The sequence below is a fragment of the Schistocerca gregaria genome, chromosome 3, assembly GCF_023897955.1.
Source record: "Schistocerca gregaria isolate iqSchGreg1 chromosome 3, iqSchGreg1.2, whole genome shotgun sequence".
Classification (NCBI taxonomy): domain Eukaryota; kingdom Metazoa; phylum Arthropoda; class Insecta; order Orthoptera; family Acrididae; genus Schistocerca; species Schistocerca gregaria.
This window is the reverse complement of record NC_064922.1, coordinates 838,558,460-838,846,817: the sequence shown is the minus strand read 5'-3', so window position 1 is coordinate 838,846,817 and position 288,358 is coordinate 838,558,460. Positions and strand designations below refer to the sequence as shown.

General features: G+C 40.1%; 4 protein-coding genes across 13 annotated transcripts in view; 2 read left to right on the top strand and 2 right to left on the bottom strand.

Annotated features, from left to right (window-relative positions):
• Positions 1 to 45,632, top strand: part of LOC126354698 (bolA-like protein 3) — a 79,695-nt gene extending 34,063 nt beyond the window's left edge. Inside the window, exons 3-4 of one of the 5 annotated variants that reach the window (XM_050004516.1) lie at positions 15,618 to 15,706; positions 45,419 to 45,632. In XM_050004516.1, coding sequence (XP_049860473.1) covers positions 15,618 to 15,706; positions 45,419 to 45,481 — 152 coding nt within the window. In that variant the 3' untranslated portion in view covers positions 45,482 to 45,632. Of the gene's footprint in view, positions 1 to 15,617; positions 15,707 to 15,787; positions 16,002 to 45,248; positions 45,338 to 45,418 lie in introns of those variants that run through there. The other 4 variants (XM_050004512.1, XM_050004511.1, XM_050004515.1 and 1 more) reach the window with 4 other exon arrangements.
• Positions 45,633 to 70,138: 24,506 nt separating this feature from the next.
• LOC126354695 (keratin-associated protein 19-2-like) lies at positions 70,139 to 111,295 on the bottom strand. The gene is made up of 2 exons (XM_050004509.1): positions 111,201 to 111,295; positions 70,139 to 70,584 (listed from the first exon to the last, which is right to left on the bottom strand). The coding sequence occupies exons 1-2, from the start codon at positions 111,210 to 111,212 to the stop codon at positions 70,204 to 70,206; spliced, it is 393 nt and encodes a 130-aa protein (XP_049860466.1). The 5' UTR covers positions 111,213 to 111,295; the 3' UTR covers positions 70,139 to 70,203.
• A 45,497-nt stretch (positions 111,296 to 156,792) lies between these two features.
• LOC126354693 (kelch-like protein 28) lies at positions 156,793 to 286,489 on the bottom strand. Of its 6 annotated transcripts, none has more exons than XM_050004504.1 (10): positions 286,351 to 286,489; positions 228,690 to 228,856; positions 219,573 to 219,687; positions 211,792 to 212,094; positions 209,448 to 209,717; positions 194,163 to 194,346; positions 191,696 to 191,874; positions 168,972 to 169,083; positions 166,960 to 167,146; positions 156,793 to 158,811 (listed from the first exon to the last, which is right to left on the bottom strand). In XM_050004504.1, the coding sequence occupies exons 2-10, from the start codon at positions 228,854 to 228,856 to the stop codon at positions 158,559 to 158,561; spliced, it is 1,770 nt and encodes a 589-aa protein (XP_049860461.1). In that variant the 5' UTR covers positions 286,351 to 286,489; the 3' UTR covers positions 156,793 to 158,558. The 6 variants fall into 6 exon arrangements, with proteins under 6 accessions (XP_049860461.1, XP_049860458.1, XP_049860463.1 ...); XM_050004501.1 differs by lacking the exon at positions 286,351 to 286,489 and adding an exon at positions 285,984 to 286,338; XM_050004506.1 differs by lacking the exon at positions 286,351 to 286,489 and adding an exon at positions 286,199 to 286,338.
• Positions 286,490 to 286,631: 142 nt separating this feature from the next.
• Positions 286,632 to 288,052, top strand: LOC126354694 (renalase-like). Its single transcript, XM_050004508.1, has one exon. It carries the CDS (start codon positions 286,632 to 286,634, stop codon positions 287,685 to 287,687), a length of 1,056 nt encoding a protein of 351 aa, XP_049860465.1. The 3' UTR covers positions 287,688 to 288,052.
• Positions 288,053 to 288,358: the final 306 nt, after the last annotated feature.

Below are 288,358 nucleotides of genomic sequence, written 5' to 3'. Positions count from 1 at the left end.
GATACTTGCCATATCAAAGGCATGAACTACTTCCTTCACCATCATTCAACCATCCCCACCCGATTACCACCTATGTCCGTACTTGTGACTACTGACACCAACTCCATACACAGCAAAATTTGGCCTTTGTGCCATTGGACGCTAACCTCCGAACACCTTACTAACTCCAGGCACACCTGTCCTTCCATATACACCTGACTATGTTCTTATCCATAACTGTACTTCCACTTTGGGGGAAGATATAAAAAAAATATCCATGACACAGCCATGGGTACCTTCCTGTTCCTAACCTCCTTTCTTCCTTTGCCCATTCCAGCTGACACAGCCCCTCACCCCAGATGAGCTGCAGTGCCAAAACAATTTGGTTGTCTACCACAATGTAGCCATGTACATGCATGTGTGTTCTGTTATATCTGAAGAAGGAGTCATCTCAAAACTCTGTTAACATTTTTGTGCTTATCAACAGCTCAAAGTATCTGATATATAGTAAGTTGTTACTTTTACTCATTACACTGTTAATGTTCCATCAAGGTCTTTTAGCTACCATAGGTGTACTTTTCCCGTTACACATTTGTCTTAAGTTTTCATATTTGCTGCCGTGATTACTTGTCTTATTCATCATTCTCCCTAAGTTCATGCTAAAAAATATTGCATGCTCAGGTTTCAATCAGCTTAGGACAACCACGAGACAAATTTCATATTGATTCATTTGTTTCCATTTTTATTTCATTTAAAAAGCTAAATATCAGAGCACTTGGTGTTAACTTCGGGAATTAATGCAATTTTGATTTAAGTAAGTTTAGATAACTAATTTGTTTACACATATCCACAAGTATTCATACAACTTTAACAGTCCACCAATGTAGAGAGACCCATATATCTGTGTAATTATTTATAATAATACTGTCACGAGTGTCAAATGTGCTTACTTAGTTTGTGATTCGTATGTGGGGATTGTGAATCACAGTTTTACTGGGACAACTCTAGAGGGACACAGGTGATTCCCATTGAGGCTCTTCCATGGATATGTATGTTATGAGTAAAAGACAGGAAGATTGCAGTATGTGAGGTGAAAGTTTGGCAGAGATCAATGGCGTGAAAATTGATAAGTGCAGTTGGGGAAAAGGGGGAAGATGTAATAGGACAGTAGTAGTTTAGATGGTTGTTACTATTGAGTTCAAGAACAGATATAACCTTTTATCTGTTGGAACGGAAGGTGTCGCATTCAGCTGTAGAAGATAGTAAAGTGGAGCAGACCATTAATAAGAATTTGAGACGTATGCCATAAACTGAAAAGGTTAGAAAAAGAAATTACTTGCTGTTACCTAGCAGTCATGGGAGGGGTTCAGGTCAACAGCTGCACAGACAAAAAAAAATCAGTTCCAGGTCACAATGTAGTGGGCAGTTAGTAGCACTGATTAAGGATTTCAGTCAAGAGGACAGGTACTGAAAGTCGGGGAGCATGCAACAGGATGGTCAAGAATAAGAGAATACAATATCAGGAATGATTTGAATAATTTAGGTGCACCAACATCATACACAAATGTGGGCTTTGTTGAGGTTCTGCAGTGCAATGACTAATTCTGGATGGACAGTGCTGTCTGATGAGTTAACAAGGAACTGACCAGGTTGCATTCGATGAGGCTCACACCGATGCTGTGCCAGTTGCTGCTGTTAGAAGATGGGATACACACAACAACCTGCACTTTACAATAGGTGTAAGTACAGATACCAGAACTGATAGCTGGAAATGAAAAGGGAGGGGGGGTGTCAATAACTCCTTTGATTACATATGTGATGGAAGGCATTTTCTAAGTTAAGCTCCTCATTCATAGTGCTTTGAAAGTGATTCAAATAAATGAAGTTGCATGAAACAGAAACTTATTTGAATAAGCCTAAGTTTATGAACCTCTTAACTGTTTATTCAGTGCAGATTGTCACTGATGTGTTACATCTGCCTGACTGTCTTGTAGGTAAAGGAATTAACGTGTTAAACGTAGATGACTATGAATTAGCAGCTTATTTCTGTGAGTTATAATTAGCAGCCTATTTATATGAAGAGAGGATGATAATCCTGTGTGCTAAAAGTAACATCAACAACAGTTCTGTTGAAACAGATAGTTCCTGTGTTGGTCATCAGTTGGCAGGCTGTTCTTGTGAATTGATGTCACTGGAACCAGTCTTTTTCTTAATTATTACAATGCTGTGATCTCCACTGGAAAACTCTAAAATTCTTAGAAATTTTAAGTGATTATCATGCCACCTAGCAGATAAAGGAAATTAAATGATAATACTAATTTTCTGAAAGATTCAGATGAAATAAATGATTTGGAAATGTTACTTAACACTTACAACATGAGTTCCATTGTTAATTTTCCCCATCCGATTTGAAAAGGAAAACATTACACCAATAGGTTATAATTATGGAGGTGAACAATTTTGATGAACAGACAAAAAATATTTTAAGACAGCCTTACAGCAAGCCAACTGGAAGATCTATATAGTTTGTCAGATGCCAATATCAAATTTAATGTATGTGTATCTTGGTTTCTGTGGTACCAATAAGACACACAAAAAACATGGATTATGAAATAAATCTTTATAGAATGTACAAGGGAAAGAAAATTGTTTGAAATGGTTACAACAAACAGACATAATAAGACTGATGACACATTATAAGAAATTCTGTGCTGTCTTAAGGAAAGTGGTCAAAAATCTAAAACCTCAAACTTCTCCATTTAGTCATAAATTAATAATTCTGATACTAAAACTAAATATAAATGGTGCAATGGGACACCCTCCTCTGACATTACCTTTTTTCCTATAGAAATAACCAATAACATTTATACTATCGATTCTTGTATAGGTGAACATTCTAAGCTGTTTTAACTGAATGAACTTCATATTATTTTGTATATGATGTGTTATGTTTCAGGCTAAAATATATAAAAAGAAATCAGTCTGTAAGTACTCTGTACATACAGTTAAAATTACTCTTCTTTTAGAAATATTTGAAATTCTGTCATATTAAAATTCATATTATTAATTGCACAATCTAACACTAATTATTAAATTTATTTCTGGCTTCTTTTACAAAATAATGATATATTTTATTGAAGCTTCTTCTTTGGTCAAGAAAGTTTGTAAACTCTTTTGCTTTGCAAACTCTTTGGAATATTGTGTATACCGTAGATTGTTAGGGAGTATTGGGCATGCCACTGATGGAAGTAGATGAATTTATAATCTTGTCAACAACAATGTAAATTTAGGTTCTGAAAAAGGAGCTTGTGAAGTCAGAGTGATATAGAAGAATGGGATCAAACAAAAGCAATATACAGACAAATCTTCATTAGTTATTCAATTATCAGGAACCTACAACATTAAATCAAAATTACAGCCACAAGAATGCACACCTAGACACAAAAAGTTGAGCCAAAAACAACAAATAGCGAGATACTGAAGATAAGTAAAAAGTTTTTCTTTTGTACATCTTATGCCTCTCTAAGCTTTTGAAAATAATGAAGAGACTAAGACAGAGAATTTTAATAGTGATATGTGGGAGGGTAAGATTACAATGCATAATGTGTAAAAGAGAAATGAGGAGGTCAGTTAAGGAATGTGAGTACTTTATTACTAAATAAAACAGCCAAATAAGTGATTGCAGCCAGCTAGATGATGTATTTAATAATCACTTTCTAGAAGCAGCTCAGAAGATTGACCTGAACAGTACAAGGAATAAAGCAATAGAGTACCTGCTAGAAGCAATACCACATACATACAGGCAAACTGCAAATACCCCACGCTCTGTTTAATAAATTAAGAATGTAATTAATTTTCCAGAACAAAGAAACACACTTATGCAGTCGATAAAATCTCAAGTTGCATATCAAATTCAATCAAATATGCAATTCATCACTACCACATGGGACATTTCCAGACAGACTAAAATATGCTATCATCAAACCCGTTTCCAAGAAAGGAAGTAAGACTGATATTAACAATTAGAGACCAGTGTAACTAATTAGTTGCTTCTCAAAACTAATGGAAAGAATTATATGTACATGAAAGACACACCACTCTCGAGTTAAGATACTTGCTCAATCTGGATTTCAAAAGGTTCTCTCCAGAGAATATGCTATTTTTCACATCACAAATCAGATTACATCAAATTTAAATGAGCAAATATTGCCATCTGGTGTTTTCTGAGGTTTTATTAAAAACATCTACTTGTGCAGTTCACAGTTTTCTGCTAGAGAAGCTCAAATATTGTGGTACCAGATGTCTAACTAAAAGGATGCAGAGTGTTGCATTAAGAAACTCAGGGACTTGGCCTGTACACAATAAACCGAAATCTTTTGCAGATTGGAACTACGCAAAATGCTTTCACTGAAGCTACTATCGTCATAGATCCAGCAGCAGGTGTACCCTGTATACCAAATGGTCCAAGAAACTTCACTTTCAGTCAAGGTTTCATTGGCTATAACAATAAACAAGATTCAAGTTTTCGCAGGGGGCAGGGGGGCAGTGAGAAATGAATATAGAGAGGGGGAAGAAGGAGAGTGACATAGAGAGCAGGGAGGAGGAGGAGGAGATCAGGGTTTGTATCCAATTACCATACATATTTAGCAATTGCAAAGCACTGTGAGGTTCATTAGGGCTGTATGTAAATAACCTGCATGTGCTGTATCAAAGGAATCACAAATAGTTCCGTAGCGGCTCCGGTATAGCTGTGGAGAAACAAGGGTGAAACGTAACAGTGTAATTGGGGGTTTGTAGATGGTTTGAGACACGTGTGGCATGGGAAGCTCCAGACAAATCATTGATGAATATACAACAGTTCTTAATTATTTTCTTCAGCTTTGATAGTCATTCAGATGCACTCTCATCTCTGGCACAGTCTGGCATAATATTTTGGCATTGTAGCAGAAGGCAAGATAGACACGGTGTGTGGTTAACACCAGGTGCTGGAAACATGGCTCACTGTACTTGGGATGCCAGGGTCAACAGCAGTGGCAACACATGACATGTGGCTCTCTGTGGCATGAGTAGCTGCCAGTGTCAATAGGCATTGTGCTAGTCTGCAGTACTGCCCAGAGTGTGAATCTGAACTGATGGCTAGAGGTCAGCGATGATGCCAAGCAGTCCCGTAGAGGGGGCAGCAGAGTTTCGAATACCAGGTCACGAGCAGTCAGGCAGAGGTCCATGAATCACGGCCTATCAGTGCCAGAGGCAATGGAGACATATTTGTAGTGCAGACTTCAAGGCCACAGTTGACACAGACTGGGCACACCTACATTGCCCAGCTGGTCGAATGGTGACAAGCTGGTTCGGGTGGGTTTAAATACACCTGCTTTGTGGTAGTAGCTGTGTTTTTATGTCGTATCAAACAATTTGGAACAGGGTGATGACTAGTGTGGATGTTGTAACTGGCAGTAAGTTCAACTGTACTGAAGGCTGGCCCAGTCATAAGCAGGTGGAAGTCTGATGAGATGGAGTCAGTTGCTTCTGATCATTGTGCAGTTCAGCAACCAGCACCAGCACCAGCTGGCCGCGGCCGAGGCCGAGGCCGAGGCTGATTATAATTCTGGGCTCTGTCCTCTGCTCCAAATACTTTTTCAGTTTTATTCCCTTACAGCTCTTCTCCAACAATGCTTGTACTGTTATCAAGACTAATGAGGAAATTTCAGCACTTGAAAATGTAAAAAATATTTTCTTTAATATTAAAAACTGTTTCTCTTTAAATGAACAGTCGCTGAATTTATATAAAACACAGTACAGTGCAATTCAGTACTGCATGAAGCCTGATGGCACCATCATAAATAATACATGAGGGTAAATCCATAAGTGAAACTAGAATATTCGTAAGTCTTAGGTAAATGTGTTGATAAGTACTTGGACTGGATATCAAAAATTACACATCTTATTAAATGTCTAAGTGCTAAAACTTTTATGTTATGTATAATACAAGATTTTGGAAATGAAAATGTCACAAAATTGACTGACTTTTTGTTTTTTTATTCATTAACTTCTTATGGTACCACATTGTGAGGGTACTTAGTTGCCAACGAAATAAGGCTTTGTTGCACACTCGCATGTGATAAGGATCTTATATGTTTACTAGTGTAGGACCCTTTACGTAGTCCTCTAAACAATTGGGTGTAGTTGCAACAGCCTTAATCTTATGAAGTTAATTGTCAACAATGAATCACAGTGCAAAAACGCAGTGACGTTCATAAATACAGTACTAAAAGAAGAAATAACTTAACATTGTCCATCACTCAGCCTTTGTGTGGCACAGAAATAAGTGATAAATTAAACCATTAAAAGTCTTTGAGCACTTATTATTATTATTATTATTATTATTATTATTATTATTATTATTATTATTATTATTTATATCTTTTCTTTGATCTCCTTGTGACTTCATGACAATTTTAGTAACTTTTCACCTTTTGCTATTGTCGACTCTCTCAGATTTCATCTTGTTTCCCCCTTTGGCATCTGTTTGATCCTTCTCATTATTTTTGTGAATTTTTTTCAGACCTAATTCTATGTTATTTACGTAATTTTTCGCATTTTTCTACCACCATGAAGTGTTGCTACTTCCATCTGTGTCAATATGGAAAAGTTCCCTTATCCCTAGCCAGCACCCAGTCCCACATACTTTCTCTTCATTGTTGCTTGGCTCATGGAATCCCCCCTAATGGCCTTACCATCTCTCCATCCACAAAATTGTCCCACTATGCAGTCCCACATTCCTGGAACCATATAACAAACACTGAAACTCTTGCTCTCCAGGAACTAGAGCAAAATGCACACCACCACCTCAAAAAGCTCTCCAGCTTGCTCACTTCCTACTCTAGCCTTGGAGTACCACTGTCCACCACCTCTACAACAACCGCCATGCCTCCTCCACGTCTCCTCATAGCTGACAAACCCTGTCTCACAGACCTACTACATTTACTCTACCCTCCAAAACTCCCTCCCACCACCAACCAGATTCCAGAACCTAAACAGACCCAAAACATGGTCATGACCCTTTCCTCCAGAATCCTTAGCCCCACAGAAATATCAGTCCTTTCCAAAGGCCTCACCTTTTTCACCACTCCCAAGTTCAGTCCTGCAGGACTTGTTAAAGACCTTCTCTCCTTCACCCATATCATACAATGGAAACACTTTTCTGCCACCAAACGTACCAATCAGGCTTAACCAAAGACTAATGTTGAACCCTGCCTAACTCAGTTCACTCCTCCAACCAACTGTTATCCACCCCCCACTGCCCCCAAATCACCCCCTGTTAACTTGCTCAAATTTCTTAATCTCGACCCTTCCCTCATCATCATTCCCCAAATCCCTCAACATGCAAACTAACCTTACATCAGCGGAAAAAAACCACAGCCCACCATCTAAAAATTGATCCTGACCTAATCCTACCTGATCCAACAGTGTTGTTTTGAACCACAAGGATTACCTGGCAGAAGGACTCCACCAGCTGTCAGAATCATCCACTTACAAACCTTGCGCAGTGAACCCATTACAGAAATACAGCAGGATCTCCAGTTACTCCTCAAATCCTTAGGCCCATCTCAGAACCTCTCCCCGGAGTCCATCTCTCTGCTCATCCCTACCATTCCCCACTCTTTTACCTTCTACATGCTTCCTAAAGTCCATAAACCCAACCACCCATGTTGCCCCATTGTGGCCAATTACTGTGCCCTCACTGAGAGAATATCTGCTCTTGTAAACCAGCACCTTCAGTCTATTACCCTCAACCTACCTTCCTACATAAAAGATACCAACCTTTTCCTCCACCGACTCTCCACAGTTCCTGGCCGTTTACCACACCATGCCCTGCTCATCACTATTGATGCCACTTCCCTTTACACTAACATCCATAATGGCCATGGCCTTACCACTATTGAGCACTACCATTCCCAACACCCAACAGATTTGAAACCAACAACCTCCTTCCTAGTTACCATGACCAACTGTATCTTCACCCACAATTACTTTTCCTTTGAAGGCATTACCTACAAACAAATCTGAGGTACAGCTGTGGGCACCCACATGGCACCATCCTATACCAACCTATTCATTGGCCATCTAGAGGGATTCTCCCTATACACTCAGAATTCTAAACTCCTCACCTGGTTCAGCCCCATTGATGACATCTTCATGATCTGGATCGAGGGTATGGACACTCTATCTACATTCCTACAGAACCTCAACAACTTCTCCCCCATTTGCTTCACCTGGTCCTACTCATATCAACAAGCCAACTTCCTAGATGTTGACTTCCACCTCAAAGATGTCTACATCAGTACCTTCATCCATATTAAACCTACTAACCACCAACAATATCTCCACTTCGATAGCTGCCACCAGTTCCACACCAAAAAGTCCCTTCCGTACTGCCTAGCCACCCATGGTTGTCGCATCTGCAGTGACCTCTGTGGCCGGACAGTGGGACTATGGAAGGTGGTTGGAGACTGGAAATATATCGAGGGTCTCACTGGAGACTTCACAGACCATAATTACCCTTCCAACCTTGTACAAAAACAAATCTCCCATGCCTTATCTTTCCAGTCTCCCACCACCTCCCAGAGTCCCACTGTCTGGCTGCAGAGTAGCATTCCCCTCATAACTCAGTCCCACCCAGGACTAGAGCAACTGAATTACATTCTCCACCAGGATTTCGACCACCTCTTCATGCCCTGAAATGAGAAATGTCTTGCTCATTATCCTTCCCACCCCTTCCACAGTGGTATTTCGCCATCTACTGAACCTACACAATATACTCGTCCATCCCTACACAACCCTTGCACCCAAACCCTTATACCATGGCTCATACCATAGATGCAAGAACTGTCCCATACATCTTCCTATCACCAACTACTCCAGTCCGGTCACAATCATCACCTATCCCATCAAAGGCAGGGCTACCTGTGAAACCAGTCATGTCATCTACAAGCTAAGCTGCAACCAGTGTGCTACATTCTATATGAGCAAGCTGTCTGTCCGCATGATGGCCTCCAACAAACTGTGGCCAAGAAACAACTGGACTACCCTGTTGCTGAGGATGCTGCCAAACATGACCCAACTGGACCGCCCTGTTGCTGAGCATGCTGCCAAACATGACATCCTTCATTTCAATGACTGCTTTATAGCCTGTGCTGTATGGATCCTTACCCCCAAAACCAGCTTTTCTGCATGGAAATCTGTCCCTGCAATATATCCTACATTCGTGTAACCCTTGTGGCCTCAGCCTTCACTAGTCTTTGTCCTCATCCATCCAGCTTTCCTGTTCCCATTCCAGCACTATATAGACCTCATTCCACCATCACACCCAGTCTTTTTACATCTCTCCTTTTCCACTACCCCCTCCCCCTCCCCACTTGTGCCTTGCCTCCTGCCTAACCTCCCGACAGCACATAGCTTCCCTACACTCTCTCCACCCTTATCCTGCTATACCTCTCCCTCCCCGCCTCAGCTTCCTCCTCACCCCCACCCAGTCATCACTCCCATCATGCACTGGTGCTGCTGCTGCATCCTGGCCGTCCCATTGTAGCAGGCTTCAAAGCCTCAACAGAACGTATCTCAGCTCTAGTAGACCAACACCTCCAACCTATCACCCACAGACTCCCATCCTACATCAAAGACACAAACCACTTCCTAGAATGCCTCAAATCCATTCCCACTTCTCTCCCACCTGAAACCTTTCTTGTCACCATAGATGCTACATCCATTTACACATCCCACATACCCATGGTCTCTGTGCCCTTGAGCACTACCTCGCCCAACACCCACCCAAAGATCTTCCAAAAACCTCGTTCCGTATCACACTTACCAACTTCATCCTTACCCATAATTACTTCACTTTTGAAGGCCAGACCTACAAACAAATCAGGGGAACGTCCATGGGAACCAGGAGGGCTCCGGCCTATGCCAACCTCTTCATGGGCCGCATGGAGGAGGCTTTCCTGAAGACCCAACAGCTGCTTCCCCTGGCCTGGTATAGGTTTATAGATGACATCTGTGTGGTCTGGACTCATGGTGAAGAAACACTCCTTAATTTTCTCCATAACCTCAACTCCTTTTCAAATCTGAATTTCACCTGGTCCTTCTCCAAAACCCAAGCCACCTTCCTGGATGTTGACCTTCATCTTGTTGAAGCTCACATCCACACCTCTTTCCACATCAAACCCACAAACAAACAACAGTACCTTCACTTTGATAGCTGCCATCCATTCCACATCAAACTCTCCCTTCCCTACAGCCTAGGTATTCGTGCCAAACGTATCTGCTCCAGTGACGAATCCCTCAACAATAACCTGACCAGTGCTTTCCTCTCCCGCAACTATCCTGCAGACCTTGTCCACAAACAGATCTCCCGAGCAATACATTCCTGTTAAACCACCTCACTCCCATTTACTCTTCAGCCTTCTCCTCTTTCCCTTTCCTCTTTAGCCATTTACGCATCTTTTCATCCTACATAGTTGTGTTTATCTTTATACTATATACCTCTTTACTTCTGTATGCATCCTCTTTGGTTTTAAGCTGGCACAGTACTTACAGTAGAATATCTTTGGCTTCCCTCTGACAACCATGCCTCCATCCTTGCTATCCTCCCAGTTTTCCTTTCCCTGTTGCTTCATAACCTGGGTTGTGAGTAACTGAATCCACTTTCCCTTCTTCCCTCTCTTTCCCCTTTCTCCTCCCTGATGAAGAAACATTTGTTCCGAAAGCTAGGAACGTAAATTTTCGGTTCTGTTTTTTGGCTGTGCTGAGCTGAGGTAAGTACTGGCCAGCACCTCTATCTCTTTGTTAGTTTTTGTTTCGCATCTTTATATGAGATTTTCCATTAATCATTTACACATAGGTATTCGTATGACTTGGCCAACCAACAGTGACACATTGATGTTATTGTTATAGGGTACTACATTTTTGTTTTTGTTTTGTAAAGTGCGCAGTTTTACATTTTTGAACATTTAGAGCAAGTTTCCAGTCTTTGCACCACTTTGAAATCCTATCAAGATCTGACTGGATATTTATGAAGTTTCTTTCACATGTTACTTCATTATAGGTATCTGCAAAAAGTTTGAGATTACTGTTAATATTGTGTGCATGGTCATTAATATACAACAGGAACAGCAAGGGTCCCAACACACTTCCCTGGGAACACCTGAAGTTACTTGTACATCTTATGGTGACTCTCCAGCCAAGATAACAAGCTGCATCCTCTCTATGGTCATTCCATTCAGGTCCTCAGTCCAGTCCCAAATTTCACTCGATACTCCAATTAAACGTACTTTTGACAGTAAGTTTTGGCATGGTAGTAAGTCAAATATGTATCGTAAATCATGAAATAGTGCACGTACCTGACTGCTTTGATCCAAAGCTTTCAGTATGTCATGAGAGAAAAGTGTGAGTTGGTTTCCACATGATCATTGTTTTCATAAGCCATCCTTCTTGACATGCAGGAGGTCATTCCATTCAAGATACATAATTATGTTTGAGTCCAGAATATGTTCTAAGACTCTACAACAAATCGATGTTAAGGATATTAGATGGTTTTTTTTTTTTTGTGAATCACTCGTGCTAGCCTTTGTGCAGACAGGTTTGACCTGTGCTTATTTCCAAGAACTGGGCACAGTTTTTTGTTTGAAGGCTGTATGATAGATTATAGTTAGAAAAGGGGCTAACTCGGTCACAAATTCAGCTAGAATCTGATAGGGATTCCATTGAGCCTTGGAGCTTTGTTAAATTTTAACAGTTTCAGCTGTTTCTCAACACCACTGACACTTCTACTTACTTCACTCGTCTATTCAGTAGTACAAAGATTAAATTTGGGTAATTCTCCTGGGTTTTCCTTTGTAAAGTTACATTTGAAAATGGAGTTAAGCCTTTAGCTTCTGTTTTGCTGCCTTCAGTTTCAGTTCCTGTCTCATTCATTAGGACTGGGCCCTTAACTTTGGTGCCGCCAACGGCCTGTGCATACAATCAGAATGTCTTTGGGTTGTGTGAAAGATCATTTAACAATATTCTGCTACAGCAGTCCCTGAAGGCCTCACACATAGCTCTCTTGACAGCCAAACGTGTTTCATTCAGCATCTCTATCTATAGCCCTATGGTTTTACATCTTTTATGCAGGAGTTTCTGTTTCTTTAGAAGTTTATTTACAGTGATTGTATACTATGGAGGGTCCCTCCTGTTATGAACACTTCTGTTTGGTACATATCTATAAGACTTGGTAAACTATTCCTTTAAACTTGAGCCATAGTTCCTCTAAATGCTCCTGTCCTGTGCTGAAAGTTTGTTTCCTCATTGAGATATGACACTGCTGATTTTTTTATCTAGTTTATTGAACATAGATATCTTTCTGCTTCTTTTAATTACCCTTTGAACTTTGCTAACGGGTTACTGGTACCAGTTTGAATGTGAACATCCTCAAAGAGGTCATGTTGCCATTAGATCCAATATATTTCCATCATGAGTGGGGTTCCTATCTATCTGTTCTAGGTAGTTGTGGGATGTTTCGCAGGATATCTTATAGAACGCACTATTAACAAAACTGTAATTTTCTCATTTGTTGTTAGATGATTAAAGTCTCCACCAATCATTACAATATAATTGGGGAACTTGCGTACATGTGAACTGATATTTTCTCTAAAGGTTTTGGCTTCATCAGGAGGTGAGCATAGTGCACAATAGAAGGATCTCATTATTATTTTATTCCCATCCCTGATACTTAAGTCTTGTCCAAACGATCTCAGGTGCAGCTTCAATTTCTGTCTCAGGAGATTTGAGTTTTTTTGTCCACTGTGGCAAATACACCACCTACATTTCCCATTTGCCTAGCCTTTCAAAATACATATAAGTTTTCCCCAAAAATCTCACTGACATCAATTTCAGGTTTCAACCAGCTTTCTGTACCTAGTATTACATGAGCTTCACTGCTTTTCAGGAGTGCTTCAGACCATGGCACTTTTTTGTGATTGCTTCGTCAGTTAACCATAAGGATTTTAATAATCTCAACTCTGGTAGCCATTTATGCCAGTCGTACACTGACACTTCTAGGTTTCCTGGAGGTGTTGTTATCTGGATTGGATGGAAAGTCACCTAATCTAACAAACCCTTGTGTGCACCGCACACATACTCAGCTTCAGATGTGTAGTCCACACCTGACCCATTTAGGGAAACCCTACAGTTCTGACACCTATGGCCCAAGTTCGGGAAGTCACAGCCTGGCTTGTTACAGACCCTTTGAAGCCTCTGGTTCAGTCCTTCCACTCAACTCAGAACCAAGGGACCACAATCAGTTCTGGAGACAAGGCTGCAAACTGTGAGCTTCTTTGGAACACCACGCGCAAGGCTGGTCTTCTCAGCCTGATTTACCAGTGACTAGAATGACCTCAGAGCCCAGACAACAGGCATCATCTGTTCCAACGTGTGCCACAATTTGAAGTTGGGTGCACCGTGTTCTCTCAATGGGCGCTGGAATAGCCTCTTTAACATGTAGTTCCCCAGGCATACATGCTGAGTGCATGTAGTGTCCATTCCTATCCCTTGCTGCCATATCCCTAAGGGGTTCCATCATTTGCCTAACATTTTGCATTTGCCTCCTCTTATTTTGTTGTTAAAATAATCTCGACGTGATTCACATGGGTTAGCTCCTGCAATGCACCTTAAGGTTTTCTTGTGCTATTTCAATACAGAATATCCCCATAATAGTGTCCCATAACTCTGGTGGGAATGGAAGAATTCAAAATATGCATATAATAGTTCTTTACTGACATTGCTTCTCAGCTTGTGCTGCAGATAGATGATACATGCTATCTGCCACATAATTTCCCTGTGTGGGTACTCAGCTGAGCTTTTGGTCTGCATGAAATCCTAATAATTTTACTGTTTTGTTATTATGACTGAGAGCATTCAGACTGAATAACATGTCTTCAGTTTTACTGTCATTCTTCTACAGCATACTTGCCTCACACCGAGTAGTGCATCTCTGCATTGCTACTGCTATGCTATGTTGTGCACTTTCAAAGTTGGTATCACACAGGATGAGTTTTGTGTCATCTGCATATAGCAGAACTGATCCCCCAGGCATATCCTTTACAACTGGAAGACATTCTGACTTTTGATTACTTGGTTTAACTACCTACCATTTTCTGTTTTCTAAGCAAGACTGCATTACATATAGAGCATTCTTTCTTAGTCTGTAGCAGAGAATATTGTGGGAGACCATGTCGAAAGGTTTTCCGAGATGTAACTGTGTTGCACTGATAATATACTATGCTCAAAATAATTGTATATTTTTGCTATCATGCTCTCAGGTGCTTTGACTGTAGAAAGCCTGGATCTGAAACCATGCTATGAGGTGCTAAGTATATCATTAGAGTCAAAATATTGACTCATCTGTTTATGCATGAAATATTTTATTATTTTTTATATTATGGGTCTAAGTGATATATATTGGTAATTATTTGGGGGGGGGGATGCTATATCTCCTTTCTTATGTGTCAGTTTAACTACTGATATTTTTGAACATTCAAGATAAATACCTGCATTTACAATTTTTGTCCTAGAGCAAGCTTGATCCTTCATTTGCAGAACCATTTCAACACATATTTCAAGCTAACATCTCTTTCTACTTTGGATTCTCTGTCTCCACAGGCCTTCCATCCTTTCTTGTCTAATTCCCATGAACCTAAAGCAGTTTTCATGTCTTAAGCTGAACTACAATCTTCAACACTTTGTTCATGTGTGCATCTGCTGCACATTGCTTATTTTACATGGTACATAATTTTCTTTCTTCATCCTACTATGAAGACAATTACTCATAATTCATAATATATCGGGCAGAATACTTGGCAGATCGAGATGTGTCAGAATCCTGCAGGTGCACATTCATGTTCAGTTTCCACATTCCTTGTGAAAATGTATGACACACTGTACGTGGTCCATGTCTAGATTCAAAAGACTGAAAATTCATGTTAACAACATAGGCCTCAGTGGTTTCACTCTGTTAATAAATGTTATTCTTTTGTAAGTAAAATTGTAGTCAGGCAAATACTATGCAAAGAATACCCAGTATTAATGTGTGCCTTGGCTCATTCCACGCCAATGCTTTTTTATGATGGGATCTACAGTACGAGTTGGCATAAGATGATCCCTGACAGCTAGTATCGCTGTTACCAGCTTTCAGTTCTGTAGCGCCAATGGCTGCCAAACAAGAACAATGGTTTTCTATTTGGTTATGTCAGAACTATAGTTTTGCCATACAGAAATTTACAAAATTGCATTACATGATTGGTTGAGGTTGGCACATGAAGCTGCCATGCCCAGCCCAGTGCAATGTCACGGGTCTTCTTATGCTGACACTTGACTGTACAGAATATAATGAATAAGTGAAATGAATGAATGAAATTGTATTCTTGTTTAGAGGTTCAGTTCATGAAACAGGTAACCAAAGATCAGAGATGTTTAATACAATGATCAGCAGTTGGTTTATGGTGCAAAGCAATAAATTTTTAATGAGAGTGAGAACCCTAAGAAGAAAGAAAAAAGAAATAAAAAAATGGCAATGTATAGCTTTTGTGTTATCTGTGTTTCAGGTGGTTGTGGAGCAATGTTTGAAATTTCTGTTGAGGCTCCAGAGTTTAAAGGCCTTAATACCGTCAAACAGCATCGCTTAGTAAACAATGTAAGTTTACAATTACAAAGACTCTCTACATGATAGCATCTGAATACAGGATTGGTGTTAATGTACTGTTATGTTTTCTAGGCCCTCAAAGAACAAATTAAGGAAATGCATGGATTGAGAATTCATACTTCAGTCCCATCTTAGTGAGTGCAAAGCAAATGTATGAGAAATGGGACTGCAATATTTTGACTGCAGCGGATGTTTTATCTGTGATTTTGTTGTTGTTGATAGGTTGTGTAATTGGATGTTTTATCCTACCATTGTTATGTAAATAAAGTTATTATCACACTTTTTAGTTATTTGTATTGTATTATTGTGTGCTGTTAGATTAGAAATTCATCATTTAAATCACATCTGGTCTTATCAGTAGTTGAAATGCAATGCTGAATCCATCTGTGATTAATACATATTACAGACTTTATTTCTTGCATAGTTTCATTGCTAAAAACAAAATAATTCCTGTTAAAGGTTAAATAGTGGTTGCCCCGTTGCTGTAAAGTTTGTCAAAAATTAAAATCTGTCAACATGTCAGAGTTCACCAGTTTGCCTTAGATGCTATTTTGAAATTATTCTTTCCTTGCCATCCTGCCTGGTAAAGTGCCTCTTGACCCTGGGCTCATGGTGACTTTAGTGTAACTCTCCTCATTTCCTAACATAGACAGTCCTTTCCCTTCTTCCTTCTCCATCAACCTTTCAGCCTGGAGGAGGAGCTGCTGGCTCCGAAAGCTTGCACATTTTCATAATATTTGTATGTTTTCTCCAATATAATAGAAAGAAACTTCCACATGGGAAAAATATATTAAAAACAAAGAATCCAAGACTTAGCAAGCGGGAAAGCGCCGGTAGACAGGCACAATAAAATAACACACACACACACACACACACACACACACACACACACACACACACACACACACACACTTTCTAGCTTTCGCAACCAACGGCTGCTTCTTCAGGAAAGAGGGAAGGAGAGGGAAAGACGAAAGGATGTGGGTTTTAAGGGAGAGGGTAACGAGTCATTCCAATCCCGGGAGCGGAAAGACTTACCTTAGGGGGAAAAAAGGATAGGTATACACGCACGCACACACACACACACACACATATATATATATATATATATATATATATATATATATATATATATATATATATATATATATATATATATATATACCAAGCGGGAAAGCGCCGGCAGACAGGCACATGAACAAAACACACAAACACACACACAGAATTCGAGCTTTCGCAACTGGCAGTTGCTTCGTCAGGAAGGAAGGAAGGAGAGGGAAAAATGAAAGGGTGTGGGTTTTAAGGGAGAGGGTAAGGAGTCATTCCAATCCCGGGAGCGGAAAGACTTCCCTTAGGGGAAAAAAAGGACAGGTGTACACTCGCGCACACACACACACATATCCATCCGCACATACACAGACACAAGGGAAGTCTTTCCGCTCCCGGGATTGGAATGACTCCTTACCCTCTCCCTTAAAACCCACACCCTTTCATTTTTCCCTCTCCTTCCTTCCTTCCTGACGAAGCAACTGCCAGTTGCGAAAGCTCGAATTCTGTGTGTGTGTTTGTGTGTTTTGTTCATGTGCCTGTCTGCCGGCGCTTTCCCGCTTGGTAAGTCTTGGAATCTTTCCCATGTGGAAGTTTCTTTCTGTTTTATATATATATATATATATATATATATATATATATATATATATATATATATATATATATATATATATATATATATCAAAAGCACTCACCAAACGGTTGCAGAGAAATGTAATGTTATATAACTGGCTTATATAATTGGATTCATAAAAATACCTATGAACTAAGCAGCGACAGGAGAAATACAGAGTGATTATAATTAACTTTCAAACCACTGTAGAAATAACACCACTGGTCAGAATGATGTCAAATTGTAGCGGAATATTATCGGAGAAGGGGGAAAATGTATGGCAGAAGAAAAATAAATAGTTACAAAATGTAGCAATAGATAGCACTGTAAGCATCATAATTTAATAGTGGTCAACTACAAATGACACATGAATCATACAGCAGTGTCTAAGGTGTACGTTTGACATTAAACAAACTGTACTACTCAGTATGCATGGGTGTACAGGTGTGATACTGTTAGTTACATAAGCCCATCCGCCACAGTAGGGTCATATCACATTGGATGGGAAAAGTTGGTGTTTACTGTTCTGGGGCCAAAAACTGCATAAAAAGCATCACTCACATCGGTTTTTAATTGTCCTGAGACCAAAAGCCTCATAAAAAGTATCAATCAAAATCAAACTGGTTTATTAATTTCCGTCTGACTGGCGCTAAACATGTTCAATATGCTGTCCACCGTTTTCTGCAACAAGTTGGAATTGAGAAACAGCATTTTCCACAACTGATTGATGTGTTTCCGGGATCACGTTCAGAATGTGTTGGACAATGCTTGCCTTCAATGCAGCTAAGTTTGCAATCAGAACACTGAACACATCTTTCAGATAGCCCCACAGCCAGAAGTCACACGGATTAAGATCAGGTGATTGGGACGGCCAGGCTGTAGGGAATTGGCAGCTGATAATTCTAGCATTTCCAAAATGGTGCTTCAGCAGCTGCTTAACTGGATTTGCAATGTGTGGAGGTGTGCCATCTTGCATAAAAATGATCCCATCCAGGCTGTTGGAGAGCTGGAATGACATTGTTGTGAAAAAGACACTCATAGCGCTTACCAGTGATGGTACAGGTAACAGGACTGGAAGCACCTCTCTCTTCAAAATAGTATTGTCATATGATAAATGATGCTGTAAACCCGCACCACACAGTGACATTTTCAGGATGAAGTGGTACTGGTTGATTTGCTTGTGGATTTTCCATTGCCCATATTCAACAATTCTGTGTATTGAAATATCCTGTCAGATGGGAGTGGGCTTCGTCTATCCACAAAATCTTCATGGCCAATCATTGTCCACTTCCATGCGAGCAAGAAATTCTAAAGCAAAGGTCTCTTTTGCTGGCAGGTCAACAGGAAGCAACTCGTGTACGTGGGTTATTTTGAATGGATAGCAAAGAAGGATGTTTTGTAGCATTTTACGCACCGTGCTCACGGGTATGTCCAATGTTTGGGCAATTCTCCGCGCACTACACGTTTGCACACCACCACTCGTCTCCTGCATTGCTGTGACCACTGCTTCCTCTGTATCAATTCGTTTCCTCCCTCTATCAGGCTGCACACCGAAAGAACTCGTCTTCTGGAATTTCTGAATCATTTTCTCCAGACCCATGGCAGTCATCAGGCCATTGCCTTTTTTCAAACCCTTCAGTGTCCAGAACTATTGCAGAGTGATGTGTGCACAGTCACCATTCTTGTAGTACAGCTTTACAAGCAGAGCACAATCCTGCATTGAGACAGTCATGATGAACATTGCGGGCACGAAAGGAGGAAAAGCCGGTACACAGTTTGTTTATACCAACTTCGATGGGTCGTGCGCATGACAGGTGTTTTTGTTTACATATTCTGACACACACAGCGCCACCTATTGATCAATTTTCACACTATTTTTTATCTTCTGCCATACATTTTCCCCCTAATATTCTGTTGCAATTTGACATCATTCTGATCAGTGGTGTTATTTCTATAGTGTTTTGAAATTTAAACTTTAATTATAATCACCCTGTATAATTGAATAGAGGAAAAAAATCTACTTACCAAGAGGCAGCAGCAGAAAACACGCAGAAAGGTGAAGGAAATGTGCAAGCTTTGGAGCCATTGGTACCTTTTTCTGGCAGAAGGGTCGTAGCGGAAGGAAGAGGGATGAAGGAAAAGGACTGGTGAGGAAATGGGGAGAGTTTCAGGAAGTCACCCCAAACCCTATGTCAGGGGAGACTTACCAGACAGGATGAAAAGGAAAGACTTCCTAAAATCATGCTGTGAAATGAGGTTCATTCTGTTTGACAGAATGGCACCACATCCCCCACCCCAGTCTGCAATATCCTGCTCAGACCCTGTGCTCTTTGTGTGTCCATTTTCCTACCCTGTGGCTTCTACCCCTGTGACCATTCCCACTGAAAGACTTGCTCTATATACCCTAATATCATCACCTACACCAGCCCTGTAATTGGCATAACATATATTACCAAATGGAGAGCCACCTTCTACCAGCCTCTTGCATTGATATGACTACCACGAAGTTATCAGTTAGGATGAGTGGGTGTAGACAGAGATTGTTTGTTGGCAACGCACAATATCTTATTGCAGAGTATTCTGTAAAATGTGACAGTCGTAACCTCTGTGCCCCGTTCACCACATGTACCATCTGGATTCTACTCTCGGACACCAGTTTCTCAGTACTAAGCAGGTGGGAACTGGCATTACAACACGTCCTTGGTCCTCACCACCCATCAGGCCTTAATTCATTTTAATTTATTTCTTCTCTGCAGTCCCTAATATCAATGTTTCCTTCTCACCCCATCGAGTAAGTCTCCCTTGACCTAGGTTCTGGGTGACTTTTCCATAACTCCCCATTTCCACAACCTCGCCAGTCCTTTTCCGTCATCTCCTTCTTAGCCTTTCAACCCTACTGCCAGAAGAAGGAGCCACTGGCTCCAAAAGCTTGCACATGGTTTCTTCCTTCTGCCACTTGGTGAATAGATTTTGTTTATTTACCCAGTTATATTTACAAAAATTGATTATTTTTGTTCAGTTACATTCTGTGATGCAATTGTGATATTTAGTCAAGTCAGAACTGACGACTGGATAATGAAAAGAGGTCTATCATACACACGATTCAAAGTGTTCAATTCATGTCTATGTTCTTTGCTTTTCTTATGTACTTAATTTTAAGTAGAGCTCATATTTCACAATTATAAAAGCAAAGAAACCACAACAGTAAAATATTACATGATTCAAATTCAGTACTGTAATATTTACCAGCTGTACACATACGCTGACCAGCCTGAACATCATGACCATCACCCTACTGTCAATATAAACCCATCCAGGTGATAGCAGCATCACATGGCGAGGAGTGACTGCTAGTCACCCATAGTGCATGTGACCGTATGTAGAGTGGGGAAGGCACTTGATCTGAGTTTCACCTACCAAGGCCTCGTTGCTTCCATGCCAAGGTGCGATGTGGCTATTATCCGTGCCAAAGGTATACATACTGGCTGTTAGGTAGATGGTCATATAATGTCCTGGCTGATCAGTGTACAATGATTGGGTTTAAATCTGGCAAGTTGTGGGGCTAGCACATCAATTGATTGTGATGGGCCTGAGGCTTGAGACGAGCATTTCGGAAACTGCATGTCTTGCGGGTGTTCGAGTAGTGCTGTGGTGATTGTTTTCAACACATGGAAAAACTAAGGGATTGGGTGGCCACCCATCATTATGGATGTCGAATGTCGTCGGCTGGGCAAACTGGTAAAACAAGACAGGTGGTGAACTGTGGTGGAACCGACATCAGACTAATGCTGGGCAGAGTACAAGTATGTCTGAACACACAGTGCACCAAACACTCCAAACAGTGGCCACCACAGCCAATGAATCATGCATGTGTCAATGTTAACACCACAAATTGGCAACTACAAATGAAATGGGCACATGACCATCGGCACTTTACATTGGTGCAGTGGTAGTGTTGCATAGCCTGATGAATACCAATACCTTCTTTATCATGGTGATGAGAGGACACACATCTGTCGTCTTCCTGGGGAACAGCTCTTTGTCACCTGTACTGCAAGACAGAGAGAAACTGGTGGCGGCTCCATTATGCTCTAGGGAACATTCACATGCGTGTCCATGGGTCCAGTGGAGCTCTTGCAAGGCTCTATGATGGCCAAGGTACCTCGCACACAGGTAGCAGACCATGTACACCCCTTCATGACTACCATGTTTCCGGAGAGCTATGGCATTTTTCTACAAGGTAATGCACCATGCCACAAGGCCAGAAGTGTGTTGGAGTGGTTCAATGTACGCAATGGTGAGTTCCAATTGGTGTGCTGGCCCCACAACTCACTAGATCTGAATGCAATCGAACACCTCTTGGATTTGAAAGAATGTGGTGTCAGAGCTCATTGTCCCCTCCCTAGAATTAGGTGACTTGTGTGTGCAGAAGTGGTGCCATCTCTTTGCAGCAACCTACCAAGACCTCATTGCTTCAGTGCCATGATGCACTGTGGCTGTTATCCATGCCAAAGGTTGGACATACTGGCTATTAGGTAGGTGGCCATATAATGTTCTGGCTGATCAGTGTACAATGATTCAAGTTAGTGGCAAGAGATCAGGAGATGAACATTACTTCAGAGAGGGCAAGTGCAGCAGTAGTTGGAGGGAGCTGTGGTGTTTGTTTGCATTAAGTTTCACAGCTGTTACGAATTTGTTGAAGATTAAAACCATGGGTCTGCCAGAGCTGTAACATATTTGCTAAAAATTAAAATTTATTGAAACACATTTCCATGTTCTTAAATGTACATTTACAAGGTCGGTTAGAAAAGTATCTGGTCTTTGGCCGAGGGAAGAAACTTCCATACCTGGAGTTTTGGACACCTTATCACCCTCAAAGTTGGTGGTTACAACCTCAGAAAAAATGCTGTGCAAAAGTGACAGTAGTGCTGGTATGCTCTCTAACAAGGGAACCTTATGGTCTCATAAATTCATTTTGGAAAAAGACTTTGTAGGTTAATAGTATACCTCAAGTGTGTCCACCCATAAAAGTTGCAAAGTGCAGCAACTAGTAGATACTGAGAAAAAGGGTGTAAAGTTTTATGCACAACTCATACATTGATCAATTCATATGCTATGGCAGCATAGCAAAATGGCTGTCCCAGTAGTGGGCTCACTTGCCGTGTGAGCAATCTAGGTTCAATCCTTCTATCAGATAACATTTTACTTTTTTTTAATTGTTGCAGAAATAATAACAGTTTTTAAATAAAGATAATGACTGTTACTATTGTCACTAAAATTTTATTACTAATTTTATGGTATTAAAAGCACTGGGGAGGTCAAAAATATTTTTGTAAATTTGAGGAACCAGTTTCTACATGTAAGAGTAGAGTATAGCTGTTATCCTATCATACATAAAAATGTGCAGACAGGAAATGTCAAGACCCCCGCAGAACTAATTGACTAATGGTCTTTACCTACTTAAGTACGATGTATGCAGTTGTCCCCACCCTTATTCCTCTAGAAACTCAAACTGTGTCAGTTCATTCTTGACTTTTGCAGAAATTCGGATGGACAAGCAAAGTCTGAATTATATGTTGAAATCTTTCAGGATGACAAGAATTCACTGACATGTATAATTAATGAGATTCCTCCAAAATGTACTCCTCTGGTTCAACATGGTGACATCTATATTTATGGACAGGTTATTTGCTCTGAATCTTCTGTATGGTGTGCTTTACAACTGTTGTGGGTGGACACCCTTCAGATAAGCTATTAGCCTGTGAAGTCTTATCCCGAACTGAATTTTCAAGACTGTAAGGCTCTCTTGTTAGACAAAAGAAGTCATGCACCATGAAGGAATGATCCAAATTCAGTAGATAAGATCTATTTGTGCAGACACATGATGCCAATTTTAGAAAAAACTGAATATTTTTTCAGTAGAAAGAACTTCACAAATTGAGCAAGCCAATAATGCTTTGCTCCACCTCTGGCCCTTATGCATGCAGTTATTGTGCTTGGCACTGATTGATAGAGTTGTTAGATGTCCTGAGGAAGGGACATCGTACCAAATTCTGTCCAATTGGAACATGAATTGTCAAAATCCCAAGATAATTGGAGGGCCCTGTCCACAATGCTCCAAACATTCTAAAATGGGGAGAGATCCAGCAACTTTGCTTACCATGAATGGAAACAAAATGGGGTATAGAATATCATTGATATGGCTACTGTGCTGTAAGGGTGCCACAAATGACACCCAGAAGGGTCCTTCTAGGAAATAAATTGGCAACCCAGACCATCACTCGCAGTTGTTGGACTCTATGGTAGGCAACAAGTTGGTATCTCACATCCGTACAGATGTCTCCAGACAGGTCTTTGCTGGTCATTGGCATTCAGTTTGAGGTGGGACTCATCACTGAAGAAAATTCTACTCCAGTCAATGAGATTCCAGGACAAAAAAAAAAGCCTGGAGATGCTTCGGACAGCAGAGGAATACAATCCTGACTATCGCCCAACAGCCAGGAGTGATGGTCGGAGGTGCCACTTCTTTTCTTAACCGGACCACTTTGTTTTTTCGGATGACTCGAGACAGTTTGGTACTGGGGTGCAAGACTCGCACGTCTCTCGCAGTTGACTGATGTATTGTGTGCAGCCGATCCTCTTCTCTGGATAATCAGCTACGTCGATCACCCAAAAGCTGCTTCTCTGAAGACTATAGCAGGTCCAGGAATTTATTAAGCTACTTCTCTATTCTTGAAATAATTTGTATACTCGTGGAACAATTTTAGCTCGTTCATGGTATATTTTCAACTCTCAACACAAAGCAACATTTACTCCTTTTCACATATGTAAGTAAACTCTGGCACGTCAACTGGTGTCTTTAAATATCAGACTCTATAAAACACAAGTATAATATCATATGTTGTAACAATCCAATAATTTATGGACATCACATGTGTCCTGCCTCATGCAGAGCTAAGATATGAAGTAAGATAAGTCTCTAGTCTCAAGCGAGTCCATTACATGAATGTGCATAGAAATTATAATCACCACAGACACCATCACATTAAAGATTACCACATAATTATTCACTGTCGTCAGTGACTCACCCTTCTTACAGTCTTCTAATAACAAACTTTGACCTGCACATAGAAACAGGTGGATCGGTAGAAACGTTCTCACTCTCCCGCACTCATACCTAAAATTGGTGTTCGAGATGGTGGAAGGCCAAGTGTTTCTAGAATTTACACCGAAATTCTTGAGGCACTACATATCCCTCCCCTTATCTCGAACATGCAATATTTTATACATGTCATTATGTACAATAATCTTACACAAGATAATTCTTTACTTCTAACAGTACATCTTTTTCTACTAATAATCGTGCGTATTTTTTACCACAATTATGAAGCGCGAACCTTTCAATCCATGTTGGAATTAGCTCTTTTCAATCTCCAAAAATTTGTGAGTACCAAATTTTTGTTTTCTATTCCTCTTCCAGTCATAAATTACAGGTGTACATAACTCATGAATACTCTATGACTTTTTCTTACTTTCTTTACTACTTTGTTTTCTGTTCCTCTTCCAATCGTAAATTACAGGTGCGCATAACTCATGAATACTCTACTACTTTGTTCTTACTTCCCGTACTACTTTTCCTAAGTATGCACTTATTCATTACTTATTGCAATCTGGAGGGCCTCTGGGTAGAATAAAAGTGTTATCTTCTTGGATATTTGTAAATCTGAAATGTAGTAAGGCTATTGATGCATGGAATTCAAACTTAACAGACTATTTCATTTAAATGTGTGACTTCTGTCACAATACTGCCCTTTTTCCCTTAAGGAACAGTACCTATATCTTACATGGGTTGACCCTAGGAGTACCCTTTCTCATTCTGTTTTGGTAGGTATGCCCCTTTCTTATTCCTATGGTACAGGCCCTTCTTGGTGCCCCTGTCTATGCAGTATAGGTCAGCCTTTCATAGGTCTGCCTATCCGCCCTTTTTCTCATCCAGTAAATGTCGAGTACGCCCTCCGTATCCTTCTTGAGTAGGCCTCCTGGTTCATTGCCCCAGCACACATCTTTATGTATACTATTCTTAAATATTCTCTGGTAAATTTACAAATATACTTTACACCTTAACTCCACTTTCCAATACTTTCTCTAATACCCTAGAGTCCTCTTTCACTCCTCACTCCTGCTATATAGACAGATATCGTGCCCACACATAGTAGATGCTATGTAATATAATGATGCAGAACTGTCACTTATCAACAATGTAATATGTGCGTCTACTCAGATGTACATGTATCTTTATTCCCCTACATCCCTTGGTGATTCTGACACCACTTCAGGTGTCTAATTCTTAATTCTCCTGTTTGTGTTTAAGTGTATATTTGTGTGTATGTAGATGTGTGTTTGTGTACCCTGTTTCTTCGGTCTGTTTATTGAAGTAAGTTGAAGGTTATTGGAAACCACAGAAAATAAGGACTTCATCGATAGAAGTATATGCTTATAAAAATAGAAAATTATACACTTAAATCAAATAGTTGTTAAGCTAATCACTTTACACTATATTTTATACACACATAAAATATTCTCTTCAGTTTACGGCATCTAGATTTCCCTCTGCTTGAATAGTACCATGATATTATCTTTATACTAGTACTATATTCTTTTCATTTCACTCCCTGTTTATAAATCACTGTTTATCCATGATTCTCTTAAATAGTTCTCAATCTTGTAGTTATATCCAGTTTCCTAATTACTAACATTATAGGATAGTTTAAGAATTGAGGAAGAGAATACAAACCAGTCGAAGAATTGAAGGGAATTCAGTGCAGGAAAACTAAATTTGAAGAAACACCGAAAACAGCTAGGGATCCGATGGTTGTCACTCCGCCCGTTAACACAGAACATTAACATCCTTGGGATGCAGATATCACTCCGCCCAGGTCCCATGGCTCTGGTATTAACCTCCCTTGAGCAAAAAACCAGTACTTCTCATTAAATCCTGTACAAAAGTCTCCCCAATACAAAACAATCACCACTTTGCTAGGAAACACGACTTTAGGTAAAGTTATTATATGTTATAATCTGTCATGGACAAGTTTGAATTCTTCGCACAAGTTGTCTTTAACATTGCTATTATCATTAGGTTTGGAAAAAGCAACAATTGAAATGTTTCTGAAGATTATACTCTCAGTAACTTCTCAATCTTAAATGAGTTCAAAAAGTTCCGCCAGACTACTTGCATTTATCATGTCAAAGTTGGCTACTTTTTCCCTGACATTCCGTCCCACATAGTTTACTCACGAATTGACAACTTGGTACTAACAGCTCGCATACTAACACCTGGAATTTTTGATTGAATAATCAATATTACTCCCTTAGTTCGATCTGTGCTCTCTTTCAAAGTACTCATTTTCTGTCTTACAAAATTTAATTTAATATTGCATACATTTTCACTAGATTCTAATTTTTCATTAAGATTGGGTTCTTTATTATTACATACGGTGTCAAATTCAGTTTCCAAAGCAATCATGCCTTCGCATCGATTATTAGACTCTTTGCTTTGAGCGTCTACTTTGATTTTGACAAACCTATATTTGACGTTCAATTTTTTAGAATTTCATTCTGAGTCTCTAATTTAGAACTCAGTGAGTTTATCATAAGACTCTGGGCTTTGAAGTAAGCTTCTAATTTATCATCTAAAGTTTTGATCAAATTCACTAACTCAGACCAGTCAGGCCCTTCTTTAGTAATTCTCATAGCCATGGCTGGTTCTGATGTCTCTCCAACTTGTTGTATACTGTCCATGCTTCCATAGACTTTAGCTCTTGTGAGCATCTAATACTAATTTCAATTACACAATAAAAGTGTGATACTACTTACTAGAGTAGTAATGTTTTTATTTCACGCTCACCCGGCATAGAGTTCTAGATGCATTGGTGAGCGGACGTGTAATCGCCGGTGGAGCCAAATGTTGGTTTCAGCATCACGGTCGACGAGCAGTTGCGGAGTCAACACCAATGAGCAGCAGATGGTGCAGTCGGTGTCGGTGGCTGGTTACTGCATCAGTGTCGGTGCCATGTACATGTGTGAAAACTGCTTACTCTCCACACCCAATCTTCTTAGTCGAAAAGTTGAGGTCTTCTCTCCAGTTTTCTCTGCTATTACTTTCTCACGTCTTTTACTGCGTTGCACTTACAACTTTCTTCCATTGGTTTATTAGACTCAATACTATTACTGGAAACAGTTCTCGTATCTTATTAGGCCTGGTTGCTATGGCAGCACCTAATATCTTCTTTCCTGCACTTGTACCTAAAATATCTAGTGTTCAAGATGGTGGAAGGCCAAGTGTTTCTAGCATTTACACCGAATTTCTTGAGGCACTATAGCGGTACCCTTAGAGCATAGCAGTAGGTCGATATTCTACATTCTTCCATGGGAAGCCATTCAGGGCTCACATTTTGGCAAGATAACACCTCCCCCCCCCCCCCCACCTATCCACCCACCAGCCCCCCCCCCCCCTCCAATACCCAATACATGGCAGAGTTTCTGCTGCTTACCTTCGTGCTTCCCAAACTGTGCCTTGGCCCTCAAGGCCACTGGATCCCTACTGAATTGAGAAAGTTTGTAGCATTATTGGCTGGGTCCTCCAACCATCTCCGAATTTTGACGATTTAATGAGCCAGTTGAAGAAAATTTTGCACAATATCCCTGAAAAAGATGTCCAACAACTCTTATCAATCGGTGCCAAGCCAAATAACTGCTTGTATAAGGGCCAGATGTAGCCCAATGTGTTATTTATAAGCTCACTTTCTGAAGCTCTTTCTCGTGAATAAATCATCCAAGTTTTCTCAAGTTGGAATCATTGTTTGTTTGTACATGTAAATCAGATGTTCCAAATTGTGTCACTGTCTGTGCCAGAACATTGTCTTCATAGCCAGTGGTTCATGTGAGCAGAGATGAAACTCAGGGAGAGTCAATTACAGGCCGTATTGTGGGTGATCAGACACTTTCCATTGAAAACGCTGCAGGAGCATCTTCATTGCTCCTGCAGAATGTGGCTGAGAATTGACATGTTGAAGGAAACGCATGACAGCTATGTTACGTGGGCTGCATGGCATCAGGCAAAATCTTACACTGGGCCCTCATACTTGTGTCCCATTAGGCTAATACCTTCTAGGTGCTTTTTTCCCTCTCTCCCCACAGAATGCATCATATGTTTGCTTTCATAGGTGGCCCTGTCTCTGATAAAATAGGGTAGGATATCCCTGCAATGGAACTGGAGTAGGATGTGCTCAATTGGTGTATCAGGCAAGTCTTGTACCTGGGCATTCCACAGGTATATGACCCATGTGGTTTGGAAATAGATGTGGCATAAAAATGGGCTATGATGTTTTTTAGATGATCGGAGAGCAGAATCCCATTCTTGGGACAAGTGGTAATGATTGTGAATAGGATAATCCTCATTTCTGGGTATGATGATAAGTAGTAGACATCCTGGTGAAGTATATGGATAACTTTTGTTTTCAGATGGTTTGTGGGGGTAGCTGGTGAATTAGGGACATGTATTGATATGGCATGGGAAATTTGCTTGCAGTCTAGGTTTGATGAATAATGGCTGTCTATCCGCAAATGGAAAGACTACATGGGTGGAGCCACTGTAGTGGTGGAAGTCTATGTCCAGGAAGGTGGCACACTGGGCTGATGTGGTCCAGTTAAAATTAATGGGAGAGAAGGTGTTGAGTCTATGAAGGAAAGAGGAGGATATTGGTGTTTTTTGGGTCCTTGTACCATTGTGTGTATTTTAGGCCCAGCTAACCTGCTTAAGGATAACCGCACCGGTAAGCAGTACCGGGATCACCTTAGCCAAGTTAATTTTGGGTAGCCCAATTGTTGAGTTACCCCTGGGTTGGTGTTTGAGGTGGGAAGGGGGGGGGGGGGGGGGAGGGGGAGGTTGAGCTGTGTGCGCCTCCCGTTCATGCCGTTTGTTCTTTGGCATTTGGTCACATCGAGTGGTGTCTTGTTTCTTCCTTAGAGCTAGATCATGAAGCTGTCTTCAATGAACCTGTGCCAGATAAATTATTTGGGATTTTGAGTGGCTGGGGAGGTTTCCTCCAGATGGCCCATAAACGGGTTGGTGTAGGAAGGTGCCCATATCCTTGCCTTGGATTTGTTTGCATGTCTTTCCATAAAAACTAGTAGTAATTGGGAAAATGCTGGTCCTTTTTTTCCTCACATGTATAGGGAATGAGTTTGTGGATTTGGATACTTGCCATATCAAAGGCATGAACTACTTCCTTCACCATCATTCAACCATCCCCACCCGATTACCACCTATGTCCGTACTTGTGACTACTGACACCAACTCCATACACAGCAAAATTTGGCCTTTGTGCCATTGGACGCTAACCTCCGAACACCTTACTAACTCCAGGCACACCTGTCCTTCCATATACACCTGACTATGTTCTTATCCATAACTGTACTTCCACTTTGGGGGAAGATATAAAAAAAATATCCATGACACAGCCATGGGTACCTTCCTGTTCCTAACCTCCTTTCTTCCTTTGCCCATTCCAGCTGACACAGCCCCTCACCCCAGATGAGCTGCAGTGCCAAAACAATTTGGTTGTCTACCACAATGTAGCCATGTACATGCATGTGTGTTCTGTTATATCTGAAGAAGGAGTCATCTCAAAACTCTGTTAACATTTTTGTGCTTATCAACAGCTCAAAGTATCTGATATATAGTAAGTTGTTACTTTTACTCATTACACTGTTAATGTTCCATCAAGGTCTTTTAGCTACCATAGGTGTACTTTTCCCGTTACACATTTGTCTTAAGTTTTCATATTTGCTGCCGTGATTACTTGTCTTATTCATCATTCTCCCTAAGTTCATGCTAAAAAATATTGCATGCTCAGGTTTCAATCAGCTTAGGACAACCACGAGACAAATTTCATATTGATTCATTTGTTTCCATTTTTATTTCATTTAAAAAGCTAAATATCAGAGCACTTGGTGTTAACTTCGGGAATTAATGCAATTTTGATTTAAGTAAGTTTAGATAACTAATTTGTTTACACATATCCACAAGTATTCATACAACTTTAACAGTCCACCAATGTAGAGAGACCCATATATCTGTGTAATTATTTATAATAATACTGTCACGAGTGTCAAATGTGCTTACTTAGTTTGTGATTCGTATGTGGGGATTGTGAATCACAGTTTTACTGGGACAACTCTAGAGGGACACAGGTGATTCCCATTGAGGCTCTTCCATGGATATGTATGTTATGAGTAAAAGACAGGAAGATTGCAGTATGTGAGGTGAAAGTTTGGCAGAGATCAATGGCGTGAAAATTGATAAGTGCAGTTGGGGAAAAGGGGGAAGATGTAATAGGACAGTAGTAGTTTAGATGGTTGTTACTATTGAGTTCAAGAACAGATATAACCTTTTATCTGTTGGAACGGAAGGTGTCGCATTCAGCTGTAGAAGATAGTAAAGTGGAGCAGACCATTAATAAGAATTTGAGACGTATGCCATAAACTGAAAAGGTTAGAAAAAGAAATTACTTGCTGTTACCTAGCAGTCATGGGAGGGGTTCAGGTCAACAGCTGCACAGACAAAAAAAAATCAGTTCCAGGTCACAATGTAGTGGGCAGTTAGTAGCACTGATTAAGGATTTCAGTCAAGAGGACAGGTACTGAAAGTCGGGGAGCATGCAACAGGATGGTCAAGAATAAGAGAATACAATATCAGGAATGATTTGAATAATTTAGGTGCACCAACATCATACACAAATGTGGGCTTTGTTGAGGTTCTGCAGTGCAATGACTAATTCTGGATGGACAGTGCTGTCTGATGAGTTAACAAGGAACTGACCAGGTTGCATTCGATGAGGCTCACACCGATGCTGTGCCAGTTGCTGCTGTTAGAAGATGGGATACACACAACAACCTGCACTTTACAATAGGTGTAAGTACAGATACCAGAACTGATAGCTGGAAATGAAAAGGGAGGGGGGGTGTCAATAACTCCTTTGATTACATATGTGATGGAAGGCATTTTCTAAGTTAAGCTCCTCATTCATAGTGCTTTGAAAGTGATTCAAATAAATGAAGTTGCATGAAACAGAAACTTATTTGAATAAGCCTAAGTTTATGAACCTCTTAACTGTTTATTCAGTGCAGATTGTCACTGATGTGTTACATCTGCCTGACTGTCTTGTAGGTAAAGGAATTAACGTGTTAAACGTAGATGACTATGAATTAGCAGCTTATTTCTGTGAGTTATAATTAGCAGCCTATTTATATGAAGAGAGGATGATAATCCTGTGTGCTAAAAGTAACATCAACAACAGTTCTGTTGAAACAGATAGTTCCTGTGTTGGTCATCAGTTGGCAGGCTGTTCTTGTGAATTGATGTCACTGGAACCAGTCTTTTTCTTAATTATTACAATGCTGTGATCTCCACTGGAAAACTCTAAAATTCTTAGAAATTTTAAGTGATTATCATGCCACCTAGCAGATAAAGGAAATTAAATGATAATACTAATTTTCTGAAAGATTCAGATGAAATAAATGATTTGGAAATGTTACTTAACACTTACAACATGAGTTCCATTGTTAATTTTCCCCATCCGATTTGAAAAGGAAAACATTACACCAATAGGTTATAATTATGGAGGTGAACAATTTTGATGAACAGACAAAAAATATTTTAAGACAGCCTTACAGCAAGCCAACTGGAAGATCTATATAGTTTGTCAGATGCCAATATCAAATTTAATGTATGTGTATCTTGGTTTCTGTGGTACCAATAAGACACACAAAAAACATGGATTATGAAATAAATCTTTATAGAATGTACAAGGGAAAGAAAATTGTTTGAAATGGTTACAACAAACAGACATAATAAGACTGATGACACATTATAAGAAATTCTGTGCTGTCTTAAGGAAAGTGGTCAAAAATCTAAAACCTCAAACTTCTCCATTTAGTCATAAATTAATAATTCTGATACTAAAACTAAATATAAATGGTGCAATGGGACACCCTCCTCTGACATTACCTTTTTTCCTATAGAAATAACCAATAACATTTATACTATCGATTCTTGTATAGGTGAACATTCTAAGCTGTTTTAACTGAATGAACTTCATATTATTTTGTATATGATGTGTTATGTTTCAGGCTAAAATATATAAAAAGAAATCAGTCTGTAAGTACTCTGTACATACAGTTAAAATTACTCTTCTTTTAGAAATATTTGAAATTCTGTCATATTAAAATTCATATTATTAATTGCACAATCTAACACTAATTATTAAATTTATTTCTGGCTTCTTTTACAAAATAATGATATATTTTATTGAAGCTTCTTCTTTGGTCAAGAAAGTTTGTAAACTCTTTTGCTTTGCAAACTCTTTGGAATATTGTGTATACCGTAGATTGTTAGGGAGTATTGGGCATGCCACTGATGGAAGTAGATGAATTTATAATCTTGTCAACAACAATGTAAATTTAGGTTCTGAAAAAGGAGCTTGTGAAGTCAGAGTGATATAGAAGAATGGGATCAAACAAAAGCAATATACAGACAAATCTTCATTAGTTATTCAATTATCAGGAACCTACAACATTAAATCAAAATTACAGCCACAAGAATGCACACCTAGACACAAAAAGTTGAGCCAAAAACAACAAATAGCGAGATACTGAAGATAAGTAAAAAGTTTTTCTTTTGTACATCTTATGCCTCTCTAAGCTTTTGAAAATAATGAAGAGACTAAGACAGAGAATTTTAATAGTGATATGTGGGAGGGTAAGATTACAATGCATAATGTGTAAAAGAGAAATGAGGAGGTCAGTTAAGGAATGTGAGTACTTTATTACTAAATAAAACAGCCAAATAAGTGATTGCAGCCAGCTAGATGATGTATTTAATAATCACTTTCTAGAAGCAGCTCAGAAGATTGACCTGAACAGTACAAGGAATAAAGCAATAGAGTACCTGCTAGAAGCAATACCACATACATACAGGCAAACTGCAAATACCCCACGCTCTGTTTAATAAATTAAGAATGTAATTAATTTTCCAGAACAAAGAAACACACTTATGCAGTCGATAAAATCTCAAGTTGCATATCAAATTCAATCAAATATGCAATTCATCACTACCACATGGGACATTTCCAGACAGACTAAAATATGCTATCATCAAACCCGTTTCCAAGAAAGGAAGTAAGACTGATATTAACAATTAGAGACCAGTGTAACTAATTAGTTGCTTCTCAAAACTAATGGAAAGAATTATATGTACATGAAAGACACACCACTCTCGAGTTAAGATACTTGCTCAATCTGGATTTCAAAAGGTTCTCTCCAGAGAATATGCTATTTTTCACATCACAAATCAGATTACATCAAATTTAAATGAGCAAATATTGCCATCTGGTGTTTTCTGAGGTTTTATTAAAAACATCTACTTGTGCAGTTCACAGTTTTCTGCTAGAGAAGCTCAAATATTGTGGTACCAGATGTCTAACTAAAAGGATGCAGAGTGTTGCATTAAGAAACTCAGGGACTTGGCCTGTACACAATAAACCGAAATCTTTTGCAGATTGGAACTACGCAAAATGCTTTCACTGAAGCTACTATCGTCATAGATCCAGCAGCAGGTGTACCCTGTATACCAAATGGTCCAAGAAACTTCACTTTCAGTCAAGGTTTCATTGGCTATAACAATAAACAAGATTCAAGTTTTCGCAGGGGGCAGGGGGGCAGTGAGAAATGAATATAGAGAGGGGGAAGAAGGAGAGTGACATAGAGAGCAGGGAGGAGGAGGAGGAGATCAGGGTTTGTATCCAATTACCATACATATTTAGCAATTGCAAAGCACTGTGAGGTTCATTAGGGCTGTATGTAAATAACCTGCATGTGCTGTATCAAAGGAATCACAAATAGTTCCGTAGCGGCTCCGGTATAGCTGTGGAGAAACAAGGGTGAAACGTAACAGTGTAATTGGGGGTTTGTAGATGGTTTGAGACACGTGTGGCATGGGAAGCTCCAGACAAATCATTGATGAATATACAACAGTTCTTAATTATTTTCTTCAGCTTTGATAGTCATTCAGATGCACTCTCATCTCTGGCACAGTCTGGCATAATATTTTGGCATTGTAGCAGAAGGCAAGATAGACACGGTGTGTGGTTAACACCAGGTGCTGGAAACATGGCTCACTGTACTTGGGATGCCAGGGTCAACAGCAGTGGCAACACATGACATGTGGCTCTCTGTGGCATGAGTAGCTGCCAGTGTCAATAGGCATTGTGCTAGTCTGCAGTACTGCCCAGAGTGTGAATCTGAACTGATGGCTAGAGGTCAGCGATGATGCCAAGCAGTCCCGTAGAGGGGGCAGCAGAGTTTCGAATACCAGGTCACGAGCAGTCAGGCAGAGGTCCATGAATCACGGCCTATCAGTGCCAGAGGCAATGGAGACATATTTGTAGTGCAGACTTCAAGGCCACAGTTGACACAGACTGGGCACACCTACATTGCCCAGCTGGTCGAATGGTGACAAGCTGGTTCGGGTGGGTTTAAATACACCTGCTTTGTGGTAGTAGCTGTGTTTTTATGTCGTATCAAACAATTTGGAACAGGGTGATGACTAGTGTGGATGTTGTAACTGGCAGTAAGTTCAACTGTACTGAAGGCTGGCCCAGTCATAAGCAGGTGGAAGTCTGATGAGATGGAGTCAGTTGCTTCTGATCATTGTGCAGTTCAGCAACCAGCACCAGCACCAGCTGGCCGCGGCCGAGGCCGAGGCCGAGGCTGATTATAATTCTGGGCTCTGTCCTCTGCTCCAAATACTTTTTCAGTTTTATTCCCTTACAGCTCTTCTCCAACAATGCTTGTACTGTTATCAAGACTAATGAGGAAATTTCAGCACTTGAAAATGTAAAAAATATTTTCTTTAATATTAAAAACTGTTTCTCTTTAAATGAACAGTCGCTGAATTTATATAAAACACAGTACAGTGCAATTCAGTACTGCATGAAGCCTGATGGCACCATCATAAATAATACATGAGGGTAAATCCATAAGTGAAACTAGAATATTCGTAAGTCTTAGGTAAATGTGTTGATAAGTACTTGGACTGGATATCAAAAATTACACATCTTATTAAATGTCTAAGTGCTAAAACTTTTATGTTATGTATAATACAAGATTTTGGAAATGAAAATGTCACAAAATTGACTGACTTTTTGTTTTTTTATTCATTAACTTCTTATGGTACCACATTGTGAGGGTACTTAGTTGCCAACGAAATAAGGCTTTGTTGCACACTCGCATGTGATAAGGATCTTATATGTTTACTAGTGTAGGACCCTTTACGTAGTCCTCTAAACAATTGGGTGTAGTTGCAACAGCCTTAATCTTATGAAGTTAATTGTCAACAATGAATCACAGTGCAAAAACGCAGTGACGTTCATAAATACAGTACTAAAAGAAGAAATAACTTAACATTGTCCATCACTCAGCCTTTGTGTGGCACAGAAATAAGTGATAAATTAAACCATTAAAAGTCTTTGAGCACTTATTATTATTATTATTATTATTATTATTATTATTATTATTATTATTATTATTATTATATCTTTTCTTTGATCTCCTTGTGACTTCATGACAATTTTAGTAACTTTTCACCTTTTGCTATTGTCGACTCTCTCAGATTTCATCTTGTTTCCCCCTTTGGCATCTGTTTGATCCTTCTCATTATTTTTGTGAATTTTTTTCAGACCTAATTCTATGTTATTTACGTAATTTTTCGCATTTTTCTACCACCATGAAGTGTTGCTACTTCCATCTGTGTCAATATGGAAAAGTTCCCTTATCCCTAGCCAGCACCCAGTCCCACATACTTTCTCTTCATTGTTGCTTGGCTCATGGAATCCCCCCTAATGGCCTTACCATCTCTCCATCCACAAAATTGTCCCACTATGCAGTCCCACATTCCTGGAACCATATAACAAACACTGAAACTCTTGCTCTCCAGGAACTAGAGCAAAATGCACACCACCACCTCAAAAAGCTCTCCAGCTTGCTCACTTCCTACTCTAGCCTTGGAGTACCACTGTCCACCACCTCTACAACAACCGCCATGCCTCCTCCACGTCTCCTCATAGCTGACAAACCCTGTCTCACAGACCTACTACATTTACTCTACCCTCCAAAACTCCCTCCCACCACCAACCAGATTCCAGAACCTAAACAGACCCAAAACATGGTCATGACCCTTTCCTCCAGAATCCTTAGCCCCACAGAAATATCAGTCCTTTCCAAAGGCCTCACCTTTTTCACCACTCCCAAGTTCAGTCCTGCAGGACTTGTTAAAGACCTTCTCTCCTTCACCCATATCATACAATGGAAACACTTTTCTGCCACCAAACGTACCAATCAGGCTTAACCAAAGACTAATGTTGAACCCTGCCTAACTCAGTTCACTCCTCCAACCAACTGTTATCCACCCCCCACTGCCCCCAAATCACCCCCTGTTAACTTGCTCAAATTTCTTAATCTCGACCCTTCCCTCATCATCATTCCCCAAATCCCTCAACATGCAAACTAACCTTACATCAGCGGAAAAAAACCACAGCCCACCATCTAAAAATTGATCCTGACCTAATCCTACCTGATCCAACAGTGTTGTTTTGAACCACAAGGATTACCTGGCAGAAGGACTCCACCAGCTGTCAGAATCATCCACTTACAAACCTTGCGCAGTGAACCCATTACAGAAATACAGCAGGATCTCCAGTTACTCCTCAAATCCTTAGGCCCATCTCAGAACCTCTCCCCGGAGTCCATCTCTCTGCTCATCCCTACCATTCCCCACTCTTTTACCTTCTACATGCTTCCTAAAGTCCATAAACCCAACCACCCATGTTGCCCCATTGTGGCCAATTACTGTGCCCTCACTGAGAGAATATCTGCTCTTGTAAACCAGCACCTTCAGTCTATTACCCTCAACCTACCTTCCTACATAAAAGATACCAACCTTTTCCTCCACCGACTCTCCACAGTTCCTGGCCGTTTACCACACCATGCCCTGCTCATCACTATTGATGCCACTTCCCTTTACACTAACATCCATAATGGCCATGGCCTTACCACTATTGAGCACTACCATTCCCAACACCCAACAGATTTGAAACCAACAACCTCCTTCCTAGTTACCATGACCAACTGTATCTTCACCCACAATTACTTTTCCTTTGAAGGCATTACCTACAAACAAATCTGAGGTACAGCTGTGGGCACCCACATGGCACCATCCTATACCAACCTATTCATTGGCCATCTAGAGGGATTCTCCCTATACACTCAGAATTCTAAACTCCTCACCTGGTTCAGCCCCATTGATGACATCTTCATGATCTGGATCGAGGGTATGGACACTCTATCTACATTCCTACAGAACCTCAACAACTTCTCCCCCATTTGCTTCACCTGGTCCTACTCATATCAACAAGCCAACTTCCTAGATGTTGACTTCCACCTCAAAGATGTCTACATCAGTACCTTCATCCATATTAAACCTACTAACCACCAACAATATCTCCACTTCGATAGCTGCCACCAGTTCCACACCAAAAAGTCCCTTCCGTACTGCCTAGCCACCCATGGTTGTCGCATCTGCAGTGACCTCTGTGGCCGGACAGTGGGACTATGGAAGGTGGTTGGAGACTGGAAATATATCGAGGGTCTCACTGGAGACTTCACAGACCATAATTACCCTTCCAACCTTGTACAAAAACAAATCTCCCATGCCTTATCTTTCCAGTCTCCCACCACCTCCCAGAGTCCCACTGTCTGGCTGCAGAGTAGCATTCCCCTCATAACTCAGTCCCACCCAGGACTAGAGCAACTGAATTACATTCTCCACCAGGATTTCGACCACCTCTTCATGCCCTGAAATGAGAAATGTCTTGCTCATTATCCTTCCCACCCCTTCCACAGTGGTATTTCGCCATCTACTGAACCTACACAATATACTCGTCCATCCCTACACAACCCTTGCACCCAAACCCTTATACCATGGCTCATACCATAGATGCAAGAACTGTCCCATACATCTTCCTATCACCAACTACTCCAGTCCGGTCACAATCATCACCTATCCCATCAAAGGCAGGGCTACCTGTGAAACCAGTCATGTCATCTACAAGCTAAGCTGCAACCAGTGTGCTACATTCTATATGAGCAAGCTGTCTGTCCGCATGATGGCCTCCAACAAACTGTGGCCAAGAAACAACTGGACTACCCTGTTGCTGAGGATGCTGCCAAACATGACCCAACTGGACCGCCCTGTTGCTGAGCATGCTGCCAAACATGACATCCTTCATTTCAATGACTGCTTTATAGCCTGTGCTGTATGGATCCTTACCCCCAAAACCAGCTTTTCTGCATGGAAATCTGTCCCTGCAATATATCCTACATTCGTGTAACCCTTGTGGCCTCAGCCTTCACTAGTCTTTGTCCTCATCCATCCAGCTTTCCTGTTCCCATTCCAGCACTATATAGACCTCATTCCACCATCACACCCAGTCTTTTTACATCTCTCCTTTTCCACTACCCCCTCCCCCTCCCCACTTGTGCCTTGCCTCCTGCCTAACCTCCCGACAGCACATAGCTTCCCTACACTCTCTCCACCCTTATCCTGCTATACCTCTCCCTCCCCGCCTCAGCTTCCTCCTCACCCCCACCCAGTCATCACTCCCATCATGCACTGGTGCTGCTGCTGCATCCTGGCCGTCCCATTGTAGCAGGCTTCAAAGCCTCAACAGAACGTATCTCAGCTCTAGTAGACCAACACCTCCAACCTATCACCCACAGACTCCCATCCTACATCAAAGACACAAACCACTTCCTAGAATGCCTCAAATCCATTCCCACTTCTCTCCCACCTGAAACCTTTCTTGTCACCATAGATGCTACATCCATTTACACATCCCACATACCCATGGTCTCTGTGCCCTTGAGCACTACCTCGCCCAACACCCACCCAAAGATCTTCCAAAAACCTCGTTCCGTATCACACTTACCAACTTCATCCTTACCCATAATTACTTCACTTTTGAAGGCCAGACCTACAAACAAATCAGGGGAACGTCCATGGGAACCAGGAGGGCTCCGGCCTATGCCAACCTCTTCATGGGCCGCATGGAGGAGGCTTTCCTGAAGACCCAACAGCTGCTTCCCCTGGCCTGGTATAGGTTTATAGATGACATCTGTGTGGTCTGGACTCATGGTGAAGAAACACTCCTTAATTTTCTCCATAACCTCAACTCCTTTTCAAATCTGAATTTCACCTGGTCCTTCTCCAAAACCCAAGCCACCTTCCTGGATGTTGACCTTCATCTTGTTGAAGCTCACATCCACACCTCTTTCCACATCAAACCCACAAACAAACAACAGTACCTTCACTTTGATAGCTGCCATCCATTCCACATCAAACTCTCCCTTCCCTACAGCCTAGGTATTCGTGCCAAACGTATCTGCTCCAGTGACGAATCCCTCAACAATAACCTGACCAGTGCTTTCCTCTCCCGCAACTATCCTGCAGACCTTGTCCACAAACAGATCTCCCGAGCAATACATTCCTGTTAAACCACCTCACTCCCATTTACTCTTCAGCCTTCTCCTCTTTCCCTTTCCTCTTTAGCCATTTACGCATCTTTTCGTCCTACATAGTTGTGTTTATCTTTATACTATATACCTCTTTACTTCTGTATGCATCCTCTTTGGTTTTAAGCTGGCACAGTACTTACAGTAGAATATCTTTGGCTTCCCTCTGACAACCATGCCTCCATCCTTGCTATCCTCCCAGTTTTCCTTTCCCTGTTGCTTCATAACCTGGGTTGTGAGTAACTGAATCCACTTTCCCTTCTTCCCTCTCTTTCCCCTTTCTCCTCCCTGATGAAGAAACATTTGTTCCGAAAGCTAGGAACGTAAATTTTCGGTTCTGTTTTTTGGCTGTGCTGAGCTGAGGTAAGTACTGGCCAGCACCTCTATCTCTTTGTTAGTTTTTGTTTCGCATCTTTATATGAGATTTTCCATTAATCATTTACACATAGGTATTCGTATGACTTGGCCAACCAACAGTGACACATTGATGTTATTGTTATAGGGTACTACATTTTTGTTTTTGTTTTGTAAAGTGCGCAGTTTTACATTTTTGAACATTTAGAGCAAGTTTCCAGTCTTTGCACCACTTTGAAATCCTATCAAGATCTGACTGGATATTTATGAAGTTTCTTTCACATGTTTCTTCATTATAGGTATCTGCAAAAAGTTTGAGATTACTGTTAATATTGTGTGCATGGTCATTAATATACAACAGGAACAGCAAGGGTCCCAACACACTTCCCTGGGAACACCTGAAGTTACTTGTACATCTTATGGTGACTCTCCAGCCAAGATAACAAGCTGCATCCTCTCTATGGTCATTCCATTCAGGTCCTCAGTCCAGTCCCAAATTTCACTCGATACTCCAATTAAACGTACTTTTGACAGTAAGTTTTGGCATGGTAGTAAGTCAAATATGTATCGTAAATCATGAAATAGTGCACGTACCTGACTGCTTTGATCCAAAGCTTTCAGTATGTCATGAGAGAAAAGTGTGAGTTGGTTTCCACATGATCATTGTTTTCATAAGCCATCCTTCTTGACATGCAGGAGGTCATTCCATTCAAGATACATAATTATGTTTGAGTCCAGAATATGTTCTAAGACTCTACAACAAATCGATGTTAAGGATATTAGATGGTTTTTTTTTTTTTGTGAATCACTCGTGCTAGCCTTTGTGCAGACAGGTTTGACCTGTGCTTATTTCCAAGAACTGGGCACAGTTTTTTGTTTGAAGGCTGTATGATAGATTATAGTTAGAAAAGGGGCTAACTCGGTCACAAATTCAGCTAGAATCTGATAGGGATTCCATTGAGCCTTGGAGCTTTGTTAAATTTTAACAGTTTCAGCTGTTTCTCAACACCACTGACACTTCTACTTACTTCACTCGTCTATTCAGTAGTACAAAGATTAAATTTGGGTAATTCTCCTGGGTTTTCCTTTGTAAAGTTACATTTGAAAATGGAGTTAAGCCTTTAGCTTCTGTTTTGCTGCCTTCAGTTTCAGTTCCTGTCTCATTCATTAGGACTGGGCCCTTAACTTTGGTGCCGCCAACGGCCTGTGCATACAATCAGAATGTCTTTGGGTTGTGTGAAAGATCATTTAACAATATTCTGCTACAGCAGTCCCTGAAGGCCTCACACATAGCTCTCTTGACAGCCAAACGTGTTTCATTCAGCATCTCTATCTATAGCCCTATGGTTTTACATCTTTTATGCAGGAGTTTCTGTTTCTTTAGAAGTTTATTTACAGTGATTGTATACTATGGAGGGTCCCTCCTGTTATGAACACTTCTGTTTGGTACATATCTATAAGACTTGGTAAACTATTCCTTTAAACTTGAGCCATAGTTCCTCTAAATGCTCCTGTCCTGTGCTGAAAGTTTGTTTCCTCATTGAGATATGACACTGCTGATTTTTTTATCTAGTTTATTGAACATAGATATCTTTCTGCTTCTTTTAATTACCCTTTGAACTTTGCTAACGGGTTACTGGTACCAGTTTGAATGTGAACATCCTCAAAGAGGTCATGTTGCCATTAGATCCAATATATTTCCATCATGAGTGGGGTTCCTATCTATCTGTTCTAGGTAGTTGTGGGATGTTTCGCAGGATATCTTATAGAACGCACTATTAACAAAACTGTAATTTTCTCATTTGTTGTTAGATGATTAAAGTCTCCACCAATCATTACAATATAATTGGGGAACTTGCGTACATGTGAACTGATATTTTCTCTAAAGGTTTTGGCTTCATCAGGAGGTGAGCATAGTGCACAATAGAAGGATCTCATTATTATTTTATTCCCATCCCTGATACTTAAGTCTTGTCCAAACGATCTCAGGTGCAGCTTCAATTTCTGTCTCAGGAGATTTGAGTTTTTTTGTCCACTGTGGCAAATACACCACCTACATTTCCCATTTGCCTAGCCTTTCAAAATACATATAAGTTTTCCCCAAAAATCTCACTGACATCAATTTCAGGTTTCAACCAGCTTTCTGTACCTAGTATTACATGAGCTTCACTGCTTTTCAGGAGTGCTTCAGACCATGGCACTTTTTTGTGATTGCTTCGTCAGTTAACCATAAGGATTTTAATAATCTCAACTCTGGTAGCCATTTATGCCAGTCGTACACTGACACTTCTAGGTTTCCTGGAGGTGTTGTTATCTGGATTGGATGGAAAGTCACCTAATCTAACAAACCCTTGTGTGCACCGCACACATACTCAGCTTCAGATGTGTAGTCCACACCTGACCCATTTAGGGAAACCCTACAGTTCTGACACCTATGGCCCAAGTTCGGGAAGTCACAGCCTGGCTTGTTACAGACCCTTTGAAGCCTCTGGTTCAGTCCTTCCACTCAACTCAGAACCAAGGGACCACAATCAGTTCTGGAGACAAGGCTGCAAACTGTGAGCTTCTTTGGAACACCACGCGCAAGGCTGGTCTTCTCAGCCTGATTTACCAGTGACTAGAATGACCTCAGAGCCCAGACAACAGGCATCATCTGTTCCAACGTGTGCCACAATTTGAAGTTGGGTGCACCGTGTTCTCTCAATGGGCGCTGGAATAGCCTCTTTAACATGTAGTTCCCCAGGCATACATGCTGAGTGCATGTAGTGTCCATTCCTATCCCTTGCTGCCATATCCCTAAGGGGTTCCATCATTTGCCTAACATTTTGCATTTGCCTCCTCTTATTTTGTTGTTAAAATAATCTCGACGTGATTCACATGGGTTAGCTCCTGCAATGCACCTTAAGGTTTTCTTGTGCTATTTCAATACAGAATATCCCCATAATAGTGTCCCATAACTCTGGTGGGAATGGAAGAATTCAAAATATGCATATAATAGTTCTTTACTGACATTGCTTCTCAGCTTGTGCTGCAGATAGATGATACATGCTATCTGCCACATAATTTCCCTGTGTGGGTACTCAGCTGAGCTTTTGGTCTGCATGAAATCCTAATAATTTTACTGTTTTGTTATTATGACTGAGAGCATTCAGACTGAATAACATGTCTTCAGTTTTACTGTCATTCTTCTACAGCATACTTGCCTCACACCGAGTAGTGCATCTCTGCATTGCTACTGCTATGCTATGTTGTGCACTTTCAAAGTTGGTATCACACAGGATGAGTTTTGTGTCATCTGCATATAGCAGAACTGATCCCCCAGGCATATCCTTTACAACTGGAAGACATTCTGACTTTTGATTACTTGGTTTAACTACCTACCATTTTCTGTTTTCTAAGCAAGACTGCATTACATATAGAGCATTCTTTCTTAGTCTGTAGCAGAGAATATTGTGGGAGACCATGTCGAAAGGTTTTCCGAGATGTAACTGTGTTGCACTGATAATATACTATGCTCAAAATAATTGTATATTTTTGCTATCATGCTCTCAGGTGCTTTGACTGTAGAAAGCCTGGATCTGAAACCATGCTATGAGGTGCTAAGTATATCATTAGAGTCAAAATATTGACTCATCTGTTTATGCATGAAATATTTTATTATTTTTTATATTATGGGTCTAAGTGATATATATTGGTAATTATTTGGGGGGGGGGATGCTATATCTCCTTTCTTATGTGTCAGTTTAACTACTGATATTTTTGAACATTCAAGATAAATACCTGCATTTACAATTTTTGTCCTAGAGCAAGCTTGATCCTTCATTTGCAGAACCATTTCAACACATATTTCAAGCTAACATCTCTTTCTACTTTGGATTCTCTGTCTCCACAGGCCTTCCATCCTTTCTTGTCTAATTCCCATGAACCTAAAGCAGTTTTCATGTCTTAAGCTGAACTACAATCTTCAACACTTTGTTCATGTGTGCATCTGCTGCACATTGCTTATTTTACATGGTACATAATTTTCTTTCTTCATCCTACTATGAAGACAATTACTCATAATTCATAATATATCGGGCAGAATACTTGGCAGATCGAGATGTGTCAGAATCCTGCAGGTGCACATTCATGTTCAGTTTCCACATTCCTTGTGAAAATGTATGACACACTGTACGTGGTCCATGTCTAGATTCAAAAGACTGAAAATTCATGTTAACAACATAGGCCTCAGTGGTTTCACTCTGTTAATAAATGTTATTCTTTTGTAAGTAAAATTGTAGTCAGGCAAATACTATGCAAAGAATACCCAGTATTAATGTGTGCCTTGGCTCATTCCACGCCAATGCTTTTTTATGATGGGATCTACAGTACGAGTTGGCATAAGATGATCCCTGACAGCTAGTATCGCTGTTACCAGCTTTCAGTTCTGTAGCGCCAATGGCTGCCAAACAAGAACAATGGTTTTCTATTTGGTTATGTCAGAACTATAGTTTTGCCATACAGAAATTTACAAAATTGCATTACATGATTGGTTGAGGTTGGCACATGAAGCTGCCATGCCCAGCCCAGTGCAATGTCACGGGTCTTCTTATGCTGACACTTGACTGTACAGAATATAATGAATAAGTGAAATGAATGAATGAAATTGTATTCTTGTTTAGAGGTTCAGTTCATGAAACAGGTAACCAAAGATCAGAGATGTTTAATACAATGATCAGCAGTTGGTTTATGGTGCAAAGCAATAAATTTTTAATGAGAGTGAGAACCCTAAGAAGAAAGAAAAAAGAAATAAAAAAATGGCAATGTATAGCTTTTGTGTTATCTGTGTTTCAGGTGGTTGTGGAGCAATGTTTGAAATTTCTGTTGAGGCTCCAGAGTTTAAAGGCCTTAATACCGTCAAACAGCATCGCTTAGTAAACAATGTAAGTTTACAATTACAAAGACTCTCTACATGATAGCATCTGAATACAGGATTGGTGTTAATGTACTGTTATGTTTTCTAGGCCCTCAAAGAACAAATTAAGGAAATGCATGGATTGAGAATTCATACTTCAGTCCCATCTTAGTGAGTGCAAAGCAAATGTATGAGAAATGGGACTGCAATATTTTGACTGCAGCGGATGTTTTATCTGTGATTTTGTTGTTGTTGATAGGTTGTGTAATTGGATGTTTTATCCTACCATTGTTATGTAAATAAAGTTATTATCACACTTTTTAGTTATTTGTATTGTATTATTGTGTGCTGTTAGATTAGAAATTCATCATTTAAATCACATCTGGTCTTATCAGTAGTTGAAATGCAATGCTGAATCCATCTGTGATTAATACATATTACAGACTTTATTTCTTGCATAGTTTCATTGCTAAAAACAAAATAATTCCTGTTAAAGGTTAAATAGTGGTTGCCCCGTTGCTGTAAAGTTTGTCAAAAATTAAAATCTGTCAACATGTCAGAGTTCACCAGTTTGCCTTAGATGCTATTTTGAAATTATTCTTTCCTTGCCATCCTGCCTGGTAAAGTGCCTCTTGACCCTGGGCTCATGGTGACTTTAGTGTAACTCTCCTCATTTCCTAACATAGACAGTCCTTTCCCTTCTTCCTTCTCCATCAACCTTTCAGCCTGGAGGAGGAGCTGCTGGCTCCGAAAGCTTGCACATTTTCATAATATTTGTATGTTTTCTCCAATATAATAGAAAGAAACTTCCACATGGGAAAAATATATTAAAAACAAAGAATCCAAGACTTAGCAAGCGGGAAAGCGCCGGTAGACAGGCACAATAAAATAACACACACACACACACACACACACACACACACACACACACACACACACACACACACACACACACACTTTCTAGCTTTCGCAACCAACGGCTGCTTCTTCAGGAAAGAGGGAAGGAGAGGGAAAGACGAAAGGATGTGGGTTTTAAGGGAGAGGGTAACGAGTCATTCCAATCCCGGGAGCGGAAAGACTTACCTTAGGGGGAAAAAAGGATAGGTATACACGCACGCACACACACACACACACACACACACACACATATATATATATATATATATATATATATATATATATATATATATATATATATATATATATATATATATATATATATATATATACCAAGCGGGAAAGCGCCGGCAGACAGGCACATGAACAAAACACACAAACACACACACAGAATTCGAGCTTTCGCAACTGGCAGTTGCTTCGTCAGGAAGGAAGGAAGGAGAGGGAAAAATGAAAGGGTGTGGGTTTTAAGGGAGAGGGTAAGGAGTCATTCCAATCCCGGGAGCGGAAAGACTTCCCTTAGGGGAAAAAAAGGACAGGTGTACACTCGCGCACACACACACACATATCCATCCGCACATACACAGACACAAGGGAAGTCTTTCCGCTCCCGGGATTGGAATGACTCCTTACCCTCTCCCTTAAAACCCACACCCTTTCATTTTTCCCTCTCCTTCCTTCCTTCCTGACGAAGCAACTGCCAGTTGCGAAAGCTCGAATTCTGTGTGTGTGTTTGTGTGTTTTGTTCATGTGCCTGTCTGCCGGCGCTTTCCCGCTTGGTAAGTCTTGGAATCTTTCCCATGTGGAAGTTTCTTTCTGTTTTATATATATATATATATATATATATATATATATATATATATATATACATACAAAACTGGAGAGACTAAACAAAAGCACTCACCAAACGGTTGCAGAGAAATGTAATGTTATATAACTGGCTTATATAATTGGATTCATAAAAATACCTATGAACTAAGCAGCGACAGGAGAAATACAGAGTGATTATAATTAACTTTCAAACCACTGTAGAAATAACACCACTGGTCAGAATGATGTCAAATTGTAGCGGAATATTATCGGAGAAGGGGGAAAATGTATGGCAGAAGAAAAATAAATAGTTACAAAATGTAGCAATAGATAGCACTGTAAGCATCATAATTTAATAGTGGTCAACTACAAATGACACATGAATCATACAGCAGTGTCTAAGGTGTACGTTTGACATTAAACAAACTGTACTACTCAGTATGCATGGGTGTACAGGTGTGATACTGTTAGTTACATAAGCCCATCCGCCACAGTAGGATCATATCACATTGGATGGGAAAAGTTGGTGTTTACTGTTCTGGGGCCAAAAACTGCATAAAAAGCATCACTCACATCGGTTTTTAATTGTCCTGAGACCAAAAGCCTCATAAAAAGTATCAATCAAAATCAAACTGGTTTATTAATTTCCGTCTGACTGGCGCTAAACATGTTCAATATGCTGTCCACCGTTTTCTGCAACAAGTTGGAATTGAGAAACAGCATTTTCCACAACTGATTGATGTGTTTCCGGGATCACGTTCAGAATGTGTTGGACAATGCTTGCCTTCAATGCAGCTAAGTTTGCAATCAGAACACTGAACACATCTTTCAGATAGCCCCACAGCCAGAAGTCACACGGATTAAGATCAGGTGATTGGGACGGCCAGGCTGTAGGGAATTGGCAGCTGATAATTCTAGCATTTCCAAAATGGTGCTTCAGCAGCTGCTTAACTGGATTTGCAATGTGTGGAGGTGTGCCATCTTGCATAAAAATGATCCCATCCAGGCTGTTGGAGAGCTGGAATGACATTGTTGTGAAAAAGACACTCATAGCGCTTACCAGTGATGGTACAGGTAACAGGACTGGAAGCACCTCTCTCTTCAAAATAGTATTGTCATATGATAAATGATGCTGTAAACCCGCACCACACAGTGACATTTTCAGGATGAAGTGGTACTGGTTGATTTGCTTGTGGATTTTCCACTGCCCATATTCAACAATTCTGTGTATTGAAATATCCTGTCAGATGGGAGTGGGCTTCGTCTATCCACAAAATCTTCATGGCCAATCATTGTCCACTTCCATGCGAGCAAGAAATTCTAAAGCAAAGGTCTCTTTTGCTGGCAGGTCAACAGGAAGCAACTCGTGTACGTGGGTTATTTTGAATGGATAGCAAAGAAGGATGTTTTGTAGCATTTTACGCACCGTGCTCACGGGTATGTCCAATGTTTGGGCAATTCTCCGCGCACTACACGTTTGCACACCACCACTCGTCTCCTGCATTGCTGTGACCACTGCTTCCTCTGTATCAATTCGTTTCCTCCCTCTATCAGGCTGCACACCGAAAGAACTCGTCTTCTGGAATTTCTGAATCATTTTCTCCAGACCCATGGCAGTCATCAGGCCATTGCCTTTTTTCAAACCCTTCAGTGTCCAGAACTATTGCAGAGTGATGTGTGCACAGTCACCATTCTTGTAGTACAGCTTTACAAGCAGAGCACAATCCTGCATTGAGACAGTCATGATGAACATTGCGGGCACGAAAGGAGGAAAAGCCGGTACACAGTTTGTTTATACCAACTTCGATGGGTCGTGCGCATGACAGGTGTTTTTGTTTACATATTCTGACACACACAGCGCCACCTATTGATCAATTTTCACACTATTTTTTATCTTCTGCCATACATTTTCCCCCTAATATTCTGTTGCAATTTGACATCATTCTGATCAGTGGTGTTATTTCTATAGTGTTTTGAAATTTAAACTTTAATTATAATCACCCTGTATAATTGAATAGAGGAAAAAAATCTACTTACCAAGAGGCAGCAGCAGAAAACACGCAGAAAGGTGAAGGAAATGTGCAAGCTTTGGAGCCATTGGTACCTTTTTCTGGCAGAAGGGTCGTAGCGGAAGGAAGAGGGATGAAGGAAAAGGACTGGTGAGGAAATGGGGAGAGTTTCAGGAAGTCACCCCAAACCCTATGTCAGGGGAGACTTACCAGACAGGATGAAAAGGAAAGACTTCCTAAAATCATGCTGTGAAATGAGGTTCATTCTGTTTGACAGAATGGCACCACATCCCCCACCCCAGTCTGCAATATCCTGCTCAGACCCTGTGCTCTTTGTGTGTCCATTTTCCTACCCTGTGGCTTCTACCCCTGTGACCATTCCCACTGAAAGACTTGCTCTATATACCCTAATACCATCACCTACACCAGCCCTGTAATTGGCATAACATATATTACCAAATGGAGAGCCACCTTCTACCAGCCTCTTGCATTGATATGACTACCACGAAGTTATCAGTTAGGATGAGTGGGTGTAGACAGAGATTGTTTGTTGGCAACGCACAATATCTTATTGCAGAGTATTCTGTAAAATGTGACAGTCGTAACCTCTGTGCCCCGTTCACCACATGTACCATCTGGATTCTACTCTCGGACACCAGTTTCTCAGTACTAAGCAGGTGGGAACTGGCATTACAACACGTCCTTGGTCCTCACCACCCATCAGGCCTTAATTCATTTTAATTTCTTTCTTCTCTGCAGTCCCTAATATCAATGTTTCCTTCTCACCCCATCGAGTAAGTCTCCCTTGACCTAGGTTCTGGGTGACTTTTCCATAACTCCCCATTTCCACAACCTCGCCAGTCCTTTTCCGTCATCTCCTTCTTAGCCTTTCAACCCTACTGCCAGAAGAAGGAGCCACTGGCTCCAAAAGCTTGCACATGGTTTCTTCCTTCTGCCACTTGGTGAATAGATTTTGTTTATTTACCCAGTTATATTTACAAAAATTGATTATTTTTGTTCAGTTACATTCTGTGATGCAATTGTGATATTTAGTCAAGTCAGAACTGACGACTGGATAATGAAAAGAGGTCTATCATACACACGATTCAAAGTGTTCAATTCATGTCTATGTTCTTTGCTTTTCTTATGTACTTAATTTTAAGTAGAGCTCATATTTCACAATTATAAAAGCAAAGAAACCACAACAGTAAAATATTACATGATTCAAATTCAGTACTGTAATATTTACCAGCTGTACACATACGCTGACCAGCCTGAACATCATGACCATCACCCTACTGTCAATATAAACCCATCCAGGTGATAGCAGCATCACATGGCGAGGAGTGACTGCTAGTCACCCATAGTGCATGTGACCGTATGTAGAGTGGGGAAGGCACTTGATCTGAGTTTCACCTACCAAGGCCTCGTTGCTTCCATGCCAAGGTGCGATGTGGCTATTATCCGTGCCAAAGGTATACATACTGGCTGTTAGGTAGATGGTCATATAATGTCCTGGCTGATCAGTGTACAATGATTGGGTTTAAATCTGGCAAGTTGTGGGGCTAGCACATCAATTGATTGTGATGGGCCTGAGGCTTGAGACGAGCATTTCGGAAACTGCATGTCTTGCGGGTGTTCGAGTAGTGCTGTGGTGATTGTTTTCAACACATGGAAAAACTAAGGGATTGGGTGGCCACCCATCATTATGGATGTCGAATGTCGTCGGCTGGGCAAACTGGTAAAACAAGACAGGTGGTGAACTGTGGTGGAACCGACATCAGACTAATGCTGGGCAGAGTACAAGTATGTCTGAACACACAGTGCACCAAACACTCCAAACAGTGGCCACCACAGCCAATGAATCATGCATGTGTCAATGTTAACACCACAAATTGGCAACTACAAATGAAATGGGCACATGACCATCGGCACTTTACATTGGTGCAGTGGTAGTGTTGCATAGCCTGATGAATACCAATACCTTCTTTATCATGGTGATGAGAGGACACACATCTGTCGTCTTCCTGGGGAACAGCTCTTTGTCACCTGTACTGCAAGACAGAGAGAAACTGGTGGCGGCTCCATTATGCTCTAGGGAACATTCACATGCGTGTCCATGGGTCCAGTGGAGCTCTTGCAAGGCTCTATGATGGCCAAGGTACCTCGCACACAGGTAGCAGACCATGTACACCCCTTCATGACTACCATGTTTCCGGAGAGCTATGGCATTTTTCTACAAGGTAATGCACCATGCCACAAGGCCAGAAGTGTGTTGGAGTGGTTCAATGTACGCAATGGTGAGTTCCAATTGGTGTGCTGGCCCCACAACTCACTAGATCTGAATGCAATCGAACACCTCTTGGATTTGAAAGAATGTGGTGTCAGAGCTCATTGTCCCCTCCCTAGAATTAGGTGACTTGTGTGTGCAGAAGTGGTGCCATCTCTTTGCAGCAACCTACCAAGACCTCATTGCTTCAGTGCCATGATGCACTGTGGCTGTTATCCATGCCAAAGGTTGGACATACTGGCTATTAGGTAGGTGGCCATATAATGTTCTGGCTGATCAGTGTACAATGATTCAAGTTAGTGGCAAGAGATCAGGAGATGAACATTACTTCAGAGAGGGCAAGTGCAGCAGTAGTTGGAGGGAGCTGTGGTGTTTGTTTGCATTAAGTTTCACAGCTGTTACGAATTTGTTGAAGATTAAAACCATGGGTCTGCCAGAGCTGTAACATATTTGCTAAAAATTAAAATTTATTGAAACACATTTCCATGTTCTTAAATGTACATTTACAAGGTCGGTTAGAAAAGTATCTGGTCTTTGGCTGAGGGAAGAAACTTCCATACCTGGAGTTTTGGACACCTTATCACCCTCAAAGTTGGTGGTTACAACCTCAGAAAAAATGCTGTGCAAAAGTGACAGTAGTGCTGGTATGCTCTCTAACAAGGGAACCTTATGGTCTCATAAATTCATTTTGGAAAAAGACTTTGTAGGTTAATAGTATACCTCAAGTGTGTCCACCCATAAAAGTTGCAAAGTGCAGCAACTAGTAGATACTGAGAAAAAGGGTGTAAAGTTTTATGCACAACTCATACATTGATCAATTCATATGCTATGGCAGCATAGCAAAATGGCTGTCCCAGTAGTGGGCTCACTTGCCGTGTGAGCAATCTAGGTTCAATCCTTCTATCAGATAACATTTTACTTTTTTTAAATTGTTGCAGAAATAATAACAGTTTTTAAATAAAGATAATGACTGTTACTATTGTCACTAAAATTTTATTACTAATTTTATGGTATTAAAAGCACTGGGGAGGTCAAAAATATTTTTGTAAATTTGAGGAACCAGTTTCTACATGTAAGAGTAGAGTATAGCTGTTATCCTATCATACATAAAAATGTGCAGACAGGAAATGTCAAGACCCCCGCAGAACTAATTGACTAATGGTCTTTACCTACTTAAGTACGATGTATGCAGTTGTCCCCACCCTTATTCCTCTAGAAACTCAAACTGTGTCAGTTCATTCTTGACTTTTGCAGAAATTCGGATGGACAAGCAAAGTCTGAATTATATGTTGAAATCTTTCAGGATGACAAGAATTCACTGACATGTATAATTAATGAGATTCCTCCAAAATGTACTCCTCTGGTTCAACATGGTGACATCTATATTTATGGACAGGTTATTTGCTCTGAATCTTCTGTATGGTGTGCTTTACAACTGTTGTGGGTGGACACCCTTCAGATAAGCTATTAGCCTGTGAAGTCTTATCCCGAACTGAATTTTCAAGACTGTAAGGCTCTCTTGTTAGACAAAAGAAGTCATGCACCATGAAGGAATGATCCAAATTCAGTAGATAAGATCTATTTGTGCAGACACATGATGCCAATTTTAGAAAAAACTGAATATTTTTTCAGTAGAAAGAACTTCACAAATTGAGCAAGCCAATAATGCTTTGCTCCACCTCTGGCCCTTATGCATGCAGTTATTGTGCTTGGCACTGATTGATAGAGTTGTTAGATGTCCTGAGGAAGGGACATCGTACCAAATTCTGTCCAATTGGAACATGAATTGTCAAAATCCCAAGATAATTGGAGGGCTCTGTCCACAATGCTCCAAACATTCTAAAATGGGGAGAGATCCAGCAACTTTGCTTACCATGAATGGAAACAAAATGGGGTATAGAATATCATTGATATGGCTACTGTGCTGTAAGGGTGCCACAAATGACACCCAGAAGGGTCCTTCTAGGAAATAAATTGGCAACCCAGACCATCACTCGCAGTTGTTGGACTCTATGGTAGGCAACAAGTTGGTATCTCACATCCGTACAGATGTCTCCAGACAGGTCTTTGCTGGTCATTGGCATTCAGTTTGAGGTGGGACTCATCACTGAAGAAAATTCTACTCCAGTCAATGAGATTCCAGGACAAAAAAAAAAGCCTGGAGATGCTTCGGACAGCAGAGGAATACAATCCTGACTATCGCCCAACAGCCAGGAGTGATGGTCGGAGGTGCCACTTCTTTTCTTAACCGGACCACTTTGTTTTTTCGGATGACTCGAGACAGTTTGGTACTGGGGTGCAAGACTCGCACGTCTCTCGCAGTTGACTGATGTATTGTGTGCAGCCGATCCTCTTCTCTGGATAATCAGCTACGTCGATCACCCAAAAGCTGCTTCTCTGAAGACTATAGCAGGTCCAGGAATTTATTAAGCTACTTCTCTATTCTTGAAATAATTTGTATACTCGTGGAACAATTTTAGCTCGTTCATGGTATATTTTCAACTCTCAACACAAAGCAACATTTACTCCTTTTCACATATGTAAGTAAACTCTGGCACGTCAACTGGTGTCTTTAAATATCAGACTCTATAAAACACAAGTATAATATCATATGTTGTAACAATCCAATAATTTATGGACATCACATGTGTCCTGCCTCATGCAGAGCTAAGATATGAAGTAAGATAAGTCTCTAGTCTCAAGCGAGTCCATTACATGAATGTGCATAGAAATTATAATCACCACAGACACCATCACATTAAAGATTACCACATAATTATTCACTGTCGTCAGTGACTCACCCTTCTTACAGTCTTCTAATAACAAACTTTGACCTGCACATAGAAACAGGTGGATCGGTAGAAACGTTCTCACTCTCCCGCACTCATACCTAAAATTGGTGTTCGAGATGGTGGAAGGCCAAGTGTTTCTAGAATTTACACCGAAATTCTTGAGGCACTACATATCCCTCCCCTTATCTCGAACATGCAATATTTTATACATGTCATTATGTACAATAATCTTACACAAGATAATTCTTTACTTCTAACAGTACATCTTTTTCTACTAATAATCGTGCGTATTTTTTACCACAATTATGAAGCGCGAACCTTTCAATCCATGTTGGAATTAGCTCTTTTCAATCTCCAAAAATTTGTGAGTACCAAATTTTTGTTTTCTATTCCTCTTCCAGTCATAAATTACAGGTGTACATAACTCATGAATACTCTATGACTTTTTCTTACTTTCTTTACTACTTTGTTTTCTGTTCCTCTTCCAATCGTAAATTACAGGTGCGCATAACTCATGAATACTCTACTACTTTGTTCTTACTTCCCGTACTACTTTTCCTAAGTATGCACTTATTCATTACTTATTGCAATCTGGAGGGCCTCTGGGTAGAATAAAAGTGTTATCTTCTTGGATATTTGTAAATCTGAAATGTAGTAAGGCTATTGATGCATGGAATTCAAACTTAACAGACTATTTCATTTAAATGTGTGACTTCTGTCACAATACTGCCCTTTTTCCCTTAAGGAACAGTACCTATATCTTACATGGGTTGACCCTAGGAGTACCCTTTCTCATTCTGTTTTGGTAGGTATGCCCCTTTCTTATTCCTATGGTACAGGCCCTTCTTGGTGCCCCTGTCTATGCAGTATAGGTCAGCCTTTCATAGGTCTGCCTATCCGCCCTTTTTCTCATCCAGTAAATGTCGAGTACGCCCTCCGTATCCTTCTTGAGTAGGCCTCCTGGTTCATTGCCCCAGCACACATCTTTATGTATACTATTCTTAAATATTCTCTGGTAAATTTACAAATATACTTTACACCTTAACTCCACTTTCCAATACTTTCTCTAATACCCTAGAGTCCTCTTTCACTCCTCACTCCTGCTATATAGACAGATATCGTGCCCACACATAGTAGATGCTATGTAATATAATGATGCAGAACTGTCACTTATCAACAATGTAATATGTGCGTCTACTCAGATGTACATGTATCTTTATTCCCCTACATCCCTTGGTGATTCTGACACCACTTCAGGTGTCTAATTCTTAATTCTCCTGTTTGTGTTTAAGTGTATATTTGTGTGTATGTAGATGTGTGTTTGTGTACCCTGTTTCTTCGGTCTGTTTATTGAAGTAAGTTGAAGGTTATTGGAAACCACAGAAAATAAGGACTTCATCGATAGAAGTATATGCTTATAAAAATAGAAAATTATACACTTAAATCAAATAGTTGTTAAGCTAATCACTTTACACTATATTTTATACACACATAAAATATTCTCTTCAGTTTACGGCATCTAGATTTCCCTCTGCTTGAATAGTACCATGATATTATCTTTATACTAGTACTATATTCTTTTCATTTCACTCCCTGTTTATAAATCACTGTTTATCCATGATTCTCTTAAATAGTTCTCAATCTTGTAGTTATATCCAGTTTCCTAATTACTAACATTATAGGATAGTTTAAGAATTGAGGAAGAGAATACAAACCAGTCGAAGAATTGAAGGGAATTCAGTGCAGGAAAACTAAATTTGAAGAAACACCGAAAACAGCTAGGGATCCGATGGTTGTCACTCCGCCCGTTAACACAGAACATTAACATCCTTGGGATGCAGATATCACTCCGCCCAGGTCCCATGGCTCTGGTATTAACCTCCCTTGAGCAAAAAACCAGTACTTCTCATTAAATCCTGTACAAAAGTCTCCCCAATACAAAACAATCACCACTTTGCTAGGAAACACGACTTTAGGTAAAGTTATTATATGTTATAATCTGTCATGGACAAGTTTGAATTCTTCGCACAAGTTGTCTTTAACATTGCTATTATCATTAGGTTTGGAAAAAGCAACAATTGAAATGTTTCTGAAGATTATACTCTCAGTAACTTCTCAATCTTAAATGAGTTCAAAAAGTTCCGCCAGACTACTTGCATTTATCATGTCAAAGTTGGCTACTTTTTCCCTGACATTCCGTCCCACATAGTTTACTCACGAATTGACAACTTGGTACTAACAGCTCGCATACTAACACCTGGAATTTTTGATTGAATAATCAATATTACTCCCTTAGTTCGATCTGTGCTCTCTTTCAAAGTACTCATTTTCTGTCTTACAAAATTTAATTTAATATTGCATACATTTTCACTAGATTCTAATTTTTCATTAAGATTGGGTTCTTTATTATTACATACGGTGTCAAATTCAGTTTCCAAAGCAATCATGCCTTCGCATCGATTATTAGACTCTTTGCTTTGAGCGTCTACTTTGATTTTGACAAACCTATATTTGACGTTCAATTTTTTAGAATTTCATTCTGAGTCTCTAATTTAGAACTCAGTGAGTTTATCATAAGACTCTGGGCTTTGAAGTAAGCTTCTAATTTATCATCTAAAGTTTTGATCAAATTCACTAACTCAGACCAGTCAGGCCCTTCTTTAGTAATTCTCATAGCCATGGCTGGTTCTGATGTCTCTCCAACTTGTTGTATACTGTCCATGCTTCCATAGACTTTAGCTCTTGTGAGCATCTAATACTAATTTCAATTACACAATAAAAGTGTGATACTACTTACTAGAGTAGTAATGTTTTTATTTCACGCTCACCCGGCATAGAGTTCTAGATGCATTGGTGAGCGGACGTGTAATCGCCGGTGGAGCCAAATGTTGGTTTCAGCATCACGGTCGACGAGCAGTTGCGGAGTCAACACCAATGAGCAGCAGATGGTGCAGTCGGTGTCGGTGGCTGGTTACTGCATCAGTGTCGGTGCCATGTACATGTGTGAAAACTGCTTACTCTCCACACCCAATCTTCTTAGTCGAAAAGTTGAGGTCTTCTCTCCAGTTTTCTCTGCTATTACTTTCTCACGTCTTTTACTGCGTTGCACTTACAACTTTCTTCCATTGGTTTATTAGACTCAATACTATTACTGGAAACAGTTCTCGTATCTTATTAGGCCTGGTTGCTATGGCAGCACCTAATATCTTCTTTCCTGCACTTGTACCTAAAATATCTAGTGTTCAAGATGGTGGAAGGCCAAGTGTTTCTAGCATTTACATCGAATTTCTTGAGGCACTATAGCGGTACCCTTAGAGCATAGCAGTAGGTCGATATTCTACATTCTTCCATGGGAAGCCATTCAGGGCTCACATTTTGGCAAGATAACACCTCCCCCCCCCCCCCACCTATCCACCCACCAGCCCCCCCCCCCCCCCTCCAATACCCAATACATGGCAGAGTTTCTGCTGCTTACCTTCGTGCTTCCCAAACTGTGCCTTGGCCCTCAAGGCCACTGGATCCCTACTGAATTGAGAAAGTTTGTAGCATTATTGGCTGGGTCCTCCAACCATCTCCGAATTTTGACGATTTAATGAGCCAGTTGAAGAAAATTTTGCACAATATCCCTGAAAAAGATGTCCAACAACTCTTATCAATCGGTGCCAAGCCAAATAACTGCTTGTATAAGGGCCAGATGTAGCCCAATGTGTTATTTATAAGCTCAGTTTCTGAAGCTCTTTCTCGTGAATAAATCATCCAAGTTTTCTCAAGTTGGAATCATTGTTTGTTTGTACATGTAAATCAGATGTTCCAAATTGTGTCACTGTCTGTGCCAGAACATTGTCTTCATAGCCAGTGGTTCATGTGAGCAGAGATGAAACTCAGGGAGAGTCAATTACAGGCCGTATTGTGGGTGATCAGACACTTTCCATTGAAAACGCTGCAGGAGCATCTTCATTGCTCCTGCAGAATGTGGCTGAGAATTGACATGTTGAAGGAAACGCATGACAGCTATGTTACGTGGGCTGCATGGCATCAGGCAAAATCTTACACTGGGCCCTCATACTTGTGTCCCATTAGGCTAATACCTTCTAGGTGCTTTTTTCCCTCTCTCCCCACAGAATGCATCATATGTTTGCTTTCATAGGTGGCCCTGTCTCTGATAAAATAGGGTAGGATATCCCTGCAATGGAACTGGAGTAGGATGTGCTCAATTGGTGTATCAGGCAAGTCTTGTACCTGGGCATTCCACAGGTATATGACCCATGTGGTTTGGAAATAGATGTGGCATAAAAATGGGCTATGATGTTTTTTAGATGATCGGAGAGCAGAATCCCATTCTTGGGACAAGTGGTAATGATTGTGAATAGGATAATCCTCATTTCTGGGTATGATGATAAGTAGTAGACATCCTGGTGAAGTATATGGATAACTTTTGTTTTCAGATGGTTTGTGGGGGTAGCTGGTGAATTAGGGACATGTATTGATATGGCATGGGAAATTTGCTTGCAGTCTAGGTTTGATGAATAATGGCTGTCTATCCGCAAATGGAAAGACTACATGGGTGGAGCCACTGTAGTGGTGGAAGTCTATGTCCAGGAAGGTGGCACACTGGGCTGATGTGGTCCAGTTAAAATTAATGGGAGAGAAGGTGTTGAGTCTATGAAGGAAAGAGGAGGATATTGGTGTTTTTTGGGTCCTTGTACCATTGTGTGTATTTTAGGCCCAGCTAACCTGCTTAAGGATAACCACACCGGTAAGCAGTACCGGGATCACCTTAGCCAAGTTAATTTTGGGTAGCCCAATTGTTGAGTTACCCCTGGGTTGGTGTTTGAGGTGGGAAGGGGGGGGGGGGGAGGGGGAGGTTGAGCTGTGTGCGCCTCCCGTTCATGCCGTTTGTTCTTTGGCATTTGGTCACATCGAGTGGTGTCTTGTTTCTTCCTTAGAGCTAGATCATGAAGCTGTCTTCAATGAACCTGTGCCAGATAAATTATTTGGGATTTTGAGTGGCTGGGGAGGTTTCCTCCAGATGGCCCATAAACGGGTTGGTGTAGGAAGGTGCCCATATCCTTGCCTTGGATTTGTTTGCATGTCTTTCCATAAAAACTAGTAGTAATTGGGGAAATGCTGGTCCTTTTTTTCCTCACATGTATAGGGAATGAGTTTGTGGATTTGGATACTTGCCATATCAAAGGCATGAACTACTTCCTTCACCATCATTCAACCATCCCCACCCGATTACCACCTATGTCCGTACTTGTGACTACTGACACCAACTCCATACACAGCAAAATTTGGCCTTTGTGCCATTGGACGCTAACCTCCGAACACCTTACTAACTCCAGGCACACCTGTCCTTCCATATACACCTGACTATGTTCTTATCCATAACTGTACTTCCACTTTGGGGGAAGATATAAAAAAAATATCCATGACACAGCCATGGGTACCTTCCTGTTCCTAACCTCCTTTCTTCCTTTGCCCATTCCAGCTGACACAGCCCCTCACCCCAGATGAGCTGCAGTGCCAAAACAATTTGGTTGTCTACCACAATGTAGCCATGTACATGCATGTGTGTTCTGTTATATCTGAAGAAGGAGTCATCTCAAAACTCTGTTAACATTTTTGTGCTTATCAACAGCTCAAAGTATCTGATATATAGTAAGTTGTTACTTTTACTCATTACACTGTTAATGTTCCATCAAGGTCTTTTAGCTACCATAGGTGTACTTTTCCCGTTACACATTTGTCTTAAGTTTTCATATTTGCTGCCGTGATTACTTGTCTTATTCATCATTCTCCCTAAGTTCATGCTAAAAAATATTGCATGCTCAGGTTTCAATCAGCTTAGGACAACCACGAGACAAATTTCATATTGATTCATTTGTTTCCATTTTTATTTCATTTAAAAAGCTAAATATCAGAGCACTTGGTGTTAACTTCGGGAATTAATGCAATTTTGATTTAAGTAAGTTTAGATAACTAATTTGTTTACACATATCCACAAGTATTCATACAACTTTAACAGTCCACCAATGTAGAGAGACCCATATATCTGTGTAATTATTTATAATAATACTGTCACGAGTGTCAAATGTGCTTACTTAGTTTGTGATTCGTATGTGGGGATTGTGAATCACAGTTTTACTGGGACAACTCTAGAGGGACACAGGTGATTCCCATTGAGGCTCTTCCATGGATATGTATGTTATGAGTAAAAGACAGGAAGATTGCAGTATGTGAGGTGAAAGTTTGGCAGAGATCAATGGCGTGAAAATTGATAAGTGCAGTTGGGGAAAAGGGGGAAGATGTAATAGGACAGTAGTAGTTTGGATGGTTGTTACTATTGAGTTCAAGAACAGATATAACCTTTTATCTGTTGGAACGGAAGGTGTCGCATTCAGCTGTAGAAGATAGTAAAGTGGAGCAGACCATTAATAAGAATTTGAGACGTATGCCATAAACTGAAAAGGTTAGAAAAAGAAATTACTTGCTGTTACCTAGCAGTCATGGGAGGGGTTCAGGTCAACAGCTGCACAGACAAAAAAAAATCAGTTCCAGGTCACAATGTAGTGGGCAGTTAGTAGCACTGATTAAGGATTTCAGTCAAGAGGACAGGTACTGAAAGTCGGGGAGCATGCAACAGGATGGTCAAGAATAAGAGAATACAATATCAGGAATGATTTGAATAATTTAGGTGCACCAACATCATACACAAATGTGGGCTTTGTTGAGGTTCTGCAGTGCAATGACTAATTCTGGATGGACAGTGCTGTCTGATGAGTTAACAAGGAACTGACCAGGTTGCATTCGATGAGGCTCACACCGATGCTGTGCCAGTTGCTGCTGTTAGAAGATGGGATACACACAACAACCTGCACTTTACAATAGGTGTAAGTACAGATACCAGAACTGATAGCTGGAAATGAAAAGGGAGGGGGGGTGTCAATAACTCCTTTGATTACATATGTGATGGAAGGCATTTTCTAAGTTAAGCTCCTCATTCATAGTGCTTTGAAAGTGATTCAAATAAATGAAGTTGCATGAAACAGAAACTTATTTGAATAAGCCTAAGTTTATGAACCTCTTAACTGTTTATTCAGTGCAGATTGTCACTGATGTGTTACATCTGCCTGACTGTCTTGTAGGTAAAGGAATTAACGTGTTAAACGTAGATGACTATGAATTAGCAGCTTATTTCTGTGAGTTATAATTAGCAGCCTATTTATATGAAGAGAGGATGATAATCCTGTGTGCTAAAAGTAACATCAACAACAGTTCTGTTGAAACAGATAGTTCCTGTGTTGGTCATCAGTTGGCAGGCTGTTCTTGTGAATTGATGTCACTGGAACCAGTCTTTTTCTTAATTATTACAATGCTGTGATCTCCACTGGAAAACTCTAAAATTCTTAGAAATTTTAAGTGATTATCATGCCACCTAGCAGATAAAGGAAATTAAATGATAATACTAATTTTCTGAAAGATTCAGATGAAATAAATGATTTGGAAATGTTACTTAACACTTACAACATGAGTTCCATTGTTAATTTTCCCCATCCGATTTGAAAAGGAAAACATTACACCAATAGGTTATAATTATGGAGGTGAACAATTTTGATGAACAGACAAAAAATATTTTAAGACAGCCTTACAGCAAGCCAACTGGAAGATCTATATAGTTTGTCAGATGCCAATATCAAATTTAATGTATATGTATCTTGGTTTCTGTGGTACCAATAAGACACACAAAAAACATGGATTATGAAATAAATCTTTATAGAATGTACAAGGGAAAGAAAATTGTTTGAAATGGTTACAACAAACAGACATAATAAGACTGATGACACATTATAAGAAATTCTGTGCTGTCTTAAGGAAAGTGGTCAAAAATCTAAAACCTCAAACTTCTCCATTTAGTCATAAATTAATAATTCTGATACTAAAACTAAATATAAATGGTGCAATGGGACACCCTCCTCTGACATTACCTTTTTTCCTATAGAAATAACCAATAACATTTATACTATCGATTCTTGTATAGGTGAACATTCTAAGCTGTTTTAACTGAATGAACTTCATATTATTTTGTATATGATGTGTTATGTTTCAGGCTAAAATATATAAAAAGAAATCAGTCTGTAAGTACTCTGTACATACAGTTAAAATTACTCTTCTTTTAGAAATATTTGAAATTCTGTCATATTAAAATTCATATTATTAATTGCACAATCTAACACTAATTATTAAATTTATTTCTGGCTTCTTTTACAAAATAATGATATATTTTATTGAAGCTTCTTCTTTGGTCAAGAAAGTTTGTAAACTCTTTTGCTTTGCAAACTCTTTGGAATATTGTGTATACCGTAGATTGTTAGGGAGTATTGGGCATGCCACTGATGGAAGTAGATGAATTTATAATCTTGTCAACAACAATGTAAATTTAGGTTCTGAAAAAGGAGCTTGTGAAGTCAGAGTGATATAGAAGAATGGGATCAAACAAAAGCAATATACAGACAAATCTTCATTAGTTATTCAATTATCAGGAACCTACAACATTAAATCAAAATTACAGCCACAAGAATGCACACCTAGACACAAAAAGTTGAGCCAACAACAACAAATAGCGAGATACTGAAGATAAGTAAAAAGTTTTTCTTTTGTACATCTTATGCCTCTCTAAGCTTTTGAAAATAATGAAGAGACTAAGACAGAGAATTTTAATAGTGATATGTGGGAGGGTAAGATTACAATGCATAATGTGTAAAAGAGAAATGAGGAGGTCAGTTAAGGAATGTGAGTACTTTATTACTAAATAAAACAGCCAAATAAGTGATTGCAGCCAGCTAGATGATGTATTTAATAATCACTTTCTAGAAGCAGCTCAGAAGATTGACCTGAACAGTACAAGGAATAAAGCAATAGAGTACCTGTTAGAAGCAATACCACATACATACAGGCAAACTGCAAATACCCCACGCTCTGTTTAATAAATTAAGAATGTAATTAATTTTCCAGAACAAAGAAACACACTTATGCAGTCGATAAAATCTCAAGTTGCATATCAAATTCAATCAAATATGCAATTCATCACTACCACATGGGACATTTCCAGACAGACTAAAATATGCTATCATCAAACCCGTTTCCAAGAAAGGAAGTAAGACTGATATTAACAATTAGAGACCAGTGTAACTAATTAGTTGCTTCTCAAAACTAATGGAAAGAATTATATGTACATGAAAGACACACCACTCTCGAGTTAAGATACTTGCTCAATCTGGATTTCAAAAGGTTCTCTCCAGAGAATATGCTATTTTTCACATCACAAATCAGATTACATCAAATTTAAATGAGCAAATATTGCCATCTGGTGTTTTCTGAGGTTTTATTAAAAACATCTACTTGTGCAGTTCACAGTTTTCTGCTAGAGAAGCTCAAATATTGTGGTACCAGATGTCTAACTAAAAGGATGCAGAGTGTTGCATTAAGAAACTCAGGGACTTGGCCTGTACACAATAAACCGAAATCTTTTGCAGATTGGAACTACGCAAAATGCTTTCACTGAAGCTACTATCGTCATAGATCCAGCAGCAGGTGTACCCTGTATACCAAATGGTCCAAGAAACTTCACTTTCAGTCAAGGTTTCATTGGCTATAACAATAAACAAGATTCAAGTTTTCGCAGGGGGCAGGGGGGCAGTGAGAAATGAATATAGAGAGGGGGAAGAAGGAGAGTGACATAGAGAGCAGGGAGGAGGAGGAGGAGATCAGGGTTTGTATCCAATTACCATACATATTTAGCAATTGCAAAGCACTGTGAGGTTCATTAGGGCTGTATGTAAATAACCTGCATGTGCTGTATCAAAGGAATCACAAATAGTTCCGTAGCGGCTCCGGTATAGCTGTGGAGAAACAAGGGTGAAACGTAACAGTGTAATTGGGGGTTTGTAGATGGTTTGAGACACGTGTGGCATGGGAAGCTCCAGACAAATCATTGATGAATATACAACAGTTCTTAATTATTTTCTTCAGCTTTGATAGTCATTCAGATGCACTCTCATCTCTGGCACAGTCTGGCATAATATTTTGGCATTGTAGCAGAAGGCAAGATAGACACGGTGTGTGGTTAACACCAGGTGCTGGAAACATGGCTCACTGTACTTGGGATGCCAGGGTCAACAGCAGTGGCAACACATGACATGTGGCTCTCTGTGGCATGAGTAGCTGCCAGTGTCAATAGGCATTGTGCTAGTCTGCAGTACTGCCCAGAGTGTGAATCTGAACTGATGGCTAGAGGTCAGCGATGATGCCAAGCAGTCCCGTAGAGGGGGCAGCAGAGTTTCGAATACCAGGTCACGAGCAGTCAGGCAGAGGTCCATGAATCACGGCCTATCAGTGCCAGAGGCAATGGAGACATATTTGTAGTGCAGACTTCAAGGCCACAGTTGACACAGACTGGGCACACCTACATTGCCCAGCTGGTCGAATGGTGACAAGCTGGTTCGGGTGGGTTTAAATACACCTGCTTTGTGGTAGTAGCTGTGTTTTTATGTCGTATCAAACAATTTGGAACAGGGTGATGACTAGTGTGGATGTTGTAACTGGCAGTAAGTTCAACTGTACTGAAGGCTGGCCCAGTCATAAGCAGGTGGAAGTCTGATGAGATGGAGTCAGTTGCTTCTGATCATTGTGCAGTTCAGCAACCAGCACCAGCACCAGCTGGCCGCGGCCGAGGCCGAGGCCGAGGCTGATTATAATTCTGGGCTCTGTCCTCTGCTCCAAATACTTTTTCAGTTTTATTCCCTTACAGCTCTTCTCCAACAATGCTTGTACTGTTATCAAGACTAATGAGGAAATTTCAGCACTTGAAAATGTAAAAAATATTTTCTTTAATATTAAAAACTGTTTCTCTTTAAATGAACAGTCGCTGAATTTATATAAAACACAGTACAGTGCAATTCAGTACTGCATGAAGCCTGATGGCACCATCATAAATAATACATGAGGGTAAATCCATAAGTGAAACTAGAATATTCGTAAGTCTTAGGTAAATGTGTTGATAAGTACTTGGACTGGATATCAAAAATTACACATCTTATTAAATGTCTAAGTGCTAAAACTTTTATGTTATGTATAATACAAGATTTTGGAAATGAAAATGTCACAAAATTGACTGACTTTTTGTTTTTTTATTCATTAACTTCTTATGGTACCACATTGTGAGGGTACTTAGTTGCCAACGAAATAAGGCTTTGTTGCACACTCGCATGTGATAAGGATCTTATATGTTTACTAGTGTAGGACCCTTTACGTAGTCCTCTAAACAATTGGGTGTAGTTGCAACAGCCTTAATCTTATGAAGTTAATTGTCAACAATGAATCACAGTGCAAAAACGCAGTGACGTTCATAAATACAGTACTAAAAGAAGAAATAACTTAACATTGTCCATCACTCAGCCTTTGTGTGGCACAGAAATAAGTGATAAATTAAACCATTAAAAGTCTTTGAGCACTTATTATTATTATTATTATTATTATTATTATTATTATTATTATTATTATTTATATCTTTTCTTTGATCTCCTTGTGACTTCATGACAATTTTAGTAACTTTTCACCTTTTGCTATTGTCGACTCTCTCAGATTTCATCTTGTTTCCCCCTTTGGCATCTGTTTGATCCTTCTCATTATTTTTGTGAATTTTTTTCAGACCTAATTCTATGTTATTTACGTAATTTTTCGCATTTTTCTACCACCATGAAGTGTTGCTACTTCCATCTGTGTCAATATGGAAAAGTTTCCTTATCCCTAGCCAGCACCCAGTCCCACATACTTTCTCTTCATTGTTGCTTGGCTCATGGAATCCCCCCTAATGGCCTTACCATCTCTCCATCCACAAAATTGTCCCACTATGCAGTCCCACATTCCTGGAACCATATAACAAACACTGAAACTCTTGCTCTCCAGGAACTAGAGCAAAATGCACACCACCACCTCAAAAAGCTCTCCAGCTTGCTCACTTCCTACTCTAGCCTTGGAGTACCACTGTCCACCACCTCTACAACAACCGCCATGCCTCCTCCACGTCTCCTCATAGCTGACAAACCCTGTCTCACAGACCTACTACATTTACTCTACCCTCCAAAACTCCCTCCCACCACCAACCAGATTCCAGAACCTAAACAGACCCAAAACATGGTCATGACCCTTTCCTCCAGAATCCTTAGCCCCACAGAAATATCAGTCCTTTCCAAAGGCCTCACCTTTTTCACCACTCCCAAGTTCAGTCCTGCAGGACTTGTTAAAGACCTTCTCTCCTTCACCCATATCATACAATGGAAACACTTTTCTGCCACCAAACGTACCAATCAGGCTTAACCAAAGACTAATGTTGAACCCTGCCTAACTCAGTTCACTCCTCCAACCAACTGTTATCCACCCCCCACTGCCCCCAAATCACCCCCTGTTAACTTGCTCAAATTTCTTAATCTCGACCCTTCCCTCATCATCATTCCCCAAATCCCTCAACATGCAAACTAACCTTACATCAGCGGAAAAAAACCACAGCCCACCATCTAAAAATTGATCCTGACCTAATCCTACCTGATCCAACAGTGTTGTTTTGAACCACAAGGATTACCTGGCAGAAGGACTCCACCAGCTGTCAGAATCATCCACTTACAAACCTTGCGCAGTGAACCCATTACAGAAATACAGCAGGATCTCCAGTTACTCCTCAAATCCTTAGGCCCATCTCAGAACCTCTCCCCGGAGTCCATCTCTCTGCTCATCCCTACCATTCCCCACTCTTTTACCTTCTACATGCTTCCTAAAGTCCATAAACCCAACCACCCATGTTGCCCCATTGTGGCCAATTACTGTGCCCTCACTGAGAGAATATCTGCTCTTGTAAACCAGCACCTTCAGTCTATTACCCTCAACCTACCTTCCTACATAAAAGATACCAACCTTTTCCTCCACCGACTCTCCACAGTTCCTGGCCGTTTACCACACCATGCCCTGCTCATCACTATTGATGCCACTTCCCTTTACACTAACATCCATAATGGCCATGGCCTTACCACTATTGAGCACTACCATTCCCAACACCCAACAGATTTGAAACCAACAACCTCCTTCCTAGTTACCATGACCAACTGTATCTTCACCCACAATTACTTTTCCTTTGAAGGCATTACCTACAAACAAATCTGAGGTACAGCTGTGGGCACCCACATGGCACCATCCTATACCAACCTATTCATTGGCCATCTAGAGGGATTCTCCCTATACACTCAGAATTCTAAACTCCTCACCTGGTTCAGCCCCATTGATGACATCTTCATGATCTGGATCGAGGGTATGGACACTCTATCTACATTCCTACAGAACCTCAACAACTTCTCCCCCATTTGCTTCACCTGGTCCTACTCATATCAACAAGCCAACTTCCTAGATGTTGACTTCCACCTCAAAGATGTCTACATCAGTACCTTCATCCATATTAAACCTACTAACCACCAACAATATCTCCACTTCGATAGCTGCCACCAGTTCCACACCAAAAAGTCCCTTCCGTACTGCCTAGCCACCCATGGTTGTCGCATCTGCAGTGACCTCTGTGGCCGGACAGTGGGACTATGGAAGGTGGTTGGAGACTGGAAATATATCGAGGGTCTCACTGGAGACTTCACAGACCATAATTACCCTTCCAACCTTGTACAAAAACAAATCTCCCATGCCTTATCTTTCCAGTCTCCCACCACCTCCCAGAGTCCCACTGTCTGGCTGCAGAGTAGCATTCCCCTCATAACTCAGTCCCACCCAGGACTAGAGCAACTGAATTACATTCTCCACCAGGATTTCGACCACCTCTTCATGCCCTGAAATGAGAAATGTCTTGCTCATTATCCTTCCCACCCCTTCCACAGTGGTATTTCGCCATCTACTGAACCTACACAATATACTCGTCCATCCCTACACAACCCTTGCACCCAAACCCTTATACCATGGCTCATACCATAGATGCAAGAACTGTCCCATACATCTTCCTATCACCAACTACTCCAGTCCGGTCACAATCATCACCTATCCCATCAAAGGCAGGGCTACCTGTGAAACCAGTCATGTCATCTACAAGCTAAGCTGCAACCAGTGTGCTACATTCTATATGAGCAAGCTGTCTGTCCGCATGATGGCCTCCAACAAACTGTGGCCAAGAAACAACTGGACTACCCTGTTGCTGAGGATGCTGCCAAACATGACCCAACTGGACCGCCCTGTTGCTGAGCATGCTGCCAAACATGACATCCTTCATTTCAATGACTGCTTTATAGCCTGTGCTGTATGGATCCTTACCCCCAAAACCAGCTTTTCTGCATGGAAATCTGTCCCTGCAATATATCCTACATTCGTGTAACCCTTGTGGCCTCAGCCTTCACTAGTCTTTGTCCTCATCCATCCAGCTTTCCTGTTCCCATTCCAGCACTATATAGACCTCATTCCACCATCACACCCAGTCTTTTTACATCTCTCCTTTTCCACTACCCCCTCCCCCTCCCCACTTGTGCCTTGCCTCCTGCCTAACCTCCCGACAGCACATAGCTTCCCTACACTCTCTCCACCCTTATCCTGCTATACCTCTCCCTCCCCGCCTCAGCTTCCTCCTCACCCCCACCCAGTCATCACTCCCATCATGCACTGGTGCTGCTGCTCACAGTGTGGCTACAATTGCCTGAGACTGCAGTCATGTATGGGTGAGTTGCGTTTACATTACTGTGTGTATGTTTGTGTCTGTCGCCTATTTTTTACGAAGGCTTTATGGGCCGAAAGCTTTATTTGTGACAGTCTTTTTGTTGTGCCTATCTGTGACTCAGCATCTCCTCTATATGGTTAGTGGCAACTTTTGTTTTCATAATGTTGTTTGAACATTTACAATTTGATATAACAAATTTAATAGATATTGAAATTAGCTTGAGACACAAACTGAAGTCATATCTCTCTGATAACTCGTCATACTCCACAAAAGAATTTCTGAATGTAAAATAATACATTTATGAGTGTGTGTGTGTGTGTGGGGGGGGGGGGGGGGCAGGAGAGTGGGAGGGGGGGGAGGGAGGGTGCTTCATACCTGTTTCTTCACACACTTTCTTCCCCCAACTGACTTTTCTGCCACATCCAGTATATCCTAGTCATCATCCTGATGTATTGTTTTCTTCCACTTATGCTCTGTTTTTATGAGAAAAGTTTTCAGTGTTTTGGATTCCTGGAAAACTGACAAGACTGGCGAAAATCGTAGTGGTAGGTCAATAATTGCGGAAATAGCTTTCATTTGCTTGAGATAAACTGATTTTGAGTAATTCCTCTCCAACTTGAGTGAGTGTACATAAAAATAATGGGTATCCATGGTTGCATAGTTTTTGTGAAGCACATACTATCCTCACATCTTTAAAAAATGACATCATTATGTCTGCAAAATAATTTATAGAATAAAGTACTAAGCATCCTTTACAAAAGCATTTGATGTTAATTTAATTTTGAAGTTCGAAGTCTGTCTACATATATGAAAATATAACAGCACCTCTTCATATAACCCAAACAGCTGAAGCAAATAACATAAAAAGTCTTTTTATTAAGCACTCTAATTTCCCTATTTTGAAAAACAGATTTACGGACATTTTTTTCTGTTGTAGCCACTGAATTTGAGAAAGTTGTGCTAAAATTTTTATTGCCTGGAAAATGAAATATTGTGTAGTGATTGGTTTTTATGTTATTTAAATATACAGTTTAAATTGAGCCCTCCTCCCCCCACCCCCAGTTGACATGCTCTGTATATCTGACAAGGAACAGTGGTGGGAAGCAAGTTGTAGTACATCTGAGTGGGAAGTTGTGAGTTTCCAGTTTATTACTGCCATAAAATACTTTTAAATACTTGAGATGGCATGCAGTTGTGCGTGGATGTGCACACATGCACAGTGTAAGAGATACAACGCTGTAAATGGTGTACATGTCAGTTATAAGAGATTATCATATATTTATTGCTTTTGTCATCTTTATTGAAAAAATGATGAAACTTGTACAGCATTTGTTTCATTGATCATCCTAACCAGCCATTGTAACTGCCATAATTAATATAGCCAGGCCATCCCCCATATGTGCCATAACCATTATAGCCACCAAAACCTCCCCAGCCTCCGAGTCCTCCATAGCCGTCTAAACCTCCAGTTCCACTATTGGAACCCCATCCTCCTCCATAGGAACCCCAGTTCCCGAGGCCGCTACTGCTCCAACCATAGCCTCGTCTGAAGAAGAGGGGTGGGTGGATGTAACCATTCCAGCCCCTGAAGCCAATATAATGTGTTTCCGCTGGAGTGAGCTCCTTTCCTTGGTCATTTGTGCCAGGAACCACTACAGTTGTTGCAGTGGGAACAGGGGCCGAAAGTGCAGCTTTTAAGATCATGGCGCAGAACACAAACAGCTGAAACACATAAAACAAGCTTTTTAAATGTCTGTATAAATCTGTTGCACAAAATAATAACAACGGTGAAAAAAATTTGAAATGAAATAGTTTTTGTCACTAATTTCATAATAGATAGAAAGGAGAACAATAGTAAAATCTATATAATTGGGAACATAAAAATTAAGATTAGTAGGTAGACAGGTGTTCTTCATGTCATGCTCTGCGACAGCAAAAATGAAATGAACAGAACACAAACTAAAAAGAAAAATAATAATTTAAAAGCTAAAACTGATGCACGTACTGTAGTACTTGAATTACTGTCTGGCAGGGAAATAATTACCATTCTTAAAATGTAATTAGTTGCATCAATGATAGAGTGGTTTCATTTCATATTGCTATACAAGTTTTTGTGACAAACCTTTTTTTCTCTAATTACCATGAAGTTCAGACATACAGAAATGTTGCATACACAATGGTGCAGTGACTTGTATTTTATCTCGCTTGGTTCCTGGAAACTAGGGGAAGGTAAGCTGGCTGAGAACTCAGGTATTTTTAAAAAATTCGGGCATTAAATGTGAGGGTTGTACCGCAAATGAGGTTCCCATATTTTTTACAAATAGAAGACTTTCAACTACTCTCTATTTTTCTGACACTCTTTTGAAGACGGTGCTCCAGCTTTTGTATTCCTAAGTCAAAGAAGCTTCCCGCCAACCTGTTGAGGAAGCATGTGACCTCTGACTTCATCGTCGCTCTTGAAGTGTTTGCCACCTAAGCGTTCCTTTAGCTTGGGGAAGAGGTGATAATTGCATTGGGTTAAGTCCGGGCTGTACGGGGGATGGGGCATAACAGTTCACCCAAATTTCTTCAAAAGCTCCTGTGTTTGACAAGCGTAGTGGAGTCGAGCGTTGTCATGAAGAAGCACTACTCCCTCTCTGTCATCCTTTCCAGTGATTGCTCAACAGAGTTTGGTCAATGTTTCACAATATCTGTCCGAGTTTATTGTCATCCCAGGTTGCATGAATTCGATGAGGGGTACCCTTTTATGATCCCAAAACACACTCGCCATGACCTTTCCTGCCGACTGCATTTATTTTAATTTCTTTGTTGGCAGTGAACTGGAGTAACACCCCCGACAAGATTGTTTGTTTCTGGGGGTGTAATGAAACACTCACGTTTCATCTCACATGATGACAGAGTCCAACAACTTCTCCTTGTTGCCTCCCCCCTCACTCTGTTGAAGAAACTTGTGAGCACAGTCAAGACGTTGCATTCTGTGTTCATCAATCAGCATACGGGGGACCCAGCGAGCACACACCTTGCGATAACCCAATGTTTCTGTTAAAGTTTTTTCCATTGTGCTGTGGGAAGCTTCAGGAATGCATTCAAAAAGTTCACAGACAGTGACCCTCCGATCTTTGATCAGTTCACTGTTGATCTGAAACTGGCAGTCTTCCACTCTATTGTTCATTGTGAACACCAAAAGCCATGCACCATTTGCGGATGTGCTGAATGGACATGCAATCTTTACCATAAACCTCAGTCAGTTGCTGATGAATCTCCATGGGCAGTAACTTCCTTGCCTGGAGAAACTGGAGTAGAGCTCGAACCTTGCACTTGGCGGGAGCAGCAGTCAATACTTCCATCTCTGAGGGCTACCAAGACAACACTGAGCAACATAGCAAATCGCAGACGGGCGGGCTCGAGAGCGGGGGAACCACCTGCGCACGGCACTGTTGTCTGATTTAGCCTAGCACTTTCCCTCAAGGCTGTAGCTCATTGAGAACCTTACTTTTGGTACAACCCTTGCATATGCAGCCTAAAATAGCATGTAGGATAGTCTACCAACAGAGCATGTAAGAATACTGCAATAAAAATATTGCATGCCTTGCTCCTGCCAAACATTACAGATGGAAAAAAATATTCTGTTTCACTTTTGAGGTCCAGTATTTCAAACATTACTAGCGTCGTGAAAGAAATATGAGCTCTGTCACCAGCTGATTCCTATCCTATCTTAGGTTATTGTTCCAGGAGATATCAAATTATCTGTTTCTAAATTGATGACCAATTGTATCCTATTTAACATCCGAGTTTACATAAAAGTAAAAGACATATGTAAATATATAAAGTGTTGTAGTAATGATGAATCTAGGATGGAAGTAACAAATAAGACCACCAAGTTTCAGTTGGTTGATGAGCTCAGTACACAATTACTTGTTTATCTTTTGCATGCTTTTGCAGTATCAACCTCAGTATAAAATAGATTTATATCATGTAATATACAGGTTTCCTCCCATGTTTCCTTTTTTAACTTTTGAGAAATTATACTGACAGACATTATACTCTTGATGTGTCCTACATGAACACTCTGCTGACACATTTTCATTATAGTAGAATCAAACTCCACCTGAAGGGTTTCTGTAAATTTATTTATTTGCTTTCCATGTCCAGAATACAACACATTAAATCTATTCTAAGTCATCTGTATAAAGTATAAATATGTTTTGGCCAATAATCAACTATACAGATGGCCTTGTCATTAGCAAGCTGCAAATCTAGCAGTGTATAACTTGTGCAGAGGTTTGGGGACTTCAGTAGGTGGTCATCGAAGTAGCTCCGTCTGCCACAGTTATGCTTTCGATTTAAGACCTTAGTCCTCAGAGTGTTGAGAGCCTTCCATGGCTGTGAAGGATTTGTTACTTCCAGCCATAAGGTCTTCCTTCAGCTGTAGGATAGGATTTGATGTTGCCTCCTTGCATAGATGATATTGATTGGCTCTGATGTCCAAAGGAAGCTCTCTCTTTAACAAAGCCACCTGGTCTGTTGTTGGTACCCATGTAAAGATTCATGATTATGTCATCTGTTTCTTCCTCTCTTGCCGCCGAATACTGTGGGGAGCTATCCCTGTCAGAGTGTGGATCTTCTTCGTTGGCGTGGGCCTCAGACATCCTGATATGATACAGGATGACTCATTTATTGCCACATCACTGTGTTTCAAGTGGGCCGAATTCTTCCACAAAGGCATGATATAGTCAGCTGTTGACAAACTGAGTGCAACTGCAATTATATTTCAAATGTCTACTTAAATTTTGAATTTGTTAAATATGGAGTGCCCCAAGGATCAGTGCTGGGACCACTACTTTTCATTTTCTGTGTCAATGATATGCCCAAACTAGTAGGTATGATATAGCTGTCGTGTATGATGATACTTGAATTATTGTAAGCAGTGTTTTAACATATGACTTACAGAAGCAAGCTTCTCTAAATATGGAAAATGGAAACAATTATTTCAGAGGAAGTAATCTTTTTAGAAACGTAAATAAAACCCCTAATGCAAATACATGCAAGCAAAACACCTAACTACAACAGTATTACTGTCAAGCTTGGCGATCTGGATCTAAAAGAGACACAAAATTATAAATTTCTGGGTGTGATAGTGGATAAGTACTTGACATGGGAAAAGCATATAAATAATATTTGTCATAAAATGAGTTCAAGTATATTTCTAATGAGAAAAATGTCTGGGATCAATAAGAAACAACCACTGCTAACAATGTACTGTGGGCTAGTTCATTCACAAGTTTCATATAGTATTTTGGTATTCCTCAGGAATAAAACCAGGGAACTAAATATACTGATACTAGCATCACTATACACACATTAAATAATTATTTATGTAGAAAGTAACCATGATACATTGTTAAACAGAGATATCCACAGATATACAAAAGAAAGAAAACTAAAATGTCACTTGCTCAAAACTTCTCCATACAGCGTTAAAGATTCCCTTGAAGCAAAAAAATAATGTAATGTTTCATATGTTACTTTGCAGATATGTAAGAAAAACTTTCAAAAAGCATAAAGTGATTTTAATTTCTGGTAATTATGTATGTATATCAACATTTTATATGCTTTTATTTTAGATGCTATTTTTGGAGAAGTCAGTCATTTTACTGATATATGCATGTTGTTATGTATTTTTGAAACTTGTAATTTTTCAGATTTCATGTAAACTAGTCTAATACCATTGTGCAGAATGGTCACTGGACGCAAATGAATAAATGAAAAATCTCATCTCCCAGTTCTTCTGTGAAAAACCTCCAAAATACCTTCTTGAAGTGAACCACTTTTTAAATGGGATATTATCTGGACATACCACAGCTTTTATGGTCTATGTTGTGTTGTTAGTGGTGCGTCCGCTATCAACTTAACTGACTGCAGAGCCATCTGTTCTATTACAGGCATGTTGTCAGGGTTGTGTCCACATTCTCATCATCTACTAATGAAAGAGGCTGGTAATTTGGTATTATGTATAAGCTTGCGTCCAGATATCTCTGCCCATCATTTGACTTCTTCTGGTTGAAATCGGTATCTTGGTAGCCCCATGTTGAGCTGTGACTGTTGAAATATCTGATTATGAACTTGACTGACTGATTTTGAAAGTTATTTTGTTCTCTGGACCCAAAATATCTCGAAGTGGCTTGTAGATGGAGATCACTGCACATGCTTCAATTCAATTGTTAAAATTTCTATATTATCTATATGCATCATCATCACTGATTGAACCATAAGACTGGGCTTTGTGAATATTGCACTCCCGTATTTTTCATAAGGTCTTTCTGAAGCTAATGTCATGCCTTTGGTTTTTGCTCTTTGGCTAGTAGGTCATCTTTGGCTTTCATGCAAAATTAAAATATTGCATCTGCATTTGCTGCACATGGCAGAGAGGGAAAGGTCTTTATTTGCAAAAATGAACGTTCAGTGTTAACTGAAATCATTTTTAAGGCTGGTTCAGAAAAGGACCTTTAGTCACAGTCATATTTCTCTGTGGTATACTGGTTTTAGAAGGATGAGCCGGCTGCATGCTTTTTCCAGCGATGGCTGATGTTTGTTCGATCTAGCAGGTTCCTTCTTTCTCCTCTAAATGATTTTTATACAATTGTTAGAAAGCTGTAACTAAGCAAAAATGCCTCACATCACGTACTCCAACTTTGTTGGTAATCAGTCACACCCATAAAAAAAGTTTGGAATTGCTTTACAGAGTTTCATCATGGTCATGCTTCCATGCAAGGAAGTATGCAATTAGAGTTTATTGTGAAGCAGTGACATATATTTTACTCCATCAAGTATTGCTTTTACACTACCAGACAAAAAAAGTGAATCCCCCAGAAGGGAAAGAGGGAACAGAGTGAAACTTAATGATTTGGCAGGTATGTGATATTATTTCAGTTATTACAAAATCAAGTTAGATTTACAAAGTACTTGTCAGTACACTCATCAGTATGACATTGCACCCTCTGTGGCCAGGATGCACTTATTTGGACAGGAAGGACATCATAAAGTCAGTGTGTCATCTCCTGAGGAAAGCTGGTCCACAGTTGTTGAAACTCGTCCTTGATATCCTGCTACAGATACTGGATCATAGTTAAAGTTCAGAGCTGGTCCCACACATTCAATTGGTGATCACATCATGCAGATATTCCATATGGAGACATGCCATGTGTAGACAAGCATTGTCCAACTGAAAAATGGCACCACAATGCTGTCACTTGAGAGGTAACACGTGAGTATGTAGGATGTGCATAATATACTGCTCAAAGTACCCTCAGTCACTAACAGCTGTGACCTGAAATCACATCCAATTCCCCCCCCCCCCCCCCCCCCCAATCAAGATGCCAGGATATCACTGCAGTGTCTCTCTACAACATTGAAAGAATAGGACCTCTCGATATTCACGAACAATTTTCATCCAGTATAGTGAAAAACAACAATTCAGTGCTGAACGCAATATGATACCGTTCATTAGCAGACTACACTGCCCAGTTGTGGTACCACACCAAACATAGCTGTTTGTGTTGTGGTTTTAATGGCAGCCTATGCACTGGATAATAGTTCCCCAGTCCAGCTGCTGCTATTCTCTAACCAGTGGTGCAGAATGACACAAAATGTTACAGGGAGTCCGTTACTTGTTCTCAGATGACAGGCGCAGATATGAAGGGGCTATGATGTGACTACTGCACAATATGATGAACCTCCCTTGGGGTGGTCAGATGTGGTCAATTGGAACTTTGAAGATGAGTACGCCTGTTCTCATATTCCCATGCACTACAAACCTGGATGCTGCACAGTTTGACCAGCTGACCAAATAGAGACCTTCAATGAGACCCCTTTCAAATTCTTTCACATGCTGACAACAATATTTTGCACAAGTACATGGCATCACTGTGTCCTTCAAAGTGGCCACTTGACAAATGACACTCTTCACTCTCATTATATACTATAACAGGCATGGTAACAACACTAAACATCATCAACACTGTGGCGACCATTCTACCTGTCACGGAGAATTGCAACTCTAACCATTTACGTGCATGACAATTATGTGTATGCAAATGAAGTTACATTGACATCCAACCAGGTGTTCTGGGTGGTTCAACATCGCTGACATGCAGTTTAGCCTCACAAACAGAAGCAGAGCCTATCAAAAATCTGGTCAAACCATCAATATCTTTTCTTCCCTTACTACATACAGATGTTTTTTGATAGCATTCATTCCATACAAAAGACTTGAGACAGTGATAAAATGAACCATTCACCAGAGCAGCCTGTGAGACATTCACCCTTGGCTTCCAAGTGGCTGCCTGTAAAACCAGCTATCCCTGAACAAGCTGAGTAACTAACTCAGTAGAGATGACGATGACCTTGAGACCTTCAGATCTCCACCCCCGTTTTCCCACATGACTTTACACCTCACCTTCAAAGTAACAACATGAGTTTAATAATGGGTTCCAATGCTTTTCAGAATATTTGTTCCATAACAACATTATTGCGTACATGAAGCACTTTAAATACGTTCAGACCAAAATAGTTTACATATTTGTAGAATGGCAGAATACCACTTTCGGAATGATGGGGAAGATCTTCTACATTTCAAGGCATGGTGAAAGGTAATGAAAGGCGTGGCAAAGAATGCACTCATTGTATGTTATTCAGAAGAATGTTAGTGAGCTGTTCCAGGCACAGAAATATTGCGTAGTAAGGGGTTACGTGTTTTATGAATATAAGTAATGTTTTTATTTCTCCATAGTGCACACTTGATCATATTTTCCTTTGTACTGAACATTTGCCATCCAATACAGTGTACTGGAGTCTATCAGTCAAAAATTCTTCAAGGCGTTCACATATTTGGTAAATTATTGTCATATTTTTGTTATGAGTCAACAATATGATAAAATACCAAATGCCACGTGCAGATTTAGTAAGATATATTCCTGTTTGCCCCCATCCATTGTTTCCAAGATATAGTCATACGCATGAAAAGGGAAATAAAATTTCCATGAAAATGATGATAGCTGCCATTGGTTGATTCTTTGAGAGCATGGAATTTTTCTCATGCATTTTAACTACCTTAAAGTTCTGAATCTATGCCAGGATATTTGAGTAGATGGATGTTAGGAATGTATGTCTGTAGTTTCATATTTTTGTTCATTTACGCATCTTACAAAGAAGCATGAAGTGCACTCTTTTCAATTACATTGGACTTTTTGTTGGGCGAAAGTTCTCAATAGGTATGAATCTTGCAGAACGGCACCTTCTTCACTTCGGTATTTTCAATATTCATCATTGCTTTTTTGAGCACCACCCATTTTAAACTTGCACAGCTGCAAGACAGTAGGTTCGGATGTATGACTAAGCAGCACAAGCCACCACTTGGGGCACCAAGCTGAAAGGGGTGCCTAAGTGCAGGACTGCATACACTAAGTATAATAATCAGCAGTGAAAACTGACGAAGATGAAATTGCACAAGGAAAAAGGGGCTGGAGGGAAGTAGGAGCAAATGATAGGTCACTTCTGTGGAGAAATGTTCGCAAAATGGTACTGAAGACAGTGGTACTACAGTGAGACTCTTGTGTGCATGATTGGGCTTTTGACTGAAGAGTTCTGTACATCTGCTGTGTGTTTATTCTGACACCGGACTGATCCACAAATGATTGGAAGCGAGATTTTGAACTGTTCATCATCTGTAAAAGGGACCAGAGATCGCCATGATTTTCAGAATTCTGAATTGCTTGTACTGTACTTGAGTGAGGAGAGGAAAGTGATGCCTGTGGTCATGTCCCAGGAACTGTTTTAGAATTAGCCAAAAGTAGTTTAGGTAAACTAAAGAAAATTTAATTCAGGGTGGTTGGGCAACTTTCAAAACCCACTCCTCACAAGTATAAGTCCAACTTACATAATAGATGATTCTAAGTATCAAAATACAATATTTGACAAGTGGCAAACAGGCTAGTATTTTGCTTAATAGATAACAATGGTAGCTTTGATCATAAAATGCAGGCTTTCATGGCCATTATTTGTATATGAAGGGCACAGAAAAAAGAACAGAACCAATTTTTAGGTGGGCAGAGCTTTTGTAGTACTGCTTTTTGCTACTAGGAGCACATAGAGGAAATATTCCAGAGTCCATCTGCCAAGTGATGTCGCTGAAAAAGGTCAGGACTAGTTTTGGCAGAGTTTATTGTTACAACTGTTATGTGTGATTGTCATATTTGCAATGGCTTATTTTTGTGAACAGCATGTGACAGTGAAATTCTGATTTTTTACTCAAAAAAGAGGCGTATAAACTCTTGAAGTGGTAAAAATGGCATACATGGATGATGCTATGGGGAAAACTCATTGCTTGAATGATTTTCCCATTTCAAAAATGGTGAAATGTCAATTTCTTTTATTTCCTCCAATGATTATAAAACTTGTGGTCCTTAGACTACTGGATGTGGTCAGCAATGACCATCTTCTGATCTTTCATGATCGTTGCTGACCAAAAGTGGTAATCTCAACAACCAAAAGTTTTGTGATCATTGACGGCAATAAAAGAAATTCATTCTACACTTCCTGGATCACTGTTTTAATCCGCGACCATGTCGCAACTTGTGAAATGTCAGTTGATGACAAACCTCATTCTGATCGTTCTCCCATGGCCTGCACACATGAAAGTGTTGAAAACATTTGTGCAAAGGTCACAAAAAACTGATGACAGACCGTTGAAGAAATTGTGGAGCTATCAAGAGTGACTTGGAATTTAGTGCAGCGAATTGTGACAGAAGATTTGGGAATGAAAAGGGTGGCTGCCAACATCATGCCATGAGTGTTGAGTGCTGAACAAAAATAGGTCTTAAGGAAGCATACTGTGCTTTGAAGGAAGTGTCCTGAAATTATCCAAACATTATTTCAAAAATTATCACACATGACAAAACTTGGTGCTATGCTTACAATCCAGTTTCAAAACAACAATCAAGCCAGTGGAAGACTTCAAGTTTGCCTCACAGCAAGAAAGCTCATCAGGTGAATTCAAACACTGAGACAATGCTGATTTGTTTTTTGAATGTGAGACAAGTCATCCATTCAGAGTTTGTTCCACAGACTGGTTTTTTCATCAAGATAATGCTCCTGCTCACAATTCTCGGTGAAAAATGGTATGATCCCTGTTCCTCACCCTCCCTACTCACCCGACCTTGCACTGTGCAACTATTTTTTTTGTTTCCTAGAATGAAAAGATGTTGCTGAGGTGAAGAAAAAATGATGGAGGCACTGTCAAGCACCAAAAAGATGAATTTAAGCAATGTTTTTAAAAATGGAATAAAAGATTAGACAAGTGTAATTAGACAAGTGTATTAGTGCAAGTGGAGAGTAGCTTGAAAAGGACTGAAGGTTTTGGTTAAAATATGAGTAAAGAATATAAAAAAAAATTGGTTTCCTTTGGGTATCCCCTCGTATAAAGATCCATAAACTAAACTGACCAAGGCTGAGTAGCTTTCTTACCTATCTAGATATTGAAACATCTCAAGGTTTTTTATGGAATTGTCACTCTTTAACTACATGGTAGAGCTCTTGAAGGAAGCAATAATGTGTTAAACACTTGTAAAAGTTTATAACCAAACATTTATTTGAAAATGGGTGGGAAATATGTTACATTTGAAGTACTAGTGCAATGCTGTGGCTCAGTGTAGTTTCTGCCCAATTATTGTATGTGTATGTGACAGTACAAGCGAAATTATTGTCAACCACTTCATGCAGCACTTTGTGTGCCTCTGTTATGTCCAATTGTAATCATTAACACACAAGAGTGTACCCAGGAAATGAGTTAGAGGGGCTGGAATGGATAATCAATGATGAAACAGTGTTGCGATATCACAGCAAATAATTCAGGGTACACTTGCTATTAGTCAGTATCCATTATGTCTTCTGCCTTTTCTCAGATTGATACTGAAATGATACATCTGTCCATTTGGTTGAGCAGGATGGGAGTTCAGATTTCAAAGATATTGTTTTATAGAGGGGGGTTCAGTCCTGCCCACTTTTTTTTGCCATCGACCCTCAGTCTGTTTCAATATAGCCTGCCTCTAATCCCTCTCCTGTGCCAGCCTCTTCATCTCAGAGTAGCCCTTGCAACTAATTTCCTTGGTTATTTTTTTGATATAATCCAATCCCTGTCTTCCCATATAGTTTTTTCCCCTCTGGATCTTCTATAAGTACAATGGAAGTTATTCCATAATATCTTAACACAAGTCCTGTTGTAGTGTCCGTTTTGCTTGTGAGCGTTGTCCATATGTTTCTCTCTTCTTATCCTATCAGTTCACCTAATTTTCAATAGCTTTGTGTAGTACCACATCTCAAGCACTTCATTCTCTTCTTTTCCAGTTTTCCTCACAATCCATTGTGCGCTGCCATACAATGCTATGGTCTAAATGTACATTCTCAGAATTTTTTCCTCAAATTCAGGCCAAAGTTTGATATACTATTTTTGGCCTGTAACATCCTCCTTGCCTATGCAGGTCTGCTTTTTATGTCCTCCTTGTTTCACCTGTTATTTTGCTTCCAAGGTGGCAGGAGCGCACTCCCTAGTTCTGAATCGCTAAAAGTTTCAAGTTGTGAGAAAACTTCTGGCTGTTAATCTTTTGTTTGCCACACTGCCAACGTTGACAGCACACGAAGTCCTTTACTAGACACATTAATGGCTATGACAAAGCTCAGGGAATATTTAAGGTGCAATGCAACTCAAGCCACTGCTTGGGGTGCCAAACTGTCAGAGGCACTACATCTGTAAGATTTCTTTACAGGACATATCACAGTTAGTAGCAGCCACTTGCAACACCAAACCTGCAGAGCAGCAAGTTGTATTTAGCTCTTTATGTGTTTTCTTAGTAGCTTAATTCTTAAATTCCATGTGTGTTTTGTATTTAAGAGATTAATCTTACATTTAGTAACTATAAACAGTAGCACAGTAATCATTCATTCATTTATTTGTTTTGAAGAGCCAACATCTGTTCATTTCAGTCCAGTCAGCTAACAACTGTCATCTGCTACACACCTGGAGAGCAGCTATTCTATTTTTTCTCAAAAGTGTTAGGATGGATAGGGTGTGTGCATTCTGTTGGCAAATGCAGGAGGAGCTGGCCACAGTGGTGGAGAATCTGGTACATCACATGGAACACCTCAAGTGTCGCTTGTTTTGCCCACAGGCTCTGCTGCCGAGACACCTTCCAGTGGACTCAATGCAGTGGGTATGTCCTCACTACAGTGTGAATGGCAGGTGGTAATGCATTCGTTTAACTCAGGGCAGAGGACCAATGTGCAGTGGACAGGTGGTCGCTCTTTCAGCAGGCACATGGGGGGAGGGATTTTCTAGTTAATGAGATCACCAATGTTAGGCATGTTATGGAGCCGCTTTGGGAAATAGCATTCAGGACCGGAAAGATGCCTATATGCACTAGGTATGTCTGCTGAGGGGCTGATCCAAGATGTGGAGGAGGCCTTGTCTGTGGGTACTGAGCATGCAGGGTGCAGTCATCTGGAAGTTTTGGCTTACATTGGCACCAATGATATCTGTCACTTGGGTTCTCAGGCCATTTGGGCAGCTGGCAGAAGTGATGAAGATTACTGGCCATGTGCGTGGACTGCAACCAGAGCTCACACTTTGCAGCATTGTTCCCTGAGTTGATCAGGATCCTTTGGTTTGGAGTTAAGTGGACGGCTTTGTCAACTCTGTGATGGTCTTGGCTGCAGATTTATCGACCTGCGTTGTTGGGTGGAGAGCCGTATGACAAGTCAGAGGTGAACTACACAAAGGAAGTAGGCCTATGTACTCTGCTAGCAGAGTACATGTGGTGTGCACATGGGTCTTTTTTAAGGGGTACTCACACGTTCAGTATTTACTGACAATAATACTGCTAACAACATAATGTCAAACCCTCAATATATCTTATAAAAATCTTCAATACATCTTATATCTGATTAAAAGTAGTTGTCACTTGACGTTTGCGTTGCGAAGTTGCGGCGTTGTCACGTCAAGCACTGGCTGGAGGAAGCCGCCTCAGCGCATCGCTACCCCCGGCGATAGAAAATCGTTTTAAAGCCTGTATCTTCTACAAAAAGCAAGTAAATATTTCAAATCCACACATGATGTATATCTCTACAGTGTCTCTTAATCTGTCAAATATCTATTCTTAATTTTAATTAGGACAAGAGTTACGTTAATTTGTTTGAAACCATTTAAATTCTCGATTTCGCAAACAGTTTCTAACTTATCACGTCATTCCTGAAAAACTATTGGTGTCACAGCAAAATATTTTTTTTTCCAATAATGCAGAGAATCCTTAAACGTTTTCGTAGTGCATTACGTTTCCTGTATACAAATTTCTGAAAACAGCGGTTTAAAGCAACCCTTATCAGTACTGAACTCGAAACAAGTATGACGTTTAAAATCTCTATCTCCTATAAATATTATGTAAATATTTTGAAATTTACGTACAGTATCGGTCTCAGTGGTATCTATAAGCATAGCAAATATCTTTTCTTAATTTTAATTAGGACCGTTGTTACATTAACTATTGAAGTGTGAGAAATTTTCGCGTCCGGAAAAGTTTTCTTCTTTAGGTTGCAAACCTCGAAAACTATTACACACATTGAATAACATCTTGGTGTATATACAAAATGAAATAGAATTAAAATTCAGTCTAACTTACCGTAAGGAGATGACTAGAGCTGGCCAAACAGTATTTCTTAGTCTCACAAGAAGAATAAGAATCAAACAAAATAAATTCACAAACACAATATTTAATGGCAGTAAGTACACTACACACTAATCAGACAATGCAGAAACACCACTTAATGCAGAGTCAGTGGAACTATCCGTGTCGCTGCTCGTATTGACAGGTATAATCAAGTCTTCGACACTTTGTTGTAGGATACCTTCTTTGTTCCATGCGTCCTGTGTCACTCCTTTCACGTGATGCACTACCTTCTGCCAGTCTTCCGATGTCACAATTTCAACTGCCCCCTTCAAAAGGCGTTCCACTTCGATTAATGTGAATTTCTTATTTTCTGTACAGCAATGTGCCGTTTCACCTGGGCCCAAATCAGCTCTATTGCTTTGAAATGGCAATGGTAAGGAGGCAATCTGGGTACCCGTATTTTTTTGCTACTTCATCCACAATGTAAATCGGGTTCTTTGGCTTGTGTTGCGATACAAGTTCTAATAATTCTGCCCTTGTCAAATTACTGTCGAACTGTACCATATGTTTCTGTTACCAGCTAACAATGTCGTTTTTCCTCGTTGCCTTTGTGGGTGCTTTATCTTGTATTACTGAGTGATAAGGAGCATTATCCATAACAATGATAGAGTATTTTGTTAAGTTCTGGAGCACACAGTCTTCAAACCGTTTCACGAAAGTATTGTGATTCATCTCTTCGTGGTAGTTGGACGTCTTATTTGAACTGAATAGCAGCAGACAATTTGGAATGAAACCTTTTGCATTTACGGCATGTGCTACAATTATCCTTTTTCCTCTGCCGATCGGAGCTGCCATACTACCGATAATGGTACCGTCTGTCCAGCCTTTTTTTAAACTGTGTCCTGGATTGCACGTTAACAACATGGGGAAAAAACTGCTCGTCGGAAAAATCGAAGAAATTATCACCAAGAGGCATCAAACACTCAAAAGCAAAATCATCCTGGATTGGCCCCCCAAATATTCGAAGGAAACAACGCCAGCAAAACCTCACTCACCAACATCAACAACAAAAGAAGGAACTAGGTGCCTCCAATATCCAGGCACAGTGAATGCAGTAACAGCTCTACTAATTGCAGACCCAACTCTATCACCAGCAGCAATATTATCAACAGTAAGAGCAACAGCTGAACAACTACCAGGGGAGCCAGACACAGAAGAAAATTCTGCTGCAGATGATAATAGAAGAATATACGCAGTCGGGAAAAGTAAAGCAGTACTTTCAGCACACCTGAATGATTTTTTATTGACAAGGTAAAGGTAAGTGATCAATTAAATATGCCAAAGCCTAACAAACCCTTAAATTTCATGCTGATTCATCAAAATGTCCAATCATTGCTAAACAAATTAAGTGAAGTTGAAATTTTATGTACTGATGAGCTAAACAACGTTTCTGTAGTGTGTACAGGGTGCGTTCCGAAAGTAATGCAATTATTTTTTTTAAAGTAATTTATTGAACAGATTTGCACAAACACTTAAAATTCTTCAAAGTACTGTCCTTGGGCCTCTACATATTTTTTCCAGCGACTCTGCCATGACCGGTACGCGCCCTGGAAGGCGTCTTCTGGGACCTCTCGCAAGGTCTTCGTCACGGCGGATTGGATCTCGTCTATGGACGAAAAACGGGTTCCTTTCAGGGCTGACTTAATCCTAGGAAACAAAAAGAAGTCATCTGGGGCGAGGTCAGGACTATAGGGGGGGAGGGGGGGGTGGCAGCGTTGGCTCCTGGTGTTTGGCCAGGAACTCGCGGACTCGTAGCGCGTTGTGGCAAGGCGCGTTGTCGTGATGGAGTTGCCAGGTAGCGGAGATGTCCTTTCTCGTCCTGACGACCCTTTTGCAGAGTCTTTCCAGCACATCCACGTAGTAGGCAGCGTTAACTGCCTGTCCTTGAGGAACAAACTCCTTATGGACCACTCCTTTGCTGTCGAAAAAGACAATGAGCATTGTTTTCACTTTTGATTTGCTCATTCTTGCCTTTTTGGGCTTAAAGGCCTTTAACCACCTCGAAACTTGTGAGTAGGACAGAGCAGAGTCCCCGCAAGCCTCACGAATCATTTTGTTAGTCTCCTCAAAAGATTTGTTCAGTTTAGCACAAAACTTAATCGCGTAACGTTGCTCGATCCCATTTTTTCCGTGACACAGTCGGCGCGCAGAGGTTTACAATAACAGACGTCCTGCCGCTTCCACAGCTCGGAGAGCACTGAAACCGGTTTCGCGGCAAAGCTTAGCGTCCCCCCCACCTACTCCATGTGGCCCGCTCCCACACCGACTACTAGGAGCGGCGCGGGAAATTCAATTGCATTACTTTCGGAACGTACCCTGTATAACTGAACACTGGCTGCCTAAAGATGCAATGTCAGTCACAAAACTTGCAGACTTCAATCTTTCTTCATCATTTTGTAGAATTACATCCAGTCATGGAGGGTCATGTATATTTGTTAAAAGTGGCATTGATTATTTCAACATAAAACCCATTGAACTGTTAGCTGAAGAGAAAATTTTTGAAGTATCCGCAGTTGAACTATCTGCATTAAAATTAATAATCATCTGTGTATATAGGAGCCCTGATGGGAACTTAAATGATTTCTGTCACCAACTAGAAGCAGCTTTAAATACTATAAAAAACTTCAAGAAAACAATGATCGTATGTGGAGATTTTAATATAGATTTTCAAGACATCTCAAAAGACCAGCAAAGCTTGATGACCCTACTGGAAACATATAACATAAAAACCACCATTGTCTCTCCTACAAAAGTTACACCAACAACTAGTACAACAATTGATCAGATATTAATAAACACAAATGTAAATAAAAATTTCTGTGCCGGAAATCTTAATACTGGCTTCAGTGATCACTGTGCACAGTTTATTGCTTTGCACACCCCAAGTGAAACAATTGAGAAAGAGGAACTTGTAAAAGAAGCAAGGAAATTCACTAACAAACAAATAAACCTTTTTGTACTGAGACTAAGTGAAGAAACTTGGTATGAAGTGTATACTTGTGAAAATACTAACAAAAAGTTTGAAAAATTCATGGAAATCTTCATGTCATACTTTGAAGCTGCATTTCCATTAAAAAAGCAAAAATGTCAACCTAACTTCAAAAAGAACAAATGGATTACAACAGGTATTAGAATATCTTGTGCAGAGAAAAGAAGATTACACACTATAGCAAAGACACAGAACATGCCTCCTGAATTTCATTTGTACCTATATAATTACAAGAGGATCCTAAAAAATGTTGTAAGAAAAGCTAAAACAATGGCAAATGACAAATACATTGAAAATTCAAAAAACAAATATAAAGCTATATGGGAAGTTATAAAAAATCAAACAAGTGAAACTAAACAATATAAAAATATGAACTTATGTTATGAAGGACAAATGATTTCTAGCCCAACAGAAACTGCAGGGACCTTCAACAAATATTTTGCAAACATAAGTGAACAGTTGGTGAGTGGACTGGAAGAAAACAACAAAATATCACCTCCATCATGCAATAGTGTGAGAAATGTGTCTACATCTTTGTTCCTTTCACCCACAAATTCTGAAGAAATTTTATCAGTTATAAAAACCTTGAAAACAGGGTACTCGCGTAGAATTGATGAAATACCAGATGCAATTATTAAAAAATGCTGTCTTGCCTTAGCTGAACCCTTGACACATTTGTGCAACAGCTCACTGGCATCAGGAACCTTCCCCTCACGCTTGAAAACAGCAAAGCTGAAATCACTGTTCAAAAAAGGAAATCCTGGATGTGTTTCAAATTATAGACCAATAGTCCTACTGCCTGTATTTTCTAAAATTTTAGAAAAAGTTTTTTTATAAGATATTGTCTGATTTCCTAAATAAAAATCTTCTTCACAACATGGCTTCAGGAAACGCTATTCGACTGAAAGTGCAATATTTGAATTTCTTAATGAAATCTATGCTAAACTGGATGCAAGTGAGTTTGTGACAGGCATATGTCTTGATTTATCTAAAGCTTTTGATGTCATTGACCATAATGCCCTACTGCAGAAGCTTGACCAGGTAGGAATTAGAGGTATATCCAATGAGTGGCTCAAGACATACCTATGTGGTCGCAAACAGGTGGTTGAAGTGCAATATACTGACCATAACAAAATCAGCTACTCGTATTCAGGATATGAAAATGTGAAATATGGTGTCCCTCAAGGATCAGTATTAGGACCCATTCTGTTTCTCCTCTATGTCAATGATCTTATGTACAACAAGTATTGCCAAACTACCCTCCAATTTGCAGATGATACAAGCTTCCTTATTAGTGGTAACACAGAAGAAAAACTAAAAGACTCCGCTATACAAACAATGAACAGCGTAGAACAGTGGTTCAGCTACAACAAGCTAATTATAAACAAAGAAAAGACAGTAGCACTGAACTTCTATAATGTAAAAGGAAGACACCACCCAAACATAGAAATAGAACTTAGGGACAGAGTTCTTGAAAGTGTTAACAGCACTAAATTTCTGGGACTCTGGCTCCAGAACAACAGAAAATGGGAGGTACATATTGAATATTTGCAAAGAAAACTAAGCAAAACCTGTTACATGATACGGATCTTAAAAACTTGTTGCAGCAAAGCCAGCCTGTTAAATGTATACTACTCCTATGTGCATTCTGTAATTAAATATGGGGCAATACAACAACAAATATTAAACTTTTCAGGATGCAAAAGAGAATACTAAGAATTATTGAAGGGGTAAACAATACGAAATCGTGCAGACCCATATTCAAAAAACTGTCAGTTCTTCCTTGAATTTTTATCTACGAAACATCAGTTTTCATCAAACAATATATTGACAGACACGCAGATATCTTATTAAAAAATGAAGATATACATGCACACAATACAAGGCAAAAATCTGACCTTCATGTGAAACAGGTGAGAACATCATTGTGCCAAAAAGGCACACTACATACTGGGATAAAGATTTTCAATAATCTACCTAAACATATTAAATCAATAGGTAAACTCTGTAGTTGTAAGGCTGAAGTAAAGGCATATTTAATTGATCATTGCTTTTACAGTCTGACAGAATATATAAAAGCCAAACAACAAAAATAAAGATGCATTATTAATATTCTACTTTGTATGTTGCCTGTGATGTTTGTTGTATTTAAGAATCTGTGCTAAATTACCTGACTATCTAGTCCTTAGCATTGCAATACAAACTGTATTTTTATCTGGTAAATACCTAACCATATCCAATATCCTGTGATGTTTGTTGTATTTAAGAATCTGTGCTAAATTACCTGACTATCTAGTCCTTAGCATTGCAATACAAACTGTATTTTTATCTTGTAAATACCTAATCATGTCCAATATCCTTGTATATATTCTATACATATAGGATTTGAAGGACTAAATAAATATATAAATAAATAAATTCACCCATGTTTCATCAAGCCAAACGATATCATCAAAATTTGTCCCCACTAATTCTCTAAGAAAGGGGCATCGCCAGGCTGCAATGTCTTGGCGTTCCATTAGTAACTTTCTGCCAGAGTTGGATTTATAGCGGAATCCTAACATTTTCACGGCTCATAACAAAGACGATTTACTACCCTGAAACAGGTCAGGTTCTGTGAGGGTAGCATGTAGTTTTTTGAGTGTTGTATACTCCTTCCTAGAATAAAATGTGTATATTTGACGACGAATGGCATCTTCCTGAAAAGAGTCAAGTTTTGTGACCCTCTTCTCTACTCGCCCCTTTTTCTCAGGTGTCTCCAATTTAGATGATTCACTTGAGCCATCTTTCGTGAATTTCTCCTTGCAGATTCTTATTACTGATCGTTCGCTAACTTGCAGAGCAGCTGCAGTTCGCTCCACCACGTTATCCAAAGGAACGAGAGGCCCTCCTGCATCCCTCTCTCTCTCTCTCTCAAAATACTCCCTTAAGGAACAAACGAATCACGCGCCAGACTGCGTATAACGACGCCATGTCCGCCACTTTTTGGGGGTTTCTGAGGAGTGTGCAGCCTCGGCCTCCCTCTCTTGCGACTGCTTTCATCAGACGCCGTAAACACGCGAAGCTACAAGTCTTTTAAATCTCTCACCCGCACGTCTACAACGGCTCGCTGAGGACTGGGTGACTGGCACAATGCCTTAGTCAACTCAGCAGAGCGAAGTGGCAACGCAGTGGCAGCCGACAGTGCCAGCTGCCATTGGTTTGTTGGTGGCGGGAGCCCTGCAGCCCCATGCCTGTCATGTGACAACTCCTTTAAATCAGACTACAGAGACCTTCACACCATCAACAAGTTCGCCGTTATTTTCAGTTACCAATACGATTTCGTGAAGACAACATGTCAAACGACAAGAAAGTGTGCCATCTTTACATTAGCATTGGCCTGCCAAAACATAATGAAATAGATGAAATGGGTTCTTGAGTGGTTAAAGAACAGGAATGACTTTTCACACGTTAATCTGTTGGTAGAAATCCAGACCAATAACCCAAAAGATTTCGTAAACTATACGAAAAATTACATTTGATGTTATGGGACAAAATCGGAAAACAAGCTCACTGGCTTTCCAGCACTTTGGTGTGTGAATGTCTGACGTTCTGACACCTGAGAATTTGGTATCCTCCGCTTTTTTCAGCTCCATTACAGATATTGCAAGGGATAAATGTCCTGGGTGTTGTGTGATGTCCTTAGGTTAGTTAGGTTTAAGTAGTTCTAAGTTCTAGGGGACTGATGACCTTAGATGTTAAGTCCCATAGTGCTCAGAGCCATTTGAACCATTTTTTGATAAATGTCTAATAACTGCTGATACCCATCAAGGATTTTGCTCCTGTTCATGTAATGTGGTGACCTTTGATTTCAAAGATAAGAATTACTCTTGTAACATTCAATAATCTACAACATTAATTGTGTGTTCATTCCTCTACCTAACTTTCAGTATGGACTCTAGACTGATTGGAAGTGCAAATGTAAACAATAGTTCTGTGATACACACTAGCACCCTGCGGCTGTTTTGCAAAACACGGTAAACATCTCAACAGCAGATAATGTCAAACCAGAGAATTTTTTGGGCCCATCAACACTGCTCTGTCAATGTTTTCGGTATTGATAATACGTCAATACTCACACTCAGACGGTGAATTTATTGGTACATGGTCAATATACTGTCTATAGCACTGAACGGGTTAGTGCCCCTTTAGGTTAGCCGGTAATGTGAGGTACCCCGATGAACACTCACCAGTCGACATGCAGAGAGCGGAACCCGCCCAGGTTCAGAAAAAAGACACTTCGAACGTCAAAATTTTATCAGTAAACTGTCGAAGTATTCATAATAAAGTTCCCAAATTTACTTCTCTCCGGAAAGTTCTCACGCTCAAACTATTCTTGGAACTACGTGCAAAACTCTGAGATATTTAGCGAATCGTGAAACGTATATCGAAAAGACATCAGAGGCCGTAGGAGGGGGACTTTTCATTGCAATTGACAAAAATATTGTCTCTTTGAGGTCGAAGTTGAGCGTGACAAAGAATTTGTCTGGTTGCATAACAGGTGTAGATGAAACTGAGTTAGTTGTTGGGTGTTTTTACTGGCCACCCGATTCCACTGTGGCAGTTCTAGAGTCATTCACAGAAAGTCTACGGTCAATAGCGCGTAAATACCTAGAGCATGCAATACTAGTTGGAGGCGACACTCGCCAATCGGTTCAGAGCAAGGGAAGACAAACGGCGTTGAGAATAAAGACACTTCGACTGTCACAATTTTATCAGTAAACTGTATAAGTATTCGTAACAAAGTTCCTGAATTTGCTGTCCTCCAGGAAATTTGATGTGCTCAAATTATTCTTGGGACCGAGAGCTGGCTGAATCCCGAAGTAGGAAGCTCTGAAAAATTTAGCGAGGCATCAGAAAGATAGGCTAGAAGCCATAGAAAGGGGATTCTTCATTTCAGTAGACAAAATGAGGCCGATTTTGAGCGTGACTTAAAGTTACCTGGACGAGTGTAATAGGTCTAGATGAAATCAAGTTAATTGTTGGATGTTTTTACCGGCCACCCAATTCCACCATGACAGTTCTAGATTAGATTAGATTAGATTAGATTAATACTTGTTCCACAGATCATGAATACGACACTTCGTAATGATGTGGAACGTGTCAGGTTAATAAAAGATGTCTGTACAAGAAATTACATTACACAAAATATTGCATGACACTAATGATTAAGTTTTTTTTTACTTAGTTTATATCTAAAAATTCAGCCAATGAGTAGAAGGAGTTGTCATCTAGAAATTCTTTTAATTTATTTTTAAATGTTAGTTGGCTATCTGTCAGGCTTTTGATGCTGTTTGGTAGGTGCCCAAAGACTTTTGTGGCAGCATAATTTACCCCTTTCTGTGCCAAAGTCAGATTTAACCCTGCATAGTGAAGATCATCCTTTCTCCTGGTGTTATAGGTATGCACACTGCTATTACTTTTGAATTGGGTTGGATTATTATCAACAAATTTCATAAGGGAATATATATACTGTGAGGTTACTGTGAGGATCCCTAGATCCTTAAATAGATGTCTGCAGGATGACCGTGGGTGGGCTCCAGCAATTATTCTGATTACACATTTTTGTGCAATGAATACTTTTCTACTCAACGATGAATTACCCCAGAATATGATGCCATACGAAAGCAGTGAATGAAAGTAGGCATAGTAAGCTAATTTACTGAGATTCTTATCACCAAAATTTGCAATAACCCTAATAGCATATGTAGCTGAACTCTGACATTTCAGCAGACCATCAATGTGTTGCTTCCAGTTTAACCTCTCATCAATGGACACACCTAAAAATTTTGAAAATTCTACCTTAGCTACAGACTTCTGTTCAAATTCTATATTTATTACTGGAGTTGTGCCATTTACTGTACGGAACTGTATATACTGTGTTTTATCAAAATTTAAAGAGAGTCCGTTTGCTGAGAACCACTTAATAATTTTGTGAAAAACGTCATTTACAATTACATCACTTAGTTCTTGGTTTTTGGATGTTATTACTATACTTGTATCATCAGCAAAAAGAACTAACTTTGCATCTTCATCAATGTGGAATGGTAAGTCATTAATGTATATCAAGAACAGTAAAGGACCTAAGACCGAACCCTGTGGGACCCCGTGCTTGATAGCAGCCCAGTTTGAGGAATCAGCTGTTGTTTTAACATTACACGAACCACTTATTTCAACTTTCTGCATTCTTCCAGTTAAGTATGAATTAAACCATTTGTGCACTGCCCCACTTAAACCATAATGATAGTCATTCAAAGTGTCTAGGCTCAGTAGCGCGGAAATACTGAGATCATGCAATATTAGTTATAGCGACTTAAACCTACTGAGTATAGACTAGGATATCCATGAATTCACTGCAGGAGGTAAGTTACAAACAGACAGTCTTGCGAAGTAGTTTTGAACAAGTTTTCTGAAAACTGTCTTGAGCAGCTACTTCGACAGCTTACATGCAATGGAAATATTTGAGAGCTTGTAACTACAAACAGTCCCATCTTATTGACCGTCTCAGTATAGAGACAGGGATTGGTGATCATGATGTCATCATAGTGGTTATGGTTACTGAAGTTAATAACTCAATCATGACGGTTAGAAAAGTATTTTTCTAGAAAGAGCAAATAACGAGTTGCTAGCACCCACTTCGACAGTGAGTGGAGATCATTTACTTCCACAAAGATGGATGTAGAGAAGTTACGGGCAAAGTTAAAACGGATCAAAACTCACGTTCTGGAGGAGTATGTGTTGGGTAATTGGATTGAGGACGGAAAAGACCCTCCGTTATTTAAATCCTGAGGAAGCAAAGACTCATTATGTTTACATGCGACACATCTTCCGGAAGACGAAATCAGAATTTTCGCTGTCGTGGTTACACGTTAAGACCTGAAACGGATTTGCTAGCCCAGTTAAGTATGGCGTCTGGAAAACAGCTGATCCAGTTTCTGATTCAGTCAATACAATCGTTATTTCTCTTCACTTAAATGTTACAGGTAGACAACATCGTGCTCAGTCTAATATTTCTGCTTCTACTTCACTGTACAGTAAGTCTATATTAATCAAATATTCTGAAAGTAAGACGCAACTTGACAATCCAAGTACATTTCCAAATGTTTGCGTGTCCATGATGGAGAAAATCGATTGTGGAATTGGAAAACCGACAACTAGAAGCGGATTTCAGAATCGATTTTGAAGTTTTTATATGACCAATCGGAAGCGGTATTGGGAAATTGGTTTACGAAATCCGGTTTTGGGTGCCCCATGTAAACAGGGTGACTGTTGCACTCTCAGTACAAAAGTGGACGTGCAACTGAGGACAGACAAAATTTAGTAGAGCTTCATGCGTCTGTAAAAAGATCGATGCGTGAAGCAAACAACAACTACCACAACTAAGCAAGTCGAAGGCTCCTATCCAGTCACTCTTTGAACAATCTGGTGTGGCAATAGCAGGTGGCAAAAGGAAAGATGGAGCCTTAAATTTCGCGTTTAAGTAATCTATCAAGCAGGAGGACCATCAGACATACACCTGAATGGAGAACATAGTAATAGGCATCCCTGATGTAGAGAAGCAGCTAGAAGAGCTGAAAACAAATAAGTCACCAATTCTGAATGGAGTCCCAGTTTGGCCCCTTACTTAGATTGCATGCATGTATCACATATCTCTTGACTAGACAAAAGGGCAGATGAAGCCTGCATGTAAGAAGGGTAAAAGAACTGACCCACAAGAGTACAGGGCAATTCTTAACATCAGTTTGCTGCAGAATTTTTGAAGATATTCTCACTTTGAATCTAATAAAATTCCTTGAGAAAGAAAAGCTCCTGTCCACAAATCAGCATGGTCTTAGAAAGCATCACTCGTGTGAAACTCAGCTTTCCCTTTTCTCACATTATATACTGTGAGCTATGGATGAAAGGCAACAGGCAGATTCCATATTCCGAAAAGCGTTTGACAAAGTGCCCAACTGCAGACTGTTAACAAAGGTACAAGCAATGGAATAGGTTCACAGGTATGTAAGTATCAGAACCAAGCATGTTGTCCTTGAGGACGAGTGTGTGTGTGTGTGTGTGTGTGTGTGTGTGTGTGTGTGTGTGTGTGTGTGTGTCTATATGATCTGACAGAGAGGATGAGCTGCAATCTGTGGTTTTTTGCTGATGATGTTGTGGTGTACAGGAAGGTGTCGTTGAATGCCAGTAGGAGGATACAAGATGACTTAGACAATATTTCTTATCGATGTAATGAATGAATTATTCAAATGGCTCTGAGCACTATGGGGCTTAACATCTGAGGTCTTTAGCCCCTAGAACGTAGAACTACTTAAACCTAACTAACCTAAGGACATCACACACATCCATGCCCGAGCAGGAATCGAAACTGCGATCGTAGTGGGTGCGTGGTTCCAGACTGAAGCGCCTATAACCACTCGGCCACACCAGCTGGCAGTGTAATCAATGGCAGCTAGTTCTAAACTTAGAAAAAAGTTGAGTTAATGCATATGAATAGAAAACAATTCCTGTAATGCTCGAATACGGCATTAGCAGTGTGATACTTGACACCATCAGGCCGCTCAATGTCTAGGCGTAACGTTGCAAAGCGATATGAAATGGAACGAGCATGTAAGGATTGTAGTGGTGGAAGGCGAATTGTCACCTTCAGTTTACTGGGAGAGTTTAGGAAACTGTGATTCACTTGTGAAGGAGAGCGCATACAGAACATTAGTGTGATTCATTCTTGAGTACTGCTCGAGTGTTTGGGATCTACACAAGGTCGAATTAAAGATATGTTACTGGTAGTTTCAGTCATCATGGTAGTATTACACAGATGCGTCAGGAACTTAAATGGAAATCCCTGGAGGGAAGGCAGTTCTTTCCGAGGGACGCTGTTGAGAACATTCAGAGAACTGGCATTTGAAGCTGACTGTAGAATGATCCTGCTGCTGCCAATGTAAATTTTGCGTAAAGACCGCGAATATAATATAAGGAAATTAGGGCTTATACGGAGGCAGGTAGATAGTAGTTTTTCCTTGCTCTGTCTGCGAATGTAACAGGAAGAGAAGTGACTAGTAATGGTGCAACGTACCCTCCGCCATACACAGTGCAGTGGCTAGCTGAGTGTGTATGTAGATGTTGATGTAGATAAGTCGCTTGTGTGTAAAAATGTTCTCGAATCGGCGCTGACAAATCTATACAGTATTGTTATTGTAGTCTACATCCATTCTCTGCAAAGCACTGTGATGTGCGTGGCAGAGGGTGCGTGCCATTGTACCAGCTATTAGGGCTTTCCTATATTCCGTTCATGTATGGAGCACGGGAAGAATGATTGTTTAAATGCCTCGGTGCCAGCTACACTTAATCTAACCTCTTCTTCACAATACCTGTAGGAGTGATATGTAGGGGTTGTAGTATATTCCTAGAGTTTCATTAAAACGCGGTTTTTGAAACTTCCTAAGTAAGCTTTTTGGGGATAGTTTACATCTGTCTTCAAGAGTCTGCCACTTCAGTTCTTTCAACATCTTTGTGGTCCTCTCCCACAGGTCAAATAAACCTGTGACCAGTCGTCCCTCTATACGTTCAATATTCGCTGTTTGTCCTATTTGGTACAGGTCGCACACAGCTGAGCAGTATTCTAGGATGGTTCGCACGCGTGGTTTGTAAGCAATCTCCTTTGCAGACTGCTTCCAGTTCCCTAGTATCCTACCAACAAACCGAACTTCGCTGCTTACTTTATCCACGACAGAGTCTATGTGTTGTCCCATTTCATATTAGTATAAGTGTTACTCCTGGGTATTTCTATGAGTTTACCGATTCCAACTGTGACTCAGTGATATTATAATCATAGTTAACTACGTTTTGTCGTTTTGTAAAGTGCACAATTTGTGGACCTTTAAGACAAGTAGCCAATCTTTGCATCACTTTGACATCTTACCTAGGTCTGTCTGAATATTTGTTCACCTTGTTTCAGACTGCACTCCATTATAGATAACAGCAGCATCTACAAAAAGTCTGAGGGCACTATTAATATTGTCCGCGAGGTCATTGATATGTAAGATAAACACCAAGGAACCCAGCACACTTCCGTGAGGTACAGCCAAAGTTACTTCTACATCTGTCGGTAACTTTCTATCCGAAATAACTTGCTTGTCCCCCTACCAAAAAATTCCTCAGTGCCATCAATTTCACTAATTACCACATACGATCATACTTTTGATAAAAAGCATGCATGTGGTGCTGAGTCAACGCTTTTCAGAACTAAAGAAATACTGCATTACCTGATTGCCTTGATCCAGGGCTTTCGTTATGGCATGTGATAAAAGCTTGATTTGAGTGTAACAAGAGCGATGTTTTCGACATCCGTGCCGGTTGTCATGGAGGAGGTCGTTCTGTTCAGGATACATCATGTTTGAGTTCAGAATGTGTTCTAAAATCTTACAACAAATCAGTGTCAAGGATGATAGACGGTAGTCTTGTGGATCATTCCTGTTACCCTTGTAGGTGGGGATGATCTGCGCCTTTTTCCCGCTTCTGGGCACAGTTTCTCCTTCGTGGGATCTGCGATGATAGATTATAGTTTACAGGGTGACTAACTCTATATCTACACATACACCTAAATACATACTACAGAAGCCATCGTTTGGTGCTAGGCAGAGAGTACCTTGTACCATTTCTAGTCATTTCCTTTTCTGTTCCACTCTCAAATAGACTGTGGGCAAAACGATTGTCTGTGTGCCTCCTTAAGAGCCCTAATTACTCTTCTCTTGTCTTTGTGGTGCTTTTGTGAAATGTGTGTTGGCGGCAGTATTATCGTTCTGCAGTCAGCCTCAAATGTTGGTTCTCTAAATTTTCTCAACAGTGTTTCACAATAAGAACGTCGTCTTTGCTCCAGAAATTCCCACCTGAGTTCACGAAGCATCTCTGTAATACTGGCGTGTTGATCAAACCTACTGGTTGATGTCTTCTTATAGTAGTATCTGGTGTGGATCCCAAACAATCGAGTAGTACTCAAGGATGGGTCGTACTCGTGTTCGACACACTGTCTCTTTTATAGATGAACTACACTTTTCAAAAATTCTTCCAATAAACTGAAGTTGACCACTCCACTTCCTACTTCTGCCCTTACATGCTCAAATCGCTTCGCAACATTACGCCTAGATATTTAATCAATTAAGCAGCATACCACCAACACTGTATTTGAATATCACAGGATTGTGTTTCCTACTACATTAGTGTAAGCTGCCATTCATCATACCATCTAGAAATTTTGTCTCAGTCATCCTGTGTCCTCCTACGATGGCTCAGTGAGGACAGCTTCCCATACACCTACACCACACCACATCAGCGAACAGCTGCAGATTGCTGCTTACCCTGTCCGTCAAATCATTTATATACAGAGAATAAGAATGGTCGTAACACACTTCTCTCGGGCTCTCCTGACAGTACCCTTGTCTCTGATGAACACTCACTGTCAAGGATAATGTACTGATTCTAACTCGGCAACAAATTGGATATAAAATCTGACGAAGATTACATCGGTCCCTGGGGCTTCATTCAGTTTCAACGATTTCATCTACATCTACATCATTCTCCGCAAGCCACCTTATGGTGTGTGGCGGAGTGTACTTTCGATACCACTATCTGATCCCTCCCATCACTTTTCAACTCACGAACAGTGCGTGGAAAAATGATTGTTGGCAAGCCTCTGAATTGGCTCTAATTTCTCGAATTTTCTGTTCGTGGTCAATATGCAAAGATGTACGTGAGGGGAAGTTCGACACCTCCTGAAGTGCTGTCCCCAAATTTCAGTAGTAAATCTCTCCATGATGCACAACACCTCTATGGAACGTCTGCCAGCGAATTTTTTTAGCTCTCCGTAATGCTTTCTCGCTAGCTAAGGGATCCCGTGACTAAACACACCGCTCTTCCTTGGATCTTCGCTATCTCCTCTATCAGTCCTACCTGATATGGATCCCAGATAGATGAACAGCACTCAAGAATCTGGCGATCAAGCGCCTTATAAGCCACTTCTTTCGTGGATGAGTTACATTTCCTTAAGACCTGAGTCTGGTGTCTGCTTCTCCCACTATCTGTTTTATGTGATCATTCCACTTAAGATCGCTCTGTATTGATACGCCCAGATATTTTATGGCAGATGCTGTCTCCAGCTGTTTGTCATCATTAGTGTAGCTGTACAGTAGTGAATTTTGTTTTCTATGCATGCGCAGTATGCTGCATTTATTTACGTTCAGTTTCAACTGCCAGAGCCTGCACCATTTATCAATCCTCTGCAGGCCGTTCTGCAAATTCTTACTATCTTTGCTACTTTGGTATAGACAACTGCACCATCTGTAAACAGACTTAAACAGCATCTAACACTTTCTATTAGATCATTTATATATTGTTGTACTCCGGATATTACCTTAACATCTGTCGATTTTGTTACTTTAAGAGCGACTTGTCGGGTTCTATCTGCAAGGAACTCTTGAATCCAATAGCAAGTCTGTTCCTATACTCCGCAAGCTCGTATTTTTTTCATTAAACGGCAATGCGGGACGGTGTCAAATGCCTCACTGAGATCAAGGAACACGGCATCAACCTGAACGCCGTTGTCCACTGTGCTTTGGATCTCATGGAGGAACAGAGTGAGCTGAGTTTCGCAGGATCTCTGTTTGCGGAATCCATGTTGATTTTTAGAGAGGAGATGTTCATTATCCAAAAACGTTTAATTCTTGAGCATAGAACATGTTCCATAATTCTACAACAAATTGACATCAACGATATAGGTCTATAATTGTGTGGATCTCTCTTACGGCCTTTCTTAAAGATGGGAATGACCTGCGCTTTTTTCCATTCATTAGGTATCTTTAGTTGCTCAAGCGATCTACGATAAATTATGCTAGAAGGAGAGCAAGTTCTTTCGCATAATCTTTAAAGAATCTTATAGTTATCTCATCTGGTCCTGACGCCTTTCCACTACTAAGCGATTGTAGCTGCTAATTCCGCGATCGGTTATCTCAATACCTGTCATTTCGACGTTCGCATGTCGATTGAAAGGAGGGACAGTGTTACGATCTTCCACGGCGAAACAACTTTGGAAGACCGAATTCAGTATTTCGGCTTTCTCTCTGTTATCTACCGTTCCGGTGCCAGTGTGGTCGGTGAGAGAATGGAGAGATGATTTTGACCCACGTACTGATTTTACATACGACCAAAATCTCTTAGGGTTTTTACTCAGGTCGGTTGACAACGTCTTACTTTCGAAATCATTGAATGCTTCTCTCATCGCTCTCCGCACTCGCATTTTCGCTTCGTTCAGCTTTTGTTTGTCAGCTAGGTTTTTACTTCTCTGGAATCTGAGATGAAGTGCTCTTTGTTTTCGTAGCGCTTTTCTAACACTGCTATTAAACAATGGTGGATCTTTCCCATCCCTTAAAACCTTACTCGGAACATACTTGTCTATGGCATATTTTTTTCCATTTCTTCTCCACATCATCGTCCTCATAACCGAATATTTGATTTGACGCTGACTGCTGAGATATTACGAAATTTTTTATCCTGTCACCCTTGCTGAGCAAATATATCTTCCTACCTTTCTTAAAATTCCTTGTGCGATCCGTCGTCATAGATGCTGTCACAGTCTTATAACCACTGATACCTTCCTCTTCGTGAAGTGATTCGATAAGTTCAGGTCTGTTTGTTGCCAGGAGGTCTAAGACGTCACCCTCATGAGTTGGTTCTCTAACTATCTGCTCAAGGCAATTTCCGGACAAAACATCCAGAACAGTGCCACACAAATCCCCGTCTCTGGCACCATTTTTGATGGTATAACACTCCCATTCTATACCTGGCAAGTTGAAGTCACCTCCAATTACAAAGGCATGATCAGGAAAATTACTAATGATATTATGCAAGTTCTGTCTGAAGCGCCCTACAACTATAGATTCTGACCCAGGTGGTCTATAAAAGCATCCGATCACCACTTTTGACCGTTCTTTGATACTCAATTTCACCCAGATTAAGTCACATTCGGAATCCATGATAACCTCGCTAGATTTTATCGATTTTTTTACTGCAATAAACACGCCGACACCATTGGCAACCAACCTATCCTTACGATAAACATTTCAATCAGAACTTAGGATTTCGTTGTCATTGACGTCTGGTTTCAACCAGCTTTGTGTTCGGAATAGTATCTGTGCATTATAATCTTCAGTAAGCGATACTAATTCTGGGACCTGTCCTTGGATGCTCTTGTAGTTTACTAAAATCACATTAATCTTTTCTGTCTCTGATCAGCGAGGACCAAGATTCTCTGAGGTCGCTGTGGCTGATTTAACAGACAAATAGTCTTTGACCCCGAGAGATGAGTTCTCTAACCTAAAAAAGCCCAATGTGCACGCCACACGTTCTCCGCTACCCTATTAGCCGCTTCTTGCGTGTAGTGCACGCCAGACCTACTAAGGGGAACCCTGCAATTCTGCACCCTATTGCGGATGTCGAAAAATTCGCATCCGATACCGTCGCAGAGTCGTCTGAGCCTCTGGTTTAGACCCTCCACTCTGCTCCAAACCAGAGGAAAGCGATCAACTCTGGGTATGATGCTACAAATAGATAGCTTAGCCTGTACTCCAGTACGTTGCCTTCAACAAATCAGCCAGCCACCGAAAGGAGCCGAGGATGGCCTCAGAACCCAAGCGGCAGGCGTCATTCGTGCCGCCATGTGGCACTACATGCAGCCAGTTGTACCCAGTGCGCTCGATAGCCGCCGGCAGGGCCTCCTCCACATCACGGATGAGACCTCCTGGCAAACATACCGAATTCACTCTGGAATTCTTTCCCACCTTGCTGCCATCTGCCTGATGGGCTCCATCACCCTCCTAACATTGGAGCTCCAAATGACAAGCATACCCACCCTCTCTACTTCTCTGGACTGGACAGGGAAATCGACCGCCGGCCGACAGGAGAGGCATCCCCTGCTGGCTCAGAGTTATCATCAACATAGAGGAGAACCTCGTACCTGTTGCTAGGACGTAGGTAGCAAACCGCACGGCCTGCTCCCTCTTTCTCCTTCTGCCCCATGACACGCAAACCCACCACTGTCTGCCACCCACTCTGGAGAATAAAGTTGTTCCTTAGCGCCATTGACACTAATATCTGTTTCGCTCACGTTTTCAATGGTAGGAGAATTGAGTTGGGGCAGTATTCTTGGGTTTTGCTTTGTAAAGAACGTTTGAAAAGGCAGTTAAGCCGGCCGGTGTGGCCGAGCGGTTCTAGGCGCTTCGCCGGCCGCGGTGGTCTCGCGGTTCTAGGAGCGCAGTCCGGAACAGTGCGACTGCTACGGTCGCAGGTTCGAATCCTGCCTCGGGCATGGATGTGTGTGATGTCCTTAGGTTAGTTAGGTTTGAGTAGTTCTCAGTTCTAGGGGACTGATGACCACAGCAGTTGAGTCCCGTAGAGCTCTGAGCCATTTGAACCATTTTTTTTTCTAGGCGCTTCAGTCTGGAACCGCGTGACCGCAACGGTAGCAGGTTCGAATCCTGCCTCGGGCATGGATGTGTGTGATGTCTTTAGGTTAGTTAGGTTTAACTAGTTCTCAGTTCTAGGGGACTGATGACCACAGCAGTTGAGTCTCATAGTACTCAGAGCCAAAAGACAGTTAAGCATTTCTGATTCTGTTTTGCTACTCTCAATTTTAGTTCCTGTACCGTCCTTGAGTGACTGTGACTAACTTTGGTACCAGCCTTTACATACAATCAGAATGTCTTCGTGTTTTACTATAGATCTTTCGACAGTAGTCTGCTGTGGCAGTCGTTGAAGGTTTGCACGCATTGCCCTCTTGACAGCCAAACGCATTTTATTCGTCATATCGCTATCTATAGCACTATGCTTTGTTTTATGTCCACCATGCAGTATTTTCTCTTTATTTAAAACTTTCTTTATCATGGAGGATCCCTCTCATCATGATCTGTTCCACTGTGTAAATATCTATCCAGTGCATGGCCAACTGTTCTTTCAAACTTGAGTTCATCTGCATGCTCGTGTTCTGATTTAAAGGTTTCAAATTCCTCGTCGGGATATGACACTGCTGCTTCTTTGTCTGGTTTGCTGAACATATAAATATTTCTATTTATTTTAGTTGCCCTTCGTACTGTGCAACCGCGGAAGTGAGAGGTTATAGCATCACGCTTCTGACGTCAGTGTTAACGTGGTACAGCAGTAAGGAATTATCAGATGGGCGTCCAGGGCTGATATTTATTTTAGTTGCTCTTCGTACTGTGCAACCGCGGGAGTGAGAGGTTATAGCATCACGCTTCTGACGTCAGTGTTAACGTGGTACAGCAGTAAGGAATTATCAGATGGGCGTCCAGGGCTGATGTTGCATGAGAGAGCAGGAGATTGGATCAAATCAAGATAATACATTTCAGTGTACAGGCCGCAAGGGCGCGCCTAAGGTGGAAGTTACAAGGTGTAGGCCAGTCTGGTAGGTCGAACAAACTAAATGAAGTGGGCCACAGGAGGGGAAGCGGTTCATGTTAAGTTCTGTTGGTGGCCGTCATGGGACGCAGAGCCACACGCATAATCTGCCTCCCAAACATGCTGTTGCCAAACACCAATAGCGTGAATTTGCTAGCAGAAGGCTGAGGGCGTCTCTAACCAGCAGCAATTGGACGGAACTGCCTTGGTTCTGAAAGGCAGGCAACTTGTGTCACATAGGAACAGCCGAAGTTATCTGGGAGAAAACTTGTAAAAATTTGACTGTGGCCTGTGAAATAAAATTTTTACACCAATTCTCTAAAATATGCCTTAAGTGGCTGCCACCTTGTACATTACTTCGTTATTCATTGTTGCTATAACTGCCTCGTGGCCACTGGGATCAGTTCCGATGTGGACATCCTCAAAGGGGTCAGGTGTGTAAGGTTTATAAATTGTGATATCTATCATTATAAACCTTACAGTACTACAGCCACAGTGCTCAAAATGTCAGTTTTCGACAGCATAGCGATGTGCGGTATATTTGTTGACATTAGATGTAATATATTACCATCATGAGTGGGGTTCCGAACTATCTGAGCTAGAGAAGGCATTTAGTAATGTTCCACAGCATGTCTCGTCACGTTCACCACCAGCAAAACTGTAATTGTCCCAGAAGACTCCCATGATGGTTAAAATATAATCAGGGAATGAAAGTACAAGAGAAATGAAATTTTCTCTAAATTTTTCAGTTACATCAGGAGGTGAGTCTGGTGGTCGATAGAAAGATCCAGTTACAATTTTATTTCCACCCTTCAGACTGAGTCTTGCCCAAACAAGCTCGCAACCAGCTTCAGTTCCTATCTCGGTGGATATGTCTACTGTAATATATACATTACCTCCGTTTCCCATTAGCATGTCCTTTCGGTATACACTTAAACCTTCACCTAGAATCTCGCCACTGTCAATTTCGATTTTAACCAGCTTTCTTTACTTCCTGTTAGTACTTTTGAGCCTCATTGCTTTTTAGGAGCGCTTCAGTTCTAGCACTTTGTTGCGAGTGCTTCGGCAGTTGACCATTGACATATTAACAGTCTCATCTGTGGGCGGCGTTTCTTTAGATATTACACTATAATTCGGGGTTTTCTATAGCTATTGTTATCTGGACTGGGTGGAGAGTCGGTTATCGGTTAACTGCTTGCTTTTGAGAACTGACATTTAGAATCACAAAACTAAGCAGAATGACGTCCTTCATAATCGAACTCAGAGTATAATTAACCACGTTTTATTGCACTATAAAATGAATTTTTTACTGTTAATTTATTTCGTGCCTTCATCTTGTTTGGTCGAACGTCTGACACGGAGTTTTTTTAGGGAGTCGTCCACTGTGGGTTGTTGTTGTTGTTGTTGTTGTTTTTGTCTTCAGTCCTGAGACTGGTTTGATGCAGCTCTCAATGCTACTCTATCCTGTGCAAGCTTCTTCATCTCCCAGTACCTACTGCAACCTACATCCTTCTGAATCTGCTTAGTGTATTCATCTCCTGGTCTCCCTCTACGATTTTTACCCTCCACGGTGCCCTCCAATGCTAAATTTGTGATGCCTTGATGCCTCATAAAATGTCCTACTAACCGATCCCTTCTTCTAGTCAAGTTGTGCCACAAACTTCTCTTCTCCCCAATCCTATTCAATACCTCCTCATTAGTTACGTGATCTATCCACCTTATCTTCAGCATTCTTCTGTAGCACCACATTTCGAAAGCTTCTGTTCTCTTCTTGTCCAAACTAGTTATCGTCCATGTTTCACTTCCATACATGGCTACACTCCAAACAAATACTTTCAGAAACAACTTCCTTATACATAAATCTATATTCGATGTTAACAAATTTCTCTTCTTCAGAAACGCTTTCCTGGCCATTGCCAGTCTACATTTTACATCCTCTCTACTTCGACCATCATCAGTTATTTTACTTCCTAAATAGCAAAACTCATTTACTACTTTAAGTGTCTCATTTCCTAATCTAATTCCCTCAGCATCACCCGATTTAATTTGACTACATTCCATTATCCTCGTTTTGCTTTTGTTGATGTTCATCTTATATCCTCCTTTCAAGACACTGTCCATTCCGTTCAACTGCTCTTCCAAGTCCTTTGCCGTCTCTGACAGAATTACAATGTCATCGGCGAACCTCAAAGTTTTTACTTCTTCTCCATGAATTTTAATACCTACTCCAATTTTTTCTTTTGTTTCCTTTACTGCTTGCTCAATATACAGTTTGAATAACATCGGCGAGAGGCTACAACCCTGTCTCACTCCTTTCCCAACCACTGCTTCCCTTTCATGTCCCTCGACTCTAATAACTGCCATCTGGTTTCTGTACAAATTGTAAATAGCCTTTCGCTCCCTGTATTTTACCCCTGCCACTTTCAGAATTTGAAAGAGAGTATTCCAGTCAACATTGTCAAAAGCTTTCTCTAAGTCTACAAATGCTAGAAACGTAGGTTTGCCTTTTCTTAATCTTTCTTCTAAGGTTAAGTCGTAAGGTCAGTATTGCCTCACGTGTTCCAACATTTCTACGGAATCCAAACTGATCCTCCCCGAGGTCCGCATCTACCAGTTTTTCCATTCGTCTGTAAAGAATTCGCGTTGGTATTTTGCAGCTGTGACTTATTAAACTGATAATTCGGTAATTTTCACATCTGTCAGCACCTGCTTTCTTTGGGATTGGAATTATTATATTCTTCTTGAAGTCTGAGGGTATTTCGCCTGTCTCATACATCTTTAAGAAACGTAAAAAAATATTTATTTTATGTAATATTAAGTTAAAAATCAATATGAAGTTTGTCACATACTGAGGTCTATGGTCCTAATAAACGTAAGTTGTAAGTCAATGCAGTCAAAAGATACGATAGTTATGTCACATATTTTGACACTCGTAAATAAACTCATCAAAACCTATAGGGTACTTCCCCTTGCCATTGTTATTGTGATCTTCAGTCCTGAGACTGGTTTGATGCAGCTCTCCATGCTACTCTACCCTGTGCAAGCGTCTTGCCACAGAATCATGAAATTTGCCAAGAAAAAAGGTTTCACAGTACAAGTAAAGGGAAAATCTGAAATTGTTAATCTCAAAAAAAGCGTTTCTCCTGCCATTTGTTACACGACTTGGAAAAAATAAAAACTCTCGAATATCTAGGATCCATGATCGATATATTGTCAGTATCAGCGTCGATAACAGGCAAAAATCATCGAGATTCTCGATTCCCAGGATGGATGAACTGTCTGTATACGTAGTTCAAATTATATGGAACTCTCGGTGCGCGAATCCTACTCGCTCCTGGCTTATGAATGATTGTTCAATGTTAAAAATTCCTATGGGTTTTCAGAAAGCACACACATTCATTAACGTACAAGCTAGGAAATGTCATTATTTTAAATTCTTTAAATATTTCCCCGCGTGGCGCTATGCAGAATACCTTTCATTTTTCTTTCATCCCACCTTTGAAGTTTGAAAGTTTGTTTTGCCATACCTATATTTCCTCAGAATATCACACCATATCTGAACGAGTTGTTCATACAAGCAAAATAGGCACACAACAATGATTCAGTACGACAACAGTTCAGAAGCATTCTTAGCACATAGCATTTACATAGTTTTTTATTCAAACTTCTCCCAGCTCATTCACCGACCCAATTCCCAGAAATTTTGTGTATGAAGCTTGAGCAACAACATAGTTCCCTAACTCAGCATTTATGCTGCTTCTATCTTCATTTCTATTATTACTGAAATTCATCCGTACCGTTTTTTCCTTATTCATGACTAAAGAGTCATACCTAAAATTTTCGTTCCTCATTTATTGTCTTACAGGCATTCCGCTGTAGATCACCTTCAGTGCATTCTTTGATAAAAATGCTTTTGTCGTCGGCAAACATAACTGTGTGTGCGCCCCTCAGATGTTTTGGGAAATCATTTATATGCACCAGGAAGAACAGTACGCCTAAAACGAATTATTAGACACCGCCTTGTAAGCTGTTGTAAACACTGCATGATGCCTTTTGGTAGCGTGTGAACATAACTGTATAATAAAGAAATTTTGTCAGGGACTCTTTTTTTCACATTTTTACGAGCTGTGGGGCACCTTCTTAAAGTAGTAAGTTGAGAAATGGAATGAAAACAATACTAGCTGCAAAGGCTATTTCTGTTACTGTATATTCTGTATACAAGGGCGAAGAAAAACAACCTGCTCATATCATCTGAGCTGGCTAAGGGATGCTGAATAGAGCTAACGTTTTCCGGCAACAGTTAGGTCGGAAATCTACCTTTGGGGAGCTATGGCCATAAAGCGACAATCAGTCAGCTACGAGCACATGTTCGTGCGTGCAATTAAACTGACTCGACCCGACTTATACCTGTTATGATGATGAGCGCAGTTACTAGTTAAATTAGCCGAAGATAATAGCTTGAGCTGAACAATCAAAGCTAGGCGAACTTTGGATTCCTATCTGTGGCTGGTTACGTTTGACAAGAATTTTCTGTGATGTTAAGGCAACTAAGTAAAAGTATCATAATGCTGCTAATGTGTTAAGTTATTAAGTTTTGCGACAGGAACAGCATGGAGTAAGATAGCCGACATTTGGTAATGTAAGATGTAATGTTTTCAATAATGAAATTTAAAGACCACATTAATTTTTGCTAATATATAGAAAGCACGAATGAACTTTTATTTTAACAAGTACAGCAAATCAATAACTTTCAACTATGACAATGGTGAAAAAGAAAACGGAAATTCACTTTTAAACACTCTGTTTTCACAAGTCAGATTTTTAACAGCAAATGCTCAAAATTCGTGCCTCCACCATCGCTACAAAGTTGGAATCGTCGAAGAAATGACTGGTGCATCCTGTATAAAAATTCATGACAGGTATGTACCCAGTAGAACAGCACATGACGGGAGAGATCCTCCGTGGTATACAGTGACTGTCAAGAGAAACTATCGAAACAAGAATACTGCGATCGGGTATCGAGCAAAGCATAGGCTATACATAGAGAGATGCTGAATGAAACACGTTTGGTAGTCAAGAGAGCAATGCGTGAAGCCTTCAATCACTACGTAGCAGAATATTGTCGAAAGATCTTTCACAAAACCCAAAGAAATTCTGCTCGTATGCAAAGGCTGTTACTGGCACCAAAGTTAGTGTCTCTCGTGGACAAGAAAGAAACTGAAATTGAGATTGGCAAAGCAAAAACAGAAATGATTAAATGTGTTTTCAACTGTTCATTTAGAAAGGAAAACCCACAAGTATTTCCCCAATTTAATCGTCGTACCACTGGATAGACGACATAAATACGGTGGTATTGAAAAACAGTTGAAATCGTTAAAACTGAACAAAGTCCAGGGCCCGATTTAATCCTATTAGACTGTATACCGAATTTGTAGCTGAGGTAGTCCTTCGAAGAAAAACATGTGCCCAGCAGCTAGAAGAAAGCACATGTCACTCCTGTCTACAAGAAGGATAGTAGAAGTGATTCACAGAACTACCGTCGAATACCCCTGACTTCCATTTCTTGTAGAATCTTAGAACATAGTATGAGCTCAAATATAATGAGGTATCTCGAGCAAAAAGACCTCCTCATGCCAACCAGCAAGGGTTTCGAAAATACAGTTCGTGTTTAGTCCACTCGCATTTTTCTTACATGACATACCGAAAGCCATGGATCATGTTGGTCAGATAGATGCAGTATTTCTCAGTTTCCGAAAAGCGTTCGACACACTACCACACCTACGCTTATTATCAAAAGTACGAACAGACGAAATTTGTGACTGGGCTGAGTATTTCATGGTGGGGAGGATGCAGCATGTCATCTTGGGTGGAGAGTCGTCAAAAGGTGTACTAGGAACTTCGGGTGTGTCACAGTAAAGTGTAGTGGGTCCCTTGCTGTGCACCTAGTATAACCTTGCGAACAACGTTAATAGAAACCTCAGACTTTCTGCAGACGACACAGTTGCCTACAATAAGTTCAGTCTGAACGATGCTCCACAAATATTCAGACCTTGATAAGACTTTTAAGATTGGCAACAAATTGTGAACTTCACAATACGAAAAAAACCTAGGATCCTATGAATACAACAGTGATCCACAGTTGGAATAGGTAACATACAAATACCATGGTGTATCACATGGTAGGGATACGGAATGGAGCGATCACATAGGCTCAGTCGTGAGTAAAGCAGGTTGCATACTTCGGTTTATTGGCAGAATACTAGGAATATGCAGTCAATTTACAAAGGCGATTGCTTATAGATCACAAGTGCGCCCCGTCATCGAATTTCGCCCGCGTTTGTGAGATCGTACCAAATAGCACTAACGGGGGATGTTGAACGTATACAGAGAAGGGCAGCACGAATGGTCACAGATTTGTATGATCCGCAGGAGAGTGAATAAAGAACAGAAGATGTAAACTATTCTGAGAAAGCTTTTGTTATGACCATCCTTGTGGCTGGAGGTCTCGGGGACTAAGACCGTACACTATTGAAACAAATGAAACGCCTACAGCCGTCCTTAAGATGTCATTTATTGTGTAGCTCCAAGTTTCGGTGCTTCAATGTGCCATCTTCAGGTCTTAGTTGATGCTAAAAGGGTTATCACGTTCCATATCTAAGATGCAACAGTGGCCAACATAACCGGTTAACGCAGACAACATGTAACTATGATGTCGTCTCCACAATCATCAACTGTCAAGTCCTGAGAAAGTTCACTAAGAAAGTTTCGAGAACCGGCTTTAAATGCTGAGCCTAGGAATATACTAATATACTATAACCCTCTAGGTATAGCTCGCATAGGGCTATGAGGACAAAATTAGATTATCAGACTAATTACAGCACGCCCAGAGACATTTATACACCCATCCTTCCTGCTCTCCTTTTGTGAATGGAACGGCAAAAAGCACTAATAATTGGCATAATGTAACGTACCCTCTGCCATGTCCCTGACAGTGGTTCGAGAGTGTAGATGATTTTCGCTGCCTCAAACACATTCATTTACCAGACAAACTTCTGCGCGCTCGCGATCTTGCTGTTGTTTTACTGCCGTGGGGCAACAACGATGCATTTCCGAGCTGTGGTTACCGGGTATCTGGAAAATTATGCTTGATTCGACTTCCCATGTACTGCCATTACTTTATTATGAGGTTGTTTTGATGCGAAAACGTCTATTCACTCATCGATCAAACATTGTTGTGTTCCAAAATACCGCTAGGTTTGAATCGCTACTAGACTAACAATGCCTAAACAGTGTTTCACACACCCCCTGTCCTCAACGAATAAATCATTCTGTACGTGTTTTTCGCGCACTACTTGTTTTGCCCGTTCCGTCATCGCACCAATGCAGGCGCATGCGCGCGGGTGTTACTAATTAGCCTCTTGTGATGTTGTAAACTGATGGAATGTGAAAACGTTTCCACCCAAGACATTGATTCAAGTCCCATTGTGAAGAGTTTGCGGAGAGTTTGAATATCGGTATTAAATTGAAAATTATGAAATAATGCAAAATGTCTTCTATCGTAGCTCGTAATATCTTAAGAATTATTGAAAAAATTTAAAAAAAACGTAAGCGCGCGTCGAAAGGAATGCAAAAGGCTAAGAAGTCCAGCGACGAGCGAACGCGAGAGCTATGTTAGTGTCGAAAATGGAATGAAAAAAAAAACGTCGCAAAACAGTTACGTAGCTGGACCCATCGGACATACATTGGCTAGCGACTTTCTAAACTTGTAATTTATCTTTTCTGTAACCATTATAGTAGACTGTTTAATCATTCCATTAATGAGATGGACAATTTAATTACATATTAATACGAAACATTATTTATGATTTCATCGCTAGGTTTTCACGAAAAATCTACGCTGTTGACCCGAACTACACTTACAAAAATTTTTTCTCCACCTTGTGTCCCACCGGACTGTGTACCACAGGACAAAATTTCGCTCTGACGTCTGCAAATATTCGAAAAGGAGCTTACATTTCGTATCACACCGTAGGAAGCCGTTATGTTTGACAGATAACTGATGTGTAAGTGTGCTTGTTACTCACTGTGACGTCCATGCTTGCTGTTGAATTTGTCCGGGACCGCTGGACTTATGCGTAGGTCGCCGACATCCGTGCACTTATATACACCCGACGACAGCAGCGAGTTCAACCACCTCGAGCCTGGAAGGTCAAGGACGAAGACAGAGTGGGCAAGGCTTCATTCCGGAAGCCGCCCGATGCTTATGAGTGGCCCTCCTTGGTCCCTCCATCACTTCAATTCTCGTTTATCTCCTTTCAACATTTACATATTTTAGAGCTACGCCTCAGCTCTCTACGCAAAGAAGCATAATCTGTTGTCACTCTTACCACTTAATGTTGGAAATGTTGTGAGGGCAGTTAGGCCGGATGCACATTCAGCGGAATTTTTTTTCTGCTGCGGAGAATTGACTATCACTGCTCACGGAAATCTAGCGTTTACACACGTAGCGGTAAAATCTCTGTCGTCTTAGTACAAGTCAGTCGATTATTGCCAGTGTACTTTCACCATCAAACCACTTCTCATAATTTAACTTTGTTATTCAAATTATTTATTGCTTTTAAGCGCCCAGTGTTGTTTGAAATGAACAGGGAGCAAATTCAAAGTTTATTGTTATTACGTCGACGATTGAAAAGGAAAAGAAAAGAAATCGACTAGTTTCTGTTTATCCAATTAATGAAATAAGAGGAGAGACTAGAGCTTTCTGCACTGTTTGATGGGGTGGGACAGGATGACACGCAGTTCTTCAATTACATCAGAATGTTGGCGATTTCCTTTGAGAGACTCCATGGGCGGTTGGAAAACCATTCAGAATGAAAATGCCAAAATGAGCAATATTATTCAGCCTGTAGGAATGCTGGCAGTAACGCTGAGCTAAGCACGGCATTATTTACAGACTAGTTTTAAAGGTAGCCTAAATGTATTTACAGTTAGTGCAGAGTGTGTATTTGACAGTGTCTGTATAGTTGGATGCAAATGTGCTTCACACCTGCATATCTGAAGCACATTTGCATCCGACTATACAGATACTGTCAAATAAAGACACTGCACTAATTGTATTTCATGTCAAAGTAATCCAAACTGACGACACAAGTATTCTCCCTCAAAGGCGGTAATCACACGAATGGTACGCGAGCGAGCCCTATTGGACGTAGACACTATGACATACGGAAGTCTGGCTGAGTCTGGGAGATGTGTACGGACAGCTGAAGTGGTTAAGACGACCGCACGCGATAAACGGTGATTCCGAGTTCGAGTCTCAGTCCTGCTCAAATTTTCATGAGTCTATAATAAACTATTCAGCTGATGATATATCGTACTGGCAGTTTGCGAATACATTTCATTCGGACTGATGACCTCACAAGTTGCTCAGAGCCATTTGAACATTTCATTCGTAACAGTATTTATTGATACAGTTCTGCAAAAACATAGAAAATGTATAGTACCAGGTTAAGTCAAATATTATTCGCAAAATAGCTATAAAATTTTACTGTAATCAAATGCGAAACTTACAAGAACATCATTTTTCGACATAATCTCCTTTGCATTTCTGTGCACTTGGTTCATCGTTATACAAGCTTCCTGATGCCCTCATAAAAGAAGGTTCTCGGTTGAGCTGCGAGCCAGGAATGCACCGCTTCTGTGAAAGCTTCGTCTGAGGCAAAATCTACGGCCCCTTAATGCCTGTTTGAATGCACCAAACAAGTGATAGTCAGAAGGGGCAATATCAAGACTATATGGAGGATGAACCAGTACTTCAGATTTGAGTTTCTGGAGCGTTTCAGCAGTGTGGGCAGCAGTATGCGGACGGGCATCGTCGTGCAACAACACAACACCTTTTGACACCAATCCTCGGCGTTTGCTTCGGATTGCAGGCTTTAGCCTGGCAGTAAGCATTTCACTGTAACGTACACTGTTTATTGTTGTGCTCCTTTCCCCATAATGTTCCAGTACTGGATCTCATGCGTCCCAGAAAACCGTAAGCATCAGTTTTCCTGTGGAAGGTTGGGTCTTGAACATTTTCTTGCACGCCGAATTTGGATGTTTCCATTCCATAGTCTGCCGTTTACCGGCTCGTAGTGATGGATCCATGTTTCGTCACCAGTAATGATCCTGTCTAAGAAGTTGTCCCCTTCGGTACCATGGCGATCCAAATGTTTTTTGCAGATGTCCAACCGCGTTTGTTTATGCAACTGTGTGAGTTGTTTTGGGACCCATCTTGCACAAACTTTATGAAAGACAAGTCTGTTGTGGATGATTTCTAGGCAGAACCGTGACTAATTTGAAGACGGTGTGCCACTTCGTCAATAGTTAATCGTCTGTCGAAGAGAATCGTTTCACGTGAACGTTCGGAATTTTTCAATCCATTCGTAGACACTCCGTTGTAGCAAAACACTGTTCCCGTACTGTACCGAACGTCTTCGATGAATTTCGGTCCCTGATACGCCCCCCGACCACAAAAAACGGATCACTGAACGTTGCTCTTCTTTGGTGCAAATAGACAGCGGAGCACCCATGATTAACAGCACGGCAGCGATAACGAAACTAATCTAGCAGTTTGAAAATTGCAAAGATATAACAACAAATAAACAAATCATCCGTCATCAACGTAAAACGACAGTACTACTAAAATAAACAAAAACTATAACTAAATTGCGTGTAATAATTGACTTACTCACGTAGACGATGTAAATTATAAAATTATGTTCATTGTGATAGATGAATTGTAAGAATTTCCTGAAGCGCTTCTTTCACAGTGTTCCTTGTCTACATACTCAGCAAACTTTTTTTAGTATCCAGATGTTGTAGTTTTTTTTCATTCAGTCCTTCATGTGTTCAGAGAGTGAACTGCCAGTTCAGTTAGGGCAAAAACTGGGTGGGTCTCAAAGTGGGAGGCTGTGAGGGATGTAAATTTAGAATGTTGAATGTTGGACGAGTTTGTCTTTGTTGGGATGCGCGAGTAAACAGTGTATTTTGAGCTGGGACTGAGGGGCTCGTAGATGGGGTGTAAGGTGGGAGATGTGGAGGTAGTGAATAGTACGAAGTCATAAGAGCTGTGAAACGTTGTTGAGGTGACTGTGAACAGGTCTGTGTTTGGGGATAACACGGCATTGATTGGCTCTGTTACTGGAGCTGAGAAACGCATTGTGTAGTGTAGCCAACAGTACATAGTGAAGAGGTGGAACCTTTCGATTCTTAATACTGGAAATGACTCAGTGAACCTCCACTTGAAATTGAAGCCATTCATTAGTATTAAAACACTGCATGAGGCAGCAGACGGTGGTAGAGGGACATTTTGGAGATTGGTATCCTAGCTTCTGTTTTTCTTTTTTATACCTTTAAAATCCTTAAATTTACTGCGTCTATTTTCTTGTATTTCCTTCTTAGGTGAGTGTTGGAATGAGTTTCGCAGGCGGACTTCAAACGTTTCTGATAGCGTCTTGGTCTTTGAATATGTCGAGGGTTTCATCCCACAATGTCTGCATCTTTTTACACTTATGAAGGCACAACTAACACAGAACAAAACAGCTCTCGGCGGTAGAAAAACTGCTACGTGTAAAAACGTTCATTTGCTCGCACATCAGCCACTACTTGGGTTGTGACGGTGTCACTATTGTCGGAGCCAGTGGCAGAGGGCGGTAGCATAGTTACTGTCGAGGGCAAATTCATTGCTCGCTTTTTCCGTTTTATGTGCAAGCTCTAATGAATTTCAGTCCAGTAGTACTAAAAATGCAGCGACGGGGCACATGTAGCGGATAAATCCGCCGTGTATGCAATCGTCCATTGAGGAGGACAACTTACGTCAGTAGATGTCATCCGATTCTTCCCGAAAGTAACTGCGTACTACCTTGTACGGGCTACAGCAGAGCTGGCCAAACGCTACACATAACGTAAAAGAATTTGTGAACAGTGCAAAGCAACAGACCTCATTTCATTTGAAAGTAGCGGATGCCCCAAGCAATAACAGGTAATGTTGGTGTAGTTGGAATTATTAGTCTGGAATATGTTTAATTTTTCTTTGTCTGTGACGCTAAATAAGCACTGAGGCTGACGAACGGTTTAAAATGCAATGGTCAATTAAAATTGCGCGATGGCGGTGTGTGTAACAAGGCGACATCTCCGACGCAGTCATAGGCACGCAAAGGAAACAGTAAATGTCCGATTTGTTTCATGTTTGATGTTGGTCACATGTTGTCTAGAACTGGATGAGAACAGTAAAGCCGGACTGATTTGTCTGTAATCCATTTATTGGTGATCTATCTGCACAAAAATTACATTAAAGGAAATATTTTATTAAACTTGAGAGCACCAAAATTATACAGGACTTGGATTTTCTGAAAAGCCAGCTTCGCAGTTCACATCGTGATAACGAAAGATAAGAATTTCAGAGCATTTTTCTATATCGTCACAAATTACTGTGAAGTGCGTGGCAAATGTAATTTTCCATTGACCTACATGTTAAGAACTTCTTTTAGTTTCACGCTTTGGTGGAGCGCAGGAACAATGACTGCTTAAGCACTTTTATGTGCGTCGTAATTAAGGTATGGCCACACGATGCCTCTTTCGTCGTGAGCAATGGCAGACGCACGGGATAATAGGCCACGCACAAAAATTTGTGGAAAAAACGCTTGTACGCACGGATGTTCTCGTGTCCACGGGTTGCCTCCCTGTGCAAGCAGTCTGCTGTGGATCCCCTTCTTTGCGTGGAAGCTTGTGCTGCGTTTATTGTGACGAAATAGCGACAGAAAAAGAAAACGCACAAACAACAGTAGGTACAGAAGCACCTAAATAAAGAAGGTAAGAAAAATACAAGCTGATAACATTTTGTATGCAAATTTCAGAAGGTCACAGCGAGATTTTAGACTTTCTACATGAGAAACTGCAGCGATAAGTCTGACAATATTTCGTTAGCTACTAACCGGCGACTTATGTGCTATTTTGAACTATTTATTTGGCATCTCAGAACAAAGCATTTCAGTGATTATTCCTGAAAAATGAGAAATACTTAAGGGACGTTCGTAGTAATTATGTGCAGTTTAATTAACTTGCAATGCATTATTTGTATTTTATGCGAAAGTTGTTTACAAAACTTAAATCATGAAGGATATATGTAGATTAAACTTTTCGGACTCGACGAAGGTGTGAATCTAATAGACGCCAAAATCCACAAGATTAGATTAGATTAGATTAGATTAATACTTGTTCCATAGATCATGAATACGACACTTCGTAATGATGTGGAACGTGTCAGGTTAATGAAAGATGTCTGTACAAGGTATTACATTACACAAAATATTGCATGACACTAATGCTTAAGTTATTTTTTTCCCCTCCCTTAATTTATATCTACAAATTCAGCCAATGAGTAGAAGGAGTTGTCATCTAGAAATTCTTTTAATTTATTTTTAAATGTTGGTTGACTATCTGTCAGGCTTTTGATGCTGTTTGGTAGCACTTAAAGTAGTAAAGGAGTATTGCTATTTGGGAAGCAAAATAACTGATGATGGTCGAAGTAGAGAGGATATAAAATGTGGCAACATAATTTACCCCCTTCTGTGCAAAGTCAGATTTAACCCTGCATCATCTTTTCTCCTGGTGTTACAGCTATGCACACTGCTATTACTCTTGAACTGGGCTAGATTATTAACAACAAATTTCATAAGTGAATATATATAATGTGAGGTTACTGTGAGGATCCCTAGATTCTTAAATAGATGTCTGCAGGATGACCGTGGGTGGACTCAAGCAATTATTCTGATTACACGTTTTTGAGCAATGAATACTTTTCTACTCAACGATGAATTACCCCAGAATATGATACCACACGAAAGCAATGAATGAAAGTAGGCATAGTAAGCTAATTTACTGAGATTCTTATCACCAAAATTTGCAATAACCCTAATAGCATAGGTAGCCGAACTCAGACGTTTCAGCAGACCATCAATGTGTTGCTTCCAGTTTAACCTCTCATCAATGGACACACCTAAAAATTTTGAAAATTCTACCTTAGCTACAGACTTCTGTTCAAATTCTATATTTATTACTGGAGTTGTGCCATTTACTGTACAGAACTGGATATACTGTGTTTTATCAAAATTTAAGGAGAGTCCGTTTGCTGAGAACCACTTAATAATTTTGTGAAAAACATCATTTACAATTACATCACTTAGTTCTTGGTTTTTGGATGTTATTGCTATACTTGTATCATCAGCAACAAGAACTAACTTTGCATCTTCGTCAATATGGAATGGTAAGTCATTAATGTATACCAAGAACAGTAAAGGACCTAAGACCGAACCCTGTGGGACCCCATACTTGATAGCCCCCCAGTTTGAGGAATCAGCTGTTGTATTAACATTACATGAATCACTTATTTCAACTTTCTGCATTCTTCCAGTTAAGTATGAATTAAACCATTTGTGCACTGTCCCCTTCAAACCTTAATGATTTAGCTTATCTAAAAGAATTCCATGATTCACACAGTCAAAGGCCTTTGAGAGATCACAAAAAACACCAATGGGTGATGTCCAGTTATTCAGAGCATTTAATATTTGATCAGTGAAAGAATGGAACTAATGTCATTCATTCGTCATAGGATAAATATTCGTCCACAGTTCTCATCCTGTTGTTGTTGCTGTCGTCGCTATGGTCTTCAGTCCAAGTTTGATATGGTTTTCCATGCTATTCTATCTGTGCGAGTCTCTTCATCTCCGAGTTACTACTGCAACCTACGAGGGTCGTTCAGTAAGTAAGGCCCCACATTTTTTATAAAAAAAAGCCATTAATATACATAGACAAACGTCCTTGTTGGTGCTTCACATTTGATGTTTGTTCTGTGCCCCGGTGAAGTTTCGACCCGCTCTGGCATATGGCAGAGCCGTAATATAGCGTCAAAATGGCGTCTACCAGCGGTTCACGTCACAAGCAGCGTGCTGTTACAGAATCCTTGTGTGCACAAAAAGAACCGTGGTGAACATCTATAAACGTTTGTGAGCAATGTATGGCGATGCTGCAGTTGACAGGAGTACAGTTGGGCGATGGGTAAGGAAAGTTACGGCCTCAGTAAGTGCAGAAACAGAGATCCATTTTCAGCCACGCACGGGACGTCCTGTCACAGCCACTGCTCCACACATGCTGAATCGTGCGGATGCCATTATTCGTGCCGACTGGCGCATCACAGCTCGAGAATAATGATTGGCTCTACAGTTGTCAGTCAGCATTGGAAGTGTGTCTGCAGTGATCGAGACTCTCGAATATTCAAAGAGGTGTTCACGATGGGTTCCGCGAATGCTTACAGCGAACCACAAGATTCAAAGAAAGGCCATTTCATCTGAATTGTTGGAGCTTAAAGATTCTCTGTGGGGAACACACTTTGAAGATGAAGAGAGTGCCAGTCCTGCAGTGAAAACACGTCTATGCCTACAGGACAAGAGCTTTTACCAGCAGGAAATACATGCTCTTCCACAACTTTGGCGTATGGTCATAGAAAGTGATGGAGAGTACATGGGAAAATAGGACATGGACGAGACATGTTGATGTATGATGTCACCAAATTCTGACTCTTAACAATAAATATGTTATGAGAAAAAAATTGGGGGAATTACCTACTGATTACTGTATTCATCTTTTGGTCTCCCTCTACGACTTTAACCCACCACACTCCCTCCAGTGCTCCTGGTGCTCCCTTGTTGCCTCAGAACATGTCTTACCAACAGATCCCTTCTTCTAGTCAAATTCTGCCACAAATTCCTCTTCTCCCCAATTCTATTTAGTACCCGTCTAATCTTCATCATTCTTCTGTAGCACCAAATTTTAAAAGGCTCTGTTCTCTTCTTATCTAAACTGTTTATAGTCCATGTTTCACTTTTATACAAACGTCCTTGTTGGTGCTTCACATTTGATGTTTCTTCTGTGCCCCGGTGAAGTTTCGAGACGTTCTGGCAGATGGGAGAGCCGTAATATAGCGTCAAAATGGCGTCTACCAGCGGTTCAAGTTACAAGCAGCGTGCTAATAGTTTCATAAAAGACTTCCTGACAGTTAAATCAATTTTTTTTTGTCATCAGTCTACTGACTGGTTTGATGCGGCCCGCCACGAATTCCTTTCCTGTGCTAACATCTTCATCTCAGAGTATCACTTGCAACCTACGTCCTCAATTATTTGCTTTGCTTGCTTAAATCTATACGCAATGTTAACAAATTTCTCTTCTTCAGAAACACTTCTCTTGCTATCGCCAGTCTACATTTTATATCCTCTTTAGCTCGACCATCACCAGTTATTTTCCTGCCAAGTAGCAAAACTCATCTACAACTTTAAGTGTCTCATTTCCCATTGTAATTCACACTGCATCACCTGATTTTATTCTACTACATTCCATTACCCTAGTCGTGCTTTTATTGATGTTCGTATTATATCCTCCTTTCAAGACCCTGACCATTTCGTTCACCTGCTCTTCCAAGTCCTCCGCTGTGTCTGACAGAATTACAATGTCATCGGCAAACCTCAAAGTTTTTATTTCTTCTCCCAGAACTTTAATTCCTACTCCAAATTTTTCTTTTGTTCCCTTTACTGCTTACTCGACATACAGATAGAATAACAATTGGGGATAGGCCGTAACTCTGTCTCTCTCCCTTCTCAACCATTACTTCCCTTTCCTGCCATTCGACGCTTATAAGTGCCACCTGGTTTCCATACAAATTGTAAATAGCCTTTCGCTCCCTTTATTTGACCCCTGCCACCTTTAGAATTTGAAAGAGAGTACGCCAATCAACATTGTCAAAAGCTTTCTCTAAGTATACAAATGCTACAAACGTTGGTTTGCCCTTCCTGAACCTATCTCCCACACCTATAGGTCCTATAGATGTATAAACACTGAAACTGTGTCTGCCTTTAACGACTATTTGTCACAGATAGATTGGGAGCCAGTGTACAGCACATCAGATGTTAATGATAAATTTAACCTTTTTTTAAATGAATTTATATCTGTATTTGAAATGGCTTTCCCAAAAAAAACTGTCAGAAAGAACAATGAGGTTTCTTCCAGTAAACCATGGATTACTGGAGGTATAAAAATTTCTTACAGGACTAAGAGGGAGTTACATGCCTCACTAAGAGTATCAAATGATCCCCTTGAAAGGTCTCATTATAAGTTATATTGCAAAATTTTAAAAAGGGTGATAAACAAATCCAAGAGCCTGTATATTAAGTCTGAAATTGATAAATCTGAGAACAAAATAAAAGCAGTTTGGAATGTTATAAAGAGAGAGTGTGGCAAGAGTAACAAGAATGTTAATACCACAGAGATAAGCTATAAGGATGAGGTTATTCATAATCCTGTAACAGTTTCCAACATATTCAACAATCACTTCATAACTGCAGCAGAACAAGTAGGTTGTAACGGTTCCTTAAATGCTGCTACCCATTTATTACACAGAGCTAACCCTAACACGTATGACCCAATTTGTATTGCCCCAGTTACTATTACTGAAGTTAAAAATACCATCAAGGCCTTAAAAAATAAAAATTCCACTGGTATTGACAACATTTCACCAAAAATACTGAAGCATTGTAGTGACCACATATGTCAAGTCCTGTGTCACATTTTTAATGAGTCTATCCAGCAAGGTGTTGTCCCAGAGAGATTAAAGCTTGCCGTTGTGAAACCACTTTTCAAGAAGGGTGACAAAACTAATTTATCTAACTACCGTCCAATATCACTACTAAGTAGTTTCTCAAAAGTATTAGAGAAACTAATGTATACAAGAATTGTAGAACATCTTAACAGCCACAACATACTCAACAGAAACCAGTTTGGTTTCCAAAAAGGTAGATCAACTGTGCAGGCTATTTTTTCTCTCACAAATGAAATTTTAGAGTCAATAAATAATAAAATGTCACCTATTGGAATTTTTTGTGTAAGGCCTTTGACTGTGTGGACCACAACATTCTCTTACATAAGGCTAATTTTTATGGCTTGCGAGGTAGCATTGGTAGATGGATAGAATCATATCTGCAAAACAGAAAACAGAAGGTGATAATTAATGGTGCCAATGATAGTCCCATTTCTTCTGATTGGGGCACATTAAAGTGTGGTGTGCCTCAGGGGTCCATCCTAGGACCTTTGCTTTTCCTTATCTTCATCAATGATCTCCCACTTTGCACAGACACCGAGTGTAAATTTACTCTTTTTGCCGATGACACCACTATTCTGCTTGAAAGTCGAACTAACAGTGACCTAGAAAATAAATGTAATGCTGTACTCGTTGACATCCTACACTGGTTTAAGTGCAACAGACTAACTCTAAACATTCAGAAAACTCAGTATATGCAATTTCACACATCTCAACAAGAAAATGAAGTATGCCACTTAAACTGTGGTAACCAAAATATACTACACTGTGAATCATCTAAGTTCTTGGGCATTCTAATTGATGGCAAGCTGAACTGGTCTGAGCATATCTTAGACCTACATAGAAGGCTCAGTGTGGCAACTTATGCTCTGCGTGTAATCACCCCCATTGGTGATGAGGACGCTACTAAAGCTGCCTACTTTGGTTATTTTCATTCTATCATGTCGTATGGCATAATATTTTGGGGCAACAAGCCTTTAGCCAAAAAAATATTTACTGCACAGAAGAGAGCTGTTAGAATCATGAGTGGTGTTCATCCAAGATATTCTTGCAGAAGTCTGTTTCATAAGTTACAAATATTAACACTTACCTCTCAATTCATATTTTCTTTGATGATTTTTGTTTCTAACAACCTATCTCTTTTTAAAACTAATAGTGAATGTCATGATCATAATACTAGGTCTAAAAATGATCTACACAGGGATCTGAAACATTTAAGTCTTGTTCAGAAAGGTGTTCATTATTCAGCCACAAAAATTTTCAACTCCCTTCCATCAGGTATTAAAGATCACATTAATGTCTTACCTACTTTTAAATGTAAATTGAGAGAATACCTAATGGTAAATTCCTTCTATTCTCTTGATGAGTATATACAGATAAAGCAATGATTTTTTATACTGATAAAAATTTGTTTGCTATAGATCACATTAACTGTTTAATTTGGAAAATGTACTATATTTCCTTTTTAGGTATTGTTTTATATTACTTGAGCTATACCTTTGATTTGATTTTAACCTACAAACTTATTCATAATCTTATGGTACATTTTTGTCATTTTATATATGTGTATTATTTGTTTAATTTGGAAAATGTACTATATTTCCTTTTTAGGTATTGTTTTATATTACTTGAGCTATACCTTTCATTTGATTTTAACCTACAAACTTATTCATAATCTTATGGTACATTTTTGTCATTTTATATATGTGTATTATATCTGTTGTATGTAATCATGACTCATTCCACATCCTTGTGATTTATCACAATACGGATTAATGGAATACGAAATAAATAAATAAATAAATAAAATAAAATAAAATAGAAGCCGTAGGGTTAGTATTGCCTCGCATGTTCCTACATTGCTCAGAATCCAAACCGATCTTCCCCGAGATTCGCTTCTGCTAGTTTTTCCATTCGTCTGTAAAGAAGTTGTGGCAGTATTTTGCAACTGTGACTTCTTAAACTAATAGTTCGGTAATTTTCACAACTGTCAACACTTGCTTTCTTTGGAGTTGGTGTTATTATTTTCTTCTTTAAGTCCGAGGTTATTCCACCTGTCTCATACATTTTGCTCACCAGACGGAAGAGTTTTGTCATGGCTGTCTCTCCCAAGATTATCAGTGGTTGTAACGGGATGTAGTGTATTCCCGGAGCCTTGTTTCGAGTTAGGTCTTTTAGTGCTCTGTAAAATTCTTCACTCAGTATCATACCTCCCATCTCATCTTCATCTACGTCCTCTTCCATTTCCATAGCATTCCCCTTGTAATGGTCGCCTAGTCGTAGATATTGCTATAATCGCACTATTTAACTCCCATTTACGGAGCTTGTTTGCACTTCATGTTAGGTTGGTGCCATTAAAATGCAATGTGGTAATCGCTGCTGCTTGCTGGATCGCTGCTGTATCTCGATGCTGATGCTGGCTCTAAATCTGGTTGTCTAGGGGTAAAAAGATGAGGTCCCGTTTTCTGATGTGCTTTTGATGATAAATAACGAGCGAAGCCAACAAATATTTAAACTTCAATTATTTATTACTCTGGTGGCCATCTTAGTTCCACTGTCCACCAAAGACAATGACACAACGCAAAGTAGTACTTCTTTTATATGTTCTTTGCATTGTTTATCCACCTCGAACAATAACACACAAACACACTTTACCAAAGTGACATTCCGACTGCGTCCCCAACCCTTCTTGCTGCTTGTATTTATAACCTTGTCAAAGAACTACTAAAAAGAGATATGGTTTATAAGTCACATGTACATCTGTTATCATAATTTGTGCAGAAAAGTTATTCATTTCCATCGAGTGACATAATTTAACATGTTATTAAAATGACAGACAGATTTGTTGACTTGACAGAATAATTCTTTGGTACAAAAAGACCGTTTTTTAGATGTTTGTCAATTGACTACTCTAATTTGCATGAATAAGTAAATAACATGAATTATTAAGAATTACATTGGTTTTCGTCTAAAATAGGAGAGTTTATATGAATACTGAGTAAAAACGTTCCTAGTGAACAAATAGGTTTCCCTGGGTGATTTTTATTTAGGGGGATCCAAAATACGTGAGTTGGCCACTATTATTCGTACTTCTTATTAATTATTTAAGACGAACTTAGTGTTTTTACATGATGACATTTGCTGTATCAGTAATCAATTGATATTAACTTTTGTGTGGGCCAGTTATTCAGTATAATTTAATGGGTTGACTGTTTATGGAGACATATTATGCAATCATTGTTAACATACCCAATAACTTTTCTATAATTATAAATACTCGTTAAACTGGTTGAATTTGGAGGGTATGGCATGCTTCGGTAAAGTAAAGCCTTCAATAGGTTCCGTTACACCCTCTAGTGTAACTAACTACTCAGTTAAACGTGACTCACAGGTCCATTATATGCTCCTACCCAGAGCGGAATGTTCCGAATTCCTTCTTGAGGTACACCGTTACTGCAAATTAAACCATCTACTGAACACATAAATCTTCTAAATCTTTTTGGGTTGCCTTTTTTGTTTTTGAGTCATCAGTATTCTGAATGGTTTGATGCAGCCCACCCCGAATTCCTCTCCTCATCTCAGAGTATCACCTGCATGCAACTTATGATCTCAGTTATTTGTTGGATGTACACCAATCTCTGTTTTCCTCTACAATTTTTACCCCCTACAGCTACCTCTAGTGCCATGAAGTCATTCGCTGATGTCTTAACAGATGTCCTGCCGTCCTGTACCTTCCCATTGTCAGTGTTTTCCGCATTTTCCTTTTCTCACCGTTTCTTCGCAGAACCTCCTCGTTCCTTCCCTTGTCGACAATCGTGGTCAGCACCACATCTCAAATGCTTCGATTTCCTTCTGCTCTGGTTTTCCCACAGCCTTTGTTTCATTGCCGTACAAGATATGCTCTAAATGTACTTTCTCAGAAATTTCTTCCTCAAATTAAGGCCTGTGTTTGATACTAGCAAATTTCTCTTGGCCTGGAATGCCCTTTTTGCCGGTGGTAGTCTGCTTTTGATGTCTTCGTTGCTCCGTCTATCATTGGTTATTTTGATGCCCGTGTACGAGAATCCATTAACTCTATTTACTTCGTGACCGTCAATCCTGATGTTAAATTCCTAGCCGTTCTCATTACACTGTTCATTATACACAGCAGATCATGTAATTCTGCTTCATTTTATAAATTGCAGTCGTTTCAAGGAAAATGCCTTTTTTGCATGGTTCACATCGAAATTTTTATTTTTAATTATGTACCCAGACGCATTTCGCCTTTTTTACAAAGCATCTTCAGTGGGTGTCCTGTAATATTACATGATTTGTCCATTTTTACACGTAGATTGTGGTTTCACATCAAGGTTACAGATTTAAAAACAGTTCCTTAAATTTTTTAATAAAATGGAAAGGTACTTACAGGTAACTTCTAATTCACTGCATATACATCTACTGCGAAAATGTCCACTACAAGAAACGTGTCTTCTTCACTTTCACTGAGGATAGCATTGTCATCAGTGAATCGTATCATTGACATCCAATCACCTTAAATTTTAATTCAATTCCTGAACCTTTCTTTTATTTCCAGCATTGCTTCTTCGTTGTACAGATTGTACAGTAGTTACGAAAGGCTACATCCCTGTTTACAACAATCGTAATCCGAGCACTGCGTTCTTCGTCTTTCACCCTTATTATTCCCTCTTGGCTCCATCTCTCCATATAACTTACGTTTATTTTCCTCGGACCTTCAAACATCTTGCACCATTTTACATTGTCGAACGCTTTTTCCATGTCGACAAATCCTATGGACATGTCTTGATTTTTCTGTAGTCTTGCTTCGAGTGTCAACTGCAACGTCAGAATTACCTTCCCTAAAGCCTGGAATTCGAGTGTAGGAAAAGGGAGAGAAGGAAACGTAGTGGGTGGATACGGATTGGGGCTAAGAAATGAAAGAGGAAGCCGTCGGGTAGAATTTTGCACAGAGCACAACTTAATCATAGCTAACACTTGGTTTAAGAATCATGAAAGAAGGTTGTATTCATGGAAGAACCCTGGAGATACTAAAAGGTACCAGATAGATTATATAATGGTAAGACAGAGATTTAGGAACCAGGTTTTAAATTGTAAGACATTTCCAGGGGCAGATGTGGACTCTAATCACAATCTATTGGTTATGACCTGCAGATTAAAACTGAAGAAACTGCAAAAAGGTGGGAATTTAAGGAGATGATACCTGGATAAACTGAAAGAACCAGAGGTTGTACAGAGTTTCAGGGAGAGCATAAGGGAACAATTGACAGTAATGGGGGAATGAAATACAGTAGAAGAAGTATGGGTAGCTTTAATGGATGAAGTAGTGAAGGCAGCAGAGGATCAAGTAGGTAAAAAGACGAGGGCTAGTAGAAATCCTTGGCTAACAGAAGAGATATTGAGTTTAATTGATGAAAGGAGAAAATATAAAAGTACAATAAATGAAGCAGGCAAAAAGGAATACAAACGTCTCAAAAATGAGATCGATAGGAAGTACAGAATGGCTAAGCAGGGATGGCTAATGTAAAGATGTAGAGGCTTATCTCACTAGGTGTAAGATAGATACTGCCTACAGGAAAATTAAAGAGACCTTTGGAGATAAGAGAACCACTTGTATGAACATCAAGAGCTCAGATGGAAACCCAGTTCTAAGCAAAGAAGGGAAAGCAGAAAGGTGGAAGGAGTAAATAGAGGGTCTATACAAGGACGATGTACCTGAGGACAATATTATGGAAATGGAAGAGGATGTAGATAAGATGAAATGGGAGATACGGTACTGCGTGAAGAGTTTGATAGAACACTGAAAGACCTGAGGCGAAACAAGGCCCCCAAAGTAGACAACATTCCATTGGAACTACTGACGGCCTTGGGAGAGCCAGTCCTGACAAAACTGTACCATCTGGTGACCAAGAGACAGGCGAAATACCCACAGACTTCAAGAAGAATATAATAATTCCAATCCCAAAGAAAGCAGGTGTTGACAGATGTGAAAATTACCGAACAATCAGTTTATTAAGCCACAGCTGCAAAATACTAACACGAATTCTTTACAGACGAATGGAAAAACTAGTAGAAGCCTACCTCGGGGAAGATCAGTTTGGATTCCGTAGCAATACTGGAACACGTGAGGCAATACTGACCTTACGACTTATCTTAGAAGAAAGATTAAGGAAAGGCAAACCTACGTTTCTAGCATTTGTTGACTTAGAGAAAGCTTTTGACAGTGTTGACTGGAATACTCTCTTTCAAATTCTAAAGGTGGCAGGGGTAAAATACAGGGAGCGAAAGGCTATTTGCAATTTGTACATAAACCAGATGGCAGTTATTAGAGTCGAGGGACATGAAAGGGAAGGAGTGGTTGGGAAGGGAGTAAGACAGGGTTGTAGCCTCTCCCCGATGTTGTTCAATCTGTATATTGAGCAAGCAGTAAAGGAAACAAAAGAAAAATTTGGAGTAGGTATTAAAATTCATGGAGTAGAAGTAAAAACTTTGAGGTTCGCCGATGACATTGTAATTCTGTCAGAGACGGCAAAGGACTTGGAAGAGCAGTTGAACGGAATGGACAGTGTCTTGAAAGGAAGATATAAGATGAACATCAACAAAAGCAAAACGAGGATAATGGAATGTAGTCAAATTAAATCAGGTGATGTTGAGGGAATTAGATTAGGAAATGAGACACTTAAAGTAGTAAATGAGTTTTGCTATTTAGGAAGTAAAATAACTGATGATGGTCGAAGTAGAGAGGATATAAAATGTAGACTGGCAATCGCAAGGAAAGCGTTTCTGAAGAAGAGAAATTTGTTAACATCGAGTATAGATTTAAGTGTCAGGAAGTCTTTTCTGAAAGTATTTGTATGGAGTGTAACCATGTATGGAAGTGAAACATGGACGATAAATAGTTTGGACAAGAAGAGAATAGAAGCTTTCGAAATTTGGTGCTACAGAAGAATGCTGAAGATTAGATGGGTATATAGCATAACTAATGAGGAAGTATTGAATAGGATTGAGGAGAAGAGAAGTTTGTGGCACAACTTGACCAGAAAAAGGGATCGGTTGGTATGACATGTTCTGAGCCATCAAGGGATCACCAATTTAGTATTGGAGGGCAGCGTGGAGGGTAAAAATCGTAGAGGGAGACCAAGAGATGAAAACACTACACAAATTCAGAAGGGTGTAGGTTGCAGTAGGTACTGGGAGATGAAGAACCTTGCAGAGGATAGAGTAGCATGGAGAGCTGCATCAAACCAGTCTCAGGACTGAAGACCACAACAACAACAACAAAGCCAAACCGATCGTCATCCAACACATCCTCAAGTTTCTTTTCCACTCTTCTGTATATTATTCTTGCCAAATGGGCTCTGAGTACTATGTGACTTAACTTCTGAGGTCATCAGTCGCCTAGAACTTAGAACTAATTAAACCTAACTAACCTAAGGACATCATACACATCCATGCACGAGGCAGTATTCGAACCTGCGACCGTAGCGGTCGCTCGGTTCCAGACTGTAGCGCCTAGAACCGCACGGCCACTCCGGCCGGCTATTCTTGCCAGCAACTTGGATGCATGAGCTGTTAAGCTGATTGTGCGATAATTCTCGCACTCGTCAACTCTTGCAGGCTTCAGAATTATGTGGATGATATTTAGTAGTGGATGCTAGCTGAGAAGTGGGACCCACGAGTGAGGTACAAGGATCTGAATCTCGCACCAGGTCCAGTAATAGGTCAGTCGATGGCGACCATTGTTGTGGTGTGTCCGAAGATATGACGTTGTGTGAGGAAACCTGCATGGTTCAGATTTTAGCACTATTTGTTGGCTAAAGCAGTGATAACACTGGCAGTGAGACTTGTTATAGACTCAATAGACAACTTCGTCTTTCGTTAGAACTTCATTGTGGACGTAGCATCAGAAACAAAACGACAAAGGTGAAGGAGATGTGGCAGAGTGCGGTGGCAGCGACCGTGTTACAGTTCTGCCTTTGAAGTGTTGTTAGCATAGGCTTAATGCTGCCGGTGCTCAGAAACTACAATAAAGCATTTTCCCTGGAGTGCGAACATGAAGTGCGAACGTCTGAGCCTTGAAAGAATGAACGGAACGTTTGGTTTCACCGTTCGACTGAGGAGAGAATGATGCTGTTCGGATATACTGAATTTCATTTCGTTGGAAAAATTGTTGAATTTTCCAAAACAAATGCTTGTGGCAAGCATTCTAAGCAAGAGATGAAAGCGACTGATTTGATAGTGCCAGCGCTACTATTCGAATGCACTGGAATGACGAGAGAATATTTGGTGTACATATCGACACTAAAGAGCCATCCTGTGTTCCGGAAAGGATCAGTTAAATCAACACATTGTGAAGGATCATTAGCTTGAGGTCACCTGAAAAATTCCTAACGCAGCGGGGCCTGGTTATCCGCTCATGCTCAGCAACAGGCAGCCATATCTTCCATTAATTTATCAAATTCGAGCCATGAAAAATGCTGGCTCGCTAGCTGCTTATTTCTCAGTGGTTTCCCGGAGTGTTCTATGTAATAGTTTCAACGAATGTTGCTGCAAAGATGTGAGAATCGGGACTTGCGTTTGTACATTAGGAGAATGCAATAAAATCACACCATACTGAATAGAAAGGCTGTTGCGTTGCGGTCAATATTTGCGAACTGCTGTATCTGATATTGTTTTCGGATTACGAACTCAACCTATCCGAATGTACTACTTGCGCAATCGTAGTGACTGATCCAGTGCGGTAGCCTGTGCGATCCCCTGAGAATCAATGTGAAAAGCTTGAAGTGCTTGGGTATAAGAATGATCAATTTGAAAACAAGAAACTTTAGATGTATGAAAATCTGGATCATTTCCCATACGTAAGCGAGACAGAGTGTCTTCAATTGCATGCTGTGCCGAAGGGCGATAAATAATTTCTTATTGATGATTGGAAAAAAGTAGAGACCAACGTTGCAGCTTATGCGCTGTAAGATCAAGTGCATCTATCGCCGGGTGTAAGATAGTATTCAGCTGTTTATGATCAGTCACAAGAAAACATTTTATACTAAGCAGATATTGATGAAATTTTATGATATCGTCAATTATGCCTAAAGCTTTCTTTCCCAGCTGTATGTGGCTGACTTGGGACTTGTTCGATATCTTAGATGCAAACGCTACAGGACGTTCAATGTTTACAAGCTTGGCAGATAAAATTGCCCCTATTCTACGTGATGATGAGTCAACTACAAGCATTTCAGGTTTCTGCAGATGGAAATGCATAATAGATAGATGAATAAGCAACGTACGTTTTAGTTTCTGAAAAGATTGTTCGCATTCTGCAGTCCAATTAAAAGGAATATTTTTACGACAGAGGAGGGGCTATTTGCTCTTTCAACAGAACGAATTTGATGTAATATGCCATTTTGCAAAGACCAGCTTAGAGTTCTCATAGATTCGTAGGAGAGGGTAACCTTCGTATGGTCCAGCGCATCAATGACACGTCCCAAATATAAGAGCGTTGCAAGAAACTGCTCAAAGCAACGTGTTCCTAAAATAGCGTGAACATATCGGATTTATTTTATGAGCATAACATGATGTCATAGGAGCAACGACGCACATGTTTATTTATTTGTTTGACATAACTACTACTACAAAATCATCCATTAAATACTTGAAAATAGCTTAAGACCGAAATTGTACAATCTTACATGAAGTAAAGAGAATGGCAGCTGAAGGCTTCAAGAAATCTTTCTTTGAAAAACGAACATTTATGTAAATTACATTGAACCCTGTATCAGTTGAAACTTGAAAAAAGAAGGCTCCAAATTTTTGAAACGCTGTTTCGATGTCTGGACATAATGACAATCATTTAAATAATTTGAACAGGACGAAGCTTTCGGCGTCACTTGTTCAAGAAAGCGTTAAAATATCGCAGGAGCAGAGGCCCTTCCGAAGGGAAGTCATCACGAAGCAGAAAAAATCCCTGACCCCGCCGGGAATCGAACCCGGGACACCCTGCGCGGGATGCGAGAACGCAAGACCACGAGCTTCGGCCTGATGAATACTAGCATGGAATAAATACGTGTCAGTAGCATGCACATTGTTCGGAATATCTATACAAAATAAATAAAAATAATCGGTGCCAAAAATATTGGGACTAGAACGTGATTCAACCACCGTGAGTTGTATGTCTACAGTTTGCTTGCAAAGGTAACGTTACAAGAACATAGATGATTCGTAGTTGAAGGTCTTGAGGTGCAAGCATAATTTTCGTAGTAGAGGCTGTCCGAGTTGCTCATGAGTATTTTAATTAATATGTGAGTCACACTGTGTGACTGAAGCACCAGTATGTAACTGAAATCGTACAGATAGATGGAAAATCCGCAGAGAGATGAACAGTTTGCGGTAGACCCTCTGAATGTGATCGTCTGTTCTGATTTAAGGAAAATTGAATTGTGACTGACGAAATCTTTATCTTTGTATCTATTAGCGGAGAGCTCGTTAGAAGAAGGAAAGTTATGCACTGTGCATGTCATTGTACGATTTTGTCACTTTCGTCCACAATTCCTGTGTGGATTTCCAGGAGGAGTGGGTACAGACTCAGAATGAGAGGCGATATTTATTTCCATTTTCTCGAGTAGAGATTTGTGTGGAACATAATTTACCTTACATTTCCTCTGCACGCACATTTGCTGTGTCTGTCCTGATTTATGGCAATGCCGGCATTCCGCGCGACGAAGAACGGAAGTTTTTTGTTGTCATGCATAACAAAACATTTGACGCAAGACTTCGGAAGATTTAAATTCGCCGAGGAAGCGGTTTGACACCTAGCGCTGTGTTTACACTCAGGTAACGGAAATTATGGGATAGATCCTAATATCACGTGAGACCTCTTTTTCCCAGAGCAATGCAACAACTCGGTGTGGCATTAACTCAATCAGTCGCTGGAAGTTCCCTGCAGAATTGCTGAGCCATGCTGCCCTATAGCCGTCCATAATCGAGAAAGTGTTGACAGTGTAGGATTTTGTGCACGAACTGACTTCTCGATTATGTCTCATAAGTGTTCAGTGGAGTTCATGCCGGGCGACCTGGGTGACCAAACCATTTGCTTCAGTTGTCCATAATGTTCTTCAGACAAATCGTGAACTGTGGCCTAGTGGAATGGCAATACATAAAAATTTCATTGTTGTTTGGGAACACGAAGTCCATGAATGGCTGCAAATGGTCTCCAATTAGCTGAATATAACCATTTGCGATCAATGATCAGTTCAGTTTGACCAGAGGATCCAGTCCATTCCATGTAAACACAGCCCGCACCATTATGGAGCCACTTCAGCTTGCAGAGTGCCTTGGTGATAATCTGAGTCTCGAGTCCATGGCTTAATGGGGTCCGCATCAATACATCTCTTACCAACTGAAATCAGGACTCGTCTGACCAGCCTGAGGTTTTCCAGTCATCTAAGGTCCAACCAGCATGGTTACTAGTCTAGGAGAAGTGCTGCAGGTGATGTTATGCTGTTAGCAAAGGCATTTGCATCGGTCGTCTGCTGTCACGTGCCATAAGCACCAAATTTCACCACATTGTCCTAATGGATGCGTTCGTTGTATGTCCCACACTGATTTCTGCAGTTATTTCATGCATTGTTGCTTGTCTTTTAGGACTGACAGCTCTGTGCAAACTCTGTTGCTCTCAGTCACTAAGTGAAGCCTGTTAACCATTGTGTTGTCTGTTGTGAGAGATATTACCTGAAATATGGTATTCTCAGCACATTCTTGACACTGTGAATCATAGAATATTGAATTCCCTAACCATTCCGAAATGGAATGCGCCATGTGCCTACCTCCAAATACCATTCCACATTCAAAGTCTGTCAATTCCCGTTGTGTGACCACAATCACGTCGGAAACCTTTTCAAATGAATCACCTGAGTGAAAATGACAGCTCTGCCAATGCACTGTCCATCTATACCTTATGTATGTGATGCTACCACTGTCTGTATATGTGCGTCTCGCTATCCCATGACTTTTTTCACATTAGTGTATGCTGTTGCCTGTGGTGGCAGTTGTCCCTCACCATGCGAAACTGGTGCTGCTGTGAGCTCTCTGAGGTCAGTGTTGCTACAATAGGCACATTAAAGTCAAGTTTAGCAAAGTCTTGAACTTCCTGAGCCTCAGTTACTTTAAGCACATAATTGAGATAAAGGCTTCGATTTTTTAGAATCTCCACTCATATTCCTTTATCAGCAAGGTTTTGAATGGTGGCACACGATTGCTTTTCTGTTGGAATGAGGCTCCAGGAGAGCAGATAAATTTACAGTTCCTTTTCAGGTTCTTGAGTTAAGCGATGCGTTTCTTGGAAGATTGCTTATTATGAGACGTGTATGAAAAAATTTGAAATGAGCAGTAGCTATATGAGTCTCAGCTTCGAAGAAGTCGTCCAGCTTCTAACAATATCTTCATAGGACAGAGTTTGGGGCTCTGATGGAGCAACTTCCTGCACAATCTAAAAATATACACGGCTACCCATGAAAAAAAAAAAAAGAAAGAAAGAAAGAGTGCTGTGATTCGCCTGGTATGTTGTGTGCTATGGAAGGCTGCTAAGCTTGTGCTATTCTGCGCATTCCTCTTGTTTTGCCTCAAAAGAGAAAGAAGAGAGGAGGCACCATCTGACACCTGGCAGTTTGTGCTCCAGTCATTGTAGTTTACTTGAAGTTATCACTGCATACACAAATTAGAAATGGTAAAATATATCCCACATAAAAATTACAAAGTTTTCTGAATTTAGGACAGCTGCCACACATAAGCACCAGACTCATCACCAATGGATGTATAATGTGTCGGTAGTTTGAGGTAGCCAGTAAAGACAATCAGGCGTTTACAAAAAGATAACACATTCTATTCACAACACATTTCACAGACAGTGTCCATGCTGTGCTGCTGAATGTACTCACAAAATTATATTATTGTATGACACATACACTGATCAGCCAGAACATTAAGACCATCTACCTATCAGCTGGTTTGCCCACCTTTGGCATGGATAACAGTGGTGACACATTGTGTCATGGAAGCAATGATGCCTTGATAGGTCACTGAAGTGACTTAGCACATCTGCACACACAAGTCACCTAATTCCTGTAAATTCTGGGGAGGGAGGCAATGAGCTCTGTCGCCACATTCAATCACATTTAAGATGTGTTCGGTTGGGTTCAGATCTGATGAGTTGGGGAGTCAGCACATCAGTTGAAACCTGCCACTGTATTCCTTGATCTACTCCACCACAGTCCTTGCCTTGTGACATAGCACATTATCTTGCTGAAAAATGCCATTGCTGCTGGGAAACATGATTGCTCCAATGAGTCTACGATACTGCTTGGCTGTCATGGTGCCTTGCATGAGCTCCACTGGACCCAAGTATGCCCTTGTGAATGTCCCACAGAACTTAATGGAGCTGCAGCGAGCTTGTTTCCATTCCACAGTACAGATGTCAAGGAGCTGCTCTCCTGGAAGACAACTGACTTGCGCCTTCCCATTGTCATGATGAAGAAGTATCGATCTACTCCATCACAGTCTTTGCCTTGTGACATAGCGCATTATTTAGCTGAAAAATGCCATTGCTGCTGGGAGACATGATTGCCCAATGAGTCTACGATACGGTTTGGCTGTCATGGTGCCTTGCATGAGCTCCACTGGACCCAAGTATGCCCTTGTGAATGTCCCCCAGAACTTAATGGAGCTGCAGCGAGCTTGTTTCCATCCCACAGTACAGATGTCAAGGAGCTGCTCTCCTGGAAGACAACTGACTTGCGCCTTCCCATTGTCATGATGAAGAAGTATCAGGATTCATCAGGCCATGAAATGCTCTGCCATTGTGACAACATCCAGTGCTGATAGTCACTTGCCCATTTCAGTCATTGTTGCCGATGTCATGGTGTTAACATTGGTACATGCATTAGTTGTCGGCTGCGGAGGCCCATCATTAGGAGTGTTCAGTGCACTGTGCACTCTGCCCAGCATTAAAATCTGATATTAGTTCTGCCACGGTTCACTGCCTGTCAGGTTTTACCAGACTGCCCAACCTACAATGTCTGACATCTGCAGTGATGGGTGGCCACCCAACCCCACAACATCTGGACGTGGTTTCACCTCACTTTCACCACATGTTGAAATCACTCACCACAGCACTCCTGAACATCTGACAAGTCGTGTAGTTTCCGAAACGCTCATGCCGAACCTCCAAGCCATCACAGTCTGCTCTTGGTCAAACTTAGACAGATTGAGCACCTTCCCCATTCTACACACAGACAACATGCTCACTGATACTACATGTACCATGTGTGTGTCTGACTGGCAGTCATTCCTTGGCAGGTGAATATCGATAGTAGGTCAGTGGTCATAATTTTCTGGCTGATCAGTGTAGGTTAGGAGATATTACATCATAAACATTGAGCTGTGTACAAACAAAACTGCAGGCGAAATTAGCCAGAGATACGGGTGAGCTATGTGTAGAAATATGTGTCAATTATTTTAAATATATGTGATATGTGCAGTATGCAGGGGCAAAATAGCTCCTCCTAAACCCCTGCATCGACCAAACTTGACACATGTATTACTTACTACCTGGCAAGAAATACTATGGGGATAAGAACCAGCAATCTCCTATTGGGGTAGGGTTGATGAAATGGAGAGGGATGGGGGTGCGAGAAGATGGACAGGCAGAGAGAGGGAAGGAGGGGATGGGTATAGGAGGAGGAGGAGGAGATGGACACACAAAGGGGGAGGGGGAAATAAGTTGTTAAGTGTAGATATGCACACACATTACAAGAATGTATGTATGTTTGTACAAACCACTGGATTGATGTTAATGAAACTTGGTACACATATCACTTTCTGCTAAGAACTGCTGTGGGAGTAAGAACAACCTACCTGTTAAAGGGGTGCAAATGAAAAAAGTGTAGGCCATGATGTGTGCATACCCAGACTTGACTCATTCACTATTTGAGAATGAGAGAAGTTAGTGACTCTCAACAAACTTTGCACTTAATTTTGAACCTTTACAGAACTTATTCTAGCCGAAAATACCTACAAAATAATGAAAGGGAAAAAGTTTATCACTTCATACATTTTTGCTTTTCATGCAGTACTACTATTGCATGAGGCATGATGATTTTATTACCTATTTACTACTAACTGTATTCAAGACACACTTTGCATTAAATTACATTTTTCCACATTCAGAGCTAGCTGCCATTTATTACACCAACTGGAAATTTTGTCTAAGTCACCTCCTATCTTCCTACACTCGTTCAAATTCTGCACCTTAACATACACCATGGCATCATCAGCAAACAACAGCAGACTACTGCCCACTCTGTCTGCCAAATCATTTATGTATATAGTGCTATCACAATTCCCTGGGGCACTCCTGATGATAACCTTGTCTCTGATGAACACTTGCCATCAAGGACAACATTCTGGCTTCTATTATTTAAGAAGTCTTTGACCCACACACATACCTGTGCACATATTCCATATGCTCATACCTTCATTAACAGCCTGAAATGGGACATCGTGTCAAAGCTTTCCGGAAATATAAAAATATGGAGTCTGCCTGTTGCCCTACCTCCGTAGTTCTCAGTATAACATGTGAGAATAGGGCAAGCTGTTTTTTGCACGAGCGATGCTTTCTAAAGCCATGTTCATTCATGGACATAAGCTTCTAAGCCTCAAGGAAGTTTATTATATTCAAATTGAGAATGTGTTCAAGGATTCTGCAGCAAACAGAAGTTGGAGATATTGATCTGTAATTTTGTGCATCCATTATTTTAGCTTTCTTACATATTGGAGTCATCTGCATTTTTTCCAGTCATTTGGGACTTTGTGCTGAGCAAGAGATACACAATGAATGCAAGTTAGGTAAGGAGTCAATGCTTTAGAGTACTCTTTGTAAAATGGAACAGGGATTCCATCCAGACCTGATGATCTACATGTTTTCAAATCATTAAGTTGCTTCTCTATGCCAGGTAAGCTTATTTCCATGTCATTCATGTGGGAGTCTGTCTGATGGTCAAATGATGGTGTGTTTGTATTGTTCTCCTGCATGACCAATGTCTTGAATGAGAAATTTAAAACTTCCGTCTTCATTTTGTTATCTTCAATATCCACACCAGACTGGACAGCAAGGGACTGAATGGATTCCATAGACCCACTTACTGATTTTACATTCGACCAGAATTTTCTCAGGTTCTCTGCAAGATCTTTTGCGAAGATGTGACAGTGGGAGTTGTCGTATGCTTCATGCATAGATCTTTTCAGATACATGAATCTCTTCTAACCTTCACTTGTCGTCATTTGTGCATCCCCTTTTGAAAGTAGAATGCAACAGCCTCTGGTTCCTCAGCATCTTACAAATTTTATTACTAAACCATGGTGGGTCTTCCCCATCCTTTATCCACTTACTAGGCATATAGCTTTCCAGACCATTATTTACAATCTGCTTAAACTTTGCCCATAATTCCTCTACATCCATTTTACTGGTACTAAGTAATGCCAGTTCACTCTTTACATAGGATGTTAATAACTGCTTATCTGGCCTTCTTGACTGATTTATTAACTTTGAAAATCATAGTTGCTATAATGATATCATGATCACTAATCCCCATTTCTATACTGACATTGTCGATAAGGTCCAGTCTATTTGTAGCTACAAGGTCTAAGATAGATTGAAGCGCCAAAGAAATTGGTATAGACATGCGTATTCAAATACAGAGATCTGTAAACAGGCAGAATACTGCACTGCAGTCAGCAATGTCTATAATAAGACAAGTGTCTGGCTCAGTTCTTAGATCGGCCACTGGAGCTACAATGGCAGGTTATTAAGATTTAAGTGAATTTGAATGTGGTGTTATAGTTGGTGCACGAATGATGGGACACAGCATCTCCAAGGTAGAGATGAAGGGGGTATTTTTCTGTTTGATTATTTCACGAGAGTATCGTGAATATCAGGAATTCGGTAAAACGTATCTCTAACATCGCTGCAGCTGGAAAAATGTCCTACAAGACTAACGATGACTGAAGAGAATCACTCAATGTGACAGAAGTGCAACCCTTCCGCAAATTGCTGCAGATTTCAATGCTGGCCATCAACAAGTGTCAACATGCGAACCATTCCATAAAACATCATCAATATGGGCTTTTGGAGCTGAAGGCGCACTCGTGTACCCTTGATGACTGCATGAGGCAAAGCTTTATGCCTCCCCTTGGCCTGTCAGTACTGATATTGGATTGTTGATGACTAGGAACATGTTGCCTGGTCAGACGAGTTTCATTTAAAATTTTATTGAGAGGATGGACTTGTACAGGTATGGAGACAACCTCATGAATCCATAGACCCTGCATGTCAGCAGGGCACTAATCCAGCTGGTGGAGGCTCTGTAATAGTGTGGAGCATTTGCAGTTGGAGTTATATGGGACCCCTGATATGTCTAGATATGAGTCTGATGGGTGACATGTAAGCGTCCTGTCTGATCACCTGCATCCATTCATTTCCATTGTGCACTCCAACGGACTTGAGCAATTCCAGCAGGACAATACAACACCCTACACATCCAGAATTTCTACTGAATGGCTCCAGAAACACTCTTCTGAGTTTAAACACTTCCGCTGGTCACCAAACTCCCTAGACATGAACATTGTTGAGCATATCTGGGATGCCTTGCAAAATGCTGTCCAGAAGGGACCCCGCCTCCTCATACTCTCGTGAATTTATAGACAGCCTTGCAGAATTCATGGTGTCAGTTCCCTCCAGCACTACTTCATACATTAGTCAAGTCCATGCCACGTCGCTATGCCACTTCTGTGTGATCAATGGGGCCCTATACGATATTTGGCAGGTGCATATCGATAGGGCCCCAGCGATCACACAGAACAGTCTAGCACTCAAGACAATTTTCAGAAAATGTGTTCAAAAGCATTTCACATGACTGTATGTTTGTACTCGCTGCAATGAATCCATAAACATCCCAGTCTATACGTGGCAGGTTAAAGTCGCCTCCAACTTGTATCGCATGATCTGAGTATTGACATGCTATTGACAGTAGCTTTCTTCGAATGACTCTAGGACTGCCACTGCAGAATCGGGTGGCCAGTAAAAACATCCAACAATTAAGTTTTACTTACACCTGTTATATGCGAGCAGACAACTTCACAGTCACACTCAACTTCCAAATCATTAGGGACAATATTTTTGTCAACTGCATTGAAAACTCCGTGTCCTATGGCCTATAATCTCTCTTTCCGATATGTTCCATGACTCATTAAAAATCCTGCGAACTAGACCACATCCCACACTAAAATAATCTATTACAACAATATTTACATAAAGAAATATTATAAATGTCCTGTCACAAGCAGAGCATTTACAATAACAGTTTGTTCACACATAAATAAGGTAGTATTGTGTTGAATGGCAACAGACTGTTGATAGGTACTTTTTGAACAATTATTTATGTCTGCTTGACAGAAGCATCCTTTGGCATTCTTTTCAATAGTATTGTCAGCTAACACATGTGATTGACCGCTTTTAAATTATGTTGATTTTTTCAAATTGGCTATAATTATATGTAAATGAAGTTTTTGGCAAAACTGGTAACCTATTCCTTAATTAACTATGCAAGTATGACAACATGTGAGGTATTCATGTTGCATTCATTTGCGTGAAATTGTGGTTCATGGTGTGGGTTCCTGTAGTCATGTCCTAGTTCATGAACCACGGGCAACGTATGAGTGGCCAAATAAGTGGTCCTGACAGTTGGCATACCAGTTACTTTGGAATAAGGCTGGGCATCTCGGTCATATTCTGAGTCGTGGTCACCTTTGTGCTCATACGGCAAAGACTACCAATTCCACCGGTTAGTCCCTCAACCGTTAGGGGTAAAACTCAATGGGACTCGGGGCAAGTAAGGCTAGCAACCTGCTTCCCTGGTACTTTAAATATGATGCTGGCAACAATCAGAGCAAAATGCCTCGGACCTTTCGAGGTGACGGAGTCCCACCTCTAACTGACAAACCAGGGACTCCTAAGATACGACTTGGCAAACAAATGGTAATTAGATGGGGAGCTATTAATATCAATGGGGGCTACTCAGGGAAGAAGGTAGAGCTGGCAGAGGCTGCAAGTAAGATGGGGCTGGACGTTTTAGCTGTTAGTGACATTCGAGTAAGAGGTGAGAAAGAAGAGGAAGTGGAAGAATACAAGGTCTACCTGTCAGGAGTCAAAGCAGGAATAGCACAATGGGGTGTAGGGCTTTACATCAGGAAAGAAATGGAACCCAGCGTAGTTGCAATAAGGTATGTAAACGAACGACTGATGTGGATAGATTTGACAGTGTCTAGCAAGAAAATTAGGATTGTGTCAGTATATTCACATTGTGAAGGGACAGATCAAGTTAAGATGGATAGTTTTTATGAGGCACTCAGTGATGTAGTTGTTAGAGTAAAGGACAAGGACAGCGTTCTGCTCATGGGGGATTTTAATGCCAGGATTGTAAATCGAACAGAAGGATATGAAAAGGTGATGGGTAAGTTTGGAGAGGATATGGAGGCCAACAGGAATGGGAAACAACTCCTGGATTTCTGTGCCAGTATGGGCTTAGCAATCACAAACTCCTTTTTTTAAACATAAGAACATTCACCGGTATACTTGGGAAGGCAGGGGAACCAGATCTGTCATTGACTACATAATAACAGATCAGGAATTCAGGAAGGCTGTGAGGGACGCACGTGTATTCTTTGATGACACTGATCATTATTTAATCTGCAGTGAAATTGGGATTGTGAGACCGAAAGTGCAGGAGGTCAGGTCCATATGTAGGAGGATAAGAGTGGAGAAACTTCAAGATAAGGAAATCATGCACAAGTACATGACAGCGATCTCAGAAAGGTACCAGTTAGTTGAATGTAGTCAATTACAGTCATTGGAAAAGGAATGGACAAGGTACAGGGAGACAGTTCTAGAAGTGGCTAAAGAATGTTTTGGAACAGTAGTGTGTAAAAGTAGGATGAAGCAAACAGCATGGTGGAATGACACAGTCAAGGAAGCCTGTAAAAAGAAAAAGAAGGCATATCAAAAATGGCTACATATTAGAACTCAGGTAGACACAGAAAGTTATGTTGAAGAAAGAAACAAAGCCAAACAGATAATTGCAGCATCCAAGAAGAAATCTTGGGAAGACTTTGGAAACAGGTTGGAGACTATGGGCCAAGCTGCTGGAAAACCATTCTGGAGTGTAATTAGCAGTCTTCGAAAGGGAAGTAAGAAGGAAATGACAAGTTTTTTGGACAGGTCAGGAAAACTGCTGGTGAATCCTGTGGATGCCTTGGGCAGATGTAGGGAATATTTTGAAGAGTTGGTCAATGTAGGTGAAAATACGATCAGTAATGTTTCAGATTTCGAGGTAGAATGGGATAGGAATGATGATGGAAATAGGAACACATTTGAGGAAGAGGAGAAAATGGTCAATAGATTGCAGTGCAATAAAGCAGCTGGGGTGGATGAAATTAAGTCAGAAATCATCAAATACAGTGGAATGGCAGGTCTTAAATGGCTACACAGGATAATTGAAATGGCCTGGGAGTCGGGACAGGTTCCATCAGACTGGACAAAAGCAGTAATCACACCAATCTTTAAACATGGAAACAGAAAAGATTGTTGAAAGGAAAGTGTGAGTATTAGTTGAGGACCAATTGGATGAAAATCAGTGTGGGTTTAGGCCACTTAGTAGTTGTCAGGACCAGATCTTTAGCTTATGGCAAATAATGGAAAAGTGTTATGAGTGGAACAGGGAATTGTATCTATGCTTTATAGATCTGGAAAAGGCATATGGCCGGGTTCCTACGAGGAAGTTATTGTCTGTTCTACGAGATTATGGAATAGGAGACAAACTTTTGCAAGCAATTAAAGGTCTTTACATGGATAGTCAGGCAGCAGTTAGAGTTGACGGTAAATTGAGTTCATGGTTCGGAGTAGTTTCAGGGGTAAGACAAGGCTGCAACCTGTCTCCACTATTGTTCATATTATTTATGGATCATATGTTAAATAGACTGGCTGGGTGAGATTAAGATATGTGAACACAAAATAAGTAGTCTTGCATATGCAGATGACTTAGTTGTGATGGCAGATTCGATTGAAAGTTTGCAAAGTAATATTTCAGAGCTAGATCAGAAATGTAAGGACTATGGTATGAAGATTAGCATTTCCAAAATGAAAGTAATGTCAGTGGGAAAGAAATATAAACGGATTGAGTGCCAAATAGGAGGAACAAAGTTAGAACAGGTGGACAGTTTCAAGTACTTAGGATGCATATTCTCACAGGATGGCAACATAGTGAAAGAACTGGAAGCTAGGTGTAGCAAAGCCAATGCAGTGAGCGCTCAGCTACAATCTATCCTCTTCTGCAAGAAGGAAGTCAGTACCAAGACTAAGTTATCTGTGCACCGTTCAGTCTTTCGACCAACTTTGTTGTATGGGAGCGAAAGCTGGGTGGATTCAGGTTACCTTATCAACAAGGTTGAGGTTACAGATATGAAAGTAGCTAGGATGATTGCAGGTGCTAGTAGATGGGAACAATGGCAGGAGGGTGTCCACAATGAGGAAATCAAAGAAAAACTGGGAATGAACTCTATAGATGTAGCAATCAGGATGAACAGGCTTAGATGGTGGGGTCATGTTACACGCATGGGAGAAGCAAGGTTACCCAAGAGACTCATGGGTTCAGCAGTAGAGGGTAGGAGGAGTCGGGGCAGACCAAGGAGAAGGTACCTGGATTCGGTTAAGAATGATTTTGAAGTAATAGGTTTAACATCAGAAGAGGCACCAATGTTAGCACTGAATAGGGGAACATAGAGGAATTTTATAAGGGGGCTATGCTCCAGACTGAACGCTGAAAGGCATAATCAGTCTTAAATGATGATGATCATGATGTGGAATACACGATGTTCTGAAGGATTATTACCTAATGGAAAAAATACTAAGAAGTAATACATCAATAAATAAAACAGGTACAGATATGAGACCTTTGGGAATGATAGCTGTAGTGCAATGCTATCATCTGAGATACCATTTGTTAAAACAGCATGAAGCATTTAAAAGATGTTAATTCTAAAGTTCATTGTGAAAACATTTGCTCACTATAAATATTAACTTCTGTGGTTTTTTATTTGATACTGACAATATTATTGTTTCATTGGATGCACCTAATTTATCTGATATAGCTCATGTATTCATATTTGCTTCATTATGTAACTGAGATTTATTACAGAACTTCTAAGAGCTGTAAGTAGCCATATTTCAGACTGCTTTCACCTCTATCATTTCTGATGAATTTTCTGCACACTAGTTAAGCAAGCAACTGCTGTCCACATACTCTGGGGTTTACCCATTTCTGGAGATGTGCTCCTCACCTTTGTACTTGCCTGGCTGGACCAACAATGGTCTCAGCACCTGGCCCAGTTGCAGCACTTTGGCAGAGCCAGCCATAATGCTCCTGCCCCTGGGACAGGTAGCATTTGGCTGCACAAGCAAATTCATTTCCTACCAATTCTAGGCGGCTAAATAACTTGCCTCCACATGCATAATGCTATATCAAACACAATGATAATGTCGTCATCAATCACTGCATATTTATACCATTGTGCTGTTTTTTAGATTATGTTCAGGATCAATCGCATCCCTTAACATCGGGTTGGGTGGATAGTAGCTTAGAGCTTTCATCACTAATTGCTGAATAATACATGCATAAGTATCAGTCCATATTCCACACACATACATTACTTTCTTTTTTGTGTACTTTATAAAATAATTCACTTTCGCTATTTATGTTTTATTTATTTTTCCAGAAATAGTAGATGAAGAGCTTATGTCATAGACTCTGCATCCTGCCCATGTCCTGGAGACATCTATATCTTCAACAGCATCATTGCATCAATCATCAAAGTGTGCGGAAGCACTTAACTCAAGTGTTTGTTTCCACGAGACATCTGTATCTTCAACAGCAGCACTGCATCCATCATTGAACAATATTTGCCAATAAGGACTTCTTTTTTCAGTTACTGATGTACAAAAAAATTGCATCAAAATATGTGTAGTAAAACGACATTTACGAGTTGCAACATGTTTTATTCCGCCATACATATCTCCTATGAGAAAAGAGATCATTAGACTTTAACAGCTCAGTTGTTGCCATATCAAGGAGAAAATATGTGACTGATAATTGTGAAACTTAGCAGTAAATTTGGCTTATATGATGTGCAGCAGGAAAACAAAACTAACTAATGTTCCACAGAGATGTCAGCAACAGAATAGCAAGATGTTTGAATGACAGTCATTTTATTTATGTTTTTACTTAGGTGTATGTGTGTGTGTGCGCGAGTGTACACCTGTCCTTTTTTCCCCCTAAGGGAAGTCTTTCCGCTCCCGGGATTGGAATGACTCCTTACCCTCTCCCTTAAAACCCACATCCTTTCATCTTTCCTTCTCCTTCCTGAAGAAGCAACCATTGGTTGCGAAAGCTAGTAATTCTGTGTGTGTGTTTGTGTGTTTTGTTCATTGTGCCTGTCTGCCGGCACTTTCCCGCTTGGTAAGTCTTGGAATCTTTGTTTTTAATATATTTTTCCCATGTGGAAGTTTCTTTCTATTTTATATATATGTATGATTACTCTGCAATTCGCAATTAAGTGCCTGCCAAAGGGATCATCAAAACACATTCAAGCCATTTCTCTGCCGTTCCAGTCTCGAATGGTGCACGGGTGAAATGAGACCTAAAATCTTTCTGCGCGAACTCTGATTTTTCTCATTTTATCATGATGTTCATTTCTCCCCAGATAGGTGGGCGCCAACAGAATATTTTCACAATAAGATGAGAAAGTTTGTAACTGAAATTTCATGAGAAGATACTGCTGCAATGAAAAACACCTATTGTTTTAATGATTGCCACCCCAATTCAAGTATCATATCTGTGGCACTCTCACCCCTATTTTGCGATAATACAAAACAAGCTGCCCTACTTTGAACTTTTTTGATGTCTTCCATCAGTCCCATCTGATACGGATCCCACACCAGATAGCAATATTCCAGAAGAGAGCAGACAAGTGTGGTGAAGTCAGTCTCTTTAGTAGACATGTAGCACTTTCTAAGTGTTCTGCCAGTAAATTGCAGTCTTTGGTTTGCTTTAGCCACATTATCTATGTGATTGTTCCAATTTAAGTTATTAATAATTGTAATCCCTAAGTATTTAGTTGAATTTACAGCCTTTAGATTTGTGTGATTTATCATGTTTTTTTTTAAATTCCATCTGAGTTAATGTAATTTTATCAATATGACACAAAGCTGTGACAATATTTTATGGCAATGACCTAAATTTTTAGCAAATCAGTTTCAAATTAACTTCCTGAAATAACTTCAACCAATGGCGAATATTTCCCCAAACAGGCCACGAATACTATCTACCACCACTCAAATCAATGGAACATCCTTCTCAAGTGGATGCATACACAAAGCAAATAAATTGCATTGGTTGTTAAGTGACCATAAGCAGTGACAAAGGAGTGTATAGCCTGATATACATGGAGCCTTACATAACAAGACAACTGCGTTACACCAACTTAAGATACTAAAACATTCTTCCAGAACTGTGTGTTAGACTTTGTATGTATCTAGAAATTAAACCATTTTTAAAATGAAGCATGAATTTCCTGGACTCCTTATCTAGAATCACCACCATAACACGGGTGGTGACAATTTGTAGTGCTTTGAGAATTTCTGCATAAATTCTAGGACCACTAGTCCTTCTAACATCTCAAACACATGATATTTTAAATATAAGTGGGAGAATAGAAATGTATCTACTGCACCACCTGTTTCTGTGAGCAGGTTGGAAATTTGTTACAAGAAGACTGCAAGTGTGGCAGTTGAATGATGCCGACAAGTGTTTGCTGCTACAGCCACAGAAGCCACGATGAAAGAACAAGAAGTAATCATGTAGTATTCTTTGCTGTTTTAGTGACTGTGATTATTGTTAAGGAAAAATGAACAATTTATTATAGACTTTAAAGTACTTCACGTATTGGACTCGCTAGAGGTAAGACAGGTTCGTAAATTATGTGGTTATTAAACCAACTTTATTGGAGATGTATTTTATCAAGTCTAATGGAAGACAAATCGGTTGACTTGTAAACATTCGAATATTGATGTGAGAAATGGTGAATATGGAAGTTGAAATATACCAAGACTGGACTAAAAGTATTCTTCGAGTACTAAATTATTTCAAAAGTACAGAGTGAGTCTTATAAATTCCTCGTAACCAGCATTATTCTTCAGAGAAGAAGGTTTTGGAGATCATCAGAGCCAGCGATCCAGGGAAGAAGATCATCTGTGTAGATCAAGTAAATCAACCGATGTGGGAGAGGTGTGAATTTTGCTTGCAATCCAACATCACACTGCTTCTTATCATCACACATCATTAGAATGTGGCAAGCATGACAGGACTCAAAAAAATGTGAATTTGGAGAGGAAATCAAAGCAGAAGATATGATGTGTTGCCATAGCAACCAAGTATAACAAGACATGAGAACTGTTTCGTGTAATTGGATTAAGTCCAAAATTAAATAAAAAACTTGTGAATGCAACACAGTGAAAGGCGTATGAAAGATAGCGATTTGTCTGCTTTATGTTCCCTTGGAAGAGGAGCTCAGCTGATGATGTTGTTTACTTGTGTGCACGCACAACAGTTGCAGACTTGGGCATGGCAAGAGATGAAGGTGTAGCCAGGGAGTGAGGTGGGGCTGCTACCCCAATAACGTGTCCTATCTACTGATGGCTGCGCACAGGGGCTTGGTCTCAGACAAGCAACCACTGCTGCATCAAGCGCATCCACTCCAGCTCACATCATCCCATTGTGACAACATGAACCCTGCCGACGGCTTGGATCTCCAACGGCTGTTAGCTCTTGGGCCAATGAGTGCATATTGTAATTGTTTAAATAAAAATGCCAAACATCCTTGCTTCAGAATAATTGTTTAAATAAAAATGACAATTGTCCCTGCTTCAGCAATAAATAAAAACATTTCTGCTACATTGGCAAACTATTGAAAACAATAAACATCTGATTCTGTTGGTGGTCGGGATGGAGGTAGTATATCCCAATTGTGCTACATTGTTTTTAGAAAATGAAGCAGAGAACTTCACACAAGTGGGTATCTCAGGCTGGTGGGGAAAGAGTTGGGGGAAATCGTGTGCTCTCTTCTATGGGTGGGATACTCCTTTATCTGCACCAGAACAGCCTGTCCAGGAAGTGGAGGAAAAATCCTTTGTGTGCATTAGAGCAGTCCAGGTGGAGGGGTGGACTCTCTGCATACTGACATAGACATATCCCTATTCTTTGTCCTCACAGTCCCACTTCCCTGCTAGTTATAGCGACCAGTTTCATGTAAATATCAACTGAAGTCGTATAAAGTAGGCCCTGCCATGGCCCCCACAAGAAGAAGTCCATTGGCATCATGCCTGTGGACTGAGCTAGCCATGGAACAGGACCACTGTGACCAATCCATTGTCATCTAGCCTGTACATCGATGTGCTTCCTAACATCAAGTGCAAAGAGTGCTGGTGCTCCATGATTTTAATTCCAGCAGTGCATTTAGTGAGTTCGAGTCTTGGTCCGGCATACAGTTTTAATCTGCAAGGAAGTTTCATATTGGGACACACTCCGTTGCAGAGTGAAAATCTCATTCTATGCTGAAGGAATGTTTTAAACATGACATTTATTGGGAAGTACATGAAGTCCAATCATGAAGTCCAGCAATTTTGCTGTTGAACATTATCTCTCTTGTAAACATGGTCTCATCTGTAAACAATGTGAAAACAGGAAAATTGTGGTTTCCTTCATGTTGCTACAGAAACAAAGTTGCAGTCTCCAATTGAAATGGGAAGTCCATTGGCTGGAGTGATAGTACATTCTGAGGATGATATGTATGCAACTGTTATTCATGTAAAAATCTCAAAAGAGTCATTTAACAAGTGTTCAGAGTTCATGTAATGCCCTGATTACTGGTGTCATGATTGTCACCAATTGTGTATAACACATTCTCTTCCATATCAGGTGTTTTGGGGTGCCTTGCATGGCCACTAACATGAAAGGATTGGCTTTCTCATAGGTGCCTATGTACAGATACAAAAGTACTGTGACGTGGTTGTTGTCACTGCGGGATCAGCTGAGCATAGCATCAGTGTGATGCTCTTCTATTGCATTTAGTGAACCCATACACAAGGCCAAAATCAATCAATGGAAAATCCAGGATGGAATGTTACAATACCAGAGAAGGAAAGCTGCTACTCACCATATAGCAGAGATGCTGCGTCACGATAGGCACAGTAAAAAGATTCATACAATCAAAGCTTTCGGCCATTAAGGCCTTTGTCAGCAGTAGACACACATACACACACACACACATACACACTCACACAAACGCAACTTGCAAACACGTCTGCAGTCTCAGAGAGCTGAAACTACAGCTGTGTGTCACTGTTAACATACCATTGACACTACCAGAGAAACAAACAAAAGGCAGAACAGAGCACTATTGAATGCAAGATTGAGGGTGAAGAGTGAAGTTGCCACTACTGTTGTTGATAGTGGGTACTATGAGTGAATGGGACAAGTTTGTGCCCATGGAAATGTGAGGATGGTTCCTCAAACAAAACAAAATCTACTTTTGTTCATTCGCAACCATCCAGTTGGGCTACTGCTCCATCTTCAAAGGCCTAACATCAACAGTGCACTAAACTCAAACTTTTTTTTACCTTGCAGCAAAGAAATCAATCTTCAGTTTTATAGCGGTTTCAAAATATAGGAAATCAGTATTTGTATTGTACAACTATAGTATTTTGAACACCTAAAAAGGCTGTAGGTAGTTTTAACTGATTGTGTGACAGCAATTAGCATAGCTTGCTGCAGTACAAATAGCCAAAATTCATTACCTGGCAACTGTTGCAGAATGTCTTTTTTAACGATGTTAGGAGAAAGATTGATGGCTACTCAACATAAAGACTACATGTTGAGTTGTAGAGAGGCACAACAAAAAGACTGTTACACATCTTTAGACCAAAGGCTTCTCCAGAAAAGAAAAAACATACACACACACACACACACACACACACACACACAAACACACACACACATTCACACATGCAAGCACACTGACTGCCATCTCCTTTGTTGATATTCCAACCTGGAGTTTCCATTGTTTGGGAATATCTTTTTTGTATGATACTGTTTGATCAGACTCAGACTCTTTGAATAAAAGAAGCTTTTACCTAGAGGTTGCAGAAAGGATGCCAATTCAAAAGACTTACACCTCTGAGTGTTAATCAACAATTCTTTCCACAAAATATTCACCCTCTTACAGAAATGTAAAACCACAGCCATAAAAAATTACACAAAATAAAGGAAAGGCAACCACTCTCTTGTAGCTAACTTATATGTGTTGTATAGAAACACTGATGAAATCGACACCAACATCGATATGCATTCAGCTTTGGACTCTAAGCTTTATCTTTGGCTGTTCCACCATGTTTAGTTCAGTTATTTGTGATCCTTGTTAAGGTTAATAAATGAACTACTGCTAAAGGGGTGTAATTACTGGTGCAACCAACCCGGTAATCCTCCTCACTGGTGACCCCGAGTTGTAACATCTTCCGTTTTCGCCGTTTTACTGTGTCTGTGACCTCCGCGTCGGCTATTTTTTCATGCATTACATCGACACAGCATTCGAACAATGACTTCGGCCCAGTGCCTAATTCTGGATTTTCTGATTGACATGCATCATGTTGTGGGTGAAGTACACACACCACGACTGCAACACGATGCTTCTCACTCGATGATTACGCCGATTTCGCTGGACGTTTCCGAGCCTGCAACAATAAGTGAGGTTAGGAGTGCGCATGACTCTGGCTATCAAATGCCTTTGTTCCCGCCACATGTGCCCTCCCTCATCAACTGTGCAGTTACCTCTTACGGATCTCTGTGCAGTGTGGGACCAATGCCAATTACAACAAATGCTTAGTTGGACAACCTACGACCGCCAGGACAACGATTTGCCACGCCGCAATCCATGCAGTACCACACGGATACCTGCCACATGGCCGAAACTGCTTTGTTCACAAGTCTACCTCCTCAGCATCCGACCACACCCGTGCCTGCCTCGGTTCAGCATCAACACATGCCTTCCTACTTTGATACCTCGGCCTGCAACAGGAACAATAACTTGTTATCTGTGCCTGACCTCCACCTCTGTCCCACTGCTATGCCTCAGTGTTTTGTGCCATAACATTCACCTTATCCGCACACCATTTCGAGTGGAGTGACTATGAACAGTGAACATTCACACATTCCGTCCCACATTCAACATCATTTCCAGCACTGTGCTTCCGGACAGCTTGCACCTCTGCAGCCTCCCTGCAACACAGGTGGCCCCGGCTCTGATCATACATCGAGCTTTCCACGGACTAACATGCGTTCTCAAACTTTGAACTTTTTCTCACGTGTCGCCCCCGCACTGGCTCCAGTCGACCTTCCGCTACCGTTCTTGGCACATCTCGGTGCCTCATCCTCATCAGTGTTCCGTGACGCGTCAATTCGAACACACCTGCAACATGTTGAGCTTCCGCAACCGCAATCGACACATTACAGTGTCTCACCCACGTGGGCCTTCTGCGTTGCGACGGATCGCATTCAACCACAATGTGTCACCTTCACACTGCCACCCAAACAGCCATCATTGCCACATCCCCTGGAGGCACACTCTCCTGAAATACTACATCAACAACAGCTCGATTCAGGCAGTGCCCCGACGAACTCAACTCAACCTGTTCTTCGGAACATTCTACAATGCTTACCGACGCTGCCACCATTTAATCCCGACAGAGCAACAACCTGGTTCAAAACTGTGGATGAAGTGTTCGACCATTACAAACTCGACGAGTCAACCAGGTTTCTGTGCCTCATCACCCACCTGCACAACCAGGAGGACTTGATTGCTGATCTGGTTGATGCCCCGGACTCATCTACCCGGTACACTCTAGCCAAAAAGACTGTTCTACGTCAGCTTGCACGCTCAACGGAGGCAGCAGTATGGCAAGTGCTCCACGTCGAGCAACTAGGCGATGACAAACCTTCCCAGCTCTGGAGACGGCTACGTGACCTGGTCAGCGCCGATCTATTCTCTGACACAGCTCTCCTCGCCCTCTCCTCAGATCCACTATGCACTGGCTCAGAGGTCTCCCGAACCTGTTGAGCAAAGAATGACAATTGCTGACAAGCTACACGATGCATCACTGCTCCATTTTGCCAGCCACTGCCTACCTGACAAGTCTCAGGTTCCAGCTCATCGTCCTGCAGCCGGATGCGGCTGGGGCCGTACAATGCCGACCGTTCCGCTCGCTCCAGGAAACAGTAAACAAGCAACTGGGACGTCACCGGCTCCGCCCTCGGTCACACCCCCTCCTGCAACTGGACCTGCTGCAGCCACCTAACCTCGGCCACCGCCACTGGCAACAAACGTTCCGCAGGAAATGCAACAGCACTACCCATACTGTTACTTCCACACACGGTTTGGTGAGGCGGCACGGAACTGCAGACCACCCTGCTACTTCCCAAATGCCAATCGCAGGTAGGTCCGGGTGCCGCCTCCTGCACACAACATGCCAGGCACCTCCCAGCGCTCCATTCTGTTTGGAAACAACTGGATAACTGCAGATGACTTTACATTAAAGACATTTCGTCAGGATACCTTTTCCTAGTGGACACAGGTGCCGATGTTTCGCTGCTGCCTACATCCTTAGCATCATCAAACATCCACCCTCATCATACTTCACTGCAAGCTGTGAATTCAACTAAACTACAATGCTCGGGTTCAATTTCCCACGTCATCTCACTCGCCACAAACTGCAAACTAGAGTGGACTTCTTAGTGTGCGAAATTGCCGAACCTATACTAGGCATTGACTTCCTGCAACACCACAAACTTTCACCAGACCTAGTGCAAAACACTGTGTTTCATCATCTTTCCAAGACTCACTTCCCCTGTGTTCCGTCAAGCAAACCCACTCGCCTACACAAGGAAAACTTCAAGCTCCCCCTCCGGCTCCATGAAACACAGCTCCAGCTCTCTGATGTAGCAAAGGAATTACAGACACTACAGCAAGGACAAAGCAAGGTCAGTAAGTGCGCAAAATCTGCTTGCAGTACCAGCAATTGAGCCTCCATGTGTTTACCTCCCGCTACCCCTCGCAATTGTGCTATCAAGACTGCCATAACATATACTGACAGTTCCGCAGGGCCACACCCTCCTAAAATGGCAGCGTTTGACACTCAGCCGGACACAAGTGCGCATGCGTGACGAGCGCCACGTGTTGCCGAACTGATGGCACCTATGCCGCCCCTCATGGACAGCACCTCAAACTTTGCAACTTCAGCTCCTGCGTGCCGTCGTGCCACCACCACTGACAACACAAACAGTGCACTCGCGTCAAGCATTTCACCCGCGACCGTGCTGCCACAGATAGTGCCCTCGGACAATGGACTCACGAGCTCTACCGGGCTTACCCGAACACGGTGCCACTGCTTCGAGCTGGTGGCCATCTTGTCACGTTGACTCCTGGGACACCTTGCCGCCTCGGCTCCCTTCGGATCTGCCGAGTGGCTCCAAACACTACAACCACGCCTCACCTAGCCCTCCTGCCACACATTGTAAACAAATCACCTCTCGTCCGTCGACAACATTTCCGTCGTCACCAATGGCACGATTCACAAGCTTCACCTCATGCCAGGTCCCTCGATCTCCACTAAACCACATCAACTTCGTCCCGAGTGCCTCTCAGACCTTAAAAATCAGATTTATGAACTACTAAGCTCCAGCGTCATTGAACCCTCTGCCAGTAGCTGGTCTATGCCCATACGACACCCAAGAAAGACAGGTCCTGACGCATGTGCAGAGACTACCATCGACTAAATGCACGAACATTGCCGGCTTTACCAGTTCCCTCGCAGGTTCAACCTTGTTCTCTGTCATTGATTGCAAACGGGCCTACCACCATATCCCCATGGCACCTGAAGACATCGAGAAGACAGCAATCACCATCACAATCGGGTTATTTCAGTTTTGATTCGTGCCCTTCGGTCTGAAAAATGCAACCCAGACCTGGCAATGCTTCATCAACGAAGTGCTATTCCACCTAAAATTCTGCTTTGCATATCTTGATGACATTCTTGTTATCAGCTCCTCCGTCAAGGACAACATTCGACATGTGCGAACTGTTATGAACACTCTCGCAGCAGCAGGCATCGAGACCAACCAGGACAAATTGCAGCTATATCAACTCGCTGTCACTTTACTAAACCTAGCCAGACCTTCATCATTCAAAGAGCTCTGGTGCTTTCTGGGGACGGTTAATTATTATCGCTGAATTCTACCTCAGGCTGTGGAGATTCAGGCTCCACTGATGGACGCCTCGGCAGGCACCAACACTTCTGGATCTCGACCCATTCCATGGACCCCTGCTATGAATGACTATTTCACTGCCAACGCTGCAAAGTACACAAGCACACTTCACCCCCCCCCCTCCTCGGCACCTTTTCGATCTCTCCTGGACGTTTCCAGCATATTCATATTGACACTGTCGGCCCTCTCTCCCACTCTAACGGCTTTCGTTATGTTCTCTCGTATATCGACCGAACAACTCGCTGGGTTGAGGCTGTTCCCATCCCCAACATTATGGCAGAAACTGTTGCTCAAGCTTCCATCGAGTGATGGGTATCGTGTTTTGGGTGTTCAGCTATCATTACGACTGACCAGGGCAGACAATTTGAGTTGGCCCTGTTCAACGGGATTTGTAACAATTGCGGCATCTGGCGCATCCATACCACAGCATATCATCCGTAAGGGGATAGTCAAGCACTGGCACCGCACTTTCAAGGCAGCTCTTCGATGCCACGACTCTCTATCGGCGGAAGCCCTTCCCCTTATGCTACTCAGTATTCGTGCGATCTATAAGGAAGACTTAAAAGGCACAATAGCCGAGTTCGTATACGGCCAGAACATTGTTCTCCCTGGAGAACTTGTGACACTTCCACTTGTCTCCCTCAGTCTGACTTACCTTCCTTCGTGGACTGTGTCAGACGCCACTTCATCAACCTCCATATCCCTCCATCCACTAGCCATTCCGCCCTAATGTTCACGTCCTGAAATCTCTGGACAATTGCGAGTACGTCATGCTCCGAGATGACACTGTCCGTGCTCCCCTCCAACCTCCATATACTGGCCCGTACCGAGTCCTCTGGCGCTCAGCCAACACCTATGACATCCAGATGAAAGATTCAGCTGTTACAGTCTCTCTCAATGGACTTAAGCCTACTCATGTCGAGCCTTCTTCTACCCCCCTTCAGGCGACAACCACATCACTCACTGTCGTGGCTCACGACACTCCGACCACTCCCTCCACATTGGACTTACACACTCGATCGAGTGACTTCCAGCTCCAATCATCGATCTCTCCTCCGACCTCACCCTCTACGCCAGTCTCACACACACCATCGAGTGACTTCAAGCTCCAAACTTCGAGCTCTCCTCCGACCTCGCCCTCTACTCCGGTCTCACGCACTCTGTAGAGTGACCACATGCTCCCCACATCGAGCTTACCTTCAATCACGCCCTCGACGCCGGCCCCTTTGCCGGTCTCTTCGACCTATCCACCATCGCCTGCCTCGTCCTGTCGAGGTTTCTCATGCCCACCCATCTTGAACGTGTGCTCGCGCGAGGTGTTTGTGCTTGTCCCCCTGGATATAATCCACAACATCTCAATAATACTGTGCGATTATACACTGTTCATCGTGTGTTTCTCTTATCCAGTTCTCATGACACAACCTCCATTCCTTGCCATCTTCTCCCGCCTGACGTAGACCTGGACATGCTGCGTGAGTTCGCCACGCCCTCCGGAGACATTGTTGTCGTCACTCCGTTCCACCCGCAAACCGCCGGCCTACCTGTCGCCACACAACCAGCAGGTCCAGTATAATGCCCGGCTCGCTTCAACGACTTCCAGGTTCGGTGGCCGAACCTTCCTTCATGACATCTACGCACACAGCTCCTCGACGACGCTGTCGAGCTGACCGTGGTCTGGCTTCCGCGGACCACCCCTGCAGACGCCATAGACACCCCCTCTCCCCTGGCCTGTCAAAAGTACTCCATATTGGGGAGGGGGGGGGGGGGGGGTGGAAGGGGCACGTGGCGCCAATGAAATGGACACCAACATTGATATGCATTCATCGTTGGACTCTAAGCTTTATCTTTGGCTGTTCCACTATGTTTAGTTCAATTCTTTGTGATCCTTGTACATGTTACGGTTAATAAATTGAACTACTGCTAATGGGGTGTAATTACTGGTGCAACCGACCCAGTAATCCTCCTCACACTCAACAAAATACAGTATTTACACTAGCTTTCAAGCCCTTGCTCTTTCACTAGCAATATTACACACATTTGCATACACACACAACCACAGACACACAGATGCTCACATCCACCGTGACAGCAAGAGTGAGATGTGTTTGTAGTCTATCCCTGATAGTAATCAGTCTGTATATTGAGCACATCGTGGAGGAAACTAAGGAGAAATTTGGGAAGTGAATTGAAGTTCACAGAGAGTAAATAAAAGCTTTGCAGTTTGATGAGTAATTTGTAATTCTGTCAGAGATGGCTAAGGGCTTCGAAGAGCAGCAAAATGTAGCTGACAGTGTTTAGAAAAGAGATTATACAATGAATATCAATAACAAAGAAACAAGGGTAATAAAATGTAGTTAAATTAAATTAGGCAATGCTGAGGGTCTTAGCTCAGGCATTGAGACAGTAAATGTAATAGATGAGTTTTGCTTTTTGGGCAGTAAAATAACTGGTGAAGACAAAAGTAGAGAAGATATTAAATGCAGTCTGGCAATACCAAGAAAAGCCTTTCTGAAAAATATGAATCTGTTAACATGTAATACAAATTTAAGTATAAGGAAATCATTTCTAAAGATATTTGCCTGGATGATAGCCTTGTGTGGAAGTGAAACATGTAGGCAATTTGGAACAAAGAGAATAGAAGCTTTTGAAAATTGGCACTATAGAAGAAGGCTGCAGTTTAGATGGATAGATCGAATAACAAATTAGAAAGTTCTGAATCAAATTATAAAAAAAAAAAAAAAAAAAAAAAAAAAAAAAAAAAGAAATTTGTGGCATTGCATTGCTTGACTAAAAGAAGTGACTGGTTGAGAGGACTTATCCTGAGGCTTCACGGTGATGGAAGGAAGAGGAAGAGGGAGAGAGGGAGAGGGGAGGGGGGGGGGGGAGAGAGAGACAGAGAGAGAGAGAGAGAGAGAGAGAGAGAGAGAGAGAGAGAGAGAGAGAGATATAATGTGTATGTAAGTGAGGGGGGGGGGGGGGGATAAACACTTTAGTGTAAGACCAAGATTCAGATGGTTCTAGGTTGTGGTAGTTATGCAGAGATGAAGATGCTTGCACAAGATAGACTATCGTGGATTGCTGCATCAAACCAATCTTTCGACTCAAGACAGCAACAACAAGAACAACAACAACAGTCCCTAATTTTCCAATTTTACAGTGTGAGTGATGATAACAATTAATCACCATCAACTAAAAAGGTCTCCTCATCTACAAACTCACAACTAAATTATATTATGGGCCAACTTTCTTGTAGGTAGAATTTATTTATGATGCAAAGTTAGATCTTGCATATGTCATAGCTAACTGACCATAATAAAATATCTAAGCATTGAAATTGTCATTCTTTCGGTTTTTTCCTCATTCCAGTTCTACATAATTAAGAATGAACTCAACACACAAATATGTGAACACAATGAGTAAAGCAGCATTCAGTTGGCAAACAGAAAATAATACTCTGTGACCAATCACTGTAGTTCATTTATTTTCCAAAATTTATGCTGGAATAACTTACATGGAACATGTGTAATGATAATCAGTAGAATGACAGCAACGTGTTTGAAGAAGTTAATGTAAGTAGTCATTAGCAACAACTGATTACTGACAAAGTTACATGTGGCATACAGTTACTTGAATTTTGCAATATTTTTTGTCATCTTGAGTTTTTTTAAAAATAGAACTTAAAGCTAGTCACTTGTAACAGTAAGTTTTTGGAAATAATATCTCAATATAACTGAAGAATCACACTCATTGGCAACACAAACTATAGTAGAATGAAGCAGCTAATTGTTCACTGGAAATTAAATAGTTTTTCTTTTTTATTTAAGAAGTGGGTGGGAAAGACACTTTGAACTGCAACAGAAAAAATGTCTATATTAATTATTTGATTTCCTACATTTCTGAGTTCCAGATGCTTGTTACTGCATCTTTGTAGCACAGGTCCAGAGAAACGCATGCTTGCAAGAGGCAATGAGAAGGCAAACAACAAAATTGGTGTATTAGAAACAAAGTCACAACATGTCAGGTAAATTGTAGTCAATTTTACAAGTGTTACCTGATCTAAAGTAGTGAGTTGCTCTGCTACACCTTATTTCCTTTTTACACGTTTAACTTTCCACTAGTTTCCATGTTTTCTTTGGTAAGGAACCTTTGGTTACAAAGGTTCAGGATTTATCACTGGCCTCATTTGGCAGATGGATATATTGTACCCAGTCTCACATCAAATATATATTTCTTCTCTGTCTTATTCAGTACCATTTGTGGCTAGATTTATAAAGTAACATCCCATCATTTGTTTCTATTTGCAGCAGATCTGTTTACAGAGTTTTAACAAAGCTAAAGCTTTCACACAGCTAATATCTATGCTGTTCACATCAATAGGCATATTATTAGTCCTGATAAATAAATGAAGAGTAATAGATTACATATACATCTAATAAAGGTGTAAATGAGCTGATGCAACTAAAACTGTTAAATTTTTAAATAGCTGTTTCTAAGAATATCAGACAAGAAGAACACATTGTGTTAGCTAATACATGGGATGCTGGTACTAAATAAAACCATTTCCCCTTTATAAGCATTCTGTCTGATAATTATATGGAAACTTTCCTTTCACTGCCCATCATCATCCTGCATCTCAGAATTTTAGAACGAATAGTTTTGTCTCATTCATTTTGAGATACTTCTTACTTTAGTGATGGCACAAGAAAAAAGACAGGGTAGCAGACCTTCTTATTGTCAGACAAGCATTTAACCACTTCCAAGTTTCAGTTAAGTGAATTATTGACAAAGAAAATATCTAACTGCTAGGAAAAGTTCATAAATGTAGTATTGTAACTTTCCTTTGTCTCAATTAACTTCCATTCTTCTTTAATAGTCATGTTTACATTTCTCTTCACTTTGAAGTCCCTGCTCTCCTCTGGCTCTGTATAAGCTTTTTCCAATGTACCATGTTACTTCTTCCTTATCCAATGCTGCACTAACACTCACAGATTAATAATCACATATAATTCCTGGTTTCCTCATTTCTCTTTAGTCTGATTCATGGAAGTCATCTGAGTAGTAATACTTGGGAATTCTTTAGATTTATTTCTTTTCCTTCTTCTTCTCCTCTTTTTTTCTTTAAGGAAAAAGAAGAACATGGCACACAACATTTTCTTTCACAGCATCTCATTATCAAGAGTAGTGCCAGTATGATCCATACATATATACATTAGTACTTATGGCAGCTCGCCAGGAAATGTTGGAATATATACTGTTACTGCAGATGGTGACACACGTTTGACATTCATGGAAATAACACAATGCCACATGTCAGTGCTTGGATTATATTTCTCTACTGTATTGAGTTCATGCACACTATCACTGCCACCCACACAATAAATTCGATTGTGGAAAACTGTTATTCCAAAATACGCTCGGGGTATTTGCATTGGCTTCAGGACACACCATGTGTCTGTTGATGTGTCATACCTGAAATCATAAAATACATAACATCAAAATAATATTGTAAATGCATATTATTGACTACAAAAAAATTATGGAATGAAGGTAATAAATCACCAAAGAGTCAAGGGGTTAAGTTCCAAGTGACCTATAAATGAGACTGAGAACTTTGGTAGCTTTTTGGGTGAATATTCTTTCAGAGCTACATACACACATATTCGTACACCATATTGCAACACTATTCTGGCTAACTGCATTTTGCTGGTACTGCAGTTTGTTGGGCCAGGGTAGTCACACAGGTGTGTGTGGTGGGGAGAGGAGCAGGGAGGGGGAGGGGGAGGGGGAGGGGGAGGGGGAGGGGGAGGGGGAGGGGGAGGGAGAGAGGGAGGGACGGAGGGAGGGAGGGGAGAGGGAGGGATGGAGGGGGGTGGAGAGAGAGGGGGGAGGGGGGGAGGTAGAGAGACTGAAATACTGAAATGAAGAGAGTAGTAGAAACGTGGCTCAACAGCACATGTTACAGTGTGGAGCTATATGTTTCCATATAGCATTCAATTCATCACAATCCTAAAAAGGTACAGAAAATGATTATTGATGCCTTTTCATGTGAATATATATGTGTTGTTCTTAAATATATCTAAACACCTTTTGTCAAATAAAAGCTGACAGGCTTAAAATGAATGTAAGGACAATCTGAGACACATTCAGTGAACTTTAAAGTAAAATACTATCAATTGATTTTTAAAAAAATGTATGTTTTTTTTGGTATTATCTAAAGTCAATAAACTGATCAAAATCAGCTGCACTGTTACTCATTGATCATACTAGCACCAAAATGGAGTATGACACACAGATGGTGAAAATCCTAATTCTTTTTTCCTGAAATTGTTCCCTTGAGTAAGAGCATACTATGGTTCCTCCTTTCAATCATAACATGAATGTTGAAATGACAGATACTGAGTTGACCAATATTATGAAACGAATAGGTTGCTACTCAACATAGAGATGACACATTGAGTTGCAGGCAGGCACAATGAAATGATGTTACATATAAGCTTTTGGCCACGCATCTTTCAGAAAAGAGAAAAGCACACACATTCATGCAAGGAAGCACATGTCACACACACAAGGCCACTATCTCCAACCACTTAGCCATACTGCAACAGAAACACACTGAACGAAGTATCAGTCCAGAGCAGGACAGGGTAAGGAGTAGGATTGCAGGGTATGGGTGGAGAAAGAGGAACCAGCACTACCTGGCGAAGCATGCAGGGACAAGGGGTGGTAGGACAGGGCTGATAGGCACAGCATCAGGAGGCTATGGGGGGAGGGCGAGGAGGGGTAAAAAGCAGGGAGTGGAGAGAAGAGTAGCAGTGAATGGGAAAAGACCAGTGGATGAGCTGGCAGAGAGCAGCACTCAATGAGGATGAGTAGAGGAAAATATGAGGAGGTGACAGGACAGAGGGAGCAGAAACAGTTGGGTGGAGGAAGTGCGGTTATTAGGTTAGCACAGGTTGAGGTTGGAGCGATTTCAGAAGCGGAAAATGTGTTGTAAGGATAAGTTCCATCTGCACGGTTTAGAAAAGCTGGTGGTGGAGGGGGGTATCCAGATGGCCCGAGTTGTGAAGCAGCCATTTAAATCATGTATGTTATGTACAGCTGCATGTTGTGCCAGAGGGTGGCCCACTATCATCATACCCTGAAATTAGGGACATTCTACCCCAAGATCATATTCCTGTGGAAGACCAAGGTGCAAGACCTGCCCAGTTCACTCAGGACTTCCTATTCCAGTCCTGTTGCTGGCTTATCCTGCTGCGTCAGAGGCTGAGCTACCTGTGAAAGCAGCAATGTTATACACCGGCTCTACTGCAATCATTGTTCAGCTTTTTATATTGGTATGACTACAAATCAGCTGCCCACCAGGATGAATGGTCATCACCAAACTATGGCCAAGAGCAAAGCGGATCACCCTGTGGCTTAACATGCAGCTGTAAATAACATACTTGATTTGAAGGGCTGCTTCAGAACCCGGGCCCCATCTGGATCTCCTCTGCCACCAGGTTCTCTGAACATAGCAGATGGGAGTTATTCTTAAAACACATTCTCCAGTCCCAAAAAGATCCTGCCCTCAACCTACAGTAACCTACTGTCCTCACATCCTCTACCCAATTGTTTCTGCCCCATTTTCCTGTCGTCTCCTCACTATTCACCTCTCATACTTCCATTACCCGATGCTCCCAGCCAGCACAACCACTGGTCTATTCCCCTTCTTTGCTCTTCTCCTTTCCTCTCCCTGTTTTCCCCCTCCTCTCTCTCCCCAACAGCCTCCTGAAGCTGTATTGTCAGCCCTATCTTGTCACCTCTAGTCCCTGTATGCTGTACTAGACAGTGCTGGTTTCTCTTCCCTCACCCATATCTTGTTGTCCCTCCCTCTTTCCCACCCTGCTCTGGATTGTTGCTCCCATTCAAAGTCTTTATATTGCAGCTTCAAAGCATTTCTATTGCAGTCTGGTCAGATTGGACAGAGGTAGTGACCACATGTCGTGAGATGTGCTTGCTTGGATGAATTTGTGTGTATTTCTCTTCTCTGAAGAAGACTTGGCTAAAACCTTATATGTAACATTCTTTTCATCATGCCTGTCTGCAACTCATCTTTATGGTGTGTTGAAAAGTATCCTTTAATTAATATTGCCGATATTCCAATATGGACTTTCCATTTTTAGATGTTGAGATGAGAGAAGGTAGAATAGAAAATCAGTTAGAATCACCATCAAGAGGAAAGTTACTCTATTTGAAGGGGTACTTATATTACTATGTAGAGATAAGGTGCAAAATTTGCTCCTCTACTAACAGAAGCTAATCATAGGTCACAGGAGAAACAAAGGGTTTACAGCAATTGAGAAATGGCACATATTCAAAGAGATTCATTTATCAAATGCGTTCAAGTATAAGCCTAAATCAGCGACACCAACGTGCTGTTTAAAAATGGAACACACACTATTCTTACATCTTATAACCTTTCTGGAGACAGCAAGTCCCCTTTGTAGGAGACAACATGGAATCCACAAACAGGAATATTTAGAAACTAAGCTTATTTAGCTTACCTATGAGAGACACAAAGCAATAAACAATAGTAAAAAGTGCATTATGTTATTAGTAGATGGATATGATGGATTGGATTGGATTGGATTGGATGTTTGAGGTTTAAGGGACCAAACAGCAAGATCATCAGTCCCTTGTTTCAAATATGGTCCATTCCGCTAATGTGACATCTCAGGAAAGTCAGAACAATAAAAGGGAAAAGGCTAAAAACATAAAAGGGCAGTCATGTTGTCAATAGTAAAAACAAAATGAGGGAAGTCAGCAAGAGAACGAACCCAACGCTATGCTGAAGCAGCATAGGCAAGACCACCTGTGACTTAAAAGGTGCAAGCGCTAGAATGTAGAAGTACGTATGGGAAAAGGAGACTAACCAATCCTCAAAAAAAAAGGGTAAAAACAGAGTAAAAGGGGAAAAGAGGGTCTCGGTCAGGGAGGTGAATCGGGAATCTCCGAACACGGCTTACAGTGGGAGACACCCAAATACTCACCGCCCTGCCCCAACACCAGAGAGAGATTAAAAACCTTAAAACTGAGAATAAAAACCACTTTCCCGGAGGAAACTGAGAACCAGAGAGACCACCCGGGAATCGTCAGCCAACATCAAAGGTAAAGTGTGGGGTAGTCTGTACTTAACATGCAGAGCCAAAAGAAGGGGGCATTCAACCAAAATGTGGGCTACTGACTGAAAGGCTCCACAACCACAAAGTGGAGGTGGCTCATCACACAAAAGAAAACCATGGGTCAGCCTGGTATGGCCAATGCAGAGACGACACAGTGTGGTTGAGTCCTTTCGGGAGAGGCGAAAGGAAGAACGCCAAGGGCCCGGTGTCACCTTAATCGCACGAAGTTTATTAGACAGGGGAGTAGCCTCCCAATAATTGCCCATGACTGTGCGAAGTGGGATTTGATGTGAAGCCGTAAATCCGCTGCAGGAGGGGTTACAGAAAACGGGGGGTAAGTGACTGCTCCCCCAGCCAAACGATCAGTGAGCTCATTACCCAGGACACCCACATGGCCAGGGACCCATAGGAAGGCAATGGAACAAGCGGCACGGTGAATATCAGCAAGATGGTTATGGATGGCAAAGACCAAGGGATGGCGCGAAAAACACCGGTCAATAGCAAGAAGGCCACTCATCGAGTCCGTACATAACAAAACGTGATTGTGTTGGGACTGTTTAATAAAGGTAAGGGCCTGGGGAATTGCCATCAATTCCACAGTAAACACCCCACATGTAGGTGGCAGCAGATGATTTACCGTTCCAACAGAGGACGTGAAGGCATACCCCACATGATCATCAGATTTAGAGCCATCAGTGCAAAAAACAACAGCCATAAAATTTAGTGGAAAATTTAGTGGAAAAAGGAACGGAACACCACCGGGGAGATGGAATCTTTCGAACCTCGGCGGAGATCCATCTGAATTTGAGGCTGAGGAACTAACCAAGGGGGGATGGAGGAGAGGGAGCAAGGAAGACAGGATAAAGAAGGAAGCTGAAAATCATGGCAAAGAGACACACGGCGGAGCCCAACCGGTAAACTCGGAGTCGGGTGGGCAACGTTCATGGTCTGGGAACAGGGTAGGATAGGAAGGATGAGTGGGAGAGGAATGGATAGCGAGTGCATAATACACCAGAAGCTGGGACCGCCGAACAGAAAGGGGCGGGGATCCCAGCTTCCACCAGGAGACTATCAACAGGGCTACTAGGGACGTCACCGGTGGCCAAATGGATAGCATGATGGTGGACTGGATCCAGCACATGCAGTGTGGAAGGAGCAGCTGAACCATAAACTTGACAACCATAGTCCAAGCAAGACAGAACTAGGGCACGATAAAGACGGAGAAGGAGGGAACGGTCTGCACCCCAAGAGGAGTGGGCAAGGAAGCGAAGGACATTGAGTTTACGGAAACATCCTACCTTCAGGAGTCTGATATGGGGCAGCCAAGTGAGCTTGTCGAAAAGAAGACCCAGGAAACGAAACTGTGGGACCACAGGCAATCGTTGTGCATCGAGATAGAGCTCTGGATCAGGGTGGATCATAGTACGGCGACAGATGGATATGATGTATCTAGGAAAGTTTTAGTGGAATGCAAGAACACATGAAGAGAATCAACACTTGTTGCAAGGACTGCAACTTTACCCTTTAGTGTTTGATTACACCATTGAGACCAATCACTGAAATCAATGACAACAATAAAACATATTCAGAATATGCATCCAGAGCAGTTTAAAGTTTTATGGTTTTACGTTATTGCTTTTCTGACTAATTGATCGGTATAGCATGGACAGTTACGCAGGGATTAAAATCAACTTCATTATGATGCAAAAGAATTACTGACATTGGCTGAAAGCAGGTATTGACTGAAATAAATGTGGAAAGCTGAAAATTTGTGATCAACCGGAATTCGAATCCAGATATCATACCAGTCTCACATTGGGACTTTCACAAAGATAAGACCCATGGGACAGACGTCTGGGAGCAAAAGTGATATAGGGATGAACAAAAATATGGCTTCGGTTTATTCGTCAATGTAACAAAACTGTAAGAGGAGTGGTAAAGATGGCAGGAAGGATATTCTTCATTTCAAGTGACCTATGAACATCACATCTGCATTGAAGAGTGGTTCTCTTTTTGCAGTGGACTGAAAATCTCTCCGAGGCCTGTGCAGATTGATAATACCCTTCCCATCTTGTCTACCATGTCTTATCTCACACAATAGCCTGCCACAAAATAGGAAACCCCTTGTCAGTCTCATTAATGAAAAGAGGAACACCTGAACCTTGTTCTCCACCAATTCTTTGACTACGCACCTCTCATTATGTTCCTTGCTTTCAGTGTTGAATATTTTGAGAAGTGGAGTACCCATCAAAATAAGAAAGTCTAGTAAACATGGGCTCTAAAATGCATAACTTAAGAGCTATGAGCACTTCTTCATCTTCAACACCATGTAACATGTCTCTTCTACTGCAAACATTTTTCTTTCCATATTTTGGGAGGAGGTAGTATGGACCAAAACAAAGAAAAAATATCCAATGAACATCTGCTCTAAATGTATACCTTGAGAGCTATGAACACTTGTTCAATAGAAAAGATGTTTTTCACAGGAGCAAAGATTGACATATGTTCATAGTTCTTAATGTATGCACATTACAGCCCGTGTATACTACTTATTCCCAAAATATTGAAAGGAAAGAGCTTGCAGAAGAAGAGATTTGTTTCACAGTTTCCAAGATGAAAAAGTGTTCAAAGCTCTTAAGGTATGCATTTTAGAGCCCATAATTACTGGACATTTTTTCTTGTTTTGGTGGATACTACCATATTGAACACATTTTTACATTGTAAATCAGAAGAAAAGACAAAGAAATCACTATTTTAATAGCATTGGGTTTTTCAAAATTAATATCAGGTTTTTCGAGGCTTTGTACCATTTATTACATTCAACTTGTAATTATACTGAGTATTACATCAAATGGAAGAGTAACTCGAACAGTTTTTCATAAAAGTGCTCAATGTGAGTATCATCCATCACATGGGACACACTGAGCCAATAAGCAAGTTCTTCCAAACCTTCATCAGTGTGTTTGTAATAATTGTTGCAAAAACTGCTTTAATCCCGTCTCCTAAGACAGATAGATCAGCTGTTAGCAGAGGCACATACACTAGATCCTTTATGAACCCCAAAAGGTAAAAATAACATAGCAACAGATCAGGTGAACATGGGGGCCCCACGAAATGAGTTCTGTCGTCTGGGCCATTGCGGCCAAGCCAGTGGTCAGGTACAATGTTATGTAACAAGTGGCATACTGAGTTATGCCAGTGAGACAGCACACCATCTTCCTGTAAAATAAAGTTCTGTGGTTCAGATTCTCCAAGTCAAGGAAAGAGATGTAGTCCTAGCACATCAAGGTAAGAAGCACCAGCTACTGTTGTGTCACAAAAAAAGATAGACTCATAAACTTCCTGCCAGGATACAGCACAAAAACATTCAATTTAGGCGTTCTCATTGCAACTGTACCAACTTGTGGCAATTTTGCTGACCCCCAAAAAGAAATGTAAACGTGAGTTCACATTTCCACTTAGGTTTTGATGATTCATCACTGAAGATGACAAGATCCAAAAAATCTTCATTGTCATGCAGCAATATTTTGTTTGTAAAGTTGGCATGCAAACCCCAGTATGTATGCTTTAGAGCTTGTAACAAGTACAAATGGTAAGGACATAGTTGTAAGCATCTCCTTAAAAGTCTTGATACTGATGTCACTGGAATTTCTAATTCACAACTAGCCTTCCGAACTGATGTCTTGGGGCTATGTGTTAAAGACTCTCACTCATTCAACATGTTCTTCAGTCACTCTAGGTCATCTCACACTCTTCCCTTTACAAAGGCAGATAGTGTCTTCAAATTGATGATATCATCTATGGATGTTAATGTCAGTTGGAGGATTACAATGGAACTTAAATCAAATGCATGTTCTGCTGTAACAACAGATTCAGGCCTTGCTAACTGTAAAACACAAAAAGCTAGCTGTTCACTGGTCACCATCTTTGCTACTAGCATGTTTTAATGAAAGATACAGGAAATAATGTATGTGCATGTGCACAGATACCAAAAAAAAATGTTTAAGTTGCTCTTTAATTTTATGTATTATTTATAATTGCAATTTGAATGTAATAAATAGTACACAGCCTTAAAACGCCCATGCTCATTTTACCTGTAGCAATCTTACAAAACCCTCATCAGCTAACAAAATCATTGCCTGATATCAGCTTTGCAAACTTACGTACAAAATAAACAAATAACAGTGGAATATTTTTAGTTTTGTGTTCTTAAATAAGAAACTCTTCGACCAATAAATAACAGCACCATAAAGTGAAAGACTGTACAACCTTTAATCACAACAATGATAAAAAATATAAAAAATAAAACTATTCCTGATAATGTAAAAGCAAGTATTAAATACTATCATTCATATTTCTTGTATCAGAAATTTGGTAATTTAGGAGCCAGCTGTTTATTAACACACAAAAATTTTCTTACTAACCTATTTTTGGATTTAATACAAATTCTTCATACCTTTCAATGCTTCTGAGGTATATCTCATCAGAAGTGCCTCCAGCAACATAAATGGAATGACCACTTGCCACACAACCAAAGTGAGCACGTGCCTGCACCATGGGAGCCACAAAGTACCATGCAGTTTGTGAAATGTCAAGTCTCTCAACTTTTGATATACATCCTCCTGCAGTTGGGGATTCTCCACCTGAAGCAATGAGCTACTTTACTTGCACATGAATGACACAAAAACTATTGGCATTTTATTCAAGAACTCCATGGGAGGAAAGAAAAAGATACTGTAATATCTAACATTTATGAATATTGCTACACCAAGGATTATATACATGTGACCTCTGTGGTTTTCTTACAATTGATTAGGTGCATAACAATACACAGATGTTTAGGATTACTGAAACTTGAATTCACAAAGTGCTATCAATGATTCCCAAAGATTCCTACTGACCAATCACATCCCTGACATGTTTAATAGATGACATGACAATAAAATGTAAAATTATAAAAATTTTAAAAACTTTCTATAAAACTTTTTAAAACGTTCAAAATTTTCTATATATTGTCTCAGTCACATTTGTGATTGAGACAATATACAGAAAATTGTGAGAGTTTTAAAAGTTTTTAAATTTTTTATAATTTTACATTTGATTATCTGCTTACAATTGCTTTCTCCTATTCTAACGATGTCAGATATATTTGATGACATGGCAGGTGAAGATATAATAATAAAAAAAAAAAAAAAAAAAAAAAAAAAAAAAAAAAAAAAAAAAAAAAACCAAAGCAGGGCAACCTGCTGTTCCTTGCACAACATTTGTGTATTTCTCACCATATACGACCATGTGTAATCATTTGAAAAAATGGGATACAGAGTTGCCTACGAAAGGAACTGAACTCAGATCAAAACCTCCTTGATATGGTTGTCGTCCAAGCTCTGTTCAGTATGTAGCAGTCGAGATTGCATGGTGTATCAAAAGGTGCCCTAAGGCATCACAATTGATGTTTGTCCATTATTCCATTCACTGATGCAGACTGCAGTTGCCATCATAGTTTCCAACATGTAAGTAACCATCACAGCAAAGAAGCCAGTGATGGTGTTTAAGAGTCCATTACAGTCTGAAATGCTTTTAGTTTCTGAACAATGGAGCTCAGTGCAATGGAATGCATGCCTCTATTTTAGACTACATAAATAATGCCAAACTGTTGTTACACTTACATTTCTCCAGTTCTGAGCTATCATTATGGACTATAATAATAATAATAATAATAATAATACAGCCTGGTGCAAGTCTTTCAATTGGTCACCACTTCGGCAAGTTGTGTGTCTCTGAGTCAACGGCACTCAGTGTACCCGTTCAAGTACTAATTGGGCCTCATGTTTCTTAACTTGAGTGATCGGATGAGAACCAATGTATCCAGTAATGACAAGGCCATTGTCAACTTTACGAATGAAACTGTGTAGTCTGTTACAGCCTTGTAAACAAGATGGCGGAGCCCATAATTCTGCCATATTTGCATGGTTCAGTAGCTGGACATTGCTGTTTATACTCTCTTCCAACCTTTTGTTCTGTACATGCAACACTGCCACAATGCCGTAGTTACATTCCAGTTTCCATGTATGAGCCAAATTTTTATAGTATCTTCTTACCACATCCCCAAAACTAATCATTTTCCCTTATGTGAACAAACAAACATACAAGTGTTTCATCTTTTGATATTAAGCAGGAATACTTGTACTTGCTGCCTTATTTCCACTTCATTTGATGGCTTTTTGTCCACTGAGCTATATTTAGCACTTCTCTCACCATTCAAACAAGAGTACAATGCTTGGCAAAAAATACACACTCTCTCTCTATAATTTTAATTAAGTACTACTGTTACACTGCTCTACAATCTCATTTCAAAATTTTGGATTCAGTTTGACTATTTATTCTCAGTGTTATAATATTTTCAAACGTTTGTGTAGTACTGATTTCATTATCCTTTTACGTTACATTAAAGATAAAACCAACACTTACCAATGCCTCCTAAAGCATATACCATGCCCCCTACACAAACACAGGAGTGAAAGCCACGGCGAATTTTCATCGATTCAAGTTGCTGCCATTTATTCACAGTATTGTCAAAGACCTGCAAATAGCAAAGTAGAAATACCTCAGAACAAAATGAGAAGCTTCTCTTTGTGGCTGTCTGCCTATGAGATTACATAATACTTATTTAGTCTTAACTTACAGACAAAGTATTGCTCAACATTGGATGTAAGTTGGTAACTTGAAAAGACTTTTATTAGATTTTTTATTTTATTAAATATGTATAGGAGTCATAATTAATCACCCCATAATTTTTATATATTTGTGAAAAAACGGTTCAGATAAATGCTAAACAGATGGTGTTTGAAAAGTCAGGCTTTAGGTTTTGGTTTGGATTGCACACTGACATCTGTACTCTGCAAATGATTGTAAGGTGAGTGATTATGTTTTAAGCTATGACTGCTTGTACTGCTCTGAAAACAACAGCATCAGTTAGAATCTGGTTATGTACATGTTAAAGTCATATAGTAATGCGTAGTTACAAGCTTATCAAGTCTCCTGGACTTAGTTTAAATGCTCTGAGGATAGCTATTCAATAGCTGAAATCTAGATCTACAATAAAATACAGACTGGATTTGCAACTGCTTGCTGACTTCCTTTTCCTTTTTGAAATATATCACAGTCACTGTGCACAGCTGTTCCAGAGGAAGCAAACTTGAGTGCTGAAGGACTATTTATGAATAGGAGGGTAGGACATAGAGTGTTACAGTGGACCGTTCGGTGATAGGGTTGTTTCTATCAGAACTGATAGCAGACCAATGCTAACAACAATAATTTAGATATAAGTGCCAAGGCCTCAAGCAGATTAAGATATAGGGAAAATGGGTAATGAGAGAGAGAGAGAGAGAGAGAGAGAGAGAGAGAGAGAGAGAGAGAGAGAGAGAGAGAGAGAGAGGAAAGAACAATTGAGTTCTTATTCAAAAATCATAAAAGAAGGATGTATGCTTGGAAAAGACCTGGATATTATAAGAACACAGGTACAGTGGTTAATATTTAGGGGTCTTGTGAAACATCTGTATCCGTAGCAGTTAGCATACTTGAGTAATCATTCACAACTGGCATTTAGCTAAGTTTATGCAACATTGCTGTTGTTAGTGAAGGTATTGAGCCAATTCTGGGTGTGTTAGGGTTGGATTTTTATGTTTCAGGTGCTCCTGGGGTGTTGTGCAGCAGCGAAAGACAACCTTTTGATGATTTTTAGTCAATGGAAGTAGTCACTCAGAGTCTGCAGTGCTGTGCATCAAGCCATGGAGCTCCTCCTTGGCAAAGTTGCATAGTTTTTGTCAACACAGACCTAAGAATGTACAACAAAGAAAAGAGAAGAGAAGAGTCTGACAACAGAAATTTGTCAGATGAGATGTTCTTGTGAAATGACTAAGCTGTAATCCAAGTTGTAAATCAAGTTTGAGTTGTAGTCTGGCCAATAAACCAGATTGTGTCTGGAATAGATAGCTCATTCTTCTTCATAGTAAAAGTAGCTTTTTGGGAAGAACAACTGGAAGAAGTGGAGGTTCTGTCTGGTATGAGGTAAAAGCATACTTCAAGATGGGGGAAACCATCACAATACAAAGGAAGACTGCAGATGGATTACATCATAGTCATACAGAGATTCCAGAATGAGATATTAGGTTTTAAGGCATACCCAGAAGCAGACAGGAACTCAGATCATGAAGAGTGCAGTGAAGTTTAAGAGGATCGCCCAAAAGAACCATTGTCAAAAGAATTTGGACACTGAAGTAGTGGGAAACAATGAGACGTATTTGAAATTCTCTAAGCTTGTAGATACTGCAATACTCAATGAACAGCAGGCCCTTCAGTTGAAGAGGAATGGACATCTATAAAACATGCAGTCACAAAAGTTGGACAGACAAACATAGGCACAAGAAAGATAACAGCAAAGAAACTTTGGATAACAGAAGAAATACTTCAACTGATTGATGATCAAGCCAGTACAAGACTGTTTAGAGGAAGACAAGAATATAGCAATATATGCCACTTAGGAAAGAAATAAATATGAAATGCAGGGAAGGCACAGTGAAATGGTTGCACAAAAAAAGTGATGAAATCTAAAAAGAAACCACTATCAGAAGGACTGATTCAGCATACAGAAAGGTCTAGGAAACTATCAGTGATGTTAAAAGCAATGGCGGCAACAATGAGAGTACAAAGGGGAGAGGGAGAGGGAGAGGGAGAGGGAGAGGGAGAGAGAGAGAGAGAGAGAGAGAGAGAGAGAGAGAGAGAGAGAGAGAGAGAGAGAGAGGAAAAAATGGATAATGATGCGAAAGACACAGGGGATCCAGTATGACAGTCCGAGTCAGAATTTAATGAAGTTTTGGAAGACTTGTGATCAAATAAGGCAGAAGAGAAGGATAATATTCCTTCAGAATTTCTAAAATCTACTGGAGACATACCATCAGACTTTTGGAAATATATCAGCAATAAAATCCCAATGATAGAAAGGGTAAATAAATTTGAGAACTATTGCATAATAAGCTTTATGCTTCATGTATCCAAGTTAGTGATAAGAATATTACACAGAAGAATGGAAAAGAATATAGAGGATATGTTAGATTTCATTCAGCTTGGGTTTAGGAAAATTAAAGGCACCAGAGAGGCAGTTCTGAAATTGTGCTTGATGACAGAAGCAAGAATTAAGAAAAATCAAGATATGTTAGTAAGATTTGTCAACCTAGGAAAGTACTCGACAATGTAAAAAGATGCAAAATGCCTCAGAGTCTAAGAAATATAGTAGCAGGCTATAGGAGAAGGTGGGTACAGTGGAACTTTGCATAGCAAGCGTAATTTGTTAAAGAATTTTACTCATTGAGTGAAACACTTGTTAAGTGAAGCCATTTATCACATATAAATTAATGTAAAATGCGATAATGCATTCCATGCAGAAAAAGTACAAAAAGTTTTATCTTATTCATGTTATTTATTCACAGAAAGTTAAACATGTAGTATTATGTACCTTAGCATTCATGATACATAACTAATTCTTTTTTACTAGCAAGCTATCTATAGTCATGAGTTTCTGCCGATGCTTCAACACTTGGCAAAAATGCGACACAGCATTGTAGTCAAATAAATTTATAGCATGCGTAGCCACTGCTTTATTGGGGTGATGACTTTCAATGTACGATGCAACTGATTCCCATGCTTACAGCATTTCTCTTATTGTGCCAGAAGATTGCTGCTTTGCTGTTACTGCCTCCTCCTCATCCTCTGAAGAACTCCTCTTCACAGCTTCCCACTGTGAAACGTACTGAAACTCCATAAGCTCTTCAGTGGTCATTTCCTGGCTGTGATCTTCCATAAGCTCATTTATATCATTGTTATCCACTTCCAGTCCCATGCTCATGGTCAAAGACACAATGTCATTGGCTACAGGCATCACAGGTACTGTCTCAAAGTGCCTCAGAGTCACATCTGACAGTGTATTTTGGCCAAATCTTCTTCCATGCAGTGTCAGTAACCCTTTCCCATCATCTTGATACAGACAATGATGATGAAGTGATATTTCTAAAACTGTCTGAGAGTGAGACTGGTAGCTTCAGTCAACTAAAGACAGTGCTCAAAGAGCACTTTAGTGTAGAGTTTCTTAAAATTAGAAATAATCGGCTGGTCCATAGGATGGAGTAATGGAGTGGTGTTGGGTGGCAGGAATTGGATCTTGATGAATTGGTCTTGTAGAGCTGGAGAATGGGCAGGAGCATGGAGTGGCAGACTCATCTCAACCACTTAGTTTTTCACCATAGGACCAAACACTTCATTCATCTACTCACAAAAATGATCACGTCACCCAAGCCTTATTGTTGGACCTTCACATTACATTGAACTTGCTCTTCCTGACTTTACACTTCTCGAAGGCTCATGAAGTTTCTGAATTGTAAACAAGCAGTGGTTTAATTTTCAAATCGCCACTTGCATTGGCACAGAATAACAGCAAGAGATAATCTTTTATTGGCTTGTGACTGACAATGCATTCTCCTCTGCTGTTATAAAGGTACACTTAGGCATCTTTTTCCAGAATAGACCCATCTCATCACAATTAAAAACCTGTGAGAGATAATCCTCTGAATCTATGAGCATCTTGAAGTTGCTGATGAAGTTCTCTGCTAGAATGCAATTTTCACTCTACACCGGATTGTGCACTGATATGAGACTTCCTGGCAGATTAAAACTGTGTGCCAGATCGAGACTCGAACTCGGGACCTTTGCCTTTCGCGAGCAAGTGCTCTACCAACTGAGCTACCCAAGCAGGACTCACGGCCCGTCCTCACAGCTTTAATTCCACCAGTACCTCATCTCCTACCTGGTTTGGAAGGCTTGGAAGCTTAGTTGGTAGAGTACTTGCCCACAAAAGGCAAAGGTCCCGAGTTCGAGTCTCGGTATGGCACACAGTTTTAATCTGCCAGGAAGTTTCAAGTTCTCTGCTGCCTTTGTGTTAGAGCTGGTTGCTTTGCTGTCCCTGACAATGCTGTGGATGCCGGTTCTTCTCTTTAACTTCTCAAATCAACCATGGCTTCCCTTAGAAACTTCTACGGCCGCTGCTGTTCTTGTTAATAGTTTCATCTTGGAGTTGCTTTTCATTTATCCAAATAGTGAACAACCTTTTGACAGTGATCAGCATATGAAACCATAGTTTAGGCACCATTGTCACTCCCTTTGAAGCACCTATTTCCTAAATCTTATTCTTGTTCTTGAGGATAGTGCAAACAGTTGATGTACACTGATCATATGTGCTTGGTAAATAAGTAACACTCACACCATGTTCACATTTTTCAATGATTTTACATTTCATTTCTAAGGTAATTTTCTTTCTCTTTTTTTCATCTTCTTGTGGCTTTATCTTCATGGACATTTCTACGAATATTATTAAAATTTGCACACAAAAAATACCGTGTGAACACAAGTTTAGAAAAATGTGTGATCACAAGCTGTACTAAGATGGTAAAAGAAGGAGCGCTAAACCCAGACTGCAGTATGTACTAAATACAGTGTTCATATGTCACTGCCGACATTGAAAGGTGTTCATATTGTTGAATGTTTCCCCGCCACATGCAAATGGCTGGTGAAGTCGCACTAACTGCTGTCACTCATTATGAGGAACATTGCTGGTTAAGCAAGTCATGTTTTTTACAATTTTGTTTTGCTATTAAGCGAATTGCATGTTATGGGAGGTATCATTAAGAAGGTTCCACTGTAATATATGAAATGTACAAGAACCAAGAAGGACCAATAAGAATGGAGGAGCAAGAATGAATTGCTCGGATTGAAGAGAGTGTAAGACATGAATGAAGCCTTTCATCCATGTTGTTCAATATATAGACTGAAGAAGCAATGACAGGAAAGAAAAAAAATAATAAAATAAAAGGTTCAAGACTGGGATCAATATCTGCTAATGTCATTCCCACCCTCAGTGAAAGTGAGGAAGAATTAGTGGACCTGATGAATGGAATAAACAGTCTAATGAGTGCACACTACAGACTGAGAGTAAACTGAAGAAAGATGAAAGAAATGAGGAGTAGCAGAAGTAAGATCAGCAATAAACTTAAAATCAAAAATTGGAAAAAGCACAGAAAAGCAAAATGATATGAAATAAAATAAAAAAAATTAAAAAATTAAATAAAGTGATTGTGTGTGTGTGTGTGTGTGTGTGTGTGTGTGTGTGTGTGTGTGTGTGTGTGTGTGAGAGAGAGAGAGAGAGAGAGAGAGAGAGAGAGAGAGAGGAGGGAGGGAGGGAGGGGGGGGGGGGAGGGAGGGAAGGAGGGAGGGAGGGAGGGAGAGAGAAGAAAAAATAACAAATACATATTTGAAATATCATAAGAAAATTCGGTTAAAGGCTATAGGAAGATACAGATAGGCAAATCAAATGAAGCAGCTTTAGGAAGGAAAACAGTGGAAGCCATTTAAGCCGAAAGAAATGATACAGATTAGTGTAAATTATGAACATATGGATGGTGAATGCAGAGTTATTCTTAGAAACCCATTTTCCATCTGGATGGTGAATGCAGAATTATTCTTAGCAACCCATTTTCCATCCGGATCTTAAAATCAGTGGTGTTGAGAGATGGATATGTTGAAATATACTAATTAACAGAATGTGTCAATATATGATCCCCAATAAAAGAGAGAGATGTGAGAGTCAGATGGGCATTTACTTGCCCACCTACTAAAGTCAGGACAAGAGAGGCATGGTTAATAAACACAAAAATTTAAAAACGAAGTTGCATCTTGAGCTTTTCCACCTTTCCATTAAAATTTCTCTATCAGGCTTCAAAAATAAAAAATAAAAAAGGGGAGAGGGGGGGGGGGGGAGTATCTGTACAAGCATTGGAGTAAGAGGAAATCCACCTCAAACCGTGGACCAGAAAGGGGACGGAATTTATTGGAAGAAGCAATGGACAGAAACTCAAAGATGATGGATAAACTCAGAGACAAACAACATGGAAGAAATTAAAAAGACACTTACTGTACTGTGCAGGTCTCCAATTTTTTGCCATGGACTGATGACATTGTGGCACTACCAGAAATTGAGAAAAGAAAAGATCTTGTATTTGTATTATTTACTGGAAGTGTTAGGCTCAGTTCACACAGAAACTGGTGATGAGTCAGGAATGTGGCACACGCACGGTGTGAGCAGTGCAAGCTAAAGTGGTGATACCAGAGAGATGCAGGATGATCGTGCTATGAATTGATCGGAATATCTTGTGTTCGTCAGACAAAGATAGTGATACACAGGATTTTTTACAACTCATAAATGTTTAGCATCAAAGAAGATATTTGCTACACTTGTTATGATTGAAAAATGGGGAGAAATGTGGCACATTTGATTTAATGAAAGAACTCAATATGTATCCTGACCATTTTCAGAATGTTCCAAAAATGTTTCTGTATAGTGTTAGACAAAGTAAAGGACAGCATTCAGAGAAAAGCAATGAAACTTGAAAGTTTCATTTATAATTCCTATTTTTCATGTGATTTTCATTTGAACCTAAGCCTAAACATTACAGATTTTGTGAGAGGTTTTCAAAATACCATTTTCCGAAATATAACCATCCATAAATATTTCACTTCTGTAGACCAGAAATTACTTGTTACAGGGCATTATAACCTACCAAGTGACAGAGATTTTGCCATTATAGAGAGGGACAAAATATCCTTTTATGCAGACAACTGGATTCCAGTCATTGCCAATGCCGACAAAAAAATTCTGCTCTGTAAGATGTAACCAGAGAACTTCAGGGGTCTTAGTGCACAAGATCAAGAGTTGCACAGAGGCGCATTCCAAATAACTGAGTATGTTTGGTTACACATTACATCTGACAGCCCTACTACGCTAAAAAGAAGAAAAAGTCATAACATAAAGTAACTGTTAATTTGTCAAAGTATTGCAAAGAAGCTGAGAGGTACTGGGAAAAGAAATTTGCCACTACATACCATTTTAGTTTTTCCTATTTTGTATGGTAAACTTCTGCCAGTAAAAAGTGCCAATAAGAAAGATTTACTTGACATGTGACTGTACATTCCAGCTGAAAAATGGAATTTCTATGAGCAAGTACCAATTGAATAGCGGATATGCATGTCCGTCTGGCAAAATAATTTACTGAAAACAGAAAATGTAATGCTGACTGTACATATTTACTGAACTGCAACAGGAATAGTGTTAAATTTTTCCATATCTTTCACTCCTGCTGCTTGTGCAAGTTTCTATTGCAATAAATATTATGTGTTTCGGCTCATATTGTATAGTGCCAAAATAAGCTTTCTATTTCTGCAACAAGTAACGAGGAAAAACCAGAGTGTTTCAGCAGCGCAATATTGTAACTGTAGAGATTCGATGTTGTTTGTCCAGGAAAATAAAAAAAATAGCGATAATTTTCAAAGTTAACATAAGTAGCTGTGCAGTGATTGTTGTGTTTTACATTGTTTACACTGCTGGCGCCAAGAAAGCCCAGACTGATAAGAAATAAGCATAAAACAACCGGAACACTATATACTTTAGTTAGTAGCAAAATCCCATTTCACAATCATTGCTCACTGGAACACATGCTATTTGTCAGAGGATATGTGAAAAAGAACAGTTATTAAATGTTTCATGGATGAGACTGTTAGTGCAGACAAGAAAAATTGACTCATGGAGTATATAGCTAATGTTGCTGCTGGATTGGGGATTGACTATCTCTAGTTTTAAAATAAAAAATATCTCCTAGTGCAATGTTAACTTAAAGTGTGATTGTAACTGATTTCATAAACCACATAAAGAAGAGAAACATGAACCACTAATCTGCATAGTACTCAGCCATAACGTTGAGTATGGAGTGCCATAGCTCATCACAGCCAAACATCAAAATGTATCACGTATTTACTCATTACTGGAAAGAGATGTCACACTCCTTCCATCATTAAAAATAATTTAGACATGTTCGCTGTATTTCATATGCAGCAGTCTATGACCTAAAACCCACCACACGTAAACTTGTCAGTGACTACATTCTTTGCTGCAAACTTTTGTAAATATGCCCAGTGGTTTACATATTCATGAAGTATCACAACAACAATGGGCAATAACAAAAATGAAACCAGTTCACCATCAAGCTGCAATCTCAGACTATAAGATGGGGAAAAATTAATTTTTTTTTACAACATAGTTTCCTCAAAATCAAATGAGAAATACTGCATAGTGGAGAATATGGTGAATAGCAAAACAAAGGATTATAATTTTTTGATGCAAAAAAAAAGTTTTTCTGAGAAACTATCCACAGAGATGGATGTAGCTTTACTTCATCTATATAAAAATTGTTTAGGCTTATTGGATGACTTCAACCTAGTGAAAACATCACTTTGGTGTGCCACTGGTAGCTACAAATGGACCATCTCTGTGTTAAAATGTAGGTCGATTGAAACAGTCCGACATCCCTGCAAAATATCTGTGGTGTGCCATTTCTGTGTGAATCGGGCCTTAGATGACTGTTATTTGCTCAGGAGTGCATTCAGCTAAATAAAAAACTAGATGAGTGAACAAAACATGCAGTAATACACTATGAACAAAAATACACTAGATGAGTGAACAACACACAATAATACACTATAAAAAATACACAAAAAATTTCACACACATGAGAAGAGATGATGGGAAGAAATGTGGCAATGGCTAGGAAAAGCAATGGAAGAGGTCAGAAAACCCTAACAATGTACAGGATGGGTTCAAGCCCTTCTGTGCATGAGGGTACAGGAAAGGGAGATCTGGTTGATTGAGAGTGTGGAAATCCGAGATGGAATCTGATTAAATGACATACTTGACTGCTGATGAGCCTAGACACTATATTCAAAATTTAATGGCTATTTGCTAATAAGGCACAATATGTGGTTCAGTTTTTACAGTCAAGAATGATATTTTAAAATGATGGGGGTACTGTTTCATGGTATGTTGGTTTGAATATGAGAGGAACCGGCATGAGAGAGCTATTTGTTGATGAGGTTTGTGAAATAATGTTTTTGCAAGGCTTTTAGCACAAAAGGCTGGATCAGAGGATGGAAAGGCTGTATGAGAGTGACATTATAATGTTTGAGAGATGTCAGCTGTCAAAGTGGAGGTTTTGTTAGTGGAGTTAATCTGGATAGTTGTTTTATTGAACAATTAGAGAAGTTGGGTCTTTTTCTAAGGATATTGCTTGCTCAGCTAATGAAGACCAACCAAACTGGACTGATTACAAGTTGTTGAAGTTGTGGAGAAATAAGAACAGAATGTCTTACCCCATAGTTCAGATCATGAAGCTATAATCAGTGACCCTGGACCTGATGACAGGTTTAGTAGAAGGAAGGATGGAATTTTCTAGATGACCATGAACAAATTGATGCATGGTACATGCAAATGATAAACTGTATGTAGATTTCCACGCAGAGCAGGAGTATAGTTTTCAGCAAACTCATGAGCGACTGGCCGACAGGTGCACCAACAATCAGGTGCCCATTTCCTGCCTAACAGTATAGTGCAGCATGTGGTGATTCATGCAGGTTCTCTTTGTGTGATATTAGTTACCATCATCACTCAGTTTGTGTTGTGTATTTAGCTATTCAGAAGCATAAGTGCACTACAATGCAAGAAAATGTGGATAGTAGAGATATTTGTGGGATAAAAAGCATTTGGTTCCCTGTAATATAATTACAGCACTTATTCCACCCCAGGGACTATCACCTTGATGTTGGTGGGGTGGCTCAGTACGTAATGAGCCAGAAGACCGATAAGAAAAGCTAGTTCACTAGCTTGAAGGTTGGTCAGAGGCGAGGGGAAGCTAAGAACAGTTCACAACGAAGAAGAGGGCATCCCCTAAAAGACGTCCTACAGCTCCAAGGGTGGAGTAGGAGTGGTGGGAAGCTCCCAACAGCCAAGGAGGTGACAAATGGTCCCAGCTCAATGTTATTAATGAAAACCTCAACAGAATGTACAGCGGAGAAGACGGATGTCAAAATGGTGGAGATTGTGGAAGAGGCAGGCCAATTCTCAGGGAAGGCACTAGACATCAGCAGCATCTGTTCTCCATGTAAGGGGAAGCTGCAAGGGTGTCAGTTCCCTGTGTAAGGGGCAGCCTAAATAATTGCTGGCAGTAGCTCTAAAATGCTTTTGGGAGTGGTGACCCCATTGTAATCAAAGCTCCTGAATCAGATTCGGAGTAGCCAATCCTGAAGGCTTTCAGCTTTCACCCCTAGTAAATCCCTTTACTAGTTCACACACGACGTTAAGACAAGAATGCAGATGTTACTACCCCAGGGAGTATCCAATCTCCTGTCACCAATGGTGGCACGTTCAGACCTTCAGATTCTGGGGAGACTTACCTCATCATGTGGGGAAAGTCAGAGTTCCCTAAAACCACCAACTGTTTGAGTCCCAAAACTATCACACATTTTGGAACTATCAATATTCAAACCCTTTGTAAGACAGGAAAACTCAAGCAATTGACTGATTTCCAGAATAACCGCAAAATTTCAATAACGGCTGTCCAAGAAACCAGATTCACTGACAATAAGGCTTTTGAGTAGGAAGGTTATAGAATAATTAAAGGGAAGCCATCATCTAAGAACACAAATGGCTCCAGCATTTTTGGGACAGTCTTCTTAATAAGACGTGATATGATGGATTCTGTCATTGGAACCACACCAGCTAGCAAACAAATCTCTGTGTTATCCTTAAGATGCGGCAACAAGAGAGACTCTATTGTAAAAGGACATGCTCCAGTTAATGATGACAACAAGAAGAATCCTGAAAAGGTCCAAAGTTTCTAACAGATGCTAAAAGACAAGATCAGTAAGATCCCCGCTCACCACATAAAACTACTGGTAGCTGACTTGAGTGCTCAACTAGGGAAAGAATGACAGTACCAAGATATACTGGTACACAGCACATAGATGAACAAATGCTAACAGTAAATGCTTAACTGAACTGTGTAAGTTGTATCAGTTGAAGATCATGTCCACAGTATTCCCAAGAAACGCAAGATACCAGATCACTTGGCAGACATGAAACACTGCTATTGGATCTTTTCAAATTGACCATGTTGCAATCAGTGTAAAGACTAGGAAAGAGATCATGAATGTCAGCATATGTGAAGGTTGGAATGTTGATTCTGACCATTTATTCACACAAGTAAAGACAAGACTACTAACTAATCAAAAGGTACCTCCTACCACAATTCCACCAAGGATGGAACCAACTGAGGTCCACTGTAAGCAAGGCGACCAATAACCTCAGACAACCTCAAAGGCAGCGACATCATAGACGGTGGAATTCTGAACGTAACCTTGCAGCTGATGAGCGTGCCACAGCCTGGAGGAAGTGGAACTTGACTAGAGGACAAGAAGACTGGGAGAATTTCACAATGGTGTGGAAACTGACAAGCAAGACCATCAGGTGTGTGAAGATACCTTACAATCAACCAAGACTGGAAAAGTTGGATGAAGAATTTAAAATGTACAACACCAGAAACTTTTACCAGGCCTTCAAAAAGGAACTCTCAGGGTATAAACCACAATGCCTTCACTTTAAGAATATGGCCATGGAGCCGGTCACTAACAACCATGAGAATGTGGAACTTTTGGCAAACTATTTTGAGTAATTGCTGAATTGTGAAGAGCCCACAGAAAGACTTCCTGTGTACACATCGCCCATCACACTCATTATTGATTATTCTATTTGAATTATTTTAAGGTAGGTTCAAGATCCTCAAGAGATACACCTACCATCTAACCCACCAACTATACAGCAAGTTGCTAACGCCATCAACCATCTTAAGAATTGCAAGGCACCCATGGAAGATGGTAAAATGGCAGAAGCTCTAAAGCAGGTGGAAATATGATCACAGAGGCCCTGCAGTGGATCTTGGTCGACTGTTGGGAGACTGGCAGGATCCCTGATGAATGGAAATCAGCTACCATGCACCCTTTACATAAGAAAGGCGATCACAACAATGTCAACAACTACCGAGGGATTTCTTTCCTGCCAATAGGATACAAAGTGCTCTTCAAGATTTCACTGGACAATGTAGAAAGTCAATGTGATCAAACAAGTGGTGAATATCAAGGAGGATTTCGACATGGAAGGTCATGTACCAAGCAGATCTTCAGTCTGAAAACCATTCTCCAACTAAAACAGAAAAGGAGTACGAACATCACCATGGTTTCCATAGACTTTACAAAAGCTTATGATTCCATCAACCACCAAACAGTCTTCTCAGTACTCCAAGAACAATGTGTGGATCACAACACACACATACACACACACACACACACACACACACACACACACACACACACACACACACACACACCATCATGAAACAGACTCTCACAGATACAACCTCTAAGGTGAAGTTCTGAGGAGAACTATCTTGGAGTATGATAGGGTGATGGTCTAGTACCCATTCTGTTTAATCTGGTGCTTGATAAAGTCATCAAAATCTGGCAATGTACGCTGAGGAATCAAGGAATTGGAGCCGAGACCGGAACAATCAAGATAAGGTGCCTTGCTTCCACAGATGACATTGCAATCTTAACCAACAACCCTCAGAATGCTGTCATTGCTGTCCAAGTCCTGCATGAGACAGTGGTGAAGTCAGGGTTACAAATATCGTATTACAATGCCAAATACTTTGAGATCTGGCACTCCAGTAACATCCCTTTGACGACTATACATGGAATGATTGGGATGGTCAATCACTTTCGCTATCTTAGTGAATGGGTCCACCTGAATGGTAGAGATGGCATCTCCATCTTAGAAAGGCATAACAAACTCAACACAGCATACCCTATGTCCCACAATCTGTACAACAAGCAGTGCATTTCGAAGAATGCTAAGGTCTGTCATTACAGAACTGCTGTCAGGCCACAGTTTCTGTATGCCGCACAGACCCTCTTGATGAGCAGAAAAGGCATGATGGATGACCTGGAGAAAGCTGAAAGATGTATTCTCAGAAAAATTCATGGCCCGAGATTGCTCTCATATGGACCCTACCAATTGAAGTCACCCAACAGTTGGTAGAAAGAACTGATTTAATTGACTGGCAATGCAAATGGTTGATACATGTATGGATATTAAGAGTATAAGGCATAAAGTTCTTTCATATTGGTGATACTTGGGTGGACAACAACAAACAGGCTTACCAAAAAGATCTTCTCATTGGTTAAAAGCTACGAGACTAGAAGCCTGTGGCTTAATGAAGTACTAAAGGACTTGGATTTGGCTGGGATCTCTGATTTTGAGGTAGATCATTCCAAATTTTGTGCTATGGTAGAGTCTTGGACCCCACCATCTAGAGTACCTAAATGTCAGAAACACCTTTCACACAAGAGGAAGGAGAAATTATCAACAGGGCTCAAGAGATATTAGGAACAGAAGAGAGCATCAAAACATTGTCAGGGTATCAATGTTGATGGCATCATGGACAATGTTGATGAAAGCAACAGGATTATTGTGGTGAATATTAGATCTAATGCTAAACATAAACTTTTCAGACATGTTTACCAACACAATGACAAAAATTTAACTCGATTCTCACTAATACAACATTCAAAATTACAAATTCCCTGTTACATTTTGAACATTTCTCATAAAGTAAGAATTGTTGCAATTCAAGGCAGCCCATCAAAGAAAACTTCTACCGCTTAGTGGAAACATGAAATAAGAATATGCCCTAAATTCTACATAATAATTTCATTATACTTTGTTGGATATTCTATCACAATATATTGATTGGTTTATGGTGACATAGTAGATGGACATGCATTCAGATGAACAAAAATTCTGTTCCATATTCATAGCTGATATATGAATCCTGACATAATGACTCCATTCTTATGTTACTGAAATTTACTCTATAATGTTGTGTTTTGGAAGAAGGCAATCATTTTCTGTAATCTGTATAGTGTTAACTCATTTATTTAAAAATAAATGCTGCTCGGATGGGTCTGTACAAAGCATTGCCACAGATTTATAGCACGTACCAAGGAAGAGGCTCCTGTAGAAGCAGCTTGTGACATAGCTGGGTAAGCAGAAAGGGGACTCGCCTGCTTGCTAATGAGTTTACTGCAGACTATGGGTATGAAAGACTTAATGGCTGTCCTTGTGTGTTGTACTGAGATGAACCAGCAGAGACAAAATTTCTAGTTGGTGTGATGAATGGTGGCTTGCTTTAAAAGTAGAAAAATGTAAGTTAATGCAGATGAATAGGAAAAATAATCCCATTATGTTCAAATACAGCATAGATAGTGTGACACTCAAAACAATCAAGTCAATTAAATCTCTAGGAATAGTGTAGCATAGCAGTATGAAATGGAAATGAGAATATAAGGACACTAATAGGAAAGGTGAATGGTGGACTTCAGCAGAGCTGGTGTCGGCAGGAAGGATCCAGTTGGCACAGGCTGGCCTTCATTTCAATGACTGATCCATAGACTGTGCCATCTGTGTCCTTCCTACCAACACCATATTTTCTGAATTGTGTAGGTGGGAACTCTCCACACAATATATCAATGTTCTGGTAACCCTCATGGCCTCAACCTTTGTCAGTCATTGTCCTTCATCCACCTAGCCCCTTCCCTCCTATTCCTACTCCACAGCCTAGTGCACCAACAACCTGTTTGCTTCTCTCCTTTTCTGCTCCTAAACACCCCCCCCCCCCCCTCGTTCCCAGCCCTCATGCCCACCCTCCCTGCCCCAGCCTCCTCCTCACGCCCACCACACAACAGATTGCTTCTCCCATAATGTTCTGCTGCTTGCATTCTGGCCTTGGCAGCCAGAGTCTGTGGTTTGATAGTATTTTTGTTGTACCTACCTCAGCATCTCCACTATATGGGGAGTAGCAAGCTATCTTTTTATGAGATTGTCAGTCTATCCTATTCATTATATTACAATTAACTTTTATGATTGTTTAAAAAGTATTGTCATTCAAGCCACAGATGGGCCAATCAGGACTGACTGACCGCCATGCCATCCTCTGTCAGTGGTGTCACTGGACGCAGTACGGATGGGTGGGAGTCAGCATATCGCTCCTCCGTACTTTGCTGTTTTAGTACACCTTGTGCCGCATCCATTTGGTCAAGTAGCTCTTCGACTGGCAGCATGAGGCTGACACTCAAACTTCCAGATGTCAGACACTCAGATTGGTACCAAACATTGTATGTTGATAGAGTATCAACCAAAACTCCGATTTAGTTCATACTATTAGCTGTTGTCTACCAGAATGGGTGTAAACATTAATTAAAAGTAACAGCAAAACTACAGAGCACAGGAAAAGCATAACTGTGAGTATTTTATGTCTATAGTTTCCACATAGAAATTGGTAGAGCATTAGATCATCGTACCAGGTGTCCTGAGTTCATACCCCAAAAATAATTCTTTTTTTTTTTTTTTTTTTTTTTTTTTTTTTTTTTTTTTTTTTTTTTTTTTTTTTTAAACTGTATTATGTGTGAAAGTATTGTATGGGACTATTAATATTTCTGCACATGTGGCACAATTGTTTCTGCATTCTACTGTTCTGACTGCTTATGTTTATTCTGCAGAACTAGAAACGCACTAGCTGCTTCATCATGAGTGATGTCTGTTCTGTCACACATGTGCAACAGGACACCACACCTGTCTATACAAATGTGCTCTATAGGTTTGCTACTTTCAATTAATGAAGCGAAAGCAGACTACCGAAAGAACATTGCTACAAACTCTGAAAAGTCCTTTTACATGTCAGGAAAATGTTCTTGCATTTAACTGTTTCACTCGCAAACAGTCGAAACAGACTGTCATCAGTGAGGTTTCAATGCGGCACCTTTGGTATGATGGCCTCATGCTCTACAAAGTCACTCACATGAGATCTATCACTCACAGATACACCTTTCCTATACTCCATGGCTCTGGTGTTACCATTAATTAGCATTTATGCGTGTTCCGCCAGACGACAGCACACAGAATAAACTAAATTTGTGTTTTGGTTCATTCTCTATCTACATATAATGTCTGGTACTGATCTGAGTGTCAGACAACTGGAGGTTTGGCTGTGAATGCACCCCATTCAAGTCATGCCACTGAGGAAAAATCTGTGCCAGGACCAGTGATCAAACCTGGGTTCCCCGGATTACAGGCAGCCATGCTGTGGCCACTCGGCTATAGAAGCAGACTTTGAAGTTTTAAATTTGTTAAAGTTGTAATTTCAGCAATGACAGTATTAATTTTGAGTCTCAAGAATGAATAAATATTTAGTCGACTAAGCCCACAGAGTTAGTGGTAGAAAGTCTGTTTTCAGACCAAGTTTGGGTTAACTTCTATCTTCATTGTCATCATCATCATCATCATCATATCCAATTTTGGCTTAGGCATCCTTATCTACTCCAATTTTAAGTAGACTGCACCTGATCTTTCTATCTCTTCTCAGGACAACCAACATTCCTTTTTTCTTTGAAGTATATGTTTGTATATCATTTTAGGTATTCATTCATCTGGCATCCCTTGAATGTGTTTATACCATTTCTTTCTGTAACCCTCTATTTTTCTGAAGTATGTTTTTGACATCCAGTCCATTCCCTAGCTCACTATTTTTTACCCAATCTATGAGTCTCATCTCTACTGCCTCACTCCTCTTTTGACTGGCGGTTAGAGTCCAAGTCTCTGACCCACACATTACACCTGACACTGCCTTCACATTATAAAATTTTAGCACTGTCTTTTTTCTAACTTTTTTGAGTAGAGTGTGATATATGGTACCTAACAACTGCTGGAATGTTTGCAGTTTCTATTCTTGATCAGTGTGTGTGATGTATGAGACCTCACAACCCAGGTTTTTAAAAGTATTTATTTGCTCTACCAGCTTATCATCAGTTACTATTTTAGCTCTTAAATGCTCCTTACCATGGACTGCCATTATTAGTTTTACTTTTAAATATTGTCATATTAGAACCATTTGGCACCTTGTGCAACAACCGAATTCCTCTCTGTAATTTATTTTCTGAGTCCATTTAAATTATTTGATCATCTGCAAGCAGGAGTATACTTATAACTTTATTATTATGCCAGAATAACTGGCACGTCTTTGTGACATCATTTATGTACATATTAAATACAGTTGGTAACAAAGGACACCCTTGTCTCACTCCTTGACAGATGTTTCTCACCAACAGACTTCCTTTTAATACTTTGATTCTGTTGTGTATATACGTACTTTGAATTACACTAGTGACATACTGGGGTATATCATTCTCTTCCAAATTTCCCATACTTAAACTCTATTAACTTTATCAAAAGTTTTTCTCTGTATGTTTTATATTTGAAAAAATTACTAAATATTTATTAAAATACAGTTAAATATTAAATTACTGTGTTTTTTAATTTGTTGTAAAAATATCTCACAGAACATAAACCTTGGAAAATGTTAGTCTGCTGAGAAACGTCACTCATCCCATTTGCAATATAAAAAAACAAAAATATTTTCCTCAGCGAGCAGTGACCGGAGAAAACACATATAAAAGTTATGGAAATATGCAAGCTTTCATAGTCAGCAGTTCCTTCTTCTGGAAAAAGGGCTGAACAGAAAGAAAGAAGGATGAAGGAACAGGACTGGCAAGACTTAGGAATTGGGGAAAGCTACAGAAAAGTCATCCCGAACTCTGGGTCAGGGGAGAATTACCTGGGGTTCAGAGTGACTTTTCTAGAACTCTCTCCATTTCATAAATCTTCCCAGTCCTTTTCCTCTATCCCTCTACCTTTCCCTTCATTTGTTCTGCCAGAAGAAGGAGACAGTGGCTTTGAAAGCTTGTTTATTTCCATAACTTTTTTATGTTTTTTTCTCCTACCACCACTTGGTGGGTAGATTTCTTTTTCTATCCAATTATATTAGAGTTATAATCTTGTATTTTATAAATGAACTGGTAACAAGTAAAAAAGTCACAATATCTAGAGGCCAAACTGATCATGTGTTGATATGGTTTTGACTATCTTGGTTGACAAAGTCTACCACACTGTTTCCAAAAAGACCTTGCACAGTCCTTTTGCATACTCCAAAGTGTATCGAAAGGCCATAGTTTGTAGGTAGTGGTTATCAGCTCGTGTTGTTGACAACTGATGACCACAATGAAGAAGATCTTCAATATTGTGTGTCTCATGCCAGCAGCTGTTTGTTTGAATGATGCTGCTGTGGTGTATGTTCATTTGGTGGGGAACTTCCACATGCAGACAGCACTCACTGCCATAGAGCAAAAGTACATGCACAGTCTAAGTTTCAATCGGCCTCTCAAGGCCACTGACAGACTGGACAGGCATTTTATACAGGCAGAAATGTTCTGGTAATGGTTTGAGGCACAGTGCACTCCACTGAGCTGCACCGACAATGCTGGATTACTTGTGAGCCGTCGGCACACGGACCATGCTGTTGAACATCAGCGTTGAGCATGCTGAGTTCAACAGGCTCAGAAATGAAGCAACTTGTGCATACGGCATGTGTGCCTCAACGTGGTATATGTGATGGCAGTGCCTTCCAGCAGAGTTGGCTGTATCTGGCTCACAAATCGCACTGTTTAGGAAATGAGTATTAATTGTATTAAAATGTACATTTGCTCCATTGTCCATATCCTAGTCACATTGTTTTGTCTGTAGTATACATAAACAAAAACTTCAATGTCCATGGACATTTTATAAAGCAAAAGGAAAAGTTCTGTGTCCAATCAATAACGACATCAGCTTATAAAATTTCAAATAGTGCCATACAAATTATTACTCGATCACTATTTCTGTTCAGTAGCAGAATCTTTACAACACATGAAATACAACACTTATAACAAGTACATGCAAAATATCTTGTTCCAAGTAGTACAAGCTGTCTTGCAGATTAAGCCAAATGAACAAACTCACTCCTCAGAAAGAGCACACTTATATTTACACAACATCAAATATCATATAATACACTTTAATGAAACTAATAAGAAAGTATCAGAACCTATTAGAAAACATGAAGGCTAATAATAATAATTGTTTGATCTAGTGATGCAAGGAACAACAACCTATCATCCATTAACTTACTATTCTGCAACACTGCTCATTAAAGTGAATCACCAACAAGCGATGACTGACTGAACTTTGCATCTTATCATATACGGAAAGTCATAATCTTAGATATGTTACTAACTGTCATTTAATTATAACAAATTGTATCAACAACATTGCCTTTCTTAAGGTTCCTCAGTGTGCCATTGGATTAAAATAGCATAGTTGTATAACACACAAGTTACAATAATTCTTAATCACCAATATGACATTTCCTATCATTTTATTACAACAAATCATACAATTGGTGATGGGTTTTTGAGAGTTCTTCAATTTTATGATGATTAGAAAGGGCATATATACATATGGGCTGCAAATGACAGCCAATATGGCATCTCACGACTCTGTACTGAAGAGAGATTATACGCATGTGATGTAAGTGGCATTTTTCCATCTCATTGGTCATTGTTCAAACCCATGTTTAGAATATCTGTCTTGCTAGATGTTGCTCTGCAAGTTCGGAACGACTTCCCAACATGCTTTTTACATGCTATGATGCCAGAAACTCTGTACGCTCAACGCTCAATGTTTGAATGCATGGTCCATGTGCCGATGGCTTTAGTTCTGTTACCAGATGGCTGTATGTAGCAATTTACTGTGCTCAAGAGAGTACTGAGGAAAAGACGTATTCTGTCAAAAAATACAAGCTGTGCAAATCATGTGGACAGCGCAAACCTGCCAGCCTGGATATGGTTTTTGAGTTGTTTCCTACTTCAGCATTTTATCATAACCCAATACATCATTTGATACAAGAATAAAACTGTTCTATTTGAAGCAATTTAATGGGATATCCATTCTGTGCAAGTAATGTGTATTTCTTGTTTGTAACAGTAATTACTCGTTTTTATGAGTATCAGTAATATGTGGTATGAGTTTCACATTGTTTACCTGATGATTCATTCATAGCGTGGCAGTTTCCAGGGAAATAGTGAATTATATCTTTCTTAAACTTCCGGGAGAGCAGTGCGTGTTGAAAGTGCCACTGCCAGGAGCTGTACCAGTCCAGGATTGATTCCACCCAGCACATTAACGTTGAGGGTCAATGTGCCTGTCAGCTTGGATGTTGTTTATGAGTGGGTTCCTACAGCTCACAAGGTGAATATTGGGCAGGCACCCATGTCTCACCTCAGTTACATAATTCACAAACATTTTGAAAACTCCACTCACTTTATATGAATAACACTACACACAAACAGTTCAGATACACGTATTCTGTATCAGGAGGTAATGGGGTGGTGACAGAAAGGACATCCAGCCTCCTCTTAAACCAGGAATCCCTGAACTGTGTTCTGTGGGAGTGAATAAGTGCTCCCCAAATACATTAACAACAGGGCTTTCTTACAACATTTTCTCTTATTTTTAGAAAATTTTATTATGATTTCTGTGTTATCAGTTATGATTTAAAATTGAAATAACCACGGAACAAAAGAGGTTTCTCATTAATTAAAATATTTTTTTTAATTTTATTAGCCTTAAAAAAAATAGGTGTTTCATCAGAATACCAGAATTCTCAAAGTGTTCCACTAAAAGAAAGGTTTGGGACCCACGGCCTTAAAGTAACCATGTCAAACCCATTAATAACCATGCTGACTCTGTGCCAGTGTGAGGCACAAACAGAAAAAACAAAAGAAGAAGAAAAATAGAATTGTACCTTTCTTAAAATCAATACATACATTTAGGAATAGACTATTTTATTAGAAAACCTTAAAAATTGCACATGTGTAAGATTCAAAACATGCCATTATCAGGCAAATTTTGTGGTTGTTATTCCAGCTGATGTGGTCCATGTGTCATGTTGTACCACACCAGAAGTACTAGTCATGTCCATAAGTGGTCCAGTATCATTTGAGAAATGAGTAGTAGGCCTACTCTATGTATGATAAAACTTGATGCAGGTGATACATTGACTAGAATAAAGACAGCAAAAGAGGTCTGACAATGAATTTATTAGGTTGAAACCTCTTATATGTACACAATAATAAGTGATCTGGACTGTCTTTTAAAAAGCATATTTCATGACCACCAACTCTGTATGTTTCATGACATCTAACATTATGTTCCCGAACATCTTACTTGCACTATAGTTTATGAACTCCAGCTTGTTCACGAAACTGTGATTTTTTTTCCATATGAATTACACAAATAATTGGCTCATGACAGTAGAACATTTAGTGTGGGGCTGTTAACAACTGAGAGAAGGAAATATTATTTTTGACTTACAGTTGAAGCTTTATTCAATTAACTGATTTTTAATCATGTTACTGATTCTGAAAGAAGGAATAACGTGTGCACTTTTCTACAGTATTGTGTATTACTATTCTGTTATCTAATGTATAAAAAAAAGGACCAGTGTACAGTATATTTAAACAAAGCTAGTATGTACATCATCTTTGTCTACTTTCAGTAAGGCAACATATTAAGTATCAACATTTATATTTCTTTCTTGAGTTTCACCTATTTTAGAAATATCTAAAAATTCAAAGTACAGGATGGAATAACAACAATATTATTAAAAGGAAAAGACAGAGTGTTACTAACGATAAAGAAAACATGTTAAGTTGCAGACAGGCACACAGTTAAAAAACACTTACATAAAACTTCTGGTCAAAGCCTTCAACAACAAACGAGAAACATACACCATTCATTCATACATACAAGCAAGCATAAATCACGTACACATGACTGCCACCACTGGCAGTACAGGCCGGAATGTGGGATTCCGGCCCAAGCTGCCGGTGTTGGCGATCATGTGGGCATGAGGTGTGCGTGCTTCTGTGTATGAGTAGTGTGTATTTCTGTTTTGTTGATGACGGCTGTGGCTGGAATCTTGATAGAAGTGTCTTTTAATTGTGCCTGTCTGCAAACTCAATGTGCCTTCTTTACAGTAAGCAGCAATATGTCTTTCCTTACATTGCTGATATTCCTACCTGGAGTTTCTATTGCTTAATATTATGTAAAGGATAGATTGCTACTCACCCTATAGAGAAGATGTTGAGTCACAGACAGGCAATAAATAAATAAACAAATAAATAAATATCTAAAATGTTGAAGTTAGCTGGTTGTTTCAACTAACCCATGTAGAAGATTCATAACAAGTCGTTGATCGACCTCCTGTTACAATAAGTTTTCCATTTGCAATAACAGCAGCTGCACCCTCTACTGCTTTAGGAATATTTTGTAACAAATTCCACGTGTTGCATTTCACATGATAATGTTCAAATGTGTCCAGTAGACCAGACTCACTTTTCCCTCCTGAAAACACAAAAAAATTGTGTCATATCAAAGAAGTACAAGAAAATAAAATTTAAAACAATAATGCTTGTTTCTCACATTGTATTCATAGGCAATGAGCTTATGTCAGTGTCTTGTGCATGACTTCAAAATTGTGGAAAACATTCTGAGAATCTTAGCATTGGCACTTGCACATAATGTGGCTGACAACTTCTAATTTCAGGTTACACTTATGTAATCAAAGTAGAAATACAAGGATACACACAAAATGTAACACAGAACAGTAGCTACATAAATCATATCAAAGATGATGATAATATGAGAGCACCCAAAAAACAAGACTAAAAAATTAAAATAACTGCTGCTAGCACAAGTATTAAGCAAAAATATCCTTCTTGCTGTGTGTTAAATTTTAGTCTTAATCAACAGAAGACCATTCACTGCTGATACTGCTATCTTTTTAATTTCTCATTCCACATACGACAAACAGCTGTTTTCATCCTCGATTTATCCATATCTTCTGTATGCATCTTCAATTCATGGTATGATGCTTATTTAGACCTTGCATTATCTACTTGATGTTTTGAATCCTTTGTCTACCTTATGTAACTTTTTTGTGAAGGTTATTATATAAGAGTGATACCCTACATGTATACAGACTGCTTATACTGAAAGGCCTCAAACAAAATTGACATCTAGGCTACAGCATCTGTACAATAGGTCTAGAGGTGCTCTGAATCAGGATGTGACTTGTCCACCTAGAGTTCCATATTGAGAAACTTCTCTTGTAACATTTGTCCTCACAGTTCACAGCAAAATATTCAGTTTTAATCTCACAAAGATCCATATTATTTCAAACAAGGACTATGGAGCAGCTGGTAGTAATAATAGACACTAATGATCTCACATTAAATAAAGCACTATGCATAAAACATGTTAGGCTCCAGCTAGATAAATTAAGTTGAAGTCATTACACAGACAAACAAATGAAGAAGTTCACTGCAGCATATTTTGCATTCTGAAGTATCTTCTCTCATGTTGATTAGATTTTTCGTACTTCCTTTTCCTTAAGGACAGATCACATTATATTCAGGAATAATACAGGCAATGTAAATAAAGTATTCATTCTGAAACAGTAAATGATAAGAATATTGTCTAAAGTGGAAATTTGTACATCCTACAGAGGCCTCTTCAATGATACTGGGACTATTCCACTCATTTCTCTGTGTATTTATTCCTTTGTAACATTTGTTGCCAGTAATAAAGTTTTGGATGAAGTGTGTTTTGGACAAAGTGTGATTTACATCTGCTCAATACAGAACACAGAAATCATAAATATGTGGGCATTATCTCCTTGTATAGGTTCCAGAGAGATAATCTGACCAATCAAAATCAAAATCACTTATGGCACTGTGAAAAGATCATGTTATTGTGTCATGCAAAATAAAAGAACATCTACAATTTTATTGAAACAGAAGGAGAATTAAGGATCACTTTTGTAGATTGTAAAAGCATTTTTGTTTCATCCATACTTTTATTTTCAGTTTTCCTTCCCTTATGTCTGTCTTATCAATGGCCCTCTTTGCCACTCCAATTTCTCACTTTTTAAAATTTCTTGCTTTGCTAGTTACCTCCCACTTGTTATTTCCTGCTGCACCTCCCTTCACCTATAGTCCTGGGGAACTTTTCTAATGAATCCCTTTTCAGTTTTTTTGCATCCCTTTTGTCTTGTGAAGGAACATCCGGTTCTGAAAGTAATAATTTTTATCCTTTTTCCTGCTGCTACTTGGAAAGTGAATCTTTTTTTCTGTCCATTCTTGATTGAAGTGGTTGAGTTAATGCTTCCAAATTCAAAAAAGCATACACTGTGAAACGACATCTGTTGTGCACTAGCTGTCATGTAAAAACAGTTTGGCCTTTTACATTCGCATGACTATCACTAAGTTATCAGTTAGACGAATTTCAATAAACATTTCACAATTCTGTTATTTTCTGAATATTACAAAATTTACTTGCTAGTCGAAAGTTGAATCATAACACATGACATTCTAGTCAGTGACATGTCAGTTGTTTATGCAATCACTGCAAGCAAGTGATGAAACAGTAATTACTGTGCATAAAATAAAGCTTTAACATTCTGGCACAAAGTGACTGAACAGTGTGTTATTGACATATAGATCAGTGATATGTTGAGAGGAAGGTGTTACCCAAAAGCTGCTATTGATTTTGAAATTTCTACCAGTGTACTGTAAATTATAGGAGAATGAAAATAAAATGAGAATTCATTAGAAGGTAAAGATTATACATACCAATGACATACACATCATACTCTTTGGCAGCTGTAGCAAATGAAGATCGTGCATGGTGCATACTCTTTATGCATATTTTGTGACCAGGAAGATGATAACTCCATTGACTAAATCCAGGAGTAAAACATTCTACACTTGCATGAGTGGTTGTATCATCCATTTTTCCACCTATGACTAACATCACCTGCAATATAATTACAGTATTCTCTGCAGACCTACCATTATGAACACAGTTCCTGAAATAATAGGATGAAAATGCTACATTTCAGTATGCTCTCCCCCTAGAGTTTTATAATAAACTACCAGTAATTAACTATAAGCTAATAAAGATTAAACAAATAAAAATTGAATTCTGTCTGAGCCTGTCTTTCTGTGATTCCTCAAACCCACTGACTATACTAATGCTCATAAAATCTTGATTTCTCCATAAAAGTTCAGTTTATTTCACTTGATGAAAGACCCACAGTATCAAAAATTACTGGATTTGGCACAAGTATCTATACTTCAGTCAGTTGCTGTTGTGTGTTTTTTGTTTTACTTTGTCATATTTTCATTTTGGAACCTTCCCTTCTTTTATTCACAAAGGACTTAATTCATTGTATAATGCAGTTTGGAACCAGATAAAAACTACTGAAGCAGCTCTCAAAGCCACTGCAAAGAGGGGTTTGTGTATGCAAACAACTGTGATACTAGACAAAGGAGAGGACAATCATTAAGGATGATGGCTAAAGAGTTGATGATTATACTTGTGTTCTTTAAATCATCAAAGTATGTCACCAAGAAGTTCAAAGGTTATAGTCACACTATAACTCACTTTTTCATGTGCACAATAAAAGATTCAAATGCAAGACAAGTCTCTCATACAACTCCTCTTCCTGTCCTATCACTGGCATTTCTTATCTGAACAGAGGCAGGCCACCCATAAAGGAAGCTGTGTCATCTATAAACTTGCTTCTCAATGTAATGTAATTGACTTTAATGACTACTACACAACCTATGTAATCTGGGTCCTTGCTTTCTCTAACACCAGCTTTTCTTAATTTCACAGGAACGAACTCTCCCTACACATATCCTGTATTTTCACAACCTCCTTCGAATTATTGCCCTCATCACTACCATCTGACTTCTCACCCATTGTTCTTGCTTCCACACATTATGCTCTGTTACTCCCATACCAGACTCTCAATCTATGTGGCACTCTTCCACATCACTCTAGCTGATCCATGTCTTCCTTTTCTGCACTCTTTTTCTCAATCCATATCTTTCATATTCCCCTTGAATTAGTTTATTATTCTTGTAATTAGCTTATTACTCTTGTAAGAATGAGTCCCTAACCTATCTCCCTGTGTAGGTGCCAACCACCTCCAATCAATGTGTCTAGCCCCCTTCATTGCATTACTTCCATTTTCTTACCACACACATCTCTTAGGCCCTGTTCCACAACTAGGAATAGTCTCTCTCTCTCTCTCTCTCTCTCTCTCTCTCTCTCTCTCTCTCTCTCTCTCTCGCTCGCTCTGTGTGTGTGTGTGTGCGTATGTGTGTGTGTGTGTGTGTGTGTGTGTGTGTCTGTGTGTCTGTGTGTGTGTGAGAGAGAGAGAGAGAGAGAGAGAGAGAGAGAGAGAGAGAGAGAGAGAGAGAGGGGGGGGGGGGGAGGGAGAGAAGGAGGGAGAGAGAGGGGGGGGGGCGGCAAATACACACTTGTTTGTGTTACTTAGTTCTCTGAAGAAAGATTTTGCCCAGAATGTCGGCTACAAATAATTATTTTCTAAATAGTTATCTGCTAATTAATATTTTTTTCAACAAAAATAATCAATTTTTGAAAATATAATGTAACTGGATGGATAAAAAAATCTACTCACCAAGCAGTGGAAGGAGAAAACACATATAAAGGCACTGAAATGTGCTAGCTTCCAGAGGCAGTGGCTGCTTTTTTTTTGCAAAAGGGTTGAAGGGGAAGGAGAAGGGGTGAAGAAAAAGGACTGGTGAAGTTTACGAAATGGGAAGAGTTCAGAAAATTCACCCAGAATTTTGGGTCAGGTGATGCTTATCAACTGGAATGTGGAGGAACGACTGATTGTTGGGCACTGCACTGGATAAGATTTGAAAACCTAAGAGCTTAAACATGGAAGACAGAGTAACACACATGACAGAGATTACTGACAAAAACATTGTGCACAAGTTACTAAGAGCAGAAAGCTAAGTTCATTGTAGGTGGTAGAGATGGGGGAACAGAAAAATAGATAGGTCACAAAATAAAAGACACAGAAAAGTGCAAGGAAGTGAAGAAAGAAATAGTTACTGAGAAGAAATTAATGCAAATAAAGGCCTGATTGGTGTCAAGAACCAAGGATATGTTGTAACAAAATCCCCGCCTGTGGAGTTCTGAGAAATTGGTGTCTGGGGGAAAAATCCAGATAGCACATGTGGTGAAACAGGCACTGAGGTCATGATCGTCATGTTGTAGAGCATACTCTGCAACAGGATATTGTGTGTTGTCAGTATACACCCTGTACCTATTCTCATTCATCTAACTTATGACTTTGTGATAGTCATGCCAATGTAAAAGGCCAAACAGTTTTTACACAACAGCTGGTGCACAACACATGTTTTTTCATTGGCAGTGACAGTATATGCTTTTCCAGTTACAGGGCTGGTATAAGTGGTGGCAGGAGGATGAGTCTGACAGTGGGGAAAGTCACAGGGGCAAGAGCCACAGAGTAGGGGAAATGGGTGCAAAAGGACCATAGGGTCTGACAAGGATATTGTGGAGATTGGTAGGGTGGCAGAAAGATGTTCTAGGTGTGATGAGCAAAATGTCAATTAGAATGGACATTGTAAGGCAGGATTTTACGAAGTCATAGCCTTGTTGAAGCAACTGATTAATACACTCAAGACCAGGATAAAATACTGAGTGACAAGAGGTGTACTCCTAAGTTGTTTTTAGGAGGGATAAGCAGTACCAGGATTGAATATCATGACCTTTGAAGGTCTCAGGTTTTCAAATTTATCTGATGTAGTGTTCGTCAGTTAGCCTTTCATCCCCATCCCGTGATGTATGGTCCCCTGATCCAGGGTTTTGGATGAGCTTTCCAAACCTAAACCTCGCCAGTCCTTTTTCTTCTTTCCCCTTCAACCATTCTGCCAGAAGAAGGAGCTACTACATCCAAAAGCTTGCACATTTCAATATCTTTATGTGTATTTTTTCCTGGCGAGTAGATTTTTTTTAATCTATCCAATTCAATATTCTCTCTCTCTCTTTTTATGAGTAGTACCCCAGGAGGTGCTGATAAAATGGGGGAAGGAGGAGGGGGAATGGGGGGGGGGGGGACAAGTAGAGAAGGGAAAAGGACTTGGAGGTGCAGTGGTGAGACGTAAGGTTTGTGTAGTACTGGAGTGGGAACAGAGAAGGGAATATATAGGTGGAAAGACAGGGACTAGTATAGGTTTAGGACAAGGGGGCTACAGGAATGAAGGATATAATGTACAGGGAGTTCCAGCCTGTGCAATTCAGAAAACCTGGTGTAGATAGGAAAATCCATATGGCACAGGCTGTGAAGCACATCATGTTGGGTGGCATGTTCAGCAACTGGGTAGCCCAGATGTCTTGTGGCCACAGTTTGGTGGTGGCCAATCATGGGGATCGACAGCTTGTTAATTGTCATGCCCACTTAAAAAGCAGCACAGGGCTTGCAGCTTAGTTGGTGGATCACATGGCTGCTTTCACAGGTGTCCCTGGCTTTGATGTGGCAGGAGAGGCCTGTGACAGGATTATATGAGCCATGAGGCAAGCATTTGGAAGAGTGGCAGAGTAGTGACCAACAAAAATATTGTGCATGTTTAGGGATCAATGGAATATAAGGGGCACTCAAATGGAAACAAGACTGATGGAAAAAATAAGTAAATTGATTATTATTTCAGAAGTAATCACTATAACTGTTAATATATGTATCCTACTGTGAGGCAAGATGGTCAACACCTTCACATTAAAACATTTACAGTTGCCTACAGAACCATTGCTGTATCCAGGCATGTGCCTCTTCATCCGAAACAAATCAACGGCCACTTACATCTTTATTCAGGGCTCAAATATGGAATTCACATAGGGAGAAACTGGTACTGTATGGTGGATGTGTAAGGGCTTTCCAGCAAAACTTCTGTAGCTTACTTGAAACAACCTCAGCAACATGTGGCAGCTGCTCCAGTCCTGGGTGTTACTGTCTCATGAGAGGAGTGCTGCTTTGTTGCAGGACAGTGGGTATATGGGAGGAGGTAGGTCACTGGAGATACAAGGCACAGGAGATCTGTTTTCTGGACAAGGTTTGGAGGTTAATTTTGGTCTGTAAAGGCATCCATGAGATCCTAGGCATATTTGGAGAGGGACTAATCATTACAGATGTGATGTCCCTGAGTAGCTATGCTGTATGGAAGAGACTTCTTGGTATGGAATAGGTGGAAGCTGTTGAGTTGAAGATATTGATGGTGGTTAATAGGTTTGCTGCGGACAAGGTACTGACATAGCTATCCTTGAGGTGGAGGTCAACATCAAGGAAGGTAGCTTGTGGTGTTGAGGAAGATCAGGTGAAGTGAATAGGGGAGGAAGTGTTGAGGTTCTGGAGGTATGTGGATAAGGTTCCTCACCCTCAGACCAGAATTCAAAGATGTCATCAATGAATCGGAATCAGATTAACAGTTTGGCATTCTGGGTGGTTAGGAAGAATTCCTCTAGGTGGCTCATGAATAGGGTAGCATAGGATGGTGTGATGCAAGTGCACATTGCTGTACCATGGATTTCTTTGTAGGTGATGCCTTCAAAGAAAAAGTAATTGATGGTGAAGTTATAGTTTGTCATGGTGACCAGGAAGGGGACAGCAGATTTGGAGTTGGTTGGGCAATGGGAAAGGTGGTGTTCAATAGTGGTAAGGCCATAGGCATAGGGGATGTTACCCTATAGTTGACAGGGATGAGCAGGGTGATGGGTGGTAAAGGAATGGTTCTGGGATGAACTTAAGGATCTTAGGATGGACTGGAAATCCCCCTGAATATTTGGAATGATGTTGCTGTGGTAGGGTTTGTACGTGGATGTATCTGACAGCTAGCGGAGTCTCTCTGCCAGGTAATACTTGCAGCTCATAACCGTATTGGTAGAATCTTTGTCAGCAGGTAGGATTATAATGTCAGGGTCAGGTTTTAGGTGATGGATTGTGGTTTTTTCTGCAGATGTACAGTTGGTTTCCATGTTGATGGATTTGGAGAATGATGATAAGGGAAAGTTCAAAGTTTGTAAATTATGTAAAGTTAACAGGGGTGATTTGGGGGCAGTGGGGGTGGATGGAGCAGTAAACTGAGTCAAGTAGGATTCATTGTTGGTTTTGGATTGAGTCTGATGGGTAGGGTTGATGGCAAAAAGTGTTCTACTACAGGAATTGGGAGAAAGAGAAAGAGAGAAGAACTTTAACAAGTCCAGAATGAACGAATTTTGGAGAGGGTCAAAAGGTAACGCCTTTTGAAAAGACTGATAATTCTATGGGACTAAGGCTTTTCATGACTATATTGTATGTCTCTTTAGTTTCTGAGGGTTTGGTAAATGTAGCAGGTCTGCAATGTAAGGTTTGGCAGCTATGAGGGGAGGCATGGGAGGTTTCATGGGGGCTCCTGCAGAGGATATGGATAGTGGTAGTCCAAGGCAGGAGTATGTGCTGAACAGGTTGAAGAGCTTTTTAAGATAGCATTGAGCATGCTCCTCTATTTCCCAGAGTGCAAGAGTTTATGCCTGAAAGACAGAATGCAGAAATTTTCGATTGCACAGCAAGAGAATTTTATGGATGAAGAGGAGGTACTGCAAGCAAGTTTTTGTCTAACTGATATGATTTTGTAAGATTAGGTTGGAAAGGATTGTGGCCTGGTAGAATTTGGACAGATAGAGGTAACTGTGGAAGGAGTGGCTGCAGCTGGGGGTAATTTGATGGTCAGGCCATTCTGGGGGATTCCATGAACTAGGCAACAATGCAGGAACAGTAGGTGGGACTGGGTTCTGGCTTGGGATAGGGAAATTTTTCTGTAATGGCACAGACAGAAGGAGCAAAGATCCATATGAAGGATAAAATGCCTATCAGTACCTGAGGAAAACCACAAAAGGGATGAAATGTAATGAGCATAGTAAAAAAAGGGAATGAGGGAGTAGAGTCTACAATGAAGGCAACATATGTAGTTCATGTGACACAGGAAGGTACACAAAAACACATGAAAGTACATAAGGCTGGATGGAGGTAGTGTGATACGTTCGAAGGTACAGGCATCATTATATCGGTGAGAAGAAAGTGGGACACCAGGCACTGCACTTACAATCTGCACAGTCACAAAGCAATTTGCTGCACGTGGACAAGACCATTGATCCAGTGTGCCTTGGAAGATGGAATGCATACATTTTGGTAGCTGACAGTAAAACACTGAAAAGAAGAGGGGAAAAAAGTTTGGATACTCAGTAAAGTAAAGCCATACAGCTTAGCCACATGTAGTCATTGGATCTGTAGTTATAGCAGTCCCCTTACAAATATGCAAAGGGTCTCATGGATGCCTTCACAGAGCAAAATTACCCTCCAAAACTTGTCCATCAATAGATCTCCTGTACCTCATCTCTTCAGACAGTTATTACCTCTTACATACCCACTGCCCATCCACAAAGGAGCATTCCTCTTATGACTCAATACCACCCTGGTATGAAACAACTGAACCAAATTCTCTACCAGGATTTCGACTACCTGTCACTGTGTCCTGGAATGATGAATAGCCTGTCCTCAATTCTCCACACCCCTCCCACACTGATATTCCGCTGTCCACCACAACTATGCAATATCATGGGCATTCCAACTCCACCCCTGCTACCAAACCCTTGGGTCATGGCTCCTATTCCTGCAATAGACCTAGATGCAAGCTACGTTCCAGACCTCGTCCCACTATCATCTGCTCCAGTCCTGTCATAGGCATCTCCTGCGCCATCTAAGGCAGGGTTACCTGTGAAAGCAGCCATGTGATCTACCAACTAACCTGTACACCCATGCTGCTTCCTATGTGGGCATCCCAACTAACAAGCTGTCTGTTCACATGAATGGCCACTGCCGAACTGTGGCCAGGAAACCATTGGAACACCCAGATGAGCAACATGCTGCCTAACATTATGTACTTCACTTTAATGACTGCTTTACAGTCTGTGCCATCTTGATCCTTCCTACTAACACCAGCTGTTCCAATGTGCAAGTGAGAACTCTCCCTACAGCATATACTTCACTGCCGTTCACCCTCTGGCTTAAACCTTTACTAGTCCCTGTCTTCCACCTACCTATCCCCTTCTCTGCTCCATTCCAGTACTGCACACACCTTACATTCCATAAATGCACCTACTAGTCTGTTTCCCCTCTCTACTTCTTTTCCTCCCTCTGCCCCCTCTACACCTCTCCATATCTTAACACAGCCTCCCAACACTGCACCTAGCAATTCTATTCTGTCTCCACCATGTCCCTGCAGTTCTGACAGACAATACTATCATCCTCCCTCCCCACCACTACCCCACTACTCCTACCCCACCCTCTCCCACCTCACCTTACACATCCTTCTTACCTCCACCACCCCTCCCCACAGATTGCTGCTCACACCAGATATACAGTCACAGTAAGGCATCAGTGTCCAGAGACAATGGCCATTTGTGTGTGAGTTGTGCTTTGGAAATTTTTGTGTATTTTCTACTTTGGAAGGAGAGTTTTGTCTTAAGATGTATTTTTTATTGTGCTTTTCTGTGACTCAACACAACCTTTGCATGGTAAGTAGCAATCTATTCTTTCTATATTATTGTTAGTAGCATCTTACACATAAAATGACTATATCTGATGCACAATAAACAGTATTTATGGCCACCTACTTCACACAGTAAGGTCAGCCCATTACAGTGTAAAGTAATTTTGACTGAATATTATGAAAAGGACAGTTGCTATTCACCATATAACAGAGGTGCTGAGTCACAGATAGGCACAATGAAAAGACTGTCAGAAAGTGAGCTTTCGGCCAACAAGGCATTCGTCAAAGATAGACAACACACACACACACACACACACACACACACACACACACACACACACACACAAACAAACACATGACCACAGTATCCTGCTGTTGAAGCTTCAATAAGCAGCAACTATGGTCATGTGAGTGTGAACTGCATTTCGTGTGTGTGTGTGTGTGTGTGTGTGTGTGTGTGTGTGTGTGTGTTGCCTGTTTTTGACAAAGGTCATGTTGACTGTAAGCTCACTTTCTGAAAATCTTTTTGTTGTGCCTATCTGTGCCTAAGCATCTCCGCTTTATGGTGAGTAGCAACTATCCTTTTCATAATATTGTTACATTCCAGTCTGGATTTACTGTTGTTTGGTATTTTGACTGATGCTTTTAAATTCTTATGTTAGACACTATCATCTGTCAATGGTAATATTATCTTATCACACATCCCTCCACAACTGGAGTATCACATGAAGTACACCTGAGGGCTGTATGTTGCTTAAAAATATTATATCTCTGCAGGAGTTAATCCTTAAAGTCTCTTTATTTTAATAATCTAATAGTCCTATCATGTTGTTCACCATATTTGCCTACTGCAATCCACCATTATCATCAACAATAAACTGTGTTTTTTTATATCTCACGTTATTTTTTCCCCACTTGTCTTACACCAACATTTAATTCAATATTATTTTTTATAACTGCCATTACATTAAATATACTGAAGACTAAAAACCACAAATTAAAAGGGAAGGTAGAACTACTGTAAATAAGTATTCACCAACATGCAAATTCAACACATGTGCACCCTGAACCATCACAAATCCAAGCAGGACACTAAGATATAACTATTTATTGAAACAACCTGCATATGAAACTTCCTGGCAGATTAAAACTGTGTGCCACATTGGAAGTCGAACCTGGGACTTTTGCCTTTCATGGGCAAGTGCTCTATCAAATGTTCTATCCTTGCGCAACTCATGGATCATAGGACAACTTCTTTGAAGGTTGGAAGGCAGAAAATGAGGTAACGACAGAGGGTGGGTCATGAGTCACGCTATGAAGCTAAGTCAGAGTACTTGGGCATGAAAGGCAAAGGTCCGAGGTTCAAATCCCAGACTGACACACAGTTTTAGTCTGCCAGGAAGTATCACTCTGCTGAAGAGAGAAAACTCATTCTGAAACATAAATATGCTTACAAAAACTGTCATTGGTTATTTCATTCTCTGTACATTTATCCTTGACTCTTTAAATATTTTATTCGCTAACATTACACCTTATTCTTATTGTATTGTACATGTATTAGTCCATCTTTACTTTACCGTACATGTTGTCCAAGTGCTATTGAACTAGTCGAAATAACATAATGCAACATAAAGTGGAAACAAAAACAGATAATACATAAACAATTTTACACTTGAAGTTTCCCTGTTTGATCTCTATTTGAAGAAAATTATTGTTTTTGCTTATTTAAAAGCTCCTGTGCTTCCACATTCCTCAATACTACTTCTTTAAGCATCTGTAACACTTTTTTCATTATTCTTCATGTAAGAGAGAGAGAGAGAGAGAGAGAGAGAGAGAGAGAGAGAGAGAGAGAGAGAGAGCGAGGGGGGGGGGGGGGGGAAATCTGTCTGCACAATACATGTAAAAGAATATCGCTATAGTTAGAGGCTTTCTAAATAAAATGTGTAGCTTCAATGACTGCTATATGTTGTTGTTGTTGTTGTTGTGGTCTTCAGTCCTGAGACTGGTTTGATGCAGCTCTCCATGCTACCCTGTCCTGTGCAAGCTTCTTCATCTCCCAGTACCTACTGCAACCTACATCCTTCTGAATCTGCTTAGTGTATTCATCTCTTGGTCTCCCTCTACGATTTTTACCGTCCATGCTGCCCTCCAATGCTAAATTTGTGATCCTTTGATGCCTCAAAACATGTCATACCAACCGATCCCTTTTTCTGGTCAAGTTGTGCCACAAACTTCTCTTCCTATTCAATACTTCATCATTAGTTAAGTGATCTATCCACCTTATCTTCAGCATTCTTCTGTAACACCACATTTCGAAAGCTTCTATTCTCTTCTTGTCCAAACTAGTTACCGTCCACGTTTCACTTCCATACAAGGCTACACTCCATACAAATACTTTCAGAAACGACTTCCTGATACATAAATTTATACTCGATGTTAACAAATTTCTCTTCTTCAGAAACACTTCTCTTGCTATCGCCAGTCTACATTTTATATCCTCTTTAGCTCAACCATCACCAGTTATTTTGCTGCCCAAGTAGCAAAACTCATCTACAACTTTAAGTGTCTCATTTCCCATTCTAATTCCCACTGCATCACCTGATTTAATTCCACTACATTCCATTACCCTAGTCTTGCTTTTGTTGATGTTCAAGACCCTGTCCATTTCATTCACCAGCTCCTCCAAGTCCTCCGCTGTCTCTGACAGAATTACAATGTCATTGGCAAACCTCAAAGTTTTTTATTTCTTCTCCTAGGACTTTAATTCCTACTCCAAATGTTTCTTTTGTTTCCTTTACTGCTTGCTCAACATACAGATAGAATAACAATTGGGGATAGGCTACAACTCTGTCTCTCTCCCTTCTCAACCATTACATCCCTTTCCTGCCCTTCGACTCTTATAACTGCCATCTGGTTTCCATACAAATTGTAAATAGCCTTTCGCTCCCTTTATTTGACCCCTGCCACCTTTAGAATTTGAAAGAGAGTACTCCAGTCAACATTGTCAAAAGCTTTCTCTAAGTATACAAATGCTAGAAACGTAAGTTTCCCTTTTCTTAATCTTTCTTCTAAGATAACTCGTAAGGTGAGTATTGCCTCAAGTGTTCCAACATTTCTACGGAATCCAAACTGATCCTCCCCAAGGTCCGCATCTACCAGTTTTTCCATTCGTCTGTAAAGAATTCGTGTTAGTATTTTGCAGCTGTGACTTATTAAACTGATAGTTCGGTAATTTTCACATCTGTCAGCACCTGTTTTCTTTGGGATTGGAATTATTATATTCTTCTTGAAGTCTGAGGGTATTTCGCCTGTCTCATACATCTTGCTTACCAGATGGTAGAGTTTTGTCATGACTGGCTCTCCCAAGGCTGTCAGTAGTTCTAACGGAATATTGTCTACTCCCGGGGCCTTGTTTCGACTCAGGTCTTTCAGTCCTCTGTCAAACTCTTCACGCAGTATCTTATATCCCATTTCGTCTTCATCTACATCCTCTTCCCTTTCAATAATATTGTCCTCAAGTACATCGCCCTTGTATAAACCCTCTATATACTCCTTCCACCTTTCTGCTTTCCCTTCTTTGCTTAGAACTGGGTTGCCATCTGAGCTTTTGGTATTCATACAAGTGGTTCTCTTCTCTCCAAAGGTCTCTTTAATTTTCCTGCAGGCAGTATCTATCTTACCCCTAGTGAGATAAGCTTCTATGTCCTTACATTTGTCCTCTAGCCATCCCTGCTTAGCCATTTTGCACTTCCTGTCGATCTCATTTTTGAGACGTTTGTATACCTTTTTGACTCCTTCATTTACTGCATTTTTATATTTTCTCCTTTCATCAATTAAATTCAATATTTCTTCTGTTACCCAAGGATTTATAGCAGCCCTCGTCTTTTTACCTACTTTATCCTCTGCTGCCTTCACTACTTCATCCCTCAGAGCTACCCATTCTTCTTCTACTGTGTTTCATTCCCCCATTCCTGTCAATTGTTCCCTTATGCTCTCCTTGAAACTCTGTACAACCTCTGGTTCTTTCAGCTTGTCCAGATCCCATGTCCTTAAATTCCCACCTTTTTGCAGTTTCTTCAGTTTTAATCTACAGATCATAACCAATAGATTGTGGTCAGAGTCCACATCTGCCCCTGGAAATGTCCTACAATTTAAAACCTGATTCCTAAATCTCTGTCTTACCATTATATAATCTATCTGATACCTTTTAGTATCTCCAGGATTCTTCCATGTATACAACCTTCTTTTATGATTCTTGAACCAAGTGTTAGCTATGATTAAGTTATTCTCTGTGCAAAATTCTACCAGATGGCTTCCTCTTTCATTTCTTAGCCCCAATCCATATTCACCCACTATGTTTCCTTCTCTCCCTTTTCCTACTGACGAATTCCAGTCACCCATGACTATTAAATTTTCGTATCCCTTCACTACCTGAATAATTTCTTTCATCTCATCATACATTTCATCAATTTCTTCATCATCTGCAGAGCTAGTTGGCATATAAACTTGTACTACTGTAGTAGGCATGGGCTTTGTGTCTATCTTGGCCACAATAATGCGCTCACTATGCTGTTTGTAGTAGCTTGCCTGCACTCCTATTTTTTTATTCATTATTAAACCTACTCCTGCATTACCCCTATTTGATTTTGTATTTATAACCCTGTATTCACCTGACCAAAAGTCTTGTTCCTCCTGCCACCGAACTTCACTAATTCCCACTATATCTAACTTTAACCTATCCATTTCCCTTTTTAAATTTTCTAACTACCTGCCCGATTAAGGGATCTGACATTCCACGCTCCGATCTGTAGAATGCCAGTTTTCTTTCTCCTGATAACGACGTCCTCCTGAGTAGTCCCCGCCCGGAGATCCGAATGGGGGACTATTTTACCTCCGGAATATTTTACCCAAGAGGATGCCATCATCATTTAATCATACAGTAAAGCTGCATGTCCTCGGGAAAAATTACGGCTGTAGTTTCCCCTTGCTTTCAGCCATTCGCAGTACCAGCACAGCACGGCCGTTTTGGTTAATGTTGCAAGGCCAGATCAGTCAATCATCCAGACTGTTGCCCCTGCAACTACTGAAAAGGCTGCTGCCCCTCTTCAGGAACCACATGTTTGTCTGGCCTCTCAACAGATACCCCTCCGTTGTGGTTGCACCTACGGTACGGCCATCTGTATCGCTGAGGCACGCAAGCCTCCCCACCAACAGCAAGGTCCATGGTTCATGGGGGGATGACTGCTATAGATGTCGCACAAAACCCAAAGAAATTTTTATCATATGTTCAGGCTGCTAGTGACACCAAAGGTAGTGTCCACACACTCACGGATAACACAGAAATTACAATTAACAGCAACCATAAGAAAACTCTGATGTGAATTGTTCCTTTACAAAGATTTAAGAGTAATTAATGCATGTAATACATATATTAGAGTCAACAGTATTGAGAAACAGCTGAAAATGGTAAAATCGAACAAGGCCCTTGGGTCCTGTAGATTCTCTGTCATATCCCATACAGGCCCTCTCTCTGTTAAGTATAATTTACTGTAGCTCAATGAACGAAAAATTGTGCCCAGTGGTTTGAAGGACAGGTCACATATGTCGAACAGATGTGTAGCAGAAGTAATTCCCCCCTCCCAAAAAAAAAAAAACTGCCCTCCAGTACCACAATATCATTGACATCCATCAGCTGTACAATCTTAGCATACATTCTCAGTGCAAACATAATGAGATACCACAAAAGCAGTGATTTTCTCCATGCCAACCAGCATGGATTCAATGGATTCAGAAACACTAGTCATGTGAAACCCAACTTGTGCTGTTCTCACATGACATCCTGAATACCATGGATCAGTGCAGTCAGGGGGATGCAGGACTTCTTGACTTCCAAAAAACACACCTATTAAACAAAAACATAAGCTTATGGGGCATAAACAAAATGTGTGACTGATTTGAGAATTTCTTTGTAGGGAGGATGCAGTATATTTCATCTGACAGAGAATCATCAGCAGATGCAGAAGTAACTACAGGTGAGTTCCTGTAGCAGTGTGTTAGGACCCTTACTGTTCATGTTGCTTATTAATGACTTGCTAGACAATATAGAGCGTAATTTCAAATTTTTTGCAGATGTTGCAGTTTTCTATAACGGTGTCCTGAATGAAGAAAGTTTGCAAATATACAGTCAGGTTTAGACTACGTTTCAAGCTTGTGATTTACATATCACTTTAAATGATCAGAAATGTGAAACTGCATACTTTACAAAATGCAAAAATGTAGCATTCTATGATTAAAATATCAGTGCATTACAAGTGGAGTCATTCAGCTCATATAAACACCCTGGTATGAAATGGAATGATCACATAGGCTCAGTTGTGGATAAGGAAAATAGCAGATTTCAGTTATTGGGAGGAAACTGGAAAATTTCAGTCAAATCTGTTGAACACATATAAAACAGGACTAATGGTGAATATTCAAACACATACAAAGAACGTCAGCAATGAATGGTCACAGGTTTGGTTTATTCAAGGACATGCCACAAAAATGTTGAAAAACATGAGCTTGCAGTTGCTGGAAGATATATGCCAACCATCTTGCAAAAGCCTACTTACAAAATTTCAAGACAAGTGTTAAACAAGGAATCTAGGAACATGCAATGGCCCCTGTATCTCATTCCCACAGGCACAACAAAGACAGGATTAGACTAATTACATTGCACAAATATGCATTTAAGCAATCCTTCTTTCCACATCCCATAAGCCATTGGAACAGGAAAAATGCTAATATATGGTGCAATGGAAAGTACCCATTTCCATGCATTTCAATTTCGTTTGCAGAGTGCAGGTACAGATGCACAACTATCAACTCACTATAAATGTCTCTATATGCCAAAAAGTATTTGGTTTGTTTTATGATTCATTCTTCATAACAACAATCCAGTCTTAAATCATACAAAACACTAACAAGATGGAAGAAAAGTGTCTATCCTTACCAATTACTGAGAGACAAAAATCAATGTAGAACTCATTGAAAGTGCTACACATTTAACATGGATTTTAAGCTACTGCAATGAAGACTTCCTTCATGGGAAAAAAAGACAAAAGTGAGAAGAGAGAAAAAGTACAAAAAAGGAGTGCATATGATGGAGGGAGGAAACAATTACACAGAACACAGTCAAATGTGGCAGATAAACTAAATAAGTCTATAGAATAAAGTTATTTTTATTGCTTATCTCACATGTCTCCCCTAATCAGTTCTTTAATGACTCTCTGCCTCCACTATCTCTTACATTCTCTAAAGCATTTGTCTTTTAATTTCACAAGTTTGAAGTTCTGTGGTCACATAATGACCACAGAAACTACTGGCTCAATGTCTATTAGTTTTCTCTTCATACTGGCCCTGTCCAGTTGTTATAATTTCAATTTCAAGCAAGTGAACTCTTTTATATTTTCACTTCTGTATTGTGAATTTAATAAGCAATAATAATCTGATACTTACCTGTTGCTCAGCATGGTATCGAAAAAATTTGCAGGGTCTCTCTTCATTCGTTGTAAGGTCTTTTTGTTCTGGATCATCATATCTTACAGTCAAAATTTTATCAATACATTTATCCATTATAGAACGAAGCTCAGTCTTGAACATAACTGAATCAATTTTTACTGAGATAAGCTTTTCCATTGGTACTGCATCCAAACAAATCATTTTTGGAATCAAAGGAATGTGTCGTGCACGGTTCTCTAGATCAACTTTTATCCAATGAATAAATATCTGCATAGAAATAACAATGTTTATGTAAAATTTAAATATTAACAAAACAATATAATTTTCAAAGTTTTTAATCATTTATATACTTACAAAAGTAAAAATAGCATGATGGCAGTAAGTTACAACATGGTATCATCACTGTCATTGGCATTTGTGTTGGAAGCAATATCTCAACTTCTTGGAAGGAAGGAAGATTTAGGGTCATTAGAGACAGATGCAAGCTTTGATTAGAGGAAGTTTAGAAAAGGAAATCAGCTGTGATCTCTGCACTGGAACTATCCAGCATTTGCCTTAAGCAGTTTAGGGAAACCATGAAAACATAAATCTAAATGCTCAGGTTGGAGTCTGAACCACTGTCCTCTTGAATGTGAGCCGAGTGTCTTACCACAGTACCATCTCGCTCAGTAATTTCTTAGATGTTAACTCAGAGAATGTATACCAGTAGAAAACTGAATGAAAAATAACAGTTTATGAAAGATGACAAGCAGGAAATGTGGAGGAGCCATTACATTGTGGCTCAAACATCCTAGTCTAAGCTATAAACAGGAATGGGACAAGGACACAGATAATATATAGCAGTCTTGTGAACATTATAAAAGACTGTACGTCAATGAGGAGGCAGCAGCACTGAACAAAACAGACATTATCAGTGAAATGAAATAAGGGAGAGTCAAAGTTTTGACAAATTAGAACAGGGGCTACTCAGAGAGAAAATTTGGGAATAAACTATCAGGAAAGGACATATTTGAAACAACAACATACTGCTTGACAGAGAGAGACAAACGTACAACACCACAAAGAAACCAACAGAAATTCATCTAAGTTACATCACACATGAGTAATGCCAACACAAAGAAACAATTAAACCTTTTGTCAGATTAATAAAATGACAATACTGCCCCAGTTTATTAGCCCACCCAAAAAAGGCAATCAAATCTTTACTAGACAATATCAACTCTAGTGCACTTTACATATTTAGGAGACATTAACTGCAATGTGTCTTTGAGTCCATAATTCACTAGTCATAGCATCTACAAGACCCTTTTACATCATTTTCCATGTTTCTAGTCAACAACTTGTTAGTCCGATACAAGCCAGTGACAGAGCATGTGGTGTACAGTGAGGATGACTATAATCTTCAGGCACTTTAACTTCATGTTGTCAAAAGTGTCCAGACACTCCATTTACATGATTTAAGGCAATATGGAAAAACAGAAGATTAATGTTTAACATACTGTTAACATAAAGGTAATTAGGAATAGGACACAAGCTCTCATTGGAAAAGACATTGTGTGGAGATGCACCTTAATTGATTTAGAGAAAACACAGAAAACCTTAACCAGTATAAAGGAAGGATATTTGAATCCCAATTCCTTTAAATGCAAGTCTACTGTTAGGCTATGCATATAAGAGGACTGAACACATTTTCTGTTTGATCTCCTTGGCCTATATAACTGCCACGTGAACAGCATGTCATTCTGTTATCAAAAGATATGTACCAGATCCAAAAGATCAGGTGCAAGAGATAAGACTTTTTGCCACAGCGTTTGAAAGTGTTAAAAAGCCTGTGTCTATAGATAGATATTTTGTGGTTAAGTAATTAACACCACAATAAAATCAACTAACACTCTAGTAATAATATATAAGAATGCTTTTTATATTAGTCAAATACATAACTGAACAGGGAACAAGGGAAAGTGCCTCAAATTCCTTTATAATGGTCTATATGGAACAAGATATTTAGGGGATAGATTCAGATTGTAAAGATTTCCTATCAAGAATTCCACTATTTAAAGTAAATGAATTCCCATAAATTTAAAATAATAAAGGTTATTAGTTGTCAATGTCAGTTACATGAACATGCAAATCAATTTTACATTTCTATAACTGAAAAACACAATTTTATGAAATTTAAAGAAATTAAAGAAATACAAAAATTCTGTATAGAAAAATTATCACAAAAACAGGAAAGCTTTTACTGCGCACATCACGCAGTAATACGAGTTTCTATAATTTCAGTGTATTAAACATATAGGAAAATCGTACAAATACTGAATCCATGAATTAAATTACTTACCTCAAGTAGCCTACTTTCATCATCAATGTTTATGTAATCTGAAAAAAGAATATCTGACAACAGTTCAATAGTTACATCCAAGAACTCAGGCTGTTCACACACTGATGAGAAATTACGAAGTATGCAGCGCAAAGCTTGATGGGCAAGATCATTGTAACCACTACCTATAGCAGTCTGGTACACTGATAGGCAGTTGTCTACACAGAGACTTGTCTGTAGATACTGGCAGCAGGGGTGGCTTAAAGCTGGAATCTGTAGGAAATCTGCCATACTGATCACAGAATAAATATTTTCCTCAGAAATCTGAAAAATAGATAAATTATTACGAAAAACTGTAACTTTCTACACACAATTACCAATGTATTTATTTGCACGTGATATATGCACTCCTCACACAAAATATGTAAAGATATAACAATATTTCTTAAGTACACTCACAGGCTCCCAAAATTACAAAACTGAAATGATTTCAAATGGAAACTGAATATAGCGATGTAGTATAATGCTCAGTCACCTCTGCTAGATAGGTGTTAGATGCTCCCCAACTTTTTCATGTGACAACTTGTTTCCTTGACTCACATCTGACTGTGATCTAAATTATGCATTCTTTCCATATGCATGGTATCATAATCAACAAGTAACTTATTGTAAGAGACCAAGCAAACAGAAACATCAATTTCCTACTAATACACTATAATCCCTGCATCAGAAAGTGCAACAACTTTTAAAATAATCGCAGACTTTTGGAGAAACTGTAACTTGGACATATAAGTGACTTATATTCCTGTGTAGAACTTCTGTAACATATTACACACTGTCTGTCAGACGATACTGCTAACAATGTGCATCATTCACCTTTTGGAAGCAATCATAATACCAAAAGATAACACTGCAACATCACTTCAGAAAAAGTTTATATACATGTACTGTTATTTACTTTTCCCCCTTAATAGTTAAAAGAAATGTACCTGTTGTTTTATAGCAATCTGTTATCAGTTACTATAACATTGTATTACATTATAACATTACATTACCACTGATTTTTGACTGTTATCAGCTGCTGTGTGTTTTATAAATACTTATTTAAATTTGTTTTAATCATTAGATTTCCCCCCTTTTGTCATATGGTGCTGGCTGCAAAGTATGTACACCACATACAATTATAATTAAAAATAAGGAAAGATCAGTATGTAGATGACACTAATTCTCAGTAGTTATGTGCCATACTGTGGGTACTGAGGCCCCCAATTCAATCTTCAGTCAGTTCCAGAATTTTTATCTGTCACTTATCACTTCTTTTGCCTCTGCCATGTTTGTTAATGCGAAAAATGTTGAGTTGCACTGTGGTTGACAGACCACGTCAAACTGTAGTGGCTGGGTAAGCCAGGTCAAAAGTTGGATGAAGGCAATGGCATGCCACCTCCAATAGAACCATCCCTTAGAAAAGAACTGTAGCTTCCAAACTAACTTTCAGGTTGATGGAAGCCTTATCACTTACACAGACCTTTCATTATTGAACAGTTTCAATATCAGTAATGACATACCTGAGGTCCTCTTGTGAGTTTCCTCATATTTCGTGCCCTGGTTATTTGCATTTGTAGAAGCCAGGGACAGTCCAATATTCAGGAATGAAAACACTACGTTTTCTGTATCAAATATTAATTACATGCACTCACTTTTAATGTAACAAATGCTAGGGGAAGTCTAAGAATCATTAGCGCTTCTTTACTATTATCACATTATCAGTAAATTAATTGGAATAAGAAATAAATTATGGTGGAGACACTACTGACACAGTGATTCTTGTTGGGTGCCAAGTAAGTCAGTTAGTGTTAGCAAGTACTCCTTGTAAGAACTCCATGTCAGTTATACTCTCAATTTTCAGTATTTTATGGAGTTATGTGTATCAGACTGAGAAATTGTCTATTATTTTACAGTATTTATTAGTAAACACACCATAATGGCACCTCTAACCATTATTTAACACAGATCTGCTACATGTACGTACAACTAAAGCCACACAAGTAGAATTTTTTTCATACCAGAAGTTTCTGAGAGGTGCTATTTTACAAGGGTCAACATGAATGGGAAGACTACACAGAGCAGGTAGGAGGATGCCTTGCACAATGATTTGCAAAGTTTGCACAACAATTTGCAAAGTTTATCTGAGAACAGGTTATCTTTTCGTTGTAGGTTAACAGGCAAGCTCAATTTAGCTGTATAACTCCTATATCACTCTCTACGGACTTGTGGTTAATCTGAGAAAGCCACGCTAAGGTCAAGTCATGAGGGGTTCTTTGCACTTGATAGTATCTGTTTCAGTATCATGTGCCAGTTTAATGTAATTACATCTTCTGTGGCAATTATATAAATAAGTAACAATCACGGGGAATAGAACAGTTCATCATAATGTAATTATATGTGAAGGATTGTTTGAAAATCACCTCTAGTGATGATAACGGCATCAATTAAACAAGCACGTGGGTTCACAAGTTTCTTCTGGTATGCCAGATGCAGATGGAGCCACTCATTGATGACTATGTCTCGCTGGGCTTCTAAACTGTGCAGATGTTTATTGATATGTTTTACTATGCTCCAAAGAAGTCTCTCTTGTTTTCTATAGAAGTAAGGTTTTGTGAATTAGTGGGATAGTTAAGATGCAATAGGGTGCCTGAGTGTTCATCAAACCATGAATATATGTCTGCATTTCTGTGAAGATTGCCGTTATAATCTTGGAGGACAAGAATACTCTCAGTATATTCATCATGACGATGTAGAAGAAAGAGCAACTGGTCACAGAGAATGCTGAAATGAACATCCTGGTTCATGTTCACAGTAGCCAAGTTATGGTATGAAGACACCTCCATAACGTCACAGAACCATCTCCATCCTGAACTACACATTCCATACAGCTGCTGGGTTACATGCCTCACTGGGCTGTTGATCTACTTGAAGCCTTGCATAATCTGAAAAGAGGCAAAATGTCAAACCACGCTACACACCTCTAGGCAGTTACTGTCCAGTTTCTGTGTTCTTTGGCCCATAAAAGCCATGCAGTTTTAAGAGCCAGTCTTTTCATTCATGGTGTGGTCATTCGCACATTGAAACATGCATTTTTGTTCAAGCATCCATTTCTCAAGGAGTCTTCATGTTTTTGTCCAACACCTGTATATTAGCAGCAGAGGGTCACAGGACTGCATGACAGCAGTTCTACAGCACCCGAGAAGTGAACAATGTGATCATTTAAATGGATGACTAATATTTAGTTCAGTAAACTTATAGAAGTAATTCCCAAAACTATTGGTATAAGTGTATCAACACTGTCATAAATTGTTGGTAGTATACTTTACTAAAGTAGGCAGTAGTGGTTACTTTTGTCTGCTAATGTATGGCTTGATTCTTTCCATGCCTCTAAAGACTCTCATTCATGACATGATTTACGGAACGGGATTAGTGATTGAATGAATTAATAGAGAAACAACAGACTATAAGCAGTGTAGGTCCATCATCATCATTTAAGACTGATTATGCCTTTCAGCGTTCAGTCTGGAGCATAGCCCCCTTATAAAATTCCTCCATGTTCCCCTATTCAGTGCTAACATTGGTGCCTCTTCTGATGTTAAACCTATTACTTCAAAATCATTCTTAACCGAATCCAGGTACCTTCTCCTTGGTCTGCCCCGACTCCTCCTACCCTCTACTGCTGAACCCATGAGTCTCTTGGGTAACCTTGCTTCTCCCATGCGTGTAACATGACCCCACCATCTAAGCCTGTTCATCCTGATTGCTACATCTATAGAGTTCATTCCCAGTTTTTCTTTGATTTCCTCATTGTGGACACCCTCCTGCCATTGTTCCCATCTGCTAGTACCTGCAATCATAATAGCTACTTTCATATCCTTAACCTCAACCTTGTTGATAAGGTAACCCGAATCCACCCAGCTTTTGCTCCCATACAACAAAGTTGGTCGAAAGATTGAATGGTGCACAGATAACTTAGTCTTGGTACTGACTTAAGCCTTGCAGAAGAGCTTTGCTACACCTCACTTCCAGTTCTTTCACTATGTTGCCACCCTGTGAGAATATGCATCCCAAGTACTTGAAACTGTCCACCTGTTCTAACTTTGTTCCTCCTATTTGGCACTCAATCCATTTATATTTCTTTCCCACTGACATTACTTTCATTTTGGAAATGCTAATCTTCATACCATAGTCCTTACATTTCTGATCTAGCTCTGAAATATTACTTTGCAAACTTTCAATCGAATCTGCCATCACAACTAAGTCATCCGCATATGCAAGACTGCTTATTTTGTGTTCACATATCTTGATCCCACCCAGCCAGTCTATTGTTTTCAACATATGATCCATAAATAATATGAACAACAGTGGAGACAGGTTGCAGCCTTGTCTTACCCCTGAAACTACTCTGAACCATGAACTCAATTTACCGTCAACTCTAACTGCTGCCTGACTATCCATGTCAAGACGTTTAATTGCTTGCAAAAGTTTGCCTCCTATTCCATAATCTGATAGAACAGACCATAACTTCCTCCTAGGAACCCGGTCATATGCCTTTTCTAGATCTATAAAGCATAGATACAGTTCCCTGTTCCACTCACAACACTTCTCCATTATTTGCCGTAAACTAAAGATCTGGTCCTGACAACCTCTAAGAGGCCTAAACCAACACTTATTTTCATCCAATTGGTCCTCAACTAATACTCGCACTTTCCTTTCAACAATACCTGAGAAGATTTTACCCACAACGCTGATTAAAGAGATACCTCTGTAGTTGTTACAATCTTTTCTGTTTCCATGTTTAAAGATTGGTGTGATTACTGCTTTTGTCCAGTCTGATGGAACCTGTCCCGACTCCCAGGCCATTTCAATTATCCTGTGTAGCCATTTAAGACCTGACGTTCCACTGTATTTGATGAGTTCCGACTTAATTTCATTCACCCCAGCTGCTTTATTGGACTGCAATCTATTGACCATTTTCTCCACTTCCTCAAATGTGATCCTATTTCCATCACCATTCCTACCCCATTCTACCTCGAAATCTGAAACATTGCTGATCGTATTTTCACCTACATTGAGCAACTCTTCAAAATACTCCCTCCATCTGCCCAAGGCATCCACAGGATTCACCAGCAGTTTTCCTAACCTGTCCAAAATACTTGTCATTTCCTTCTTACCTCCCTTTCGAAGACTGCTAATTACACTCCAGAATGGTTTTCTAGCAGCTTGACCTATAGTCTCCAACCTGTTTCCAAAGTCTTCCCAAGATTTCTTCTTGGATGCTGCAATTATCTGTTTGGCTTTGTTTCTTTCTTCAACATAACTTTCTCTGTCTACCTGAGTTCTAGTATGTAGCCATTTTTGATACACCTTTTTCCTTTTACAGGCTGCCTTGACTGTGTCATTCCATCAAGCTGTTTGCTTCATCCTACTTTTACACACTACTGTTCCAAGACATTCTTTAGCCACTTCTAGTACTGTGTCCCTGTACCTTGTCCATTCCTTTTCCAATGACTGTAATTGACTACATTCAACTAACTGGTACCTTTCTGAGATTGCTGTTATGTACTTGTGCCTGATTTCCTTATCCTGAAGTTTCTCCACTCTTATCCTCCTACATATGGACCTGACCTCCTGCACTTTCGGCCTCACAATCCCAATTTCACTGCAGATTAAATAATGATCAGAGTCATCAAAGAATTCCCTGAATACACGCGTGTCCCTCACAGCCTTCCTGAATTCCTGATCTGTTATTATATAGTCAATGACAGATCTGGTTCCCCTGCCTTCCCAAGTATACCGGTGAATGTTCTTATGTTCAAAAAGGAGTTTGTGATTACTAAGCCCATACTGGCACAGAAATCCAAGAGTTGTTTCCCGTTCCTGTTGGCCTCCATATCCTCTCCAAATTTACCCATAACCTTTTCATACCCTTCTGTTCGATTTCCAATCCTGGCATTAAAATCCCCCATGAGCAGAACACTGTCCTTGTCCTTTACTCTAACAACTACATCACTGAGTGCCTCATAAAAACTATCCATCTTATCTTGATCTGTCCCTTCACAATGCGAATATACTGACACAATCCTAATTTTCTTGCTAGACACTGTCAAATCTATCCACATCAGTCGTTCGTTTACATACCTTACTGCAACTACGCTGGGTTCCATTTCTTTCCTGATGTAAAGCAATACACCCCATTGTGCTATTCCTGCTATGACTCCTGAAAGGTAGACCTTGTATTCTCCCACTTCCTCTTCTTTCTCACCCCTTACCCAAATGTCACTAACAGCTAAAACGTCCAGCCCCATCTTACTTGCAGCCTCTGCCAGCTCTACCTTCTTCCCAGGGTAGCCCCCATTGTTATTAATAGCTCCCCATCTCATTTCCATTTGTTTGCCAAGTCATATCTTAGGAGTCCCTGTTTTGTCAGTTAGAGGTGGGACTCCGTCACCTCCAAAGGTCCGAGGCATTTTGCTCTGATTGTTGTCAGCATCATATTTAAAGTATCGGGGAAGCAGGTTGCTAGCCTTACTTGCCCCGAGTCCCATTGAGTTTTACCCCTAACGGTTGAGGGACTAACTGGTGGATTTGGTAGTCTTTGCCGTATGAGCACAAAGGTGACCACGACTCAGAATATGTCCGAGATGCCCAGCCTTATTCCAAAGTAACTGGTATTCCGACTTTTGGGACCACTTACTTGGCCACTCATATGTTGCCCGTGGAACATTAACTAGGACATGACTAGAGGAACCCACACCATGAACCACAAATCCATAAGGTCCATAAAGAGGAATATATTGCCACTGGTGGACAAATGCTTGACAAGTCCAAGTGTCTTAGTAACTTTCAGGGGCAAAGAGGGTGGCTGTGAGGAAATCAAGGCAAAGTTCAGAGTAATGACAGGAGTGGCTGCATCAAAAGACCCTTACAAAGTTAAAGAGTTGAATGAAGAATTTAAAAGAAAGTGGACCAAATGAAAATAATGTCACCTCAAATACTGTGGAGGGTGTTAATAAGGTGTTAATGGAACTAAGATGAAAATGTTGGAAGTATTCTGGCCAACAGGAGAAGAAATCAAGATACCAGAGAGCCAGATATCAAACAGGATTTGAAGACTGCAGGCACAATTGACAAAGTGATGGAGAAATTCTTCAATTAGTAAGGGGTACATGCAGAAGTGAAATGGTTGTCTCCTACTGAAAAGAATAAGTAACACCCTCAGCAGCCAGACAATCAGGCTTGTAACTAATCTGGGACAAGTCTTCCAAACATGAGATGCCAACATGTTCAAAGCAGGTACCAGCTGTGAATTTACTACTACTCAAGTGCTGATTCATTGTCTTGAGAGATGGAAATCTGCACCGACATTATTGTGGCACTGTTTGTGAAAGGTATAACCTACAGCCCTGTACAGGATATGCCTATACAATGTGAAAGGTATAACCTACAGCCCTGTACAGGATATGCCTCTGCAATCAAGATTATCTACAAAAGTTCTTCTTACTTCATTTTTTGAATTATCCTAATATGCCAGACTAAGTAACTGAGATGATGTGAAACTGTACCTCACATCTTACCATAATATAAAGTATAAATAAATCAAAGTTGCAGGAAACATATTCTTTTGCTGAGAGAATATCACTAAGAAGGCAATATGATTTATTTGTCTTACAGTCTGATCATGTCATATTTAAGAATAAAATACCGGTAGAACATGAGAATCATCAAAAGAATAATTATATGTTAAACATACAAACCTTTATTTGACCTGTGTACATAAAATGTACGATTTCCTTAAAGGTAGGTAGTTCAATGTCATGGAGAACTATCTTTTCTTGGTGGCTTTCCATTAAACTTCCACAAAACATAGTCCTAAAATAAAAACAAAAACATTTATTGAGACTGCAGTCCTCTCCAATTTTCTTCCTCTCTCCCTCCTCCCTCCATCTTTACCTTTCCCTCTCTTCCAAATAAAATAAAGTAAAAATAGTTGTATAAAATAACATGAGTGAGGAAAATAAAAATAAAATGAAAATAAAGTTGAGTCTAACAGCATCAACGTGAGGTCAGATACTTCATTTGGATGGTGGTGGTTGTTAGTGTTTAACGTCCCGTCAACAACGAGGTCATTAGAGACGGAGCGCAAGCTCGGGTTAGGAAAGGATTGGGAAGGAAATCGGCCGTGCCCTTTCAAAGGAACCATCCCGGCATTTGCCTGAAACTATTTAGGGAAATTACGGAAAACCTAAATCAGGATGGCTGGAGACGGGATTGAACCGCTGTCCTCCCGAATGCGAGTCCAGTGTGCTAACCACTGCGCCACCTCGCTCGGTTACTTCATTTGGAGAATGGAGGAAGGATCAGCAGCTTTCTGTGTACAAATTAATGCCTCTACTTGCCTTAAACGACCTATGAAAACCACAAAACATACAGCAGGTTGAGCACATGGGAAAGTGAATCAAACTTCTAAATGTGAGTGCCATGTATTAACTATTTTGCTGTTTTATGATGAAATAGATAATGAAAACCTCTGGATCAGGAAACTGGATCTGAATGGTGTTTTAAAAGCTCTAGTAACATTTTATTGCTCTAAACTGCCAACAATTGATTTGCATTGAACCATCTCAAGTCAAGATTATGTACACAGTAATGAAACAAAGCAGTAGGCTCTGTCAGAAATATCGTCTTTCAGACAATGTGTTTAATAGTATATTATAATATGACAGTATGTCATCCGAGGCAATTTATAACATTTAAAACACTTTATAATGGCACTTTGAAGCTGAAATCATGATTGTGTAAGTGTAAATGTAACACTGTAAATAAACAACATTCTTATGGTGGTACTGGCTTTAAAGAAATATATTATGACTGTGGCCCCGCATTATGAAAAAATTGTTAACTGACAACAATAGTTCAGGTATACATGTTGACATCACAAGCTGAAGACAAAGAAGTAGAGGAAGTATATGAAGTGCTTCCAGGAGTGCTAGTTCTGCAAGGTTCGCACAAGAACTTCCGTGAAGTGTGGAAGGTAGGAGATGAGGTACTGGCAGAATTGAAGCTGTGAGGACAGGTCGTGAGTCATGCTTAGGTATCTCAGATGGTAGAGCACTTGCCTGCAAAAGGCAAAGGACCCGAGGCTGAGTCTCGGTCTGGAACACAGTTTTAATCTGCAAGGAAGATTCATATCAGCACACACTCCACTGCAGAGTAAAAATCTCATTCAGGAAACATCTCCCAGGCTGTGGCTAAGCTATGTCTCTCCAATATCCTTTCTTCCAGGAGTGCTAGTTCTGCTACGTTTGCAGAAAAGCTTCTGTGAAGTCTGGAAGGTAGGAGACAAGGTATTGGCCGAATTGAAGCTGTGAGGACAGGTCCTGAGTCTTGCTTGGATAGTTCAGATGGTAGAGCACTTGCACACAAAAGGCAAAGGTCCCAAGTTCATGTCTTGGTCCGGCACGTGTTTTAATCTGCAAGGAAATTTCATATCAGCACACACTCCACTGCATTCTGCTATATGAAGATACTGAAATAGTAATAGAATACGTAAGGGGAGATGAAAATCTAACAATCATGGGGAACTGGAATGCATTTGTAGGGAAAGGAGCAGAAGAAAAGGTTGCATGAGAAAATGGACTTGAGACAAGGAATGAGAGAGGAGAAAGACTAATTGAGTTCTGTAATAAATTTCAGCTAGTAATAGCGAATACTATGTTCAAGGACTACAAGAAGTGGAGGTATACTTGGAACAGGCTGGGTGACACAAGAAAATTTCAGTTAGATTACATCATAGTCAGACAGCTATTCCAAAATCCAGATACTGGATTGTAAGACATACCCAGGAGCAGATATAGACTCAGATCACAATGTGATAGTGATAAAAAGTAGGCTGAAATTTAAGAGATTAATCAGGAAGAATCAATACGCGAAGAAGTGGGATATGAAAGTACTAAGGAATGGCGAGATACAATTCGAGTTCTCTAAGCTATAGATATAGCAATAAGGAACAGCTTAGTGTAAGAAAATTTAAATTTGTGGTAAGATCTTTTGGGACCAAACTGCTTAGGTCATCAGTCCCTAAGCTTACACACTACTTAAACTAACTTACGCTATGGACAACACACACATCCATGCCCGAGGGAGGACTCGAACCTCTGATGGGGGAACCACGCGGACCACGACAAGACCCCTCAGACCATGCAGCAATAGCTCAGTGGGCAGTGTAGTTGAAGAGGAATGGACATATCTAAAAAGGGAAATCACAGAAGTTAAAATAAATAAAAAAAACACCATATGTACATAGAAGGTAACTGAGAAGAAACAATGGGAAACAGAAGAAATACTTCAGCTGATCGATGAAAGAAGGAAGTACAAAAATGTTCAGAGAAATTCAGGAATACAGAAATACAAGTCCCTGAGCAATGAAATAAATAGGAAGTGCATGGAAGCTAAGATGAAATGGCTGCATGAAAAAAGTGAAGAAATCAAAAAATAAATGATTGTCAGACGAACTGCCTCAGCATATAGGAAAGTCAAAACAACCTTCTGTGAAATGAAAAGCAAGGGTGGTAACATTAAGAGTACAATGGGAATTCCACTGTTAAATGCAGAGGAGAGAGTGGCTAGATGGGAAGAGTGCACTGAAGGCCTCTATGAGGGGGAAGATTTGTCTGATGTGATAGAAGAAGAAACAGGAATGGATTTAGAAGAGATGGGAGATCCAGTATTAGAATCAGAATTTAAAAGAGCTTTGGAGGACTTAAGATCAAATAAGGCAGATGGGATAGATAATATTCCATTAGAATTTCTAAAATCATTGGGGGAAGTGTTAACAAAATGGCTATTCACGTTGGTGTGTAAAATGTATGAGACGAGTGATGCACCATTTGGTTTTTGGAAAAATGCCATCCACATAATTCCGAAGACTGCAAGAACAGATCAGTGCGAGAATTATTGCATTATCAGCTTAACAGTTCATGCATCCACGTTGCTGATAGGAATAATATACAGAAGAATGGAAAAGAAAATTGTGGATGTGTTAGATGATTAGATGACAATCAGTTTAGCTTTAGGAAATGTAATTATGATGTTGCAGTTGAAAATGGAAGCAAGACTAAAGAAAAATTAAGACACAGTCATAGGATTTGTCGACATGGGAAAAGTGTTCAACAATGTAAAATGGTGCAAGATGTTCAAAATTCTGAGAAAAATATGGGTTAGCTATAGGGAGAGACAAATAATATACAATATGTACAAGAGCCAAGAGAGGATAATAAGAGTGAACAACGAAGAACGAAGTGCACAGATTAAAAAGAGGGTAAGACAGTTATGTAGTATTTCACCCCTATTGTTCAATTTGACTGAAGAAGCAATGATTAAAATAAAAGAAATGTTCATGAATGGGTTTAAAAATCAAGGTGAAAGAATATCAATGATTTGATTTGCTGGTGACATTGCTATCCTGAGTGAAAGTGAAGAAGAATTACAGGGTCTGCTGAATGGAATGGACAGTCTAATGAGTACAGAACATGGACTAAGAGTAAATCGAAGAAAGATAAAAGTAAAGAGAAGTGGCAGAAATGAGAACAGTGAGGAACTTAACATCAGGGTTGATGGTCACAAAGTAGATGAAGTTAAAGTATTCTGCTACCTTGGCAGCAAAATAACTAATCATGGTCAGAGCAAGGAGGACATCAAAACCAGACTCCTACTGGCAAAAATGGCATTCCTGGCCAAGAGAAGTCTGCTAGTATCAAACATAGGCCTTAATTAGAGGAAGAAATTTCTGAGAACGTATGTTTGGAGCACGGAACTGTATTTTAGAGAAACATGGACTGTGGGAAAACCAAAACAGAGGAGAATTCAAGCATTTCAGATGTGGTGCTACACACTAATGTTGAAAGTTAGGTGAACTGATAAGGTAAGGAATAAGGTAAGGAATGACGAGGTACTGTGCAGAACTGGAGAGGAAAGGAGTATGTGGATAACACTGACAGTCAGAAGACTTATGGCTAAAAAAAACCTCTCCAGCTGAGAGAGTCCCAACAGCTTTCGCATCCCGCAACTACCCTCCCGACCTGGTACAGAAGCAAATAACCAGAGCCACTTCCTCATCCCCTCAAACCCAGAACCTCTCACAGAAGAACCCCAAAAGTGCCCCCCTTGTGACAGGATACTTCCCGGGACTGGATCAGACTCTGAATGTGGCTCTCCAGCAGGGATACGACTTCCTAAAATCCTGCCCCGAAATGAGATCCATCCTTCATGAAATCCTCCCCACTCCACCAAGAGTGTCTTTCTGCCGTCCACTTAACCTTCGTAACCTCTTGGTTCATCCCTATGAAATCCCCAAACCACCTCCCCTACCCTCTGGCTCCTACCCTTGTAACCGCCCCCGGTGTAAAACCTGTCCTATGCACCCTCCCACCACCACCTACTTCAGTCCTGTAACCCGGAAGGTGTACACGATCAAAGGCAGAGCCACAAGTGAAAGCACCCATGTGATTTACCAACTGACCTGCCTACACTGTGATGCTTTCTATGTGGGAATGACCACCAACAAACTGTCCATTCGCATGAATAGACACAGGCAGACAGTGTTTGTTGGTAACGAGGATCACCCTGTGGCTAAACATGCCTTGGTGCACGGCCAGCATATCTTGGCACAGTGTTACACCGTCCGAGTTAGCTGGATACTTCCCACCAACACCAACCTATCCGAACTCCGGAGATGGGAACTTGCCCTTCAATATATCCTCTCTTCTCGTTATCCACCAGACCTCAATCTCCACTAATTTCAAGTTGCCGCCACTCATACCTCACCTGTCATTCAACATCATCTTTGCCTCTGCACTTCCGCCTCGACTGACATCTCTGCCCAAACTCTTTGCCTTGAAATATGTCTGCTTGTGTCTGTATATGTATGGATGGATATGTGTGTGTGTGTGTGTGTGTGTGTGTGTGTGTGTGTGTGTGTGTGTGTGTATGTGTGTATGTGTGTGTGTGTGAGTGTGTGTGTGTGTGGGTGGGTGCGCGTGCGAGTATATACCTATCCTTTTTTTCCCCCTACGGTAAGTCTTTCCGCTCCTGGGATTGGAATGACTCCTTACCCTCACCCTTAAAACCCACATCCTTTCATCTTTCCTTCTCCTTCCCTCTTTCCTGATGAAGCAACCGCCAGTTGCGAAAGCTCGAAATTTTGTTTGTGTGTTTTTTTATTGTGTCTATCTACCAGTGCTTTCCCATTTGGTAAGTCATGGAATCTTTGTTTTTAATATATATATATTCCGCATGGGAAAAATATATTAAAAACAAAGATTCCATGACTTACCAAATGGGAAAGCACTGGTAGATAGACACAATAAAAAAACACACAAACAAAATTTCAAGCTTTCGCAACCAATGCTTGCTTCATCAGGAAAGAGGGAAGGGGAGGGAAAGACAAAAGGAAGTGGGTTTTAAGGGAGAGGGTAAGGAGTCATTCCAATCTCGGGAGCTGAAAGACTTACCTTAGGGGGAAAAAAGAACAGGTATACACTCGCACACACACATATCCATCTACACATATATATGTGTGGATGGATATGTGTGTGTGTGTGAGTGTATACCTGTCCTTTTTTCCCTCTAAGGGAAGTCTTTCCACTCCCGGGATTGGAATGACTCCTTACCCTCTCCCTTAAAACCCACATCCTTTCGTCTTTCCCTCCCCTTCCCTCTTTCCTTAATTCCATGTGGGAAAAATATATTTAAAAACAAAGATGATGTGACTTACCAAACAAAAGCACTGGAAGGTCGATAGACACACAAACAAACACAAACATTCACACAAAATTTGAGCTTTCGCAACCGGCCATTGCTTCGTCAGGAAAGAGGGAAGGAGAGGGAAAGATGAAAGGATGTGGGTTTTAAGGGAGAGGGTAAGAAGTCACTCCAATCGCAGGAGCGGAAAGACTTACCTTAGGGGAAAAAAGGACAGGTACACACACACACACACACACACACACACACGCACACACACACATACACATATCCATCCACACATATACAGACACAATGTCAGTCGAGCCAGACGTACAGAGGCAAAGATGTTGTTGAAAGACAGGTGAGGTACGAGCGACGACAAATAGAAATTAGGGGAGGTTGAGGCCTGGTGGGTAACGGGAAGAGAGTGTCAGTTGAGGCAAAAGTACAGAGGCAAAGATGTTGTTGAATGACAGGTGAGATGTGTGTGTGTGTGTGTGTGTGTGTGTGTGTGTGTGTGTGTGTGTGTGTGTGTGTGTGTGTGTGTGCGCGCGCTACTGTATACCTGTCCTTTTTCCCCCTAAGGTAAGTCTTTCTGCTCCCGGGATTGGAATGACTCCTCACCCTCTCCCTCAAAACCCACATCCTTTCGTCTTTCCCCCTCCTTCCCTCTTTCCTGATGAAGCAACCTTGGGTTGAGAAAGCTTGAAATTTGTGTGTGTGTTTGTGTGTTTATTGTCTCTATCAACATACCAATGCTTTCACTTGGTAACTTACAGCATCTTTGTTTAGAGGGAAACATTCCACGTGGGGAAAATATATATAAAAAACAAAGATGCTGTGATTTACCAAACGAGAAAGTGCTGGTAGATAGACACAATATCTACCAGCGCTTTCTCGTTTGGTAAGTCACAGCATCTTTGTTTTATTTATATCACATCTACCAATTTCTGCCCTATTCGCATAATTCCTATGTGGTTTACTTTTGTCTTAGAGTGCATTCATGCTTAATCAAGCGAAGTATAATTAACAGGAAAACTAATACTTCAAAACTAATACTTCAAAAATTTGTGTTTGTTCCTCCATTATTAAACAGCTGTTATTTAAATCAATTGCTAGCTTAATGCCCATACTGACATTTATAATGGGATAAGTTATCTGTGTGCCATAAAATAGAGGCTGTTATTTTTCATGCATTAGTGTTCTGATTTTTATGTTCATTACTTTGTATACTGGAGACATTACTTTATATTTTCTTGTTTACTTTCCAAACAACATTATTTTATTGTTACCACTGGCAGCCTATAATGAAGGACAAGGCATTCTGTAAGGTGAGATTTAGGGAAAAGGAGGAAATTGCTAAAACTCAAATTAACTCAGAAACAAACATACGTGTCTTGAAACTTGAATATTGAAATAAACCTACCTAGCAATCTACAACTGTAAAAACTAAATTGAGCAGGTTTTCTGGATTAATGATATTCCACATACAAATGTTAAGCAAAGGACATAGTGTAGGGAAGTGGCATACTCACGCCTTATAAAATTCACATCAGTCTTTCCATTGTGTGCCAGCCTAGTCCGCTGTAACTAGCTCGGACGTCATAAATATTGCGCAATACTTTAAAATGAAGTAAATAACCTGAAACGTCTCTAGCATGTCAGGAGTAATAGAAAATCAATATGTGTTGAATATCAGTTCAATAACTTTAACCATTTTCGAAATTTGGACGTTTTTCTGTAAAAATCATTGGCACAACAGAAAAGAGCTAGAAACTTAAACATTTATATTTAGATTCCTTTGCATAATAATTTAGTAGAAACAGTATTCTGGGTCTCACAAATTAAAATTTTAGTTGAAATTCACGATTTTCTGGTTTTTGTCTTAGAAATTAAGGAAGCAAGATAGATTAAGTAGGCGAATAAATAAAGCTAGGGTGTTTAAATTTAAGTAGAAGGGAGATTCACTATAATCACAAAAATGTGAGAAGTTCCTTCAGAATAACTATAAAACTATAGCTATAGTGTATCTCCAAAGAGCAAGTTCAGAGCTCATCTACTGCGTGTAATGTAATTAAATTAGTTCTCTCGCCCAAAATATTTGGCTTAGCCATGGCAGACTTTTATTATGATTACTTACTTGTGTACTGATTGCACAATTAAATTGAAAGCTTCATCGGCCATCATCAAAGGAAGCAATGATTTATTCGATAACTTAAAGTGGTGCATTACTAGCCCAGCGGCTAATCGGGAGAGCAGATTTGATCAGGCATTCCCTAAGCTGTCCGCACCACTTCATGACAAAAGGAAGGCCCTAGTTCTCTCCAGATGCTGATTAGTGCACCACCTGTGCTGGGAGTCGCGTCGCGTCGGTATCACTGCTATAAAAAGCCTCGGATGCCGTAATAAGTTACTCATGATACGCGTAACCATGAAATCGTTTTCGAGTGAAGTGTTAATTCTGGGATGACTTAAATGATCAATCTTCAGTTTGCCTATGTTGTATTTTCACGTGCCACCGCAGGACAGACATTCTACCATTATTTAGTGTGGCGTTTGATGAACATTATCATCACATTATGGCGAGCATTCACTTAAACATTTAATTTGAACAATTATAGTTGCATCAGCGCATTAGACTCTGAACTGCTCTGGTAGTTGGATTGTGTGGATTCTTTTGGTCTGTGACTTTCAGAATATAGTGAACATTTTAGAGAGAATGGTTTTTGATTATGAATCCCAGACAATCTCCTAATTCCTCAGAACTATAAGCTGTAGCTATAAAGGTATTTCTCAGATGAAGTGGGCACTAGGGATTCTAATTACAGGCTTCACGTTTTGCTAATCACTTTCTGGTTGCCAATATTGTAGTTAGAGAGCCAGTGTTGAGAATGGCAAATAGCATAAATACAAAACATTTATTATATTATTCCACCCACCGCCCCAGAATGGGAAGATCAGGTTGGGAACAAAAAATTATTTTAAATGAAAACTGGTACTTTTTTATGGTGTGAAATTATGCTTATTGTGGTAAGGATCAAGACCAATGTATCTTCCAACATAAGAAGGCAATTGTAGTGATAATTACTGATGATTTATTGCTTTACCATGTTAACAGACATCAATTTTACCTAAAATATAGAGATGAAGCTGCTAAAACAATTTTATGAGCTCTTATCTCCTCATTCTCAACAGTGAGTGTGATGTCACATAACTCCTTTGAATGTTGAAATAGGGCCACATTCTGGAGCACTATGTTAGCATGCAATTTGTCATGATGGTACAGTACATGGCCCATCTGAAAGAAATAAAAGCAAAATTAGGTGTTTAGCTGTATAAATACAAATAAAAATAGGCACTGCTTCATAAAAATGTCTCTGCCTGTGGCATTCACTGTATTAAGGTAATATCATGCTCATCATCTCAGAGCAGTGTCTCTCTTTCTTCTTATTTGTTGCTAAGGAATTGTTTACAAGCACAACCAAGACTTTTGTGCATCCTAAAGTATAGAATGAAGCGACTGTAAACAGATTGTGATACTTCTGTGCCTATATATTGTTTGTCTCTTAGGATGATTCAACACAACATTTAATTGGTGTTTGAGATGTGCAGGAATGCGTTAGCTACACACACCTAGAAACTAAACACTAAACAGCAATGCAAGTCACTACCCACTCCCCTCCCCCCCCCCCCCCATCCCTCCCCCCCCCCCCCCCTCATGTACACAACCATCCTGTCACTTCGTGATGTGTTTAAGAGCTGTAATTCTATTAACATAAGTATCATAAAACTCCGTAACCTACTCTAAAAAAATTAAAAAAATATTGTGCAGGAAAGAGACACGAATAACCGGCAGAAAAATGATTAATCAACATGACAACACCTCGCTGTGAAAGCTTGAAGAATTACAAAATAAAAATAATAAATATGTTTTTAAAGTGAACTGTATGCATTATATACAAGTATAGATGAGATTAGACACTGTAGGAAAGATTAGAAACAATCATGATCTTTACCAAACAAGAAACTAATAAAATCAATTTAGTGAATAAAACTGAGTTCTCAGATAATAATTGTGGCAGATATGCCAGAAACTGAAATTATTTGGGACCCTATTCAATAATCACTTCCTCACAGTGGCAGTAAACACAGCAGTTATTGGTACAGATAAACAACTACTGTATCCACAGATGAATTAGGGTACATTTCCACTCACCATGTAGAAGAGGTGTCGGACAGTAGCATTTAAAAGTAGACTAATGATAAGGTAAGTCCTTCATCATATGAAGCAGCACACCCCTGCACACATGTGTGCCACCCACCCTCTCCAGCCCATCAGACACAGAGACAGACAGACAGACAGACAGACACACACACACACACACACACACACACACACACACACACACACACACACACAACCACCACCACTGTTTTCTCTGGGTGCTCAGTCTCCAACTCAGTGGTTTGAGACACAAGTGTGTGTGTGTGTGTGTGTGTGTGTGTGTGTGTGTTCGCTGACAAATAAATGCATTCTCCATGTGGTGAATAGCAATCTGTCCCAGTTCATACTGTTATTCCAGTCCAGATTTTCCATTGTTTGCACATACTAATGAACTGGATGTACTACATCAACAGTCACTAGTTTCTAAAATACAATTCCTAACTATATTACAAAAATAATTATGTTGTTAAGAACCAACCATTTCTACGACTATCACAATGATACCACTGAATATTTTAAGATATTTTTATATCTATCTAACCAGTCAATTGCTCAAGACAAATTTTGCAATGGGCATAAATATGCAATACCAATACAAATATTTAGCACAGTAGTATGTAAATAACCACAAATTGCAGACACATTTAAATTCCTTCTGATCTTCTAAATAATTACAAATTTTTCTCCATTTGTTTTTTCTAAAAAAAAAAAAATGCTAGATTTTATGTGAACTCACAAATGAAGTCTTGGCACAGTTAAACAATAAAAAGTATCATGTTAGTATATTTTTTAATCTTACCAGTGTGACTGTATGGATTACAAAATTATACATGTAAAAACTGGACTGTCAATTCATTGATGACATCTGTTATATCCTGAGACTAGCGCATGTGAGAGTACACTCTGCTTACACGTTTTAATTGGCTGCTAATGGTATCAGCGCACACCGGCTGCTGGAGCCATCTGTGGGAGGTGTGCTCGTGACTCACATTTATGTATGTGCAGAGCAGCACTAACTGGGTCTTCTTGTATGGTTTTCCAGTGTGTTGTTCACATCACTGTACTGTGCCTCGTTATGTGGGGGTCCACAAGAGTCTGTTTCCTGTTATTGTTGAGTGCTTCTTGAATAAAGACATATTTGTGTTACTTGGACTGGTCTCATGTATTACATAGTTACTACACAATTGTCAACAAGTTTGGAATGGTTTCTGCATGTGCAATCTTTGTGCAATGTTTCATCAGGTCTATTCAAAGTGGATACTGTGCTACAGGCCCTCACTGATCAGCTTACATTGGTTGTGACCACTCTGTCAGCTTCCATTAACCAACAGGGTACTGTACCACCAGTCCATGCAACCATGTTCCCTCCACTTTATGATTCAGTTGAGGATTTGGATGCTAATGAAAAAAGGCTCAGACAGCATTTTTTGGCTTTTGGTGTGACAGACTCGAATTTGTGCAAAGCCTTCTTCTTCTCATGGATTCCACCTAATGTATATCATTTACTGTCAGCTTGTCCCTTTACAAGAACAGGCAGCTCTTACTTTTGATTACATCTGCAGTTCATTGTCTCACTACTATCACAAACAATTGCATGTCATAGCAGTGCGAATTGAATTCTAGTGATGCCGCAAGGAACTAAACCAGTCACACAGGGCCTGGGCAGCTGAACTTCACAGCTTTAGCTGTAAGTGTCACTTCATTACTGATGCCCATAATTACTCTTATGCAGGCACTATGGTTTGCAACACAATTATCTGTTTAGCTCTGGACAAGGAAGTGCGCCAGACAGCTTTACTCTGTGAGAACCCCTCATTGGCAGGAGTTATGCAAATAGCACAATATTTTGAAGTTTCTCGGGCAGCGGGTGACCAAACTGAAGCATGGGGTGACTTGGCAGTAGTGTCACATGTGCCCACTAGGACAACAGATGGATTGCACAAGGAAGTGGCAATGGTGGTGGTAACCATGAGGGACCATGCCGAGCTGACCAAGGCCAGGCCAAGCAGCTGCAACGGCCACAGTGCCAGTGTCAGTGTCAACGTTCTTTGTTTCCATCTTATCCTTTCTGTTTTGTCGAGCATGATGTCAGTGATGAGCTATTTGTAATGTTTGCCAGAAGAAAAGTCATATCACCTCCATGCGTCATTCACCAAAAGTCGCTCAGGATATGGGCTTGGGTGTAAACTGCGTGACTGCCATACTTGTGACTTCTTCCAAGTTGTTTCATGAGCTGAGCGTTTTTTGACAAATGATGCGGCTACAGGTAAACACAGCGGCTGCAGTGAATTACTGAAATCTCAAACCTTTGTGAGTTTAGGATTGCTGCTGCTGACACCTGTCACACAGATGCTGGTCAGTTATAACAAGCAGATCATTGCACTGTTGGGACAATTTATGGGACCTGCCTCTTACAAGTCTGCGGTTTGCTCCATTGCGTTTTTGGTAGTTGCTAACATCAGTGTTGAGAACTTGTTCAGGATGAACGCATTTCAGGAATTTGGATTTTCTATCACTGATGCAATTCACCTTGTATCCAAACAGGTATTGTATTCTCACTTGGTAACACTGTGTGAGGAGTTTCTGGACTGTTTTCAGAAGGTGTAGGGTGTGCTATGAATTTTTCTGCTCATATTTCTTTGAAGTCCAAGGCTCAGCTTCATTTTTGTCACATGCGTCCTATTCCTCTCGCTCTAAAGGATCAAATGAAAGCAGAATTGTACAGACTTCAATCTCAAAGAATGGTGTAACCTGTTATGCCAGCAAATAATCATCTCCGGTAATTGTAGTTTGGAAACCAGTGAGGAAACTTCGCTCTGTGGTGACTTTAGTACTACTGTCAACACACAGTTGATCGTACCCTCTCCCAGAGCTGGGAGGAACAGTTGGCAAAAATATCGGGTGGCCAGTACTTATCTAAAATTGATTTGTCCGAAGCATATCTGCAGGTTCCGGTAGACAAAAGCCTCAACGAGTTCTGGTTTTGAATGTTCCTTTTGGTCTCTATAAATTTTTGGACTTCCTTTTCGTGTGGCTAGCACCTTTTCTATTTTCCAACAATTTTTACAGCAACTGACTATGCCTGTCCCAGGTTGCATTAATGATCTGGATGATCATTTGCGCACTTCGTTTTCTGTCCTACAGTCCACAGGGTTATGGTGTAACCTCACAAAATCTCAGTTTTTTCAGTCTTCTGTTGTTTATTTGGGGTTCAAGGTCTTTTGGGATGGGATTCTCCCTCTTCTGGACCACACCTCTGATGTTATGTCTATGCCTTGCCTCTCATCCACAAAGGAGCTTTAGGCCTTCCTTGGAAAGATAGCCTACTACCATGAATTCCTGCCAGGGCAGCCACTTTGGCCCACCCATTGCATGCCCTGTTACACAAGAATGTACCTTCTTGCTGGAGCATGGATTGTGAACGTGCTTTTCAAATGTGAATTCCAAACTCATCTTGGCCCCTAATTTAGTTATGTTATCCGTGGACTAGCTCACATTTTAGGCAACTGACACCTCACAGTATGACCTCAGCGTAGTCCTACTGCACCAATATGCCGATGAACGACCTGTTGTCTTCAACTCTAAATCTCTCACTCTGGCCCAGCAGCGTTACTCTCAGGTACAAAAAAAGGCTCTTGCCATTGTCTATGTCCTCACGAAATTTCATGTTTTTTTGAATGGCTCCAAGTTTCATCTCATTACTGATGATAAACCTTTGGTTTCTTTGTTTATACCTCACACTTCCTTGCCTGACATGGCAGCCCAGTTCTTCTAATGTTGGGCACTGTTCTTCTCTTGATATAATTACGAAATCCATTTTCGACTAACATCTAAACATGCCAATGCAGACACCTTGTCCCACCTTCCTGTGTGTCCTGATCTCAACTTTGATCTTGAAGAATTGCTTTGCTTCCACCTTGATAGTGAAATGCAGACTGCAGTCGAGGGTTTCTCACTTATGAGCTCACATGTAGCAGTTCTCCACCAGGTGGTTCAGTTTGTTCAACAGGGCTGGCAAGATAAACTGCCAGGTCAGGCTTTGGATGTCCTGCACAACTATTTTTCCTTATGGTATCACCTCTCTGTTTTTTAAAGTGTTTTGTTGTTGTCTACAGAAGACCTCCCTTCCAGTGTAGTCATTATTTCCATGTTAACAGTGCAAGGTTCTACATCTTCTCCATCAAGGCCATTAGGGAGTTTTGTGCACTAAACTGTTATCTATGAGAATGTTTTTGGCCATGGACGGCGAAATCATCCTTTTTACTGCAGCTTGTGAGCAGTGTGCCCAACAACAGGCGCCTCCCAAGGTGTCTCTGGCCCCCAGGCCCACTCCATGCCAGCCCTGTGAACACATTCATGTTGACTCTGTGGGCCCCTTCTTGAATTCCCATTGGCTCTTGGTTGCGGATGCATTTTCCATGTTTTCTCACATTCTCCGGTGTGCATCAACATCGTCTGAGGTTACAATTCATAAGCTTTTGAAAGTTTTTTGTAGTTTCCAATAAAGGCCCCAGTTCATTTCTCATGCCTTTCAATTCTTTTGTTCCCATCACGGCATTGATCACGTTATGGCTCTGCCGTTCCACTCTCAGTCACATGGTGAGGTGGATAACCAGTGTGTATGTTCAAGTCTCAAATGAAAAAGTTTGCTGTGGGTTCTGAATTGCTCCACAGCTGGCATCCATGCAGCTCCTCCAACTTCTGTGGCCTGTGTTGCAACTGCCACAGTTGGCTGCATCCGCCTGCTTCATGCTGGGATCACCTTTGGGGTGTGATGGTTTGATTGCTGGCAAAAGTGGGTTACAGACACTGTTGTCTATTTCTGGGGACACCGCCTGTGTGATGTCTTATGGCCAATAGGCTCCACTTTTATCAGTTGGACCCCTGCTTGCCACTGGAAGATGCCTGTTGGCAAGTGCAGCCCCCATCACCGCAGCCCACCCCGCCACCCTCTGCCTAAAGCCTGTTGTCGCTTGCTGTGGAGGTGCCCCCATCCCATTGGCTGGCCCCTCTACATGCAGGGGCCTTGGGTTCCAGCTTTCCAGAGCTGGATGCCAGTCCTGGGTCCATTGCCGCAGCCTGCTGTTCCATCCAGGTCACCTCCACAGGCCCCCCTCTCTACTACAGCAAGCTATTGTTGACAGTGTGTCCAGTCCCACCACCTCTGCATTGGGACAAGCCTACTGATGATGACAACGTGAAGGTGATGGCTCCCTCCTTTTTGATGCTGTTGTTGCGCACCATGTGGGCCTACCAACCTTTGGGCCTGCTTATGTCCCCATGCGTTCCACCCCTATGTGCAGGTATCTATCTGGCACATCGTCCTGTGCTCTTCATCAGCATCAGCCGTCGCTGCTCCGCATCCGATAGATGTGTCTCTCGTTGGGTCGCCAGCATCTCCTCCGTCATCTGGCTGGCCATTTTGCATGAGGGAGAGGGGTGTTATACCCTGTGTCTAGTGCGTTGAATGTGAGTGTGCCAAGTGTATGTTTTAATTGGTCACCAATGGTATTAGTGCAGGCCAGTTGTCTGTGGGAGGTGTGCACATGGCAAGGACTCCACAGTGCTGTGTGCCGGTGAGTCACACATTTATATGTGCGGAGCAGCACTAACTGGGTCTTCTTGTATGTCCTTCCAGTGTGCCATTCACATCAGTGTACTGTATCTTATTACATAGTGATCCGTGAGAGTCTGTTTTCCATTATTGTTAAGTGCTTCATGAATAAAGCCATATTTGTGTTACTTGGACCAATCTCTTGTATTATATGGTTACTAAAACATCCCCATGGCAAAGATGGAGTATTAACTTTGGAATAGAAAACATAATGTTACATTGGCAAACTGCTTCATAAGAATAGGGAACCTTAAAATATGGGATCCCACAGGAGTCAGTACTTGGTCCTCTCTTGTTCTTGTCTCATAAATAACTTTAAAGGACTGTTCATTAGCTGTAATTTTGGTTGACAGCAGAAGCATACTGCTCAAGGTTCCAACACAGATTAGACGATAGCTCAATACACCTACAAATGGCTCACCTCAAAAGGCAATCTAACAATTCATATTTCACATTTTCAAACAAGCACAAATAACCTTGTAGGAGAAATAGACATACAATAAGAGAAACATACTGTGGAATATTCCTTGAGGTCAATCAGGATAATATGTTAAAATAGTGTGAACACATAAATATGGTAATCAAATGGCTTAGTATGTATCAATTTTTTTTTATCTTAAGAGAACAATTAGTTTATATTGCCATGTAGTATCATGTAATTATCACCTGGGTCACACTGCTAAAGTATTTACCTTCACAAAAAGTGAGGAGTATGAATATTATGTAAAATTAATAACTGCACATGTTGCACAGATCCTGAACCAAACCTATTTTTTATTTTTATTTTACAGGTCTAGTTTCACAGGACCAAACTGAAAAGCAAATTTTCATGGTCATGGAATGCGTCAGTACACGAAACTACAACACAAAAGTAATAACAGATAACATAAAATGTTTATGAATCCTAAAAAGACATCAAGCTATAAGTTTTTGTAAATGCTATCAACAATCTAACACTCGAATCAGCTTAATTTTTCAAGGAATTCCTTCTATAGCAGTGACCCCTGAGAAAGCTCTTCAGTTTAGATTTGAAAGTGCATCAATTATTGCTAAAATTTCTGCATTCTTGTGATAGCTTATTGAAAATGGATGCAGCAGAATACTGCAGACCTTTCTGCACAAGAGTCAAGGAAGTGTGATCCAAATGTAGATAGGATTTTTGCCTCGTATTAACTGAGTGAAAGCTGCTAATTCTTGGGAATAAGCTGACATGGTTAAGAAGAAACGACATTTGTACTGAGAGGCCAGTGTCAGAATACCCAGACTAATGAACAGGGGTCTACAAGAAGTTCATGAACTTACACCACTTACTGCTTGAACTATCTATTTCTGAGCCAAAAATACCCTGTGAGAATGGGAAGAGTCACCCCAAAATATAATACCACACATCATACGTGAATGAAAATAATGAAAGTAAACTACTTTTCAGGTCAAACTATCACTTACTTCTGATACTGTTCTAACAGTAAAAATGAAACATATGACTCTATGCTCCATACCCTATCATCCACACTGGAGTTTTTATGGAAGATTTTTTGGAATTTTTAGGATTCATTTAACTTCTAATGACGTTATTTACCATAAAACTATAACACTACAAGAAGAATGAATTGCTGGGCAGTTCTTACTGTCTCCAGAAAGTGAAATTTCAAGCACTGCCAACAGAAATACTTCAAAGAAGAAAAAACTTTACCTAGCTTTTCGAACTTCTATGTACTTTCCTCAGGAATGAAAGGGGACATTAGAAGGGAAGAGCAGTCACTTAGATTTTAGGTTGTGAGAGACTTTCATGTTATAAGAACAAGGGGAGACAAAAATAATGAGAGAAGGATAGAAGGCAGTAGGAAACTGACATATGGATTTAGATGTCTTATTCTTTCTAACCGATGAAATCCCCTTCAATTTTCTCAGTTTCTTTTTGATACAATTATAAATGTATGAGGACTTTTGTAATCTTTTTCCATGATGAGAAACACTTTTGTGGAAAACAATTATGCAATGTATTAACAGTTTGGGTGTCATAGTGCAATACAGCAAAGTAAGCTGAGTGAAAGGAGGGCCAAGATGGCCACACTCCAAAGTAAATGTTTAACACTCTGGAGCCTTTTTCCAGGACATACAGGACGAGAGATATTGCCTGGATGGGAAGCTACTGCTTACTTTCTTCACCAGGAGAAGGACAAGACCATCTTCTGTTTGCAAACAGTACTTTAAATTTAGTCAAACTGCCATATTTATTTACTTTATGTGTCCAGGATTTGAAATTATTGCAATTTTGTTAGAGCATTCATAACATACAGAGATTAACTACATAAAAGTATCAATTTCAGAGATAATTCAGTAAAATAAAAACAAAAACCAATAACAATAAAAATACAACAGTATATGCACAACAAGAATTTATAAAATTCCGGTAGGAAGATAGAGAAAAACAAACAAACAGCAAGATAATTCTCCTCACATTCCATGGAGAGCCCAGTCAGCACTTTTGACTGTTGTTTTGTTACAGTATGTGATCAAAAGTGTCTGGACATCCCAAAAACCATACATTTTTCATATTAGGTGCATTGTGGTGCCACATACTGCCAGGTCCTCCATATCAGCAATTTCAGTAGTCACTAGATGTTGTGAGAGAGCAGAATGGGGCACTCTGCGGATCTCATGGACTTTGAACGTGGTCAGGTGACTGGGTGTCACTTGTGTCATATCTGTACACGAGATTTCCACTCTCCTAAACATTTATGCAATGTTTCTGTTGTGATGTTTCTGATGTGATAGTGAAGTGGAAATGTGAAGGGACACACACTGCACATAAGCGTACAGGTCGACCTCTTCTGTTGACTGGCAGAGACAGCCAACAGTTGAAGAGCGTTGTAATGTTTAATAGGCAGACTTCTATACAGACCATCACACAGGAATTCCAAACTGCATCACAATCCACTGAAAGTACTATGACAGTTAGGCAGGAGGTGAGGAAACTTGGATTTCATGGTCGAGCGGCTGCTCATAAGCCACACATCACGCTGGTAAATGCCAAACGATGCCTAACTTGGTGTATGAAGGATAAACATTGGATGACTGAACAGTGGAAAAATATTGTGTGAAGTGATGAATCATGGTACACAATGTGGCGATCCAATGGCAGGGTGTGGGTAGGGGCGAATGACCGATGAACATCATCTGCCAGTATGTGTAGTGCCAACAGTAAAATTCGGAGGTGGTGGTGAGATCAATTTGGGGATGATGACTGCATCTTGCAACACGATCTAGCACCTGTTCATAATCCAAGGCCTGTGTAGGAGTGATTACATGACTATAACATCCCCGTAATGGGCTGGCCTGCACAGATTCCTGGCCTGAATCCTATAGAACATCTTTGGGATGTTTTGGAACACCGACTTCATGCCAGGCTTCACTGACCAACATCGATACCTCTCCTCAGTGCAGCACTCCATGAAGAATGGGCTGCCATTCCCCAAGAAACCTTCCAGCACCTGATTGAACATATGCCTGTGAGAGTGGAATCTGTCATCAAGGCTAAGGGTGGACCAACACCATACTGAATTCTAGCATTACCAATCGAGGGTGCAACGAACTTGTAAGTCATTTTCACCCAGGTGTCCGGATACTTTTGATCACATAGCGTAGCTGCAGCAAGATGACCAATACAACATGAATCTGGCCAATTCCTGCAGACTATCAAATGTTGTTGGTCCTGCAGGTCACCACATCGGCAAATTTCATCACAACCACTGAAGCTCCATTTCCTGAAGTTGACTTTGCACCATAAACCTCATTTCTGAGCCTGTTCGGATCTTCCATGTCCCATAACGCAGCTGTGAGCCTCTGGCTGGCTCTTATCAGACATTTGCTTGGTATGCCTCAGAAAAAGAATCTCACCAAAGTTCCAATCAGTGGGTTCCAGGGGATGAGGTAAGTGCTGTAGTTTTCTGTGTGAAGCTCTTTCTTGATCTGAGTGTTGGTCATTGCGACATGTCTGGGACCAGTTTGCTGCTGTTTCTTCTTCTCCACTTTTGCAGCAGCTTTCCTTTGAACTCCTGGTGGTGCTATACCCATAGTTTGGTACAGCTTACTGACAGGAATTGGTCATAGACAGCCTGTCACAATGTGTTCAGTCTCAAGCAAAGCTGTGTCAATTTGTCTGGCATGTACAGACTTCACCAGCCTGGAGCACAATATTCCACTGTGGAGAAGCATAGAGCCAGGGCACTTGTTGAAAGCACTTTTGGTTGAGCATCCCACGTGATTCCTGTATGGTTATGGATGATGTTCTATTCAGATACTTTGAGCTTCACTTCTTCATAGCATGCTCCGAATATATGGGAATGGTCCATCTTCACTCCAAGGAATTTGGGAGTGTTGCAAGTTAGTAGTTGTTCTCCTCTCCAAGCGATGTTCAATTTTCTTTTAGCTTCCCTATTTTGTAAACAGAATGCACAAACTTGTATATTTCCATGATTTAGCTTCAGATGGTTAGCATCACAGTACTAGCCCAAAGGTTTTGCCCTGGGCAGCAATTGCTGTATTGTCAGCATAAATAAATGCTCTAGTTCCAGGGCTGATTGATTGGTTGTTAGTGTAGATATCCTACAACACCAGAGACAACACACTTCCCAAAGATAGACCACTTTTCTGAATCCTCCATAGATTTGTATTATTTTGCAATGTGACGAAGCATCTCCAATTTTGCAGCAAGCATTGGGTGAACTGTGTTAAGTAATAATCCTTTGTGACTGAATACACTTTTCTAACAACTTTTTATGGTTGACTGTATCATAAGCTGCTGTGAGGTCAATAAATGTCATCTCTGTGACTTGATCCCTTTCATAACCATTAAGGATCTGCCCACAACAAGAATTTCCTCAGTGAAAGCCTGACTGCTCTTTTATGAGTTTTTTTGTCAACATGCTCTGATATCCTATTTAGAATCAGCCTTTTTCAGTCTAGAGATGTAAAATTGGACTAAAGTTTTTGGTTCTATTGGCTTTCTCCCATGCTTTATAAGTGCTAATACTTTGGCTCTGCACCAAATCTCGGGAATTCATAGTTTTGAAACACAGGTCTTCATAAAATTTAACATCCACTGTTCTGCAACAGGTTCCAACATTTTAATTTGTTCTGTTCATAGTTTGAATAGTCCTGCAGCTTTCTTGCTCTTCATAGACTTGAATATTATAACCAGTTTGTTTAAGGTGAAAGTAATACCAAGGTAATCTTTCTTATCAGCATATCTCAGGGAGTTTGGAGTTTTCAGATCTTCCTTTTATCTTACCATTCAGAAGCAACTGATGGGCTTTTTGGTCAGGAGTTATTGTCAAGATATCACAAATGGCTGGGTCATTGTTAAGGGTCTTCAATAATTTCCATGCTTTACAGCTATTCTGTTTCATATCTAGATTTGATATTACATCACCAACATTTTTTTTTTTTTTTTTTTTTTTTACTTCTGGAAGTTGATATGGTATACAGGATTGTTTTGTCAGAAAATGGGTCATTGTAAAATAGTTGTTCATATCTCTCAAAGTGTGAGAGATGACCCAAACAGATTTAACAAAACCATCATATGTCTTCAGAGATAGGTTGAGTTAATGACTCCTATGTCACGTTCTTGTGTGAATTTCTCCCATTGTGTTTTATTACAGTTAAATTATCTTTTGAGACGGACAACCTCTGGTTTCACAACTGCTTCAACAGAACAAATAATAGGTTGATGCTGTGTTCATGGGATTGGCTAACCATTCTACTTTACTTGCTGGGCAAGATGTTCACTGACAAAAAAATTATCTGGATTATATCCCAGATCTGGTACTGTTGAAGGATAGTGGCAGCTTTGGGTCATGTAATAACGCCAATACCATCTATTCAATACAGTCTTCCAGTTTTCCTCCATTTTTATTGGTTTCTCTGTAGCCCTATGATGTACAGTGCCAGTTAAAGTCATCAGTTACTAGTTTAGTTGACTATGAGTGGAAGTTAGATTGTTCATTGAAGCTGAAGTTAGTGTTGGGTGTTTTATATACAGATCTCAATATGCATCACTGGTTCTCAACCATCAGGACCTCTATGCCATTATCTTACGTAACCTGATGTTTAGGCCACGATGTGCAAACATTGCACTAACATACACTGTATTTGGTTTTTCAGCGATGAGATTCATTCCATTTCTTTTTGGTCTTCAATCATTTGGACATCTGTAGGTCTCTCGTATTAAGAGAAAATCACAGTATGTTTGTTTACATATGTCAAACAATAAAACTTCTCGATCAGATGAAATCATTCGATATTAACTGCTGTACGATCTAGTTGCAAAACAAAATATTGCTTGAACAATAAAAATTTGGCTGAACTAGAACTATATTCTAAATACATCAAAAGCTGTATTAAATTACACAAGAGGAACTGTGGACTGAATAAAGCCTCAAGGAAACTGCATATGGAACCATAGAAAGAAGATAGAAGGTGAAAGTTGAGTGAACAGGTCACCCATGTGATGATGCCCTATTAAATTGTTGCTGTCCAGAGCTGCACCTTAATCTGGGGTGAAAACTACACTCCTGGAAATTGAAATAAGAACACCGTGAATTCATTGTCCCAGGAAGGGGAAACTTTATTGACACATTCCTGGGGTCAGATACATCACATGATCACACTGACAGAACCACAGGCACATAGACACAGGCAACAGAGCATGCACAATGTCGGCACTAGTACAGTGTATATCCACCTTTCGCAGCAATGCAGGCTGCTATTCTCCCATGGAGACGGTCGTAGAGATGCTGGATGTAGTCCTGTGGAACGGCTTGCCATGCCATTTCCACCTCGCACCTCAGTTGGACCAGCGTTCGTGCTGGACGTGCAGACCGCGTGAGACGACGCTTCATCCAGTCCCAAACATGCTCAATGGGGGACAGATCCGGAGATCTTGCTGGCCAGGGTAGTTGACTTACACCTTCTAGAGCACGTTGGGTGGCACGGGATACATGCGGACGTGCATTGTCCTGTTGGAACAGCAAGTTCCCTTGCCGGTCTAGGAATGGTAGAACGATGGGTTCGATGACGGTTTGGATGTACCGTGCACTATTCAGTGTCCCCTCGACGATCACCAGAGGTGTACGGCCAGTGTAGGAGATCGCTCCCCACACCATGATGCCGGGTGTTGGCCCTGTGTGCCTCGGTCGTATGCAGTCCTGATTGTGGCGCTCACCTGCACGGCGCCAAACACGCATACGACCATCATTGGCACCAAGGCAGAAGCGACTCTCATCGCTGAAGACGACACGTCTCCATTCGTCCCTCCATTCATGCCTGTCGAGACACCACTGGAGGTGGGCTGCACGATGTTGGGGCGTGAGCGGAAGATGGCCTAACGGTGTGCGGGACCGTAGCCCAGCTTCATGGAGACGGTTGCGAATGGTCCTCGCCGATACCCCAGGAGCAACAGTGTCCCTAATTTGCTGGGAAGTGGTGGTGCGGTCCCCTACGGCACTGCGTAGGATCCTACGGTCTTGGCGTGCATCCGTGCGTTGCTGCGGTCCGGTCCCAGGTCGATGGGCATGTGCACCTTCCGCCGACCACTGGCGACAACATCGATGTACTGTGGAGACCTCACGCCCCACGTGTTGAGCAATTCGGGGGTACGTCCACCCGGCCTCTCGCATGCCCACTATACGCCCTCGCTCAAAGTCCGTCAACTGCACATACGGTTCACGTCCACGCTGTCGCGGCATGCTACCAGTGTTAAAGACTGCGATGGAGCTCCGTATGCCATGGCAAACTGGCTGACACTGACGGCGGCGGTGCACAAATGCTGTGCAGCTAGCGCCATTCGACGGCCAACACCGCGGTTCCTGGTGTGTCCACTGTGCCATTGCTTGTACAGCCCTCTCGCAGTGTCCGGTCCGGAGCAAGTATGGTGGGTCTGACACACCGGTGTCAATGTGTTCTTTTTTCCATTTCCAGGAGTGTACATATGAGGTCTGTTCAGAAAATTCCAGGACTTTGTCCACAAATTTTTTCTACGTTTACCTCACATTTACTTGTGCATGGTCTCCTTTGAAATACTCTCCTCCACAATTGATACACTGCTCACAAAGCTGTTTTCACTTCCAGAAGCAGTCTTGGTACACCTCTTGCTGGATCATGCATAGTGCCACCTTTTTCTTTTACCTCATCTGTCGTTGCAAATCTTCATCCTTTCGATGGGGTTTTCAACTGCGGAAATAAAAAAAAAAAGTCTGTGGGGGCCAGGTCTGGAGAGTACAGAGGACGCGGCAGCACAATGATTTAATTTTTTGTGCAATAGTCATGCACCAAGAGGCATGAATGTGCAGGTGCATTATCATGATGCAAGAGCCACGAAGTGTCTTGCCTCATTTCAGGCCATTTCCTTCCCACATTTTCTCGCAGGCAGGGGGGGGGGGGGGGGGGGGGACCCTGGGGGACCTCAGTCTCAACATCATAGCCTTAGACCCACATCTCATCACCAGTTATGATTCCCTTAAGGAACATCTTGTTCTCATTTGTGCAATCCACAAACTCTTCACAGATTGTGAAGCGAAGGTCTTTCTGGTCTTGACTCATGGGCCGTAGGATGATGAACTTGGTGCCAACATGATGCATTTCAAGCTGCTGTGTCAGGATTTAATGACATGATCCAATTGAAATGTAACATTCTTCTGCAATCTCTCTGACAGTCAGTCTTCGATTGGCATGCACAATTTTGTTGACATTCCTAACATGAGTATCATCAGCATACATTGAAGAAAATCCTGAATGAGGGTCACTTTTAACTTCTGTCAGGCAATTTTTAAACTGTGCAAACCATTCGTAACACCTATTACGGCTTAAACATTCAGCACTGTAGGCTTCCTGCATCATTTAGTGTGTCTCTGCAAAAGTTTCCTCGAGTTTGATGCAGACATGTTGCTCCTCTAAATCTGCCATATTGAAATTTGCAAACTGTGCGACACAACATTCTACTCAACACAGCATTGAACAATAAGTAGCAGACGTACAACGAAACTTCTGGCAGTTAAACATTAAACACAGGCATGTGCAGAGATTCCAGCCACATTCTACTCCAGCACACCATTGGTGCAAAATTATTTATGTTCCAGAATTTTTTGAACAGACCTCATACAACTGAAGTGTATCACAGCTTCAGCCTTCAGTTCTAAAGTGTGATTTTTTTCAATGTGTGTTAGTTGCATGTTTTGCTTTCCCAAGTATCTCAGTATATCAGTGGCTCGGATGGGTCCCAAAATTTTTATGTAATTTGGTGGTCTTTAACGACATTTTTCTTTAATTTTCATGCAAATCTGCACAGCAGCAACTTAATTAGAGACAAAATTTATGTGCAAATGGATGCAAGTGAATGAACTCTTCCCTTTTTGATTCATACCAGCAGGAGACTCTTCGGAATAATCTTTTTATCGGTAGTTAACAGTTCATAGCCCACTGGAACAGTTTTTGGTCATATCCTATAAAAAGGTCAGTGTGTGAAGCGCACAACTTTCGCCAGCATAGCTTGCCAAAAGATCTTGGTAAGAATTTGAGAACATTCTGACCCTATGTAAAATCACTAAGTGGGTTAAAGGTTTCTATCCAGTCACTTGTCAGCCAGTCTGGTGAGGCAATAGAAGTTAGTAAAAGGAAAGCTGAAGTTTTGAATTTCACATTTAAGAAATTATTCACCCAATACAATCATACAGAACTACTGTCACACAGACTCCCACATGGAGGACGTAGTAATAGGCATCCCTGGCGTAGAGAAGGAACTGAAAGAGTTGAAAATAAATAAGGCGCCAGGTCCAGATGGGATCCCAATTCAATTTTACAATGAGCACTCTATGGCATTGACCCCTTACATAGCTTGCATTTATCACGACACTCTTGCACAGTGTATAGTCTCAAGTGACTGGAAAAAAAAGTGTAGGTGACTCCAATACATAAGAAGTATAAAAGAATGCATCCACAAAATTACAGAACAATATATTTACCATTGGTTTGCTATAGAATTCTTCAGCATACTCTAAGTTTGAGTATAAGAAATCTCCTTGAGACAGAAAAGCTTCTGTCTTCAAATCAGGAAAGATTTAGAAAGCATTGCTTGTGCAAAACTCAGCTTGCCTTTTTCTCACGTAATATGCTGCAAACTATGGATGATGCTGTGGTGTATGGGAAGGGGCCATCATTGTGTGACTGCAGGAGGATACAAGATAACTTAGACAAAATTTCCAGTTGGTCTGATGAATGGTAACTTGCTCTAAACGTAGAAAAATTAGGTTAACACATGTGAGTAGGGAAAGCACTACTGTAATATTCACTTACAGTGTTCACAGTGTGCTGCTTGACACAGTCACGTTAAGAAGCTCTTAAGGACTCTGGAGCATCATATTCAGTCATTTCGGAGAAGTACCGCCACCAGTTGCAGAAAACTGTATTTGTCAACAGCTAAACATCTCTGCTGAAGGTGGCTAATGGGAAATATGTAAAACTTACAGGAGGAAGTACCATTCGTGTGGGTATAAGTGGCCATACACAACCCTTAGAATCCATCATCTATCAAAAGTGTAGTCATGACGTCATTCTCGGATGGGACTTTTTGAAAGCTTTTCAGGCAACTATAGATTGTGGTCACTCGAAGAATATGCTAGATGAGATGAGATACTGTGGACAGGAAGATGCACATTTGAGTGTGTGGAGACTATGTGTGCTGGATGAAGTGATCATTCCTGCAGTCAGTGCTAGAAAGGTAGCTGTAACGTGTCATTTCATGCATCAACCTATGAATCTTGTAGTGGAATGTAAGAGAAGAATACCACCGAAGAACAACTTGGTCATCCCAGCCTCTGTTGTCTCGTTTAAGAATGGATTTCGTGAATTGTGGATAGTTAACTGTCACTGAGAACCGCAGATCTTTCCAAAACACATGTGCATAGCAAACACTGAGCCATTAATTAAAGAACAGCTGAGAGTCATAGAAACCTCCCATGCCACCGAGTCTGTGGGTGAAATTAGCGCTACCACTATGAGACAAGATCTTCTAGCTCAATTATCACCAGATCTCACTAAGGAACAACAGAAGAAGCTACTTGCCATTCTTCAAGAGTACTCTGAACGTTTCAATCCACAGGAGAAGAGCAAATTAGACAAATCAACGGTGAAGCACCAGATTAGCACTGGAGACCATCAACCAATAAGCAAAAGAGCATCATACTGTGTGTCAGCAACGGAATGTCGAATAATTCATTACAAGGTAGAGAAAATAATGAAGAATGACATCATTCATCCTTCACAGAGCCCATGGTCATCACCAGTGGTCCTCGTCAGGAAGAAGGATGGCAGTTGGCAGGTCTGTGTTGATTACAGGAAGCTTAATAAGATACCTAAAAAGGACACTTACCCTCTTCCACAAATTGACAATACACTAGATTTTTTGAAGGGGGCTAAGCTCTTCTCAACTATGGACATGTACTTGGGATACTGGCAAATCGAAGTAGATGAGGCTGATCATGAGAAAACTGCATTCACCACCCCCTAGGACCTGTATGAGTTTAAGGTAATGCCATTTGGTTTGTGCAATGAACCAGCAACTTTTGAATGGATGATGGATAATCTTCTACGTCCCCTGAAGTGGAGAATGTGTCTTTGTTATTTAGACGTCATTATAGTGTTCTCAGAGACATTTGATGAACATATAAAAAGACTGAGGGCCGTAGTTAAGTGTCTCTAACAAGGCAGACTAAAACTTAATCCAAGAAAGTGTCTCTTTGGAGCAAAAGAAATCAAAATACTTGGGCACATTGTGTCAAATGAAGATGTGTGGCTAGACCCATAAAAGGTGAGATCTATAATGGAATTTCCTATTCCTAAAAGTATTAGAGATATGAGAAGCTTCCTCAGATTATGTTCTTATTACCGTCATTTTATCAAAGACTTTTGTATCAAAGCCAGGCCACTCCAACAGTTGTTAAAAGCTGATGCAAAATCTATCTGGGGTGGCGCTCAACAAGAATCTTTTGATGTGTTGTGAAAAGCTCTGATGACTGACCCTGTACTTGGTCTGTATGATGAGAGAGCACCTACAGAACTACACACAGACACCTGTGGGTATGGGATCAGTGCTGTTCTGATGCAAATTTCGGACGGAAAAGAGAAGGTTATAGCCTATACTTCTAGGATACTTACAAAAACCGAGAAAACTACTCAACTACAGAAAGAGAATGTCTTGCTGTGATCTGGGCCATGTGCAAATTACGACAGTATCTCTATGGAAGGCCATTCACAGTTGTTACAGATCATCATTCATTTTGTTGGTTGACTGGTCTTAAGGATCCAACAGGATGACTCGTCAGGTGGGCACTACGTCTTCAAGAGTATGACATTACAATAGTGTACAAAAGTGGAAGAAAACAGCAAGGTGCCGACTGTCTCTCAAGAAACCCTGTGCAAGACCATCAAGACTTTGACGAAGTCTCACTGCACTCCAGGGTCTCTCTGCTGAGCTGAAGGAGGACGCCAAGATATCTCAAATTATGCTTGCTTAAATCGGTCAGAGGATGTGAAAGGACAATTTAAGGTAATTAATGGATGACTTTGCAAGAAAAGCTTTGATCTGTTGGGAAAGAGGTGGCTACCAGTCATTCCTAAACACATGCACTTAGCTGTTCTACAGGAATTCCTTGACACATCTGAGGCCAGACATTTAGGATTTATTAAGACATATGATAGAATCCACAAGAGGTTTTTCTGGTCAGGTTTATTTGGGAGTGTCTGCCACTATGTGTCGCACTGTCGAGAGTGCCAGAGAAGGAAAGGCAGTTCCTCAGAAACCACCTGGCCGACTCATACAAATTCCACCAGCAAAAACGCCTTTCCAGCGAGTTGGGATTGACCTCCTTGGATGATTCCCAACATCTGCTAGTGGCAATAGATGGGTTATTGTTTGCACTGATTATCTGACACGCTATGCCATTCCAAAAGTCGTGAAAACAGCCAGAGTATCCAAGGTAGCCAAATTCATTGTGGAAGACCTTGTATTAAAACACGGTGCCCCAAGGTCATTAATTACTGATCAAGGGAAAGTTTTTCAATTGAATCTTGTGAAAGAGATAAACCATCAGTGCAACATTACTCATCACATGACGACTGCCTACCATCCGCAAACTAAAGGGCATACTGAACGCCTTAATAAGACATCGGCCTACATGCTATCAATGTTCGTCAATGTTGAGCAGCCAAACAAGACACCACAGGAGTTACACCCTTTTTCTTGGTGCATGGGCCTGAGGCGACTACAGTGATGGACACTGTGTTTCCGTTACATGCTGATGACATGGACGATGACTACATTGGCCAAGTGTTAACTAGATCTGAGGAAGCTCAGCAGTTAGCTCGACACTGCAGGCTCGAGAAAATGGTCACTGAAGGTATGACGTGAGCCACTGCCCTGTTGTCTACCAGCCTGGTGATTTCGTCTGGATCTTCACTCCTGTTCAGAAGATTGGTCTCAGGCACTACTTTGGATCTTATAAGGTTGTAAGACAGTTGTCTGATGTTACTTATGAAGTTGAAGATTTCGAACCCAACACGTGATGACGAAAGATCAGAGATACAGTCCACGTACTTTGAATGAAGCCCTAAAAGGATCCTGTAACCCAGAGTAAATTCGAAGCTCCAGCGACCGGCAACAAGGGGAAAGGTGACAATGAGTGTAGTGGCAAAAGAAGTTCTAAGAAGGTCACTGCCAGGGGAGAATCTGTCATCGGGAGTCGGAGTATGCAGGGTCGATGACTCGTTCCCAGACTAGGAGGACATAACACCAAGATGCTGTTCTCTTACGGTGGGAGCAATGTCACAGAAGAAGCTGAGTAGGACCACGGTGTAGTGGTTATGATACTAGACTGTTGCATGGAAGGTCGTGAGTTCAGAAGTCACCTGGGCTGTACAGCTTTAATTTCTATATTCAGTTCAAATACATTCTATAAGTATCCAAAAATCACAAGAATCATTGTATTGGAATGATCTGTAGCTGTATATATACTGTATGTGGTCTGGCAGAAGGCAGTTTGCTCCGTGCTCTTGTATGTGCAAGTCCTGAATAAACCTTCGTTAAGTAAAGTTAGTGTTTGTCATTCATCTAATTACAACTTCCTCTATGTGACAATATGAAATGGAAGAAGAACATAAACATGGTAGTAGGGAAGGTGAATGGTCTACTTCAGTTTATTGGGAGAATTTAAGGAGAGTACAGTTCATCTATAAAGGAGACTGTGTATAGAATACTACTGTGACCAATTCCTGAGTACTGCTGCAGTGCTGGAGCCCCCACCACGCCAAACTAAAGGAATATGTTGAAGTAACTCAGAGTTATGCTACTAGATTTGTTACCAGTATGTTTCATCAGCACACAAATATTTTGGAGATGCATCGTGAACTCAGATGGGAATAACTGGAGGAAACACAACATTACTTTCACATAACATTATTGAGGAAATTTAGAGAACTGGCATTTGCAGCTGATTGCAAAACAATTCTACGACCACTCATGCATTATTCGTGTAAGGACTACAAAGAAAGAACAAGAGAAATTACGGCTCGAGGTAGGCATATAGACAATCACTTTCCCCTTGCTCCATTTGTGAGTGGACCAGGAAAGGAAATGACCAGAAGTGGTACAAGGTACCCTCTGTCATGCGTCATATGGGGTGATTTACAGAGTATGTAAGTAGATATAGATGTGAGGTTTTTTCTGAGTTTGAATATTTGGCTGAAAGATGGAGATAGTATAACGGCAACTATGGTGCATGAAATGAATGATGAATATTATATTTTCAACAAAAATTCATTACAGATGATACAAAAATATGAGCAAAAAAAAAACAAGTACACTGCAAAAGTTGTGGCGATGGAACCAGCTTATGGCAGCTTCAAGCATAATTCTATGATAAATATTAAGAAAGTTAGAATTGTTTTAATTAAGGTAAGTTTTAAATTATTAACAGCTGAACCACTGGAACTATTCAATCATATGAAGTGCAAAATAAAAACTGATGACGTCAGTAAGCATTATAAAAAGCTGCTTTTCAAATCACGCATGTGTATAAAGAATTACAGATGAATTTATTAAAAGTTTATATGAAACTATGTCAATACAATAAATCTTCCATCATTGCAAATAATATGAAAGTGTCATGAATTTTGCACATCTTTAACTAATCTTGCTAGTGGATGAGTACCAACAATTTACTATTTCACAGGTATTTATATAGTTTTACATAAGTTTTGTGACACTGAAAAATCAGGTGCAGGCACACTTCAAAAATTTTGTTCCTTGTTCAATACAGTGTTGCTATTTTAAAAAAAAAGGTCACAAAAACCACAATAATTTCTCTGTTTTCCAGCATCTTATCTATATGTGTACCAAGCTTTAGATAGGAATGATCATCATTATTTAAGTGTCTAACTTAGATTCAGTAGTGTGTGAAATTACAGATAGTACAGTATTAAAAGGTAGGCAAACAGGATCTTTTGTCTGTGATCTTTGGGTGCTGGTTGGTCACTGTTAAAATCGTCTGCAAGTGTCTGTGTGGCTGAGAAGCTGCATGAGCTCTATGTACTGTAACTTATCGTTGGACCTGGAATAATTTTGTAAGTGCGAGTAAACATTAAGTTTTCATTTGAGATGATTATTTGACAGTGTTTTTGGTGACTGTTTTTGCACAACTATATGAACATTAACTTTGTTTACAGGATTTGAGGCAAAAAACTGTACTTACATGTTGTAGTTGATATTTATATTCATCTGTATTCAAGATAACAAACCTACTTTGATATCAAAGTTGATAGTGGGAAACTGCACTTTTGGACTTTTTAGTGTTTGCTATTAATTTTCTTGAGTTACGTTACAGTTAAATAAACTTCACTGGCACATGTTTCTGAATTCAACACTTTCTTCTCACTACATACATTAATCATTATTTAACTGCCCATCTTTAAAATTTGCAATTTGTCTGGCATCACACAACTGTAAACATTATTAGTTAAATATTTATTTGGTTTAAAATATAACCGCCTGGTTTGAGTACATCTCTCTCTCTCTCTCTCTCTCTCTCTCTCTCTCTCTCTCTCTCTCTCACACACACACACACACACACACACACACACACACACACACAGACTTTAAACCAATGGTGCACGACTGACTCCATTATAATAATGAGTCAAGCCAACAAATTAGGTTATTCATTACCCACACATCTATAAAAACCACCTGTGTGATGATAAAAGGAAGGAAAAGTAGTAGAAAGAAAAGGATTTAAAGAGGAAGAGGCCTAGTCACATTTTGCATATAGCATAATTTAATCACCACTAACACATACTTTAAGAATCACGTAAGAAGGTTTTATATGAGGAGGAGACACAGGAATCTTCCAAATACACTGTCTGGCAAAACAGTGAAGCACTCAAAAGGAGAGGAGGAAATGAAACGAAACTTCACAGATTGAGAGGGCATGTGATGTTATTTCTGTGATTACAAAATTGAATCAGATTTACAAAGTACTTGGCTGTATGAACCTGCTTATCAGTATGATGCTGCACTCCCTCTGGCCAGGACATATGCAGTGATTTGGTTGAGAAAGGTATCATAAGGCTGTTGTATCCTCTCCTGAGGAAAGCTGGCCTACAGCTGTAGTAAATAGTCCTCAAAAACCTGGATACTCACACTGGTATGAACTAAACGTCCAACCTGATTCCACTCATTCTATCAGTGACAGATCTTGCTAACCACGAGAATACCTAAACGTCACACAGACAGTTCACAGAGACACTTGCCATGTGTGGATGAGCATTGTCCTAATGAAAAATAGCACCATGATACTGCCAAACGAGAGATAAAATAGGAGGGTGTAGGATGTTCACACATACTGTTTTGCCATCAAGAGTTGCCTCAATCACTACCAGCCACTACCTGAAGTTATGCCTGATGGCTCCCCAAACCACGACTCTGAGAGTACCGTTACTGTGCGTCTCCCAAACACTGGAAGAATTGGACCTCTTCCCAGGTCATTGGCACACTCACCTACAATGGTCATCTGGGGTAGTGCAGAACTGTGATTAGTTACTGAACAAATGTGACCTCATTACTGAGCAGTTCATCCTTCCCAGTCACAGCATCACTCCAAAAGCAGCCATTTGTGTTGTGGTGTTAACAGTGGTCTACAGATGGAATGGTAATTCACTAGTCCAGCTGCTGCAAGTCTCAAACCATAGGCGTGGGGTGACGCAGAATGTTGCAGGGAGTCTATTACTTGTTGGATGTCAGGCACAGATGTGAAAGGTTATATGTGCTTCGGGCACAACACGATGAACTTCACTTGTGAAACTTCCTGGCAGATTAAAACTGTGTGCCGGACTGATACTTGAACTCGGGACCTTTGCCTTTGGCGGGCAAGTGCTCTACCATCTGAGCTACCCAAGCACGACTCATGCACCATCCTCACAGCTTTACTTCTGCCAGTATCTCATCTCCTACCTTCCAAACTTTACAGAAGCTCTCCTGCGAATCTTGCACAACTAGCACTCCTGAAAGAAAGTTCTGCAAGGTTCGCAGGAGAGATTCTGTAAAGTTTGGAAGGTAGGAGACGAGATACTGGTAGAAGTGAGGATGGGGCGTGAGTCGTGCTTGGGTAGCTCAGATGGTAGAGCACTTGCCCGTGAAAGGCAAAGGTCCCGAGTTCGAGTCTCGGTCCAGCGCACAGTTTTAATCTGCCAGGAAGTTTCATATCAGTGCATACTCTGCTGCAGAGTGAAATTCTCATTCTGGAAATTTCCCTTGTGCTCATCATGTGGGCAGTCAGAACCTTGATGGCAAGTTGGCAAGCCCTCATGGTCCTTGCTGTCCAACATTGAGCCACAGTCAGATCCATATGTGCAAAAAATCTAGATTCAACTAGCCAGTCAAATAGGGACCCACAATGAGACTTCTCTCGGTCTCTGTCAGGTGAATATGTCATAGCTCCAAGTCCTTCACATTGGTCATGCAAAATCTGAAATTGCTCCTGCGCACACCGTACTACCTAACAGCAATAAGCAAGAACAATACTAATGCACTCTGTTGGCCATTCTACCTGTCATGGAGCATTGGAACGTAATCATCCACATACCTGCTGATGGTGTGTACTTCTACAAATAACATTGAGATCTGACCACATCTTCTGGGTGCTCCAAATGTTTTTGTCATACAGTGCAGCTTATTAATGATAAGACAGAAATTTTTAAAACAGATTTTGAACTGCAAGACATTCCCAAGGGTACTTGTGTACTCCTGACCATAAATTATTGGCTATGAACTGAAGATTAAAATTGAAGAAGTTGGAAAATGGTAGCAAATTAATGAGACACAACCTGGGTAAATTTGAAGAACCAAAAACTGTTGAGCATTTCAGTAAGAGCAAAAAGCAACGACAAATGAAACAAGGGAAGGAATACGATAGAAGACAAATTGGTAGCTTTGAGAGACGAAATAGTGCTATATCTAGATGCCCATAGCCCAATAGCGAGATGCCCAAGAAATAACACATTCAACCAGAGGAAGGTTTATTACAAACACATCAGGGCATTGACAAAACAATAACTTCTTCTTACAAAACTTAAGACCAAATTCTCTCAGTCTTCTGTCAGGTGTTTATCTGGGAAAAAAGTGAATTAAGTTGACAGTGCGTAGAGCCTAGTCCAACGAAGTTTCCCACTGGAAGGAAGCAGTGTGTACTCATCACAAGTGGTGTTCGCAATGCATGAGTTGGCCCACAGTCTCAGCAGAGAACTGCCAATTAGTGGAGCTGCACCACTATAAATAGATATAGTTGTGGGTCTATTCCTGTGCATGTGACTTGGTGGAGGGAAGTAGATCCCCAGCAGGGAAGATCTCCCTTGATTAGTTGCAATACGACACTAGCCAGTAACTAAAGTGCTGGGAGGCAATGCTTTCGAGGTAGGCGCATATGGGATTTCTACAAGGTTGCTGATCTGTCAGGCACATTGCTGGTATATGGAAAATAGTATGGCAGTAGAGGATCAAATAGGTAAAAAGATGAGATATACGAGAAATAGGAGATACTGAATTTAACTGATGAAAGAAGAAAATATAAAAATGTATCAAATGAAGCAGCTGAAGGGGTACACAGACGTCTAAAAGATATGATGGGCAGAAAATGCAAAGCAGTGCAAGCAGGAATACCTAGAAGACAATGCAAGACTGGAGAAGGATTCATGATTACGAGAGAGAGAGCTGTTGCCTACAGGAAAATTAAAAAGATCTTCAGAGACAAGAGGAGAGAAAAGAAAGGGAAGAGAGCATAAATGAAGATGAGATGGGAGATATCATGCTGTGGATAGGGTTTGACAGAGCACTGAAAGACCTAGGCAGAAATAAGGCCCCTGGAGTAGATGACATTCCTTCAGGATTATTCAGAGCCTTGGGAAAGGCAGCCATGTCAGAAATATTCCATTTGGTGTGCAACACATATGAAACAAGTGAAATACCCTCAGAAATCAGGAAGAATATAATAATTACATTCTCAAAGAAGGAAGGTGAATACTACTGAAACAACAGTTTAAAAAGTCATGGCAGAAACATACTGACACAAATTATTTGTAGAACAATGAAAAATCTACATGTTGATTTTTGCTGAGAAGTAAGCAGTAAATGTTGGCCATTGTGTTTTCTTCTTTGCAAGAATCAACCTATATTTTGTAAATAGCCACAAAATGTCAGTTTTCAACAAAATAGAGTGACAAAATGGCAGAAGCTGACCTTGGGGAAGATAAGTTTGAGTTCTGGAGAAATGCAATAACATGCAAGGCATTATTGGTGATATGATGTATCTTAGATGATATCTTGAAGAAAGGTAAACCTACATTTATACTATTAGTAGATTTAGAGAAAGTTTTTGACAATGTTGATTTCAATACACTCATTGTGATTTTGAAACTAGTAGTGATAAAATTCCAGAAGGAAATGGTTATTTATGTAATAGAGTTGGATGATGTGAACTCCAATCAATTGCCAGGATGGCTGCCTCTTTACTCAGGATGCAGGTGACACCAGCACCTCTGGGATCGTGGAATCAATAGAGCTCAAATGGAAAATACATTATTGATGCTTGCACAGTAGTGAAGGTGACAACTAAAAGGCATGTGGCGATCCCAACATCACTGTCTGCCTCAGCAAAGCATAACAATATTATGAGAAGGATAGTTGCTACTTGCCATATAGTGGAGATGCTGAGTTGGAGATAGGAACAACAAAAAGACTGTCAGGCAGTAAGCTTTCAGGTAACAAGGTCTTCATTGGAAATAGACAACAAACACACACACATTCACGCAAACACAACTCACACATACATGACCACAGTCTCTGGCTGCTGAGGCCAGCCGCACCAGCCAGAGACTTTTAGATTACATTAGGTTCAGTTTTCATTCCACAGACCCAAAAAATGAGATGATTCTCATTTTTATTTATGCTGGTCCCTGTTATGATATTCATCTATAGAGTAGAACGAGTTGTCTAGCAAAAAGTCTTTCAAACTCCGTTTAAACTGTGTTTTATCTGAAACCAAGTTTTTAATGGTTGCTGGCAATTTATTGAAAATGTGTGTTCATGAATATTGGACCCCTTTTTGGACCAAGGTAAATGATTTTAGGTCTTTATGTAGATTGTTCTTATTCCTAGTATTGATACTATGTATTATGCTGTTGGTTGGAAATAATGATATATTACTTGCAACAAAGTTCATTAAGGAATAAATGTACTGAGAAGCAATGGTTAGAATACAAAGTTCCTTGAACAGGTTTATACATGATGTTCTTCAATTTACACCACAAATGATTCTTATCACATACTTTTGCACCCCAAAAACTTTTGCTCAGTTTGACAAGTTACCCCAGACTATGATACCATATGACATAATAGAATGAAAGTAAGAAAAGTATGCAAGTTTCTTTATATTTATATCTCCTACGTCAGACATAATTCTCACTGCAAATACGGACTTGTTTAGGAGCTTAAGAAATTCTGTGGTATGCCCTTCCCAACTGAATTTTTTATCAAGTTTTAATCCCAGAAATTTAACACTGTCAACCTCTTTGATCTGTATGTCTTCATATGTTATACACATGCTAAAAGGAAATCTCTTACAGGTTGTGAACAGCATATAGTTTGTCTTTTAAAAGTTTAATGATAGTGAATTAGCTTTAAACCATTAAGAACGTCAGTGAAAATTTGATTAGCAGCCATTTCTAAATCTGTTCTTAACTTGCTACTTATTGCAATGTTTGTATCATCTGCAAACAAAACAAACTTAGCATCTGACAATGTAACAGGCAAGAAGTCATTAATGTACACAAGAAAAAGCACTGGACCCAAGATGGAACCTTGAGGAACACCACATTAATTAATTCCCAATCAGATGAAGATTGACTGCTTACTGCACAGGTATTTTGGAATGACACCCTTTGTTTCCATTAGATAGATAAGACTCAAACCATTTCACAGCATTGCCGGTGACACTATAATATTCTAATTTACTTAAGAGAATGGTGTGGTTCACAAAGTCAAAAGCTTTTGGCAGGTCACAGAAAATGCAGTATCCTCTAATTTATTATGTAATGAATTAAGTAAATTCTCACTGTAAATGTAAATATATGTGTCTATATCAGAACCCTTAATAAATCCAATCTGTGACTTGGATAATATATTATTTGCAGTCAGATGCTTAAGGAGACATGTGAACACAACCTCTTCAGTTATTTTTGAGAAAGCCAGCAAAAGTGAAATTGGTCAATAGTTTGATGGTATCTCTTTTGTCCCCCTTCTTGTAAAGAGGCTTAACTTTAGCATATTTTAGCCAGTCTGGAAATGTTCCACTGATAAGAAGTTGATTACACAAATAACCTAAGACAGAACTCAACTCACATGAGCACTCTTTGATTAACTTCGTTGATATGTTATCACACCCACTAGAATACTTAGATTTTAAAGATTTTATGATGGATGCTACTTCTTTGGGAGACATGAGTGTCATTTCCATTTTACTGAAGTTATTTTTAAAGACTGGTCTCAGATACTCCATTGTACTGCTAATCGAATCTGATTACCCCAAGCTGTCAGTAATAGAAATGAAGTACTTGTCTAAGAGGTTTGCAACACTACATGCACTTGTTACCAAAGTCTCATATATTTTTGGAGTTATCTATTCTGGATTACTTGCTTCAATATTTGGCACTATTTTTTGTAATGCATTACAATGCTAAGATCAGAGCTGCTCCTAGATAGTAGATACAGTCTCATTTTTGTCCCATGTGATATCTTTATTTCTTGTGTGATCTACTGTTTATTTTTTTACTTATGTGTGATTTGAGTTACTTTTAAGGGAGAACAATTTTCCGAAGTGGAGGTAACTTTATTAATGAATGCTTTGTATTTTCCATTTGAATCAGATGTATTGTAAACGTCTATCCACTTCATGTCTTTGAGCAATTTCCTGAATTTCTCAATTTTTGACTTATTTATTACCATCCTGCATTCAGATTTAATAGATTTTTTTTTTTTTTTTTAAATCCTGACAAGTTTCAACATTTAACACAAGATGCTGCATGTCATGATCAGATAGTCCATTTACTATTGGTTTTGTGATATGACAGTTTTCCCCTAAATTTGTCTAGAAAGATATTGTTGATAGCTGTATCAGAGCATTTACATATCCTAGTTGCAAAGTGCACAGTAGGAACTAAATTGGATGATAATCTTACTGACTGCAATAATTGATCACTGACAGAACTTTTCAATAAATCCACATTAAAATCAATAGCAACCATTATTTCCTTGTTTTTTAACCATGAGATGGGACAACAGTGCTTCCAGATTTTTTATGAGGAGGTTAAAATTTCCTGAAGGTGATCTGTTTGTACCTACTATTATAAAGGACTTATAAAATAATACTTCTGTTGCACAAGCTGTTCTGAGAAAAATTTATTAATGTCAATATTCTTGAAATCAAACCAGTTTCTGACAAATGTGGCAACTCCTCCTTTCTCCATATTTTCTCTACAGAAGTAAGAAGCTAACTTGGAACCTGTAACATTAACATATCTACACCAGTGTGCACACAAGGTGCAACTGGTCTGTTCAACTCTAATTCTTCAACACAAATAAGAAACTCATTAAACTTGCCCCTTAGTCCTTGGATATTCTGATGCAATCAGGATAACTGATTTTGTGCACAGGATGAATTGCAACTGGATGAACCTAATTTTCGTGTTAATTATGGGTACATCTAGTTTCAATCGGAGGCTATCTGCATGGATTGTGTACATTAAAATTTGCTTTCTGGCTGCCTGTTTCATCAATGTGAACGTCATTTTCAGTCTGTCTCTGGACATCTTTTGTTTCTGCTCTCCCTACTCTAAAAAAGACTGCTGTTCTGTCACTTGTAAACACTGGTACTTTATGACATGTGACAGTGCCCCCCTTAAGTTATTTGCAATTAGCCCAGACTGTGGACATGTGTGTGAGAACTACATTTCTGCATGTGTGTGTGTTGTCTATTTCTGATGAAGTCCTTGTTGGCCAAAAGCTTAGTTTCTGTCAGTCTTTTTGTTGTGCCTATCTGCGACTCAACATCTCCTCTATATGGTGAGCAGCTACTATCCTTTTCATAATATTGTCATACTCCAGCCTGGATTTTTCACTAAAGCATAATTTGGCATCTTTGACTGTAATAGTGTGTGGCAGCTGGCTTGGCAACCAACCTCGGCAAAGGATGTAGCATCAGTGGCCTTATGCATGCAAGTCTGGCATCGGCATTTCTGTGGTAGCAGAGCATGAGTGCCCCACATGGGTGGCAACTCTGGCAGTGGTTTGGATGCCCACTGTGCATTAGTGCAAGTTTTGAACCCAGGACCCCTTGCAGACACCAAGAGACTGGATGAATTTACACTGTATATGGTTCCCTCTTGGTGGGTCCATCAGATCTAGCAGTGACACATAGACTAGGAGTTAGTAGATGAAGTGGATACACACAGGGAAAGCTGAATGGTCCACATCAGACAGTTGGGTGGCATGAAGTATGTCTCGGTGTTGGTAGTAGTCTAAGACAAGAATGCTGCTAGGTCAGAGTGGAAAGTATTTCTATTTCATCTGCCCATCTTTGTTAAGACCAACCCTGCCTTTGATCACATAGGGGGTTGAGTCACCACAGCATCAGCCACAACATGTGGTAATTAAGTTCTCCATTGCAGCAGACTGAAGCCTCTGAAGCCTTACACTGAGCCACCTCAGTGATATTCCAGTTCCAACAGAAAGAGTACACAGGCAGCAACTTGTCCACCTTGTCTCAGGTTGTGAAGTCTGCTCAGACTTGTCACAACATTTACAACTTGTACAGGAACCAGACTGCAGTCATAAGAGTCAGAGGACATGAAATGGAAGCTGTAGTTGAGTCAAGATTAAGACTGGGTTTTAGCCTATGCCTAATGTTATACACTTTGTACATACAGCACATGGTAAGGGAAAAGAACGAGAAATTCGGAAAGGGAATTAAGATTCAGGGAGAAGGCATAAAACCATTTAAGTTTGCTGATGACACTGTCATTCTGTCGGAGGTGCCAAAGGACTTGAATCAGCAGTTGAGTGGAATAGATGGTGTCTTGAAAAGTCGTTACAAGATGAACATTAACAAATTAAAACAAGACTAATGGAATGAAGCCAAATTAAATGAAGTGATGCTGAGGGAATTAATCAGGAAATGAGAAAACAGTAATAGCAAGAAAAGTATTTCAGAAAAAGATGACTTTTTTAACATCGGATATAAATTTAAGTTATACAAACTTGTGGTGTCTCTTCTTTCAGACACTTCCTAAAGAAGACGCCACACAGAATGCGCAGCTGTGATACACTTTATGTAAATTGAAGATTCAGGCAGGGAGAAAGGAAAGGAAAAGGAAGGAACTAATGATATCATCTGCATCGGGACTTTACGCAGAATCAGCGGTGACAAGTTAAAATGCATGCCAGACTGAGATTCTAACCTGAGATCTCCTGCTTACTTGGCAGTTGCGTCAACCGCTGCGCCACTCAGACACACTGTTTATTGTAACTGCATGAGCTACCCTGGTACCCCTACCAGCCGACCCACATTCTCACCTAACACCATCTATTCACAGTTCCCCTCCATGTGCTCCATGCTCCCTACTCTGAGATTCCTGCAGGTCTAGTATGATTGTGCATTTGTACTGAAGTTGGGGGATTTATAGCACTTTGAGGCAAAATAAATTACATGAATGCATGCCCAAAATAACAGATACACTCCATTCATATAATTGATTCACCTCAATGGGCTATGAATCCAGCACCTTCAGTACAAAGGCACAATCATGTTGATCTCCAGCGGGAATCTCAAAGTAGTGAGCATGGAGCACATGGATGGGGACTAAAGATAGAAGGCACTAGGTGGGAATGTGTGTCGGCTAAGGAGCATAACGGGATAGCTCGTGCAGTTGTGATAGACACTGTGTCTGGATGGCATAGTGGTTCACCTAATGGCCTAGTAAGTAGGAGATCCCAAGTTTGAATCCCAGTCCAGTACAGACTTTTACTTTGCACCACTGACTCCACATAAAGTCTCCATGCAGCTAACATAATGAGTTGCTTCCCCCCTCCATCTTCAATTTACATTACAAACTTGAGAGTCAGGCAGTCTTTTCTGAAGGTAGTTGGTGCATGGTATTTTTGTGGAGTGTCGCTTGAACAGATGTGAAAAGTAGATGATATTTTACACAGATGGGAAATGAACAGAAGCTATTGAAATGTGGTGCTACAGAATAACTGGGGGAAGAAAGAATTGACTAAAAGGAGGGTTCAGTTTAATAATGTTGTCTGTTTTGTTTAATAACTTTGTCTTCACATTCTTTAACTGAAGTTATGATATTTTTAAGATTTCCAATAATAATTTCATTTTACAATATTATTTATTGATTTCAGAAAGTACAAAGAGACTTTTGTTGTTTTAATAACTTTCTTTAACACAGTACAGTATTTCTTGAAATATGAAATCAGTACTGCTACTCTGTCCTAACCATTTCACACAATTTCCTTTCCCTTGTATGAGATATTTTGATTCTTTTTGTAATCCAGGGCTCTTATGATGTGCAATACATTATTATATTACCTTATTCGTAATGGATAAAAGTTTTATAATACCCTACTGTTTTGTTGGGATAGCGGCTGTTAAAGATCAATAGAACACTTTAAATATTGAGATTTAATCCAGGATTTAGGCTTACATGTCAACCACAGGCCTCAAAATGTTCCTACAAATTAAAATATAGCTGATACATTCTCAAATATTGGCATACCCTTAGCCAATTAGGATGCTTGCAGCACAATAATGTCACAGACAGTTGGAGAAGAACTTTCTATTAATGTCCAAGACAGTATAGACTGATTATCAACAAGAAGAGTATGAGATGGTATAAAAAATCACAATAATCCAAAAGTCAAAGAATGTCAATTCCTCTCAGGCAGTTAACTCCTGGAAGCCCCAAGTGAGGTGATCAAAGCAGAACTGCACACACACAATTAGTGATTACCAGATAGTACAGCACCATAAGCACTTTATTCCAGCAGAAGACAAAAAAGAAATCAATAATAATTGTCCATTGGAGGACTCAAGTTGTGAAGACGCAAGATTTCCCAGAAATATTTTTCTTTTTCTTTCATTCTTTTTTTTTTTTAAGCTACAGTTTTTGGAAATAAATCATTTTATTAACTGACGATGAAATCTCATACTAACTTTGAATATAAATGAACAAGCTTTATTAGCAGAAGATTTGTATGTTATTTTATCCAGAAAAATTGTCCAGAACTTTAAAAGATTAATTATTATGTAAGAGGATTTATTAAGGAGCAAGTCTTGTTTCATATGTTTATTTTTTTGTCTGGGGAATTCTGCATGAGCACAGCACTTCCCAAGAACATTAAAGCTGTACTTGGCATCATGACATGCAAAGCAATTGGAGGTAGCAAAGAATCTTCTGCAGCAACTGAGGGGTCAAGGCATACCAACAACCAGAAGATTATAATTATAATAATGTAAATACTGGTGTACTGATATTCTTGTTTTTATTCAGAAGTTTGGAGTTTGTTAAAAATGAAATATACCCAGATGGTTAACCTCTAATCATATTTTGTAATTAAAGGCATAAAAAAGCCCCCGTATAAAACATAGTTGGTGAGTCCTGGTTTTGGTAGAAGTTGAATTCTTCTACAGATATAAGAAGAATTATCAGCAAGTCCGAGGTTTGAAGACTTTTTGGACTGAAGACCAGCAATGAGGTAATTTATAAATTAACTAAACCCTGACAAAAGTCTAGGCAGCACTGAACGATACACAAATAAAAGAACTTGAATAGTTTTCAAAGGGAAGTTAGTCACTGGTAACACAGTTAACTTGTAGGAGTGTCACAGAATTTTTCTAAGTCCTGTAGGATGTTAGTCACTGACATTAACAGCTATCCATTAATCCTAGTTCAATGAGTGGTATATGCTCCTGGATCACTGAGTCTGATGAAGCCATGGTCTGCAGAGAGGTATGGCTTCCAGCAACTGCTGAATTTCTCATTGTTGGTGCTTCAGTTTTGACCCTCTGGGAAGAGTGCTGCAGCTGGAACTGGATGCTCTGGTGCCGAGAAGTCACTTATATACAAGCCCAGCAGAAGGACACCAGCTCTGTGTTTGGCAAACATGTTATCTGCATAGCTAAAGTTGTGCTGTGAACGAAGTGCTGACTGTAGTAATGCAAGTATTGGGGATGGTGATGTGGGCGCTGCCCATTCCTGTGGATTTCATGCTGGCCAACTTGTAAACATACCAGTGAATACCTGTTGGCCAACATGTTTTTTGTCAAGCTGGCCCACGTTGTGTAACCAGCAATGGAACTATAGTCCAGCAACCTGTATTGCAAGTAGATGTGGTCGCAGGTTATAGCACCGAGGCAGTGTGGAGTAACAAGCTATGAAAACTCAGTTTGTGAGAGGACATCTTACAAATAATGTCTGGGGAATACTGCATAACCTGGTGACAGAGAAGATAAGGAGTGTCTCATCCACCATGAGAAGGATTTGGGAGGATTCAACAGACATTATAATAGGACTTGTCCAGAAGACAATTGCATAAATGAGACATAATAACAGATGCAGCTAAGATTAGAAATGAATATGCCACTCAATGATGCCTCTGTAATGAAGCCTTTTGATGAAGAAGAAGTAGCTACAGTCATTCTGACACTATAGAAGGATAAGGCTCTAGCTGAAACTCTGCAGGCATTGAGGCGCAGAGCCACGTCACAGCTTACAAAATTATACCATCAATGCCTATTTCAGGGAAGAATGGAAAATGCTTTGAAGGCAGTAGAGGTCATCATATTAGAAAAGAGAGGGTTGTACCAAAAAAAGTAAAGCAAAGTTGTACTAAAAATATATCTCTTGAACATAATGGGAAATATTGGTGGATGTTGTTAAATAGTGTCACTAGATTATTTTTTTTAACTGTATCTCCTTTAATGTACTTAAATAGTTCAATGTTTTTTTATAATTTTCATCTTCTCTTATGTTTATTAATTTTGTATTAATTCAATATTAACTATTGAAAACAACTCAGATATTGCATTTAAGGAGATTGAAATTCTCTACATTGAAGAGGGTTGTTTCTTGTATTTCATGTTCTCCATGTACCCTAAATATGAGACAGAATGGTTAACCAGCACTTGTCTTCAGAAAGTGAAATACCAAGTACTTGGCAAAAGTAGCAAAATCTGTATCTAGCCTTTGGAATTTGTATGTTTGTTGCCCAGGGATGAAGGAGAGACAGGTTGGGAATGGTTGAAAAGGAAGGGCCTTGCAGGTCACACAGATCTCAGGTTGAAAAGGACCCACTGGCGGTGATGACGAAGGGAGACCTCCATACATATTCGTCCCTAGCTGCAGCAACACAGATTGAATCTGGTGGGGGGGATTGGAAATTTGTGGTAAGTTTCTATGGGACCAAACTGCTGAGGTCATTGGTCCCCAGGCTTAGACACTACTTGATCTAACTTCAACTAGCTTACATTAAGGACAACATACACACCCAAGCCCAAGGGAGGACTTGAACCTCCAAGTGCGGGGAGCCGCGCTAACTGTGGCAAGGCGCCTCAGAGGCTTGCTTGCCTCAGCAACACAGAGAGCCGTACTGTAGGTGCAACCACAACAGAGGTGTATCTGTTGAGAGGCAAGACAAACGTATGGTTCCTGAAGAGGGGCAGCAGCCTTTTCAGTAGTTGCAGGGGCAAAAGTCTGGATGATTGATTGATCTGGCCTTGTAACACCAACCAAAATGGCCTTGCTGTGCTGGTACTGCGAACGGCCGAAAGCATGGGGGAACTACAGCCGTAATTTTTTCCGAGGACATGCAGCTTTACTGTATGGTTAAATGATGATGGCGTCCACTAGCGTAAAACATTCCGGAGGTCAAATAGTCCACCATTCGGATCTCCGGGCGGGGGACTACTCAAGAGGATGTCGTTATCAGGAGAAAGAAAACTGCCATTCTACGGATCAGAGCGTGGAATGTCAGAACCCTTAATCGGGCAGGTAGGTTAGAAAATTTAAAAAGGGAAATGGATAGGTTAAAGTTAGATATAGTGGGAATTAGTGAAGTTCGGTGGCAGGAGGAACAAGACTTTTGGTCAGGCAAATACAGGGTTATAAATACAAAATCAAATAGGAGTAATGCAGGAGTACGTTTAATAATGACTAAAAAAACAGGAGTGTGGGTAAGCTAATACAAACAGCATAGTGAATGCATTATTGTGGCCAAGATAGACACAAAGCCCATGCCTACTACAGTAGTACAAGTTTATATGTCTACTAGCTCTGCAGATGATGAAGAAATTGAAGGAATGTATGATCAGACAAAAGAAATTATTCAGGTAGTGAAGTGAGACAAAAATTTAATAGTCATGGGTGACTGGAATTCGAGACTAGGAAAAGGGAGAGAAGGAAACATAGTAGGTGAATAAGGATTGGGGGTAAGAAATGAAAGAGGAAGGTGTCTGGTAGAATTTTGCACAGAGAATAACTTAATCATAGTTAACACTTGGTTCAAGAATCATAAAAGAAGGTTATATACATGGAAGAATCCTGGAGATAATAGTAGGTATCAGATAGATTATATAATGGTAAGACAGAGATTTAGGAACCAGGTTATAAATTGTAAGACATTTACAGGGGCAGATGTGGGCCACAATCTATTGGTTATGAACTATAGATTAAAACTGAAGAAACTGCAAAAAGGTGGTAATTTAAGGATAAGGGACCTGGATAAACTGAAAGAACCAGAGGTTGTACAGAGTTTCAGGGAGAGCATAAGGGAACACTTGACAGTAATGGGGGAAAGAAATACAGTAGCTCTGTGGGATGAAGTAGTGAAGGCAGCAGAGAATCAAGTAGCTAAAAAGACAAGGGCCAGTAGAAATCCTTGGGTAACAGAAGAAATATTGAATTTAATTGATGAAAGGAGAAAATATAAAAACACAGTAAATGAAACAGGTAAAAAGGAATACAAGTGTCTCAAAAATGAGATCGACAGGAAGTGCAAAATGGCTAAGCAGGGATGGCTAGAGGACAAATGTAAGGATGTAGAAGCTTATCTCACTAGGGGTAAGATAGATACTGCCTACAGGAAAATTAAAGAGGCCTTTGGAGAAAAGAGAACCACTTGCATGAATATCAAGAGCTCAGATGGAAACCCACTTCTAAACAAAGAAGAGAAAGCAGAAAGGTGGAAGGAGTATATAGAGGGTCAATACGAGGGTGACGTACTTGACGGCAATATTATGGAAATGGAAGAGGATGTAGATGAAGATGAAATGGGAGATACGATACTGCGTGAAGAGTTTGACAGAGCACTGAAAGATTTGAGTAGAAACAAGGCCCCAGGAGTAGATAACATTCCATTAGAACTACTGACAGCCTTGGGAGAGCCAGTCCTGACAAAACTCTACCATCTGGTGAGCAAGATGTATGAGACACGTGAAATACCCCCAGACTTCAAGAAGAATATAATAATTCCGATCCCAAAGAAAGCATGTGTTGACAGATGTGTAAATTACCGAACTGTCAGTTTAATAAGTCACAGCTGCAAAATACTAATGCAAATCCTTTACAGATGAATGGAAAAACTGATAGAAGCCAACCTCGGGGAAGATCAGTTTGGATTCCGCAGAAATGGAACATGTGAGGCAATACTGACCCTACGACTTATCTTAGAAAATAGATTATGGAAAGGCAAATCTACGTTTCTAGCATTTGTATACTTAGAGAAAGCTTTTGACAATGTTGACTGGAACACTCTCTTTCCAATTCTAAAGGTGGCAGGGGTAAAATACAGGGAGCGAAAGGTTATTTACAATTTGTACAGAAACCAGAAGGCAGTTATAAGAGTCCAGGGGCAGGAAAGGGAAGCAGCAGTTGGGAAGGGAGTGAGAGAGGGTTGTAGCCTCTCCCCAATGTTACTCAATCTGTATATTGAGCAAGCAGTAAAGGAAACAAAAGAAACATTCGGAGTAGGTATTAAAATCCATGGAGAAGAAATAAAAACTTTGAGGTTCGCCGATGACATTGTAATTCTGTCAGAGACAGCAAAGGACTTGGAAGAGCAGCTGAATGGAATGGACAGTGTCTTGAGAGGAGGATATAAGATGAACATCAACAAAAGCAAAACAAGGATAATGGAATATAGTCGAATTAAGTTGGGTGATGGTGAAGGAATTAGATTATGAATTAGATTATGAATTGAGACACTTAAAGTAGTAAAGGAGTTTTGCTATTTTGGGAGCAAAGTAACTGATGATGGTAGAAGTAGAGAGGATATAAAATGTAGACTGGCAATGGCAAGGAAAGCGTTTCTGAAGAAGAGAAATTTGTTAACATAGAGTATCAGAAAGTCATTTCTGAAAGTATTTGTATGGAGCGTAGCCTTGTATGGAAGTGAAACATGGACGATAAATAGTTTGGACAAGAAGAGAATAGAAGCTTTCAAAATGTGGTGCTACAGAAGAATGCTGAAGATTAGATGGATAGATCACATGAGGAGATATTGAACAGAATTGGGGAGAAGAGGAGTTTGTGGCACAACTTGACAAGAAGGAGGGACTGGTTGGTAGGACATGTTCTGAGGCATCAAGGGCAGCATGGAGGGTAAAAATCGTAGAGGGAGATCAAGAGATGAATACACTAAGCAGATTCAGAAGGATGTAGGTTGAAGTAATTACTAGGAGATGAAGAAGCTTGCACAGGATAGAGTGACATGGAGAGCTGCATCAAACCAGTCTCAGGACTGAAGACCACAACACCAACAACAGTGATATTTTTTTTTTGGAGGGGGGGGGGAGGGGGGTGGCATGGGTACTGTGGTACCAGGAGGGGGGGATGCGACATGGGTACTGAAGTACCCATTGTGTTGATGTTATTGATTTTCAACAACTGTAGATGAAATTTTGTTGTTGGTCTTAGTTTGGCATTGCCAATTCATGTGGGTAGATAGCTAGTTAGCTGACACTTCCATATATTCATGGACTCCACAAAAATAAAATTTTAAAATTTTCATGTAACTGTCTGCAAAGCAATTCCACCTGTAGCTGCACAGAAGTTGCTGCATATCATGGCTAGTTTCACATAATGATCTATGTTTTACTAGGGCAGGAAATGCCTGTGTTTGGAAAGCTACAAGACAAGATGGTTAGCTGACTGGTACCTGTATCATATGCTAACAAACTAAGAGTGACGGAAGAGTTAATATTTGTCTGCCGAGTGAACTAGCCCCAGCAATTTCCCATTATTTCCATTATTCTGTGGTGGGAGGCCATTTGGGAGTCACCAAGATTATTGCTAAGATTCAGGAGCATCTAACCTGGGCAACATTGTATAATCACATTCGTAGATTAGTATAACAATACCACATTTGTAAGGAGTCCGAGCCCAACTCTAATGGGAGGAGAGGGTTACTGCAATCTACCAGGAAGAATGCAACACTGGACAAGGTGTTCATTGATTATATTGGACAATTACTGAGAATGTGGAATGGCAATAGGTATATATTGGTAAAGGTGGATGCATTCACAGACTTTGTATGGCTCATCCCTAGCAGTAAACTAAAGCAGATGTAACTATTCGCCATCTGACTAACATTTTTTCGATATTTGGTCCACCAAGGTCACCTGTTAGTGATAACACTCCTGCATTTGTGTTGCGCCAGTTTAAGAGATTTTGTTTCGAAAGTGCTATATATCATGTCACTACTATTCCCTACTACCCGCAACCTTCATTTGCGAAGAAAGTGAATCGCAATCTTAAGACTGCTCTCATAGCATTCCACCAGAAGTCGCAGCGAAGATGGGATGAGACGATCCCTTGGTTGAACTTAGTCTTCAGCTCCACCCGCCACCAAGTGAGTAAGGCAGCCCCTCTCTCTCTCTCTCTGATGCTTAGTTATCCTGTGAACTCCCCACTCGCCAATTAGTGGTCCATCAATGATTTACTTGCCAAAGAGGTGACCAGTGAGCTCATTCAGCAGAACATGCCAGGAAAAACATCGAGCTTGCACACCAGAAATTAGCGCAGCGCTACAATGACAGGTGCCGCCCATTTAAGGTCCACACAGGGGCGAAAGTTTTTATTCATAATTTTTCAGTAGGGGGGCAAGGCAAAGACAAAATCTTGAGCAAGTTATCACCACATATTGTGGTACCCTGTCAGGTGTTACGCGTCTTGAACCCCCGTAAGTTTGCTGGTTTGGAATAGTCAGATGAGGAAAACCTCACAGGTCCACACCTCTCAGGTCAAGGGAGGGAGCTAGCTCTTATACCTTGTCTTGAATGAATTGGGTGGGGGGGGGGGGAGGGGTCCGTTTTCAGAGGGGGAGGATGAGCCGTGTGGCTCGATCAGTGATATTCTCCCTGCCGTTGGGAGTCACCTTTCTGGCGGCGTGCGCAGAGCGCGCATTGGCACCACCTACCAGGCCAATCAGGAGAGAGAGGAAAAGCTGAGGACAAGGGAGTGATTTTGCTTAGGGACCCAAGCAGTAATGGCGTTTTGGGAACTATAGCCAACAGCGAAGGTCTGGTGACAGCCAGCAAGCAGGGCATGTCTAAAAGGGGCTGCTTACCTGGGTGATGCTGCCGTGAAAAAATATTGCTGGTGTGGAATGAGGCGTTACTGGGAAGCCATTGGTGTTTTTTTTCTGCTTGCTTCATCGCTCCTGGCATTGGGATCTGTGGCAGCTGGCTTTGTCGAACGAGCAAGAGGGTAAGGGCCTCACTTGTCCTGTAAATTCTGGAAGGGCTCCACTAGTGGGTTTTGTGCAGTTGGCTGTATTTTCTTGGACAGCCGTCGCTACTTCTACTGAGTCTGGCCCTCAATGTGTTGATTTTAATTGGTTTAATATGTAGTGTTTTAAGGTGTATGTGGTGTGATTACCAATATTTGTGAGGACCTGGAGTGCTGAGACTTTCCGTTGTAGGTCCCTACTGTCAAGGTTTACCCACCACTGAAAGCAGTTTGCTGGTCCTTGTTTAGGTACCGCCTGGTTATTGTATTTATATTGTAAAGCGTCCACATTGTTCGCACCTTACATGAGCTTCATAATTACGATACAGAATAAAATCCCCAGAAAATAATCTCATGTACTGAATAACAAAACAATGTCTACCCTTATAACGACAGGGGCATGTTTAAATGAGATAAAGTGAACGCAGCTTAGAGGTGGACTGTGCACATGGCTAATGGCATTGGGAAACCCCTATTAACATTAACAAAAGAAGGCCCAACTGCAGCACAGAAAGAAATAAGGCAAGAACAATATAATACCTTTTAAATAAACTAAGCCGAGACCGTGGGTAAGTGGTTAGATAGCATTAACAAGGCTAGCGGCAACCCGGCAAGAAAAATAAAAATACGCATATAATGAGGAAGCGGTTGGCTGAAGCCATACTGTGTGATGTAGAAGAGACATGTGGGGCGAGTCACATCATATAAAAGCATTTTTGAGAACTAAATTAACAGAGCTCTCTCGTCTCGTTGCGGATCACACCTATGTGTGGAAAAATAGCAAAGACATCGAGACCTTTACGACTCCGAAGTCAGGGTGGTATGCTTCACATATCGTGGCGACAGATACAAAGCGGCAGTTCATATTCCTGTGGGAATTTTTGTGGGCAGAGCATTGTGCATGTCGCTTGATCCCTTAGTAAGTGTGCAATAGCCATTTTTTCGACAAGGGAAAATTTAATGTTCTATGGAATGCAGGAAAGTTGAGGCTGAGTGATTCTGTCAAGGCTAGAGTAGGGAATTAGCATTCCAGATCCAGCATGGAGACAATGTCACCACAGTTCCTGATTGGTAATGTACCAACGCGCATTAGGCGACATTAAATGTTGAGTCGAGAGTCTGATCACTCCAACCTGTCTACGTTTTGAATAAAGAATTTCAAGAGTTGAATACTAACATACCCTCCATCGAGTACATGAAAGTTTGCTTAGTTTAAAAGTTAAAATTTCCTTCTTCACCAGCTTAGTCCATTGAACAGCTACAACAATGTAGATGTAAATATCACTGATGAAGATTTAATTGTTTTGCTAGTTATAACATTCTCATACATAGAGATAAAGATTTAATAATAACATATTCAATGTCTAAATGTTAATTATTTTGTTGAGAGTTGAAAGTAACTGAACTTGCTTGTTATGTATCTCTTAAACCTGAAAGCAGTGATAAATTAAATGTAGAACGAAAAAGGAAGAGGTTGTGTTGTCATTTTCGAAAAAAATCCCAAACTCTCATTTATATCAATTTGTGCATTCTTGTTATGTCACAGCACAATTTCTAACTAATTTGAGATGACCCACACCAAACATTAGCAGTATTACAGGGCAAAATTAATAGCTATGTAGAATGTCTGTTTACCACCCTGGGCTTGAGAAGACGTTAAGATACGTTAACCACTTGCGCGCAATCACAAAATAGCTTTACCCACCAGCACTTTACACAAAATAACTACAAGTTACAATATCACACCATGGAGTTGAGATGGCCAGTTGCTACTGATAAACACATATACATAGATAAAATATTTCCCTGGGTATATTTGTCTCTGAATTGTAATAATATTACTGTTACGTTTGTGTTTGAACTGATAGTGTGTCTGAGAAACAAGTGTATAATTTTGAAATCTGTAGTTTTCTTAATTCTTAACAGTTATTGAGAGGCCAGTTGTTATTGTGTGTTTAATAGCTTGAAACGGATTCTATTGATGGTGGTACTTGAATTCCTTCAATGACAGCAGATCGATATTATAATTAATTTCATGTATTAATTTTATGGATGATGTGTTTCTAGCTATTTAAGGCAGATGTCAGTCTGTTGTAGATACCCACTAGTTCTGGGATTTTCTTACGCCCATTCGTGACCGTTGTTGTTCCCGTCTGAGGGTCCATGTCGAGCCGGTATTGGAAACAGCTGAGTGGCCGGGTGTCCTTTTTCAGAGCATAGTTGTTGAATTTCATGAGCTTGTTTGCTCACATGAAATTTTATATTTTATATGCTAAATTGTGTGGCACCTACCATTTAAGTAACCTGTTGTGTACCATGGTATCTGATTGTTGCCTGAACTCTGAATTATTTTGGTAATAACTATCACTGTCATAATGAAAGAGTAAATTAATTAAATTCTAGTATATTGTTCTTCAGCTTGATTACAATTTAGAGTATATAAAATTTAACACATTTCAGTAAATGTGTAATAGGCCATAAGTGCCACATTTTTACGAATGTTTCAAATTGAAGTAATTTATTTTCACCTGAATGGTAATTTTCATGATGTGTGGTAGTGTGATGGTTTTATTTGTCAAGTTCTCTTGTTTACAGTTCCCAAATATAATATTCGGTGCAACTGCCAATGGTGATTGCCTGATGTGTTACTTTGGTTCAGTCCTACCACCCTACAGCCTATTGTGCTGAGTTTGTGTCATTGCATAGAAGGTGGAAGTACATGTTGTCTCGACACTTCAGTGATGGCAACTACCTAGCTGTTTACCACATGAATGAGCTAACTGCTTACTCAAACATACAGTTGCTGGACACTGTAATATCAATGACTACAACAGCGGTTTCAGTAACCCAACCATTTGGACACTTGTCTCCAGAATCAGATGCTCTGAACTATGCAGATTTTCGTCTATGGATTCATTGCAGGGGGTACAGACAGACAGTCATACTAAGTATTTTTGAATACTTTTTCTAAAAATCATCTTGAGCAGCTAGTTTGGCAGCACACACACAATGGAAATATTTTAGACCTCATAGTTACAAAATAGGCCAGACCTTATCGACAATGTCAAAATAGAAATGGGGACTAGCAATCATGATGTCATTATAGCAATTATGATTATGAAAGTTAATAAATCAATTAAGAAGGCTAGGAGAGTGTTTCTGGCAGGAAGAGCAGGTAAGCAGTTGTTAGCATATCACTTAGAGAGTGAAGTGACATTTCTCATTTCCACTATGATGGACGTAGAGGAATTATGGGCAAAGTTTAAGCAGACTGTAAATCGTGGTCTGAATAATTATGTGCCTAGCAAGTGGATTAAGGACGGGAAATGTCCATCATGGTTTAATAACAAGATTTTGAAACTGCTCAGGAAGCAGAAGCTGTTGCACTGTCAGTTCGAAAGAGAACACACAAATGATGACAACAAAAGGTTAGTAGTGATCCATGCATCTGTGAGAAGATCTATGTGCAAAGCATACAACTACTACCATCATACCTTAGCAAAAGATCTGACAGAGAACTCAAGAAAATTCTTGTCCTATTTAAAATCGTTAAATAGGTATAACGCTTCCATCCAGTCGCTTGTTGACGAGTATGGGGTGGCAGCTGAAGATGGCAAAACAAATTTCACGTTCAAGAAGTTTTTCACACAGGTGAATCATAGAAACATACTGTCATTTGACCATCGAACAAACTCCCATATATACGACATAGTAATAAGCGTCCCTGCCATATAGAAACAAGTGAAGAAGTTGGATACAAATACATCACCGGGTCCTGATGGAATCCCAGTTTGGTTTTCCAAAGAGTACTCTGCTGCATTGGCCCATAACTTAGCTTGCATTTACCACAAATCTCTTACCCTGTGCAAAGTCCCAAGCAAATGGAAAGAAGCGCACTTGACTCCTGTGTATAAGGACAGCAAAAGAATGGATTCACAAAATTACAGACCAATATCACTAACATCGGTTTGCTGCAGAATCCTTGAACATATTCTGAGTTTGAATACAATAATTTTTATTGAGACTGAGAGGCTTATATCCATGAATCAGCATGGTTTTAGAGTGCATAGCTCATGTGAAATTCAGCTTACCCTATTCTCATATGGTATAGTACAAACTAAGGATGATGGGCAACAGGCAGATTCAATATTTCTGGATTTATAGAAAGCGTTTGACACAGTGCCCCATTGCAGGCTTTAAAAATGGTATGAACATATGGAATAGGTTCACAGATATGTGAGTGGCTCAAAGACTACTGAAGTTATAGAAACCGGTATGTTGTGCTTGATGGTGAGTATTCACCAGAGACAAGGATATCGTCAGGAGTGCTCCAGAGAACAGTGATAGGGCCACTGTTATTCTCTATGTAAATAAATGATTTGGCAAACAGGGTGGGCAGCAATCTACAGTTGTTTGCTGATGGTACTGCAGAGTACAGTAAGGTATCTGTAGGACTGTAGGAAGATACTCGACGACTCACACAAAATTTCTAGTTGGTGTGTTGAATGGCAGCTAGCTATAAATTTAGAAAAATGTAAGTTAATGCAGATGAGGAGGAAAGGCAAAGCTGTAATTAGTAGTGTCCTGCTTGACACAGTCACATTGTTGAAATATCTGGGTGTAATGTTGTAAAGCGATATGAAATGAAACGAGAATGTGAGGATCGTGGTAAGAAAGGCAAATGGTTGACTTCAGTTTATTGGGAGAATTCTATGGAAGTGTGGTTTGTCTGTAAAGGAGACTGCATATAGAACGGTAGTTGGACCTATTCTTAAGTGCTGATCAAGTGTTTGGGATCCATACCAGGCTGGATTAAAGAAAGATAACAAAGCAATTGAAAGGCGGGGTGATTGATTTGTCATTGGCAGTTTCGAACAACTGACAAGTGTTATGGAGATGCTGCGTGAACTCAAATGGGAAACTCTTGAGGGAAGGCAACATTCTTTTCCAGCAACACAATTGATAAAATTTAGAGAATCGGCATTTGAAACTGACTGTAGAACAATTCTGCTTCCTCCAACAAACACTGCACGCAAGAACTACATAGATAAAGCACGAGAAGTTAGGGCACATGTGGCGGTGTACAGACAGTCATTTTTCCCTCGCTCTATGACACTTCACTAGTCCCCTTCTCTCTCTCTCTCTCTCTCTCTCTCTCTCTCTCTCTCTCTCTTATGATTGTCAGCTTTTCAGTCCTCGCTTTGTTTTTACCACAAATGCCTGATTGAATGAATAAACCAGAAAAAAACATTCAATTTGATGCAACTGTGCTTACAACAACAACAACAACAACAACAACAACGCATTCCAAAACGGAGTTAAATTATTAAGTTCGACATGTCATTGTTTTTCCATCTGGAGAAATGGTATTACTCTCTTCCAGTTCCTAGTTTCAACAGTACATCCAGAAACAGTCATTTGAGTCACAGACACAACAGAGTTATTGGCATTTGAGTCACTTTTCCTGAATTGAACATATGGAACAACTGATATGCTGCTTGATTTACCAAGTGATGGGCGACAGTAGCACATAGTATTGCTTGGAAAATATTCCTAAAATTGGAATAGTCATTAATCGTTGACCCACTAAAGCTATTATTACTACATTTTAAATTTTTTGTTTGAGTCAGTCTTGTTAAAAAGATTTCAATTCAAACTGACCACATACAAACAATACACTGAAGATCATAGTCTCCAAAATAAAGGTAAACTGACTGTGATTCAAATGACAAAAAAAGATACAATATTTAAGTGACAATAGAAGAGGCAAAAACAGTAAACCAAACTAATCAAAATACAGAATGGAGAGCTGCAGGTGACATTCAAAAAGCAAATAATTTATGAATACTAGAAAATTGCAGCAAATGACAGAAAGACTATATGGAAGAGAAAAATAAGTAAGAACAACAGTGATAACAGAGACTGGAGAGAACGTAGTATTACATTGTAAATATGAGAGGACACGGACAAACAAGAGATGGTGAGGAGTGCATGAAAAGAATGACAGATCTTTTTGAATCACTTTGGTATAAAGGTTAAATGGATTAGAAAAGATGTGGCAGCAGGCCAGCTGCGACCTTCTATATGAAACTCTCTCTGTAATTGTCTTAAGTGATATGGAGAGGCAAGAATGATCCAGCAGCTCACACGTACAAACAGGTCAAGCGAGATATCACCATGTAATAATAATGCATTTAGCAAAAGGCATAAATTATTTTACAAAACACATTGGGTACAATGCAAAGTAAATAAATAAAAATTCCAGCCTCAGTGGCCAGTGACAGTGGTCATGTGTGTGTGAGTTGTGTTTGCATGAATGTGTGTGTGTGTTGTCTACTTTAGAAAAAGGCTTTTGGTCAAAAGTTCACATGTTTACCAGTCTTTTTGTTGCACCTATCTCCGACTCAACATATTCTCTATCCTTTTCATAGTACTGTCATGAAAAATCATAAGGAACAGCAAAAAGTTTTTGGTGCTAAATGTGAAACAATTTTTTTGTGTTTGCAGCAGTTGTATGCACCCCATCCTGAAGCTGCAACTCAAATTACACACTCCTGTTTAAGGAAAATTCCCATTTTTTACACAATCTCTACAAAACATCCTGGCAAAATGAGCAATTTACATCATTAAAGCACATTTCTTTAAGTATACAAATTGCCAATAGAGTAAAAACTCTATGAAGTTGGTTAACTTATTGAGAAAAAGCACACTGTGTACTAAATATTCCACAATAACATTCTTCAGTTTTTCTTGCAGTTGTTTGCATACTATTGCCAGCTTGTAAGTGAAATTTACTATGATAGATTTAAGTGTAGATGAATATATCAATATAGACAATGACTTAAAATAATGCCAGTCAGGCTTTGTTATCCATCATTTCAGATTATTTTGCTATATTACTTATCTTCGTAAATGACTTCTTGTTGTACCATTCTGAAAATATGTGCACAACTTAGGCTGTGCTATTTCACAAGTGGCAGCAGCCCAGAAAGCGAATGAAGCAGATTTTTCAAGGGTATACAAGTAAAACTATTATCCAACATGGGAAGAAATTAGAACAGTCTCATTAACTTCTCTAATTGTATCATTGTTGTTAATATTGTGCAAAATACCTCAAATTCATATTACATGTGTGGAGTCGTTCAGTTCTTATTACTAGTTAATGGTATTCCACCAATTTGCATGTAAGTGTGATTGTTTACTGAAGTGACTGGGATGGGTTCATTTGGAGTGTAATGTTGTGTACGATACTATCGTTAATGTTGTTGATATTGATGCTGGTAACTCAGGTGGCCTAGTTAGTCAGTTGGTTGCATGTTCCATTGACCAATCGCACGCTACGGTAGCCATTATGATGTGGAACGTGTCAAGTGCACAAGAAATGCACATATCTACATCTACATCTAAATACATACTCCACAATCCACCATACGGTGCGTGGCGGAGGGTACCTCGCACCACAACTAGCATCTTCTCTCCCTGCTCCACTCCCAAACAGAACGAGGGAAAAATGACTGCCTATATGCCTCTGTACGAGCCCTAATCTGTCTTATATTATCTTTGTGGTCTTTCTGCAAAATGTAAGATGGTGGCAGTAAAATTGTACTGCAGTCAGCCTCAAATGTTGGTTCTCTCCACTCCCAAACAGAACGAGGGAAAAATGACTGCCTATATGCCTCTGTACGAGCCCTAATCTGTCTTATATTATCTTTGTGGTCTTTCTGCAAAATGTAAGATGGTGGCAGTAAAATTGTACTGCAGTCAGCCTCAAATGCTGGTTCTCTAAATTTCCTCAGTAGCGATTCACAAAAACAACGCCTCCTTTCCTCTAGAGACTCCCACATGAGTTCCTGAAGCATTTCAATAACACCCGTGTGATGATCAAACCTACCAGAAACTAAATTTAGCAGCCCGCCTCTGAATTGCTTCTATGTCCTCCCTCAATCCAACCTGATAGGGATCCCAAACGCTTGAGCAGTACTCAAGAATAGGTCATATTAGCGTTTTATAAGCGGTCTCCTTTACAGATGAACCACATCTTCCCAAAATTCTACCAATGAACCGAAGACAACTATCCACCTTCCTCACAACTGTCATTATATGCTTGTCCCACTTAATATCACTCTGCAATGTTACGCCCAAATATTTAATCGATGTGATTGTGTCAAGCGTTACACTACTAATGGAGTATTCAAACATTACAGGATTCTTTTTCCTATTCATCTGCATTAATTTACATTTATCTATATTTAGAGTTAGCTGCTATTCTTTACACCAATCACAAGCCCTGTCCAAGTCATCTTGTATCATCCTACAGTCACTCAATGACGACACCTTCCCGTACACCACAGCATCATCAGCAAACAGCTGCACATTGCTATCCACCCTATCCAAAAGATCATTTACGTAGGTAGAAAACAACAGTGGACCTACCACACTTCCATGGAGCACTCCAGATGATACCCTCACTTCCGATGAACCCTCACCATCGAGGACAACATACTGGGTTCTATTACTTAAGAAGTCTTCGAGCCACTCGCACACTTGGGAACCAATTCCATATGCTAAGTAAGGTTATTTAGGAGTCTGCAGTAGGGCACTGAGTCAAACGCTTTCTGGAAGTCAAGGAATATGGCATCCGTCTGATACCCTTCATCCATGGTTCACAAGATATCATGTGAAAAAAGGGCGAGTTGCATTTTGCAGGAGCGATGCTTTCTAAAGCCATGCTGATGCATGGACAGCAACTTCTCTGTCTAAAAGAAATTCATTATATTCGAACTAAGAATATGTTCGAGAATCCAGCAACAACCAATGTTAAGGATATTGGTCTGTAATTTTGAGGATCCGTTCTTCTACCCTTCTTATATACAGGCGTCACCTGCACTTTTTTCCAGTTGCTCAGAACTTTACGTTGGGCAAGAGATAAGCGATAAATGCAACCTAAGTAAGGAGCCAATGCAGTATAGTACTCTCTGTAAAACCGAATTGAAATCCCATCAGACCTTGGTGATTTATTTATTTTCAACCTATTCAGCTACTTCACAACCCAAGGGATGTCTATCACTGTGTCCTCCATACGGGAATCTGTATGAGACTCAAACGACGGTATGTTTGTACGATCCTCCTGCATGAAAGATTTCTCAAGTGCTAAATTTAAAATTTCAGCTTTCGTTTTGCTGTCTTCCGTTGCCAGGCCCGACTGATCAGTGAGTGAATGGATGGAAGCCTTCAACCCGCTTACCGATTTTACATAAGACCAGAATTTACTTGGGTTTTCAGAAAGATCTTTTGCTAAGGTATGACGGTGGTAGTGGTTGAATGCTTCGCGCATTGCTGTTTTTACGGCAGCACGAATCTCTACTAACTTTTGCCTGTCCTCATTCTCCCGATCTTTCTTGTACCGCGAGTGCAACTGCCTTTGCTTCCTCAGCATTCTCCAAATTGCGCTGTTAAACCACGGTGGGTCTTTTCCGTCTGTAACCCATTTTTTCGGCACATACTTGTCCAATGCATGATTTACAATGTGTTTAAAATTTGCCCACAATTCTTCCACGTCCATTGTACCAGAAGTAAATGAAGTTGATTCATTTACTAAGTGTGATGCTAACAACTGCTTACATGCTCTTTCTAGTAAGAATACTCTCCTAGCCTTCTAAGACAAGATTTATATACATATAAAACAATACAGACTTCAAGATTAATATTTCTATTATTTACCCCATTCTCTTAAGTGGCACAAAATGTATATGCTATATTTATAGATTTATTTATTCCTATTCAAGAATTCATCTACGGTATAGTGAGTGAGTGAATGAATGACTGAATCTCGATGACCGGATGGAGAACTGAACTCAAGTTCTTCCAATTTTATGTCCATTTTTCTTGTTGTCAGTCTTAGTACATGTTTCTATTCAAACTGTAAAAATAATAGTGCAATGTTGTTAGTGATACAAGTAAAAATACGTTAAAATTCCCCACTTCAACTCATGAGCATAAATTGTCTCAATACACAAATACTGCACCATGACAGAGTTGTTGTTTCTTGATTTGTCAACAACTTTAAAAAAACTAGCATCACGTCACACTAATTGTGTAACTGCTGCAGTAACATTTAGCAAATTTTGGACTTGAGCACTAAATAAGGTATCGTAAAACAGGGTGAATAGGATAAATTTTCATGTTCAAAGATGTAAAGGTTTTTCATGTTCAAAGATGTATAGGTGTGTTGACCCCTTTGAATATTAGTGACTTTTATCTTTCTCTCCACTTGTATTGGGGTCACCTCACATATATCGTCCACATCCGGGAAAACAAAGATAGTGTCTTTATCCCCAACCTTTTTCAATGGCACTTAACAGTCATTGCTGACTCAGTTACAGTGACAATTGTGCCTATGAGCCTCCTGTGTCCCTTTTTTGTGTCAAACCTAACAATGACAATGACATCCCGTGGATTTGCAGGTCCTTCACCATCATCTTCAACACCAGGAACTCTGCCAATTACTCTCTCGGGACTGAACGGCAGAATCCCACATTTCACAAAACCAGCCTGGATGTTTCTTTCAGCATTTACTTCCAGCGCCCTCACAAGCTGGTTTAGTAATCAGGGGAACATATACTTTGGAATGGTAGTCTCTTTACAACCGGAACGCAACTTCCAATTTTGGAGAATGCTTTGCCAGCTGGTCTTGAGTGGACAAAAAAATGCCATGTCAAGAGGCTGAGTGAGATGCGTAGAGTTTTTGGGAAGAAAAATATTCTTACACCGTACTCTTCACAAGCCTTGACTGAAGCTACTGAAAGATGAGTGGGAAGGTTGTCCCCAATTAAAATTTTGGGGTCTTCTAACTTCCTATAATAAGGCAAAACAATTGTGGTAATCCAGTCATCAAAACACTGAGCATTAAACCACCCACTTCCACTTCTATTAAATCTGGTTCTTTGGGAGCACCATCCATCCATGAAGCATACAAGTGCTTTGAGCAGTAAACAACATACAAAGGCAGCAGTTTTCCATTTGCTGCAGCAGCAAAGATGATTGACATTGCTGCTTAGGAGGTATTCATGACTCTCTCAGGATATTTTGATCCTCTTTTCATAATATCTTTCGCACGTCCCGGATCATTTGCTAAGTTCAAAATTCACAATGTTACTTGGGGGAACATCTTTAATTTCTTTCTCTAAATCATCAAAATGTTCCCGCAGGACAGCTCTTGACACAGAAGCAGGTCCTCTTTTTATGTTCTGGCACAGTCTTAGACTCAATTTTTCTTTGTGCCTCTTCAAAAAGCTAACAGTGAATTCCATTGACAAACAACTGCAGAGTCAACCAGTCAAAGGATAGCCCCTCTCGGCACAAATAGCGAGCCTCTCCACAATCAATGTCTCTTCATCTACAGAGAGAGCAGTTTGTCCCCCTTGGGGGCACACATTCCTACTCCTCAAATGTCAGTGGAGAACTGTGTATGGAATGCTGAAATTTCTAGCAGCGTGCCTAATGCTGTTCCCTCCTTTAACAGCACCAATGGCTTGGGCTAATTCATCCTTGCTTCTCTTTGTGTACGATTTCCCACGAGGATCAGGGATGTAATTTCAGGGCACTTTAATCAGTCTGGAAATTAAATACAACGAAACATTCAAAACACAAGCAGGTAGTATCCCATAACCAAATGTAAGCCCAATAATAGTGTTATTTTATACTGATCCTATTCACCCCATTTTTTTTTTAAGTGAGTGCTTTCGAGCAAAGTAAAATGAAATCAAGAAATATATTTAATACTTACCAAAAAGAAAGGAGGACCTGAATATGGAACACAATTCTCAGTAGAAGCACTGATTTTGATGATACACAACTCCCGACCACACACCACTGTATACCAAGTTTTCAGAACATACATAAACATGGGAATCCCCCCCCCCACCCCCTCACCCTCCACATGTTTACAGTACTCTACAATCCAGGGTAGCCACCATAGAAGTGAATGTGTTCCTCAAGGGTAATACTGCTGATTGACGCACAGGTTTCCATATTTTATTCCGATCCTGTGTACTTTCTATTATTAAAATTTTTCCGGCAGAATTGATCCTATTCACTCTGTTTTATGGTAGTTTGTAAAATCCCTAACAGAATATGAATGGGCCATTGACCAATAAAATGGCATGGCATTTAAAAATAGAGCTGTTAAATGTACACTGAACAGAAAGAAGACAGTTACAGCAGAATTTGCAAGACTGGATATACTGAAATACCATGCACTTACTTCTTATATAGGACACACATACAATATTCCCATAGACAGTACGCAAAATGAATTTTGTGAAGTTTCAGAATAATTCTTTCCAAACAAACAACAATAGTAGAACATTACACCACAGACTTTTTAATCCAGTATAACTTATTAAGAAGGTTGAAGTTTCAATGTTCAGTATTTTATTCTGGAGTTTGGGGCTAACTGAACTGTGATGTTAACTGGACCGTCACATTAATTAACAATTCAAGAGGTAAAATTATATTTCAGTACCATAAAGTTGTTCCATTAAGCTGGATGTACTACTTTACTGTATATGGCTGTATATTAGCTACATTCGCAAATGTATATAAAAATGTGAATTCCTCTGGTAAGAGCAATGTTTTCTCACATCAAACAAATTCTCCTACAATTTTAATTACTAATGTTACACAATTTTGTTTTAATTAAATTAAGTGTTTATTGCTTTATGATACTCCATGAAATATAAACTGTCCATTTTCCCCCTATTTTGAAGACTTCTGATAAAAGTATGTGGTTAGGTGGAGCAGCTCAGTTAACCCCTGAAAGTTGCTCACGAGTGAATATAATGAATAATTTGGCAGGAACACCTGCCAGTGTTCCCAGAATTACCACATAAAACATTACAACCTTGTAGGGATAGCATGTCCTTTGGCTTTTACTGTCCTCACAATCTTGAAAGACTCTAATGTAAGTGGTACTTTAACATATTTACCAACTAAATTTGTCATTTTACATAACAGACTCATTGAAGTCAGTGAGACAAATTCAGTTGTAGCATGTATAAAAATTATACTCATTTCTAAATAATTTTGAATATGAACTAAACAGGCTTCATCTGGACAAAAAATCAATAGTGCTCTGTGGGGAATTCAACACTGATTTTCTTGGCACCAGCAAAAGAAAAGAACTATTTCTCAACCTCACAGATACTTTCAACTTAAAACGGACTATAACAATCCCAACAAGAATCACAAACACTACTGCTACCGCCTTGGATCAGATATTTGTGAATATAATCTGAACTGCAAAATGTATAAGAACAAGCCTTAGTGATCACAAAGCTCAAGTTGTCACCATCCAAAGCCATTTTCTGCCCAATCAGAACTATAACAGCAAGACAGTTTAATACCTACAATATAGAAACATTCAACTCCCTGTTATCATGAGAAAGTTGGTGAGAAGTTTTGCAAATAGATGACATCAACAGAAAGTTTGAGAAATTCTCTAGCATCTTCATTGATTAGTTTGAAATTGCATTCCCTCTGAAAACACAAGAAATAAGAGGCACAACTAAAAAAGCAAAGCTATGGATAACAACAGGGACCAAAATATCAAGTGCAAAGAAAAGAGAATTACTCAAATACATGAAAAACAATACCATACCCTCCTCTTCTAAACAGTTACATTCAAATCTACAGAAGAGTTATACGACAGGGGGGAAAAATGGCCAATGATAATTTCATAACAGAATCAGCCAACAAAAGCCAAGCAGTATGGAAAGTCATAAAGGAGGACGCAAATAAAATATCCCCTAAAATGGAAAATATCACTCTTAAGCAAGAAAACAAGAGTATAACTGAGCCCCCAACACATAGCACATCTTTTTAAATGTTACTCTGCACAGATCACAAATAATTTAATAGTCAGTGACAAAACAGATACTAGAAAGAAACAGAAAAACAAAGTGCACTCATGTACCTCTTCAATCTACATTGACGGAACAACCCCAGATGAAATCATCAGCACCGCATCAGTTTATAGGAAAATATCATCAGGGACTGATGGTATTCCTGATTATCAAAAAGCAATGTATTAAAAACCTTTCACTTCCTCTTGCAGATATAGTAAATTCATCTTTACTGAGAGGCACATTTCCAGACAGTTTAAAAATTGCTAAAGTGGTCCCTATCCATAAGAAAGGAGACAAAAAAAAATACAAAAGCACAGACCAGTATCATTATTATCACCAAAAAAACAACATTCCAAAATTTCCATTTAAAAGGTGATGCATGCTGCACCCTTGTGACAATAAACTCCAACAAAACTTTATCTTCTCCGGAAACAAAGTTTTTAGGCTTATGGCTTCAAAATAACTTCAAATGGCACACACATTTAAACAAACTTAATGGAACACTAAATAAAATATGTTACAGTCTGAATTTTCCTCTCTGTCAAAGCACTGTCCGAACTGCCTACTTTGTGCAATTCAACAGCATCCTACTGTACAGAATTATATTCTGGGTAATACACCACCTAGTTCAGTCATCTTCTTAACTCAAGAAAGAACTGTAAAAGCAATGCAACATGCTCGACAAACAGATTCTTGCCAACCCCTCTTTCAAAAGTCATCAATTCTTCCTCTTCCTGAAGCATATACTAGAAATCAGTATATATATTAGAATGGATTTAAATGATGTAAATGAAAATTTTAATATCCATGAACATGATACAAGACAAAAGGAAAAGTTTCATGACCAGTCAATAACAACATCAGCCTACAAAACCTCCACAGTAAAGTTTGGTCATATTCTACAACTAGTATAAGGAGAACAACAACAGGTAGAAAGAAAGGAAAATCAGCTGTACGTACCACTACAACAGTAAGACACAGCAACAGAAAGCAGAAGATCAAATCAGTTGCCAAAAAAGCATGCGTTCAGTGAAGCAAAGCGTTCAGTCAAATGCCAAATATTGGAAGAGAGCAGCAGCAACTACGAAGATGCTGGCCACGTCTAGTACATTGATTCCTAAGATGGTGATCTATACACGGGTAAAAAGAAAAATGAAATAGTGAAGGAGGGGACTTCATTCTGGTAAAAGTAGAAGGGAAAACTGCTGCAAGTACTCACTATTATGTTGCTCATGTCATTAAATTGTACAATGATGTCTGGGAAGTAAATTTTTTTTTTACACAGTTGTTTCCACTACAAAATTTGAAGCTGCATAACAAAATGATTCCTTTGTTGCTTCAAATGAAATAACTGCCAAATTACCCAGTCCAATAAGTGGCACTTGGGTTGGCATGAAAACATGATTTGGTTATAGATAGATGTCACTGGATTTATTGTGCAGTAGTCTTGTTATTTCCCTGAATTTTTCATTAAATCATAATGTTGTATTTAGCATTGTTACTAATCTTGTTGCAATGAATTTTTATATATAGGGTCCTGTAATTCAGTTACTTAACACAGTGGTCCAGATAACCCAGGCAATGGGGTTAAGTGGTCCAAAAGTAAGGTTGAAGCTATTTTCCATTTCTCTAAAATCTGAGTCAGATTCTGCAAAAATGAAAGTGCCTGTAGTTTTCATACACGTTTTTCTCCAGTTTCGTGAATGAAATACTTTAAAAAAATTATTTAAGTATAAAAGAGAAGAAAAAATTGGTCCAGTTAAACACAACAATCTTACTACAGGTAGTTTTCAAATTAGGTATAAAATTTTCATTAAGACATAAGTCAAGAAAGTGCAAAAATACAATGAAATAAATAAGTCGCCTAAATGAACGTGCGCTACCACAGCGTTCGCAACTCATTGTTGGATCAGGGATCAATCCAAATCTACTTTCGCTGATGAATGTTATCTGATACTAAACCGTACCGGAAAAAAAGGAAGAAAATTCAGTCTACGAAAAACTGTATATTTTGATAAATATATACATAATTTTGTCATTCAACGCCAGGTATACATTAATAAAACTCGTTTTATTCATTTTATGCCCCAAAACTCTATCTGATTTTATGACTACTTGGCAGTTTATTACTGAAAGGTGGATGAGCCCTTAGAATAATTTTGCTTCTACAAAATGCAAACCCAGTTCAAGATGACTTTGGATTTATTTGTTTTTATAACCTGGTAGGAATTCATCTTACTGTAATAATTTCCAAGAGTCGTTAAATATTCTTCAGGCTGCCCTCACAAAAAATGCTCTTGACGTTTCGCAATGTGACAGTATGCAACTATTTGCTAAAACGTTATTTACAAGTTTATATAGAGTCGTGAACACTTGCACCAGTGTGCTACTCATATTATTTGCTGTTTCATTTTGGCTCCTAGCGTGTGAAAAACTGTGTATATTTATGTTTACTGTTTCTTTCTACATACAACTGCTGGCAGTTCCGCGAGACGCCTCGAACAAAACACTAACTTAGCCGGATATGTCAGTGTCAGTCGGACGATTCTCGCGCAATAGCGTCCACATAACAGTAAGAATGATGGTTATTGTGCCGTCGTACGTACATGATCTACGTTCTTCTTCCGTTTTTGTGTACTTCACTGCTAATTTTGATGTACTGCTATTTTATGCGGGGAGCATAATGCGAATTTTGCATGTTTAGAGAACCTGGTCTCCTTCGCGCTTTAAATTTGACTTTGTTTTGTTTTCTTTTACGTAATATATAATGGTGACACTCTGCAGTTCAGTTCAAATAGTCTGTATTTGTAAAGTGTGCAGCACAAAGCCAAGGTCGTATGCGTAGCAAAGTTGTTTTGTGGGTTCGTGTGTCGACAGTATTAAACAAATGGCTTTAAAGGTACTAATAGTCGGTTCCGGAATAACAAGTGCGATTACTTGTAATTATTTACGAGAAAGATGTAGAAGCAGTTGTCGAGTGATCGTTTGGGATAAAGCCAGAGGCGCTGGCGGCCGAATGAGTACAAGTAGAAGCCCAACCATGGACTCCTGCACAGCGGATTTGGGAGCGCAGTATATAACCACGGTGCCCGAAAATATTGAAGCTAGTAAAGCTGTATACAGCGCGTGTTTCACGAAAGGACTGTTGCACCCTTTGCAGAGTTTCATAGAAGGGATGCACACTTTCCCAAAAAATACAGTTCATTATGTGGCACCAAGAGGAATGAATTCATTGGTGAAAGAGTTCTTGACAGCAGACGAAGTGCAGTTTAACAGACTTGTCACATCTATTACACTAAACGGCAACAAGCTTGATGTTGAAACTAAAGATGGTTATAAAGATACATTTGATGTTGTCGTTCTGACCATGCCAGTCCCTCAAATTTTACAGCTGTCTGGTTGTGTCGAGAGTGTTCTCTCCGACGACAAGGAAACGAGAAAAGCACTCTCAGCTGTGAAGTACAGTTCCCGGTATGCAGTAGCTTATTTCTATGACAAAACACTTGAATTTGATGTCCCCTGGTCTGCCAAATATGTCGTTGATGATGAATTATTACGATATGTTGCAATAGACAACAAAAAACGCAATAGCTCAGCAACTTCTGCAGTTGTTTTTCACACCACAGTGAAATTCGGAGAAGATAATATTGAACGAGATATTGCAGATGTGCAGAGGGACATTGAGAAACATATAAACACTTTATTTCCAACTTGGCCCAAACCAGTTTCTGTGAAATGCCAAAAATGGAGATATTCACAAGCAACTGCAGTGTATGAAGGAAGTCCTGGTTGTATCACATTAATTCAAGAGCCACTGCTCATTGCTGGTGGGGATGGCTTTACTAAATCAACATTTGATGGCTGCATAACTTCAGCTAAAGCAATCGTAAATGTAGTAGAAAAATATATTACAAAGGAACTTGCTGTAGAAGGCAACAGATAGTTATAATAAGGACTCCATTGTTATTTGAGACATTGTGCAAGAAACTGAACAGCAGTGATTACAAAAGATGGTTATATAGTGTTAATGTGGCAACATTCCAGATGTTGAGATTTTTATATCAAACTTTTATGTGGACTAGAGATATATTCCATATCTAATGCTTATTGTAATAGTGCCATATTTAATAGGGTAACCTTGTCAAAGTGAACATTGTGTATATGGGGACTTTTGTGTAAAGGGGAAAAAAATATATTTATTTTTGTGCATATTATCCACTTTCGGCTGAAAAATGCTTGTATCGTCTTACATCTCACTTGTTGGCATGTAAAAGAGGTGAAAAATATAGACTGCAATGCCTATGTCAATTTCACCAAATTTGATATTCACACCAACAAATTTCAATTTGATGGGAGTGGAAGGGGATGACTTGTAGAACATAAGTGCAGAAAATTTCAAACAAACTTGATATGGATCTCACGTACTGTCTGGAACAACAAAAAACTGGCGGGGGGGGGGGGGGGATATTGTGTGTGATGGGACAGAGCAAGGGGAGACTGTTGGGTAGAGGGCATGGGAGCGAAGGATGTGGTGCTAATATAACTCCTATTTGTATAGTTCAGAAAAGCTGGTGCAACTGCCAGAATGTTGAATGCAAGCATGAGCATGCAAAA

What these genes read in the sequence shown, in the direction of transcription:
- LOC126354694 (XM_050004508.1), top strand. Translation starts at nt 286,632, where the DNA reads ATGGCTTTAAAGGTACTAATAGTCGGTTCCGGAATAACAAGTGCGATT.
- LOC126354693 (XM_050004504.1), bottom strand. Translation starts at nt 228,856, where the DNA reads ATGGGCCATGTACTGTACCATCATGACAAATTGCATGCTAACATAGTG. An exon ending in GTTATGAATCTTCTACATGG is followed by an intron (nt 169,084 to 191,695) that starts GTTAGTTGAAAC and finishes TGCTATTTGCAG; the next exon opens with GTCTTTGACAATACTGTGAA. An exon ending in TACCTCAGAAGCATTGAAAG is followed by an intron (nt 158,812 to 166,959) that starts GTATGAAGAATT and finishes TTATGATTTCAG; the next exon opens with GTATGACACATCAACAGACA.